This window comes from Plectropomus leopardus, chromosome 14, assembly GCF_026936395.1.
Source record: "Plectropomus leopardus strain MGB_pleo_1.0 chromosome 14, ASM2693639v1, whole genome shotgun sequence".
Classification (NCBI taxonomy): Eukaryota; Metazoa; Chordata; class Actinopteri; order Perciformes; family Serranidae; genus Plectropomus; species Plectropomus leopardus.
The window spans coordinates 29756774-29991835 of record NC_142189.1 but is presented as its reverse complement, the minus strand read 5'-3'; the positions used below and the strand labels follow the sequence as shown (position 1 = coordinate 29991835).

Below are 235062 nucleotides of genomic sequence, written 5' to 3'. Positions count from 1 at the left end.
AATACTGGGATTGGATTTACCATGGTGGCAAATGTCATAAGAGCCTCATCTAGTGCAGCGGAGGCTTTTTCAAAGAAAAGCTTCCAGACCGCTACAGGTAATGGCATGTGGCTTTCCAGTGAGCATTTCATCAATGTGACCACGTTGCTGGCTGTCAGATGCGTGGCCTAGGCAAAAATGCAAGTAAGTAAAGCAAAGACTTTCAGAGCTTATGGACATTTGTATTAGGAGGGCAATGTGGAAAAAGCCAAATCTTTTTAGGGAAAATGCAGCTAGCATAAAACAGTCTTACCGTGGAGCAGGCATGTTCAGTGAGGGTCAAATTGCAAAGGGCTTCAGAGGAACTGGCGAGAGAAAGTGCGAAATCCATGCGGTCGCTGAGAAGAACAACAAAAAGTAATCCATTGTCACATTAGTTAGACTGGGAAAAAGCACTGTACCGACGTAAACTCAGCACCTGACAAATCCATAATTCCCCTACCTATCAACTCCCTCACAGATGAGGTCCTCTGTGAAAAGACAATATTCATGTATCAGATATGACATCATCAGAAAGCTATTTTTCATCTAAGTTGAAATGTCTGGTAACTTAAAGACCTACCATCAACCTGGGTCTCCTTGCACTGGAGAGAAGCAGAGCATAATTGTTAGTCGAGTGGCAAAAGGTACTTAAATTTAAAATACCTTAATGCAGCCACCCTAACAAAGTTAATGCATGGAGCCTGCGTCTTGTAAATGTTTTATTGATTATTGTATAATCCATGTGACGCATCCATGGACGTGAACTTACCATGAAGGAATCTGGAACTGAGCAACCTGTTGGAGAGAAAATTGAAATGAAGGCACGACGTCAATACAGCTGTCGTCACTGTAGTGGTAATCGGCTTTATTGTGAAATGGTTTGTCAGCTGAGCAATTTGCCACCTACGTGGGAATCTCCTCTCGAGGAACTTTTTGCTCGATCTCACACCAGATGAAAGGCGCACTGGCAGAGATTCCAAACTTTGCCGAAAACCAGTGATTCTGAGGGAAGAAAACAGACATCCACGTGACTTGTCTGAGGCCAGAGTTTGATATCATAATACAAACCCCAAATGTCTAGATGTGGACCTCAGAAATTTGGTCTCTTACATAGCTGCGTAGGATTCACAGCTGATGTTACTGGGGATCACTGTCAAGTTGCCAGGGCGGATGCTTGCCATCACAGGAGCCAAATTGATCTGAAACAACGTCTGAAAGTCTTCCGGCTCAAAATCTTCAAATTCAGGGGCAAGGGCTGTCAAGGTCATGTTTAAGATGGTATCTCGCACAGCTTTATCTCTGATGAGGGAGATGTTTCTCTGGAAATAAAAGGATTCGAGTTTCAGTTCAGGAGGGAATTCGACATTTCTGCAAACATACTAGAAATGCAAGCAAGTGTGGTGATGCATCTTTGTACGACGGTGCATCAGGGGAATGACTCAGGGGCATGACTGAAGAACAACTGGTGCAAGAAGCATTTGCGGACTGTGTAATTTTGAGGTAAATCCTGGCGTCTGATTAGATTCTGCAAGAATTCGTCATGCCCAGGGCAAGTTTTACGTTGCCCGTTTGCAAGTCAACTTAGTGGGAAAATATGGCGATCTCAAAGTAAAGCACTCACCTGCTTGGTGATGGTTGCAAAAGCCTCAAGAAACTCCCCCAGCTGCTCGTCGTCAGGGGACTCTGTCAAGCTTTTGAACACCTCCCTTACCAAGGTCTCATTCTCCAAAGCACCGATTTCTGGATCCAGGATCAGCTCGGCCCTCTGGTTTGGTGAGAGAGAGCCCTGGCGTCGCCTGATGACACAAACAAAGGGATTATGAATTCCTTTTTCTTTGACATGGCAAACACAGCGCTCTTTACAGATTCTCCAAGTTCAGAATGTGGTGTGGCTGCTTTCAAGAAAGACTGGTAGAAAACCTTTTGACTTACCACAGAAAGGTTGAAGAATTTGAGGTCAGAGAGTGGTATGCTTTCGGAAAATGGACCCAAGTTTGCTTCAAGAAATTCTGCGTCACTCTGAATTCCCTGCCTGCAAACTAAGGCACAAAGACAGATGTTAGCATAGGTACCACTTCCCAAGCATTCACCCTTTGTTGATGCACGTGGAACAAGAGCACCACATGGCAAAGCTTACTGCGTTAGCCCTACCTGGCTTGTTGATGACGCTGGCAGAATTTTGCAGGTAATCCAGCAGAACTTCTGTGATTTCTTGCTGTCTCTGTGGTGACATTTCAGGGAAAGCTCTGGCCATCCCTCTCAAACTGTAAAGGGCAAAAGGAGAATTCTTACCCAGTCCCTCATTAGTGTGTTGTACTTTGCTGCAATGCAATATCGCCTGTTTGTGAAATGCTACTCACACAACGTGATAGTTTGTGCAGTTAATGTCTGAGATTGCAACCTCGAGCATCATCGCATTGAAACTCGGGAGGAGAGGAACCAGTAACCGCTGAAACAAGTCAATCCAGTCGACTTCCTCAAACGTTGTGAAATGGGGACTGATGATGGTGAAGGTCCTGTTCATCACACGGTCTCTCACAAGGGGTTGGAAATCAGGGACCTGGAAAATGATGACATGGGAGGATGTCACGGCCACAATGCACCATACAAGTTGCAAGAAAGGATGTAATGAAACATTTGATATGAATGAGTCCCCTACAACTGACCTAGAGGACTAGATACATATCTAAGTAATGACTATGCTGGATTAAAAGCTCAGGATTGTCCTTCTTTGCCCAGACTCAAGACAAGAATACCTCTTCATTTGCGGTCAACTCTGTCAGGAATTCCTCCACATTTTCTAGAGGATTGCCCTCCTCGAGCCGGTCAAACACACGGTCCAATGGTTCTGTGTCATCCAAGGCCTCGAAAGTCCGTACAAACTGTCCCAACTGAGTAGGAGTGAGAACTGACAAGACTTGACCCACGAAAGGGAAACAATACGAAATCAAACAGCAGGAATTGCAAGGCAATAAGTGAGACATCTCAGATTGGGAAAGGAATACTACAAGCCCAGTCACCACTTACGCTTGAGAAGTTGGCATTAAGGGCTTGCAGATCCTGCAGGGTTGCAAAGCTGCGAATCCGCAAGGTTTTCCTCCAGCCACTCTTGACTATCTCTGGATAATGATACACAGCCAGGATCTGCAAAGAAGCCACAAACAGAGACATTGGCAGGGCAAAACCACAGCTTGCTATCAAGACTTTACGGAATTGAGCCTGATTGGCCTGCTTTACCTGAGGAGTCATTTCTTGAAAGGAATGGCTTGATGAAATGAGTGTAGACTGGCGCTGACTCTCTCTGTCCATGTATGCCATTTGGCTGCTGAATGTCTGGGTGCTAAAAAGTGAGAGAGGGCTTTTAAATCTAAAGAGACAGAAAACTGCAGGTTCCTCTGCAATCTCATTCAAAGTGGAGCAATATGTCACATATTTGCTTACACAGTCTGGTACGTGTGGCAGCTGAAGTTCCTGGAGCTAAGGCAGAAGAGGAAGTTCCGGGATGGAGAGGCCAAAAATGGACGAAGATTTGTCTGGAACAAGCTTCTGACAAACGATGCGTTCTGCAGTTGGGAGTGGCTCAACTTGGCAATTCTCACTTCTCCGAGAGCCTCAAGGGCGTGTGAAAAGGATGGGTTGGTGTTGTTGGGAGCCTGGAATTGGAAACATCATTTTGGTTTGACACAGAATTGCCACGGGCACACAACAGTTTTGTGAAATACTGGGATTGGATTTACCATGGTGGCAAATGTCATAAGAGCCTCATCTAGTGCAGCGGAGGCTTTTTCAAAGAAAAGCTTCCAGACCGCTACAGGTAATGGCATGTGGCTTTCCAGTGAGCATTTCATCAATGTGACCACGTTGCTGGCTGTCAGATGCGTGGCCTAGGCAAAATGCAAGTAAGTAAAGCAAAGACTTTCAGAGCTTATGGACATTTGTATTAGGAGGGCAATGTGGAAAAAGCCAAATCTTTTTAGGGAAAATGCAGCTAGCATAAAACAGTCTTACCGTGGAGCAGGCATGTTCAGTGAGGGTCAAATTGCAAAGGGCTTCAGAGGAACTGGCGAGAGAAAGTGCGAAATCCATGCGGTCGCTGAGAAGAACAACAAAAAGTAATCCATTGTCACATTAGTTAGACTGGGAAAAAGCACTGTACCGACGTAAACTCAGCACCTGACAAATCCATAATTCCCCTACCTATCAACTCCCTCACAGATGAGGTCCTCTGTGAAAAGACAATATTCATGTATCAGATATGACATCATCAGAAAGCTATTTTTCATCTAAGTTGAAATGTCTGGTAACTTAAAGACCTACCATCAACCTGGGTCTCCTTGCACTGGAGAGAAGCAGAGCATAATTGTTAGTCGAGTGGCAAAAGGTACTTAAATTTAAAATACCTTAATGCAGCCACCCTAACAAAGTTAATGCATGGAGCCTGCGTCTTGTAAATGTTTTATTGATTATTGTATAATCCATGTGGCGCATCCATGGACGTGAACTTACCATGAAGGAATCTGGAACTGAGCAACCTGTTGGAGAGAAAATTGAAATGAAGGCACGACGTCAATACAGCTGTCGTCACTGTAGTGGTAATCGGCTTTATTGTGAAATGGTTTGTCAGCTGAGCAATTTGCCACCTACGTGGGAATCTCCTCTCGAGGAACTTTTTGCTCGATCTCACACCAGATGAAAGGCGCACTGGCAGAGATTCCAAACTTTGCGAAAACCAGTGATTCTGAGGGAAGAAAACAGACATCCACGTGACTTGTCTGAGGCCAGAGTTTGTTATCATAATACAAACCCCAAATGTCTAGATGTGGACCTCAGAAATTTGGTCTCTTACATAGCTGCGTAGGATTCACAGCTGATGTTACTGGGGATCACTGTCAAGTTGCCAGGGCGGATGCTTGCCATCACAGGAGCCAAATTGATCTGAAACAACGTCTGAAAGTCTTCCGGCTCAAAATCTTCAAATTCAGGGGCAAGGGCTGTCAAGGTCATGTTTAAGATGGTATCTCGCACAGCTTTATCTCTGATGAGGGAGATGTTTCTCTGGAAATAAAAGGATTCGAGTTTCAGTCCAGGAGGGAATTCGACATTTCTGCAAACATACTAGAAATGCAAGCAAGTGTGGTGATGCATCTTTGTACGACGGTGCATCAGGGGAATGACTCAGGGGCATGACTGAAGAACAACTGGTGCAAGAAGCATTTGCGGACTGTGTAATTTTGAGGTAAATCCTGGCGTCTGATTAGATTCTGCAAGAATTCGTCATGCCCAGGGCAAGTTTTACGTTGCCCGTTTGCAAGTCAACTTAGTGGGAAAATATGGCGATCTCAAAGTAAAGCACTCACCTGCTTGGTGATGGTTGCAAAAGCCTCAAGAAACTCCCCCAGCTGCTCGTGCGTCAGGGGACTCTGTCAAGCTTTTGAACACCTCCCTTACCAAGGTCTCATTCTCCAAAGCACCGATTTCTGGATCCAGGATCAGCTCGGCCCTCTGGTTTGGTGAGAGAGAGCCCACAAGCGTCGCCTGATGACACAAACAAAGGGATTATGAATTCCTTTTTTCTTTGACATGGCAAACACAGCGCTCTTTACAGATTCTCCAAGTTCAGAATGTGGTGTGGCTGCTTTCAAGAAAGACTGGTAGAAAACCTTTTGACTTACCACAGAAAGGTTGAAGAATTTGAGGTCAGAGAGTGGTATGCTTTCGGAAAATGGACCCAAGTTTGCTTCAAGAAATTCTGCGTCACTCTGAATTCCTGCCTGCAAACTAAGGCACAAAGACAGATGTTAGCATAGGTACCACTTCCCAAGCATTCACCCTTTGTTGATGCACGTGGAACAAGAGCACCACATGGCAAAGCTTACTGCGTTAGCCCTACCTGGCTTGTTGATGACGCTGGCAGAATTTTGCAGGTAATCCAGCAGAACTTCTGTGATTTCTTGCTGTCTCTGTGGTGACATTTCAGGAAAGCTCTGGCCATCCCTCTCACACTGTAAAGGGCAAAAGGAGAATTCTTACCCAGTCCCTCATTAGTGTGTTGTACTTTGCTGCAATGCAATATCGCCTGTTTGTGAAATGCTACTCACACAACGTGATAGTTTGTGCAGTTAATGTCTGAGATTGCAACCTCGAGCATCATCGCATTGAAACTTCGGGAGGAGAGGAACCAGTAACCGCTGAAACAAGTCAATCCAGTCGACTTCCTCAAACGTTGTGAAATGGGGACTGATGATGGTGAAGGTCCTGTTCATCACACGGTCTCTCACAAGGGGTTGGAAATCAGGGACCTGGAAAATGATGACATGGGAGGATGTCACGGCCACAATGCACCGTACAAGTTGCAAGAAAGGATGTAATGAAACATTTGATATGAATGAGTCCCCTACAACTGACCTAGAGGACTAGATACATATCTAAGTAATGACTATGCTGGATTAAAAGCTCAGGATTGTCCTTCTTTGCCCAGACTCAAGACAAGAATACCTCTTCATTTGCGGTCAACTCTGTCAGGAATTCCTCCACATTTTCTCGAGGATTGCCCTCCTCGAGCCGGTCAAACACACGGTCCAATGGTTCTGTGTCATCCAAGGCCTCGAAAGTCCGTACAAACTGTCCCAACTGAGTAGGAGTGAGAACTGACAAGACTTGACCTCTGAAAGGGAAACAATACGAAATCAAACAGCAGGAATTGCAAGGCAATAAGTGAGACATCTCAGATTGGGAAAGGAATACTACAAGCCCAGTCACCACTTACGCTTGAGAAGTTGGCATTAAGGGCTTGCAGATCCTGCAGGGTTGCAAAAGCTGCGAATCCGGCAAGGTTTTCCTCCAGCCACTCTTGACTATCTCTGGATAATGATACACAGCCAGGATCTGCAAAGAAGCCACAAACAGAGACATTGGCAGGGCAAAACCACAGCTTGCTATCAAGACTTTACGGAATTGAGCCTGATTGGCCTGCTTTACCTGAGGAGTCATTTCTTGAAAGGAATGGCTTGATGAAATGAGTGTAGACTGCGCGCTGACTCTCTCTGTCCATGTATGCCATTTGGCTGCTGAATGTCTGGGTGCTAAAAAGTGAGAGAGGGCTTTTAAATCTAAAGAGACAGAAAACTGCAGGTTCCTCTGCAATCTCATTCAAAGTGGAGCAATATGTCACATATTTGCTTACACAGTCTGGTACGTGTGGCAGCTGAAGTTCCTGGAGCTAAGGCAGAAGAGGAAGTTCCGGGATGGAGAGGCCAAAAATGGACGAAGATTTGTCTGGAACAAGCTTCTGACAAAGGATGCGTTCTGCAGTTGGGAGTGGCTCAACCTGGCAATTCTCACTTCTCCGAGAGCCTCAAGGGCGTGTGAAAAGGATGGGTTGGTGTTGTTGGGAGCCTGGAATTGGAAACATCATTTTGGTTTGACACAGAATTGCCACGGGCACACAACAGTTTTGTGAAATACTGGGATTGGATTTACCATGGTGGCAAATGTCATAAGAGCCTCATCTAGTGCAGCGGAGGCTTTTTCAAAGAAAAGCTTCCAGACCGCTACAGGTAATGGCATGTGGCTTTCCAGTGAGCATTTCATCAATGTGACCACGTTGCTGGCTGTCAGATGCGTGGCCTAGGCAAAATGCAAGTAAGTAAAGCAAAGACTTTCAGAGCTTATGGACATTTGTATTAGGAGGGCAATGTGGAAAAAGCCAAATCTTTTTAGGGAAAATGCAGCTAGCATAAAACAGTCTTACCATGGAGCAGGCATGTTCAGTGAGGGTCAAATTGCAAAGGGCTTCAGAGGAACTGGCGAGAGAAAGTGCAAAATCCATGCGGTCGCTGAGAAGAGCAACAAAAGTAATCCATTGTCACATTAGTTAGACTGGGAAAAAGCACTGTACCGGCGTAAACTCAGCACCTGACAAATCCATAATTCCCCTACCTATCAACTCCCTCACAGATGAGGTCCTCTGTGAAAAGACAATATTCATGTATCAGATATGACATCATCAGAAAGCTATTTTTCATCTAAGTTGAAATGTCTGGTAACTTAAAGACCTACCATCAACCTGGGTCTCCTTGCACTGGAGAGAAGCAGAGCATAATTGTTAGTCGAGTGGCAAAAGGTACTTAAATTTAAAATACCTTAATGCAGCCACCCTAACAAAGTTAATGCATGGAGCCTGCGTCTTGTAAATGTTTTATTGATTATTGTATAATCCATGTGGCGCATCCATGGACGTGAACTTACCATGAAGGAATCTGGAACTGAGCAACCTGTTGGAGAGAAAATTGAAATGAAGGCACGACGTCAATACAGCTGTCGTCACTGTAGTGGTAATCGGCTTTATTGTGAAATGGTTTGTCAGCTGAGCAATTTGCCACCTACGTGGGAATCTCCTCTCGAGGAACTTTTTGCTCGATCTCACACCAGATGAAAGGCGCACTGGCAGAGATTCCAAACTTTGCGAAAACCAGTGATTCTGAGGGAAGAAAACAGACATCCACGTGACTTGTCTGAGGCCAGAGTTTGTTATCATAATACAAACCCCAAATGTCTAGATGTGGACCTCAGAAATTTGGTCTCTTACATAGCTGCGTAGGATTCACAGCTGATGTTACTGGGGATCACTGTCAAGTTGCCAGGGCGGATGCTTGCCATCACAGGAGCCAAATTGATCTGAAACAACGTCTGAAAGTCTTCCGCTCAAAATCTTCAAATTCAGGGCAAGGGCTGTCAAGGTCATGTTTAAGATGGTATCTCGCACAGCTTTATCTCTGATGAGGGAGATGTTTCTCTGGAAATAAAAGGATTCGAGTTTCAGTTCAGGAGGGAATTCGACATTTCTGCAAACATACTAGAAATGCAAGCAAGTGTGGTGATGCATCTTTGTACGACGGTGCATCAGGGGAATGACTCAGGGGCATGACTGAAGAACAACTGGTGCAAGAAGCATTTGCGGACTGTGTAATTTTGAGGTAAATCCTGGCGTCTGATTAGATTCTGCAAGAATTCGTCATGCCCAGGGCAAGTTTTACGTTGCCCGTTTGCAAGTCAACTTAGTGGGAAAATATGGCGATCTCAAAGTAAAAGCACTCACCTGCTTGGTGATGGTTGCAAAAGCCTCAAGAAACTCCCCCAGCTGCTCGTGCGTCAGGGGACTCTGTCAAGCTTTTGAACACCTCCCTTACCAAGGTCTCATTCTCCAAAGCACCGATTTCTGGATCCAGGATCAGCTCGGCCCTCTGGTTTGGTGAGAGAGAGCCCACAAGCGTCGCCTGATGACACAAACAAAGGGATTATGAATTCCTTTTTTCTTTGACATGGCAAACACAGCGCTCTTTACAGATTCTCCAAGTTCAGAATGTGGTGTGGCTGCTTTCAAGAAAGACTGGTAGAAAACCTTTTGACTTACCACAGAAAGGTTGAAGAATTTGAGGTCAGAGAGTGGTATGCTTTCGGAAAATGGACCCAAGTTTGCTTCAAGAAATTCTGCGTCACTCTGAATTCCCTGCCTGCAAACTAAGGCACAAAGACAGATGTTAGCATAGGTACCACTTCCCAAGCATTCACCCTTTGTTGATGCACGTGGAACAAGAGCACCACATGGCAAAGCTTACTGCGTTAGCCCTACCTGGCTTGTTGATGACGCTGGCAGAATTTTGCAGGTAATCCAGCAGAACTTCTGTGATTTCTTGCTGTCTCTGTGGTGACATTTCAGGGAAAGCTCTGGCCATCCCTCTCACACTGTAAAGGGCAAAAGGAGAATTCTTACCCAGTCCCTCATTAGTGTGTTGTACTTTGCTGCAATGCAATATCGCCTGTTTGTGAAATGCTACTCACACAACGTGATAGTTTGTGCAGTTAATGTCTGAGATTGCAACCTCGAGCATCATCGCATTGAAACTCGGGAGGAGAGGAACCAGTAACCGCTGAAACAAGTCAATCCAGTCGACTTCCTCAAACGTTGTGAAATGGGGACTGATGATGGTGAAGGTCCTGTTCATCACACGGTCTCTCACAAGGGGTTGGAAATCAGGGACCTGGAAAATGATGACATGGGAGGATGTCACGGCCACAATGCACCATACAAGTTGCAAGAAAGGATGTAATGAAACATTTGATATGAATGAGTCCCCTACAACTGACCTAGAGGACTAGATACATATCTAAGTAATGACTATGCTGGATTAAAAGCTCAGGATTGTCCTTCTTTGCCCAGACTCAAGACAAGAATACCTCTTCATTTGCGGTCAACTCTGTCAGGAATTCCTCCACATTTTCTCGAGGATTGCCCTCCTCGAGCCGGTCAAACACACGGTCCAATGGTTCTGTGTCATCCAAGGCCTCGAAAGTCCGTACAAACTGTCCCAACTGAGTAGGAGTGAGAACTGACAAGACTTCGCCTACGAAAGGGAAACAATACGAAATCAAACAGCAGGAATTGCAAGGCAATAAGTGAGACATCTCAGATTGGGAAAGGAATACTACAAGCCCAGTCACCACTTACGCTTGAGAAGTTGGCATTAAGGGCTTGCAGATCCTGCAGGGTTGCAAAAGCTGCGAATCCGGCAAGGTTTTCCTCCAGCCACTCTTGACTATCTCTGGATAATGATACACAGCCAGGATCTGCAAAGAAGCCACAAACAGAGACATTGGCAGGGCAAAACCACAGCTTGCTATCAAGACTTTACGGAATTGAGCCTGATTGGCCTGCTTTACCTGAGGAGTCATTTCTTGAAAGGAATGGCTTGATGAAATGAGTGTAGACTGCTTGGCGCTGACTCTCTCTGTCCATGTATGCCATTTGGCTGCTGAATGTCTGGGTGCTAAAAAGTGAGAGAGGGCTTTTAAATCTAAAGAGACAGAAAACTGCAGGTTCCTCTGCAATCTCATTCAAAGTGGAGCAATATGTCACATATTTGCTTACACAGTCTGGTACGTGTGGCAGCTGAAGTTCCTGGAGCTAAGGCAGAAGAGGAAGTTCCGGGATGGAGAGGCCAAAAATGGACGAAGATTTGTCTGGAACAAGCTTCTGACAAAGGATGCGTTCTGCAGTTGGGAGTGGCTCAACTTGGCAATTCTCACTTCTCCGAGAGCCTCAAGGGCGTGTGAAAAGGATGGGTTGGTGTTGTTGGGAGCCTGGAATTGGAAACATCATTTTGGTTTGACACAGAATTGCCACGGGCACACAACAGTTTTGTGAAATACTGGGATTGGATTTACCATGGTGGCAAATGTCATAAGAGCCTCATCTAGTGCAGCGGAGGCTTTTTCAAAGAAAAGCTTCCAGACCGCTACAGGTAATGGCATGTGGCTTTCCAGTGAGCATTTCATCAATGTGACCACGTTGCTGGCTGTCAGATGCGTGGCCTAGGCAAAAATGCAAGTAAGTAAAGCAAAGACTTTCAGAGCTTATGGACATTTGTATTAGGAGGGCAATGTGGAAAAAGCCAAATCTTTTAGGGAAAATGCAGCTAGCATAAAACAGTCTTACCATGGAGCAGGCATGTTCAGTGAGGTCAAATTGCAAAGGGCTTCAGAGGAACTGGCGAGAGAAAGTGCAAAATCCATGCGGTCGCTGAGAAGAACAACAAAAGTAATCCATTGTCACATTAGTTAGACTGGGAAAAAGCACTGTACCGACGTAAACTCAGCACCTGACAAATCCATAATTCCCCTACCTATCAACTCCCTCACAGATGAGGTCCTCTGTGAAAAGACAATATTCATGTATCAGATATGACATCATCAGAAAGCTATTTTTTCATCTAAGTTGAAATGTCTGGTAACTTAAAGACCTACCATCAACCTGGGTCTCCTTGCACTGGAGAGAAGCAGAGCATAATTGTTAGTCGAAAGTGGCAAAAGGTACTTAAATTTAAAATACCTTAATGCAGCCACCCTAACAAAGTTAATGCATGGAGCCTGCGTCTTGTAAATGTTTTATTGATTATTGTATAATCCATGTGACGCATCCATGGACGTGAACTTACCATGAAGGAATCTGGAACTGAGCAACCTGTTGGAGAGAAAATTGAAATGAAGGCACGACGTCAATACAGCTGTCGTCACTGTAGTGGTAATCGGCTTTATTGTGAAATGGTTTGTCAGCTGAGCAATTTGCCACCTACGTGGGAATCTCCTCTCGAGGAACTTTGCTCGATCTCACACCAGATGAAAGGCGCACTGGCAGAGATTCCAAACTTTGCGAAAACCAGTGATTCTGAGGGAAGAAAACAGCCATCCACTTGACTTGTCTGAGGCCAGAGTTTGATATCATAATACAAACCCCAAATGTCTAGATGTGGACCTCAGAAATTTGGTCTCTTACATAGCTGCGTAGGATTCACAGCTGATGTTACTGGGGATCACTGTCAAGTTGCCAGGGCGGATGCTTGCCATCACAGGAGCCAAATTGATCTGAAACCACGTCTGAAAGTCTTCCGCTCAAAATCTTCAAATTCAGGGGCAAGGGCTGTCAAGGTCATGTTTAAGATGGTATCTCGCACAGCTTTATCTCTGATGAGGGAGATGTTTCTCTGGAAATAAAAGGATTCGAGTTTCAGTTCAGGAGGGAATTCGACATTTCTGCAAACATACTAGAAATGCAAGCAAGTGTGGTGATGCATCTTTGTACGACGGTGCATCAGGGAATGACTCAGGGGCATGACTGAAGAACAACTGGTGCAAGAAGCATTTGCGGACTGTGTAATTTTGAGGTAAATCCTGGCGTCTGATTAGATTCTGCAAGAATTCGTCATGCCCAGGGCAAGTTTTACGTTGCCCGTTTGCAAGTCAACTTAGTGGGAAAATATGGCGATCTCAAAGTAAAGCACTCACCTGCTTGGTGATGGTTGCAAAAGCCTCAAGAAACTCCCCAGCTGCTCGTCGTCAGGGGACTCTGTCAAGCTTTTGAACACCTCCCTTACCAAGGTCTCATTCTCCAAAGCACCGATTTCTGGATCCAGGATCAGCTCGGCCCTCTGGTTTGGTGAGAGAGAGCCCTAGCGTCGCCTGATGACACAAACAAAGGGATTATGAATTCCTTTTTTCTTTGACATGGCAAACACAGCGCTCTTTACAGATTCTCCAAGTTCAGAATGTGGTGTGGCTGCTTTCAAGAAAGACTGGTAGAAAACCTTTTGACTTACCACAGAAAGGTTGAAGAATTTGAGGTCAGAGAGTGGTATGCTTTGGAAAATGGACCCAAGTTTGCTTCAAGAAATTCTGCGTCACTCTGAATTCCCTGCCTGCAAACTAAGGCACAAAGACAGATGTTAGCATAGGTACCACTTCCCAAGCATTCACCCTTTGTTGATGCACGTGGAACAAGAGCACCACATGGCAAAGCTTACTGCGTTAGCCCTACCTGGCTTGTTGATGACGCTGGCAGAATTTTGCAGGTAATCCAGCAGAACTTCTGTGATTTCTTGCTGTCTCTGTGGTGACATTTCAGGAAAGCTCTGGCCATCCCTCTCACACTGTAAAGGGCAAAAGGAGAATTCTTACCCAGTCCCTCATTAGTGTGTTGTACTTTGCTGCAATGCAATATCGCCTGTTTGTGAAATGCTACTCACACAACGTGATAGTTTGTGCAGTTAATGTCTGAGATTGCAACCTCGAGCTTCATCGCATTGAAACTTCGGGAGGAGAGGAACCAGTAACCGCTGAAACAAGTCAATCCAGTCGACTTCCTCAAACGTTGTGAAATGGGGACTGATGATGGTGAAGGTCCTGTTCATCACACGGTCTCTCACAAGGGGTTGGAAATCAGGGACCTGGAAAATGATGACATGGGAGGATGTCACGGCCACAATGCACCGTACAAGTTGCAAGAAAGGATGTAATGAAACATTTGATATGAATGAGTCCCCTACAACTGACCTAGAGGACTAGATACATATCTAAGTAATGACTATGCTGGATTAAAAGCTCAGGATTGTCCTTCTTTGCCCAGACTCAAGACAAGAATACCTCTTCATTTGCGGTCAACTCTGTCAGGAATTCCTCCACATTTTCTCGAGGATTGCCCTCCTCGAGCCGGTCAAACACACGGTCCAATGGTTCTGTGTCATCCAAGGCCTCGAAAGTCCGTACAAACTGTCCCAACTGAGTAGGAGTGAGAACTGACAAGACTTGACCTCTGAAAGGGAAACAATCTGAAATCAAACAGCAGGAATTGCAAGGCAATAAGTGAGACATCTCAGATTGGGAAAGGAATACTACAAGCCCAGTCACCACTTACGCTTGAGAAGTTGGCATTAAGGGCTTGCAGATCCTGCAGGGTTGCAAAGCTGCGAATCCGGCAAGGTTTTCCTCCAGCCACTCTTGACTATCTCTGGATAATGATACACAGCCAGGATCTGCAAAGAAGCCACAAACAGAGACATTGGCAGGGCAAAACCACAGCTTGCTATCAAGACTTTACAGAATTGAGCCTGATTGGCCTGCTTTACCTGAGGAGTCATTTCTTGAAAGGAATGGCTTGATGAAATGAGTGTAGACTGCGCGCTGACTCTCTCTGTCCATGTATGCCATTTGGCTGCTGAATGTCTGGGTGCTAAAAAGTGAGAGAGGGCTTTTAAATCTAAAGAGACAGAAAACTGCAGGTTCCTCTGCAATCTCATTCAAAGTGGAGCAATATGTCACATATTTGCTTACACAGTCTGGTAATGCGTGTGGCAGCTGAAGTTCCTGGAGCTAAGGCAGAAGAGGAAGTTCCGGGATGGAGAGGCCAAAAATGGACGAAGATTTGTCTGGAACAAGCTTCTGACAAAGGATGCGTTCTGCAGTTGGGAGTGGCTCAACTTGGCAATTCTCACTTCTCCGAGAGCCTCAAGGGCGTGTGAAAAGGATGGGTTGGTGTTGTTGGGAGCCTGGAATTGGAAACATCATTTTGGTTTGACACAGAATTGCCACGGGCACACAACAGTTTTGTGAAATACTGGGATTGGATTTACCATGGTGGCAAATGTCATAAGAGCCTCATCTAGTGCAGCGGAGGCTTTTTCAAAGAAAAGCTTCCAGACCGCTACAGGTAATGGCATGTGGCTTTCCAGTGAGCATTTCATCAATGTGACCACGTTGCTGGCTGTCAGATGCGTGGCCTAGGCAAAAATGCAAGTAAGTAAAGCAAAGACTTTCAGAGCTTATGGACATTTGTATTAGGAGGGCAATGTGGAAAAAGCCAAATCTTTTTAGGGAAAATGCAGCTAGCATAAAACAGTCTTACCGTGGAGCAGGCATGTTCAGTGAGGGTCAAATTGCAAAGGGCTTCAGAGGAACTGGCGAGAGAAAGTGCGAAATCCATGCGGTCGCTGAGAAGACCAACAAAAAGTAATCCATTGTCCAATTCGTTAGCCTGGGAAAAAGCACTGTACCGGCGTAAACTCAGCACCTGACAAATCCATAATTCCCCTACCTATCAACTCCCTCACAGATGAGGTCCTCTGTGAAAAGACAATATTCATGTATCAGATATGACATCATCAGAAAGCTATTTTTTCATCTAAGTTGAAATGTCTGGTAACTTAAAGACCTACCATCAACCTGGGTCTCCTTGCACTGGAGAGAAGCAGAGCATAATTGTTAGTCGAGTGGCAAAAGGTACTTAAATTTAAAATACCTTAATGCAGCCACCCTAACAAAGTTAATGCATGGAGCCTGCGTCTTGTAAATGTTTTATTGATTATTGTATAATCCATGTGGCGCATCCATGGACGTGAACTTACCATGAAGGAATCTGGAACTGAGCAACCTGTTGGAGAGAAAATTGAAATGAAGGCACAGCGTCAATACAGCTGTCGTCACTGTAGTGGTAATCGGCTTTATTGTGAAATGGTTTGTCAGCTGAGCAATTTGCCACCTACGTGGGAATCTCCTCTCGAGGAACTTTTTGCTCGATCTCACACCAGATGAAAGGCGCACTGGCAGAGATTCCAAACTTTGCGAAAACCAGTGATTCTGAGGGAAGAAAACAGACATCCACGTGACTTGTCTGAGGCCAGAGTTTGATATCATAATACAAACCCCAAATGTCTAGATGTGGACCTCAGAAATTTGGTCTCTTACATAGCTGCGTAGGATTCACAGCTGATGTTACTGGGGATCACTGTCAAGTTGCCAGGGCGGATGCTTGCCATCACAGGAGCCAAATTGATCTGAAACAACGTCTGAAAGTCTTCCGGCTCAAAATCTTCAAATTCAGGGGCAAGGGCTGTCAAGGTCATGTTTAAGATGGTATCTCGCACAGCTTTATCTCTGATGAGGGAGATGTTTCTCTGGAAATAAAAGGATTCGAGTTTCAGTTCAGGAGGAATTCGACATTTCTGCAAACATACTAGAAATGCAAGCAAGTGTGGTGATGCATCTTTGTACTACGGTGCATCAGGGGAATGACTCAGGGGCATGACTGAAGAACAACTGGTGCAAGAAGCATTTGCGGACTGTGTAATTTTGAGGTAAATCCTGGCGTCTGATTAGATTCTGCAAGAATTACGTCATGCCCAGGGCAAGTTTTACGTTGCCCGTTTGCAAGTCAACTTAGTGGGAAAATATGGCGATCTCAAAGTAAGGCACTCACCTGCTTGGTGATGGTTGCAAAAGCCTCAAGAAACTCCCCAGCTGCTCGTCGTCAGGGGACTCTGTCAAGCTTTTGAACACCTCCCTTACCAAGGTCTCATTCTCCAAAGCACCGATTTCTGGATCCAGGATCAGCTCGGCCCTCTGGTTTGGTGAGAGAGAGCCCAGCGTCGCCTGATGACACAAACAAAGGGATTATGAATTCCTTTTTTCTTTGACATGGCAAACACAGCGCTCTTTACAGGTTCTCCAAGTTCAGAATGTGGTGTGGCTGCTTTCAAGAAAGACTGGTAGAAAACCTTTTGACTTACCACAGAAAGGTTGAAGAATTTGAGGTCAGAGAGTGGTATGCTTCGGAAAATGGACCCAAGTTTGCTTCAAGAAATTCTGCGTCACTCTGAATTCCCTGCCTGCAAACTAAGGCACAAAGACAGATGTTAGCATAGGTACCACTTCCCAAGCATTCACCCTTTGTTGATGCACGTGGAACAAGAGCACCACATGGCAAAGCTTACTGCGTTAGCCCTACCTGGCTTGTTGATGACGCTGGCAGAATTTTGCAGGTAATCCAGCAGAACTTCTGTGATTTCTTGCTGTCTCTGTGGTGACATTTCAGGGAAAGCTCTGGCCATCCCTCTCACACTGTAAAGGGCAAAAAGGAGAATTCTTACCCAGTCCCTCATTAGTGTGTTGTACTTTGCTGCAATGCAATATCGCCTGTTTGTGAAATGCTACTCACACAACGTGATAGTTTGTGCAGTTAATGTCTGAGATTGCAACCTCGAGCATCATCGCATTGAAACTCGGGAGGAGAGGAACCAGTAACCGCTGAAACAAGTCAATCCAGTCGACTTCCTCAAGCGTTGTGAAATGGGGACTGATGATGGTGAAGGTCCTGTTCATCACACGGTCTCTCACAAGGGGTTGGAAATCAGGGACCTGGAAAATGATGACATGGGAGGATGTCACGGCCACAATGCACCGTACAAGTTGCAAGAAAGGATGTAATGAAACATTTGATATGAATGAGTCCCCTACAACTGACCTAGAGGACTAGATACATATCTAAGTAATGACTATGCTGGATTAAAAGCTCAGGATTGTCCTTCTTTGCCCAGACTCAAGACAAGAATACCTCTTCATTTGCGGTCAACTCTGTCAGGAATTCCTCCACATTTTCTCGAGGATTGCCCTCCTCGAGCCGGTCAAACACACGGTCCAATGGTTCTGTGTCATCCAAGGCCTCGAAAGTCCGTACAAACTGTCCCAACTGAGTAGGAGTGAGAACTGACAAGACTTCGGCCTACGAAAGGGAAACAATACGAAATCAAACAGCAGGAATTGCAAGGCAATAAGTGAGACATCTCAGATTGGGAAAGGAATACTACAAGCCCAGTCACCACTTACGCTTGAGAAGTTGGCATTAAGGGCTTGCAGATCCTGCAGGGTTGCAAAAGCTGCGAATCCGGCAAGGTTTTCCTCCAGCCACTCTTGACTATCTCTGGATAATGATACACAGCCAGGATCTGCAAAGAAGCCACAAACAGAGACATTGGCAGGGCAAAACCACAGCTTGCTATCAAGACTTTACGGAATTGAGCCTGATTGGCCTGCTTTACCTGAGGAGTCATTTCTTGAAAGGAATGGCTTGATGAAATGAGTGTAGACTGCGCGCTGACTCTCTCTGTCCATGTATGCCATTTGGCTGCTGAATGTCTGGGTGCTAAAAAGTGAGAGAGGGCTTTTAAATCTAAAGAGACAGAAAACTGCAGGTTCCTCTGCAATCTCATTCAAAGTGGAGCAATATGTCACATATTTGCTTACACAGTCTGGTACGTGTGGCAGCTGAAGTTCCTGGAGCTAAGGCAGAAGAGGAAGTTCCGGGATGGAGAGGCCAAAATGGACGAAGATTTGTCTGGAACAAGCTTCTGACAAAGGATGCGTTCTGCAGTTGGGAGTGGCTCAACTTGGCAATTCTCACTTCTCCGAGAGCCTCAAGGGCGTGTGAAAAGGATGGGTTGGTGTTGTTGGGAGCCTGGAATTGGAAACATCATTTTGGTTTGACACAGAATTGCCACGGGCACACAACAGTTTTGTGAAATACTGGGATTGGATTTACCATGGTGGCAAATGTCATAAGAGCCTCATCTAGTGCAGCGGAGGCTTTTTCAAAGAAAAGCTTCCAGACCGCTACAGGTAATGGCATGTGGCTTTCCAGTGAGCATTTCATCAATGTGACCACGTTGCTGGCTGTCAGATGCGTGGCCTAGGCAAAAATGCAAGTAAGTAAAGCAAAGACTTTCAGAGCTTATGGACATTTGTATTAGGAGGGCAATGTGGAAAAAGCCAAATCTTTTTAGGGAAAATGCAGCTAGCATAAAACAGTCTTACCGTGGAGCAGGCATGTTCAGTGAGGGTCAAATTGCAAAGGGCTTCAGAGGAACTGGCGAGAGAAAGTGCGAAATCCATGCGGTCGCTGAGAAGAACAACAAAAAGTAATCCATTGTCACATTAGTTAGACTGGGAAAAAGCACTGTACCGACGTAAACTCAGCACCTGACAAATCCATAATTCCCCTACCTATCAACTCCCTCACAGATGAGGTCCTCTGTGAAAAGACAATATTCATGTATCAGATATGACATCATCAGAAAGCTATTTTTCATCTAAGTTGAAATGTCTGGTAACTTAAAGACCTACCATCAACCTGGGTCTCCTTGCACTGGAGAGAAGCAGAGCATAATTGTTAGTCGAGTGGCAAAAGGTACTTAAATTTAAAATACCTTAATGCAGCCACCCTAACAAAGTTAATGCATGGAGCCTGCGTCTTGTAAATGTTTTATTGATTATTGTATAATCCATGTGACGCATCCATGGACGTGAACTTACCATGAAGGAATCTGGAACTGAGCAACCTGTTGGAGAGAAAATTGAAATGAAGGCACGACGTCAATACAGCTGTCGTCACTGTAGTGGTAATCGGCTTTATTGTGAAATGGTTTGTCAGCTGAGCAATTTGCCACCTACGTGGGAATCTCCTCTCGAGGAACTTTGCTCGATCTCACACCAGATGAAAGGCGCACTGGCAGAGATTCCAAACTTTGCGAAAACCAGTGATTCTGAGGGAAGAAAACAGACATCCACGTGACTTGTCTGAGGCCAGAGTTTGATATCATAATACAAACCCCAAATGTCTAGATGTGGACCTCAGAAATTTGGTCTCTTACATAGCTGCGTAGGATTCACAGCTGATGTTACTGGGGATCACTGTCAAGTTGCCAGGGCGGATGCTTGCCATCACAGGAGCCAAATTGATCTGAAACAACGTCTGAAAGTCTTCCGGCTCAAAATCTTCAAATTCAGGGGCAAGGGCTGTCAAGGTCATGTTTAAGATGGTATCTCGCACAGCTTTATCTCTGATGAGGGAGATGTTTCTCTGGAAATAAAAGGATTCGAGTTTCAGTCCAGGAGGGAATTCGACATTTCTGCAAACATACTAGAAATGCAAGCAAGTGTGGTGATGCATCTTTGTACTACGGTGCATCAGGGGAATGACTCAGGGGCATGACTGAAGAACAACTGGTGCAAGAAGCATTTGCGGACTGTGTAATTTTGAGGTAAATCCTGGCGTCTGATTAGATTCTGCAAGAATTCGTCATGCCCAGGGCAAGTTTTACGTTGCCCGTTTGCAAGTCAACTTAGTGGGAAAATATGGCGATCTCAAAGTAAGGCACTCACCTGCTTGGTGATGGTTGCAAAAGCCTCAAGAAACTCCCCAGCTGCTCGTCGTCAGGGGACTCTGTCAAGCTTTTGAACACCTCCCTTACCAAGGTCTCATTCTCCAAAGCACCGATTTCTGGATCCAGGATCAGCTCGGCCCTCTGGTTTGGTGAGAGAGAGCCCTGGCGTCGCCTGATGACACAAACAAAGGGATTATGAATTCCTTTTTCTTTGACATGGCAAACACAGCGCTCTTTACAGGTTCTCCAAGTTCAGAATGTGGTGTGGCTGCTTTCAAGAAAGACTGGTAGAAAACCTTTTGACTTACCACAGAAAGGTTGAAGAATTTGAGGTCAGAGAGTGGTATGCTTTCGGAAAATGGACCCAAGTTTGCTTCAAGAAATTCTGCGTCACTCTGAATTCCCTGCCTGCAAACTAAGGCACAAAGACAGATGTTAGCATAGGTACCACTTCCCAAGCATTCACCCTTTGTTGATGCACGTGGAACAAGAGCACCACATGGCAAAGCTTACTGCGTTAGCCCTACCTGGCTTGTTGATGACGCTGGCAGAATTTTGCAGGTAATCCAGCAGAACTTCTGTGATTTCTTGCTGTCTCTGTGGTGACATTTCAGGGAAAGCTCTGGCCATCCCTCTCACACTGTAAAGGGCAAAAAGGAGAATTCTTACCCAGTCCCTCATTAGTGTGTTGTACTTTGCTGCAATGCAATATCGCCTGTTTGTGAAATGCTACTCACACAACGTGATAGTTTGTGCAGTTAATGTCTGAGATTGCAACCTCGAGCATCATCGCATTGAAACTCGGGAGGAGAGGAACCAGTAACCGCTGAAACAAGTCAATCCAGTCGACTTCCTCAAGCGTTGTGAAATGGGGACTGATGATGGTGAAGGTCCTGTTCATCACACGGTCTCTCACAAGGGGTTGGAAATCAGGGACCTGGAAAATGATGACATGGGAGGATGTCACGGCCACAATGCACCGTACAAGTTGCAAGAAAGGATGTAATGAAACATTTGATATGAATGAGTCCCCTACAACTGACCTAGAGGACTAGATACATATCTAAGTAATGACTATGCTGGATTAAAAGCTCAGGATTGTCCTTCTTTGCCCAGACTCAAGACAAGAATACCTCTTCATTTGCGGTCAACTCTGTCAGGAATTCCTCCACATTTTCTAGAGGATTGCCCTCCTCGAGCCGGTCAAACACACGGTCCAATGGTTCTGTGTCATCCAAGGCCTCGAAAGTCCGTACAAACTGTCCCAACTGAGTAGGAGTGAGAACTGACAAGACTTCGCCCTCTGAAAGGGAAACAATACGAAATCAAACAGCAGGAATTGCAAGGCAATAAGTGAGACATCTCAGATTGGGAAAGGAATACTACAAGCCCAGTCACCACTTACGCTTGAGAAGTTGGCATTAAGGGCTTGCAGATCCTGCAGGGTTGCAAAAGCTGCGAATCCGGCAAGGTTTTCCTCCAGCCACTCTTGACTATCTCTGGATAATGATACACAGCCAGGATCTGCAAAGAAGCCACAAACAGAGACATTGGCAGGGCAAAACCACAGCTTGCTATCAAGACTTTACGGAATTGAGCCTGATTGGCCTGCTTTACCTGAGGAGTCATTTCTTGAAAGGAATGGCTTGATGAAATGAGTGTAGACTGCGCGCTGACTCTCTCTGTCCATGTATGCCATTTGGCTGCTGAATGTCTGGGTGCTAAAAAGTGAGAGAGGGCTTTTAAATCTAAAGAGACAGAAAACTGCAGGTTCCTCTGCAATCTCATTCAAAGTGGAGCAATATGTCACATATTTGCTTACACAGTCTGGTATGCGATGTGGCAGCTGAAGTTCCTGGAGCTAAGGCAGAAGAGGAAGTTCCGGGATGGAGAGGCCAAAAATGGACGAAGATTTGTCTGGAACAAGCTTCTGACAAAGGATGCGTTCTGCAGTTGGGAGTGGCTCAACTTGGCAATTCTCACTTCTCCGAGAGCCTCAAGGGCGTGTGAAAAGGATGGGTTGGTGTTGTTGGGAGCCTGGAATTGGAAACATCATTTGGTTTGACACAGAATTGCCACGGGCACACAACAGTTTTGTGAAATACTGGGATTGGATTTACCATGGTGGCAAATGTCATAAGAGCCTCATCTAGTGCAGCGGAGGCTTTTTCAAAGAAAAGCTTCCAGACCGCTACAGGTAATGGCATGTGGCTTTCCAGTGAGCATTTCATCAATGTGACCACGTTGCTGGCTGTCAGATGCGTGGCCTAGGCAAAAATGCAAGTAAGTAAAGCAAAGACTTTCAGAGCTTATGGACATTTGTATTAGGAGGGCAATGTGGAAAAAGCCAAATCTTTTAGGGAAAATGCAGCTAGCATAAAACAGTCTTACCGTGGAGCAGGCATGTTCAGTGAGGGTCAAATTGCAAAGGGCTTCAGAGGAACTGGCGAGAGAAAGTGCGAAATCCATGCGGTCGCTGAGAAGAACAACAAAAGTAATCCATTGTCACATTAGTTAGACTGGGAAAAAGCACTGTACCGACGTAAACTCAGCACCTGACAAATCCATAATTCCCCTACCTATCAACTCCCTCACAGATGAGGTCCTCTGTGAAAAGACAATATTCATGTATCAGATATGACATCATCAGAAAGCTATTTTTCATCTAAGTTGAAATGTCTGGTAACTTAAAGACCTACCATCAACCTGGGTCTCCTTGCACTGGAGAGAAGCAGAGCATAATTGTTAGTCGAGTGGCAAAAGGTACTTAAATTTAAAATACCTTAATGCAGCCACCCTAACAAAGTTAATGCATGGAGCCTGCGTCTTGTAAATGTTTTATTGATTATTGTATAATCCATGTGGCGCATCCATGGACGTGAACTTACCATGAAGGAATCTGGAACTGAGCAACCTGTTGGAGAGAAAATTGAAATGAAGGCACGACGTCAATACAGCTGTCGTCACTGTAGTGGTAATCGGCTTTATTGTGAAATGGTTTGTCAGCTGAGCAATTTGCCACCTACGTGGGAATCTCCTCTCGAGGAACTTTTTGCTCGATCTCACACCAGATGAAAGGCGCACTGGCAGAGATTCCAAACTTTGCGAAAACCAGTGATTCTGAGGGAAGAAAACAGACATCCACGTGACTTGTCTGAGGCCAGAGTTTGATATCATAATACAAACCCCAAATGTCTAGATGTGGACCTCAGAAATTTGGTCTCTTACATAGCTGCGTAGGATTCACAGCTGATGTTACTGGGGATCACTGTCAAGTTGCCAGGGCGGATGCTTGCCATCACAGGAGCCAAATTGATCTGAAACAACGTCTGAAAGTCTTCCGGCTCAAAATCTTCAAATTCAGGGGCAAGGGCTGTCAAGGTCATGTTTAAGATGGTATCTCGCACAGCTTTATCTCTGATGAGGGAGATGTTTCTCTGGAAATAAAAGGATTCGAGTTTCAGTCCAGGAGGGAATTCGACATTTCTGCAAACATACTAGAAATGCAAGCAAGTGTGGTGATGCATCTTTGTACTACGGTGCATCAGGGAATGACTCAGGGGCATGACTGAAGAACAACTGGTGCAAGAAGCATTTGCGGACTGTGTAATTTTGAGGTAAATCCTGGCGTCTGATTAGATTCTGCAAGAATTCGTCATGCCCAGGGCAAGTTTTACGTTGCCCGTTTGTAAGTCAACTTAGTGGGAAAATATGGCGATCTCAAAGTAAAGCACTCACCTGCTTGGTGATGGTTGCAAAAGCCTCAAGAAACTCCCCCAGCTGCTCGTCGTCAGGGGACTCTGTCAAGCTTTGAACACCTCCCTTACCAAGGTCTCATTCTCCAAAGCACCGATTTCTGGATCCAGGATCAGCTCGGCCCTCTGGTTTGGTGAGAGAGAGCCCAAGCGTCGCCTGATGACACAAACAAAGGGATTATGAATTCCTTTTTTCTTTGACATGGCAAACACAGCGCTCTTTACAGATTCTCCAAGTTCAGAATGTGGTGTGGCTGCTTTCAAGAAAGACTGGTAGAAAACCTTTTGACTTACCACAGAAAGGTTGAAGAATTTGAGGTCAGAGAGTGGTATGCTTTGGAAAATGGACCCAAGTTTGCTTCAAGAAATTCTGCGTCACTCTGAATTCCCTGCCTGCAAACTAAGGCACAAAGACAGATGTTAGCATAGGTACCACTTCCCAAGCATTCACCCTTTGTTGATGCACGTGGAACAAGAGCACCACATGGCAAAGCTTACTGCGTTAGCCCTACCTGGCTTGTTGATGACGCTGGCAGAATTTTGCAGGTAATCCAGCAGAACTTCTGTGATTTCTTGCTGTCTCTGTGGTGACATTTCAGGGAAAGCTCTGGCCATCCCTCTCACACTGTAAAGGGCAAAAGGAGAATTCTTACCCAGTCCCTCATTAGTGTGTTGTACTTTGCTGCAATGCAATATCGCCTGTTTGTGAAATGCTACTCACACAACGTGATAGTTTGTGCAGTTAATGTCTGAGATTGCAACCTCGAGCATCATCGCATTGAAACTCGGGAGGAGAGGAACCAGTAACCGCTGAAACAAGTCAATCCAGTCGACTTCCTCAAACGTTGTGAAATGGGGACTGATGATGGTGAAGGTCCTGTTCATCACACGGTCTCTCACAAGGGGTTGGAAATCAGGGACCTGGAAAATGATGACATGGGAGGATGTCACGGCCACAATGCACCATACAAGTTGCAAGAAAGGATGTAATGAAACATTTGATATGAATGAGTCCCCTACAACTGACCTAGAGGACTAGATACATATCTAAGTAATGACTATGCTGGATTAAAAGCTCAGGATTGTCCTTCTTTGCCCAGACTCAAGACAAGAATACCTCTTCATTTGCGGTCAACTCTGTCAGGAATTCCTCCACATTTTCTCGAGGATTGCCCTCCTCGAGCAGTCAAACACACGGTCCAATGGTTCTGTGTCATCCAAGGCCTCGAAAGTCCGTACAAACTGTCCCAACTGAGTAGGAGTGAGAACTGACAAGACTTCGGCCTCTGAAAGGGAAACAATACGAAATCAAACAGCAGGAATTGCAAGGCAATAAGTGAGACATCTCAGATTGGGAAAGGAATACTACAAGCCCAGTCACCACTTACGCTTGAGAAGTTGGCATTAAGGGCTTGCAGATCCTGCAGGGTTGCAAAAGCTGCGAATCCGGCAAGGTTTTCCTCCAGCCACTCTTGACTATCTCTGGATAATGATACACAGCCAGGATCTGCAAAGAAGCCACAAACAGAGACATTGGCAGGGCAAAACCACAGCTTGCTATCAAGACTTTACGGAATTGAGCCTGATTGGCCTGCTTTACCTGAGGAGTCATTTCTTGAAAGGAATGGCTTGATGAAATGAGTGTAGACTATGCGCTGACTCTCTCTGTCCATGTATGCCATTTGGCTGCTGAATGTCTGGGTGCTAAAAAGTGAGAGAGGGCTTTTAAATCTAAAGAGACAGAAAACTGCAGGTTCCTCTGCAATCTCATTCAAAGTGGAGCAATATGTCACATATTTGCTTACACAGTCTGGTACGATGTGGCAGCTGAAGTTCCTGGAGCTAAGGCAGAAGAGGAAGTTCCGGGATGGAGAGGCCAAAATGGACGAAGATTTGTCTGGAACAAGCTTCTGACAAAGGATGCGTTCTGCAGTTGGGAGTGGCTCAACTTGGCAATTCTCACTTCTCCGAGAGCCTCAAGGGCGTGTGAAAAGGATGGGTTGGTGTTGTTGGGAGCCTGGAATTGGAAACATCATTTTGGTTTGACACAGAATTGCCACGGGCACACAACAGTTTTGTGAAATACTGGGATTGGATTTACCATGGTGGCAAATGTCATAAGAGCCTCATCTAGTGCAGCGGAGGCTTTTTCAAAGAAAAGCTTCCAGACCGCTACAGGTAATGGCATGTGGCTTTCCAGTGAGCATTTCATCAATGTGACCACGTTGCTGGCTGTCAGATGCGTGGCCTAGGCAAAAATGCAAGTAAGTAAAGCAAAGACTTTCAGAGCTTATGGACATTTGTATTAGGAGGGCAATGTGGAAAAAGCCAAATCTTTTAGGGAAAATGCAGCTAGCATAAAACAGTCTTACCGTGGAGCAGGCATGTTCAGTGAGGGTCAAATTGCAAAGGGCTTCAGAGGAACTGGCGAGAGAAAGTGCGAAATCCATGCGGTCGCTGAGAAGAACAACAAAAAGTAATCCATTGTCACATTAGTTAGACTGGGAAAAAGCACTGTACCGACGTAAACTCAGCACCTGACAAATCCATAATTCCCCTACCTATCAACTCCCTCACAGATGAGGTCCTCTGTGAAAAGACAATATTCATGTATCAGATATGACATCATCAGAAAGCTATTTTTCATCTAAGTTGAAATGTCTGGTAACTTAAAGACCTACCATCAACCTGGGTCTCCTTGCACTGGAGAGAAGCAGAGCATAATTGTTAGTCGAGTGGCAAAAGGTACTTAAATTTAAAATACCTTAATGCAGCCACCCTAACAAAGTTAATGCATGGAGCCTGCGTCTTGTAAATGTTTTATTGATTATTGTATAATCCATGTGACGCATCCATGGACGTGAACTTACCATGAAGGAATCTGGAACTGAGCAACCTGTTGGAGAGAAAATTGAAATGAAGGCACGACGTCAATACAGCTGTCGTCACTGTAGTGGTAATCGGCTTTATTGTGAAATGGTTTGTCAGCTGAGCAATTTGCCACCTACGTGGGAATCTCCTCTCGAGGAACTTTTGCTCGATCTCACACCAGATGAAAGGCGCACTGGCAGAGATTCCAAACTTTGCGAAAACCAGTGATTCTGAGGGAAGAAAACAGACATCCACGTGACTTGTCTGAGGCCAGAGTTTGATATCATAATACAAACCCCAAATGTCTAGATGTGGACCTCAGAAATTTGGTCTCTTACATAGCTGCGTAGGATTCACAGCTGATGTTACTGGGGATCACTGTCAAGTTGCCAGGGCGGATGCTTGCCATCACAGGAGCCAAATTGATCTGAAACAACGTCTGAAAGTCTTCCGGCTCAAAATCTTCAAATTCAGGGGCAAGGGCTGTCAAGGTCATGTTTAAGATGGTATCTCGCACAGCTTTATCTCTGATGAGGGAGATGTTTCTCTGGAAATAAAAGGATTCGAGTTTCAGTCCAGGAGGGAATTCGACATTTCTGCAAACATACTAGAAATGCAAGCAAGTGTGGTGATGCATCTTTGTACTACGGTGCATCAGGGGAATGACTCAGGGGCATGACTGAAGAACAACTGGTGCAAGAAGCATTTGCGGACTGTGTAATTTTGAGGTAAATCCTGGCATCTGATTAGATTCTGCAAGAATTCGTCATGCCCAGGGCAAGTTTTACGTTGCCCGTTTGTAAGTCAACTTAGTGGGAAAATATGGCGATCTCAAAGTAAGGCACTCACCTGCTTGGTGATGGTTGCAAAGCCTCAAGAAACTCCCCCAGCTGCTCGTCGTCAGGGGACTCTGTCAAGCTTTGAACACCTCCCTTACCAAGGTCTCATTCTCCAAAGCACCGATTTCTGGATCCAGGATCAGCTCGGCCCTCTGGTTTGGGGAGAGAGAGCCCTGGCGTCGCCTGATGACACAAACAAAGGGATTATGAATTCCTTTTTTCTTTGACATGGCAAACACAGCGCTCTTTACAGATTCTCCAAGTTCAGAATGTGGTGTGGCTGCTTTCAAGAAAGACTGGTAGAAAACCTTTTGACTTACCACAGAAAGGTTGAAGAATTTGAGGTCAGAGAGTGGTATGCTTTCGGAAAATGGACCCAAGTTTGCTTCAAGAAATTCTGCGTCACTCTGAATTCCCTGCCTGCAAACTAAGGCACAAAGACAGATGTTAGCATAGGTACCACTTCCCAAGCATTCACCCTTTGTTGATGCACGTGGAACAAGAGCACCACATGGCAAAGCTTACTGCGTTAGCCCTACCTGGCTTGTTGATGACGCTGGCAGAATTTTGCAGGTAATCCAGCAGAACTTCTGTGATTTCTTGCTGTCTCTGTGGTGACATTTCAGGGAAAGCTCTGGCCATCCCTCTCACACTGTAAAGGGCAAAAGGAGAATTCTTACCCAGTCCCTCATTAGTGTGTTGTACTTTGCTGCAATGCAATATCGCCTGTTTGTGAAATGCTACTCACACAACGTGATAGTTTGTGCAGTTAATGTCTGAGATTGCAACCTCGAGCATCATCGCATTGAAACTCGGGAGGAGAGGAACCAGTAACCGCTGAAACAAGTCAATCCAGTCGACTTCCTCAAACGTTGTGAAATGGGGACTGATGATGGTGAAGGTCCTGTTCATCACACGGTCTCTCACAAGGGGTTGGAAATCAGGGACCTGGAAAATGATGACATGGGAGGATGTCACGGCCACAATGCACCGTACAAGTTGCAAGAAAGGATGTAATGAAACATTTGATATGAATGAGTCCCCTACAACTGACCTAGAGGACTAGATACATATCTAAGTAATGACTATGCTGGATTAAAAGCTCAGGATTGTCCTTCTTTGCCCAGACTCAAGACAAGAATACCTCTTCATTTGCGGTCAACTCTGTCAGGAATTCCTCCACATTTTCTCGAGGATTGCCCTCCTCGAGCCGGTCAAACACACGGTCCAATGGTTCTGTGTCATCCAAGGCCTCGAAAGTCCGTACAAACTGTCCCAACTGAGTAGGAGTGAGAACTGACAAGACTTGACCTCTGAAAGGGAAACAATACGAAATCAAACAGCAGGAATTGCAAGGCAATAAGTGAGACATCTCAGATTGGGAAAGGAATACTACAAGCCCAGTCACCACTTACGCTTGAGAAGTTGGCATTAAGGGCTTGCAGATCCTGCAGGGTTGCAAAAGCTGCGAATCCGGCAAGGTTTTCCTCCAGCCACTCTTGACTATCTCTGGATAATGATACACAGCCAGGATCTGCAAAGAAGCCACAAACAGAGACATTGGCAGGGCAAAACCACAGCTTGCTATCAAGACTTTACGGAATTGAGCCTGATTGGCCTGCTTTACCTGAGGAGTCATTTCTTGAAAGGAATGGCTTGATGAAATGAGTGTAGACTGCGCCGCTGACTCTCTCTGTCCATGTATGCCATTTGGCTGCTGAATGTCTGGGTGCTAAAAAGTGAGAGAGGGCTTTTAAATCTAAAGAGACAGAAAACTGCAGGTTCCTCTGCAATCTCATTCAAAGTGGAGCAATATGTCACATATTTGCTTACACAGTCTGGTACGTGTGGCAGCTGAAGTTCCTGGAGCTAAGGCAGAAGAGGAAGTTCCGGGATGGAGAGGCCAAAAATGGACGAAGATTTGTCTGGAACAAGCTTCTGACAAAGGATGCGTTCTGCAGTTGGGAGTGGCTCAACTTGGCAATTCTCACTTCTCCGAGAGCCTCAAGGGCGTGTGAAAAGGATGGGTTGGTGTTGTTGGGAGCCTGGAATTGGAAACATCATTTTGGTTTGACACAGAATTGCCACGGGCACACAACAGTTTTGTGAAATACTGGGATTGGATTTACCATGGTGGCAAATGTCATAAGAGCCTCATCTAGTGCAGCGGAGGCTTTTTCAAAGAAAAGCTTCCAGACCGCTACAGGTAATGGCATGTGGCTTTCCAGTGAGCATTTCATCAATGTGACCACGTTGCTGGCTGTCAGATGCGTGGCCTAGGCAAAATGCAAGTAAGTAAAGCAAAGACTTTCAGAGCTTATGGACATTTGTATTAGGAGGGCAATGTGGAAAAAGCCAAATCTTTTTAGGGAAAATGCAGCTAGCATAAAACAGTCTTACCATGGAGCAGGCATGTTCAGTGAGGGTCAAATTGCAAAGGGCTTCAGAGGAACTGGCGAGAGAAAGTGCAAAATCCATGCGGTCGCTGAGAAGAACAACAAAAAGTAATCCATTGTCACATTAGTTAGACTGGGAAAAAGCACTGTACCGACGTAAACTCAGCACCTGACAAATCCATAATTCCCCTACCTATCAACTCCCTCACAGATGAGGTCCTCTGTGAAAAGACAATATTCATGTATCAGATATGACATCATCAGAAAGCTATTTTTTCATCTAAGTTGAAATGTCTGGTAACTTAAAGACCTACCATCAACCTGGGTCTCCTTGCACTGGAGAGAAGCAGAGCATAATTGTTAGTCGAGTGGCAAAAGGTACTTAAATTTAAAATACCTTAATGCAGCCACCCTAACAAAGTTAATGCATGGAGCCTGCGTCTTGTAAATGTTTTATTGATTATTGTATAATCCATGTGACGCATCCATGGACGTGAACTTACCATGAAGGAATCTGGAACTGAGCAACCTGTTGGAGAGAAAATTGAAATGAAGGCACGACGTCAATACAGCTGTCGTCACTGTAGTGGTAATCGGCTTTATTGTGAAATGGTTTGTCAGCTGAGCAATTTGCCACCTACGTGGGAATCTCCTCTCGAGGAACTTTTTGCTCGATCTCACACCAGATGAAAGGCGCACTGGCAGAGATTCCAAACTTTGCCGAAAACCAGTGATTCTGAGGGAAGAAAACAGACATCCACGTGACTTGTCTGAGGCCAGAGTTTGTTATCATAATACAAACCCCAAATGTCTAGATGTGGACCTCAGAAATTTGGTCTCTTACATAGCTGCGTAGGATTCACAGCTGATGTTACTGGGGATCACTGTCAAGTTGCCAGGGCGGATGCTTGCCATCACAGGAGCCAAATTGATCTGAAACAACGTCTGAAAGTCTTCCGGCTCAAAATCTTCAAATTCAGGGCAAGGGCTGTCAAGGTCATGTTTAAGATGGTATCTCGCACAGCTTTATCTCTGATGAGGGAGATGTTTCTCTGGAAATAAAAGGATTCGAGTTTCAGTTCAGGAGGGAATTCGACATTTCTGCAAACATACTAGAAATGCAAGCAAGTGTGGTGATGCATCTTTGTACTACGGTGCATCAGGGGAATGACTCAGGGGCATGACTGAAGAACAACTGGTGCAAGAAGCATTTGCGGACTGTGTAATTTTGAGGTAAATCCTGGCATCTGATTAGATTCTGCAAGAATTCGTCATGCCCAGGGCAAGTTTTACGTTGCCCGTTTGCAAGTCAACTTAGTGGGAAAATATGGCGATCTCAAAGTAAGGCACTCACCTGCTTGGTGATGGTTGCAAAAGCCTCAAGAAACTCCCCAGCTGCTCGTCGTCAGGGGACTCTGTCAAGCTTTTGAACACCTCCCTTACCAAGGTCTCATTCTCCAAAGCACCGATTTCTGGATCCAGGATCAGCTCGGCCCTCTGGTTTGGTGAGAGAGAGCCCTGGCGCCGCCTGATGACACAAACAAAGGGATTATGAATTCCTTTTTCTTTGACATGGCAAACACAGCGCTCTTTACAGATTCTCCAAGTTCAGAATGTGGTGTGGCTGCTTTCAAGAAAGACTGGTAGAAAACCTTGACTTACCACAGAAAGGTTGAAGAATTTGAGGTCAGAGAGAGGTATGCAATCGGAAAATGGACCCAAGGCTGCTTCAAGAAATTCTGCGTCACTCTGAATTCCTGCCTGCAAACTAAGGCACAAAGACAGATGTTAGCATAGGTACCACTTCCCAAGCATTCACCCTTTGTTGATGCACGTGGAACAAGAGCACCACATGGCAAAGCTTACTGCGTTAGCCCTACCTGGCTTGTTGATGACGCTGGCAGAATTTTGCAGGTAATCCAGCAGAACTTCTGTGATTTCTTGCTGTCTCTGTGGTGACATTTCAGGGAAAGCTCTGGCCATCCCTCTCACACTGTAAAGGGCAAAAAGGAGAATTCTTACCCAGTCCCTCATTAGTGTGTTGTACTTTGCTGCAATGCAATATCGCCTGTTTGTGAAATGCTACTCACACAACGTGATAGTTTGTGCAGTTAATGTCTGAGATTGCAACCTCGAGCATCATCGCATTGAAACTCGGGAGGAGAGGAACCAGTAACCGCTGAAACAAGTCAATCCAGTCGACTTCCTCAAACGTTGTGAAATGGGGACTGATGATGGTGAAGGTCCTGTTCATCACACGGTCTCTCACAAGGGTTGGAAATCAGGGACCTGGAAAATGATGACATGGGAGGATGTCACGGCCACAATGCACCATACAAGTTGCAAGAAAGGATGTAATGAAACATTTGATATGAATGAGTCCCCTACAACTGACCTAGAGGACTAGATACATATCTAAGTAATGACTATGCTGGATTAAAAGCTCAGGATTGTCCTTCTTTGCCCAGACTCAAGACAAGAATACCTCTTCATTTGCGGTCAACTCTGTCAGGAATTCCTCCACATTTTCTCGAGGATTGCCCTCCTCGAGCCGGTCAAACACACGGTCCAATGGTTCTGTGTCATCCAAGGCCTCGAAAGTCCGTACAAACTGTCCCAACTGAGTAGGAGTGAGAACTGACAAGACTTCGGCCTACGAAAGGGAAACAATACGAAATCAAACAGCAGGAATTGCAAGGCAATAAGTGAGACATCTCAGATTGGGAAAGGAATACTACAAGCCCAGTCACCACTTACGCTTGAGAAGTTGGCATTAAGGGCTTGCAGATCCTGCAGGGTTGCAAAAGCTGCGAATCCGCAAGGTTTTCCTCCAGCCACTCTTGACTATCTCTGGATAATGATACACAGCCAGGATCTGCAAAGAAGCCACAAACAGAGACATTGGCAGGGCAAAACCACAGCTTGCTATCAAGACTTTACGGAATTGAGCCTGATTGGCCTGCTTTACCTGAGGAGTCATTTCTTGAAAGGAATGGCTTGATGAAATGAGTGTAGACTGCACGCTGACTCTCTCTGTCCATGTATGCCATTTGGCTGCTGAATGTCTGGGTGCTAAAAAGTGAGAGAGGGCTTTTAAATCTAAAGAGACAGAAAACTGCAGGTTCCTCTGCAATCTCATTCAAAGTGGAGCAATATGTCACATATTTGCTTACACAGTCTGGTACGTGTGGCAGCTGAAGTTCCTGGAGCTAAGGCAGAAGAGGAAGTTCCGGGATGGAGAGGCCAAAAATGGACGAAGATTTGTCTGGAACAAGCTTCTGACAAAGGATGCGTTCTGCAGTTGGGAGTGGCTCAACTTGGCAATTCTCACTTCTCCGAGAGCCTCAAGGGCGTGTGAAAAGGATGGGTTGGTGTTGTTGGGAGCCTGGAATTGGAAACATCATTTTGGTTTGACACAGAATTGCCACGGGCACACAACAGTTTTGTGAAATACTGGGATTGGATTTACCATGGTGGCAAATGTCATAAGAGCCTCATCTAGTGCAGCGGAGGCTTTTTCAAAGAAAAGCTTCCAGACCGCTACAGGTAATGGCATGTGGCTTTCCAGTGAGCATTTCATCAATGTGACCACGTTGCTGGCTGTCAGATGCGTGGCCTAGGCAAAAATGCAAGTAAGTAAAGCAAAGACTTTCAGAGCTTATGGACATTTGTATTAGGAGGGCAATGTGGAAAAAGCCAAATCTTTTAGGGAAAATGCAGCTAGCATAAAACAGTCTTACCATGGAGCAGGCATGTTCAGTGAGGGTCAAATTGCAAAGGGCTTCAGAGGAACTGGCGAGAGAAAGTGCGAAATCCATGCGGTCGCTGAGAAGAACAACAAAAAGTAATCCATTGTCACATTAGTTAGACTGGGAAAAAGCACTGTACCGACGTAAACTCAGCACCTGACAAATCCATAATTCCCCTACCTATCAACTCCCTCACAGATGAGGTCCTCTGTGAAAAGACAATATTCATGTATCAGATATGACATCATCAGAAAGCTATTTTTTCATCTAAGTTGAAATGTCTGGTAACTTAAAGACCTACCATCAACCTGGGTCTCCTTGCACTGGAGAGAAGCAGAGCATAATTGTTAGTCGAGTGGCAAAAGGTACTTAAATTTAAAATACCTTAATGCAGCCACCCTAACAAAGTTAATGCATGGAGCCTGCGTCTTGTAAATGTTTTATTGATTATTGTATAATCCATGTGACGCATCCATGGACGTGAACTTACCATGAAGGAATCTGGAACTGAGCAACCTGTTGGAGAGAAAATTGAAATGAAGGCACGACGTCAATACAGCTGTCGTCACTGTAGTGGTAATCGGCTTTATTGTGAAATGGTTTGTCAGCTGAGCAATTTGCCACCTACGTGGGAATCTCCTCTCGAGGAACTTTTTGCTCGATCTCACACCAGATGAAAGGCGCACTGGCAGAGATTCCAAACTTTGCGAAAACCAGTGATTCTGAGGGAAGAAAACAGACATCCACGTGACTTGTCTGAGGCCAGAGTTTGATATCATAATACAAACCCCAAATGTCTAGATGTGGACCTCAGAAATTTGGTCTCTTACATAGCTGCGTAGGATTCACAGCTGATGTTACTGGGGATCACTGTCAAGTTGCCAGGGCGGATGCTTGCCATCACAGGAGCCAAATTGATCTGAAACAACGTCTGAAAGTCTTCCGGCTCAAAATCTTCAAATTCAGGGGCAAGGGCTGTCAAGGTCATGTTTAAGATGGTATCTCGCACAGCTTTATCTCTGATGAGGGAGATGTTTCTCTGGAAATAAAAGGATTCGAGTTTCAGTCCAGGAGGGAATTCGACATTTCTGCAAACATACTAGAAATGCAAGCAAGTGTGGTGATGCATCTTTGTACTACGGTGCATCAGGGAATGACTCAGGGGCATGACTGAAGAACAACTGGTGCAAGAAGCATTTGCGGACTGTGTAATTTTGAGGTAAATCCTGGCATCTGATTAGATTCTGCAAGAATTCGTCATGCCCAGGGCAAGTTTTACGTTGCCCGTTTGCAAGTCAACTTAGTGGGAAAATATGGCGATCTCAAAGTAAGGCACTCACCTGCTTGGTGATGGTTGCAAAAGCCTCAAGAAACTCCCCAGCTGCTCGTCGTCAGGGGACTCTGTCAAGCTTTTGAACACCTCCCTTACCAAGGTCTCATTCTCCAAAGCACCGATTTCTGGATCCAGGATCAGCTCGGCCCTCTGGTTTGGTGAGAGAGAGCCCACAAGCGTCGCCTGATGACACAAACAAAGGGATTATGAATTCCTTTTTTCTTTGACATGGCAAACACAGCGCTCTTTACAGATTCTCCAAGTTCAGAATGTGGTGTGGCTGCTTTCAAGAAAGACTGGTAGAAAACCTTTTGACTTACCACAGAAAGGTTGAAGAATTTGAGGTCAGAGAGTGGTATGCTTTCGGAAAATGGACCCAAGTTTGCTTCAAGAAATTCTGCGTCACTCTGAATTCCCTGCCTGCAAACTAAGGCACAAAGACAGATGTTAGCATAGGTACCACTTCCCAAGCATTCACCCTTTGTTGATGCACGTGGAACAAGAGCACCACATGGCAAAGCTTACTGCGTTAGCCCTACCTGGCTTGTTGATGACGCTGGCAGAATTTTGCAGGTAATCCAGCAGAACTTCTGTGATTTCTTGCTGTCTCTGTGGTGACATTTCAGGGAAAGCTCTGGCCATCCCTCTCACACTGTAAAGGGTAAAAAGGAGAATTCTTACCCAGTCCCTCATTAGTGTGTTGTACTTTGCTGCAATGCAATATCGCCTGTTTGTGAAATGCTACTCACACAACGTGATAGTTTGTGCAGTTAATGTCTGAGATTGCAACCTCGAGCATCATCGCATTGAAACTCGGGAGGAGAGGAACCAGTAACCGCTGAAACAAGTCAATCCAGTCGACTTCCTCAAACGTTGTGAAATGGGGACTGATGATGGTGAAGGTCCTGTTCATCACACGGTCTCTCACAAGGGGTTGGAAATCAGGGACCTGGAAAATGATGACATGGGAGGATGTCACGGCCACAATGCACCATACAAGTTGCAAGAAAGGATGTAATGAAACATTTGATATGAATGAGTCCCCTACAACTGACCTAGAGGACTAGATACATATCTAAGTAATGACTATGCTGGATTAAAAGCTCAGGATTGTCCTTCTTTGCCCAGACTCAAGACAAGAATACCTCTTCATTTGCGGTCAACTCTGTCAGGAATTCCTCCACATTTTCTAGAGGATTGCCCTCCTCGAGCCGGTCAAACACACGGTCCAATGGTTCTGTGTCATCCAAGGCCTCGAAAGTCCGTACAAACTGTCCCAACTGAGTAGGAGTGAGAACTGACAAGACTTCGGCCTCTGAAAGGGAAACAATACGAAATCAAACAGCAGGAATTGCAAGGCAATAAGTGAGACATCTCAGATTGGGAAAGGAATACTACAAGCCCAGTCACCACTTACGCTTGAGAAGTTGGCATTAAGGGCTTGCAGATCCTGCAGGGTTGCAAAGCTGCGAATCCGGCAAGGTTTTCCTCCAGCCACTCTTGACTATCTCTGGATAATGATACACAGCCAGGATCTGCAAAGAAGCCACAAACAGAGACATTGGCAGGGCAAAACCACAGCTTGCTATCAAGACTTTACGGAATTGAGCCTGATTGGCCTGCTTTACCTGAGGAGTCATTTCTTGAAAGGAATGGCTTGATGAAATGAGTGTAGACTGCGCGCTGACTCTCTCTGTCCATGTATGCCATTTGGCTGCTGAATGTCTGGGTGCTAAAAAGTGAGAGAGGGCTTTTAAATCTAAAGAGACAGAAAACTGCAGGTTCCTCTGCAATCTCATTCAAAGTGGAGCAATATGTCACATATTTGCTTACACAGTCTGGTACGATGTGGCAGCTGAAGTTCCTGGAGCTAAGGCAGAAGAGGAAGTTCCGGGATGGAGAGGCCAAAATGGACGAAGATTTGTCTGGAACAAGCTTCTGACAAAGGATGCGTTCTGCAGTTGGGAGTGGCTCAACTTGGCAATTCTCACTTCTCCGAGAGCCTCAAGGGCGTGTGAAAAGGATGGGTTGGTGTTGTTGGGAGCCTGGAATTGGAAACATCATTTTGGTTTGACACAGAATTGCCACGGGCACACAACAGTTTTGTGAAATACTGGGATTGGATTTACCATGGTGGCAAATGTCATAAGAGCCTCATCTAGTGCAGCGGAGGCTTTTTCAAAGAAAAGCTTCCAGACCGCTACAGGTAATGGCATGTGGCTTTCCAGTGAGCATTTCATCAATGTGACCACGTTGCTGGCTGTCAGATGCGTGGCCTAGGCAAAATGCAAGTAAGTAAAGCAAAGACTTTCAGAGCTTATGGACATTTGTATTAGGAGGGCAATGTGGAAAAAGCCAAATCTTTTAGGGAAAATGCAGCTAGCATAAAACAGTCTTACCGTGGAGCAGGCATGTTCAGTGAGGGTCAAATTGCAAAGGGCTTCAGAGGAACTGGCGAGAGAAAGTGCGAAATCCATGCGGTCGCTGAGAAGAACAACAAAAAGTAATCCATTGTCACATTAGTTAGACTGGGAAAAAGCACTGTACCGACGTAAACTCAGCACCTGACAAATCCATAATTCCCCTACCTATCAACTCCCTCACAGATGAGGTCCTCTGTGAAAAGACAATATTCATGTATCAGATATGACATCATCAGAAAGCTATTTTTTCATCTAAGTTGAAATGTCTGGTAACTTAAAGACCTACCATCAACCTGGGTCTCCTTGCACTGGAGAGAAGCAGAGCATAATTGTTAGTCGAGTGGCAAAAGGTACTTAAATTTAAAATACCTTAATGCAGCCACCCTAACAAAGTTAATGCATGGAGCCTGCGTCTTGTAAATGTTTTATTGATTATTGTATAATCCATGTGACGCATCCATGGACGTGAACTTACCATGAAGGAATCTGGAACTGAGCAACCTGTTGGAGAGAAAATTGAAATGAAGGCACGACGTCAATACAGCTGTCGCCACTGTAGTGGTAATCGGCTTTATTGTGAAATGGTTTGTCAGCTGAGCAATTTGCCACCTACGTGGGAATCTCCTCTCGAGGAACTTTTGCTCGATCTCACACCAGATGAAAGGCGACTGGCAGAGATTCCAAACTTTGCGAAAACCAGTGATTCTGAGGGAAGAAAACAGACATCCACGTGACTTGTCTGAGGCCAGAGTTTGATATCATAATACAAACCCCAAATGTCTAGATGTGGACCTCAGAAATTTGGTCTCTTACATAGCTGCGTAGGATTCACAGCTGATGTTACTGGGGATCACTGTCAAGTTGCCAGGGCGGATGCTTGCCATCACAGGAGCCAAATTGATCTGAAACAACGCCTGAAAGTCTTCCGCTCAAAATCTTCAAATACAGGTGCAAGGGCTGTCAAGGTCATGTTTAAGATGGTATCTCGCACAGCTTTATCTCTGATGAGGGAGATGTTTCTCTGGAAATAAAAGGATTCGAGTTTCAGTCCAGGAGGGAATTCGACATTTCTGCAAACATACTAGAAATGCAAGCAAGTGTGGTGATGCATCTTTGTACCACGGTGCATCAGGGAATGACTCAGGGGCATGACTGAAGAACAACTGGTGCAAGAAGCATTTGCGGACTGTGTAATTTTGAGGTAAATCCTGGCATCTGATTAGATTCTGCAAGAATTACGTCATGCCCAGGGCAAGTTTTACGCTGCCTGCTTGCAAGTCAACTTAGTGGGAAAATATGGCGATCTCAAAGTAAAGCACTCACCTGCTTGGTGATGGTTGCAAAGCCTCAAGAAACTCCCCCAGCTGCTCGTCGTCAGGGGACTCTGTCAAGCTTTTGAACACCTCCCTTACTAAGGTCTCATTCTCCAAAGCACCGATTTCTGGATCCAGGATCAGCTCGGCCCTCTGGTTTGGTGAGAGAGAGCCCACAAGCGTCGCCTGATGACACAAACAAAGGGATTATGAATTCCTTTTTCTTTGACATGGCAAACACAGCGCTCTTTACAGATTCTCCAAGTTCAGAATGTGGTGTGGCTGCTTTCAAGAAAGACTGGTAGAAAACCTTTGACTTACCACAGAAAGGTTGAAGAATTTGAGGTCAGAGAGTGGTATGCTTGGAAAATGGACCCAAGTTTGCTTCAAGAAATTCTGCGTCACTCTGAATTCCCTGCCTGCAAACTAAGGCACAAAGACAGATGTTAGCATAGGTACCACTTCCCAAGCATTCACCCTTTGTTGATGCACGTGGAACAAGAGCACCACATGGCAAAGCTTACTGCGTTAGCCCTACCTGGCTTGTTGATGACGCTGGCAGAATTTTGCAGGTAATCCAGCAGAACTTCTGTGATTTCTTGCTGTCTCTGTGGTGACATTTCAGGGAAAGCTCTGGCCATCCCTCTCACACTGTAAAGGGCAAAAGGAGAATTCTTACCCTGTCCCTCATTAGTGTGTTGTACTTTGCTGCAATGCAATATCGCCTGTTTGTGAAATGCTACTCACACAACGTGATAGTTTGTGCAGTTAATGTCTGAGATTGCAACCTCGAGCATCATCGCATTGAAACTCGGGAGGAGAGGAACCAGTAACCGCTGAAACAAGTCAATCCAGTCGACTTCCTCAAACGTTGTGAAATGGGGACTGATGATGGTGAAGGTCCTGTTCATCACACGGTCTCTCACAAGGGGTTGGAAATCAGGGACCTGGAAAATGATGACATGGGAGGATGTCACGGCCACAATGCACCATACAAGTTGCAAGAAAGGATGTAATGAAACATTTGATATGAATGAGTCCCCTACAACTGACCTAGAGGACTAGATACATATCTAAGTAATGACTATGCTGGATTAAAAGCTCAGGATTGTCCTTCTTTGCCCAGACTCAAGACAAGAATACCTCTTCATTTGCGGTCAACTCTGTCAGGAATTCCTCCACATTTTCTAGAGGATTGCCCTCCTCGAGCCGGTCAAACACACGGTCCAATGGTTCTGTGTCATCCAAGGCCTCGAAAGTCCGTACAAACTGTCCCAACTGAGTAGGAGTGAGAACTGACAAGACTTCGCCTACGAAAGGGAAACAATACGAAATCAAACAGCAGGAATTGCAAGGCAATAAGTGAGACATCTCAGATTGGGAAAGGAATACTACAAGCCCAGTCACCACTTACGCTTGAGAAGTTGGCATTAAGGGCTTGCAGATCCTGCAGGGTTGCAAAAGCTGCGAATCCGGCAAGGTTTTCCTCCAGCCACTCTTGACTATCTCTGGATAATGATACACAGCCAGGATCTGCAAAGAAGCCACAAACAGAGACATTGGCAGGGCAAAACCACAGCTTGCTATCAAGACTTTACGGAATTGAGCCTGATTGGCCTGCTTTACCTGAGGAGTCATTTCTTGAAAGGAATGGCTTGATGAAATGAGTGTAGACTGCGCGCTGACTCTCTCTGTCCATGTATGCCATTTGGCTGCTGAATGTCTGGGTGCTAAAAAGTGAGAGAGGGCTTTTAAATCTAAAGAGACAGAAAACTGCAGGTTCCTCTGCAATCTCATTCAAAGTGGAGCAATATGTCACATATTTGCTTACACAGTCTGGTACGTGTGGCAGCTGAAGTTCCTGGAGCTAAGGCAGAAGAGGAAGTTCCGGGATGGAGAGGCCAAAATGGACGAAGATTTGTCTGGAACAAGCTTCTGACAAAGGATGCGTTCTGCAGTTGGGAGTGGCTCAACTTGGCAATTCTCACTTCTCCGAGAGCCTCAAGGGCGTGTGAAAAGGATGGGTTGGTGTTGTTGGGAGCCTGGAATTGGAAACATCATTTTGGTTTGACACAGAATTGCCACGGGCACACAACAGTTTTGTGAAATACTGGGATTGGATTTACCATGGTGGCAAATGTCATAAGAGCCTCATCTAGTGCAGCGGAGGCTTTTTCAAAGAAAAGCTTCCAGACCGCTACAGGTAATGGCATGTGGCTTTCCAGTGAGCATTTCATCAATGTGACCACGTTGCTGGCTGTCAGATGCGTGGCCTAGGCAAAATGCAAGTAAGTAAAGCAAAGACTTTCAGAGCTTATGGACATTTGTATTAGGAGGGCAATGTGGAAAAAGCCAAATCTTTTTAGGGAAAATGCAGCTAGCATAAAACAGTCTTACCGTGGAGCAGGCATGTTCAGTGAGGGTCAAATTGCAAAGGGCTTCAGAGGAACTGGCGAGAGAAAGTGCGAAATCCATGCGGTCGCTGAGAAGAACAACAAAAAGTAATCCATTGTCACATTAGTTAGACTGGGAAAAAGCACTGTACCGACGTAAACTCAGCACCTGACAAATCCATAATTCCCCTACCTATCAACTCCCTCACAGATGAGGTCCTCTGTGAAAAGACAATATTCATGTATCAGATATGACATCATCAGAAAGCTATTTTTTCATCTAAGTTGAAATGTCTGGTAACTTAAAGACCTACCATCAACCTGGGTCTCCTTGCACTGGAGAGAAGCAGAGCATAATTGTTAGTCGAGTGGCAAAAGGTACTTAAATTTAAAATACCTTAATGCAGCCACCCTAACAAAGTTAATGCATGGAGCCTGCGTCTTGTAAATGTTTTATTGATTATTGTATAATCCATGTGACGCATCCATGGACGTGAACTTACCATGAAGGAATCTGGAACTGAGCAACCTGTTGGAGAGAAAATTGAAATGAAGGCACGACGTCAATACAGCTGTCGCCACTGTAGTGGTAATCGGCTTTATTGTGAAATGGTTTGTCAGCTGAGCAATTTGCCACCTACGTGGGAATCTCCTCTCGAGGAACTTTTTGCTCGATCTCACACCAGATGAAAGGCGCACTGGCAGAGATTCCAAACTTTGCCGAAAACCAGTGATTCTGAGGGAAGAAAACAGACATCCACGTGACTTGTCTGAGGCCAGAGTTTGATATCATAATACAAACCCCAAATGTCTAGATGTGGACCTCAGAAATTTGGTCTCTTACATAGCTGCGTAGGATTCACAGCTGATGTTACTGGGGATCACTGTCAAGTTGCCAGGGCGGATGCTTGCCATCACAGGAGCCAAATTGATCTGAAACAACGCCTGAAAGTCTTCCGCTCAAAATCTTCAAATTCAGGGGCAAGGGCTGTCAAGGTCATGTTTAAGATGGTATCTCGCACAGCTTTATCTCTGATGAGGGAGATGTTTCTCTGGAAATAAAAGGATTCGAGTTTCAGTTCAGGAGGGAATTCGACATTTCTGCAAACATACTAGAAATGCAAGCAAGTGTGGTGATGCATCTTTGTACTACGGTGCATCAGGGAATGACTCAGGGGCATGACTGAAGAACAACTGGTGCAAGAAGCATTTATGGACTGTGTAATTTTGAGGTAAATCCTGGCGTCTGATTAGATTCTGCAAGAATTCGTCATGCCCAGGGCAAGTTTTACGCTGCCTGCTTGCAAGTCAACTTAGTGGGAAAATATGGCGATCTCAAAGTAAGGCACTCACCTGCTTGGTGATGGTTGCAAAAGCCTCAAGAAACTCCCCCAGCTGCTCGTCGTCAGGGGACTCTGTCAAGCTTTTGAACACCTCCCTTACCAAGGTCTCATTCTCCAAAGCACCGATTTCTGGATCCAGGATCAGCTCGGCCCTCTGGTTTGGTGAGAGAGAGCCCTGGCGTCGCCTGATGACACAAACAAAGGGATTATGAATTCCTTTTTTCTTTGACATGGCAAACACAGCGCTCTTTACAGATTCTCCAAGTTCAGAATGTGGTGTGGCTGCTTTCAAGAAAGACTGGTAGAAAACCTTTTGACTTACCACAGAAAGGTTGAAGAATTTGAGGTCAGAGAGTGGTATGCTTTCGGAAAATGGACCCAAGTTTGCTTCAAGAAATTCTGCGTCACTCTGAATTCCCTGCCTGCAAACTAAGGCACAAAGACAGATGTTAGCATAGGTACCACTTCCCAAGCATTCACCCTTTGTTGATGCACGTGGAACAAGAGCACCACATGGCAAAGCTTACTGCGTTAGCCCTACCTGGCTTGTTGATGACGCTGGCAGAATTTTGCAGGTAATCCAGCAGAACTTCTGTGATTTCTTGCTGTCTCTGTGGTGACATTTCAGGGAAAGCTCTGGCCATCCCTCTCACACTGTAAAGGGCAAAAAGGAGAATTCTTACCCAGTCCCTCATTAGTGTGTTGTACTTTGCTGCAATGCAATATCGCCTGTTTGTGAAATGCTACTCACACAACGTGATAGTTTGTGCAGTTAATGTCTGAGATTGCAACCTCGAGCATCATCGCATTGAAACTCGGGAGGAGAGGAACCAGTAACCGCTGAAACAAGTCAATCCAGTCGACTTCCTCAAACGTTGTGAAATGGGGACTGATGATGGTGAAGGTCCTGTTCATCACACGGTCTCTCACAAGGGGTTGGAAATCAGGGACCTGGAAAATGATGACATGGGAGGATGTCACGGCCACAATGCACCGTACAAGTTGCAAGAAAGGATGTAATGAAACATTTGATATGAATGAGTCCCCTACAACTGACCTAGAGGACTAGATACATATCTAAGTAATGACTATGCTGGATTAAAAGCTCAGGATTGTCCTTCTTTGCCCAGACTCAAGACAAGAATACCTCTTCATTTGCGGTCAACTCTGTCAGGAATTCCTCCACATTTTCTAGAGGATTGCCCTCCTCGAGCCGGTCAAACACACGGTCCAATGGTTCTGTGTCATCCAAGGCCTCGAAAGTCCGTACAAACTGTCCCAACTGAGTAGGAGTGAGAACTGACAAGACTTCGGCCTACGAAAGGGAAACAATACGAAATCAAACAGCAGGAATTGCAAGGCAATAAGTGAGACATCTCAGATTGGGAAAGGAATACTACAAGCCCAGTCACCACTTACGCTTGAGAAGTTGGCATTAAGGGCTTGCAGATCCTGCAGGGTTGCAAAAGCTGCGAATCCGCAAGGTTTTCCTCCAGCCACTCTTGACTATCTCTGGATAATGATACACAGCCAGGATCTGCAAAGAAGCCACAAACAGAGACATTGGCAGGGCAAAACCACAGCTTGCTATCAAGACTTTACGGAATTGAGCCTGATTGGCCTGCTTTACCTGAGGAGTCATTTCTTGAAAGGAATGGCTTGATGAAATGAGTGTAGACTGCGCGCTGACTCTCTCTGTCCATGTATGCCATTTGGCTGCTGAATGTCTGGGTGCTAAAAAGTGAGAGAGGGCTTTTAAATCTAAAGAGACAGAAAACTGCAGGTTCCTCTGCAATCTCATTCAAAGTGGAGCAATATGTCACATATTTGCTTACACAGTCTGGTACGTGTGGCAGCTGAAGTTCCTGGAGCTAAGGCAGAAGAGGAAGTTCCGGGATGGAGAGGCCAAAATGGACGAAGATTTGTCTGGAACAAGCTTCTGACAAAGGATGCGTTCTGCAGTTGGGAGTGGCTCAACTTGGCAATTCTCACTTCTCCGAGAGCCTCAAGGGCGTGTGAAAAGGATGGGTTGGTGTTGTTGGGAGCCTGGAATTGGAAACATCATTTTGGTTTGACACAGAATTGCCACGGGCACACAACAGTTTTGTGAAATACTGGGATTGGATTTACCATGGTGGCAAATGTCATAAGAGCCTCATCTAGTGCAGCGGAGGCTTTTTCAAAGAAAAGCTTCCAGACCGCTACAGGTAATGGCATGTGGCTTTCCAGTGAGCATTTCATCAATGTGACCACGTTGCTGGCTGTCAGATGCGTGGCCTAGGCAAAAATGCAAGTAAGTAAAGCAAAGACTTTCAGAGCTTATGGACATTTGTATTAGGAGGGCAATGTGGAAAAAGCCAAATCTTTTTAGTGAAAATGCAGCTAGCATAAAACAGTCTTACCATGGAGCAGGCATGTTCAGTGAGGGTCAAATTGCAAAGGGCTTCAGAGGAACTGGCGAGAGAAAGTGCAAAATCCATGCGGTCACTGAGAAGAACAACAAAAGTAATCCATTGTCACATTAGTTAGACTGGGAAAAAGCACTGTACCGACGTAAACTCAGCACCTGACAAATCCATAATTCCCCTACCTATCAACTCCCTCACAGATGAGGTCCTCTGTGAAAAGACAATATTCATGTATCAGATATGACATCATCAGAAAGCTATTTTTCATCTAAGTTGAAATGTCTGGTAACTTAAAGACCTACCATCAACCTGGGTCTCCTTGCACTGAGAGAAGCAGAGCATAATTGTTAGTCGAGTGGCAAAAGGTACTTAAATTTAAAATACCTTAATGCAGCCACCCTAACAAAGTTAATGCATGGAGCCTGCGTCTTGTAAATGTTTTATTGATTATTGTATAATCCATGTGACGCATCCATGGACGTGAACTTACCATGAAGGAATCTGGAACTGAGCAACCTGTTGGAGAGAAAATTGAAATGAAGGCACGACGTCAATACAGCTGTCGTCACTGTAGTGGTAATCGGCTTTATTGTGAAATGGTTTGTCAGCTGAGCAATTTGCCACCTACGTGGGAATCTCCTCTCGAGGAACTTTTTGCTCGATCTCACACCAGATGAAAGGCGCACTGGCAGAGATTCCAAACTTTGCCGAAAACCAGTGATTCTGAGGGAAGAAAACAGACATCCACGTGACTTGTCTGAGGCCAGAGTTTGTTATCATAATACAAACCCCAAATGTCTAGATGTGGACCTCAGAAATTTGGTCTCTTACATAGCTGCGTAGGATTCACAGCTGATGTTACTGGGGATCACTGTCAAGTTGCCAGGGCGGATGCTTGCCATCACAGGAGCCAAATTGATCTGAAACAACGTCTGAAAGTCTTCCGCTCAAAATCTTCAAATTCAGGGCAAGGGCTGTCAAGGTCATGTTTAAGATGGTATCTCGCACAGCTTTATCTCTGATGAGGGAGATGTTTCTCTGGAAATAAAAGGATTCGAGTTTCAGTCCAGGAGGGAATTCGACATTTCTGCAAACATACTAGAAATGCAAGCAAGTGTGGTGATGCATCTTTGTACTACGGTGCATCAGGGGAATGACTCAGGGGCATGACTGAAGAACAACTGGTGCAAGAAGCATTTGCGGACTGTGTAATTTTGAGGTAAATCCTGGCGTCTGATTAGATTCTGCAAGAATTCGTCATGCCCAGGGCAAGTTTTACGTTGCCCGTTTGCAAGTCAACTTAGTGGGAAAATATGGCGATCTCAAAGTAAGGCACTCACCTGCTTGGTGATGGTTGCAAAAGCCTCAAGAAACTCCCCCAGCTGCTCGTCGTCAGGGGACTCTGTCAAGCTTTTGAACACCTCCCTTACCAAGGTCTCATTCTCCAAAGCACCGATTTCTGGATCCAGGATCAGCTCGGCCCTCTGGTTTGGTGAGAGAGAGCCCTGGCGTCGCCTGATGACACAAACAAAGGGATTATGAATTCCTTTTTCTTTGACATGGCAAACACAGCGCTCTTTACAGATTCTCCAAGTTCAGAATGTGGTGTGGCTGCTTTCAAGAAAGACTGGTAGAAAACCTTTTGACTTACCACAGAAAGGTTGAAGAATTTGAGGTCAGAGAGTGGTATGCTTTGAAAATGGACCCAAGTTTGCATCAAGAAATTCTGCGTCACTCTGAATTCCCTGCCTGCAAACTAAGGCACAAAGACAGATGTTAGCATAGGTACCACTTCCCAAGCATTCACCCTTTGTTGATGCACGTGGAACAAGAGCACCACATGGCAAAGCTTACTGCGTTAGCCCTACCTGGCTTGTTGATGACGCTGGCAGAATTTTGCAGGTAATCCAGCAGAACTTCTGTGATTTCTTGCTGTCTCTGTGGTGACATTTCAGGGAAAGCTCTGGCCATCCCTCTCACACTGTAAAGGGTAAAAAGGAGAATTCTTACCCAGTCCCTCATTAGTGTGTTGTACTTTGCTGCAATGCAATATCGCCTGTTTGTGAAATGCTACTCACACAACGTGATAGTTTGTGCAGTTAATGTCTGAGATTGCAACCTCGAGCATCATCGCATTGAAACTCGGGAGGAGAGGAACCAGTAACCGCTGAAACAAGTCAATCCAGTCGACTTCCTCAAACGTTGTGAAATGGGGACTGATGATGGTGAAGGTCCTGTTCATCACACGGTCTCTCACAAGGGGTTGGAAATCAGGGACCTGGAAAATGATGACATGGGAGGATGTCACGGCCACAATGCACCATACAAGTTGCAAGAAAGGATGTAATGAAACATTTGATATGAATGAGTCCCCTACAACTGACCTAGAGGACTAGATACATATCTAAGTAATGACTATGCTGGATTAAAAGCTCAGGATTGTCCTTCTTTGCCCAGACTCAAGACAAGAATACCTCTTCATTTGCGGTCAACTCTGTCAGGAATTCCTCCACATTTTCTCGAGGATTGCCCTCCTCGAGCCGGTCAAACACACGGTCCAATGGTTCTGTGTCATCCAAGGCCTCGAAAGTCCGTACAAACTGTCCCAACTGAGTAGGAGTGAGAACTGACAAGACTTGACCTCTGAAAGGGAAACAATACGAAATCAAACAGCAGGAATTGCAAGGCAATAAGTGAGACATCTCAGATTGGGAAAGGAATACTACAAGCCCAGTCACCACTTACGCTTGAGAAGTTGGCATTAAGGGCTTGCAGATCCTGCAGGGTTGCAAAAGCTGCGAATCCGGCAAGGTTTTCCTCCAGCCACTCTTGACTATCTCTGGATAATGATACACAGCCAGGATCTGCAAAGAAGCCACAAACAGAGACATTGGCAGGGCAAAACCACAGCTTGCTATCAAGACTTTACGGAATTGAGCCTGATTGGCCTGCTTTACCTGAGGAGTCATTTCTTGAAAGGAATGGCTTGATGAAATGAGTGTAGACTGCGCGCTGACTCTCTCTGTCCATGTATGCCATTTGGCTGCTGAATGTCTGGGTGCTAAAAAGTGAGAGAGGGCTTTTAAATCTAAAGAGACAGAAAACTGCAGGTTCCTCTGCAATCTCATTCAAAGTGGAGCAATATGTCACATATTTGCTTACACAGTCTGGTACGTGTGGCAGCTGAAGTTCCTGGAGCTAAGGCAGAAGAGGAAGTTCCGGGATGGAGAGGCCAAAATGGACGAAGATTTGTCTGGAACAAGCTTCTGACAAAGGATGCGTTCTGCAGTTGGGAGTGGCTCAACTTGGCAATTCTCACTTCTCCGAGAGCCTCAAGGGCGTGTGAAAAGGATGGGTTGGTGTTGTTGGGAGCCTGGAATTGGAAACATCATTTTGGTTTGACACAGAATTGCCACGGGCACACAACAGTTTTGTGAAATACTGGGATTGGATTTACCATGGTGGCAAATGTCATAAGAGCCTCATCTAGTGCAGCGGAGGCTTTTTCAAAGAAAAGCTTCCAGACCGCTACAGGTAATGGCATGTGGCTTTCCAGTGAGCATTTCATCAATGTGACCACGTTGCTGGCTGTCAGATGCGTGGCCTAGGCAAAAATGCAAGTAAGTAAAGCAAAGACTTTCAGAGCTTATGGACATTTGTATTAGGAGGGCAATGTGGAAAAAGCCAAATCTTTTTAGGGAAAATGCAGCTAGCATAAAACAGTCTTACCATGGAGCAGGCATGTTCAGTGAGGGTCAAATTGCAAAGGGCTTCAGAGGAACTGGCGAGAGAAAGTGCAAAATCCATGCGGTCGCTGAGAAGAACAACAAAAAGTAATCCATTGTCACATTAGTTAGACTGGGAAAAAGCACTGTACCGACGTAAACTCAGCACCTGACAAATCCATAATTCCCCTACCTATCAACTCCCTCACAGATGAGGTCCTCTGTGAAAAGACAATATTCATGTATCAGATATGACATCATCAGAAAGCTATTTTTTCATCTAAGTTGAAATGTCTGGTAACTTAAAGACCTACCATCAACCTGGGTCTCCTTGCACTGGAGAGAAGCAGAGCATAATTGTTAGTCGAGTGGCAAAAGGTACTTAAATTTAAAATACCTTAATGCAGCCACCCTAACAAAGTTAATGCATGGAGCCTGCGTCTTGTAAATGTTTTATTGATTATTGTATAATCCATGTGACGCATCCATGGACGTGAACTTACCATGAAGGAATCTGGAACTGAGCAACCTGTTGGAGAGAAAATTGAAATGAAGGCACGACGTCAATACAGCTGTCGTCACTGTAGTGGTAATCGGCTTTATTGTGAAATGGTTTGTCAGCTGAGCAATTTGCCACCTACGTGGGAATCTCCTCTCGAGGAACTTTTTGCTCGATCTCACACCAGATGAAAGGCGCACTGGCAGAGATTCCAAACTTTGCCGAAAACCAGTGATTCTGAGGGAAGAAAACAGACATCCACGTGACTTGTCTGAGGCCAGAGTTTGATATCATAATACAAACCCCAAATGTCTAGATGAGATCAGAAATTTGGTCTCTTACATAGCTGCGTAGGATTCACAGCTGATGTTACTGGGGATCACTGTCAAGTTGCCAGGGCGGATGCTTGCCATCACAGGAGCCAAATTGATCTGAAACCACGTCTGAAAGTCTTCCGGCTCAAAATCTTCAAATTCAGGGGCAAGGGCTGTCAAGGTCATGTTTAAGATGGTATCTCGCACAGCTTTATCTCTGATGAGGGAGATGTTTCTCTGGAAATAAAAGGATTTGAGTTTCAGTCCAGGAGGGAATTCGACATTTCTGCAAACATACTAGAAATGCAAGCAAGTTTGGTGATGCATCTTTGTATCAAAGAATTTTCTCAGATTGATTGGGGATGTGACTAAAGGTATCTTCTTTGGTATTTAATTGAAGATATTTTGCATTAATAAGTTATTTTGTATAAAGGTTCATATTTAATTCTGCAAATGTTAACTTTTATTTTTCAGATTTTACTCCTTGTGCAAATATGTCAACTTTCGAGTTTCACAGTTACCTGCTTGTTGATTTTCATAAAAGCCTCGAAAAACTCATGAAGCTGCTCATTTTCAGGGGACTCTGTCAAGCTCATGAACACCTTTTTCACAAGGGCTTCACCCTCCAAAGCGTCGTCTGCTGAATCCAGGATCAGCTCAGCCTTCTGTTTCGGTGAGAGCTGCTCCACAACCTCTTTCTGTGGCAACATAAAATTATTTTGTTGGCACTCATGTCTGTGTGTACATTCACACGCACACACACACACACACACACACACACACTCACACATATATACAGTATATATAAACAATGTGAATACTTCAATAATATCTTACTTACTGCAGAAAAATTGTTGTTAAGGTTTTGAAGATCCTCAAGACTTGCAAAGATTGAAAAGATTCCAAAATTTCTTTTTAGCCATTGTCTACTTCCATTCACATTTCGTGTGCATCCAGGCTCTTTGAATTGTGTGACCAGATAAAGAAACAGATGTAAGATTAAATAGTTGAAAATATACACACATGCATGTGCACAAAGACACACAAATGCACAGAAAGACAAACAGATAGATAGATCAATAGATAGAAATACATACAATCATTCATACATACATACACACATATTTTCAAAGGTTTAAGTTGAAGATTTTGTATGCATTCAATTTACATATTTCAGCAATTTAAAATACGTGTTAGTGAGCACCCCTCCTTTTCTAATATAATCCATCCACTTGACAGGTGTAGCATCTGAAGATGCTCATCAAAAAGCATCATTACTACATTATGTATCTTGGGTTCATGATTAAAGGCCACTGTTCACTGTTCCGTCGCTCGACAAAATGTCACAGATGTCCCAAGGTTTGAGGGAGCGTGTAATTGGCAGGCTGACTGCAGAAATGTCCACCAGAGTTGTTGACCATGACCATAAATGTTAATTTTACTGCCATAAGATGTCTCCAGTGTCATTTTTTGTCTGAATTTGGTAGCACATCCAATTGGGTTCACAACAGCATGTCTTTTACAATGAAAAACTGTGTCAGGTCAAGACCCTGGTGAAGACAATAAGCCTGCAGATGAGCTTCTCTGTGACAGTTTGTCCAGAAATTCTTTGGTTGTGCGAATCAGTTGTTACATGAGTTGTCCTGCTGGATGTGGAGACTGGTTGGATGTACTGCCAAATTATCGGTCATGAAATTGGAGACAGCTAATGGTAGTGAAATGAAAATTCAGTTGACGAGGAACAGCTCTGGTGGACATTTCTGCAGTCAGTATACCAATGGCACGCTTCCTCAAAACATGCCACATCTGTGGTGTCGTGTTGTGTGATCAAACTGCATTTTCTGTGACTGTGAAGGCACACCTGTGCAGTAATAACACTATCAAATCAGCATCTTGATCTGCAACATCTATCAGGTGGATGGATTATTATGAGAAGTGCTCACTAACACGGATTATGGCAAATTTGTGGCTCAAATTTGATAGAAGTTTATTTAATGAGGTCTTGAAAAGTGTAAGATCTTTAACTTCAACCTGTGTAAAAACAGGAGTGTTGGATAGATAGATATATAGATATATAGATAGATAGATAGATAGATAGATAGATAGATTTGGTGCATTTAGCACATATTCTTATCAATTTAATTTACCTGCTAAATCCTGTCTTGATAGGTACGCTTGAATGAAGTGTCTGTAGATTAGTTCTCCCTCCATTCTTTGAGATCTCTCCTGTTCATCACTCAGAGCCTCCGTCCTTAAAAATACATTTTCATTATTGCTTTTCTGACACAAACCAAACTGTAGCTAATAAATCATCAGATGGGAAAGGAAACTTTTTCTCACACAATAGACTTTCTTGGTAGAAACATGAATCTAGCACTTTGTGGCAACTTTTCTTTTCATTTTTGTATTTGTTTTGCCATATTTGTTGACATCATTTGTGATAGCAGGCGGAGCTAATCTGCTAACATGCACACGTTTTTGATGAAAATTCAAGTTAACTTTGTTCATCCCTACGTGTTACTGAATTCTGTCAGAACCTGGTTCTATCAACCCTCATTTAAAAATTTACCAGCCACTTAACAACTGTATGTCATTCTTTAATTTATACATTTCTGAAGAATGTTATTTTCCAACTGAACTTAAAATGGAATAAATATAACAATAGCATTAAATAAGCAGAATAATTGAGAGATGAAATTGGGCTTTTGACACACTCTATCCTAAACATGATAATTAACTACTATGATACATCATAGTTTGCTGAAATTATTATAATATCCAGCAGAAAGCTTAAAACCCAGTGTATAGTTTGCATAAATGAGTCTCGATTCTTCCTTAACAGAGTAGTTTGTCTATAAGCAGTTGACACGAAATTGTCAAAAGAGATTGGTAAAAAGGTTTAAAAATAAAATCATATTTTTTCTTCAAGTATTAGGAAATGGATGTCTGATATGCCAGTAAATAAATTCACCAGCCTGGTTTCAAAACTTAGTCTGCCAGTATACACACTGCAGTTTCTGCTTATTGCCAAAGAGAATGAAACCGAGATCTCTGTTATTGTAACTATTTGGGGGGATATTTTGGGTACAAAATACTTTTAATTTTATACATTTTAATTTTTAAAATTTACATTACTTAGTCTTAAGAGGTAGCCTAATGTCTACTTTATCTACTTTATCACTACTGAAAATATTATACATTATATATAGTGTGTGTGTGTGTATGTGTGTAATATATGTAATATATGTAATATACATACATATGTATGTATGTATGTGTGTGTGTGTGTATGTATATACACACACACACACATATATACACACACACACATATATATATCTATATGTGTGTGTGTGTGTGTGTGTGTGTGTATGACCAATTACAAAGTTATATCACCTTTTGTCCCTGAAATCCACACTGAATCCAGCCCTCTGATGGGATCAGGATAATCCTGATTTTTAGCTACAAAAGTCTCCTTATCTCCATTTAAGAACTTTGAACAACATTTGATCAGGATTCTGGGAAGGATTGGATTATCAAATTCATATCCCAGTTTAGGAAGATCAGAGTCATATATTCTGGTTTGAAAAACTCAGTTTTGAGATTTAATGCTATCGGAATCAATCTGATCCACATTAAATGTTTTGAAATACTTGGCCCAGTTCATCACACGTTGCCTTATTCCACGCAGTTTCTAGAATTCTTTCTCTCACAACATCAGAATGTAGATCAAACAGCAACAATCAAAACCATGAAACAGGAAAGGACAGCATCCTTACATTAACAACAATTTAATATACTAATCATTTATAATCATCTGATTTTAGCATCCATCTGCATGCAGCAGAAAAATGAAATTGAATTCACTTACAGTGCTTGGAAAGACCTGCAGCTGAAGTTCTGATTGCTCAGCTCGGTCAGGAAGTTTTCATCGATGTAGGGCAAAAGAGGAGCCAGTTTAAATTTGAACCACCGTCTGATGAATCCCAAATCACTGAGGTCACCCAGTCTTAGACTGCTCACCACTCCAAATACATCCAGAACATTGAATCCAGACTCATTGGCGCCCTGTTATCAAACAAAGCTGCAATCAACCATTGATAGCAAACCTGTATGCACAACTTAATAGGCAATAGTGTAGCCCTAACTCAAAACGTCAAAATGTCAGAGTAGAAACTGCTGTCACACTTCCAAAATGAGTAACAAAGGGTCATAACATTAAATCAAGACAATTACTAATATTTTATAATGATGTTAAGGACATAAATTTTGATATAAAGCAGTCTCAATTATAAACATGTTGCTTTATATTTATTACATTGTATTATTATGAAATATAGCAGCAAGCAGCAATTGTGTCTTCAAGTTCTTTTTCAGTCAGCAAAGGGAAGCAGGTCAGTTGCCCAAAACTTAAGATGCAAGCAGTAGCAAGTGGGTTTCAGATTTAAAATTTGACATTTAGATTTAACATATAGCATTTAAATAAAACATTTAACATTTAGATTTAATTTTTAACATTCATTTTAACAGTGACATTATCTTTAACAACTGTGAGCGTGAAAGGCTGTCTGTATGTATGTGTTGGCCCTGCGATAGTCTGGCAACCTGTCCAGGGTGTACCCCACCTTCAGCCTGATGACAACTGGGATAGGCTGCAGCCCCCCCGCGACCCTTGCGAGTACAAACAGTTATGGAAAATTAATGAATGAATGAATTATCTTTAACATATTGTTCACGAAATAATGAATCTGACAAAGTTGGCAAACATTGCTCTAAACGGGATTTAAAAGTGACTTTGAAAAATTGCCGGCTCCTTTACATGATGTTTTAGAGCTAAATGTGGAGAAATGTTGCTGTTACTTTCTGTTACTTGGCTTTGTCACCTGATCTGCCTCTATATTCTTTGTGTCTGTGGTTGCGACGCGAATGGTGGGCGATACAAAACATGCAAAAGTACAGCCTATAGTCTGATCATTAGCCCGAGAGCCAGCAAAATTTGAAGAAAAACACACAACATAAAAACGTGACATAAAATGCATAATCTGGTAGGGTTGATGTAAAATACGACTTCCAAATGATGTCAAACATATGACGTAAAATGTGTCATCAGGTAGAGTTTCGCCAGAGTGGGGAGCGAGATATCTATGGACTGATTAGATGGAAAGAAGTTCACTGCAGTTCATCTTCACATACCACCTACATTGTTTTGATAGAAAGCTGGTTGAAAATTTGTGAAGCATCCATTTAAAACAACCATTTCTGTTTAAAATCAATAAATATCAACTTCTGGTGTCACATAGGACATGAATCCACCTCTCTTGGGTAAAAGAGCTATGTTTGCTTGACCCACCCACCGAAATGATGTGGATGGCTTCATTGTTTACATCATGAGACCTGACTCCCTCCCTTGCTCCTGTCATAATTATTTTGACCACAAGAGGTCACAGCCTAACAGTTTAAGTAAACAGCCATTTAATGGGCACATAACTGCACTCTGAACCTTGTAGTCGGTGTGGCAGGCCCCTCTAACCCATATCTGTGACACTTATGACTAATGATAACTGCTAACTAATAGTCTGATGATGACTTAACTGGCTGATATTTACTATTTTGTCAAATTTCAGCATCTTGCTTGCATACAGTGCAGACACTTGGTTGATTTTTGGCGTATCCTGTCAAAGTAATGATAGTCCAGGTGATATATATACTGTCATATGTGATATATTTATATAAAAAAGCACACTTTTTCAAAAAAGCATGAAAATGGTATGCTTAAACAGTTTGGGGCCCTGAACATTTTCAAAAATGGAGCCATTGCAAAAATGTGGTGGCAGTAGTTGCAATTTCACTTGTATTTTTTCACCATATCTCCTGAACTAAACATGACAACACTGAATAAGTGATGTCTTTTCCTATGTTTTAATGGTCAAGGATTACAATGACACACTGTTAAAGTTAATAGTTAATGGTGAAATCAGTGATATGTGTCAAATTTTAACAAATTCACTCAGGGTGTGCTTGAGATATCGCTTTCACAAGAATGAGACAACTGCAAGTCAGCGTGATCCTGAACTTTGACTTGACCTTTGACCACCAAAATCTTATCAGTTCTTCCTTGAACCAACTCAAACATTTGTGCCACATCTGAAGAAATTCACTCAAGGTGTTCTTGAGATATTGTATTGAAGAGAATGAGATGGACAGAGTCCTTTGACCTATGACCTCCAAAATGTATTCAGCACATCATTGAGTCCAAGTTAATGGGGTTTGTTTTAAACAAAATTGAACAAATTCCCTTGAGGCATTCTTGAGATATTGCGTTCACATGAATGGGCCAGACAGACGGATGGACAGATGGATGGATGGACAACTCAAAACATAATGTTTCCAGCCTTGCCTATTGCCTGCTCGGAGGCATAAAAAGCACTGCTCTGTGTCAGTGTGAAGGAGACTGTGCAGTTTAATAAGAACAAAACAATCAATAATGTTTCTGAAATACATTTCTTTACCTAAATCTTTGTTTGACACATTCTCTCAAGTTACTAAGGTCATATTCAATATTGTCCTATTCTTTACAGTCATTGTATTGTCAGGTTTAATAAACAAAAAGAATAAAGCTATTTAAACTCACCTAGGTTTTCAGATACTGGTATTTACTTATTCATAAATAATTCTGTTGGTAAGGATTGTGATCCTTGACCATTAAAACATAGGTGTGAACATCACTTGTGTGTTATCATAATCTGGTTCAGGAGGTATGATGCAAAATACATTATTCAGTTATGGCGGAAAGTAAAATGGCACACATGGCCACCACAATGCATTTCTCTGATGGCTCCAGTTTTGAAAATGTTCAGGGCTTCAAACTGTACAAGTGTACAAAGTTTCATGCTTTTATGAAAAACATGAGCATAAAATTTGATACATATCATCTGAACTATGAGGGGTATGTTTTTGAATGTGCCTGTTGGGCAGTTAGACTTGTATCTGTCAGTGATTACATCCAAAACAAAAAAAAATGACATGTTATACAAGTTTACAGCATAATTAAATTAAATACCAGTTGAAGGAGGACTTTTAAAGTGGAGTTCACAATCTGTTTCAGGCTTTGTTCCAGCTCTTTGGATTTGTCCTCTGGTAAGCTTCCATTTTTACCACTTTCACAGAACAGCTTCTCTGCCAGTGTGTCCACTGCAGCACATATCTAGAGGGAACACACAGAGATGTGTTTGTTACGCACAGCAACATAAAAGGTGACAGGAGTGAGTTAGTGCTGATATGTGAACAAGTGGGTGTCATTTACCACCACTGCTTGGCATTAAATTTCAAAAATGACACAAGTTATTATTTTTATGGAACATTTTGAATTCAAAACAAATATGAAATATGAAACACTCACTTTGAGACCGGCGTCTTTGAAATGTGCTGCACGGCAATTTGCCTGGAAACTTCAAGAGCAAAGTATAAAAAAAATTAACATCACATCGAATATTAATAGAAATTTGAATTAAAATGATATTTTCCTGGTGAACATTGGTGTATGAATGTGTTGAGTTTAACAGTCATCAGTTTAAATAGAAATCTGCATACTGACCTGTCAGATGACCCGTGACCTGGCCCTACAAAATGTCAATATATGAATGATTACACAAAATCAACAGTTTGATGACATTCTAAACTTAATTTCACAGGTTGAGTCAAAAAAGATGTCTCCTTACCTGATGTGCCATTCGCCTGAAATAGAAAATAAAGGAAACACAAATTCAGTATTTTGTTTAGATGAAACATACAAAACTTCTACACACAGTATTAAATTTAGTGCTGAAAGAAAAGCAAGTACACTTACGTTTGCGGAAACCAGTGTTGATATACACGCTGTAGGATGAAAGAAATAAAACACATATTTTGTCCTTTGTATTTTTATCTTGTGTATCGGCAGAAAAAAGTTAGTAATTGCCATTCCAATCGTGGTAAATCAGAGGGAGGGAACTTACCAACAGCGACAACTGAGAGTAGCAGAACTTGCGCAGAAGTTCCAGGGCTACCCATCGTAAGAACGGTGCCCTGCTCACCTTTTCATTTGTAAACCTTAAGTGAAGTGTCTTAAAAAATGTATCTGACATTATTGATGAGAAAGAAAACAAGAGAAAAAATAACAGTCAGGAGCACATACATCATGTAATCCAATACAAACAATTTACCTGAAATCAATAAGATCAAAACACTAATGTTTAAAAATGTCTTGTGCAATTTCAAACCTCAGCATTATTTTTTTACATATTTTATATCTAAACAAATATATCTAAAAAAATATGATATTAAAATTGTAAGATTTTCAGCATGTGGGAAAATGCCATATGATTCTTGCTTCTATTTTTTTATATATATATTTTTTACAAACAAATCTGACTGCCCAACTTACGCCTTTTTAAGTCAAAGACACCCAATGATGAAATTTGCATGGTTAAAACAGTTTTTCATTTGATTTTCCTTGATAAACAGTTTTATCTGTGCTTGAAATAATTAAAAGTAAGATGTACAACCGGTTGAGCTCACCTCTCTTTCTCCTTCGCTCTGTCAGAGGAAAGTGAGGACTACAATTAGAGGTGAAGCAGGTTTACTTTGGGTGGAGCAAACGAATCATGGCTGAACTTTAGATATGAAGCATACACACAATGCTCAGAATGTTCTGGAGGGGAGGAGGAAAATTCTTTTTTGATGTGACCAGCCCAGTGTGAAAGCTCGTCACTCAGTTTATAGTTGAATAAACACATATGATATTGTCCAATGCAATACACAGAAATGATGGGCTGTTTTTTGTTGTTGTTTAGGGAAATGTTGTTATCCTTGGATGAGACTTAACTTTTGTTTCCTCATATTTAGATGTTGAACATCACATGTTGCCTTAAATACCCAATATGAGGAGTCACATGAGCAGCTACTGATCTGCAACATCTATGGTTAAGGTGTAGTAAAGGTCAGGGTTAGCGTTTAGTGTTGGGGTGAGGGTTTAGGCCAGGCATCATAATAATGTTGCGGTGCACAGGCCTACTGGTCAGGTGTTTGCAAAGGTAGCTCAGGGGCAGGGCATCCCTCAACCCAGGAGCCCTGGGTGGACAACCACTTCTTGGTTAGGGTTAGGTTTGGATTTAGGCGCAGTACTCTAAAGAGTGTGATGAGGGGCACGGGTGCAAGGAGATCATAGGTTAAAAAAAAGTTCAGTCAAATTGTAATCAAATATAAAAATAAAATGCATTTAAAAAGTAAAATTTATAAATAAAAATAAAATTTAAAACTTACTTATATAAACTTATATATTTATAAACACACTGCTAAATTCTTCATTTTGAATCAATACAGCTGTTTATATTGACTTGCACTTCACTTACAGTTTACATAAGCAAATGTGACTTCTTTCTGACACTTCTCATCATTGAAAATTGGGCTTTATTATAATTAAATGCTTTTGTCTGCACAGTGGAAAGACAGGACTGTCTCTGCCGCTCTGTTGCTGACTTGCAGCTTAAGGTGCGTTCACACCTTAGTTCACACTGTTCCCGTAAACCAAGACACTGAAGCACACCTATCTTTTGGAAATTTGATATCTTCAAAGAGAAGACGCACTGGATTCTGCTGCTTACTGCTGAAAGAACCCTGTTCAAGGCCATAGTGTATTTTTTTTACACAACTGAAAGGCAAAAAACAAAATTATATAAAATAATATAAAAGTATATAGTACCAATGCATCCATAAGTCTCACAATACATCAAGGTCAGTGACATATGATTTATATGTAAAAAGGAAATAAATATCAGCATTAATGCAACCACAAAATAATTAATTAGCTAAATATAACCTGTTAAGTGAAAGTAAGAATGAATGAATGAATGATTTGAACTGACTGTCCTTTTACTCTGCCCTGTTTTTCAACTTCTTTAGTGATTCTTTCATTGAAGGGTATCTCAGGTAATTGCATATACCACATTGCCTCCAGAGTGGCTCAGAAAAATCATACTGACTATAAAGAGAAATCTGGGCCAAGGGCATGATACATATGTTGCAGAGAGCACACTGGTACAACCAGGGTGATGAGTTTCAGTATCTTGCACACTTATGGTAAAGAAATGTTGCTTGGCCTGGACTACCTTTCAGTGCTGTTAGCAGTTAGCAGCTGTTAGGGTCATGCTGGTAACTCTGAACTAGGCTAGAAGTGTATGGTGGCATGAACTATGGGAGTAGACAAAAAGAAAAAATGTTAATATCTCACATTTATACAAACAAAAGGCATAATCATCACAATTATACATTGATTGAGAGAAGAAAAAGATTCCCATTTATTTAAGCAATTATGACAAAATTGACAAATGTTTGTGTCAAACTTAGCAACATTTTTTTTACCAGCATTTGTTATTTTAAGAGAGTTTTAAAATAGCAAAGGTACAACCATGACACCAGCTCATGACTAATCAAAGGCGTCAGATTCAGGATGTCAGCAGAGTGACTGAAAAGAACACAGCCTGCCAGTCAACAATGAAAACACCTATTGGCATTCAAGCATGGCACCACCTTCTTGATGCCTCAAGCTATTGTTTATCTGACACACCCCAAGACTAAAGCTGCAGTTGTCCCCGTCATTAATCAGAAACAAATCAAACAGACTATTGTTGGTTCAGGTTAGAACTCATATGACGTGTGCCATCATATGAGGCATCGCTGTCACTGACATCTCTCTGTACATTAATGCATGTGCATAAAATAAAAAAATCTATATTTTACCTAGAGGGCTTCCCTCTTCTTACTGTGTCTATTACTCTAGAGGTACATCAAGCAATATTTCAATAATGATTGTAGGAGGCCTAAAAATGGGAAAAGTGAATTAGCAGCATGGATTATGTGTGATTTAAAAATATTCTGTGGATGCTTTTGCTCTACCACTTTAATTAATCACCATTAGGGACCATTACAATTGAAGTTAACATAATTGACCAGAGGTGTTAGCCTTTGTAAAGAAGACGAGCAAGTTTTTCAGAAACCTTTTCAGACTAATGAGAGAGACTGTTTGATTATCAAAGAGACATTTTTAAAGGGCCCTAGTAGTGATGAAACCTAGTATGATGTGGTTTTTCCAATATGCATGTATCCTAGATACATAATGATCAAGCCAACATTTGTATGCAGGGCTAATGTGGTTCGTAAAAGTGCTGAAAAATGAGGGTGTGGGTTAGCATGATCCATGTGGGGCCAACTTGGGTAAACTCACCCATGTGGACAACTGGCATGGAGCCAGTATAAAGCCAGTATTGAACCTGTGGGCAATCCCATATACGGTCCATTTTTCAGCCCATTTGCTACCCACATAGGCCCCATATGCAAATACTTGCTGGGCAGTGCACAATCATCAGTACCAGTGGTTAAGTACTTACTCTAGTAGATGAACTTTACCAGGGAATTTTCTTTTAGTGATAATTTACAAGACAATAATGTACTTTTTATTTCCCAAAACACATCAGGTATCACCTTATGACAATTTAGCTTCATATTAGCCTCTTTTATATTATCTGTATTCATATGCAGATATCTGCTTGTACAGATTAGCCAAAATGACCAGCATGCTTAAGAAGAAGTTTTGGATCAAATATCCGCTTGTTACATTGGATCTCCAAAACATTGGTCATTAGATTGAATTGATTGGGTCCAAGATTGCTAAGGATTTTAACAAACCAGATTTGTCTACAGGTACATGTGTTTTGATAGTAGTTTGACTCTACATGGGTCAGTTTTTGAGTTGGTAAATAAACAATGTAAAGTGGGTATAAATCATTCAATGCAGAGGAAGCAGGACCGTGTCAAGATTGCTTGTTACGAAGCTGAGAGGGAAAGTTGAAGATATGGATATGTTTGGTTAGAGTAAAGAACATTCTTTAAAATGTGTTAGGTCAGCTGAAAGCATTTGGACATAGCACTGGGGCGTTATCACTTTATATTACCTTTATATATTGATATATTTATTCACTACCTCAAAATGTCAATCAAAATGTCAGGGTATTCTTGCTGTTCTCATATATATATATACATATGTTTGCCTGATACTGTATTTTTAGAAGTCTGGCTATTTGTCTCAAATGTCTGTGTCAGACCTGCAGTAGACCAGTAACCTGTGCAGACTGGTTGCTTGTTTTTAACTAGTGCATACTTAGGAGTGACTACCCCTCCAAAAGCTGAATTTTAAAAAGCAAGTACAGGTGAAATGGATAGAGCACTATTACTGTCTGGGATTCTACACTGAAACTGTGCCACTGTGGGCCATGCCGACATATCTAGTAAAATGCTGCAGCCTTAGTTCTGCATGAATGGCAAAAATAGATGTATAGCAGGTGAGCCAGAATATGAACAATAAACAACACGTGTGCACACAAAGGGTTATCACATGTATAAAGTGGGAGGTGCCCAGATGTTCCCACCATGTAGCATTTCTGAGATGTCACCAATTGTAGCCATAAGCCAATAAAGACAGCCGTCCAATAAAACATTAATAAGGGTAACCTTTAATGCAGTGGGTTACAAAATAGTTCGACCACCTCCCCGCAACCTTCAACAAAACCAGAGTGTCACCTGATTTTTTAAGAGGGTGTCATCGAAGCAGCTCAAGGAGCTGGGTACCTTGAGAGCAGTAACATGTTCTCATCCTAACTCGTCACATGATGCCGCTCTGTCAGTGACCCTCCGCCCATCCAGCTGCGTTTCGGTTGGATGCGGAAGGTTGCTTTTTGCATCACACTCATACAATGAAAGCACTGACAAAGCAGCGCTATTTGACAACTGTGAAGTCAGAACAGGCTTAAATGATAGATGAGGTAAATAATGTGAACAATTTGAATTCAGGAGTCAGAATTTCCAGTTAGCAGTCGGATATTTCATCTGGAACACCAGCTGACTCAAAAAGTAGTAAGATCATTATGAAACTTGACCTTAACGTCCAAGATGGCTGCTTCATGCATCAAGTTGTAGAAATTTACTGTCAATTAGCATTTTCAGTGTTATTATATGAGTCGTACACACAGTACTATCCAACTTCTATCTGTGGACATGTTGCTACAGAGTTTGTTTGAGCACATACAGTGTAATGTGTTGCTATTAACCGGTTTGGCTATTTATGGCTAACCTGTCTAGAACTGGTTGTCTTGTTTAACTGTACTAATCAGCTCAGGTGTGTCATTCTTTGTATGCAATATAAAATCTCATAGTGGAAAGTCAGGTTCTATATCCAGTTCTATTCCCACAATGGTTGAGCAATTCAGCAGGATTCTAGGCCTTCATTCATGGCTTCAATCTACCTGCAAAACTCATGATCTAGGTTTTATTAAGAATTTGAATTTGTTTTGGAATAGCTTCTCCCTCTTCAGGACTGACAGAATCCAACCAAACTGGCAAGGCAGATAAATTCTAGCAGCTAACTTGTAGCATGTAACCTCCCACTGAGCATCAGATGACTGTTCACGCTTTTAAATCTTGTCTCATAACTTTCTTTTATGTCAAGGCCAATAGACAAATCTATGCAACTCTTTTGTTCTTGTGTGTGTGTGTGTTTGTGTATGTGTGTGTGTGCATGTTATTTGCATATTATTTGCATATATTTGTATAACTATGTATGTGTACATGCATGTATGTGTATTTGTATGTGAACAGAAATGTATATTTTTCACTTAAATTGCTTTTGTTTTGTAATTACCTATCCCTAATTTGTGCTTTGTCCTGGAAAGTAAATAAAGTAAAGTAAGTAAAGTAAGAATTATACTAAAAAGTCTTAAAGTGTCACATATTAAAGTGTTATACATTGCATATCCCTTGTTATAAAAAAAATATAAAATCCAGTCATAGTTTCTATCGCCTGACTCAGAAACAGGAATTTGGCCTGCAGGAAACATCCAACACAACATAATTGAATTCAAGGCCACCTTTGCAGCTGCATTGTGTTTTCTTATCAGTAGTTATTTTCTTTCCATGGTAGTGTTAGTGTCTTTTACCCTCTTTCATTTTCTTTTCCTGAGAAAGCACACTATGCCTTCTGTTTGAACAGTGCATATAGTTTATTTAGAATAGTTCTGTGTTTTTACTGCTGACACTGTTGATAAAGTCTTTAAATATTTTAACACTGAAACGTTGGTACCCTTCTCTGCATTCACACAATTCATTCCTTCAGACTTGCTCTTCTCGCTTGTCTTGGAATTAAAAAAAAAAAAGATCAACAGTGCCATACATTAAGTTTTCCTGTCACCCTGGAAATTAGAGCAGGATAACCTCGACATGTGCAGGTGCAATGCTGTGGTACATAGTTCAGTGACATTAAAATCAAAAGCCACGTGAAGATGCAGACACTGGTACAGGTACATGTGGCTGTAAAACTGAGGCATGAAATAGCAATGCAGCATGGCAAGTTTGACAACGTGAGAGAGCATAAGAAAAGGTGAGCCGGTGCAACTGGACTGATTTGGATAAAATAGGAAGCAGGTGGGAGGGAAGCATGATGCTACTGCAGGGCATGGAGAAGGGAGTTAGAGGCTGAATCTTAAAGTCTCAGCAGCAGTGGACTAGTCCTTTTTGGACTTTTTGACTCAGTGAAATGACCCAGAAGTAGGCCTATCTAAGTGCCAGATTTGATAAGAGCTGTTCTAATTCTCTTAACTCAAAAACAAGACTTAACTGCACTTTAACCATTTGATACCTGAGCAACTCAATTTCCTTCAAAATCATGGGAAAAAGGCAATTAGCAATGAAAGAAGAAATGTCTTGAAAATTGGCAAGATATTAGTAAAACAGACAAGAAAATTCCCTGAAGATTTGTTTAAACAAAACAAGGAAATGACTTGGAAAAAGGGCAGAAAAACAATTATTATTTTGACACACAATTTAAATTATGTAATCATTAGAATTATAACTATTGTCTTTCCCTAGCATTTATCTTTTTGTCCCTAGACATTTTTCCTTAGCTTTTTTAAATTAATAATTTTCCAAATGTATTAATTTCTTACAACTTGTTTCCATTGGCCTTTTTCCCATGTTTTTGAGAGAAATTGCATCAATGTGCCCAGGGTTCAGAGGTTGAAATACTTGTAAAAGGCAACTGTAAGCTGCACAAAAAAATGACATTGCTCAAGATTTAATAAAGCTGCCTTTTTAAAAAAGTATTTTAATTTTTGTTAGTGAATTATACTGGAGTTCTCAATGTTCTAGTCTTATTAGAAAAAAAACATTCATCAAATGTGTGAGCTAACAACATGCAAACTGTTGCCAGAGGTTAATTGGCTCTGAGGTTACATGACAAGTCAAGAAGTCAGTTTCATTTCTCAGTAACATTCGTCTTTGTGTATTCAGTTGCAGGCAGCTCGTATGGATTATTTGGCCAGATTTCAAACAGAAAGGTATTTTGTGATTTTTAACCTATAGGTCATTTATTATATGCAATACCTTTTCTGAAGTAAACAAAAGATATTGCACAATATGTAGAATTGGTTGGTTGATATTTTGCAAAGTTTAAATGAAAACATATAAATTGTACAACGCAAAGAGAGCAAAAAAACGTGCTTTGATTTAGAGTTTAGCGTTTATACTTTTATTGAACCAAATTCGACTTACAGCAGTTATCGAGAGAAAGTAAAGTTCTACTCACTAATAAACAGTTTACAGTTATGTCAGCAGTTATTATTAAATATCTTTAAATTAAAGTTTAATTAAATTTTTTAAGTTTAAAAATTATCATTTTCTCTGTTTCAAAAGGAATGAAAACTGAATGGAAACAGCTTTTAGGGGCACAATGATTGACCCATGACTTTTGTGCTGTTCAGTCAACATTAATTTGGTCCCGTTGGCAGACAGAACTGCATAGTGAAAGCTTGCAGCAGAGACACAATCACCCTTGAAAACATGCCATCCCTCTCCAAAACTCAGGTCCAGACCCAGACAGCATCCAATCTGAACCCAGACCTACAACCTAAAGGTGAGACCAAGTCATTGTTTTGCAAGTCAAAAGTAAGTCTCAAGTACTTGCATTTAAGTCTCAAGTCAAGACAGGCAGGTCCAGAGTCAAGTCCCAAGTCAAGACTGATAAGTCTCAATCAAGTCTAAGGTCTTAAACTTTGAGGTTCGACTCGAGTCTAAAACAAGTCATAAGGTGCTTTTCACCAAATATAATGCCATTCTAACAACAGAGTAATAAAGTTGGCTAAGCATAGATTGCTAACTATGGCTACGGTTACATACACACCAATATTACCATATCATTCTGAATATGACAATATTATGAATTTGATGCAGGTCATGTAAACAGCATATTACATTTTAAGATTTTCAAATTTTTTCTAAAGTTTTCTGACTTAACCATTGCCCGATTAAAATGGTATTATCTGTGTTATAGGAGCATTATTACGGCATGTATACAGCCAATTTGGAATATGCGTCTCAACTGGGGTTTTTACTGTTTGTGACAACGGCCTCTTTGTCCGTTTACAGTTGGCTCTGTGCGTAGTCATGGATACATTGTAAACAAACCAATTCGCATTAGTTTGCAGACTCTGGTAGAAATTCATGAAGAAAAGCCCAAAATTCTGTTCAGAAGGAGAAACATACCTACTTTTGAAAATGATAACTGACTTGGATATCAATAAGATTTTGGATGTGACCATACATCAGAATGCCGACCTTTTCAAGAAGGTGTAGGAATGAAAGTGGGAGGCTGAGCTCGCTCAAACCAACAAGTCTGCCGCTAATAGTAAAGAGTGAAAAATATTTTGTTGCAGAGAAGCAAAATGACAAGCCAGCTATTCTACTTTTCCATATTTTGACATTATAAACAACATGTCAGGGCACATTAATTAGAATATGCACAGCTGCATGTAAACAGGAATATATTAGAATATTTATTTCATTTAGACATATAAACAGTTTCATAGGAATATTGGGGTTTTTTTCACAATAAGAGGAAAAAATTACTACTATGTGCATGTAAATATAATTTATACAAATATTAGCCTAAACTAACTAGTTTTTGTGCAACTTAAAATGTTGAACAAAGTTGGAAGTTGTTGCATCTTGGTCTGTAATGTTTGACCTGCATGTTTTTCATACTGCACATACATTTTTTTTTGTAACGACTTGTACGCATTCAGTAACGTCACTTTAAATCTTAAAGGTTCTCTCTTGCATCTTATGTGGACGCTGTCAGATTGTTATGTTATGGAGTCATGATTTTACAGCACTTACGCTGTCTAATTAACTTTTACCTCATATTAATAAGTTAACCCTTTGAAATGGGAGCAAATGCGCACAAGTTCTTTAAAACAAAAACTGGGAAGGAGGAAATGAGAAACAATAGAAACGACCCCCAAAATTAGCAAGAAATTAAGAAAAAGTACAAGAAAATTATCTGAAAATTAGTAAATGAAACAAAAAGATTATAAAAACAACCACAGAAATGACCTTGAAAAGATGCTTAACATTAAAATAATTTGGTATCATGATTTTCAATACGCAGTTATGTTAAGCATAAATAAAGCTTTTACTTTGTTTTTTTCTTTTTACTCTAAACATTTTTCATTGATTTTTAAAATAATTTTAAAAAGCAATTTGTAAAATTTGTAAAAATTTGTCACTTGACATGTCATGAAAACGAGAGTCAGGATGGCAGTGTTTCCCTGAGCTTGGTCTTAAAGGTATGAAGCATTTCTTGATCAACAACTCAGTGATGACTCCCTGTAAAACAACAACAACATGATTATTCGTTTGAGCCATTGACATCATAATGATGCCAGTCAATCATAAAAATACCATCAACATTCCTCTCACCTTAGCTTGGACACAATAGAACTTTTAGTAATGTTAACACCCATTTACTTTTTAGTATGCTGAAATATACACACATGTCATCCACAGTCTCTAAAGTCTATTTATTATGTTGATATTATGTTGATGTTGATATTTATGTATATATCACAGAAGCCACCTTTAACCTTTAACTAGCTCTAACTAGCTGCTTGCATTTATGCACTACTGCTTTAAAATATTGTATTTCCCTTAATTTTATGCATTCTATTTGTAGCCTTATTTTTATATATTTTTTCCTTAAATTTGTATCAATGGCTTTGCTGACCCACCACACATTTTCAAATGAATATGCAAAAGAAATGGAAAATAAAGGGGAAAAGAACTATCAAGAAAATGACCAGACCCTAAAGAAGCACAAAAACAGACATTTTTTAATATAATGCATATGGTGTCCAGTCATTTTTTCATTTTTTTTTTTTTTTTTCAATTTAAATGTTCTATTTATTTTCTTTCTCTTTCTTACTTCTTTTTCAGGTCATATTTCTTGTCACTTTTCACTTTTCATTCTTGCAATTTGCAGGACATTTCTTGTCAAGTTGCTCAGTGCCTTTTTGCCATGTTTTTAACATTAATCAAACTAACTAGGGTCGGGTTTCAAAGGTTTAAATGCTTGTGAAAGGTGTCTGAGTGCAATACAAGAAAAGTGATGACATTCCAGGTATCAAAGTGTTAACCTGCCTTACCACTCAATGATCAAACTACAAAATTAAGACATTTTGTCAACTGTGACAGATTACTAAACTCAGTTACAACTGAGTTCTCTGCAAGGATTTTTTCACTAATGGCTGCTTAAATGGTAGTTAAATTCACTCATTAACTACATGTCAGCATTCAAATGCTGCAGTTGGGACTAATAAAATGCAGTTTTATAACTGCACTGACTCACTTGCAAATGGTTAAAATCATAAAACAGCACCATTTTACTTTTCTGGAAGGTTTTTTATTTTAGGTGATGTGAGGGTCTAAGGGCAGAGGGATGTCGTATGCTGTAAATCCCTCTGAGGCAAGCTGTGTTTTGTGATAATGGGCTTTATAAATAAAATTGACTTGACTTGACTTGACTTGACTATTTCCAATATATTTCCAATTGGAGCTTTTTCCATCACTACCAGCAGAGAGCAGTAAAGCTCCAGTCAGACAAAAGCACCACAGTGCAGCATGTTTACGGATGGATGTGAGCTGGGTTATGTCTTTAGTTTAAAATGGAATCTTTCCAAAATGGCACCATATATGTCTCAGTATGCAGCAATTCATCAAATCATGATATACTATTAACCCTTTGAAACCTGGATTGTCATCACTTTTCTTGGACACCTTTCTCAGGCACTTAAACCTTTGAAACCCAAGCAGATTGGTTTGATTTATTTTGAAAACACGGCACAAAGGCACTGAGCAACTTGGCAAGAAATGTCCCGCAAACTGCAAGTATGAAAGTTGAAAATTGACAAGAAAAAGTACCTGAAAAAGAAGTAAGAAAGATAAAGACAATAAATAGAAAGAAAAGAAAAAAACAGAGAAAAGATGACTGAAAACAGTATTTATAATTATTGTAATTATGTAAATAGTAAAAGGTGGCAAAAATTACCTGTGAAAGAAGTGAGATAAACTTACTAAATACTTGAAAAAACATAATAAAAAAAGACTGGTATTTATAATAATTAAAATAATGTACTTAAAAATACTGTTACTGATTTAAAAAAAAACATTTTACTGCTTCTTTAGGAGTAAGATAATTTCTTTTTTTTTAAATTTTATTTTGCAAATTTTCAAGCAATTTTTTTTTTTTTCCTGGCAATATTTTGGGTCATTTCTAGTAAAATTACTCATTACCTATGCTTATGTTCTGCTTATGTTCTGTTGTGGAATCAAGTCAATTTCAGGTTCCAAAGCGTTAACTAGCTCACAGTGAGATCCGTCTTTACTCAGCATCACACAGTCACAACAAACAAATGTTATGAAACAAAGCCGTGGCAAAAATAGTTCATGTACCTGTGCATTGTGGGGGCTGATCACTCCATCGATTTCCCTCACAAACTATAGCAGCTGCACCCTTTAACTTGAAACCATGGTAACAGGAGTACAGAGCCACCAGTTTGCCGTATGTAGAGGACAAAATAAAATCTCCGTTCTTTGTCTTTCTTGGAGTGCCGCACTGTTCTAAGTCTGGAATTGAGAGATAAACGTGTTTCATGTTAATGAGAAGAACGATAAAATTCAAACGAATGTTTGGGATTTTTTGACATTTCAGGATTAGGAGTAGCATCTCGGGCACACCTCGGCTTTTCTCCTGTCTCCAAGCTTCCAAAGTAATCGATGACAAACGATCACAAGAGATATAACCGTTGGGGTACGTCCTGAACCTGAAAGAATCAGGGGGGACTTCCCTTATGTCACTGTTGTCACAGATGATCCGAGACAGAGAACCTTTTAAAAGTTCGGCCTTTTGTTGCTGGCTGAACATACCTTCAGCCTCCCACCAAAACCTGAAAAAGAAAAAAACAGTTGATCGCCTCTTCAAAATCTTCAAAGTTAGACAAAGAAATTTTTATCTCTGAGATCTTATGCCAATACTATATTATAGATTTTTTAAAATCAAGAAATACCTATCACCATCACGAAGTGCTTTCATCTGCTTTCCAATCAGGCAGGCAAAGAGAGGACCAGTTCTTGAACCCGGCAGCATGTATTCAACAAGCCCTCCGAGCCAGACATCGATATTGTCCGGGTGTTTGTATATTTGTGCAATCTTCTCAGCAACCCTGTTGTCTCTCACGATCTCTTTGAAATCATCCAGCGTCTTAATGCGCCTCAGACCACAGAAGGATCGCCAATCGTTGTATCCTGAAAAGGTATTTCAGCACAATGTGATCTAATAGTAGATGTGCTGATTTGAATGTTTCTGTCTTTGTTGAAAATCAGAAGATTAATATCACTCTCATGTCTGCAATAAATATAAAGCTAGAGCCAAGCAGGGCTGTTAACTTTTCCATTTAGTTCAGAGTGAGATAGGGGTCATAGTCAGGGTCATTCTGAACAAGACTACATTGAAAGTTTGACCAAATTCTGAAGAGAAACATATTTATTTAATTCATGAGTTTAAAAATTAAGATATTTTAATGTGTTGAACAACATTGCTTAAGCTGACCTTCCCTCTGCAGTCATTTACACTGAGATCACAGTATGACACTGGTCATAAGTCAAGGACATTTTGAGCAGAAATTCGTTGCACATATCTGAAAACGTATAATAGAAACTTTTATCAGATAAGGTCTTTGCTGATGTTTTCTTTTCTTTAGTGTATAAAATGAGATTGCTTGTTATTGCAAAAATGTGATTCTTTCTTCATCCTTTTTGGACTAAAAAAAACACATAAAGCGCTGGCCGGCTGGACTCAGTCTTTGAGAGTGATGGTTTACTTGGCGTGAAATTATCTAAAAAAGTGTCAGAAGCATGAGTCTCATGGTCAGTGCCATAGAATTGGCAGTTTAGGAGCAAAGAGAGAGTTCACTTAGCTTAGCTGGAATCAAAGGAAAATACATAACACTACTAAGTATTTGTGTGGACTTTCTGCTTCCAATGTGACAGAAGTCATATGAAGATCCCAGGCTGTTTTATATGGAGGACTGAAACTGCTGTTTGCCTGGTGAGCCACTGTTAACCAGCCACAGGCCTCCCCCTCTCATTTGTGTAATGAGGTGGAAATGCATGTGGAAACGTAGATGGAAAAGGGAAAAGAGAGGGAAGTATGTTTAAGTAGGGAAAATACAGAATAAATAATGATCAATTAAATGGAAAATTAAATGGGAAATCAAATAAATAATGTCATTATTGGCATTTTCATTTATTTATTGGCACATTTATTTATTGATTTTTGATTTTGTCAGTTTCAATCCTCTATAGTTTGAACCCAGTTTAGTTTGGTGCGCTTATGACCTTAGGCCACAAATCTTTGCACCGTAGTGGGTATGACTTTATGCAGTTGTTCAGTTGCCACAGTCAATAGTGCAAAGAACCAGGAAGCAGGAAGCAGCAAACTTCAGAAACAAGCTGCTTAGAGGACTGAACACTGTCTCACCCAGTTAGAGAATATTTCCTCTAGACAACGCCTTGTTTGTGAACGCTTACACACTTGGATAGTTTTTCATTGGAAACTTATGGGTGTGTTGACAAAGGGAACTGATTTTTAAACTTTAGAACTGAAACAGGGCTGATTGTGGATTGTGTGACTGTAGCACTTACCTGGGAGAGCGTGATCTCGTCCTCTCTGCAGGTTCAGTGAAGCCAGGTCCATGTGCTCTGTCACATTGAAGATGACCAGCCTCTCTGTTATCTCGTCTGTCAGCAGCCTGTCTGCGCTAACAGCTGCTGCTGCAGTTCCAAATGTACCTCTCAGGATTGGCTCAATCCCACCTACACACAAAACAATCCTTTTATTTTCATACTGTTTTTTTCTGTGGGATGCAGGAACACTCTGAGTTCACATAAGATTATAAATTCCACATTAACATGTTATTTGTCAATAATCTGGACTTTAAAACTAAGAGAATGGGTGGCCTGATGTCACAAAACTGTTTACAGCATGCTCATTTTTACCATTCAAGGCTGCCTGTATTCCCTGATCCCACAAATACAGCACAAAAGAACCTATGTGGTTGGTGAGTAATTTTTTTTCCAATGGTATGCTTTCTTTCTACTGTTCTGAAAACAGGTTTTTATATTACTCCTAAGCTTGATTTTTTCTGCCTTCCCTGAGCTCACTGGTGTCCAAACAATTTCATTTGAGTAAACAGGATGAAGTGACTGTTGGGAATGGATGCAGTGTTTATCATAACAACACATAGACTCATAAAAGAAATTGACTTGTGCTCAGTGGGAAGATTACTAAACACATCCCCTCTGACATGCATGGTAAAAACTTCAACCTCCGGAGAACAGCAAAAAAAAACAACTAAAAAACACGGCAGTAAACCAGGAAGTAAGTTTCTGTGTTTAGTTTGGGTCCAGATATAAAGGATTGAAGATTGTATGCAATTGACCTTAAATAGGTAGAATGAAAATCTGAATATAGTAAATGACAGTACGAAAATATACTGCAGAATGACAATTTGAATACATGGAATGACAGTCTGAACATATGGAATTGAACTTGAATACGTAGAATGAAGGAGTGAATATACAGAATGACAGTTATGTATAATGAATATATAGAACATTCAGAATATATACTGTTGAATGAAAGTTTGAATATATGGAAGACAAAAGTCTGAATATTTGGAATAGACCGGAGTGAAACTGAAATCCATACAATGAAAGTTTGAAAATAGGGAGTGGCAGTCTGGATATACAGAATTAAAGTTTTACTCTATGGGCTGATAGAATAAAAAGAGAGAGTTTGAATATTATGTAATGACAGTAAGAATATATAGAGTAGTAGCCTGAATGTATGGACTAGCAGTCTGGATATACAGAACGAAAGTCTGAATATTGAATACAGCTTAAATAGATGGAATGAATGTCTCAATATATGGAATGATGTTTAGGATATCTATACACAGTAAATGATTTGCTGCTATATTAATGCTCTGAACATCACAAACAGAAGCTTTACAGCAGATGAATTCTGCAAACAGCCATCTCGAGTCAAATTCTGCACATACAGTTAACACCCCAGTGAGACTAACTATAAGTAAAACATACGCTGGAGGAGGACTTTAAGTTGATTTGGGAAGCTTTTGGAGGTTTGCTTGCCACAATATACATAGGTTTGCTGGATCTCTACAGCAGAGAGCACAAGCGCAAACTCAGCATGACCCCTGAACAGAATGGTCAAAATAATGAGAAATTAGGTTGAAAAATACCAGAATTTCCTTTTAATTCATTGGCAAAAAGTACATCTTTATCTGCATCTCCTGTATGTAGCAGATAAAGCACTATATTGTGCACAAGTATGTACTGACAAATGGATTATTGCAACTAACAACTAAGTACATAAACTAATTTCTCCAGGGACTAAGAGCAAGAACTGCAGTATTACTGCAGTCTATTCGGCGGTCTGTCCTATATGAGTTTTTGAATTGCATGCAAGTTATTATTACATAAAGAGAGACATTGGTGCTGAACAAAGTCGTGCTGAAGCTGACCTGAATACAGTACTGTTTAGTGTGCTTGCAGGATACATTATTAGTTCCAATAGGCAGCTTCATAAGAGTGTACTGACCTTCTTTGACTACTCTCCAAGGACTGAAGAAAGTGTTGAGCATTCTCAAGTGGGGGAAGTGCTCATGCTTCTGGAAGCTCTCGTTCAGTCTCCTGAGGACTGGGGAGATGGTGGCATGGCCGAACCTGAATGCAGCGGTGGCAAAGACGTTGGAGGCTGAGGGGTCTGTAGTTGGATCATATCCCTCATAGGGTCCGATGTAATAGTCAAAAGCCTCCTGGCCAATAATTTTTGGAACATAATCTCTCATGGTTATGATCTGGGAGTCAGAAAGCAGAGAAGGAGGATCACAAAGAAGCGAAAAGAATATCTTAGATAGTCACAAAAGAAAATCTGAAATCTCAGGATTATGTGCGTCAGAGACTGAATAAGAACGTAACTTAATATGTGTCACAAATTGAAAAAGAACATCATTTAACAAATTACCTAATATATGCTACTTTCTTGATAATTATGACTGATATCTTTAAAGTATGAAGGCATACAGCTAGAGGGATTCCCATGAGGATTCCCAGTGAGATGAGTATTTCTGTAATATCTAGAGCTTGGACGTATGATTGCACATTTGTTCCCTCACAGTTCACCACAGAGAATTCCATCTGTCCTCATCACTATTTATAAAGGCCTCACTTCACCACCTGAATCTTAACACATATCACACAAATGCGAACGCACGCATGCACTCACATAGATGCAAACACACACACACGCACACACATTTTGTGTCTTGTAGTTTTCAGTGAAGCATGAGAACCTGACACAAGGAACTTTTTTGATGATTTGATGATATTAATTATATGCCAATATTGTAAAGACAGGCTGTTTACTTTGTTTTAACTTTGAAGGCCAATATGGTGGAGAGGACTTCATTTCATTGGTTGAACTGGGTCACTGATACCCCTTTTCCACCAACATGAAACTGGTTCTGTTCTGGTTCCTGCGCCTAATTTATTTATCTATTTTTTAAACTTTTTATTTTCCATTTTCACAAAACGGAACATTCCCTGAGATGGGACTTTGTATGAAATGATAATAACAATAAAACAATGGATAATAATAATAAAATAAAATTATAATTTTAAGGTAAAAAGGGGAAAAATAACAAAATATTAATGATAAAAAATAAGATAAAATAATAATAATAATAATAATAATAATAATAATAATAATAATAATAATAATAATAATAATAATAATAATATAATTACAAGAAGACAGACATTTTCTGCACCTAATTTAAAACATTTAGAGCATTTAAACCAAAAATAATTTGGTTCAGAAACCAAAAAGCTGTTTCTCAGGTGGATGTGTGATGCGAATTGTGACAAAAATCATTGGGCATCTGATATTCTACAGGCCGGAAAGTGACAATGGCGACGTCAAGTGAGAAATCGTCAGATAAAATGAAGATGAAGTGGTCTCAGTAATTGTTGGTTGATGCTTGTCTTTAGGATAAACAAATATCTGGCCGCAATTCAACATGCTGAATCTGCCAAAAAAAAAAAAAAAAAACTGACGAGGGTCGATGAGAGCAAAGGGTGTGGGACAAACAAACGCAGCAATGAGGGCCACAGGCGCGTACCATTGGTCCACCGTGAGCCAATGGCAGACTGTCGGCTCGGTGTGTCAGAGCCCTTAGAGCCTAGCAACTACCACAGTTTCCATAGTTACTTTGGTTGTTCCACTGTCCGCCATTTTTGCTACTAGAAACAGTAACTGCAAAGATCTTACATTTATAGTCTTTCCTATGTTGGAATATAGCAACCAATAGCTAAAACTAAAACGCTACCCTCTTTCTGCATTGTTTACGCGCTGGTTACTTCCTTTTTGCCATAAATCAAGCCTTCATCTTACTGGCAGATCAAACCTGGTGGCAGACAGAATTGCGTGAATGTGTGGCTTACAGGGAACCATTGAAAATGCTGATGGTATTCTTGTTATTCTATAGTTACAAAATTGTGCAATCAAAATTTACTCTATGATGATAAGTTGAAGCAAAAAAAAGAAAATAAAAAATCACTTCAAACTGTTAAAGCTTTTAACAATATAGTCCTCCTTTTATGTCCTGACCACTTAGAAACTAAATAAAGCATTATGATATCATCTCCCCACACTGCATACTGGATAAGCAACAGCCTTAAATATTGTGCACTATGATCGAGATGCAAGTCAGAATAAAACCATATGCTGTTAGCCGATCATTTTTATTTCCTGTTCCCTGCAGATAATAGGTTTTCACTCTGCATTGAAATGGCTTCTGACCTTTCCATTTGTTTTCGGCAAGCCATGTAGTGCACCACAATCTCCTATTGTTTTCAAGTGGCTGCCTACAGACAGGTGCAAAGGAAGTGTGAATAGCTTTACCTGCTGGCCTCACTCTGCGACTGGGCTGGAGGATTAGGTCACTTTTTACCCATGGGAAATAGATAATGATTCAAATAATAACAGAAAGCCTCCTGCTGACACTGGAGTGTACCTACGATGCCATTCAGGTGGGAATTTATGCATGAGGTACAGAATAAGCATTATTGGACTAAAATGCTTCCTTGCAGTTACACATTTAAGTGTTGCCTCTATTAAACCTACAGTCTCTTTGTAATTCTGCCATATTTAATAAGAAAACAATTGTGCTAAAAGGTAGTTTATAAGAGTAATAAGAGTAATAATAAGAGTAATAGATTCAATGTAAATGGTTTATATGCTATCTTATAAAAATGCACATTAAACGGTTCAGATGATATTTAATGACATAGTGCACCACCAATGTCATTGTCACAGTATGTCCTTAGGGTAAAGCTATGTAGTTAGAGTAAAGTTACATACTTTGGGTAAAGTTGCTTAGGTTAGGTTTAGGAATTTAAAGTTCCGTTTGTTAGGTTTAGGAGAGTAAAGCTATGAAGGTTAGGTTTACGAAAAGAATCATGGTTGGGCGTTATTATGTTGCATATTTAGCTTAAAATTATGTGGGTTAGTTTTAGGAAAAAAAACATGGATGAGCATTATCACATTATGTACTAAACAAAAGTTAAAGTTAAAGTAAGTTAAAGTAAAGTTAAGTTGGTCAGGTTTTTGAAAAGAAACATGGTTGGGCAATATGTTGCATTCTAAATATTAAGTAACAATGGTCAGGTTTAGGTCCAGGAAAGTAATGTTCCACAGGTAAGGTTTAGGAAAAGAAACACGGTTGGGTGTCATCACATGACATATTTAACATAAAGTTACAAAGGTAAATTTTAGGAGACGAAATCTTTTGACATTATCACATTATGTACTAAACAGGAAGTTCATTAGATTTAAGGAAGGAAATTATGTAGGGTAGGTGTAGGAAAAGAAACATGGTTGGGCATTATCATGTGACAAATTTACATAGGATAGGTTTGGATAAATAATTTATTTTAATTTGGGTTAGGCACTGTTACGTTACAAACGAAACATAAAGTTACAAAAGTTAGGTTTAAGTTAATAAACATGGTTGGGCGTTATCACGCTACCTACTCAACCTATAGTTATTTACAACATAGTAATGATAATAATAATGACTTTATTATACCAAGAAAGTGGAAGAAGTTCATAGTGTATTATGTTACTAATGTGACCAAGTACCTTAAAATAACTTGATAGTCACTTGGCTTTACATGAGACACAAACACTGTTCTCCTACAGGAAAGTCCTGTGTTTGTTTGAACCATCCACTATTCCAGCTTGCTTCCTTAGATGGACTTTAGCTCTTTATAGTACTTCATCCTTTACATTGGCAAAGTGGTCACACAATTACGTGAGTTATACACTAATTACTGGCTCATGATAACGTGTGTTAAATGTTAATTCTGGTGCATTACTTTCTGTAGGCATATGTGAAACGGTGCATGAGAACAGCTTGATAAGTTGGTTTTTTTTTCCAATGTTAGTTGAATTTGTGACCATTCAACCAAGCAAAATAGTATCTGAAATTTATTGTACTATATAATGTGAGCAAATGAGATTAGATTTTAATCTTTTGCTTAAATGTGTCCTGCATTACAAGCAAGCAGAAGGGGAGTTTGACCAATATATTTTGGAAAAACAGTATTTTGCTGAATGACGTAGACATACAGTAAAAGGTTAAATTTGTGTCTGACATACACAGTAGCAAATTAGACAGGTAGTAAACCACTGGTGTGTGTGTGTGTGTGTGTGTGTGTGTGTGTGTGTGTGTGTGTGTGTGTGTGTGTGTGTGTGCACTGCAGCATATATAACAGGAACATACTCATCGTTGCAGTCACCAACAGGGGCAACCAAAACTAACAGGGGACATTTTTTAAGTCCCCACTTGGACATGCTCTAAATCATCATAAAATCATGTGTTATGGCCTCTGGTGAAATTTTTCAGATTTTGCCAAGAGGGGACCAAAGTGTGTGTGAGTGTTTATATCCATATTCAGAGCTCTCCCTCCTGGTTGGAGCTGGTATTTGAACGACCCATTCACACGTCGCTTTAACACTCCTCTCCCAGCAGCCTTGCAGACTGCAGATGGGCCGTTAAACAGGCTTTAGTAATGTTAATGTGGGTGACATGAAGGCCACAGAATGTAATGTATCAAATATGATACAAATAGCATGATAGGGTTAATAAAGACACCAGTCTCCTGAAAAGTGATTTGTTATTAGTCTTTGCATTAAAATTCAAGGCTTGGCTTTAGGTGATTTCATAAGTTTTAAGCTCTATACTGTATTAAAATAAAGGGCTACCCAGAAGGCAGGAGAGAAATCAGTATTTTAGAGCCTTAAAAAAAGCAAGAAAACTATAATCCAAGCAGAATAAACCTTTACATAAAATGATCAGCAGTAAGATTTTTTCTTTTTAGGTTTAATTATGTAAAATGATGTAACATCAGACCTTGACTAGACCTTTAAAGTTGTTCCAGTCCCTGCTGATGCAGCCTGACCAGTTTTCACGAGCACTGAATGTCAATCAGTTTTTCAATATACTTCAATATACACTCTCAGTCTATGCGCATAGAAATGTAATTTGTTTGTGGGTGCACATTATAGAAAACATGTCCAAACATAGGATAATGCAACATGAGTCCACTGTTGGCTGGTACATAATGACAATTAGTTCTCTCTTGGATAGCATGGAGTGACATTCACACTCCACCATGTAAAGAATAAATAAAATGAGATAGATAAGACTTACACAAAAAGAATCTCACCTAAATAATTCAAAAATTATTCCTCAACTATGATTACAATGACTGTGATTATTATAATTATAACTAATATTTTATAACAAACTATAAAGGCTCAGTTTTAGTGGATACAACCATCTAGCTTGACACTGTTTTACAATCTGGCTTCCCCAGAGGCAAGGAAATATTTTAAATCTAAAGAAAGGGAGAAATAACAATAACAACAATAATAATAATAATAATAATAAGGGTAGGAAGAAAATGTGGAGAGAAATACCAGCAAGATCTTTACTAATTTTAATGAATTGCTTAAATTAGTTTATTATCAGAATTTAACAACCTTGAGATTAGCTCAATCCTCCAAAACTCCCTTTGAGTTTTAGATGCACTAGAAGCACTAGATTTCTGTCAATCTTACAATGTACATATGTTTTTCTCTCTATAATCACAGGAATGCATTTTATTTGCTGATCTACTCTACAGGCAAAAGAGGTCCACACTTGTGTAGTATAAAGCAACAGGGGTCCACAGTTGGCTGGTACATAATGACACAAGTTACTTGTAAATATATCTAAACTAAATCATGTAAATTTTTTTTGCTTCTAAAAGGATCTGTAAGTATGTATTTTTGTAACTGAATATAAAGGCTCAGCCGTTGTGGATGTCTTTACCATTTTATAGCTTGACACTGTGTTTAAAAAGGGAGCTACCCCAGTCCATTCTCATTGTTAACTTTTCAAATACATTCCCTCTGTCAGTGCTTTTTGGCATACCTGCATCAATCTGGATCATGGCAGGATGATGTGAGATGAGAACATAGCCGGACAGAGCCAGCGGCATTGTGTTATCGTCAGTGAACAGCCAGACAACCTGAGGCACATCTGCATCTTGCGTGGCTAGCATCACTTGAGAATATGGATGGGCGTACTCAAAACTTCCATTTAACAGTTTTACAAGCAAAAAAATGCCATGCAAGTTTTAGGTTTTATTTTTGAGGATTTAAAGTTTTTTCTATTGGGAAAAGAATATTAAAACAAAAAATGTTTTTTTTTAAAAAAAAAGGAATAAAGTTTCATCATCATTGAATGATGCCTTTTCAGAGCCAATATTTGCATAAAATGAAGCAAATAATTTAAAAATAGCTTTGCTGGTCCAAAGTCTTCTTTGTAAAAACATCAGAGCCACTCAGAAATACTTAGAGGGCATCTGAGGAACTGAGTGGATTAGTTGTGGGCAGACATACAGTGAAAATCAGATTTTAACCGGTTTAAATAGTTAAGAATTCTGTATAGTTGCAGTGATTTGACAAAATTGCAGGTCTCCAAATTCACAGGAATCAGCTGAATTTGGCATTTATTGTTATGGTTGAAATCCAATGTATGTGTGCCCATCTATAGAATCCATTTTGTTGTCGCTCCACATTACAGAAAAGAGGTCCACACTTGAGTTGTATAAAGTGACATGAGTCCACTGTTGGCTGGTATATAATGACACAAGTTCCATCTTAGATATATAGTATAGGTGACATTCCCATTTCAACATGGATAAATGACAAAGAATAGGAAAAAAGAAGTTAGATGCATTATTGTTCAAGAAAATAATCTTACAAAAATGTAATAATAAAATTATTTATTTTTTTAGGAAATTGGAGATAGAAATATCATTTTAGTTTTTTCGTACATTGCTTTTTTGAATCGTGCACCTGAATAAGTTTTGAGTTGCTGTTTAAGAGTGTGCTCACTTTTACCTTGTGTTGAAAACACATTGACAACCCATGATGATATAAATGACTAGAGCAATCTTTAATGGTATTTATAATATGGGAGGTTTTGTGAGCAATCAGTTTGTCTCAGTTACAGGATAAGTCAGTTAGAGGAATGATTAACCTCTGAAACCCTCTGTTCAACTGCTGAGATGAACTATTTCAAATTCTATAGGTTTTGGCTGTACTTTTTGGCTGTACTTTTAACTTTAAATTCTAAAAAGGAAAGTCAGTCCACACTTTGTCCCCTCTTGGCCTGTACAAAAAATGACACTTCTTGTTTTGTTTTGTTTTGTTTTGTTTATATTTTCTCCAATGTTTTAAATTAATCTTAAATCTGCATTAGACAGACAAAATTGTATATACACATTACTAGATCTCAAGAAAACCAAAACAACTACAACTACTAAAACAACTAAAAGAAATATAAAACAGCCAACAATACAAAAACTGCAGAACTAGGATCAAAATAAGTTCACTTTCAAGTAAAATAAAAAAATAACGTGAGAGATTTGGATTGGATTGTCTGCTGTACGACCTTTAAAGTCTTCTGTTGTAGGAGAGGAACTGAGAGTTTTTAAATGGGTGTACTGGCATGCAAAATTACCAGCACATTTATGGATTGTGTGTCTTTAACAGAGGCTGACTACTCATTTTGTATTGGATTAAATGATTTGCCATCTCTCTGTGTGCATGCTGCAGTGACCAGAGGGACTTATTATTATTCAACACAGTTTTGGTTTATATGAAGAATTTCAAATTCCTTAAAGGGTTTTTAGTTTATGATGTAAGCATTAAACAATCCTCCACATTGACTGAGTGGAGTGTCCAGCACCCATGTGCCTTTAAGGTTGCCTCTGAGAAATGAGTGACTTGGAGAGGGTGAGGGGTCAGCGTGTGCAGCTCTGTGCCAGGCCTTGATTCTCTCTGCAGTGTGGGGGTTGGTTTCTTTGTTGTTGAGTGGTCAATAGAGCCATTCCACATTAAGCTTCAGAGATGCTAATTTATATTAGCTAGAATGTTACATCAACTCTGACTGCCTGAGACATGGGTCTGTCCCCTGTCCTGGGTTAAACAAGTGGCACACAGTGCTTATTTTAGCTAATTACAACATCTCTGGATTATTGGGAAGAACATCCTAAAAGTTTACAGATTGGGCATATAATTCTCCACTCAAATTCCCACTAGCTTGAATACTGATACAAAAGTAGTACTTTTTTTTACTGGATAGTTAAATATTTGAACATATTTAATCACCTAATAATTACATGAATTTCATGGCAAACCATTGTGATGTTACATAGTTTATTGTGCCAAGTTAACATTTAATTGTTCTAATCATAATAAAAGGTTTGGTTTCAACTATAGGAGTAAAACAAAACTAAAAAGAGTAAGAGTGATCGTCTGATCATCATGTTAAACATATTCAGAAACAGAAATAAAATGTCAGAATGCAACATTGAGCCAAAGAAAAAACATGGTGGATTATTGTAGTTTTGTAACATAGGTTTTGTTATTGATCTGTAATACTGAATTTATGTAGTCCATTTTCACCTCCTGAACCCTTTTCATTTGAGCTGCAGTGATATAAATTTAAAAGGTTTGGTCATAAATCAGTTTGAACTTATATATGAAAATAAATAGTTTTCTAACCTATAAAACATTTAATGGGGAGACAAGCGTGTATGCATGCTTAACACAGCCTTTGAGAAACAAAGCATTTTTTAAGTGACTGTAAGATTTAAAACAGCAAATACAACTTTAAAATGGCCTCCCCAAATAATATGTCAAGATCCACTACATGGTATTTTCAAACAGTTTAACAATATACCATCAGTAGTGTATCAGTGTATCAGCGTACCATCAGTAGTTGCAATTTATTTATTAGTTATCAAGTAGTATTGACAAAAGTATAATTAACAGTCAGTTAACAGCCAGCTTAGGAAGATGACACTGACATGTAAAATTACCAGCACATTTATGGGCGAAATGCATCCCTAAAGGAGGTTAAATATTCATTTGTTTGTTTGTGAAAAATTGTTGTTCATCTCTCTAAGATGTTAAACATTTGATTCAGTGGTGCTCTGCATTATTAAGTAAGCAATCACATGGTGTTATAGATATATTGTTAGATTTATGAGCCTTCAGTTGATGAAGCTGACAAAAAATATGTAATTTCCTCTACACTGAAGAGGTGGAGTGACCAGCACCCATATGATTCTCAGATCCTAACTTTGAATGTTGAACAGTGGAGACTGCTGCCACTGAGAAGTGAGTGACCTGCAGTGAGGGGGGTTTGACTCGGTGCAAGTGAGTCTGTGAAAATCTGTCAGGCCTTGATTCCCTGCAGTGCGGGGATGGTTTCTTCTAGCTGACGATGGTCGTTAGCATGACACGATGAGCTAAGGGGTTGCTAACTTCTCATATCCAAGATGCTGTATCTGATTTAGACTGACTGAAACGTGGCTTATTCCCCATCCTGGGTTTAACAAGTAGCACACACTGCTTATCTTGGTTAGTACAACATCCCTGGATTATTGGGAAGAACACCACAGAAATTGTACGGAGTAGAGCATACAATTCTCCACTTTAATTCCCATTTTAAATACTGTTTTTTTTTTTTCAAAACTTGTACTATTATGGATATTTAAGTAGTTGAACATATTCAGTTACCTAATGATTACATCTGTTATTTCATGACATACCATTTGATGTTGCACAGGTTATTGCCTCAAGTTTACATTTCATTATTCTAATTATAATAAAAGGTTCTGTTTTTAACTAAAGAGGTAAAACAATACTACAAATTAGATACTCTGTAAAGCATCTACAAACATTATTTAGATAGTTAAAAATGTTGTCAATGGTTATTGATTGTATGGAGTAAAACTAATTTGGCCCTTTTAAATGTTTTATAGGTGAGGCTACATAAAGAGTACATGTTTGTGTCCTGATTGTGTGATTATCATTTTAAACACATATATGAACAGAGAAGTCAATGTTGACATGCAACTTTGAGCCAAAGATAAATGTAGTGGGTTATTGTTGTTGCAACTTTTGTAACCTATTAAAATTTAATGAAGGGCAAACATGTATGTATACCTTACAAAGTGCTTAGAAAGACATTATTTATTAAGTGACTCAAAAGATTTAAATGTAAGCAACTTTATAATGGTCTTCCAAATAGTATTTCAAGATCTGCTACATGGTATTTGTTAACAGTTTAACAGTTTATTACCATTAGCAGTTGCAACTTTATAGAAACCATCCAAAACAATGTTTATAAACAGTTTTCAAACCAACTATTAATAGTTAACAAAGTGTTATATAAATATTTGGTCTATCTATCAAGAGATATTTATATTGTATAATTTACTTTTTTGTTTTACAAAAGGTTTACAAATTAGTTGGAAACCATTAATACTGGTTATGTATTTATACAAGACTGTATAAGTCTTGGTATTTGACTAATAAAATAACAATCTATAACATTACTTATAATGGGTAAAGTTAATTAGTTATCATTTCTTCATTGGTTATCAAGGAGTATTGACAAAGTATAATTAACAGTCAGTTAACAAATTATTAATGATGCCTATAATACAGTATTGCCAGCTTCAGAAAGATGATACCGACCGTAAAATTACCACATTTATGGAGTAAGATGCATCCCTAAAAGAGGCTGAGTATTCATATGTGTGAAAAAAAATGTTATTCATCTCTGTATGATCTATGTACATTTGATTCAATGGCTTTGTGCATTCTTTAGAAAGCAATCTGTCTTTATTACATTCACACACAGTTTTATAGATATATTTTATATTTACTTGGCCTTCAGTTGATGAAGTGGACAAAAATATGTAATTTCTTCTACACTGAAGAGGTGGAGTGACCAGCACCCATATGATTCTCAGATCCTAACTTTGAGTGTTGAACAGTGGAGACTGCTGCCACTGAAGTGAGTGACACCTGCAGTGGGTGAGGGGTTTGATTCTCTGCAAGTCAGCCTGTGAAAATCTGTCAGGCCTTGATTCCCTGCAGTGCAGGGGATGGTTTCTTCTAGCTGACGATGGTCGTTATGGTCGTGAGGACATTACACATTGGGCTTCAGGGTTGCTTACTTCTCATATCCTAGATGTTGTATCTGACTGAAACATGGCTTTTCCTCTTTCCTGTGTTAAACAAGTGGATGTTGGGTAAGATAATGTTAAACTGTAAAGAGTAGAAATACAAGCAGAATTCCACATTTGTAAGTCAATTGCAATTGACTACAAGCTATTCAAAAAAGGAGTTAAACATGTTTTCACATGAAGAAACATCTGCTGGGGAAGTGACATAATAACCACATGTATGTAATATCACTGAAATAATAATTGAAAGGTAATTATTTATTAAGTGGCCCTCTAAAGCAGTAGGGCATCTTGGCTCTCAGTGGCTCTGTTTGTCTGAATTTTTAACTTGTAATGGCCATCAGAAACACATTAACATTAGTTAAACTTTAAGTGCTAAGAGTTGTTTCAGTTGACAACACTGGAATGTAAAGACCTGTAAAGCTGAGTGTCAATGTAAGCTTATTTTAGCAATCTCACATGCCTTCATGCACACTCTCTGTGCATAGTGACAATGCTGTATACCAGCCCTGTATTTGCCAACTAATTTACAACTCTATGTATTTACCAACTATAGTTATCAAAAACAACCAAAAATAGATATAACAATAATAAAACTTAGTTCTAGGTTGCACAAACCTCTTTGAATGGGGTCAACAGAAGATAACTAGTGAAGGCCCATTCATAGATGTATCCTGCTGTGATGGTTTTTGAGATGAGGTGTTGGTGGCTCATCACCATTTCAATGCCCATCAAAAACACTAACATAGTTAAACTTTAAGTGCTAAAGAAAGGTTTTGAATTCACAATACTGGAATTTAAAGTCCTGTAAAGCTGAGTGTCATTGTGAACTTATCGTATTAATATATTATTATTTATTATGTGCCTTTCACTTCATGCACACTCTTTGTGCACTGTGACAATGCTGCATGCCAGTGTGTGTAGTATATGTTATAGACTGTAGTCATTAAAAAACAAACATCTTTGAATGGGGTCTAGATTAGATAATGCTAAAATACACTTACAAACACAGGTGTTTCATCCATCACTAAAAACTATTCATTTTGAACACAATGGAACACATTACAAAACAAGATATTTGGTGTTCAAATCCATTACCTATCATAATAGCATGAAAAGGCCTTGAGAAATACATAAAAAGAGACAAGGCTAAAAACCAAAAATGAATGGCCATGACCTTTGACCCATAAAGCTGCACTGCATTAAATACCAACATGACTGAAGGATATCACAAAATGAGCTGGGGACACTAAAACCACTGACAGTGGACACGATTTATCACTGTATCTATAAATGCAAATTAAGACTTAACTATGCAAAGTGAAAGCCAGATATCAGCAAAATCCAGAAACACTGCCAACTTCCCCGGACCTGAAGCTCATCTGTCACGTCACAGTGAATATTAAGACAAGTTATAATTGTGTTCACATTATAGCCTTTATTTTAAAAAGCTACAATGGCAACATTTCTGGTGCCAATTTACTAAACAATGAGAAGCTTTACTGAATAGATACATTTTTGTATTAGATATTTTTTCTCTTTACAAAATGCACCTTTCTATTTCTTTTTCATTAATCTATGGTGGAGTGTGAATATCACTCTGTCCTATCAAAAGGAACTTGTGTCATTATGTACCAGCCAACTTGGGACCACCGCTTTATTCTATATGTGTGGCCCTTTTTCTGTAATGTTGATCAACAAAGAAAATGCATTCTTATGCATATAAATTGAAAGCACGCTTTTATACATTGTAAAAGAGATCCTGTGCTTATAATAACTCTTAATAGAATTTCAGTAAAAGTCTGATAATAAATCTATTTTTATGATTAATCAGCAAATACTGTTGCTGACCTTTATATCGATTTTGGTCCTTTCTAGAAACCCTTCATTGTAAAGGTGAACATCTAAGTAGGAATTCCAGTATGTTTTTTCCATGGCCAAGGGATCAGCCAGTATGTGTGATATCTCTGATCTAGACACTAGAGAAAGAAAGTCTCAGACTTGTAATGTCATGAAGTATAAAGTCTGGAGCTGCTCCTTCTGCTCATCGAGCCTAATTTTGGGGACCAACAGAATGTTTGTTATCCCTTAAACCCAAATGAACTTTATTATATTGGTGTTGTCAGTTCTGTAACAGAAAATGTTCCCATATACTTATAACATTGTTCTGGCTGTTCTCAGTGTCATCTAGAAAATCTTTCACAATTTCATATCAATGGAGCAACTCTACACTTTATATCACATGACATCACAACTCCAGTTTTGGATATGGGAGCGAGTTGCCCATGTTTACTAATGTTTTTTAGACTGCCTTAGATCATAGAAATAATATGTATGTATTTTAGAAATGGGCATAATTTCCCATTAATACAGTATATCAAGCCATAAAAAGGTTAAGCCAGCCACTAAAGTTGAGCCTTTATATTTCTGTTACACAAACATACTAACAAATCATATTTGAAGAAGAAATGTAACATTATTCAGATGAGATTTTTTCACAAGTATTATTAAATATGTTTGTATGTGCTTTACATGGTTGAGTGTGAACGTCACTCCGTGCTATCTAAGAAGGAACTTGTGACATTATGTACCAGCCAACAGTGGACTCATGTCATTATATCCTACTCAAGGGTGGACCTTCTTCTGTAATGTGCACCCAACAAACAAGTTGCATTTCTTTAAGTACAGACTGAGAACACAAGTATATTGAAAACTTGATTGACATTCACTACTTGTGAAAACTGGTCAGGTAAGTATTTTGGAAATTGAACAATTTTAAAGGTCAAGTCAAAGTTTGATGTTACATAATTTTAATTTAAAACTCCTTTTTAGTTTTCTTACAAAAGGAAATGGAGTGTGGACATTTTTTTTTTCTTTTTAGAGTGCAAAGTTCAAAGAGTACAAACAGAAGTTGACTTATGAAGGCCCATTCATAGATGTGTATCCTGTTGTGATGGTTTTGAGATGGAGTTGTTGGTGGCTCATCACCATTTCAATGCCCATCAAAAACACTAACATACCAGTTAAACTTTAAGTGCTAAAGAAAAGTTTCAGGTTTACAATACTGGAATGTAAAGTCCTGTAAAGCTGAGTGTCATTGTGAACTTATCGTAACATTTATTATGTGCCTTTCACTTCACGCACACTCTCTGTGCACTGTGACAATGCTGCATGCCAGTGTGTGTAGTATGTGTTACAGACTGTAGTCATTAAAAAACAAACATCTTTGAATTGGGTCTAGATTAGATAATGCTAAAATACACTAACAAACACAGGTGTTTCATCCATCACTGAAAACTATTGTGAACACAAATGAATACATTACAAAACAAGATATTTGCTGTTCAAATCCATTGACTATCTGCCATAATAGCATGAAAAGATTTAGAGAACCTTGAGAAATCTCTGCATAAAAGGGACAAGGCTAAAAACCAAAAATGAATGGCCATGACCTTTGACCCATAAAGCTGCACTGCATTAAATACCAACATGATATCACAAAATGAGCTTGGGGACACACTGAAAACCACTGACAGTGAACACAGTTCATCACTGCATCTATAAATGCAATTTAAGACTCTACTATGCTAAGTGAAAGCCAGATTCAACAAAATCCAGAAACGCCACTGACTTCTCTGGACCTGAGCTCATCTGTCATGTCACAGTTTGATTTCTTTCTTTTGGAAGCAAACAGCTTTTAAAGGATTAGTCACAGACTTGTGTTAAATCATTTTATAGTGATTAACTAATTAAAATAAATATATTATTTATTAAAATAAGTAATTATATTGCTGATCATTTTATGTATAATGTTACTCGTTTATAGATTTATTTTTCTGAATTTTTGGTGATACATTGGTAGTTACAATTGGTCTGGTCTAAATATACATATATATATATATATATATATATATATAAAAAACAAAGACAACAATAAAGTTATTAACAGTAAATAGTAAGATAAAACTGAATTCACAGGATTATGGGAGCCTTCTTTAAAAGATATACTTTGCTTTGGCAAGTATTATTTCTGTAATATTTATTATCACAAAAAATGTTGATATATTGCAAGCAATAAAGTTTACATACCCATTTTTAAAGATACAAATGAAGTTTTAGTGAAAAAGAAGCACTCTATAGGTGAGAGAACCAGGATAAACCAGTTTGACTGCAGTATATGGATGTCCCCCCTTTGATAGGCAGACGTCGCTCAAGGCTTCAGGTCCCCTCTTGGCAATTTCTTTAAAAAATTGTAAAAATCACATTTGCAGTAATATTGTGAAAGAAGACCTCAAAAGTAAATTTTCAATTCTAGTTTTGTATTTTTAAAATGACTGCTAATAAAGGTTCCCTCTTGGATAGTACACTTAGATAGTCCCCTATTATTCATGTTCGCATGTATGTGTGTGTGTGTGTGTGTGTGTGTTCGGGGAGGGTGGCATTACAGCCATAACACATACTTTAATGCATGCATGCATGCTTTTACAGTGATTTGTCAAGAATAATGCTGTAAAAAAGTAGCATCCTACATTACATTTGCCCTGTGTGAGCTTGTTTGCCAGGAACAGCTGCCTGAGGATTTAAAAAGGGAGGCTTGGTGAGAGCTGTTGGGATTCAACCATATGGACAGACAAACCACAACAATGAGCTGAAAGCTGCTGAGGGCTCTAAAGTGCTGCAGGGTTGGATTGGATTTTTTTTTTCAAAGTGAGATTGGATATCTAGCAAACTTTTCTCATGACAGGCAGAATTTTAATATTATCATTAGAATGTTATACAGGAACACAACCATGCTACATTGGGCATTCATTTAAGTCTTACTGATCTAATGTTTTGTTTGTCTATGAATAACAATAGTAGGATGTTTGTTATTGCTCTGCATAATATGAAATGGCTCCCTGATCAGTATTCACCACCATGAATAGTAGTTCGATTATACTTGTCAAGTTATCATAAATGGTTATTTAGCTAACTCCAACCAGAGCTGCAGATGTGATGCTGTTTAACATATTAGTGTAGTCACCTAGTTTAGAATGAAATTTTTAAATATTTTGACACTATATTTAGCACATGGTTGCATGTAAATACATAAAATTAAAAAATCTAATCGGATTTTGTGTCCTTCTTATCCTTTTTAACAGCATGCTCATATCCACAAAGACAGGTAAGGGCAATAAGTGCATTGGATGCACAGATAATGCCTGGTATATACAGTAGTTTAACCATAATATACTAGGTCATCACATTACAACAGTTTTGTGGTGAAAAAAAAAAAAAACATAAATAAAATTAATAAAAAACACAACCCTGTCTCCTAGAAACGATGCCTGTATATTACTACGTTACATTCATAATTGTGTTGTGGTGACATGTAATCACTGCCTGAAACATGTTCAGGGCAAGGCAGTAATTATAATTTATTAGGGTGGGACACATCTCCCCCCAAATATTTAAATATGCTTAAAATAACATGCTAAAAGGTAGTGCTTTTGGTTAAATATTAATTTAAAAAAATGTTATAATGACAAGGTAATTCTCTAGTCACTTCAAGTGGATTATGCATATAACCCTGAACTAATGGAGTCTGAAGCTGTAAATCACAAATTAAGTCTATAGGCAAGGCTGTTTACTGTGATAGACTAATTTCACAACACCTTCTAATTCAAAGTGGTGACATATTACTGCTCTGTCAGTGGACTTCCTTGTCAGCATATGACACCCTGAGTGTCCTTCTGCATCTGCTGTCCATGTTTTGGAATGTAGCTACTGTGATGTCAACAAAAGTACATTACTCTAAAAAAACATGTGCTGAGGCAACAAAAGCACATGGCAACCAATGCTGGGACATCAGCAAAAGCACATGGTGGGAAAAGCTGTGGGTGTTTAAGTTTACGCAAAAAAGGGCATGTGGTTAAGTGTAGAGAAAACCCCCTTATAATAATAGAAATTTGCACTCCTTATATGACGTCATTACCAGCAGCATTTCAGGCTGATAACAGCAGCGTATCATACAGATGGACAGGTTCCGTTCGGCCATGTTCTCAACTAACATTGACTGTCCATGTATCATCCTGCCATGCCAGGTGCCATCCAGCCAACGGTTGGCGTATGATAACTCAACAATGCCACTAAAGGTGTGGTTTAGTGTTGTGATCTCACACTAATATCACTACAAAGCAGCAGAATTTGACAACTTCAGACTGACAAAAAGCTGTCAAACTCATCCGAAGCTGTAAATCAAATACTAAGGCAAAAGGCAAGACCAATTACTGTGGTAAGCTCAACAGTCCATATCAAAATTTTCTTAATAAGATTATTCTTTTGTAATATAAACACATTTAATTCAACACAAAGCATATTATGTAGACATCTAAACGTACAATAGTAAAACTGCATGCCAAACCAATACAATTGCATTCATTCATTCATTCATTCGTCATCCCTGCCATTCATCAACTGTTCCGGTCCCCGCTTATCCCAGCTGTTATTTGGCGAGAGGCGGGGTACACCCTGGGCAGGTAACCAGACTACTCCACAGCTGATGCCTAGAGACAGATAACTATTCACACTCACATTCATAATTTAGTCATCAATTAACCTGACCTGCATGTCCAATGAAATCTGTACAACCATGAGGGACCTTGTTGTGTATCTGACCCTGACATTTAGCCAGTGAGTGGAGGGGGAAGACATAATAGTGAAGCCAAATGGAAGCTGTGATGACTTCACTGATGCTGTACTGTCAGTCTTTGCCAAGGATCTCTGACATATGAAATGATGGTTGAGGTTCAGTGAATCCACTGTGTACCTTCCCTCTTTGTTCAGCACTTAAGATTCTAGCTGCCAAAGCTTTTCTGTTTTTTGTCACAGGATTCCACATTGAGCATGAGCTGACATGTTTAACTAAGACATTGTGGCATGAGGAGTCTGTTATTGAAGTGCATTTGTTGACTACGTACTATTATATACTAAGCTTAAAGTGGAACTTGCAACCTTGTTTGTACTAATCGTCAAGTACCAGTGCACCAAAATACTTTTTTGTTAAAATCTGCAGTATAGTCTACCATGAATTTATCTTTGAGAAACAAAAACACATGAGCTTAGTGCTTCTTTAATTCTCCATCTCAGCTTTGAGATGTTTTTTTCTATGAAAAAAATCGATAATGTTACAGTCTGCTAGTTCACAGCTGGTCAGACCAGATAGTGCCTCACATTTCACTACACTTCCAGTACAGGGATTTCTGAGTTGGTCACGGTCAGCGCTACAGTATGTAAATCCTCTACCTGCCTTTAATACTTTATCCTCAAACATTATTTAAAGAACCCATCCACCTTAGACCCCTCTCCTTTTAATACTGTAAATCTCTTTCCCTTTTTCTTTGTCCCTGAGTCACCTGAAAATAGCAGTTGTTAATCCACTGCTGTGGTCAAATGTCAGCTCCCAAAGTCTGACAGATTACAGACTTATTTTCCCTCTGCTCAGAAATGCTGCGGAAATTTGAACCCTTAGAACTCAGAAAAAAAGAAATGGTCCACCAATGCGTACATTGATGTTTTTGCTTTTTGTAATGTCATTTCTAGAACTATCTTCAAATGCACCATGTCCTTACAATCTGTACAACCTAAGTTTAAGGTTATGCAAGCCAAAAATGCACTAATAAGTAAGTATTGAAATTCTGTAATTAAAAACAATATTACAGAAATCTGACATTTTTTTCATCAGATTTGACAAAATTAAAAATAAAAAAAACACACAAATTGATCCAAAAGATTTTTAAATGTTGAAACTATGTTTCTTATTCTTTTTGAGCAGAATACAAAGGTGTGATGGATTCATTATTTGTTCCTCTGGCTCTACATCATGATTCTGGATCAAATGCAACGTAGCACAATAAAGTTACAAGCGCACTTTCTGCATAAAAAAGTTAATGTTAAAGTTATTATGGTTTTTAATTCTATCAATATACCCATCCACCACGCCACCCACCTGCTCTGTAGGTGCCCTTGCGCTGCTTATGTGTTAGGTTGTTTGCTGACAGCATACTGACCTGCCTGCACATGACAGGCTTCGTGCAGCCGGGTTTTTAGCTTATGATGCGGACGCAAAAGCTGGCAAAGCAATGATATCTAATGACTTCAGAATAAGAATGGGCAGGGTAAAGTAAAATGAGGTCATGACGCAGAAGAGCATAGCTTTCTGCTGCAAAAGGAATGAATGCTCTGGCTGTTATGGTTGTTATTTTAGATCTGTTTAAACAAAACCATGCAACCAATGACCCTCGTGGCTGTCCTTGGGAGGTCTGTTTATGAAGGGTTAAAGCCGAGCACCGAGATCTGCTTGTCCTCCTCACCAGAAGCAATGAATCATTTCCATAAAACAATTTTTTGTATCTATTATTCTTTTAGACTGTAAAGTATGTGCCCAACCTTTCCTTCACTTCTAATAATGCCCCAGCCTCCAGGTAATTGAAACAGCATCTGTCAACAGTCAGTCAATCAGTCATTCCTCACAACCTGCCTCCCTTGCATCTGTACTAAGAGTTTCACAATTACGACAAAGGTAACACAACCCCACTTCATACATTTCAAAATAAACACACAAAGACAACACCATGATGACTAAGAAATTCCTTGTGCTAACTGGCATGAAACCTGAGGGGTTTTTTTGCACGGCGAAGGTTTAGATAGCGAGGGATTATGACTTGTCAATCTTAAACATAGTTTTTCTGCTTGGTTCTGATGCCCCCCCTGCCATGAAAAACCTTGTATCATCCTGACAGTAAAGGGTCTGAGCTGAGCAAAGCAGAGCCACATCAGCTGCACTCTGGTTAAAATGGATATTAAAGTAACAAGAGGAGACTATTCAAAGACAAATTAGAATTCACTAAGCATGTTATTTCTGATTTTAAAAAGAAAGAAAAAACTGAAGAGAAATTGAAAGAGGGAGAAAGCCAAGGTTGAGAGCTAATATAATGTCCACACAGGAATCAAATCTTGCCCAGCACGTGGGAAGCAGTACGTAAGCATGGCAACACAGGATGTGCACAGGCACAATATTGAGCACAGGTCACAAGTGTGCTCAATACACTGCTGTGAACGCAACATTGACGTATTATCACCTTTTATGTTTATAGTACAAAGTTGTTGGTTTGTAGCTGTGTTTATTGTTAGGTCTCTACAAACTTTAGAGGAAAATAATCTGGCTTTTAAGGTGCTAAATGTACCACTTTGGTACAACTGTGTCTGTTGTTTGGTGCGGCACAGGTAACTTACAATGGGGTTTGGGGGGCTTTTATTCTGAAAACAGCTGCCTATTGAGGCCAAAAATGATGCTATGAGAATTAAGTTAAAGCGTAACTCCAGTATTTTTTTACTTATTTTCCTATTATGCCTAAGTGACCAATCAGCACAACAATAATTAAAACTGATCCAGAGTTGAGCGAGACCACTGCAGCCAAAAGCAGTTAAACAGGCTGCAGTGTAACCACTGTAGGAAATTACTTGTGTAATACTGGATACTTATGAAATATAAAAATGCAACCACAGTTCACAGAAAAGTACAAAATTCTGCAGAAGATTAGCGACCACCCGCTGATATCTTCTCATGGTAACACTATTAGCTCTTTTCTGTTGCCACCGTTAGCACCATTAGCTGCTAGCCACAGGCTCAGCCAACTCCATGTGGATGTGCATATCAATGCTACCTAGAAATCATAAATCAGCTCTGAATATTGCTGACCCTATTCAAAACAAAGTGAATAGCCAGCTTTATGAATCCAAAACATGTCAGCACGTTTACGTAGAGCTTCACCGTTCTTCACTGACATGCGGTTTGTAATTTCAGCAATAAATGCAAGAATTCTTTCTGCCAAAGCTCCAGTCAAGGTTTATTTTTCTCTGCAATTTGAACACTTTAAATGCCAAACGACATTCCTCGCTGAATCTTTCATACTGGTTTGCCCTTCTTTAATAACACGTAATTGCAACATGTTTGCAGACTGTAGGATACAACAAGTCCATAATCTTCATTACAGACATCTCTTTGAATCTCTCAGAGGTCTGCTGTTTTTGCCCTTAAAGGATCTCATTTCAACCATAGAAAAAGTTCCATATAAAATCTCCTTGTTTTATTACCCACACTGAATATCAAGCATTCACACTGCAAATTTGATCTTCCTTCCGCAAAAATAAATTTCTCATGGTGTATAATTTGCATTTGGAGTTACTCTGAATTGCAGAAAGGGGGTTGGGCATAGGGAGCAGATTTTTATCTATGCTGACCTCTTAGCAAAGCCATAGGCACTGGCACGCAGCCTTTTTATTGTTTAAACCCTTTTCCTCCCATTACACTATATATCAGTGTATGTTTGTAGACTGGACCTTGACTACCTAGCCATCCTCAACTTTCAGGTCTCTGGGATACAGTCCTTCAGCACAGAGTAAGCAGCTATAATACTTTTGGGATTGGTTTGGCACCCAACAAGTCAAAGTCCATGAAGTACCACAAAACAAGTACTGCAAACCAAACAAAGCCCCATTCAACACACCTATAATCAAACAAAAAAAAGTCAGTGTATATTAACCACTCCAAAACAATTTTATCTCCCATGATCTGTTTCTTATGGTTTGAACTGTTTATCACCAGTGCTTGATGTCTGCGGAATGAGTACAGGTTGGTTTTAGTGCATTGTTTAACTGTAATACAAGATTGTTTCTTGACAGCGGGCTGCCTTAGTGTCAAATGGACGAGTCTGCGTTGTGTCGGAGCATTAAATGGTCTGGTATGATGCAGTGCATTCTGGTAGTTGTAGGTTTTGGACCTCTTGAGGAAATGCCATAGTCTTTTTTCCTCTTTTGTCTCGGGTCATGTAGTACCAATTTTCAGTATTTGTGACTTACATAGACAGTTTAAGTGAAGACCCTTTTAATAAAAAAAATATTTGTTTTTTAAAAAAAATCCTGAAATGTCTATTTTTCATATTTTTAAACTTCAAACTTTTGTCAGCTTTTTCCAAAGTTTCATCAACAAAAATCTAGAAAATACTCAGAACTCGTATTGATACTGAAAATGTATAGCGGCCCTTTTTTTATATCAGCATGTCAGAATGGTGCAGTTTCAGTTTTATCAGCTTTAAGCAGTTTATATATTGCCACACATGAACTACTAGTTACTGGTCTCATACCTGATGCAGAGCTCCGATAATCTTGCGAGTTTCTTGGTAAACAGTCTCTGGGCTCCAGTGACTATTTATGTGTTTCAGCGCCTCCGCAATGCGATTGTGTTCCCTCAGCCACAGTGTATGCAAACTGACCAGGGGCAGACCCTCATTAACCCGAGTGTCTCCGGCACTGAAACACTCCACTCTTTCCCCTTGCGGACCTTGTTGGCAGGCTGAAGGCAGAGTGGCTATGAATGGAAGGTACGGCCTTCCTTTGGGATCACTGAACTGGTTGTTGACAGCGAGTTTCCCATTGAGGCCAGAGAGGTCGCGCAGGAAGCTCTGCATCTTTGGAGTGTGGCCATACACAACTGAAGCATCCATGAACGATGTGATGGCATTCATCTGCTGTCGCTGCAGAGCTTGTTGCATATCAGACCTGAAACTGATAAAGCAGGCTGGACTGGAGCGATGAAAAGGCATGCAGCCTTGTGCACCAGTGAGAGGGTCACCTGTCTATGGAGAACACAAAATAATTTTTTTTAAAGCTGCGTCAGTAGCAACTTTAATTACTTTTGCTCTATCTATCATGTATTGGTTTTAGAAATAAATTTTAAAAAAAATAGTTTCGGGGAATACACTTACTGGCATTCTTGCATAGTTAGATAAGAAGATTGTCTCCATTTTTTTTCTTTCCCTGAAATCAGCCCGTTCTCACTCAGAACTCATCAAATGGCCTCGCTCTGTCAGTGCCTGTGGCTTACGAGCGTGACACCAAAAGCTACCTTCTGCATCCAGAATGCGCTTGGACAGAACCAGTAGCATTGTTATTATACGCTGGCGGCTGGCCGGATGGCACCAGAAGTGTCCACATGCAACATGCACGGGTGGCGTTACTTTAAAATGTGGCCGGACGGAACTGCTCATGTGCGCATGACATGCTGAAGGACAGGTAAGGACAGCTGAAGGCTGCCGGTAACCACGTAATGTAAGGAGCACAAGTGTGCGTATTGGGCATGTGGGTAGGGAAGTGGATGGGTCCCACAAAGAACTGACTTTCTAATGGGAGTCTGAAGTTTGCTACATGTTGATGTATGTGTTGTTTTGTTTTATTACTTAAACCTTACCATGTGACTCTTTTGCCTAAACCTAACCATCTGTGACTTTGTTGCCAATTTCCAAACATTGTGACAGTCCACACCGTTGAGTTAACATAAGGATCACGCTGCTTCATCACACCATGTGCATTTGTTTACATCACAGTAACGACATCCTGGAGTGTAAACAGCAGACGCGGAAAGACACCTAAAACATCATGAGCAGACGCAGAAGGTCACTGACAGAGCGGCACCATGTGATGAGTTGGAATGAGAAATCCGGGAGTCTCAGCTGGTTGTGTGGAAAGTGAGGGAGTCAGCCTTTATGCCAACCTAAGCTAACTAGCCACCGACACATGTTTCATATTGAATGAAAAAATACAAGAGTGGCATCAGTCTTCTCATCCACTGTAAGCCTCAACAAGAAAGCCAATAAGCCAACTTCCCAAAATGTGAAACTATCGCTTTAAAATACAGGATTGTAACAAGAGAGCAAGCAGGATACAGTACAGGTTAGCAAAATGTCCAAAGAGTGCTGTGTTTTGAGTTTACCTCAATGGGAAAGCATGGATGCACATTTTGACACGTGCTCCAACAGTCCACGCCACCCCAAAACACAGCGCTGCTTTTGCTTTGAGGAGTAGAGGTGATGTCGTGGTCGATGTACTGGCCCCACTCCACCAGCAGACCAGAGTAGACATCATCCCTCTGTTTGGAAGAGCTCCTCATTATTTTCTTGCTGACTTCCCATGGCTGTAAACACAGTAGGATTTGTTATTTTAGAAACAGTGAGTAATACTTTTTACAGTGTGGAATGCATTTTTTCCCCCAGCCATCTCTACAGCGTCTTGACATTTATCAGTCAGTGTTTTTATTATCTCATCATCAACGGAAATGAATATATTTTCCGGGGAGGGCCTATCGTGTCCCAGTCCGGGGTTATGATGGATAATAGCTTTCTTGTTTGTGTGAACTAGTTCATTCTTTAATTTGCTAAGTTACGTTATAAATAGACTTTTTTTTAAAAAAAAAAAAGGGAGGGTGATATGTTCTGGCAAGCCTCTTTTCTTACATATCCTAATTTCTCCAACAAGAGGGACTTTGGCAGCTGATTGAAAATGAGTCATGCAATACATCAATAGGCTGCTCACTGGTTTTAACAGATGACATCACAGCCCAATCCTGGCTTCCCTCTATTGGCTCCCTGTTTGTTATAAAATTGATTTTAAGATTTTCACTTTTAAAGCTCATTTGGGTCTGGCCCAAACAGAAATGTTGGCCCCTTTTGAGCCAGTTCACAGCCTTAGATCCTCAGGTGTGGCCCTTCTGGCCGTTCCAAAGTCAAAGCTTAAATCTAAAGGTGACATCAGGGCCCTTCAGCTTTGGAATGACCTGCCTGAGGAGATAACACTCACAGAATCAGCGACTTCTTTTTTTTTCTCCTTTTTATAAAATTGCTGAAAACACAAACATTTTATTTTATTTTATCTTAATTTATTCTATATTTTATATCTCTTTTTTTAATGCAAGACAAAAGACAGAACACTGACAAAACTAATAAACACTGACATGTCAAGAACAACATGAAATGACAATAAAAACAGGTTGGTTCACAAAATGACCACAAGGGTCAAAGATGTTGATTTGATGTCAACACATACTTTTAAAATCAATTTTTATAGACTTGGTGTTATGTGATATTGTACTGTATATGTTAATTCATCTATTGTAGCTTGTATTTTTCATTTATCGTTTAATTTATTCTTTCATTCTGTCTTGTTTGTATTTAATTCTATTTTTTCTATTTTAAAATTATATTTACTCAAAGTATGGGTTATTGTCATCATTTTTGTTTATTATTATTATTATTATTATTATTATTATCATCATCATTATTATTATTATTGTTATCATCATCATCATCATCATCATCATCATCATCATCAAGTATCCAAGACACTGTTTAGTTAAATGTTGTTGTTTTTTGTATAAGAAATGGAATATTTGGGATTAAAGATTATTAATTATCTCAAAAGACTTATTAAGTAAATTATAGGTCTTTTATATGAGGGTACACTGTATGCTGGATAAATATTATGCATATTTGATGAGTTCTCCTTCCACTAAAGGACTCACTCCGTTAATGAGTGCATAAATTAAACCCAGAAATCAAATGCAAATATGAGCATAACAGTTTCATCTGCTATTTAAAGAAATAATGTTTATCCACACGATGACTGGACACCTTTCAAGCTTTGGAAATAGTGTCCTTTTAAAGCACAGGGCAAAATATTCACATGCAGCTGTAATCTGTGTCATCTCACATTTCTGCTGTTCCTAAATTGCTATGGACTTTATCTGCTGTAAAACAGGTTAGAAAAATAAATGGGAAGTTACATTAACTTGGATTTGTGGGGTGAGCTCACTTCATTTCTAATTTCGCCACCAAGACTTTTGTGTCCATCAGACCAGTATTTTGTAGATTACCAGGGGAAGCTGGAATCCATTATAGAGCCGTCCCCGGTTCCAGCCCTTGGGTTCTTTCCCTCCGTCTTCATATTCAGCAGGAAGCCACCTGACCAAGGGGATGTTGGCTGCTCCCCAAAGAGGATTTTGCCTGACAAAAACAAGAATCATGAGGCGTGTCCACAAATACTGCAATACAAAACAATATATGAATTGTTTTCCTCCATAAGGTCATCCAGAACACTACGACAACGATCTTTCCCTGACCTGTGGTTCCTAAGAGAGGGTATAATAGAAAAACATACATTAACATACATTGTCAGTGACCATTTTCTTAAGTTCAATATACACCTTTTAAAACTTGCCAAATACATTAATCAGTATTTCCTCATTGTGTGATTAAGAGCATAATCGAGAGAGCATAGTGTTTCCACTAAAACATATTCACATATGCATATCAGTAGTATATATACAGTACATACTTTCCAGCAGACAGGGTAATGTAAAAGCAGAGTACACAGTAGAGAACCTACGGTAGCCAATGACAGCCACTTTTAGTCATTAACTCTTTGAAACCTGAGGACATTGGTTTGATTTTTTTTTCTACCTAACAAGATGTGGCCCAATAATTAGCAAAAAAAGTTGAAAAATAAAATATATATATGAGAATAAGCAAAAGTGTAAAAAAAACAAAAAAGAAATATACATCTATGTATTATTTTCTATATTTATCATATTTTTATGTAACATTAAATATAAAATTATTATATTTATAAATATAGTTTATAGTTATAGTTTTACATTTTTTGTTAATTTTCATATAACTTTAACTCTTTTAAAACTAATTTTTAAGGCAATTTTCTTGTCACCTTTTACTTACTTGCAATTTTACAGACATTTTGTTGGTCACTGCCTTTTTTCTTGTAGCACTTTGAGATTTGTTTTAAATGTAAACTGCATTAGAAATAAAATATTATATTATTATTAAGAATGTATGCATCTAACTGTGGTGTAACTGAGTTACTTGGAAAAGAACTACAAAGTCGCACAGTGATGACGTCAGCGGGAGGTGACTGGCGGGAAGCAGACAGACTAGGGTGAGGTGTACACAGTTCAATAAAAGAGTTTTACGCTAAAAGCTACAGTGGACTCACGCAGTGTTTTTAATAACACGACATGGTGTCAGAAGTCCTGTGGTTAGCGTAGAGAGCTAAGCCCGACAATACAAAAGGATCGTTTGCACACCGCGGAAGAAGAGAGGGGAGTCTACGGACGGGATGAGTGAAGACGGAGACGCTAACAGAGGGATAGCAGCCGCTCCGGGTGCCGCTGTGGCAGCGGGTCCGTGCGCTACGTTTAACATCCAACCACCTGAGCCCTTCGATTTTTCTAAGCCGCAGGAGTGGGCCAAATGGATCCGGAGATTCGACAGATTTCGCCTGGCAAGTAATCTAAATGCAAGCTCTGAAGAGAATCAAGTTAATACTTTGATATACTGCATGGGGGACGAGGCGGATGATGTTTTACGTGGGCTGGCTCTGACAAACGCTCAACGCAGCTCATATACAGCGGTGCGTGACGGCTTTCAAGACTTCTTTGTGGTTAAAAAGAATGTAATTTACGAGCGTGCCAAATTCAACCTGCGAAAACAGCAAGAAAGTGAGACTGTAGATTCCTTTGTCACTGCACTATATGCGCTGGCTGAACATTGCAATTATGGTGTGCTACATGATGAGCTACTTCGAGACAGACTCGTCGTCGGTCTGTTAGACAAGAGGCTGTCCGAACGCATGCAGCTAGACGCAGATCTGACTTTGGAGAAAGCAGTCAGGATGGCACGGCAGAGTGAGGAGGTGAAAAAGCAGCAAGCTTCTCTGAGAGGGGACACCAGAACTCAGGCAAGTGAGGCAATGTCTGTTGATAGAGTGTTTAAGGGAAGTAGCAAGCCTGCTAAAAACAAACACCAACGTGCTTTCAAACCACACAGTACTCAAAATAGCAAGGAAAAGTGGACACAGTCAAAATGCCATAAATGTGGCAGCTCTCCATCACATTCGAAACGTGAGTGTCCTGCAAATGAAGTGAACTGTCATGCTTGTGGGAGAAAGGGTCATTATAAACGTGTGTGCAAGGCCTCAAAATCTGTACATGAGGTGGAAGAGGATGAGGATGCCATCTTCCTCGGCAGTGTTACAACAAACGGTGATCCTTGGATGGTCAACATAGACATTCATGACAGCAGCGTGACGTTCAAAATCGACACAGGTGCTGATGTCACAGTTTTGCCACATGCCGTGTTCCACAAAATACACAGAGAAAACCCACCTGTGCTCCACAAAGCACCTAAGCCACTCCTTGGACCGGGGAGGAGGCCACTTGATGTTGTAGGCGTTGCCAAGCTGTTGCTGAGGATCGGCGAGAAAGAAGAGATGGAAGAGGTGTACGTTGTTCGTTATGTACACACTGCCTTGCTAGGGAGGTCTGTGAGCTGCAGACTAGGGCTTGTCGCACGCCTTGACAGTGTCACTATAGAGACAATACAGGAGAACTATCCAAAATTATTCAGCAGACTAGGGGAGGTGCGCCAGGCATATGCCATCAAGCTCAAACCAGGTGCCACACCATTTTCCCTCAAGACACCAAGGAGGATCCCATTGCCACTGATGGACAAGGTCAAGCAAGAACTGTCCCGCATGGAAAGCCTTGGGGTGATATGCAGAATTGAGGAGCCTACTGACTGGTGTGCCGGCATCGTGGTGGTTCCCAGAAAGAACAAGATGGATCCTGTGCGGATATGTGTCGACCTCACTAACCTCAATGAGTCCGTGTGTAGAGAAAAGTTCATTCTACCGTCCGTAGAGGAAACACTTGGGAGGCTGGCTGGAGCCAAAATATTTAGTAAGCTGGATGCAAATATGGGGTTTTGGCAAATCCCACTGACAGAAGATTCAGCGAAATTGACAACATTCATCACGCCCTTTGGACGCTATTATTTCAAACGGCTACCGTTTGGCATTGCATCTGCCCCTGAACACTTTCAGAACAGAATGGTGACGGAGGTCACAGAAGGGATTGAAGGTGTGGTTTGCCACATCGACGACGTGCTGGTGTGGGGTCGTACGCAAGAGGAGCATGATGCTCGCCTGCATACCGTGCTAAGTAAGATACAGAAGGCAGGCATCACACTTAACATTGGCAAGTGTGACCTGTCAAAGTCAAAGGTGACTTTCTTAGGCCACGTGATCTCCGCCAGTGGCATCAGTCCAGACCCAAGCAAGACGGAGGCTGTGAGGGAAATGCCTGAGCCAAAAACAGTGAGTGAACTGAGGTCTTTCCTAGGAATGGTGAACCAGCTAGGCAAGTTTATCCCACAGCTAGCCGAGAGGGACAAAGCCCTCAGAGATCTCCTATCGAAGAAGAACTGCTGGGTTTGGGGAGCAGAGCAGGCTAAATCCTTCCAAGACTTAAAGGATGCCCTGACGTCACCGCCGGTGCTAGCCGTATATGATCCTAACAGAGACTGCAAAGTCATGGCAGACGTGTCATCTTATGGACTTGGAGGAGTCCTGCTAAAAAAATGGGGTGAGGAGTGGAGACCAGTAGCCTTCATGTCGAGGTCTCTCACACCCACCGAGCAGAGATACGCGCAAGTGGAAAAGGAGGCTTTGGGCCTGACCTGGGCTTGCGAGAGGCTCAGCAACTTCCTCATTGGAAAACATTTCCAGTTGGAGACGGATCACAAGCCTCTCCTGAGTCTCCTGGGGTCTCAAGCACTGGATGTCCTACCCCCTCGGATCCAACGCTTTCGAATGCATCTTATGCGCTATTCCTACTCCATGTCTCATGTGCCAGGGAAGTGCCTATGGACAGCGGATACATTGTCACGAGCGCCTGTCATGAGAAAAGAGACACCAGCTGACAAAGAGCTGTTCGAGGACACAAATATCTACGTGGATATGGTGATGGAGAACATACCTGCAAGCGCTGCCTATCTGGAGGAGCTGAGGAAGCAGCTGCAGAGGGACAGTGTGTGTGCTCGAGTGATACAGCTGTGTGCAGAAGGCTGGCCAGCTCACGGCACGAATGAACCTACACTCAAGCTATACTGGCCCGACAGGGCGTTCTTACTGTCCAGGATGGTCTATTGCTAAAAGGAGATAGACTTGTCATACCCTCAACCATGAGAAATGAGGTTCTCACTAAGCTGCATGAAGGACACCAGGGGGTGGTTAAGTGTAGGGAGCGGGCACGACAGTCAGTATGGTGGCCGGGACTGAGTCAGCAGTTAAATGAGTTGGTTCTCAGCTGCAGAGCATGCTGCCAGAAGAGACAGAACCACAGGGAGCCACTAATGCCAACACCGTACCCTGGCCGGCCATGGCAGAAGTTGGGAGCAGATTTGTTCATGTTAGGGAGCAAGACCTACCTGCTAGTAGTGGACTACATGTCAAGATATGTGGAGATTGCCCTGCTAACTCCCACAAGATCTAATGATGTGATCCACCACCTTAAATCAATCTTTGCACGTCATGGGATCTGCGAGACCCTGGTAACAGATAATGGGCCACAGTTCTCTGGAGCAGCCTTTGCAGCATTTGCAAAGTCGTATGGGTTCCAGCATGTAACCAGTAGCCCAAAATATCCCCAGGGCAATGCTGAAGCTGAACGTGCAGTGCAGACAGTGAAGGGGCTTTTGAAGAAGTCAGATGACCCCTACCTTGCTTTACTGGCTTACAGGGCTACCCCTCTCCAAAACGGGTATAGCCCAGCTCAACTGCTAATGGGGAGGAGGCTTCGCACAACTGTGCCTATTCTCCCTGCTTTGTTAAGTCCCGCTCTCCCTGATGGAGATGCTGTTAGGCTGAAGGAAGGGATGAGGAAAACGAAAGATGCACAACGCTACAACCTGAGTCACCGTGCAAAGCATCTCAATAGACTCACTCCAGGACAGGACGTGTGGGTCACAGATCAAGGAGCAGCAGGAGCTGTCATCGGAAAACACACAACACCGTGCTCCTATTTGGTGGAGGGACCCCACGGGACCATTAGGCGAAATCGCCGTCATCTCATCCCCTGGAATTCCTCATCGGAGCCGAACAACTGTGTTGCAGCTGAGCAGTTCCCGGAAGGTGTTCCAGAACAACCTTCAGTAGAACAACCTGCAGCAACATCATTACAGCAGAGTGTTCCTGAACCACCATCTACGCCTACTCCTAGAACGAGGTCTGGGAGAGCTGTTGTGAAACCAATCCGGTTGAACTTATAAACTATCTAGAATATTGAAAGTTTAAAAATACTAGTTAAAGGAAAAATGGTTGTAAGTGTGATTGCTAATTTTTCTGATTTTGCACTTTTTTGTTTTTTGTAAATGTTCAAGTTCAGAGTTTAGAGTGTGGACAGAACAGTACAGGGTTTAGGATGGAAGTATTGTATTTGATTTTGCACAAATTGCTCAGTGCTGAGAGAAAAACTGCAGTGTGTCTGTTGTGTGTGTGACTGGCATTAGCTAGGACCAGACCTTTCAGCCACAGAGGCAGAATAATCCTCTAAGGTCTGTTGAATCATTGGCAGTCTACCCATTGATTCTAGAAAGGAGAGATGTGGTGTAACTGAATTACTTGGAAAAGAACTACAAAGTCGCACAGTGATGACGTCAGCGGGAGGTGACTGGCGGGAAGCAGACAGACTAGGGTGAGGTGTACACAGTTCAATAAAAGAGTTTTACGCTAAAAGCTACAGTGGACTCACGCAGTGTTTTTAATAACACGACACTAACCAGCAGAATCTGTACATTTCCTGTCAAAACAAAAGTGCAAAAACACTAAATTTAATAGGCGTTAACTGACACACCGTACCAGAACGTCGACAACAGACGCAGGAGGATACCCAGCACGTAATCTGTAGACGTCTGTAGGTTTTCCCCCATCAGCTTCCCTCATCAATGGATGCTCATTTATATGTTTTTTTTTCTTTTTCAACAAAGAATCTGCTTGCATTATTAGTTTTTACACACAATATATTTGTCCTTATTTAATAATATAGTCCTCGCTCTTTGCCAAATCAACAAGGTAAGAAGTCCGTTTTTACCTGTTATTGCAGAGGCCAGATATGGAGCGGTACTGGTTGAGATGACTTTGCAGACAGATGGCTGGATGCGTTACCGGCGGACACCGAGACAGCTCTGCGATCAGCTCCACGTCCTCCCAGGAAAGCAACTCTGGCATTAAGGACATGATAAAGTTAGCAAGAGAAAAATGTAGTGCAATTTAATATTACCAGCCTTTAACCCTTTAAAATCTGGATAGACATCAGTTTTCTCCTGCTGCATGCTGTGTTCAAACACTTTTCACAAGCATTACAATCTTTTAAACCTGAATAAATTGGTTCTTTCAAAAATACGAAAAAGGGGCAAGATAACTGGGTAGGAATTCCCTGCAAATTGCAAAGAATTAACAAAGGGTGACAAGAAAATGACCTGAAACTTTCTTAAGACAGAGAGAGAGAGAGAGGGAGAGAGAGAATATCAATAAAGGGGAAAATGCCCAGAAAACTATAATTATAACTAATTATAACTATTATAACTTTATATATAAAATTGTTACCTTTTTCTTCTTTTTTATTTTTTTTTCATTTTTTTCCATGTCATTATACCTTTTTTGCCCATTTCTTTGCCAATTTTTGGGTCCTTTTTTTGTTAAGTTTCTCTTCACCTTCTTTCCATCTTTTGAAAGAAATCTGGCCAATTTGTTCGGGTTTCAAAAGGTTTAGGGGGTTGAAAATGCTCCTCTTTTCCTTTTCACTACTTTATGAGGACTTTGACCATCTTTTGTTGTAATATTGTGAATATTAAAATGGTAAGAATAGTGGCAGTGGCCTAACTGTTTGGATGTGTTTAAGTTGTTTTGATTCTATGGTGTCAAACTTCTCTAAAGTTTTCTTTCAAGGTGAGTTCTTTTGGATTGAATGAAATAAAGCAGTTCTACCCAGTGCTGTGACATCCCTTTTATATCTCTGTCTCGCTCTGTTCTTTAGGACTTGCAGAGTTGTTTGAAAAACCTCCGCAGCTTGAGAAATCTCCAGGGTCTCAGGCTCAGCTTGCCGAGAGAATGTAAACACAAGCGTGGAGGATGAGGGTGAGCTTCGTCTGGGCAGAGAAATCGACAGACAAAATGAAAGCTTTGGTTTGTCCCTCCTTGGACACGTGTTGTGTTAGTTCAAACAATTTGACAACTCATTTGATGGCTTGTTACCGTTGTCTAGAGTGGACTGAGGCACCGTGTATGATTTGAAGACTTTCTTGATATGCAGAGATAAGCAGTTCTCTGACTGATGTGGCTGAAAGATATACAGAATCAAAACAGAACAGCGTGAAAATCTGAGACGCGGCACAAATTGGTGGAAAGTAAATACAATTTCACAAGTACAGTACTTAAAATACAATCTTTTTGGTACCTGCACTTTGAGAATTTGATATATTTGATGCCACTGTCTGCCTCTACTCTACATTTTAGAGATATATTGGGCTTTTTTTTCAGATCATGAGTTTATAAAGTTTATAAAGTTTAAAACACAATAAATGGCTATATATTAAACCTTTTGGCTTGAGATCCCAATCTTATTTCCCGTAAGTCTGTCTCCCCATCTGTTCCTGAGTTATGACATTGATCAATGGCCAGAAAAGTATTTTTGCAGACCGTTAAAATGTCACAGTGAAACTGACCATTGACTTTTTGGATATTAAATGTAATCAACTCATAATTGTAACCTGTAAAATGTTGTCACAATTAGTGTATGAGTTCTTCAGTTATTGCCAAGTGTTTGTAAGGCCACGGTGACCTTGACCTTTGACTTTCTTACCACCAAATTCTAATCAGTTCATTGTTGAGTCCAAGGGGATGTTTCTGTCAAATGTAAATCATTCGCTAGAAGTGTTCTTGAAATATCACACTCAAGGGAATGAGACTGACACAAGGTCACAGTGACCTTGGCCTTTGACCACCAAATTCTAATCATTTCATTGTTGAGTCCAAGTGGACATTTGTGCCAAATTTGTAGAAGCATCCTCATGCTCTTCTTGAGATATTGCATTTACAATAGGGCAGAAACAAGGTCGAAGTGACCTTGACCTTTTGACCACCAAGTTCTAATCAGCTCATTGAGTCCAAGTGGATGTTTTTGTCAAATGTGAAAATACACCCCCAAAGTGTTCTTGAGAGATTGCATTCAAAAGAATGAGACTGACAAGGTCACAGTGACCTTGACCTTTGACAACCAAATTCTAACCAGTTCATTCTTGAGTCCATGTGGTCATTTGTGCTACATTTGAAGATTCTCCAAAGGTGTTCTTGAGATATTAGATTCACAAGAATGGGATGGAAGGACGGACAGACAACCCAAAAACATAATTTCTCCAGACATGGCTACTGCCGGCGTGGAGGCATATAAATCAGTTTGTGGTTCAAATAAGTAAAAGAAATATGAAATTTGTGTATCAGAACTCTATCATGACCCCTTCAATTCATTGTGAGGGATCTCAAACCCTAGGCTAACAAGAACTGGGCTTAGCTGCCGTGTTGTATACAAAGCTGTTAAAATTAGCACCACATCAATAACGGTACAGTAAAATGCTACTTATGTATGAATTCTCCCAGTAATAATGATCCTATCAAGCCATTTTTGTTGTGAGTATTTTGTAGGACATTTTGCTGAAAATATTTGTGTATATTATGGTTATAAATGAGGAACTCTTATGTTGTTGTAGCATTTTAAAAGTCAGAAGATAATTATTATTTTCATGTATTTGAGGTAAAATCGCCATCAATATGCAAACCCAGATTTGGTTGTAAATCTACTGACTTGTTTTTAATGCAAAACAGAGATCAGAATATAAACATGGAAAACAAGGAGAACATCCTGTCCCTGTCTTTACAGATAATGCTGTTTTTCTTGTGTTAAAAAAAGAAAGAAAAAGCTTTATGACTGACATTTCCATCTCCTTTCTGAAGAGAAGCAGGGTGAGTAAAAAACAAATATGATTTAAAATAAGTTCTAAACCATATTTCCTACCATCATTTTTATTACAATCCTTATATTTCTACTATTTTCATAGATGATCAAACATTTTCGATGAAAATTGATTTCAGCAAAAGCATTCATTTAATAAGAAAAAACTACTTACAGTTGAAACGTTTGGCTTCATCAGTTGAAAACATTGGAAGAATAATGCAGAGCAACATGAAAAGGAAATATAAATTGAAATAATAAGTCATTTTTATGAGCAGTTAACAATAGAACAGCCAAAGATTTCCACAGTGACTATGAAGACTTATCTCAGTGCTGTGTGCGCTGCCAAACCTGTCTTTATACATTCAGATAAAGCAGGGAGCCAATTGTGAAGGTTAAGCAAACTTGCTCACACTAGAGTAACTCAGAGAATCAGTGTTTCTCTTGTCCTTGGTTGACTGGCTTGAAAAAAGAACATTTTTTTCTGTTCATTATCTCAGCCATTTTTGACACTTGGAGCTCTGTGTAACAATCCCAGATACAATACAAACACAGTGTGATCTTTCTCTTACATTTTGTGACTGATAAAGACACTTTTTATAAGCAGCGGTCTTATGCTATGTAAGAAATTACAGTCTAATGGGGGAAGAGATTTCCAGCTAAAATTTTATTTTGGGTGTGCTGACAATGGTGGCCCAGATCTACTGACAAAAAATGCAATAACAGAATAAAATCAGTGTGACTGAATCATCCAGAGACTAATCAGATGATAATAAGGAGTCACTGTGACAGGGGAATTGTCATGAGATAACATGTCAAAGAACTTTGTTAGACAAAACAGAGAGGGAATGAAATCACTTTCTGACAAATAAAATAAGCTGGCGATGATGGATGATGGGATATACCTGACAAACTGGACATACCGTTTGTCCCTTGGCACCCTTTCACACCATCATTATAGTTTGGGTTTAAGGTATTCTATGCAAAATTTTCTTAGAAAACAATATATAGACTCATGCAAAAGTAATGCCTCTATAATCATTTATGACATGCTAGGTGTGTGTGGCAGTGTATTTACCTGTTAAGCCCTCAGTCTGTCGTTATTTTCTTATCTTGCTGTATTTGGGATGTTCTTTGGCACAGCACTTAGGTGAGGTCCGAATTTTGTAAAAGGTAGCAACCAGGTGCCAGACCACCACCTATCCAAAAGGAAGCTTTGAAAATCATAGCCACAGCAGCTAAAAAAAAGGCTTTATAGCAAGGCCAAATATCAACTTGGGGTTGGCTTTGACTTTCCTTTTCACTGGCAAGATGTCTACAAACAGTAAAAGACAATCCTTGCACAGTATACATTTAAGTTCATGTGGTTTCAAAATTTTGACTCTGACACCAATTGTGACTGACAATTAAGCTTGAAATACTTACTTAAATACACATGTCCAATTTTTTCACAAAGATATTTGACATTGTCAAACAAATAATGAAATCTGTTTTTTTTTTTTGTTTGTTTTTACTGGGGTATTTATGATGGTCCATTATTTACTTTAATATTGAAAGGCTATGACATAGATTTAATTTCCTCTCCCCATGTTTACATTGAGGTTTGTAGATTGATACAATAGTAGTTGTCAATGTAAGTAGCCTATTTTTACAAGAAGACATGGTGTGACATGACCAAGGTTGTGAAAAGGTCAAAGTTGAAGGAGCAGGGTGGAGGTTTCTAAACTTCACTCACTTCAAAACAGCATGGAGAAGGGTAGGGAGTCTGGAGAGGTCTAGACTCCAGCAACACTTGTCAAGTCAAAGTCAAAGTCGAGTCAAAGTTTGACAGTAGAGCACATTTAAAAACAACACAAGCAAATCCACCAAGGAAGGAAATTCTATGGGAATTAATTGCTTCTTCTGCAAAATTTTACAGTTGTAAATAAAAATAACCCCCCACATTAATTAAAAACATGCAATCAAAAACATTGTCTCTCTTGAATTGAGTGGTCTTTGCTTAGGCTTAGCCTGAAAACAACACTTTTGAGTGTAACCATTTATTGGACTGATATGACTAGTCACTGCCCTGTTGTGAAACTTTTAGCACATAACTTTTTAAACAAATAAATAAAAAAAAACATGGTATCAGCAGCAGTCATTGCTGTCTTTGGGTTTGTGGACCTGCTTCCTGTGCTGTGCCTCCATCCTCCCGAGCCTATTTTCAAAGTTTTACTAACAATGAGAAAGGCCATGGCAGTGGTCCCAAAGTTGCCCTGGAAACTTCTCATCACAAATACTTCAGTTAGCATTCAGGGTCCAATGCTGCCAGCGGAGTCAACTGTGAGAGTCACGGCCCATTGATAGTTGAGCAGTGTACTTGAAATTCATGCTTGACATGGTGCTGATGCAACTTGATGATGCTGTGTGTGTGGCAGCAGCCGGCAGTGACTTCAGCAGCAGGCACAGTCGCCGCTCTCTGTGCACTCTTGTCACAGTGCCTTAGCTTCTACGCTAAAGTGTTTCAGACAAAACTTTCATGAAATGAATCTCAGAGTTAGTCGAGAATGAAGCCAGTGACGTGCAAAGAAAAAATTGGGGCATATATCTGAATATTTTGTGCTCAGCATGGAAGCAGGCAGACCATTAAGAAGTTCTTAGTATATGGAGTTAGGGTTATAAAGTTAAAGGAAAATCTAAATAACAAATACAATATAGTGCAATTTAACACAAAGCAGGCACAATAAATGCTGCCTGTCTGAAGTTTAGAAATGTTGGTTTCCACGGTGTCAGGAGGTGTTGAATCCACTTTATGGTAATCTCAGCCTGTCTGTTGTTTTGTTATTCAAATATCCCATTAAGTGTCCTTAAGCCAGTTATGGTGACAGTCTATTTTTTGACCGCTGTAGCTTTTTTGCCAGTTCACTTTACAAGTTACATCATTTGGCAGAGTTTAGGAATAATGAACCGACTATGAGGAGCAACTCTCTGGCCTCCTTTTTCTAAAATACACCTCTAAGTTGCCTAATGATGCCTTTGAAAACTCCTACTAAATGATGACTGTCAAAGCTCAAATGTACTGCTAATTGGCATTCAGCTCACCACGGCTACAGGTTACAGACGGTCAGTGAAGTTACATTTCTCATGCAGTTCTGTTTAATAAGAGAACAACTCCTATGACACCATATCATAACAGAATTAAAATAGTGTATAACACATGTTACAGTGTATTCCTGAAAGGAATAAGTCAGAATTTTTGAAGGTAGGTTGTATGGGATACGTATCCATAGTTAGTGTATTAAATACAGTAGATGTCAGTCTGCATGCCCGCAGTTTGGAGAAGCAGGCTCGAGTCGGAAATGGAAGCAAAGCAATGTACTGCTGGGGATAACAAATGAGACATATTTTAGTGACCTAAATAAAGCCCCCCGAAAATATAATATCAGTTTAAAGTGCACAGTATATTGAGAGTATTTTTCTGCTTTACTTTTATTTTCCAACGGGAAGGCTGCTTCCGGCCCTCATTCCTCATCTTTGCTGTGTACACAGCTCTGTTCTACTGGTAATGGCAAAGGCATATTTAATGTGTTCACCCATGTACACAAAAATACCCCAACACACGTACAAATGCTAGTTTTCATTGAAAATGGGTAGGATTTTTTTTTATTTTGGACTTTTTTTAGGAGGTTAAAACTTGTTTTGTTGCTGACCCCATTCAGCAGTACATTGCTTAGCTTCCACGTTGTACTTTCATTTGCTTATCCAAACTGGGGGCACAATGAGTGACATCTACTATAGGTAATCCACTGTCTATGGATGAGTACCCCATACAACCCTACTTAAAGAATGGAATTATACTTTTGAGCACAAAGAAGTTCAATTTGTTATATAAGCCACTTTACAACTATGTTAAATGTCCGAGTATAAAGATGTTTTCTTATTTTTAAGGTGATAGACAGCTAAGCTGCATGATCATGTAATTTATCATAGAGAAAGAGCCCAGTGGGAAACTAATGTTTCACTGACCTCAAATAACATTTGCTTCAGACAGATAGTATTCTTTGGCTGGCAGTTCAACCCTTCAGGGTAAATTAAGGTATGCTAACATACAAGGGTATGAAAAAAACATGCAAGGCTGTAGTGACCATCGTGGACACCAAGATCAGGGTCATATGCTCAGCATTGTTAAGAGCCAGAGGAAGACTGTATATTCAACACTGACATGGAATCAGGACTCATGACCGGGTGGGGAGATAAATTTCCCAAAATAAAACAAAATTGTAGTGCACAAGATAAAAGTTCTTAAAAAGCTCTTAACTATGGCGGTTGGTTAGGTTGAATGTGTCTCCTGCTTCACTGAACATGAGGCATCTGAGTTTAACATTTTAAAATTAGAAACTTGGCTGGCCAGTTAAATGTCCAGCATGTTGACTTTTACATTTCATTCCCTAAAGCTACAGTTGGTAACTTTTATAATGATATAACTTTGTGGTATTTGCTTAAACTGTCACACAGGACTACATGAAACAGACAGTCTATGAAAAAAATTCATGTTCCTCCTCATAGTTTTTCAAAAGGTATTGCCAGAAAATCTCAATGGCTGAAAGAAAATAACCGATCAGAGCCCAGGTGTCTCTAATGCAGCTGTCAACCATGTCAATCACTGCTTATGAACTGCTAAAACATTCAGCTCACCTGTCCATCTTCGTCCCCACCCTCACCTTTGGTCATGAGCTCTGACCAGTGACCAAAAGAATGACATTGCTGATACAAGTGGCCAAAATGAGTTTCCTCCATAGGGTTGCTGGGCACAATGAGAGAGATTCAAGTGTCAGAAATTTGGGATGACCATCTCACTGTGTGACTGCTGTTATAACCTACGTCTAGTAATCAACGAATAGGAATGCAGCATGAAATGACACACTGATCACCACGACTCTACTAAATGCTAATAGACGCTCTCTCCAAGTTCTTGTTGATAAACTGGTGTGCCATATTGGCCTCTTTTCTCCAGCCACAAACCCCATCAACATCTTTTTCTCCTCTTCTTTAGACTTTTTCTTACACATAAATGGTGCTATAGCAAGGGCTTGATTTGTTTGTTTACATTTTGCTCTTACCACTACAGTGGCATAGATGGATGACGCACACCAAGGACATTTTGTTATTGCGTACTGACGTCGATGGACCTGTGGTGTAGCCTGCGATTCAGTAGGTGATGTCATCGCACAGTATGCATACATCAACCTTGGTGTCTTACACAAGTTTATTAAGATCAATGTCGCAGAGTGTAGCTTGCACTAAACTTATGATTGAAAAAATCTCACAGTCTGCAGGAGGCTTTAAAGACAGGATGAGAAGCTCAAACATTCAAAAGGAGCTTGGAGTAGAGCCGCTACTCCTTCACTTCGAAAGGGGCCAGCTGAGGTGGTTCGGGCATCTGATCAGGATGCCTCCTGCGCACTTCCCATGGAGGTGTTCTGGGCACGTCCAACTGGTAGGAGACCCAGAACATCCTGGAGGCATTTCATAGCTGGAGCTAGTAAGTATTGCTGGGATGCTCGGAGTAATTTGCTCAGCCTGCTGCCCCTGCGACCCAGCCCTGAATAAACGGATGAAAATGGAATGGAAAAAAAAGATTCCAAGCTTGTAGATTTTTTCAAAATAACCTAATTCCCTAGATGACTCATTGCATAAAAGTAAAATATGATAACATTTGGCCAAACAACTGATAAACACTCACGCAAAGTGAAAGTCCCCAAAGCTTGCCAAGCCAATAGGGCAGGTACCTATCAAATGAAAAGTGACAACCTGTCATTAATGTCATCAGTGTTGAAAATAATATGCCAAGTGTTGGAACCAAAACAACATCATCATGCGTTTGGCATGCCAACGACATAAAGATTGCACCACAACATTCCAAAATAGTGTGGGAAAACAGTGATGAAGCCATCACACAGGTTTGATCCGAACTGATCCAACGTCATGATTCATTTTTTAAGCGCTGGTGCCATTTATAGCCTTTATATGTGTGACACAAGGACATGAAAAACCACTGACAGTGGCACACAGCTGAATGTTTCTCAGCTCTTTGTGTTACAGATAATATGAAATAATGCAGAGATATATGATAGGTAACCCGTGAATAGAGTACAAAATCTAAGAGTATTTAATACTGTTTCTTGCTGACATTTCGCCAATGTTCTTGTTTTCTGATAAAGCATCTCGACATTGCTGGTGGCAGTGTCTGCCATTTGTGCCCAATATGGAAATGTAGAGAGAAAAAGACGCATGTAGGATAAAAATCACCACACAAAGCCGGAGTTCTGTCTCCTGCAGCAACGCCTCCAGCTTGGCTGAGTGCCTAATAAACACAACCTGTAATCATTCACCAGTGGGAAGCCGTTGAGGGATCATGTCATCCATGGTGCACTAGCAGCACATACTGTTGTGTCAGGCTGTGTCTGTGGAGTTGGGACCAGCATTTGTGATATGTTTTTGTGTATGATGTGTTTTTCAGTTGAGTCTTTCAGAGATCAGATGGTGACTTGTATCAAAGGAAAGTCATCTCCCATGCCAATAGTGGAAGATGGCGACAAAAAGGAAAGTAAGAAGGGGAATGTTTCAAGTAAGAGGAAAGGGCTGAAGAGAAAAATAAACCTTAGGGTTAATATACTCTGACCTTTTTCTTTTTTTGTTTTTAAATGACTACCATTGTGTATCTATCAAGCACTTAAAATTTAGCAATCCATATGAAATGAACAATGCCAAAGGAAAAGTTTGACATTTTGGGAAATTAACTTATTCAACTTGGTGAATAGTCTTGCATTTATATTGCATCTTGTTATCCCTCCAATGTTATGCTACGTGTCACATTAAATTCACACACATTCATACGTTGGTGGCCGAGGGCTACCACACAAAGTACCATTCACACACACTCAAGTATTTGGGGTTCAGTATTCTTCAACATATGGCCAAAAGATGCAGCCAGGGACTGAACCTTAATCTACCGATTAGTAAACTACCTGCTCTACCTCCTGCTGGCCAGGGATCGAACCGCCAAACATTTCAATTAGTGCATGACCAGTAACGAACCACCAATCTCCCACTTATAGAATGACCCGCTCTACTTCCTGAGTGCAAGGGGTTGAACCGCCGATCTTCCGATTAGTGGATGACTCGCTCAACCACCTGCTGGCCAGGGATCAAACAGCCAAACACTTCGATTAGTTAATGACTCGCTCTTCTTCCTGCAGGAAATGAACTGTTGATCATCCAATTAGTTAATGACCCACTCTACGTCCTGTTGGCTGGGGATTGACCTGCGGATCTCAAGATTAGAAAATGACCCGTTTTAACTTCTAAGCCACAGCCACCCACAGTTTCTTGCAGAGTTACATAAAAGATCAGCACTACACTTTTATCTGTCCATTATATATGAAGCCACAGCCAAGAGACACTTAGCTTAGTTTAGCAAAAAGACTGGAAATCAATCAATAAATAGTCCAGCACACAGCACTGGTAATTAGCCCCTGGACTTTCTTTTTGACTAGTCCGTCTTCTTTTCTTGGGTTGCTTTGCAGTTTAGGCAGTTGTTGCCGATGCTGGAATAGCAAAGTTCTTTGCAGGAATCTCTGCTAGTGAAGGGTTATGTATGTGCATCTCCTTTATAGAACAGCCAATAGGTACACCCTCTCTCTGAAATTACCTCTTATTGGCCAACTTCTCCCATCACAGACTAGATTTTCTCAAACTTAAAATATGCATGAGGAGGTTCAGAAGTCTAGTTTTCTCTCAGACCACATGAATCACAATACGTTCAAAGTTTATAATGGGATTTCTGTCCAATGACGCCAAAATAAAATGGCCTACCCCAGCTTTAATTCTAACAGTATTGTATTGCAGCTTAAATCAGGTATACCAAATAACACATGATGACTGGGACAGGCTCACCCAGTAAAATCTCAATCTCAAGCCAACATAAAGAATGGGCTATGAACCAAGCCTCCAGGAAGTGTGCCAGGCTTTGACACAAATTTTGCATTGTGGCTAAAAGTGGAATTACACCACCTGGGACCATCACATGACGCCCACCGGCCCAGAAAGACTTTCCCCCACAGATTTACATCAGGAAAGAGACATCTATAAATAAGTGAATAATATTTTGTGAGCGTCAAAACCCCTGCGAAACGGTTTGTTTCACTATCTAAATTTAAACCATCCAGTTCAATAAACATTTGGAAAGTCTAAAAGAGCCGCAAAATTAATTGTTTTAGACCGCCATTCAAGCTACCAAGGCGCTAAACCGGAAGTCAGTCACTCCGCTGGCAGAAGTCACCCACTTGGGAACACTCGGCTGCCATAAGTCTCTAGTGTGCAAGCCTCACGGGCCAGTAGATCTGGGTATTTTATACCCAGAAAAGAGCTTTTTTGCTTCATGCGCCAATGAGCAGCTCACATAGGAAAGAACGGGGCCCTGCCCCCATGGCTGTATCCAGACGTTCTAAATACAGCCATACTTTCAACCTATATGTTAAGCTCAGCAGCCATCAGGCTACTGAGAGCCAAGCAGAAGATGAGTAGTTGAGTTGCTGGGCACTACCACCCTCCGATTTCAAAGTAGATGTCTAAACCCACAGGGAGCTGGGATACGTCTCGGATGACAAGCACTGATGCTTTATGAGCAATTTATTAAAAACACAGCAAAAATGCATTTTCACATTAAAACCATCACATAAAGCAACTTACGACATACAGTATTTTTCACTGTATTAGAACGGGAGTTGATTAAAGCGGGTCTTCTAACAATACTTTGAAGCTGAAATGTCACATTTCAGTGAAATGTCGTCATTGGCCGGAGAGACTGGAAACTCAGGCATTTTGCCTTTATTAGATACAAAAGATGGTCACAATAGCACAAACATCATATAGTTTCATCTGAGCCAGTAAAGCTGCCCTGCAGTTAATGTTGCCTGTTTCATTTTAGTTGTGTCAGAGAGGTGCTGTTTCAATTCAATAGTCATTTGAAGGCTTATCAGACTGCATTATATTGTAAGATGTTATTCTTTTGTCATGTCTGTGAACACAAAGTAAACCAAAGAACTGGGACAGGGAGAGGTTTGCTTTTCATTACCGTTCAACTGTGAATTTGAAGGAAAGAAAATCCCTGTCAAAGGTCTGTGGCAAATGTGAATTCCCCTGTGACAGTAAGTCACATTTATTTTGTCTGTTCAAACAAACTTACTCACTAGATGTGGGCACGACATCATTATCCTTCAGAGATACAGTATCAACTGAGATTTTCTGCTAAAAACACTGGCAGTTGCTATGTTTGGCGGATCGTGTCCTGTTGTCAGATGTTCGACAGTTCCACACCATATGGAGGCTCGGGTGCTGCCTTTATGTGACAAGTTGACAAGAAACCTCCGATCATAATCAGTGTCCGTCGTGGAATGAGAGAAAAAAAGAGAAAGAAATGGAAGAACTGTGAAACCATTTGCATTGTAGTTTTTTTTCACACCAAAAATTAAATACTTTCCTTCCATCATTAATTCATACATGATCTCCCTTTACAGTCTTTTACAAATATATTTTTTTTCCATTGTTCATACAAAAATAGCAAGAACAAGATATACATATCAATTGGCTCTGTGCATAAAATACTGCCGATCTGCCACGGGTGCACATGACAATGAGGACGGGTCTTCTTAACTGTTCATATAATTTCCAGGGAAGCTTTGACTGCACATAAAGAGAGGGTCCATGGAGGCCACTTTGGCAGCGATAAAAGAGTGTATACAGTGAAGGACAGCTGTAAGATTAGCAAACTCCAGTTCCTGGAAAATAAGGAAAAAGAGACCAATGTATTAGAATGTAATTTCCATAGTTTTAACAACAAACTATTTGGATAATCGATTAATCTAATACTTTGATTTATAAAGCAGATATGAAGAAAAAAGCTCATTTTTAGTTTTCCTGAATTTTCTACAAAAACAATCTTGTTTCAAGTAACTTGCAAATAAAAAAAGAGATATTTGCTACGTCCAGAGTAAGTTCAGAAAAGGCCTTTACAATAACATCTGAAATTAAATAAGTGGGCATTGTGAATGCAGCCATGCACTGAGGATAAAAAGAAAATGTAACTGCTTTATATTTGATCAGACACTGCTCAGGCTGCTGTTGTAAAGAGATAAAGGATTCTATTCAGACTGTCTTTGGCTTATGGCGAAAATGATTCTAAAAACTCTATATTACGTTATACTCCACTGTCTCTCTAACAAAATTTCAACAAATCTGCATTAGCTAAATTTGCCATCTCTGGCAGATTTCTGTCAGCTACTACAGTGTAGTTCTGGTATGGCAGTCTTGGTGTTAAAAAGAGAAATGCCCTTGCTGAGATTGTTAAACAGGCAAGTAAGATTTGGTACAGTTCAGTAGTTTACATGACCTATTTAATAAGTAGATGCTCATGAAAGCATCACTTTGCCCGTCCCCTAAATTCTAAATACAAGGTTTTACCATCTGGCCTATGCCTACATGCACTTGTTGCCAAAAAAAAAACACAGGCATAACACATCCTTCATTTCTGTCTCTATACATGGTTTAAACACTAGAAGCAGGTAATGGTCGTCCATTACCGATGATGATGATGATGATGATGATGATGATGATGATGATGATGACAGGGCGCAATTAAAAATACATATTGTACTTGCAGTACCGATGATGATGATAGGGTGACAGTAAGAGTACATATTGTACCTATTGTACCTTCTATATTCTAATAAAATAAACCCAGCTAGACATAAACCCAACTAATGCATGACAAAGGTCATTCCTAACCATTTTTATAGTTATTTTGAATCAACTTCAAACTAACCTGAAGTTACTTTGAAACATTATTGCCTTACCTTCATCTCTATTTGGTTGCTGTCAGCATTCTTGAAAAGGAGTTTCACCCTGGTTTTACCGTCATCAGAGGAGCCTTTTAGTTGAGAGAACTTATATCGCCACAGTACGGTCTAAAAGGGAGAAAGAGTATAATAAACTGCAGCTGCACAGGGTTTTTTTTTTTTTAAATAATGACAATGACAATAAATACAATGTGTCACTACAGACAAACCAGCATGATCAAGACCTTACATTTTAATGTGCAATAGAACTTGAGGAAATGTATAATTTAAAACAAAAGAACATGAGTACTTTGGAAATCAGTGCTGTAACTTGCTGTAATTCAATAACAAGAAATATTGTGCACTCAAAATGTAGCAAAGCTGCCAAAATAATCCCAAAATGTACTTTTAATAACACTGACACACCATTCTCCAAGATGCAGTAATTCCCCACTGTATTTTGGAACATCCATTGTGCAAAATAAGTGACATTCTTTATATTTTTGTGCTTATTTCAGAGTTATTTAAAATGCAATAGAAGCCAAAGTGAGAAAATAAAAAGTGTATCAATACAGAAAATAAAGATGTCAAACTGCAGCGTCAGGAGCTATTGAGGGAAGAACAGCACAGAACCAGGATGTTTACAACAACTGAACTCAGTGATACTTTACCTTTGAATTTCCCTCTGAGCAGGTGAAGCCTGATCCGAAATCTATCGTGAAGCACAGCACATTCCCCTGGCTGCTGCACATGTAACTCTTGGACTGTTGACAGAGAATTGATATCCATTAAAGGCCACACACTAAACGCCACAATGCAGTACAACACTCTACTTTCCACGTTTAACAAGTATTTTCTAAAATGTGCTTCACTGAATTTGTCTCACCTAGACTTTAATTAAAATGTGTTCTGAGTTTGTAACATCCCGGAAAGATGTATCAACACCTGACCAAATTTGAATGACCAAAAAAATCGGCAAGTATGTAAAAGAAGGTCTAGAAATCATGAAAAAATGCACATTATTCTCTAATCTGAAATGCTGGGGGCGTGTCCGCTGGAGTATCGCAGGACTATGCTAATGATGCTTCTGGTTTTTATACTGCTACATTGTCAGGGGCAAAAAGCATAGCTCCAGTGTATCATCGAGCTATAGTTTTAGGCAACCCCAAAAAATCTTAAAACAGCAAAATGGTAAAAAAAACAAAAAAAAAACAGTCAACCGTCTAACTCCACATTTCAGTAGTTTATAGTAAAGGGTCTTTGTAACATGTTTTCAACAAGCAATTTCCAACATTTAGAGTGTGTTTTGAAACAAATCTCTGAATTCACTTTAAACAGACTTTAATCCTTAGGGCTGCCTTTAATATTGCAAACACTCATATTGCTCTATGAAATATTATACATAAAAAGTTTAATTGCATTTTTTTAACCAACATCAAATCTTATTATAAATATCACATATTTATGAATTTTCAGAATTTTTACTGTTTAAATGTAGGATTTTGTCATGATGCTACTGTTTTCGGATATTGAAAAAAAGAAGAAGAAAAAGAATAATTTCCAATATACTACATGCTAAATAGTTTTTTAATGCATGTATTTCCTCCATAAAACAAACTCCAAGGCAAAAGCCCAGAATGACACACAGAAATAATACAATGCTTGTTTTTATGCTTGGCATGATGGCCATGGGATCAAATATTGCAGTTTGAATGGGTTTTTATGGTGCATTTTTTGCACTTAACAGCATGACATGTAACAGATTAGTTTCCACAGTGTATTTCAGACTTACTTCAGACTTCAGAGAAATTCAGATGAAACAAAATACACAATCTTGCCAAAATGTATGCCAAATGCATGACCACAGCCAAAATGATCAAAAGAATGAAAAGCACTTAAATTATGCCAAACAGTCCCTAAAGGTTAATATTTCGATCTTCATATATCTGTAATGACATGTTGTGCAAGAAGCATGGTGCATTTCTCTGCACAAGCATCCAAGGCAACAGTCAACATTCAAATATTCAGTAGTTAAAGACCACAGAAGCACATAGTACTTGTAAGTATGGCTGCACTTTATGTAAACATATTATACCTTAATTTGGTTCTCCATTTATGGCAGTGGATGCAGACACTATTTGCAGGGCATGAATACATAATTCACTTAGTATTAATTACACATATCAGCCTTCATTTACTGTCTTCTTTAATATCAGAAACAGACTTTTGTCCCTGCAACACTTTTCTTGTTTCTCCTGTCTTTGCAGGAGAAACACAGGTGTAACTAATATTATCAACAATGGCTGCATTCTGTTTCGGTGTGTCAGAAAGTACAACCAGTGACTCAGCGTCATAATTGCAGGGCCCGTCAACTGTCACACACCTAAGCTGAATGCAGCCATTGTTATTAGTTAATGAGTCAAAATGTCCACTGAATGACAGGTCAATGAGGAACTCATTTCATTTAATAATCGGGCTGTGGTTGCTAAGGAGTGAGTTGTAAAATGAAAATAAATTATTTAACTGAGGTATAAAGTTCTGGTCACACCAGCATTTGAAACAACAAAAGGTCACTTTAAGGGAATGAACTTTGATAAACCTTGACAGAAAAATTAGCACCACTGACAGACAGAAAGCCAGAGAGAGCTAGAGCTAGAGTCCAAAATACAGGAAGCTAACGAATCTCATTAGCACTGATGATCTATCCAATTTTATTCCTCTGCCAAAGTTTAAATTCATACTCAGAAGACAAATGTTTAAAAACAAGTTTTGAGACAAGAGTCAGCGATACAAATAAGTCTCAAGAACTCTGTAGACTTTTTTTAATTGTTAATAACCGAGCTGGCAGTTAGCAAACCAAGCCTGTTAGGTGGCTGAAGGCTTGTTAGCGCAAAGAGGTTTTTCCTCTCTCTTCAATGACTCATCAAAGTTTAAAATTATGTGACATGACAAAATGTGAGGGGAAAGTTAACCACGTAATAGAGAGAAAATAGTTCAGGGATCCTCATGAGCTGTTTGGTGAGTTGGAGTGTCAGCGTGAAAAAAAAAAATATGCCCAAGACTTCCATTTGAGTTTTTGAGTTTGTGGTCTGATCACAGCTAATCAGAACAGCTTAGAGGAGAAGCTGCTGCACAGGTGAGTGAAGTGTAAAGCTGATGTAGTGTCTTTCTATAAATATCATGGTTTTCACATATTCTATTTTTTTCATCGATTTTTTGCTTTATTTCAGATATTGTTCTTGTTTTTGTTTCCTCAATCAAACTGTAAAGCACTTTGAATTGCGTGGTCCCTTTTTTGTACTATGATAATGAAGCGTTACCAACCAGACAGTTTGGCACTCATGAAGCAGCAATTTCAAGGCAAGTTTTTAGGATGTCTAGGTATTAATCGGTAAGATTTAGGGAGATTTAGTGGCATCTGTTGGTGAGTACTGCAGATTGCAATCGGCTGAAACATCTCCCAATTAGAATTCTTCATCATTCAATGTTCAGAAGTCTTACCGGGAGCCCAACTATTGACAGAGGTCATTTGAAACCAGTGAAAACACAGAATAAAGAAGTGTTTTCAGGCAATCTCATCATGGAGTAGCTTAGGTCAATGTGAAAAACACAAATGGTGCTATGTAGAGCCAGTGTTTGGTTAATCTGTTCTGGGCTACTGTGAACATGACCATGTAACATGGCGAACTCCATTAAAAAAGGAACTGCTACCTATGGACATATAAATGGCTCATTTTAAGGTAATACTTCTCATTTTATTATATGCTAAAAATAACATTGTATTATTTTCCATTTCTGCTAATATATCCAGCCCGCTTTCATTCCTAAGTTGTCAAGTACTACTACTTTGTCAATGATTTCAGTACAAGGCAAGGATGCCAAAAGCCAGTTTTCGCACCTGTACGATATGGCACCAGGTGGCGTCAGTTTGTAACGACGTTAGATAGAACCTTTTGTGGTGTTAGGATACGCTGCTGGTTGGCCAGACAGAACCTGTCAGGGCCATATAATATACCGCTGGACATTGTCAGGTTGCAACACTGCCGATAACGACATAGTATGAGGAGCTCAAGGGTGCTTACAGTGCAGACGGGAGGGGAGGTGGATAGGCGAGGTCCTACAAACCCTGGCCTTTCACCCAGGAGACTGGACATTTCCCTTATTAATGTAAATGTTTTTCTCCTAAACCTAATCACTCGTCTCTGTTGCCTAAACCTAACCACCTTTGCCTTTGTGGCCTAATCCTAACCATGTGCTTTTGTTGACATTCCAGCATTGGATGTGGCATCCCAAAATGACAGCAGCAGACTCAGAAGGATACCTAAAGTGTATGTGGAAGTGGAAGTCCACTAAAAAAGCAGAATTATGTGACAATTTTGGATGAGAACTTGTTATATTAGTGATATATCACCATAAATTCTTCACACTGGAACTGTAATGTTTCATTTTTTTGTAGTTTCCTCTGGATCTGAGAGGAGCTGAAAAGATACTTGTATGTAAACTAATAACCTGTTTTTTTTAGTCTGGCATTTATGTAGTGTCTTACTATCAAAATACCATCATTTTGACATATTCTATTTTTTTAGATCAATTTTTTAAGATCAATTTTTGCTTCTTTCAAAAGTTCCGCAATCAAACTGTTATTGAGAGTACGTAATTTGGAGGCCACAATAAGTTACAGACATATACATTGTGTTTTATTCTGATTATGCACAAATAGAGCAGTAATGTATGAAACCATGTTGCAGAAAGCAACCGGTTTAATCTAATAAGCATCCATAGCGTTCTCTGAATCTTGGGGCTGTAACTAGTTGCTGTGTGTATGAAACATTATTGTGTTATGAATCCTCATACAGACCGAGTGTGCTTACTGCTTTAATTGTATTTTCTGTTCAGAAAATTCTTGTTTTAAACTCACAATATTGCTTTGATCATATATACGTTTCACATGTGATCGCATATGTTAAAGCGCCACTCTCACAAGTTGGGCCTGAATGATCTGATAACACAAGCAAATCTGATTTAGTCGTCCTGCCCGGGCTGCTGGCAAAAGCATCATCCTGTGCAGCATCCTGATAATGTCACGACTCATGACAGAGAAAATCCATTTTGGATGCCATGAATCTTTAACATTCATTTTGCAGCTGCCACACAAACAAGCATGTGTCTCACATTTCTTTTTTCACAGGTCTTTTGGAAGCACTGATGTGTAAGCTCTCTGCTCTCTATGGAGCAATATCCCTCTAAAGGCTTTTCTTGCCACATGACTTCATTTTTGTGTCGTCCACTCAGCTGGAATACCAAGAAGTGTATTTTGATTTTCTGTTTGTGTTATATATGCCTTTTATCTCCACCTCCTTTCTCTTTCACTTGAGAACACAGCGGGGACATGGTGATTTCAATTATAGAGTGCAGTGTGCAGTGAATATGGCATGGGACTGTACAGTCCTTTCACTCAAAGTGTTTTCTGCTCACAGACCTCAGCCCCCCCTGTCTTTAGTGGAGTTGTGAATTCAGCTGTGACGGGGATAAGAAACAGCGGCAGGCCAGCCGCTAAGTTCTCTCTGTCACCCAGAGTAAGGCTGTGTTGTGACATGGTGAGCTATGACTACACTTCACTAATTGGAAGGGATTTTTCTGGGGGAATTAGCAACATGAAATGAAATATTTTTTAAGAACATCTCCTCAGTCTGACAGAAGTGAGGGCATGTTTAGGGAATTAAATAAAACAGGGACAGGTGTTAAAGAAAAAAAAAACTTTTTCTGGTGGAGTGTGTAGAGCTGCACTGCATCAACTTTTTAATAATTTGGTCACACAGAAAGAAGAGATAAAAGGTTAAGGAGACACTGAAGGCAGGGATGTCAGACCCACGGCTGCATCTTTTCAAATTGGTCACAAATCCACTGAAAGTAAGCTTTTAAATCCATACTGATAAAGACACCAACTGTGTGAATGCAGCACAGAATTTAAAGAGCAACTTAACACCAGGCTGTAAAGTTGTAATGTGCTTGGGTGTGGGAAGGATGGTGCTGAGGATGCTGCAGCACCTCATACTGACAAGTAGTGGAACTACCTAGTCTGTAATAGGCCAGTTTACCATAACCAGTCCCTGCAGAATTTTTAAGCTCGATTCACACAAGATACGAAATCATGCTGATTTGCCAACGTGTGCCGGTGGCTTGTTTTCGGCGCACATGGTGAGCCCTCAACACCGTTCACACTGCAGCAGGCTCACGATATGCAGCAACAGTTTCAGTGTCTGGTCTATTTTTTCCGCTAGCCACAAGCAACTACTCTGTTATAAACTATGTAAAAGATATATTAGATTTCAGAAAGGAGGGGGACGAGTGGACACACAGAGGCAAAATGGGAAAACAGAGACATACGCTTCTGGGTGAACGGCCAGGCAGCTTCTGAAAGGGTTGAGACACACCCAGTAACCTAATCCTTCCACCTCTCAATCCACAGCACCTCCCTACAAAGTAGTCAGTAGTAGAGAGGGCTGTGATGGGGCGGCAACAGGGGGCTGGGTGATGAAAGCAGGCTCCTGCTACAAGGATCAGCCAATAGCAAAATAAAATTGCAATAGCAGGTTTCAACCTTTAGAGGGCAGTCACACTTTAGATATTAATACACAGTATGTAGACTTTAATACTTTGCAATCAAATGTCAAAAGCTGGATTTAAATCAATCAACAACACCACCAAATACCCATTCATATTGCTTTTTAAACAGAAAAAAAGTGTTGAGGGGTACAGTTACTCTGTAAGATTGAGATAAGATAAGGACCACATGCAGATTTCATGTTATCATCTGCCCAGGGGGATGTCAGAGTGCCATTTGAAGCAACGGCTGATGGAACTATACCAAGTATAGTACATCTGAGCATTTATCGTAGTTGCTCTGTAAGCACGTTTGCATTTATAGTCAATTTTCCATTTAGTAATCTAGCCGTCACATGAAATCATAAAACATGATTTTAGTGACATGCAGTTGTCACACATTCATACAATGCAGCAACCCGCAGCAAAAAAGGTCCTGCAGGCACGTGAGGTGTGGTCGGTTTTCACCTTTGAGCACACCTTTCCCAAAAGTGATGTCATGGTTGAATGACCACACCCTGTTTACATCAGCGAAACAAGGCGTGGATGTCAGCCACTGGATTTCTTAGCCAGATACATTCTGCTGATGTTAAGTTGCCTGTAAAAGTTGAGATGGCCTATTATTAGATTGATGCTGCTTCTCTTGTTAAAAGAAATAAAACTTGTTGGGCTGGTATCAGCTCTATTAAGTGTCTTCTGTGTGAAAATGGAGACAGCTTAAAAATGCTTTGCCATGATGAACAACTCATTTAAAAATGTCTTGGCAGCAACAATACCACCTATGACCAAAAGATGGAGACATGCAGAGTTTTTTGTCACTAGGGGGCAGTGTGCACAAGCTGAAAACATGCATAATAGCATAATATTACTTTTAATTTGATATGGGAAAAGGTGAAAATGAGCAAAAAGTTGCCAATTATAGAGCCAGGTGATTTAAAAAAACCCACTAAACATACAGATGGTAATTTTTATTTAAAAAATTAAAAAAAAAAACAAAACTGAAACTGTCACCAATTTATCATCTGGAAAAATGTCTCCCCTTCTGTTTCTGAGATGTGATGTCTGGACTAGTGTTTTTGCAGACCATTATGTTGTCAGAGTAAAGTTTACCTTTGATCCTTTGGATGTAAAATGTCAGCACTTCAACATTACATCCTATTTGACATTGTGAAATTTTGTCACGATTAGCGCATCAGTTCTTATGTTATAGCCAAAGAAAAAACCCTTTAATTACCAAATTCTGATCAGTTCATTCTTGAGTCCCTGTGGACTTGAGGAAACTCCCTCTGGACCTTCTTTAGATATTGCATTCACTAGGATGACACAGATGCAAGGTCACAGAGACTTTGATCTTTGAACACCAAAATCTACTTAGTTCATCATTTAGTCTAAGTAGATGTTTGTGCTAAATTTCACAAGAATAAAATGGACGGACTGGGGCGGCTGTGGCTCAAAGGTAGAGAGGGTCGCTCCTCCGGGCAAAACACTGAACCCCAAATTGCTCCCCCGATGCCGCGTCATTGGAGTGCGAGTGCCTGTGAATGACTACTGAGTAGCAGGTGGCCCCTTGTACGGTAGCCTCGGCCACCAGTGTGTAAATGTGAGTATGAATCGGTGAATGTGACAATGTAATGTGAAAGTGCTTTGAGTGGTCAATAAGACTAGAAAAGTGCTATACAAGTACAGTCCATTTACCATTTGCCATTTACAGCCAAACATAATACCTCTGGCCTTGGCTATTGCCGGTGTGGAGGCATAACAACCATTTAGAGCCAAGGAGTCAGCTGTCAATCATGTCAGTCACTGCTGGTCAGAGGTGTGGGCTTAAGCCACATGAACAGAATTTTAGTCAGACTCGAGTCACAAATGTATTAACTTTAGACTTGACTTGCATAACATTAGGTGACGATTTGTGATCTGTTTAAAGCTCAAAACTCAACATTTGGGACTTTTTAGTCTTGGGACTTGACTTTTTACTTGTTGGTGCTGATCTAAGACTAATTTGTGACTTTAGAAACAATGACTTGGTCCCATCTCTGCTGCTCATGACTTTCGGTCCAACTGTCAAACTAGTTAGTACTGATCAATTTATTATCAACTTTCTGGTACTGCATTGCCCATTTTTGTCATGTCAGATGGTTTCAGAAATATTAAAACACTTGGATTGAGCCCCGTGTCCTTTCTCCTGCAGGTGTACACACGTAGTTATTTAAAAAAGCAAAGTAGAAAAAACTTAGCCAGAAGACCCCAAAAGAGAAATATGACAAAACCTGACTGCTTGCTGTGAGCTAAAGTATCCCATCAATGCCATATTGGATTTCATGAGCTCCAAAAGAAAGAACAAAAAGAGAAGAAATAGGGCAAATATGAGGGGAAAATGTGGGCTGGACAGTTTTGTCAGTTATACCCCCTACTTCTACATCAGCAGTGTTTACATAACGCTCACACCCAGTCAGTTTGAAGGTTATCCTGCGTTGGACTGAGCTGAGCGTTTCTCAGAAGCCACAGGAGGCGAGCCTAATTGGCTGGAGAACATAGAATCACAAGCAAATTGAAATGCTTCATCACTTTCATTGGTCTCCCAAAGGATGGTGTCTCACATTTGCATCATTAAAGACTGTAAAAATGCTACATTATCATATTTCAGACTTTTATACTGATACGGGGAAAACTGCCCATGCAGACCTGACTTAGTGAAAAGTGAAGTGACATACAGAGTACAGAGTCATTAAACATTGCTTTTATTACTGGTGTGGGACAATGATGAAAGTTGACTATATTCAGGATGCGCAAATCTTTCAAATACATTTAAACACATCAGGCAGTGCATCACTTGGTAAGATTAAGGTCATGTTTTGGTTTTACGAAACAGTAAGCTCAATTGGGAGCACAAATACCACTGGAAATACACAGCAAAATCTTGGTTTAAAAACAACCACTTTTCATGGCACTTAACCACCTGGAAACACAGCAACGTCTCGCTAAAAACAATAGGTATTCCACAAGAAAAAATAGCAACGTCTTGGTAAAAAACAGCTGCTTTTTGTGGCACAATCCCAGCAAGAAACTTAAAGATGTCTTGGAAAAAACAACCACTTGTTAGGAGACCATCCTTGCTGGAAATGCAGCAATGTCTCAGTAGTAACAAGCATTTTTTGGGGAAATATCCTTGCAGCAATGTGTTGCTACAAAACAACTGCTTTTATGGTACTATCCCAGTAGGAAATGCAATAACATCTTAGTAAAGACAACTGGTAACTGGCTGGACACACAGCAACGTCTCGGTAAAACAACCAGTATTCTCAGCTCTATTCAGACAGGAAATGCAGCAATGTCTTGGTAAAAAGTGACTGTTTTTTGTGGCACTATCCCAGCAGGAAATGCAGAAACATCTTGGACAACATCTTAAAAAAAACTCTATTTGTGTCACTATCTGGGCAGGAAATCTAGTAATATTTCAGAGAAAACAAAATGCCTCTCGTAGCACTGTCCCAGCAGGAAACGTACGTGTAAATGTGTAATATCAACTACTTCTTGGGCCAATATCCTTGCAGCGATGTCTTGGTACAAAAGAACTGCTTTTTCGTGGCACTATCTTGGCAGGAAATGCAGAAATGTCTTGGTAAAAAACAACCACTTTTTATGTCATTATCCCAGCAGGAAACATAGCAATATTGCAGTAAAAACAATCACTTTTTGTTGCACTATTATGGCAGGAAATGCAGCAATGTCTCGGTAATAACAGCTACCTTACATGGCAATATCCTTGCAGCAGATTTTCGTGGCAATATCCCAGCAGAAAACACAGAGATGTATCCTTAATAACAACGGCCTTTCATGGCAATATCCCTGCAGCAATGCCTTGGTACAAAACAACTGCTTTTCACTATCCTGGCAGGAAATGCAGTGATTTTTCAGTTAAAAACACCCATCTTTTAAGGCACTGTCCCCTTTGGAAAAACAGCAACAGGTTGCTAAGAAACATCCACTCTTGTGGCGTAAAAGATGTTGGAAAAACAGCGATGAGCTGCTGAAACATGACTGGTTTTGATGTTTGTTGGTCTCAAACAGTAATCTGCTGCTTGGCAGGAGTCTTGCCTACAAGTCACTCCACCCACCATCCCTCTCACCTCCAGATGACAGAGTCAGCTCATATTAGACATGTTGATATGATACACATGAAACATACAAATACAAATGTAACCTACAGAAACACATGCTAACATTTTCTTGTGGTGACAGGGCTACTGACTTCAAAAATCTAGATTTTAAATATACACAATTAAGATGTAAACCACCAGATTTGACAGTTGGTGTCAGATCAAATTGTTTGAAATCATGAGTGTCAATCAAGTTGTATTGACTGGATTTTAAACTGTCCTTAATGTCACTAACCACTCGACAGATGACACTGATGCCACATGCATAGTGGATCCAGCCCTGTTAGCTGGCTAAGAGCTATCTGTGTGACTGCAGCATCAAACACTCCTGCATATTATCATCCCTCTTTGAAGCTGATGCTGTGTGGTGCTGCAGAGTTCTGCATTGGGACCTGATATTGTTACAGCTGAAGACAAAGAGGATAACAGGTCCATTCGTCATCTATCCTGCAGCTTGTTTTTCACCATTTTGCTGGAAAAAACACACACCACCAGTTAATGCACATGTCCAGTGTGCAATCCAAAGAGATTAATATTACCTCCACACACATATCCAACTGGTTCACTTGTACTTTCTCACTGACTTTTTTTTTCTCTCCCTCAGGAGGTGATCATTCATCCAGGACTCTTATCTTGGCAAGTGTGTTTGCCCTCGTGCCTCTTTATCATCAAGCTCAAGGTGCACAGAGGAGACCAAACCTGGAAAGCCTAATTAATGTTCAGCTTCTTAAGGATCCACTGCCAAGTTCACAATCTAATCTTAACATAGCAATACCGGATATAATATCTTTCCTCAAAAAAATCCTCCATCATCAGCACTGTCATTAATGATAATAAATGACGCTGCATTATTTTATGGAGACTTGGCTGGTGTGTGACAGTACCACGCAACACCTTTGTGCAAGCAGATGAAAATTAAAGTATAGGATTTCTGCATTCAAAAAGACTTCAAATGGATTTCAAAACTGTTGCTACTCCTGAATCCTAGCAGTTTACAATGATAATGGTGGCAGATTTATTCATCATCAGATTTTGGAATTTGAAGACAAAAAAATAGAAACAAAAAGCTAATGTTATCCTAAGCTTAGGTGGCATCCACAAATGCGTTTTTTTTTTTTTGTTTTTTTTTTTTACAAATATTTAGTTAGCTATTATACGCTGCAATTATCAATTTTTCAAGAGGAGCTGCAACTGCTCATCAGAGCTTTGCTAAACTTGAACTTTTTCGAAGCCTTTTCTTTTTAATTCTCTGACGTTTTTTTTAACACTGGTTTTTGGTCAGCAAAGACATTTTTGTATTTCATTTCAAATATGCTGAAGATAATAATTTAAAGTGACTTCGTCAGGCCAATGGGACTACTTTTAATTATTTCTGCAAGTTCAATTGAAAAAGGACACTCCGCGATCCCCCATCAACTCTGTCACGGGTCTAGAGCCAACACCTGTCAGCAAACAAACTGTCAGCATCCGTCGCCAGTCCTTAAAGACTTTGTTCAAAGACTTTTACTGTTTCGCCGAGGCGAATACCGAGGCCAGTTAAAGACCGCCGCACACCCACTCCACCTGCCCTGCCGCCGCCGCCTTTCAGCGGGTCACCTCGTCTGGAAGACACGCAGCAGGTCTCCACTGGAGTGAAGCGACGACCTGGACCTCCACGGAGAAGTCTAATCAAGTCGGCAAAAGTAGGCAAAATAACATCTTCTATTCATCAGCGTTGATGTTGTATAGTGATGTTCTAACCAAATTTCTAAATTACAATTAACCATTCAGCACGTATCCCTGCTCTATACGGTCATATATATCACACACTATTATCCATAATCAATCATTTTCATCTCCTGAATATACATTACCTTGGTTGCCTTTCACTTGTTTAACTTCATTTATAGGCCATATCCCTTCCTCAATTTAATCATCATTTTATGAAATAAATAAAAAGGTTTCATTTATCACCAAGTCATTTTCTGTGGATATTATTTCATGAGAGAAACAAGATCAATGTATACAGGATAAACGGTACAGATTGTGAGATTTATTAAAGTGATAACATGTTTTGAAGCTTTTCTATAATTTAAATTTTATTTTTCTCTTAAATGGAGAATGGTGCAACTTTTACTTTAATGAGTGCAAATTCCAAATTCTAACGTGGTTATTAATAACCGCTACAATGTCATGATTGACAGCTGCATGTGCTAATGGGTGTGCTTGCGATCAACAGCGCTGCTCATGATTGGTCGGATGGGTGTATGGGTGGGAGATCACAACTGAGCAGATTCTGGCCCCAAATGACCTCACCAAAGCAAGATGGCAGCAGCTGAATCGGGCATACTTTGGCTTCATTGTCGTCCGGTGGGAAGAAGCAGAGATGCATCATCCATCTTTATATGCAGTCATTGCAGATTATTGCTCTTCATTAAGCCCATGCACATGGTTTGGTTGCAGGCTATGATTGGACAACTGTTGGTTAGGTCCAATGTTGCCGACTCATTTCAAATGAAAGTAGCTAGCACTAGCTCTAAAAAGTCACAAAAAGTCCCTAGATAATGTCATATGCTCATTTGCATATTGGTGGCATCATCGCACGTTAATTGAGGCATTCAAACTTTGCTGAAGAAGACTAAATATAGAAAAATCCACAAAAAATCATTTGAATGGCCTGAGAACTTGGGGCCAGTCGTATAACTTGGGGTTATACGACTGTGCAGCAATTTGAAATAAACTTTGCATTCAGAGAGCGAGCTTCACCTTAGGAAAGCAGAAAGTCACTGCCACTGAATTCCCTGCCTGTCCCAAACGTACTGCATGGCACAAGAGGAGTTAGGGGAAGCCTTGACAATGATGGCGAAACAGCTGTGGACTGTGATTTATCTGACCATGCATGGGAATGAATCATGATATACGCATATTTCCCTTTTTTCCCTAATGGTCTGAATAAGTCGCTAAATTTGTCGCTAGTACCTTCTAAGAAATAAAGTCCCCAAGAGCATCCGAAAAGAGGCCATTGACATGGCAAGAAATTGGTGAAGAACTTTACCTGAAAGTATACAAAAAATAAAGTAAAATACCCCAATAATATTTTTCTCATTATGTTTTTTTTCCAGTTTTTTGAAAGAAATCAAGCCAGTTTCAGGTTTCAGAGGTTTTAAATGCTTGTGAAAGCCATCTGAACACAGCACAAGCAAACTAATGTTGATCCAGGTTTTAAAGGGTTAAGTACTGATGTATTGACTCTAAGGCTGAAAGCACAATGGCACTCTTTAAACAGAGTCCATACTATTGAAAATGTAACACAATCAGCATCAGCAGAGCAGACTACATCATTTTATTATATTTCCTAACAAAGTACCTTTGAATTTGAAGAAATAATGTACAGAAAACTAAACATACTTGTACATGTATGCTGTGAACATAAAAGATATGTTGCAGACTGTGATTCTGTTATTGTGAAGTTTAACTGTGTGAGAAAATGTCTTCAAACATGAACTGTATATGACGTTATATGCACAGCACTGTGAAATGGCTCACTCATAAAATCTGAATTCACGGCCCTAAAAAAAGCCTGCCTGCGCTCCTTTCCTGGTTGATTTGTGAGCGGTTCATCTCTGCCATGCACAGTGCTTAGGGAAATTACAGTATGCAGTGCTTGGATAGAGCGGTGCCCGCAGAGCGTTGCATAAGGGAAATACAATGTGCACCGATTCTCCGACTGCAGCAGCTCAGTCAACACATGAATTAAATATTTTTGTTCGCCTCGTCACGATGACAGCGTATTACCAAAGCGTGTTGGTGGTCACAGGTGGAGTGTTTCAAGCCAACACCGTTCTCACTCATCCCCATCAGGCACATGCAGACGTCTAGAGAGCGCAGCCACACTTGTCAATTAAATACTCATCGTGTTGAGTTTTAGCAGTAATGGTTATGAACCAGGAAATAATTTGTTCCTCATACATGCTGAAGGCCAATGTGAGGCCAATACATTTACTCCTATTATCCCTGCTTTATGACTCATTACAGTACATTTAGGCTGTCCACTGTAATGACCATCACACTAGGTCCTTCTAAGCCCCGTTTGGGACTGTGTCATCTGATGTAATGGAAAGTTGGTCTGGACTATTCTCTTTGGAAAGACTCGGGAAGCTGCTCTATGTGCTGCTCACAGCTGGAATATTAACCCTCAGGGACTGTTTGGTGCAGGTTACATGCTTTTTATTCTTCATTTTTTGGATCATTTTGGCTGTGTTCATGCACATGGTGTAAATTTTGGAAAGATTGTATATTTTTGATCAATCTTGGAATTTCCAGCTCAGCTCCAACAATAGGTCTAATTTACACTGTGCAAACAAAATTTCTGCTTTCATACTGTAAAGTGTAAAAATAATGCCTTGTTGAAACACATTCAGATTGCAGTTTTTCATCAAAGTATAAAAGCATGCGTTGTATTATTTCTGGGTGTCATTCTGGGATTTTGCCATGGAATTTGTAGTTTTTACTATTTTTTCACCTGATGACATCTTTTTTTTTTAACTATATCTGGAAAATGGAGGAAATACATGCAATTATTTTGCTGCAAGTCATTGACATGTCCCAGGCTGTGATCATAAAAAGAAATCTACTTTGCCTGTAGTATATTTAAAATAATTCTTTTTTTTTTGTAGAGGATTTTTTTTTCAACTAAAAACATCGTGGCATGACAAAAAGGTGGCATTTAAAGGGTTACAATTTTGAAAGGAATTCAGGACTGATGATGGTTAAAAAAATAAACCCAACAAAAGTAGAAAATAATATGTATGTATTTTTAAAATATTTTTTTAAAGCCATATTTTAAAAAGTGAATTTTGCATCCAGAGCGATGAGTGACATGAGTCCATGAAAGGTTCTCTCCTGTAAAACTAAAATGAAACACACCAATTTAAAATACTTCAGATAACGCATAAATCTTACATTTATATAGATTGTCAAGGTAACATCAGCTACAGACCAAACCCACAAATGAACACAAAATCTTACAAAGCAGCAAACTAGGATGCCAAGGCCTACAAAACTATAATAGAAATATTCTAGACAGACTCAACTTAACTCATGTTCCAGGAGAGTCTGAGAGTACATGAATGCAACTTTGATCGAAGTGAAAAAAACATATGTGAAAGTAGTCTCCTTATTCACATGTTGGCAGAATATTGCACACACAAGGACGAACTTCATAGATGCTCGTCTTTGTTGTCTCAAACATTACAAGATTTGAAATATAAAGGCACATCACACACTACAGGATATTATCAAGATTATTGTCCCTGAGGGAACACGAATTCAGGGTACAGCCTGAAAAGCATCATGGGATGAAGGTGCTTCACTCAAACTTGTATGAGACAAGAAATCTATAACAGTATTTTCTTTGATGGAACAGAAATTGCAACAACAGAGCTATGCCAGGAAACTCATCGGCTGAGGTCAGTCCAACAATTGGAACACGTGGTGGAAAAAAAACATCAACAAAATGGAAAAAAAATGACAGCAGAAAGAAAATCGAATGTGAGAAGTTATCTACAACCATTTAGTTTTTGTGTTCACTCCTAAAAATGTCATATTGCTGCACACACACAGGTCCTCCCTACACTGGAGCAGTATTTTAAGCTTTAGGAATTAGCATGTTGAGAGTTAAGTGGAGAATGTAATTAAGTCCAGCAGAATTATGACTCTAAACTCTCTGTGACCACATGAGCCCTGCAAACATAAAGGGATTATACAAGGCTCCTAAGACTGGGAGATTGACGGCTTTTGCTAAAGAGCCAGCGTCCCGTGCCAGAGTGGGCCATGCTGCTCGCTGGTATAATGCTCACATCAACCATTCCAAAGGACAACTGGTGAAATAGGGAGCCATTTAATTAGATCTGGTTCCCATGTTGACCCGGAAAGGATTTCAGTCTGCATGTGACTGAAATATCTTGTGACAGGTGCTCTGCTTTGTAATATTTATAAATGTCCCTACTTAAGGGTCCCGAGCACCGCAGCCCTCAGGCTCCGGAGCAGTTTTTTTTAGCCTTTATCTTTGCTTGGCCGCACTTGAGGGGTGAAAGGGTGGGGATGGCACCGCTGGCCATTTCATGAAGAGTCTGACCTGACATGTGGCATACTTTCTTAATTTCTGAATACAATGTGCGATCATGGCAAAGTGGGAGCTCTAAAAGCTAATTCCCGAAAAATGACTCCAGCTGTGCTTTTAGCCAGGGACCTTACCAGTGTGCTTCTGAGCTGACTTACAAATAGGGCTGCACGATTCCGGCGAAAATACTCATTTTTAATCATTATTTTGATTGACATTGAGATCCCAATCAACTGACATTAGGGACAAAATATTTTTAATTGCACTTTTACACTGACATAAACAAAGAACTACTTCCATTTCCATGTTTTTCTACATTGCAGCTTATGTGCAAATCTTTGCATCAAAAAATAACTTAAAATAAGGTTTTTCTTCCCCTGAATCCACTCCATCTCCAAATAAAAATATAATATAAATAAAAATGTACCAAAAATATTAATCAACTTAAAATACATATGCCACCATAGTGAAGTTTTAACCCTTTAAAAATAAGCAAACTGGCTTTATATCTTTGGGAAGAGGAGGGTGAACCACCAAAATTAGCAAAACAAATTAGCTAAGAAAATGACCTGATAATGAATTAAAGAAAAGAAAAGAAAAGAAAAGAAAAGAAAAGAAAAGAAAAGAAAAGAAAAGAAAAGAAACAACAAAAATCACAAGGAAATGACCTCAAGAAAGTGCTAGAAAAATCTGTAACATAATTAAATGAATAAATTCCCCCTCAATTTTCAGATCTTTCCTTGACACTCTTTACTCTTTTTGCAGTTTACAGGACACAATAACATATATTAGGACTTATTATCGTACAGCTTTTTTTCAACTGCTACTATGTACAGCAGTTTCCAAATGTAAAAGTCTTCTAATTTATCTCTTTTCCCTTTTGTCTAAATTTGACTAAAACAATTGTTCTGTTAGTAATACTGCTCAGATAAATAAAGAAATAGTGAAAGCAGTGATGGACCTAGCACATTTGTTGCTCTTGGCTAGCCTCCTCAGCTTGTTCTCATTACCAAATCTTTAAACGCCGTCTGTGGTATGACCTGCCAGGCAGCATCAGTTTAAAACGCTTTCAGTAAAGATTTTATGGAAGGAGCTGAAAAGTCCTTATAGGGCAGGCGGGAGGGGAGGTGGATAGATCCAGCTCCGCTGTTTGCTTCCTGCATGAATGTTGAGCTGAACCATCTTGTTTCTTTTCTAAAACTAACCACGTGCCTTTGTTGCATAAAAAAATAAATAGGAGGTGTTTTACTGATGCAAGTTTATTTAAAAACAAACAAACAAACAAACATCTAATGAGCAGAAACTGTACATTTCCTGTGACGTCTGTAACACTCTTGCCTGCATGAGCAGCACCTGAGCGTCATGGAACATGTTTGTTTTTTTGGGCAGCCATGTTAACAGATTAGAGCAGCCACACTGCCTGCGTGAGCAGTGCTGGTCAGGATCGTCTCAGCTGCGGCACATCGAGAGAACAGTGGCTCCACGTTTTTTTACATGTGCTGTGCGATTGCCAGCATAAACAGTGAAAAATGTTTCATAATTATATTGACTCAGACTCACATACTAGGGCTGCAACAAATGATTATTTTAATAATTGAATAACCTGTCAATATTTTTTTCGGTTAATTGATGAATCGGATTTTGAAAAACAGAAATCGATGCTTAAAATAAGCATTTTTTTCTCCCATCACATTCTTCAAAAAACAGATTATCATCAACAGTGCAAAAAGTGCATAAACAGGTGGTTGCTTGAATATCCCTGAGCAGTCAAAATAATATTAAACTAGAAATAATAAATAACTACAAAACCAAATATGAAACAATTCAAAAACTAAATGTTGACAGCTTTTACAACATATCGTCCGTTTCCTTACTTTAAAACTGAACATACGTGTTTTCTTGTCGAGACTTTCCCTGCCGTTAAGCTCTCCTCCTCCTCACTTTTGCTTTTGTTTTAGATGCTACGTCACAACTGTCGTGCTCACGTGCCATGCCGTTTCACTTTTGCATATTTTGAAGCTAACACACTTCCACTTCCTTTCATATGAAACATTTTCTCTACCTCCGCCATGCCTCTTCAAAACACAACTTCACCTCTGTTCCTGTTGGTGTGTGACGTAAACAGTCTGGCTACACACTGAGTGACGTAATAATCGCGCAACACAATGAATTGATAATTATATTCATTTCCAACGCATCTAACTATCAATTATAATCGATTTTATCAATTCGTTGTTGCAGTCCCACTCTATACCACCTTTTGTTACATTTTCAGTGTCTCAGATGTATTTTATTCCGTCACAGTGATGAAAAAAGCAAATCTATACTGTATGTTTTACCCAAACATTCCTTTTTCTGTCCTCTGACATCTGTCTACAGAATCCCTTCAGTTGTTGACGCAAGACATTTTATTGTGAAACATTTGTAGGCCCGTGTTGTTGACAATGCAGAAGCAGCATGACTTCATAACTGAGTGGAATATGTGCTCATAAATGTTGAAATACAGCACTCACTGCAGCAGGCAGCCCTGCAGAAGCGTCACAGCAACAACGCTGCCAGTGTGAAAACTGTGAGCGGGCAACAGGCAAGTGTGTTCCAGGCGTGACAATGGAAGTCTTTTTTTTAAAAGACACAATGCATTCAACAGGTAACAGTTGACACATTGTCCCAGGGCATTAACAACAGACGTGGGAGGATACCCAGCACACAACATGTAGACGACTAACCGAGTGCTGATATTTAAAGTTAGAAGGAATAGGTGTTGGCACACCTGTATTGGGCTCTTGCCTTCTCATTTTCCTTCCACTCAAATCCTCTCCACATACATCCCACTCCACCATCACCCCCCGGTTCAGCCCCAGGCAGCTGCCTATGTTTCCTATAGGAGGACACACACACACACACACACACACACACACACACACACACACACACACACACACACACACACACACACACACACACACACACACACACACACACACACACACACACACACACACACACACCCTTCAGAGTTATCTGACAAGTCAGCCACAGTGGGTGTGCTCTTAAAATCACTCAGGTCTGCATTTAATGTGACACCAGCACACACACAAAAGGAGCTTGACATTACAGTAATGTGTTTTTTCTTTAAGACGTTTTCTTCAGCAGTCCCTGTGAAAATTCACTCACTGGCCTTGTTTTTTTGTTTGTTTGTTTTTCTTGTGAATGTTCACTGGACGTTTCTGGAACAATTTCCTTGTTAAGTTTGTTTCTTTTCTTTTTTTACATTTTCTGTAGCATTTTATGGCTATGAGACTAGAGCAAAATTGATAAAAGCTGTGGCAGGAAAGTCTGGATGCATTGTAGGGCGAATACTTCAATACATACACAGTAAATGTTTAAAATATATAATACTATTAGAGAATATTTTCTATTATATGCCCTTCCCTCAATCATTCATCTATTTATTGCATATATTTTCTATTTGTATACATTTCTTTTTATCTCATTACTCTTAAAATAATGTTCTGTTGCTTTTGACTTTGTTATAATATCTGTTTGTGTGTCTTATTGTGTTATTCATGCACTTGCAGATACTCTTCAGTCCTGTCTGGTGTGTTATCTGTCTAACATATTTATTGTTCAATAAAAAAGTTACAAGTAAGCCGTAAATTATTGATTATAACGATCTCAGGTGTGTATTCACAAATTCACAGCCTTTATCATATCTGTGGGAGCATTTTGTTAAGCAGAAAGCCCTGTGACTGCATAATTAACTGAGCTAAACATCTTCATTAGACTGGAAGGTCGTGTTGATGCCTGCGAGCTTTTCTGTATTCAGTGTAAATAACAGAGCTTCTACTTGTTGACTTGTCGTTGAGGACTGGATATTTACAAAAACATGAACATGAAGTGGCATAATTATGTTGGACAAAGGGAAGAAAATTCATGCATCTGTTTATGTGACTGTTGTGACAGTGAAAGAGCTTTTGAAGCCGTGTGTTGTACATAAATGTAACTGACTGTTTTTTTTAGAGTTGCACTTAATGACCTAAGACTAGACTAGAGATACAAGACAGCCTTTAGTTTTAGTCCAGTGCTCCATATACTACATGCTAGGTAGTACTTTGTTTGTTTTTTTGCAGGGGGGATTGATCACAGTATGGGATATGTACATATGTATATATATGTATATACAATGTCTTTATGCTTTGACAGCTGTGGGATCAAAAATTACAGTTTGAATGGGTTTCAATGGAGCATTTCTTACAGTTGACAGTATGAATGTAACAATTAAGTTTTCACAGTGCATTTATGGCTTATTGTTGGAGCTGGAAATTCAAAAATTATACAATACACATTCTTGCCAAAATGTATGCCATATGCGTGAACACACCTAAAATTATCAAAAAATAAAGATTGAAAAGCATGTAAAATGTGCCAAACAGTCACTAAGGGTTGATTAACTTTATTTACTTTTTGCAGTTGTCTAATATGACAAAAATGCTTCCATTCACACCTTGAGCTCCCAGTGATCTCCATACACTAATGAATTATTTTGAAAACATCAAAAACATCTGTTTATATTATGTCAAAATTAACCATAGACAAACACCAGCAGAGATTTCTCCATCAATTATTGATGGCATTGGTGTGATTTTATATGTAATACCTCGTGCTATTTATTTTGCTGGATTCCCTGCTGTGTGTCAACAAACCCTTTAAATGAATAATGCCTGGTGAATCATAACGGAGCTTTGAGACAAAATAAATAAATAAAAAAAATCACAAATATTCTACCTGTTACTATTGGTGGGAGGTATTTCCCAGCTGAATTCACAGAATGTACTCAAAATGAGCGATCTGACTCATGACAGTAAAAATAGCAGCTAATAGCACATCTCGCACACACACACACACACACACACACACACGCGCGCGCGCGCGCACGCACGCACGCACGCACGCACGCACACACACACACACACACACACACACACACACACACACACACACACAGCATAGTGTTATGTTTGGTCATGTGTGTGAGTGCAGGACAGTAACTGGAAATAAAGTGAAGAAAGCGATAAAAATCTAAACACAGTCGCACATGAAAACTGCAAACCTTAAAAAAAATCGAGGCTCTGACTCGTGTTCATGTTCGAGCCTCTGGATGGACACGAGACAGCAGCTGCTGAGAAGTGCTTAACAACGCACTCTCCGCCAGAGTTGATCGCCTTTACACATGAAACATATTTGCTTAAGAGGCAATTTAATGGCTCATTGATGTGAAGACTAATTCTGTAGGTTACTGCAGCCAAATACATTTAAAGGAACAATAACATTTATGGAAAACAGAGTGCTGGCCAGCTTTCAATTTTCAATTCAATTAATTTCCTAATAAGAAATATTTAAAACAGCACACAACCTGAAAAATGTCAACAGAAGACTTTCTGTCATGTTCAGTCACTTCTCACTGATGAAGCATTAAATTGGAGGGAAGGGACAGTAGGAATTTTTTTTTAAAATATGCTTTTACACTCACTGTGTGGAGCGTAGGCAACACTATTATGACAAGACATCTTAACCCTTTGATACCTGTGCAAATTGGCTTGATTTCATTCAAAAACATGGGAAGAGGTAGACAAGTAGAGAGAAATGGCTCAAAAACAAGCAAGACATTTCTAAGAAAAAAAAAAAAGAAAAAAAAAAGAAAAAAACAGAAAAGTACCTTAAAATGAGCAACAAAAAAAGTACAAAACAATCAAAAAACACTGGCTACATTTTTTTTTCTGTAACACAATTTTTAATATCTAATTAAGAGAATCACAAATATCGTTTTCCAGACCCTTTTCTCCCATTTTTTGATATCTAACAATTCCCTCCAGCTAATCCTCTTATCATTTCCTCATGACTTTTACTATTTTTTTGCAGTTTGCAGGCCATTTCTTGCCAAATTGTGCATTATGTGTTTTTTTTACATCTTTGAAAGAAATCAATCCAATTTTCTCAAGTTTCAGAGGTTTAAGCGAAGGGCATATGAACGCAGCACAAGAAAACCATGAGATCCATGAGTTAAATGTTTAACTGCAACACAACTAAGAACTTTTACAGGCTAATGTTTGATTAATAGCCATTTATTTATCTAAATTATTATCATTATTTTATTTTATTTTTTGGCCAACTGAATTCAGTGCTCTTACCATAACCTTATAACATCCTCTGGACCAGGTCAGCTGTGCAGCATGAGTTGCCATGGCAATTTAGCCAGGTTAAAAAAGACCCACCTTCTTGACACTAAAAACTCTGCCTTTAGGATCAACTTTACTCACTAACCAGCTACTCTTGCTTCTACCCCTCAGGTCTGCTGCTGTGATGGCAACTGGGTCAGAGGGACAGGCCTGGAGCCACTGGTGCGGAAATACTAGCACTAGTGACTGGAAAAAGTGCAGGTACTTCATTTGATGATCATATAATTATGAAGTGTGCTTTTGTGATGGAAAAAAACAAGAAAAAAAACAAGATGCATTCTCAGATTTGCTGATATTCAACCAGCTTTGTAATCATAAAGTGGGTTTTCCACACATTTGTATATCTTAAGTCGAAACCACTTAAGTAAGAAATAAAAAGAAAATTGATTTCCATTTGTAGTATGATATTTGGTGGTATGGCTCTGTTCTGGGACCTCTCTGCCTTTCCTCATGCCTACGTGGAAGCCTAAGGAGCTTTGTTCGGGCCCAAAAAATCAGGCCAAACCCTACATGAACCTGCACAGTTTGTGTCAAAGCTCGACCAAAGCCGACCCATGGCAGCAGTTTTGGGTCTGTGCCTGATTGAAATTAATTTGTACTATAAAATAGGCCTATTGTATACTGCATTTTAGATACTATAAAATAAAAAGGTTTAAATATTAAAACATGTATTACAAGCTAATAGCTGGTGTTTTTCCGGGCACCACTACTACTTCTCTCAGTCTTTCATCTCTTGCAGGACAGGTTTGGCACAGCAGGCTGCGTCTAGTACACACAGCGATGGAAATGTAACACACAGATGATAATTACCACTGCATAAAAAGTACAGGGGACATGTCCCCTGTGTCCCTCCCCTTAAATTACACCCCTGTATCTGATTGATTTGGTCAATTTGTTGCAACATAATAGGTTAACGATCCATGTAAGACTAAAGGGAAACACACGTGATCAACATTATGGAGCTTTGCGTTGATAGCCGGACAGAAGACAGAAGCAGAAGCAGTGAAGTCACAGTATGAAGGGAAGCTGGGAACAGTTTTCACAAGTAACTGTTATAGATAATATTTATTTCTGAGTACTGTGATGAGAGAAACGCACTTGCGGGTCTGATAAAACCTAGATCAAGAAAGCGACATACTGCATCTCTGATTACTATCAGGCAGATCTCCCTGTCACTCAGTGCCACACATGCACCATGAACGCTCTGCTAGACAGACCGTCAGTCTAAATACACCTTCTGTGCAGCATAAATTCTGCTGGATTCCACTGTTGCTGCGTGTCAGCTGATCCATGCTGTTTAAGTATTCGGCCCAGATCCATGATAGCAGGAGCCTACGGTGGATCGGGGTTTAGCATCAAGTGAATCCACTAAAATATGAAGTGCAGTTCGCACCAGCAGGCATCACACACTCACAGATAAACCCTCTGAACATCTGCCCTCTGATGAAACGCAGCTGACCACAATCTGAGTGATCAAACATCAGCAGCTGCTTCAAAAAGCAAAACTTCCCCCTGAAGAATTTCACTATTGAAATATCATCAAAAACACTGCGAAGCTGCAGTCTGACAGCCTTTAAACATCATCACTGCTAAAGCAGTCGAACAAAATCTCCAAAAACTTCATTCCACAAAGAACATGTTGTCCAGATTTCCATCAGATGTTTGAAAAATGGGCTTAATAATGCTCCCTATACAGCACAATAATAACACTTCACAACACAGCCAGCACCTCTCCAGGCTAACTGAGCTGCCCTGCTGTATAATAATAACCAAGATGTTTCAATTCAGAGACCGAATATGATGAAGTAGCTTTAAAAATAAAACAAAGAAAAAGTTGATAAACAACAAGTTTGGGAAATAGGACAGGTGAATGCTCACCAGCTCACAGTGACTCATGATTCTCCACCAGTGTGCAGACCTACCAACAGTCAGCCCACCTGTCAGAATTCTAGGTTGGCATTGTGCGTTTTTTCAAATAACAGGTATGATACATTTGTACATTTAATATCGATATTTATAAACTGCTGTAATTCTGAGATGTTTATGAGCTGAGTTTCTTATAAGGAGGAGGAGGTGGTGGTGGAGGGTGTGAGAAAAGACAGCAGCAGACCACTGTTTAAGCCCCTTTCCCTATTAAGTTTTGTAAAGGTTTCTAGTTTATTAACCCTTTGACACTCAAGCAAACTGGCCCGATTTCTCTCAGAAATATGACAAGAAGGCAATAAGCAGAGAAGAAATGAGCCAAAAATCAGCCAGATATTATTCAAAAGAATAATAAATTACCTGAAAATTAGTTTTTAAAAAAGAGAAATGTCCTCACAAAAGTGCTTAAGAAATTATCCTAATTTTGTGACAGAATTTTACATGTGTAATTATGATTTTTTTTGTTTTTTAATACTTTTTTTCTCAAAATATTTTTCCCTAGCTTCTTCGAAATAATTCTCTATTTTTTTCTGGCAGTGTGTGGAACATTTCTCAGCAAGTTGCTCATTGCCTTTTCCCCATATTTCCAAAACAAATTGCACCAATGTGCTTCATTTTCACAGTGTGAAAATCTTCTGAAAGGCATCTGAAAGCAGCACAAGAAAAGTGATGTGGCTACATGTTTCAAAGGGTTAACTTTATATTATTCCATTATTTATTCTGTTCCACTTTTCAGGAATGGCCAATTTTTAGCTGGATTTCTCGTGTTTAAAAAAAAAAAACCTACTTACGCATGAAAAATTTTTTAACAAGAATTTCGGACATTTTCAGCCCGGAATGTGGCACCAAAACATGGTATATTAAGCCAAAACATGATGTTTTCTTAACCATAACTGTTTTTTGTGCCTATACCTAACCACATCTTAACACAGCGTTTTAACAATATAAAATTGAAATGTAAAGAAATGCAAAGTTTTAAAATATCCATTATAAAACACAAACAAGCATATCTGTGGTTTGCATGAGAGTACATTATAGGGCTGCCCCATTCAAATAATCAGTCGGAGACCCATCAGTCGACTGAAATTTCTTCAAGTCGAGCAGTCAGTGTTTTTTTTTTTTTTTTTTTGCTAGTGTGCTCTGAAGTGTACTACTGGGGACTTTCTGCAGAGTGAGTGCTCTTGACTTTTAGGCTACTCTTTGGTACAGAGACCTACAGACACACAGGCAGCAGCACAGAGGAGGCGAGATCTTCTGCATAAAAGAAGTGAATTCACAGCTCACAGCAACTTAATACATCACAGTCTCTGGTTTTTGTTTGATATTTAGTATCCCCCAAAAAATGTTGTTGCACATTCCCGACCTCTTGTTAGCGCAGTAAGCTTGTTAATGATATGACGTGGATGCCGCTGTCACACTTCACATCCCGCTGAGCCTGTTTAAACTAAAAAAAAAAAAGGAATTGTCGAGTATTGGTATGAACCGCTGAATCTGATTCCACTGGCATAATTCCCAGTCGGGCACGGCCCTAGTACACTACCAACATTTATGCTAAAGACTGGGTTGCTACAGAACAATTGCATACCTCCCAAGACTCAACAAAAAACTTCTGATTTAAATTTTCTGGCTGTATGCTTTAGTCACTCACTGAATTTGTCGACAACAAATGGAAATTTATGGAAATTCTTCTTTGAATACAAAACCAACATACATATAGACATAGATCTGAAAGTCAAATGATGTTGCCATGGATGAGTCTTTGCTATTTGATGTTAAAAGTAATTACTATAAAAATAACTTGTTTTTGTCAGAAGTATCAGAATAACAATCACCCCGTACATTTTGTACATAAAAACACAACACTCAGTTTAGTGGCACGCATAACTTTTTCACTAGCTCTGCAGCAGGAGGACCGGATATATCGAGCAAAAGTAGAACACAAACAACAAACACATAGATCAGCTACTGTATGAGTGGAGTTCACTCCCTCAAGAGAAACAAGTGACTCTAGTCTTAAGATATTATTAAAAAGGAATTTTAGAAAAAGAGACTTTGGTGAATCTAAAAGTTTGTCTTTTCTCTTTTTCATTATTAGAATTTGGATTTTTGCAGCACTACTTACTTTCTCAGACATCGTTTGTGTCTGCTTGTGTTGTATCTAATGCTGATGTTATGTTAAAAGGAGACTTCTATAATTTTGACCTGGATCCTTTTTTTCATGTTTTTTCTGTCGAAGTGACTAATGGAGACCACCCTAAGTGCTTGCTTTTGCACTGACACGCTCAGATTGTTATTAGAAGTGTCTGACAACTTTATAGACAGACCCAGCAGAGACATGAAACCGACACATGGACGTTTCACACACATCTTCTACCTGGCAGCACAGAAGATCTCTACAATCAGCACAGTTTCAGGACACCAACGATAAGTGTCACCAATTCAGTATCTGACCAAATGTCTCCCTTTCTGTTGCTGAGATATGACTTGAGTAATGGTTAAAAAAAAGTGTTTTTAAAGGAACATTATCACATCACAGAGAAGTCAACCTTTGATCTTTTGGATATACATTGTCAACACTCCATAATTATATCCTATAAGACATCTGTGCATAATTTGGTCATAACAAAGTAGGAATTCTCGAGTTATGATGAAAAAACATGTTTTGTGAGCGCCCAGTGAAGTTGACCTTTGACCTTTGAAAACCAAATTCTAATCAGTTCAGTCTTGAGTCCAACTGGACGTTTGTGCCAAATTGAAGGAATTTCCCAAGCTATTGCATTAACAAAAATGAGACATACATATGGTTACAGTTACCTTAACCTTTGACTTATTGCCACTAAAATCTAATTGGTACATCCTTGAGTCCTAGCAGACGTATTTGCCAAATTTGTCAAACTTTCCTCAAGTTGTTTTTGCAATATTGCATTTACAAGAATAAGACACACGTAAGGTCACGGTGACCTTGACCTTTAACCACCGGCTACAAGAATTTACTCCCTTCATTGTTGAGTCCAAGTGCCAAATTTGTAAAAAATTCCTCAAGGCCTTCCACAGACATTGCATTCATGAGAATTCGACGGACACAAGGCCACAGTGAACTTGACCTTTGACCACCTAAATGTAATCAGATCACTCTTGAGGTCAAATTAAAGTCTGTGTCAAATTTGTAAAAATATCCGAAAGGTGTTCACGTTCACAAGAATGAGACTGACAAGGTCACAGTGACTTTGACCTTTGACCAATGACCAATAGGACTATACAGTTAAATGCAAATCAGTACAATACATTTAAAAGAAATACCTTATAGTGTTCTGTATATATTTAGTCATATTTTGTATGCTATTTATCTGCCTTGTGGCCCTTCAAACCAAACTCAAAGCACAAAAAAGTAGTGCTATGGTCTTAATTTCAACAAACATCAAATGCTTCACGTCGCTCTTTGAGGTTGGGAAAAGCTGTTGTGAGCCTCTTCTGCTTTGAGAACTCCTTTAATCCCAGTAGTACTCAGCCATTTTTTAAAAAACGACCACATCTAAAAGAGGTGGGCTGTACAGAGATAAAATTGCCTTGTTATACATGGAAGTACTCACTCGTATCCGCTGCACCTCCAAGAAGACAGCTCTTTGGAAGGACCTCTCCCAGATAGCCAGGTCGGTGGCCAGCTCTACCCTGAAGGTGTGGCTCTGGCCGTGGCCGACCAGAATACTGAAGCACAGAGACTCGTTGTCCTGCTGCTCGGGCGAATGCTCCAGCCCCAAGTAGAGCCGTGCCTGCAGCCAGCAGTCCTCTGCCATCCACAGCTGTGACACAAAATTTGAATTTTTACACGTTGGGGGAAAGATAGTGTCGTCTCTTCACTTTTTTAATGTTTGATTCGGGCGGTGGCATTAAGAGTGAATTCTTAAATTCTCATGTTAACCCTTTTAAACCTGGGCAATTTGGCTTTGATTCTTTAAAAAACATGGGAAAAAGGCAATGAGCAGACTTGAAAAAAAAATACCTAGAAAACTAACAAACAAAAAACAACAACAACACAACAAAGCTGGAAAATAATTCTGTAAAATAATTTGAAATGTATAGTTGATAATTATATAATATAATACAATAATCATGATATGATAATTATAAATATAGCTTTCTGGACATTTTCCCTATCTTTATTAGAATATTTTTGAAAGTTTTTTTTTTAAGAAATCAAATCAATTTGCGAAGGGTTCAAAGGTTTCAGAAGTTGTGAAAGGTGTTTGAATGAAGCAGAAAATGATGCTGACCCACGTATCAAGGGTTAAAGTGATAGTTCAGGGTTTTTTTAAATGAGGCTTTAAAGGGTACCTATCCATAGACAGAATATTAAAACAGTAGATGTCAGTTGGCACGTACCCAGTTTGAAGAAGCAGGCAGCAGTCTGACATCAAAGGTAAGTAATGTACTGCTGTGGATGAGGTCCAGCAGCAAAACATATTTAAGTAAAAAAGTCCAATCTAAATAAATCAGTATCAGTGTATATATACACTTTATTGATAGTATTTTCACTGCTTTACCTTTACATCAGACAGCGAAATTGAAGCAGTTTCTGGTTGCTTTGACAAGAACATTGATGGGGAAATGAAACCATTAATAGCCTCCCTGTTGTAACAGAATGTCTGACGGAAAGGAAAAATCGAAACATACTCTTGATATAGCATAAACAATGATATTGATCTTTATTAGGATAGTTGCTTTTTAGGAAGTGAAAATATGCTATATTAATGGCCCTAACCAAAAAAGTACATTGCTTAGCTTTAGTGACAGACTCCTGCCTGCTCCTCCAAATTGGGGCATTCTGACTGATTCTAACACAAAATTTGAACTATCCCTTTAAATGTCACACTTTGAATGAGTACATTTCTTGGTTTGTGGATCAGAAATATAAACCTTGTAGGCTCCCTATCTGTCAAAAAAAAATAAGAGAAAAGGCATCCATCTATAGCAGGATGAAAGCTGCAGTGATCAAATTTTGAACAGCCCTGATGCGCATCACAGCAGCCTGCTCTGCTCTTAACATACCTTGTGGACCTTGAAAAGAACCTCATAGAGGTTATATGTTGTTTCAGCTTGTCCCCAGTCAGCCGCACTGATCTGAGAAATAAACATCAAGGAAGAGAGATGAAGAGGCAGCACATCAAAACACTTGTTAGCAGCACCTCCTTATCCAAATGCTAAATGCAAATTAAAAGCCGGGCAGGTAGTTGTGTGAGCGCTTGGATGACTGCCAGAGCCGGCGAGTGAAATGGATTTATCCTGTTGCTCTTTGCTCAGGTAGAAAACATACATCAAGAAAGTAACGCTTGGCTTTTGCACAAAGACTTTGGTGTCCCAATGGTGTAGCATGTACAGAAATGTACAGACAGAGTGCTGCAGGAACACAACAACCAGCACAAGAGAAGATGCTTAAGGAGAGAGAGATGCTCATTTAAAGCTCTGATATTGCTTTTTTTGTTCTTTACCATAGAGAGCCACGTTAAACTGTTACTTCCAGGTTTCAGAAGTGAGAAAATACAAATCAGTCAGTCAAAATCACTTTGACATTTGCAATGATACAACAACAATAAGAATCCAGAAGACATTTGTCACAGCTGGAAGAGCACAGGTGTATATAATAATGAATTCCATTTAGCTGATTCAGTTTTAGGCTCATTGTTACAGCTTAGTGGGACACTTAGAACGAGCCATTGTTGATGTTGCAGTTTTAGTAACACATATGCTTTTCCTGCTGTGACAAATCAAAATGACTATGAGGGAAGTCAGTTGGCGAGTTGAATGTTGAATGTAAAACCAGCAGAAAAATGGGAGCTTAACTCATTTAAGCTAAAATATATCTAAAAAATTAGAATGGAAGAAAGCATATACAGATATTTTGGGTATGGAAGACACACTAAAAACATGGTTTGTGAGGTTTATTTCCTCCCTCTCATCAAAATATGGTCATCTCTGGCTCCTAAAAAGCAAGATGGTGAAGGCAAAAACACAAAACCTGAGGTTTAAAAATTGGAGTTCACAAGCCAATGGGTGACTGCATACGTTATTCTATACTGTCTATGACTCATGTAAGGCTGCAACAACAAATCGATAAAATTGATTATAATCAATTATTAAATGTGTTGTGTGTTGTGGGCAACGAATAAAATTATCGATTCGTTGTGTCCCGCAATTATTACGTCACTTGTTGTTACAGGGGACTGTTTACGTCACATGCAGACGTGAGAAGCTGGTGTTTTAAAGAGGCATGGCGGAGCCAGAGAGAACATTTCGTACCAAAGTTTCAAAAGTTTCGGAGCACTTCACCTTATGCAAAAAAAGGAAGTGTGCTAGCTTCATAACATGCAAAAGTTACACGGCATGGCACGCAAGCAGGACAGTTATGATGCAGCATCTAAAATAAAAGCATGTTGAAGTCATCTATGAGGAGGAGGAGGAGTCATCACAGGGTAAGTCTCGACAAAAAAAACATGTATGTTCAGTTTTAAAGTTAGGAAACGTAATGGTATGTTAAAAAAGCTGTCAACATTTAGTTTTTGAATTGTTTAATGTTCGATTTTGTAGTTATTATTTATAATTTAATATTATTTTGACAGCTCAGGGATGTCAAGCAACCACCTGTTAATGCACTGCACTTTTTGCATTGTTGTCAATGATAATCTATTTTTGGAAGTGAATGTGTGAATGAAAGTGATGGGAGAAAAAAACTGCTTTTTTATAATTATTTCTGTTTTTATTTTTTTTAATCCGATTCGTCAATTAATCTAAAAAATAATCGACCAATTAATCGATTATCAAAATAATCATTAGTTGCAGCCCTAGTCTCAGTTATCCAGTCAGAGGTGGGATTTCAGTGGGATACACAAGCAGAGTTTGAACACACACGCGTGCCAAGGTTCTACTCTTCTGATGAGTGAGTGGCAATGTGAAAGTGTTTTAAATGAGATTTTAGCCAAAGTTATGGGAAGTGCTGAGGATACGACTGGATAAATAAGTCATGATTTGTACTGCACAAGTTGCATGAGTTTGTAAACAGATGTTTTAATATAGTTTTGTTGTTGTCACACATGGTCCCCATTTACTATGTTTTGAACTCTTGGTTTCACTGTGGAGGTATGTGAGAAAGTTTCTTCGAAAATCCAATGTAATGCAGGGTGAGTAACTGAAACACAAATGATTATTTTGTAGAGGGAAGCATTCCTTTAAAAACTGCAAGAACATTACTTTACATTAATTATATATCAGTAAAAATGATTATTTAAAATTTCCTCTCAGTTTCCACATTCAAACCTTCATCCTGCCAGTCTCTTGAGAAATTATAGAATAAGAAAAACAATTCTTTTTTTAATCACTTTTGTTTTTTATCTTTGGAGTTTTTGCATGTAAAATTTAGTGATGCAGGTTTTACAGGATGAACATAGCTTCCACAGTCCCTAGGTTAACCTTTTAAAACCCAGGTCTCTAGCATGGATAACCACATCTAGCTGTGGTATGGGAGAATTATTAGAGTGGTGCTTCAAATACCCTTGGGTTTAAATGAATAACTATGCTAAAAAGTCTGAAGCATGCTACACTGAGCACATTTTCTACACAGCACACACGCTAACTGAGACAGACAAGAGGCTTCTCAGTAGATTTTGTTTTCCAGGGCGTGTTTCATTAAAGCACATGCACTAATGCTACCCTGCTACATATTCAGGTCCTCCTCTCTACCTCAGGGATATTGGCTACTGCCATATTTCAACAAAAGCCTGAGGACAGGTCTGGCATTTCACAAGCCACCAGCTGCATAATGCTTTCAGTTCATGGAAGCATCATTTCAATGACTCCACAATACATCCATTAGCTTTAATGCAGCCTGTTAGAATTATGGCTGATGACTTCTCTCAGCAACACCTCGTCGACATGATTTGTTGGTCCCGTTTGATTGGTTTGTGTCAAGTAAAACAATACATTTCATTTCTCTAACTGCTCTGCATACAGACCACTGCTGCTCTCATGTGCTTCCAGGCTTTAGCTATGTTCTTTTTGTTAAAGCCAAAGGCAAAAAAACCCACTTTTTTATAGTTTATTTTCAACTTCAGAGTTAAGTCTCGGCATGAGAACTAGAATAACAGCCCTGCGATTGTATGCATCCGCAAACCAGTCAAGTTTACATCCATGTCTGTAAAAACATGGATGCTGAACACACAAATTCCCCTCGGCAGCAGAGAAGATCTCAACAATCATCTTAGTTTAAAGGCGGACACCAATTCAGTGACCCTTACTGCTCCTGAGTTATGACGTAGAGTAATTTTGTTTTATACAGAATATTGTGATGTAACAGTGAAGTTGACCTTTTATATACAAAAAGGCCTTTACTTTATCTTTATATCTTATTAGACACTTGTGTGAAGTTATGTCATAATTAGTGTAAGAATTCTTGAGTTATGGCCGAAAACATGTTTCTAAGGTCATGCTGACCTTGACCTTTGACCATCAAAATCCAGTCAGTTTATTCTCCAAGTCCAAGTGGATGTTTGTGTCAAATTTGAATAAATTCCCTCAATGTGTTCTTGAGATATCACGTTCAGGACAATGAGATGGATGCAAGGTCACACTGACCTTGATCTTCGACCACCAAAATTTAAACAGTTCAACACTGGGTTCAAGCAAATGCTTTTGCCGAATTTGAAGAAATTCCCATAGCGTGGTCCTAAAATATCACATTTACATGGATGAGACGGATACAAGTTCACAGTGACCTTGACCTTTGAAGACCAAAATGTAATCATTTCATTCTTGAGTCCGAGAAGACATTTGTGTGAAATTCTGAGAAATTCCTTCAAGGGGTTTTTACGATATCGAATGAGATAAGAATGAGAAGGAAAAACATTCAGTGACACTGACCTTCACCTTTGACCACCAAAATTGAATAAGCTAAGATGATTAGAAGATAAGATGCTTGTGTCAAATTCAAAGAAATCCCATCTAGGTGCCTTTTACAAGAATGGGATGGATGGATGGACTGACAGACAGCCTAAAAGCATGCTGGCAATAGCCTTAGCCGAAGGCATACAAAAAAAAAAATTCTAAGCCTGTGGCATGTTCATCTTAAGAGAGACATGAGAGACATTTTTTCTGAAAATAAGAAAACATTTGAAACACATAATGGCCCATTACACCACTCTTTTATGTTAAAAGGTGTCTATGTAGAGATGTTTATGCTGGTTTTGAAAAAGAAATGTGCATCAAAGCAGATTATTTACAACTAAATGTGAACATTAAAGAACATTACTAAGATTTTGGAACAAATGGTCATTTAAATCCAACAAAAAGTTGGAAACTTTTCTCCAGAGCACTGATAACCAAGGATGCTGGAGAAAACACAGGCATCACCCACAATGCTGTTGAAAAATCACCAACATTGACAGTTTTTCTTTGCTGTGGTGATGCCCCGAGCAGAATAAAAGGCAGTTCGCCTCCACACAGACCTGTTTGATGGTATCAACAAGCTCAGTTTGAGAGTCTCTGCTCGAACAGGGCCAAACTCTTGTCCCTGCCATGGAAACAAACAGTTGGAGTTCCCATCTCGATTCTCAAAAGCGTAGAGAGGGAATTGCCAATATTTTCTGTACTGACAGCTGTTTTATTCTGCAGGGGGAGAAAGGATGTGATCTGTGAGCCAGTGTTAGAGAATATGTCGGTTCAAAGCAGACACAATCTAAGTCAAACTATGTCACTTAAGGATACAAGAGTTGCATCAAGCATCCACACTATCCCGACGAGTTACAGCACATTATTTCTCTCATATCGTTGATGTCAGTGACGTGTCAAAGGGCACGGTTGGCAAAATTCCTCAGAGGAAATGGTCTGCTGGCTGAGAAACAGCTGGCCGACCCTCTTAGCTCTGTGTCACAGAACCCAGACTATGATGTATCTCTAGCTCTTCCACTCCACTATGATGCCAGCGTCCTTGGCCAACATTACTGTTTTTAGAGGCTGCATCTGTAACACTATTGCCTCACAGCAAGGGGGTTCCGGATTCGAACCCACCAGCCAGTTTGGCCCTTCTTTACGAAGTGTGCATGTTCTCCCCAAGTCGGCTTGAGTTCTCCATGTCCTCCAGCCTCCTCATGCAGGTGAGATTAACTGGTCACTCTAAGTTGGCCGTTGGTGTGAAAGTGAGCATGGAATAGTTGTCTTTCTCTAAAGCCTCTTTCTCACAAAAAACCAACGAACATCCGCTAACATCTGGCTTTTTAAGGCAATGGGAAAATGTACAAGTGACATTCACACCCGGGTCAAATGACTCTGCAGTAGTCACCAGTATTTATCGCCTTCGGCTCTGATTGGCACTGATGGGAACACATCACCCAGGTGAATGCACTAATTTTAGCCCCTTAACCAGCAAGATGCAATGCCACGCTGAATACCCTCTATCTCTACCTAAGCAGGGCTCACACACCGATCCAAATGAGTCCGCACTGAGCTTGAAAGCGACTGAATAAGTGAAAGATATATAAAGAGAAGTAACCACTGTTAAGTTCTCACATGCTGCTTTTGATTGTTTACCTGACAGAGATGTGACATACCAAATAAAAATCACCTACACTCAAAAAGGCATACTTGTCTGCTGCAGAGCCGTGCAGCAGCTCTGCTCTACTGGCAACAGGAGGGCAGTCTATAGCATATTCTAGTGGGTTTACCCATGATAGTATGGTGACTTGTCCAAAATGTACCCTGTCTCTCACACAGTGTCAACTGAGATAGGCTCCAGCCCAAAAGTAAAAGGCCAAAATGCGCGTAGTACAGTCACACTTGTACATTTTGGTGACATCTCGACACGCTGAACAGCCAAATACACTGCACTTGACTTGACCACACTAAGGACCGTACGGGTTGTAGGTGCTGCAGAAATGGGCCAATGACACATTACATTAGATTGAAGAACTTTTATGGTGATCATCTGGATTCAAAAACACAGTCATTTTTTTCTATGGATGGACAGATGGATGGATGGATGGATGGATGGATGGATGGATGGATGGATCATTGGTGTACTAACTGACTGATTCACTTATTGACTTATAGACTGACTAACTGACTGGCTTGTTGATTGACTCGTTGACTAAATGATTGACTGATTGATTTTTATATCAAACATGTAAAACAAACAAAACAAAACAAAAAATATGAAAGCAAAGTGCAATAACAACAACTGAAATGGGTGATAACCTATACATAAAAAATTGAATAGAATTTCAAAATAATTTAAGATTAGAGTGAAATTTGAATTACAATTTTTAAATTTAAATCTTAATAATAAACAATAAAAATTAAATGTTTTGTGGAGGAGTAGGAGGAAGTACACACTTATCATTTCCTACCCCCTCTCAGCTACTCATCAATTTATTCATGAACTTTATCTCTTTATTTGGGTTGATACCTTAGAGGCATTGAGAAACAATATTGAGTCCTATTTATAGGACCTCACAAAGGGTGATAGGAGACAAGGCCTCAAACAGAAAGGCTTCAGTCTGCCCTTAATGTGCAGCTTAGAACATGATTGAAAACCTTTTAAAATGTAAAAAGAGTAAAAAACTGGCACACAGAAGTCGCAATGGGAACCTTCAAAACCGAAAGAGGTGAGCCTCAGCAGCTTGTCAAACAGTGTTAAAGTATGACAAAAGCTCTCCAAACAGGAGGACAGGCCAGCAGAGACTCAACAACTCAAACGGTGCACACCTCACCTTGGCACCGTTAATCGCAGCATCCAGAGAGTAAACATGATTAACCTGCAGAAACACTCGCCAAATGAACTAGGAAGATGAAAGAGGCCCATTTTGGACTACAGTGCTTTTTATACCGATGGGAGAACACAGCTTATGTCATATCGCCACAAACACAGCAGAAAAGGCCACAGTCCTTTGTTCAGCGGCCCTGGCAGTCGGGCGGAAACATTTTAAGCTGATACTGGACCTGCATTAAATATCATCTAATGGCCAGTGCCTCTTTGGATTCTCTCTGACTGCCCAGAGACAGGAAACATTTTAGAAATTATGCAGTAAAGTTTTAGTTTCATTGCACATCTGATCTGGTCATTCATTTTTAACAATGCAGAAAAGATTTAATTTAGGTAACATACTGTGTCTCAGAGGTCGTCTGACAAGTTAACCTTAAACGGATTTCATTAAAGTCACTGTCAGTGGAGATATTAAGTATCTTATAGTACGAAACCTGCAGGCTGAGAGGCTTTTTCACCCCTGGCAGGAGTACAAATTGAGAGGTCCTCACTGAACATGATTTTGGCCAAATGCCAATCAGATGTAAGGATATATTAAATATATAAGGATATATTGGATATGTAATACAGTCTTTCAGAGACCGCCGGCAAAAACATGACTATTGGTGAAAAGTGCAAAAACTCATTATGCTTTTTACAAAAACTCATTAAATGTATTATACATGTGCTGTAACCACAGTTAATTATTAAAGCTATGAAGTGCTTAAGGGCATTAATTACTGTGACTGTGGGTACTTTGATGACGAGCTGCTCTTGCACGTGCTGTAATGTGTCACCATTGTTGCAAGAAAGAACGCTGTTTGGAGTAAGTAAGGACAGAATGAATATGCAACACAATATAAAGACTGGCTGAAACTATCAGATTGTTTTACAATAAAAATAGGGCTGTTCAATTACGGAAAAAAAAAATAATTACAATTATTTAGTCAGTATTGTTATCGTGATCATTTAACACGATTACATATCGAGAGAAGTTAACTGAAATAAAAACCTGCAATGTTTGAAGGCATTTCATACTTACACCTCAGATGAGGCAAACATCAAATCCTGCTTAAATGGTGATTTAATGTATCCTCTGTGTCACATGTTGGACAGTTGCAATTAATATCTTATTGTAAAAATTAAGACAATAATAGTGTATAGTCTGTTACAGTATGCCTGTCGTATGATATTCAATAATAACTGATGCATACAGTGTTTTACAAATGCTGCCAACTTTTTTCAAAACCACAGACCATGACCATCACAGAACGGTGAGCAGTGGCATTAAATCATCACACTTACTACATGGAAAAATCATTTCAAAACGGCCCCATTATGCCGAGCTGAATCCATGGCAGGAATGAGTCATTTGCAGCTGTTTAGGTGTGAGTCATGCGGCCTATTGAGATAAGCTTCAGATTTTTGATTTTAAATGAGCTTAACACTAAGTTTGAAAGTTTAAAAAAAGTTTTACAGAGATCTGAAAGAGAAATTAAAACTAAATCAAATCAGAAAATAATTAAACACCACTTACCGGGGGACTTCTGAAGATATAAAAATATGGTCCTCTCAGTGCCAGGAACTTGAATGCTGAAGTTTTACCAGCAGTGCTACCCTCTGGGCTTTCACATGCCCAGGCCATATGAACAATCTGAGGAGATGAAGAGGATGACATTGAAACAAGGTTGATTTTTTTTTAAAAAGTGACACAAATTCACAATAGACATCTGTACTTGCTCAATCAACAGAAAAGAAAAGCGAAATGTGCAGAGTCAGAGGGGATGAGTTGAAGAACTACAGTGAGGTATCTCTGATGAGATACATCTAAAAGATACACCACTGTGCAGTGGAGCTGCGGTCACAGCTGCAATGCAACGATTTACCTTTTATCTTCCTCAGATGACTTGATGTGTTTCCCTGTGTTCCTCTGAGCAGCATATCTGTACTGTATGCTTCTCCTACTCTGTATCTACACTGAACCTTGTGATGAATAATGCACATACATTTCTACATGCTCTTTCTGAGCATCTCAACGATGAATAAGTGTTTTCAAAATATTTCCATGCTGTTTATTGGCCTATGTGTGATTCCAAAGCTGGCAAGACAGTTGCGGTCGTATGCAGATGATGAGATTCTGTACATCTGTGTAGCATTTCCTACAAAAGAGGCTGCAAAGCTGTAAGTGAAGAGCCTGAACAGGGATCTCCACCAAATCTCTACATCTGGAGAGACAAATGAAATGCCACTTTTGGACCATCACTGACTATTTTTACATGCACAAAATAATCCTTTTGCTATTATTCCCAAAAAGACAATATTCCTACTAAGATGTTTACATGGCATCTGCGCATATCCAAAAACCTGTTGATGTTTCTTCTTTCTCATGGGATGACTCTATGATGGTTTCCTACCTTATGCTTTGTTTTATGATACACATGGTATTTAGGTTCTGTACTGTACACTAGATGTCTTTTTATGCAACATGCACATGCTGTACATTATATTCAAGTTGTTTTGATTAACTTTTGATTTTGTTTAATGTCACAAACTGATGTTTTTTAATGTGATATTCAGGTTATTCTGACTTACTTTAAATGCCATTTAATCTGACAAATGTATGGTTTTTCCACATGAATCCAGGTTGTTGTGATTGACTTTAAATTTAAAAAGCTGAAAAAAGCAAAAAATTAAATCAAATAATAAATGTCTTCATTTTTTGTAACATATTTTTAAAGATATAATTTGCACTCAACTTTTTTCCCTTTTTTTTTGAGGATGTTCTTATTTTCCACATCTTTCTTTTTGCAGAACATTTCTTGTAAACTTGTTCACTTTCTCCCCCCACCCCAATGTTTTCTAAAAACAAATCCAGCCAGTTTGTTAAGGATTCCGAGGTTTAAGTGCTTGTGAAAGGCAAATAAATGCAGCACAAGAAAAGTGATGTCGATCCAGGTTTCAGAAGGTAAAAGTAGCCCCTTCACTTTGTGTTACCAGTGTGCTCTGTCAGCATGACAAATTGAGTGTATATACTTTATGATTGTTAATTGTCATTTAAACATTAAGTCCATTAGGGAGAAAAAATGTGTGATTATTATTTAGCATGTAAACATAGTGCACCTTTAAGTCTCTAATAGTTTTAAGGAAAGTTTTGATAGTGGCCTCTCACAGCTTTTCATATAAGATGATATTTATATTATATATTAAATTATTTTCATATGATAATATATAAAGATATACTTGGAACTATCAACAGTAATCTAATGAGACTTTTGTGCTGCAATTATGTGTCTAGGTTACAAAATTAAATGTAGTGTGCTATATGTACCGCTACATCAAATTAGAGCCTGTGTTTGGACATTGTCAGCATACCTGATCATCTGAAGAGCAGAATTTGTTGATGATCTTTATCTGTAAGAGATATAAAAATAACAGTCAGTTAAACAATTACAAAAAGCTGTTAAAAATATTATTACATCAATGTATCCTGATCCTTTGAACACCTGGGAATGAAATGTTGAGACATCATAACACACATCATACACCTCACCCTATTTATGTATTTTTTGCTGCACCTTGATTAAATCTGTAGGACAATAACAAGCTTAATGCATACAGATATAACAGTTTTTAATTGTTCTGTCAAACACTGATAGATATAAGTGCATATCATATGTCAAATAGCTCTGCTAACCTCTTAAGTTCTGGCTAGGCAACCAACATTATTTTCATCTAGATATGAAATGTGTCATAACGAAATTCACAATTTCTTATTAAATTCTTGTCGTCCATACCATTTGATAAAGCTCAAACACTTTTAATATAATAGCTTGTATTAATAAAGAAAAAGAATGTGAGCACAATGTGTAAATGTAAACCTTCACAGAAGGAAATTCACATTTTTCAGCATTCATCAATCTGTTAGTAGCTCTGATGTTTTCATAGGTACAAACAAAGTCTGCACCTACTTCTGACCTAGTTTAGTGCTTGTGTCAATAAGGAATAAATACTGGTTGTCATTATTAAAAATTACATTTTTAATCTGAATTGTTATATTCACTTTAGGGCCCAAGCTTGATTAAAAACCCAAATTTCAAGTCTTAAAGTAGACCTACTATACATTTTTCTATTAGGGCTGTCAGTGTTAATACATTGATACATGTTAATACAAAACTGATTTTAATTTTGTTAAATCCCAGCAAACATTCCCTTCTTTAGGAGGCAGTACCAGGCTGAGTTTGAAAGAGTGATGATTCTGATATCATATTACACCAGAAGACCTGATAGATCCAGTGGTATCACCCATGCCATGCTAGCATCTCAGGTAGGGGGCAGGATAATGCTCCAAAGTTAGGATCATTTTTGGCGATGGAAAAAACAGCATGGAAAATTTAACAAGGGTCCCTTGACCTCTGACCTCCATATATCTGAATGCAAATGAGTTTTTTGGGTACCCATGCGTGTCCTCTTTACAGACATGCCCACTTGATGCAGGTCCCATGCAGTTCTTTGCTGTCTTTTGATTCCAAAACAACACAGTCTGGTAAGAATTGCTTAACCTTGTCAAAATGGACTTCAAAACTCTTTTCAGTCCAAAATAAATAAAAATGAAAATGTGATTAAAAACTGAGATTTATCGCGATTAACTGTTGAAATTCTGCATAAACTACAATTTTAAAATATTTATTGTTTGACAGCCTTCATTTTTATACATTGTAATACATGTTTTAATATAAAAAAATATTTATTTTATAAGCTAAGGGATAGCGTGTTCCCTTGTACCACTTCCTCTCTTACTTCTGTCAGTCTGTCATCTTTTGCATGACAGATTTGGCAGAGCAGGCTCCGCCTCTCAGTGCGTCTAGTATGCACAGTGATCCACAACGATGCAACGCACAGGTGTTGATCACCACTCACGTGATTTACATCTCTCCCACTGCTGGGGAGGGGAAAAAGAGAGGCAAACACTGCCAACCAAGTCACCTTGCACCTCCTTTCTCTTTCTCTCATTTTCTGTCCCTCTCTCACATGCACTCTCTCTCCCTCCCCTGGTCCACATGCACTTCCCCTTCTCACACTCCTCTCTCTCTCTTTTCCTCTTGATGAAGTCCAATAAAACTCCTGCCAAAGTGCCATTTAAGCACCAGACAGTTCCCGACAGTTTCATAAAAGAAAAGAAAATATTTTTTCTGAACTCCATTTCACCCAAAATAACTTCAATCTCAGTGTCGGAAAAGTGTTTCTCTCTCTCTCGCTCTCTCTCTCTCTCTCTCTCTCTCTTTCAATTCAATTTGCTTTATTGGCATGAATGTTTGGAAAACAATATTGCCAAAGCCTCATAATACAATTAAATGATGATATAAATAAATACAAGAAAAAAAAATCAAATAATTATATTCAAATCAACAGCAATCCATTGGATAAAAAAATAGATGCACCAATAAAAAAGAGCAAGAACATTTTGTTTTGTGTGTGTGTGTGTGTGTGTGTGTGTGTGTGTGTGTGTGTGTGTGTGTGTGTGTGCGTGCACACGCGCATGTGCGTGTCTGTGTGTGTGTGGTATGTCTACTGTACATAGACGTAACAAAAAAAAAATTAATCAAAAAGTGAGATGTGCAGGATAAATTAAGTATAAAGTATAAGCGTCATGTCAGGTCGTTGACATGTAGACATGTTGGTCCTTTGTTTGGGGCTTACCCACAGGTGGACAAAATGCACCTATTAAGAGTAAATTCCACCTCTTTATATCATATTTACTGATCAGCAGGAGTGCACGCCCAGTTTACAACTGATTTTTATTCATGAATATACACATGTGCCTAAGATCAAATACCAGTTTCCCGTGGTGTTGTTGTTTTTAAGGGTGTAAATCTACTCAGTTATACTCACATTTCATAAATGAGGCTCACTAAATTGATGCATGATAATGGTCAAACACAGTGTATATATATACATTGTACATACATAATAGAGTGAGTCTATGAATGTTTATGAATATATGAGTTATGTTTTGAAGGTTCACAGTCAGCAGAAAAACATTAAACTTTAGGAGATATTTTGCAATGTCATGTTTGATTCAACAACAGGATGTCACACGTTAAATTGCAATGTGAAAACCAGCTTGAGGCTGCAGGAAAGTATTAAGTTAGAGTCTCGGAAACAACATTTACCTCTGGTGTATCTCAATGTGTTTCTTGTGGGTGATGATGATGAAAAATGTTGCAAAGCGTTGCGAAAACATTCTCAGACTGAATGGACCCCTGCTGTGTCAGCATATCACACTCAGCATGCTCTCCTGCGCTCCTGTCTCGCCTCGCTTCAGTTACAAACTGAAGGCGAGGCGTCACCTGAAATCCTTATGTAATTAGGCACTAACAAGCTGCCCAACTTTCTGTCAGTGTCTGTGAAGGAACATCAAACCAGCATGGAGCAGTCCTGCAGCCTGCCACATGACACTCATCCACGTTAAAAACACATGAGGGACCCCGAGGGTGTCTCACGGTCTATTTAAAGGTTGAAGGTCATTAAAACAAAAGTTCCACTCTCTCTCAAAGCGGGCACACAATTACATCCTGATTGGCCGTTTAGCAATCACGCTCCAACGTCCGTAATTAGCTGATGCAGGCATGAATTAATCACACTTTTTAAAAAAAAAAAAAGGCAGCTGTGCGATCGACGAGCGCAGGCATACAGTGAGGCTGCATCCTCGCCGAAAATGCATCACATCATCAGTGCGATAATCAAAGTGAAATAGGAGGAAATGAGAGAGAGAGAGAGAGAGAGAGAGAGAGTGCACATGCCGAATGACTACTTTGCAGTCATTAATTAGGTATGAGAGAGGCTCTTTTTTTGTCAGCAGAGGGGGAGAGAGGTGCCACTGCGACTCAATGAGTGCTTGTCAGGGAGGCTCTATTAAAGCATGCCGCACTGTAGTCGCTGTGGCTGGAAAATCAAAAGGAACTGTGGGCAAAACATTGTTCATTACATGTTTCTCTGTTTTCTTATTAACATGATGTTATCAACTTTAAAAGATCGCAAGTGGATAAAATTTAGTAATTTCATAAAGCAATATTCTGGCCATTATGATGACTTAAAATACCGGCATACATACAAGCAGATATCACATACCAGATGCTCTAGGGAGCTGTTAATTGTGAGGGGGGAGGCGCAAAACATGGGAAGCATGTTAAATAATTTTTTAACCCCTTGGTGTTTTTATTTTGGCTTAGGGGAGGGACAAGCAAGTTTCTATTGTTGTATTTTGTCTGTTATTTTTTAAATACCCTCTCAACCCCAAATCCCACTAGTGGGTTTGATAGGCATGTTTTGTTTAAAAATCTCCAAAATTGCACCATTTATCATCGCCAGTAGAGGCTTCGTTGGGCACAACTGCTTGTCCTCGTAAGGGGGGGGGCTGGAACCAATCCCAGCTGTCATCTGGCGGAAGGCGGGGTACACCCTGGACAGGTCGCCAGACTATCGCAGGGCCGACACATATAGACAGACAACCTTACACGCTCACAGTACCACCTAAGGGCAGTTTAGAGTCACCAATCAACCTGGCCTGCATGTCTTTGGACCGTGGGAGGAAGCCGGAGACCCCGGAGAGAACTCATGCAGACATGGGGAGCAGTGTTGCCTCTTGCTGTGAGGCAACAGTGCTAACCACGACGCCACGTTGTTGTTGTTGTTTTATCAGGATCTAAATATATAGGTTATATATACAGACAGCACCCTCCTCACATAAATAAAGAACAAGTAAAAAAAAAATGAAAATCTGACAAAAAAATTACAACATTATACAATGTTATGCCAGTTATTACACCTAAATGTTCCCCTTGTGGGATAATAATAAGGGAATATCCCATTATTCCCTGGATGTCATAAAAGTTCAATCACATTTTCACATTTTTAGGATGATCACAAATATGTGAAAATTGAAGTTTTTCTTTTCGCCTTCATTTTCAAGAAAGACCCATGGGAAGCTGTTTAGAGATGGACTTACATTCTCCTGTGTCAAGTCATTGATATTTGTAGATATTGCTTGGAGCCAGTCAGTGCTTTCTGCTGCAGTGCAAAATTGAAGAATATTGGTGCTGGCTCCATCCAAGGCGAAGACTTCAAAACAGTTGGACCTGGAGGAGGGTAGAGGTCAAAATAAGATGAGAGTGGTATGAAAGATTGAAAGACATATTGCAGTGAAGCAAAGTGAAGCTTGAGCTGCTTGTTACTTCTGTCAAGTTACTTTAAGCAGTGAGATGTATAATATAATACATGCAGCAGAACTTCTTTCATTAGCTTGATGGACCTTTGACACCAAATTATAGAGCCACTTCATGAGCTCATAAACATCCAGAGAACATACAACAAACACTAAAAACCACTGGCTGGTAAAGTGAATATCATTGATTTTCTTGTTACAATGTAATGTTATGCTGGTAAACCATGGTTCCAGGCATTCATGTGAATGCCACTTGACATGCACCACCCGCCTTAGCAAACCATTGTAACCACAACTCTTCACAGCAGCGGTAGTACCTGAGGGCAGTTCCCTGTCTAGGAATGGCCGGAAAAACTTGACAGACCTCAAAGTGAAATTCCAAATTCCCCACATCATATTCTGATCAAGTATCCATGCTTGTACCCTACCTTGAAACCCACATGACTCTGCCACCAACCAGATACCAGACACCACAGGACACCTCCTAAAAGTGTCTATGCCTCAACAGGTCAGAGGCCCCACCACAGATCTCCTTGTAACACAGTGTTCTGCTGGGAAAATTTGGGTCCTGGTATGCCATGTTGTTGCCACTTGAAATGCACCTCCCAACCAATTACTGAATAAAACCAAGTGCACTTGCTCATGGCAATGGCACTCCCCACTGGGAGTGGCCTTCCAACAGGACAATGCACCATGCCACACCTAAAAAACAGCTCAGGTATGCTCCATGAAATGTTACAAGAGCTCAAGGCATAAACTTGGCCTCCTAAGTCCCCAGATCCCATTCCTATCGAGCATCTATGGGACGTAGAGCATGGCCAGCTTACAATCCACATGACTCCACTGCCAATGCCCTGGTGCCAGACACCACAGGACACCCAGGTCAGAGACCCCAATGTGGATCAGACTTGGCTCTGACCTGTCAAGGCATGGACACAGGACTGCTAGGGTACCGTCACATCCCATGGATGCTCGATTGGACTGGGATGTGGGGAATTTGGGGGCAAGGTCAACACCTTGCACTCTTTATCATGTACTTTGGACAATCCCAGGGCAGTGATTTTGTGGTGTTCCATGGTGCATTGTCCTGCTGAAAGGGGCCACTGCAATTGGGACTGCCCTTGCCATGAGAGGGTATACTTGGCCTGCATCAGTGTTTAAGGGGTGGTGTGTGTCTATTTGATGCGATCCATGGTGGGGCATCTCTGGATCGGACTTGGCTCTGACCTGTCAAGGCATGGACACAGGACCTTGGTATGTCCTGTCATCGGTGGCGGATACTGTGAGTCACGTGGGTTGCAAGGTACGGTACCTGCATGTTCCACGGATGCTCAATCAGACTGGGATCTGGGGAATTTGGAGGCCAGGGTGTCGCTCTTTTTCACATTCCTTAGATCATTCAAGAGCGGTTTTTGTGGTGTCCCATGGTGCATTGTCCTGGTGTGGGGGCCATTGCCATTTCGTCTGCTGTTACCAAGATGGGTTGTACTTGGTCTATAACCTAACCCAAGTGTTGGAGTGGGTAGTGTGTGATACGTGGCATTCACATGAGTGCCAGGACCCAATGTTTCTAAGTAAACCATTGCATTGTTACAAGAGCAGGAAAAAAACAGACATGAAAAAGCCCCCTCAATGTATGACATTCAAACAGACATAGAGATGTAGCTGAAGTTCAGGAAATTAGTATTTTTTCATTTTTAACATGGAAGTTATCTTGTATTTGGTATCATTTGGGGACATTTTTTTGGATTCTGTCATCTCCTTGGAGTGCGCCTTGAGGTTAAGCGCAGTGCTTCCCTGACACAATTAAATTTCTTGGAAGATGCCGCGCTGATGAGGTCATCTGAAAGAAAATCACACTTATCAGCAAAATGTGATACTTTGTGACATTTCACTCCAGCACATTTTCACACTGTTGATACATTTAGCCTCAGAGATAGTTGTCATCAAACATGGGAGCACTTTTATGTGATGGTTATGCAATCCCATTTAATAAAGTGGAGAATTTGCAACATTAAGGGAAGTGTGTAAAGGTTTGTAGAAATGTTGAGCATTATATAGTGTGCATGAGAAGCGGGGAGATGTTTTAGAGGTATGTGAGGTGAAGGCTGATACACACAGAAACAATGGAACAAGGAAATTCACAGTATAGAGGGAAATCCTGTAAGACAGCTCCTAAACCAAACAGTTCTCCCTCACTTACACACACAGCAGCTCCTCAAGGTTAGATGTTACAAAGTCAGCATTCCTAACAAATCCTCTGGCGAGCATGACTTTTATACAGTATCTGCAATAGGCTTGTTAAAATCTTATGTTCCGCTGCCTGTGTACTGAACCAGTGGGTCTCTGGGGGTGATTTTTGCCGGACTTAATGTCGTTTTTTTGATTAAACAAGTCAGTGTGCCCGACCCAAATTAGTTTGAGTTGCACAACTATAAAGCATCACTAATAGAGGTTCAGAATTAAATGCTTTGTCTTGCAAAACATCTCTTTTTCTCTTTCACCAATTTCTGCAGAAGTGAGCGACTGATGAAATGACATCAGTAAGACAGTCTGCAGTATATCAGTTAGATCCCTTTAAATTAATGCACAAACCTTGAGAGCATGCAGTAATGGGGGAAATGGAAGAAGGGATCAAAGTGCAATGAATCAAGAGCTCCAAAGGCAGAAATTAATCAAAGTGACAGACAGCTGGCGGATCAATGTCAGGAGAACAGAACCCTGTCAGAAGAAGCTGCTAAAGCCTCTCCACCGTCACTGAGCAGAACTGAAATCCTCACTGAGAGATGGGATCTTGGGAGATTCTTTCATACATTTGCACAGCTTCCTGCAGTACAAACTATTGCGCCTTGCCCGCTGACTGAGCAGGAATAAATCCAGTGAGACAGGCCGGAGATGTATCACCTGGTCAACATGCAGGATGATATGAAGAATATATGGGCGGGAGAAGTGTTTTTGGGAGGATTCCATCTGTTAGTTACAGAGCAAATACCAATGAGAGGGAAAATGTGCCATGTCCGGTGATTAGTGAGATGGGGAAATGGGCCGGCTTTGGGGCAGTTTGTGTTCAGCATAATTAATGACAGAAACACTTTTGATTTACTGCCAAAAATGCAGAGATGTAAGTTCAACTTTTAATCCATGACTGATCAAACTGATCAGGCAGCAAAATGGCACTGAAGACAGCTTTCGCATCAAGAGCTCCTCCAAAACTTTGCTCCTTTTCTTGTTTTATGTTTTCACCTTTTCGCAATATGCACACTACCCTTGAAAGCCCTATCTAATATTCCTTTCCCACCAAAATTAGCATGTGCAAGCGGTTAGTTAAAGCACTATAGACTATATTGCTATAGACTGCTGCCCCATTGCCAGTAGAGCTCGGCGCTGCTGTGTGCACGGCACTGCAGCTTTCTCAGTTGGTAACACCCACACGTGATTTGATTGCACCCTTCTTTGATTATTGTTAATACTTCAATCATTTTTCTTTTTTTAAAGCCAGCAGCTCATAAAATAAGTTAATTAAAAATCTGTACTTTGGCTCTGATGCTGCCAGTCTCCGTCTGTAGACTCAATTGAGTAGCCTCGCTCAGTTCAATGGCAACCCTTTTATTTGCTCTTACAGGTCACATGGTTTACAACAAAGAGTGTCAGTAGGAACTGGCTCCCTCTGGCATGATACAGCAGGCGCTACAAGAGCTGTTATTGCATCGTATAACTCTTCAAAAGTTAAGCGGATCATCCAGGAGTTTTGATTCCACAATTCCTCTGTGAAATTGTGAACTATCACCTTCCAGAAATCCCTCATATGTGGCTGCTCCCACGTACAAGGGGAGCGCCTTTCTATTATCGCTCGTTTATCACGCCTACGCGGCCTTTGATTGGAAATAAAGACAGCTAGTGCGTTGGCTGCAATAGAAATAAACCTGCTAATGTGTTTGAACATCCATCGCCATGCTTCTTGGAATGTTATTGTGAGAGAAGAAGTCACAGAACATCACTCATTGGAAACACAGTCATCTCGCAATTGTGTTTGTGAAAATGCTGCTTAAGTTTATTCAGATCTCAAAAGAAAATCATCCCTCTAATCTTCCTAAAAGCAAGTCTTAAATAAATCAAAAAAACCCGGTAACTAGAAAAACAGTGCTCTCCAGCCCAGACTAAATTAACAAAACCAAACATTCTAACCCATGCCAGGGGAAAACAACTGGGGAGGAAAAAAAGATGAGAAAGTCCCTAAGCTGTGCTGTCTGCTGTCGTGCGTGTATTTCTCCCACTCCCGGCACCTTAGGTCCCTCATCTTCTTTCTTGATGCTTAATTGCTTTCAGGTGCTCTACTCCTCCAGAGGAGGATAGATAGAGGGGAGCCAGACAGAGAGAAAACAACTGAACACACCCATGAGCGGTGTGCAATACTCACATGCAGGCCACACAGAACATCCCCATCCCAAGGAGGAAAAGAGATTTCCTCTGCCCCTAATGTGCCACACTGAAGGTTCGCAGGACGGATGCCCAGTGTGCAAAGTACCATCCACAACTTTTCACAATGGAATCGCAAAAAAATGCATACCGAACTGAACCGAAACAACCTGCTGGTGTAAACGCCTCAAAACATCCTGGAGGAGACACATATCAAACCACCGATCTTCCGATTAGTGGAGGACCCGCTCCACCTCCTGAGCAGCATATTCATTCTTTATTACTTTCTACTTGGATTAACATTCACACTCAGTTTATTCATTTTCATTACTGTATACACACATTTATGATTACTGCCTTTGTGGTGGCAGCATCTCCTCTGCCACTGACACCTTTTTTTAACAAAACACAAGTTTTCAATTGGCTTTGGTAAGTCTTAGTGGTTTTAATATTGTATAATCTTTATTATTCATAAACAAATCTAATAAGTTGCATTTGTTTTAAATTTGTGCACATAACATGATAATGATTGTATTTTTCCATAGCTGTTTATTGCTGTCATTATGCCTTCTATTTGTGCCTTTTTTTTCTACTGATGTTTTACTTTTTATTTATTTGCTATTGTTGTGCCATTCACTTTCATTTGTGGAGCAGTTATTTTTGACTAAATAAACTTGACTTTATTTTAACTTCCATTATTTTATGTCTTACATTTAGATTATTACTTTGGTGATTTTTTTTATAGATATTTAATGAGCATTCTGAGGGAGCCTGAGGCATTAGATTTCCATTGCCAAATACAGCTTCCTGAATGTTGCACACATGATAAGAATAGAGAACTTACAACACAGCTGAAATAAAAAGTCTGATATCATATTATTTCATTTGATTTCCTTATAATGGATGGCGACGGCTGTATGCAAATGTCTGCACGCTGTTAGATAAGAAACTATTAATTTGCAAGTTTCCTTCCCTTTCAAATAATATATCCGTTTGACAGCTCAAAGAAAAGGCAGAGAGAGCTTGACTGTCAGACTGAGGAGCTGGTCTGACACCTTAGTGCTGCCAGGAGAGTCTGAGCAAAGGAGAGAAACAAGGTATTTTCTCTTCTTTTTCACTGTCAGCTATCCATGTGGCCCTGTTTTAAGACTCCCTTTTTTTTAACATGAACAAAAGAACAACTCCCCAGTTCCCTTCCTGGACTGGATTTAATTGGGTAATCGAGAAAAAAAACTTGGAGAAAAACTATATGTCATCCCAAGTGGGAGCACATGTGCTGGCAAGGATCACTAAAACATTGTACAGTGTTAGAGATACAATAACAACATGGTCTGCAGACTCCGCATCAACATTAGATGAGAGTCAGCAATGCCTTCCCATCAACACTAATGGTAGCTCCTCATGCTTTGCTCTGGAACTAGATGTTATAATAGTGATGATACTCTTAATAATTGATGATTTTCCTCCCCTTTAAGGTACTTTAGGGAAGCTTCCAGCCTTCTGTGTTGGAGCTGCCTGCAAATGTGCTTATTTACCAAAATTAGAAAAGCGCCACAAACATAACATGTACTGACAAAGACGCTGGCCTGACATAATCTATATATTTATTTAAAAAATACAATAAACAAATAAATAAATAAATAAATAAAACTTACATAGTGACTTACTAGTCACTTTGTAAGTTCCTTTGTAAGGCTCTCACTTACCCCCGCTATGCTTACGTGAGGTAAAAATATACCAAAGCTGTAATGACACAAGATTTCAAAACGAGAGTCTGCAAACTAGTGGGTGACATCACAGTAGCTACATCTATTATTTTTACAGTCTATGGCCTACATCCATGGTCAAGCCCCTCAAAGATCAGCACTATGAAGACAGCTTGCTATTGGTCAATGGTGAAAATTCACACTGCTTTATTTTGCCTTTCCCTGATTGACTCCTGGAATTCATTAATTTTGTTTTTGCACAGTTTGACTGTTTAAAGGCCTGGGTGTGACCAGGTCTTTATGAAGACATAACAAAAATAAAAACATCAGAGAACACCAGAGAACATCAAAAATGCCCAAAGCCTGCTCTGCCTTATTTGAGGCAATACATTACTTAAATGTTTTCATGCTTCACCCTAATCTAAGACTGTAGCCAATCTACCACTGTGAAAAAGTAGCTGGGCACATATTTCCATTTTAAGATGAGATGCAATCAATAAATTGAGTTTTAGGATAAAAAACATGAGTTTCTTACTTTTACTGTTTTAATTAAACCAAATATGAGAGAAAAATTAACCAAATTAATGCAAAGGGTTTAATGAATTTGATTTCACCTTAAATGATACATAACTTTAGCACTTATTAAATTTTCCTTGCCAGCATAAAGAAGCACTTCACCTCACCTTTGCAGATCTAATGTTTGGACAGCAAAGGTTAATTCCAAACTGTGCTGCTGATTTTGAAAATGCCCTGCATATTCCGCGATTTCATAAAAAAAAAAAAAAAAAATAGTGGCCTGGGAGTTGAGGTGCCAACCATGAATCCAGTTGGCGTTCGGCCCAAGTCCTTTGTTTCATGTGGCTACCCATCTCCCTCTCTCCTAATCTCACAACTGTCATCTCTCATCTGTCATGTAAACAATGGATCGTGTTCTGGCAAATGTAAAAGGCAGCAGAATGTTCAGTGTTTAAGGTATAAAAACAACAACAACCCTCCATTGTAGTTTGTGTTCTTGCACATTATTTTGCATTTTTCATTAAGAAAATGACATTTCCTATAGCTGCAGATCATAACTGTACTAGTTAAACAGAAAGGTTTATCATAAATTATCCAAACAGTCTCATCATGTTCTTTTGATATATAACTTTGAAACCCCTGTTAACATCTTTATTTGTTCATTCAGATACACCGCAGTCAGCCATGTTTTGTAGAGCTAACTCTGATATTGATGTGATCTCTGCCTCCAGGCCTCCTTTGACTGAACTCTCCTATTCCTGATTCAGGACTGGGTTGTTAAGGTTTAGTGTGACTAAGCTCCAAATCTCATCAATACATTTCTTCAATATTTCACTGCGCTCTAAGCAGTCATTAAACTGTTGATTGGACTTAACACTTGACAGAATTAGTATTACAGGATTGTTGCTTTAACTAAATAAAGCCTGAGGGCGAAGAGGAAGTCCTTAATGAGGCGTCTGAGCACTCCTCTGACAGGGATGTGGACCATGTTACGGATGAATAGCAACTGTTTGACTGTGTGATCAACCAACTGCAACCAACTGCAATTTTCTTCAATCTCTTGTTTGAAACCCCAGTCTAGTCCAAACCACTGCAGTCAAGCCAGCCACAGCTGCCTCACAACGTAGGAGTTGAGGTTGGAAATACTTTTCAGAACGGTGGAGGTAACAAAGTGGAGCATGTATCTTTTTATAGTATAAAAAGGTCCTCCACCAACCTTTCCCCTGCATCTGGTGAAAGTGAAACTGAGAGGATGCTGTTGTGTCTGTAGTAAATGTCTGTCTGGCAGCTTTGGCTGGCTTGACTAATGAGGTTTGGACTGGACTGGTGTTTGGGACTAGAGAATAGAGCATGCACAGTCAATGTGCTTGATCAGCCTACAGTCCACGTGGCTATAAAAAAATTTCTGCACGTGGACATCCGCATGGTGTCTTTGCGGACCCTCATGAACATTTGCAGATGTTGACATTGGCAGATAATGTTATTTACATCATGCAAACCAAAGCAGACCCTCGCAGACCTTTTTAGACATGTGGATGCTGAAAGTTGGATATTCTGCAGACATTCAGACTAGACCCCAAAGCGTCCTCTGAGTTTGACTTCCACCTGATGGCGTAGATCGGTAGACAGTTGTAGGACGGGCAGACTCAAACCCTGAAATGTACTATGAACAGTACTCCCTGTTTGTCCATGTGATCTTAACATTCAATGTGAGAAGTATGTCTGAGCCGTAGGAGTCTGGGTGTCATCATGGACAGTACATTGTCTTCTATGGTACTCATCACAATCAGCAATGCTACTCAGACTACATACTTTCACCTACTTTCACTTTCACCACCTCTGCTTTTCAGGACTGGGTTGCCCAGCTGCAGGCTGAGCAAAGTACTCCACATGTCCCTGTCCCCAGCAATGCTTTCAAGCTCCTCTTGGGAGATCCCAAAGCAATTTTCAGACCAAAAAGGGTATATAGCCCCTCTAGCGTGTTCTGAGTCTGCCGAGGGGCCTCCTTTCAGTTTGACACGCCTAAAACACCTCCAGCGAGGGAGCCACTCAGGAGGCATCCTGATCCGATGGCCGAATCAGCTCAGCTGGCCCCTTTCAACACAAAACAGTAGCAGCTCAACTCCTGATGTCTTAGCTCCTCACCCCATCTCTAAGACTGAGCCCCCGCCATCCTACACAAAAAAAAAAATTAACTTCACTGCTCGTATATGATATCTCATTCTTTCGGTCACCACCCGAAACTCATGACCATGGCACATCAAAAGCTTTCAATTCGACATCCCATACTGCCTATTGCTATTCTTCGAGACTCTTTGATCTTCCTCTCACGTCTTCAAAACTTCAATTGGTCCAAAATTCAGCTGCATGTATCATTACTAGAACTTCCTCCATTTATCATATCACTCCTGTTCTTCAGCAATTTCACTGGCATCCTGTTAAATATCACACTGATTTCAAATGTTCTGCTTCTCTCCTTTAAGGTCCCTCATTATCTATCCCATTTGTATTTTTCTGAACTCCTTAATATCACACACCCTCCAGTACTCTTAGATCCTCTACTGCAGTCCAACTCTCTTCACCATCTGTCCGCCTGACTACCATAGGGTCTAGAGCCTCAAGCTGTTTTGCCCCCCATCTGTGGAACTCTCTCCCATCAGACATACGCCATGCTGATTCTCTCAGACACGCACCTTTTTAAGCTGGCATATTTGGTCTGATCTTGACTCTAATGGTGATAGACACAGAAACTTGCACTAATAATGACTTCACTGTGATTTTTTTATACCTTGCTTTTTCTAATTATGATATTTGCCTGGTTATGTTTTGATACATTGCTGCTTTTTTTCACTTTGTATTGTAAGGTGTCCTTGACTGCTTTAAAAGTAGCTATAAATGAAATGCATTATGTTATTAAATTCATTATTTTACAATCTGTAAGAATTAGGAGTTGACAGATTATCAGCCTGGCTGATACCTTCATAGTGTATTATAAATGTGGTCTCCACAGAAAGCAAATCAAGCTTTACTTACTGCCTTTTTTGTTTTAATAGTTTTGTTTTAGCCCTTATGTTTTCTACAGTGATACATTGTACTGCTGCACTGACTTAAAAGTACATCAACTAATCACACCAAGATACATTTTTCAGTGTACCTATTTCAATGAACCCATTTGATGTTTTTATGTCATACAATATCTACGTCGATCTATTTATCCATGATGCTAATTATGATGAATGTTATTATAATTATAGTCATAATTACAGTCATTACCAACGATCCATCATCTGATTGGAGCCCTCTGCTCTATTCTCTTGTACTCTATCGACTGTAAGTGTCGGTTTAAGTTTCAGCAGCTTTGAGGGGACACATAAAAACAGTGCTGAACCGGAGCTGCAGTGCTGAAGCTTTCACATTCTCCTGCAGTATAGAGGATGGCATTCTTCCTTATCACGGGCAGCTGCCTATGGCTTAAAATTGGATAAGTCCCAATGAGGTGCCCAATAAACAAGTTTAATAAACATTTGTAATTAACTCAGCAGTGTGGAGTTCCATTATTTATTTTATCGTTATGTTCCTGTAATTCTTGAACTGTGCAGCTGAACACACCCTCAAGAGTGAGAGACTTCTGCTTAGCAAGAGAGCAAGAAATGATAAGGAAAACTGACTAAGATAAATCACTTCCAATTTAAACAAACTATTAGAAAAGATTTAATTAAGCCATCCGTAGACACTGCAAACATAAACACACTGTTCCACACTTAAACTTTAATTATCAGTATATTTTTAAAACCCAAATGTAAAAATAAGGTTAATTAAAAAACAGAAGACTTATGAAAGTATTACATATGATAAACCTGGCCAATCATATAAAGGTGTTAACCCTTTGAAGCCTAAATCAATGTCACTTTTCTTGTATTTAAACCTTGAGCCAACTGGTTTGGCTTTTTTTTTTTAATTAGAAACATGGCAAAATTGTCCCGAAAATTGCAAAATTTTGTAGATTTAAAACGCCCTGTAAACATATATTAATAATTATCATTATTACATATTTCAATTTATTTTTCAAAATTATAATTATTATTAAGCAAATTTACTTTTCCTTTTTTTAGTCATTTTCAGTTGGGTTTTTTTTTTTTTTAATTTCTTGCAAATTCTTGGGTCTTTTCTTCTTTCTTCCTCTGCTCATTTGTTTTTTTTTTCAATTTTTTAAAAAGAAATCAAGCCACTTTGCCCAAGTTTTAAAGGGCTAATCTCTTTTTGTCAGACTTTGATTATAACAACTATAATTAGTGTCTGTCATGAGTATAGACTGTATGACAGAAGTGTACGTAGCCACTGTGAGGTCACCCATTGGTCATTTGACTACTGTTTTGAGGCAAGTTTGGCATTTTGGCTGTCGCCATGTTGTTTTTTTGGAGCCAGAGGAGACCATATTTGGACGTGAGGTGATATCGTTGGTGAAGAGATGAGAGATTGGTGCATCTGACTGAGCAGCCCAGTCACAAGAAAACAACTGTATGCATTGTATGTTCTGCAAACCACAAATATAACGAAATTTTATTTGCATCATATCAAAGTTTTTAAAGGGATGTAATATATGAGCTGACTTTGTTATCGTGATATACAGTGGATAGCTGGTCACACAGGCGAAATGCTTGACATGGTGCAAACTGTTGTTCAAGACTAACAAACAAAAAACCTGATTGTTTTTTACAAATAAACCAACACGCACAACCTAAAAAAGTGAAAGCCGATATGCATTGGTGTATTTTTAATGTTTCAAGCTCCATGAATTAAAGGCCTTTTATGCTTTTCTAATCATGCTGAGTGTCTGGACCTGGATCTTTTACACCACAGTTTTTTTTTGTTTTCAAGTTCATCCCGTTTTTTTTTTTAAGTATTCCATTCCGTAAGCACTGGTGGTTTGAGGGACACCAGAAGCGCTCCTGCTGCCTCTCTTTTCATAAAAAGGAGTAAGCTGAAATAACTGTGTATGATTCAGCCTGGGTTATTAGCAAGCTAAATGAGATCTGTAAGTTATGATCACCAAATGTTAGTTGCACCATCTGTAATTCTGTAAAACAGTACACCTCTTCGGTTAATTTTTTTCTGCCCAGCAGTTTAGAAATAAAAAAAGCTGATTGAAAAAGCTTCCAAAGAAAAACAACAGTGAAACTACTGTACCCATGAAAATCGATACAAAAAGGACAGGCATAATAATCAAATGCATTTACAAGTTGGACCAGTGTTCTCACAGTCACACCTCCTGAGCGCGGTCCTCACTGCTGCGCTGACCTTTTAAGCCGTTTATGCCCGTGCATAGATATTGGCATTAACGTGCTCTCGCTTAAATGGAAAGTGCTTGCTAAGCCAACAACTGTGCTCAGTGAACTGTGTGCCTTGGAGGTGAATTATATCATGCTGGATTACCCTTACCTTAATTTATCTGTGCCAGCTTTGTATCTGGAGACTCTGGCCATCAACAAGGGCAGGGAGACGGCATCCAGCCAACGCTTCTCATACTTTGGTTCATTAGCTGAGGGCGAAGGGGGCGATGGAGCCTACGTGGAATACACGAGATATGCAATGAGCTTCCAGCTGCTTTTGATCATTGAGGATGTGGTCTGGATGCAACACTTGCTGAATATACATGAACAACAAAATTCCTTTCGTAGCCCACGTTCATCAGCTGTACAGTATGCACTTTGACACTGGAAGTTCCTTTAAAGTTAGCACATGCACACTCTGTTTTTTTTTTCCCAGTCTTGTCTCTCCTGAGGTCATAGAATTATTTTCCAAAATACATTACAAACAGTGGCATTTTGTGTACATAATTATCAAATGTACTGCAATAAATTATTTTAACTTTTTGTTTTATGAGCACTGAGACCAGTCCTATTCCTTTCTCTCAGCAGGGGTGCATCATTCATTAATGGAGCAGACTGCAGGAGACTCATTTTCAAAACTCTACAGAGAATCGGCACTAAAGGATTATGTTTACATGCACAAAATATTACAGTGTGTTTGCCCTTTTCCAAAAAAGACAATATTCCAAATCACCTCTTTACACCTTCAATGAAAAATACATATTGCAGCCATGTATAGTCTAATAAAGGATTCATATCCCCTAGTACAACCTACCAGTTGTATTTATGTCATTAAAAAGGACCAGAGACCACTATGCCTTAATGAAGCTAAAATATCCCATCTTGAGTTGATGATGTCATTGTGAGCCTACACATTGGCAATATCTATGGTGGGGGAGTTTCCGCCGAAACACTCACCAACTGCTAGCAGCTGCCACAGCTGTTGATCATCCCCTTTTTGTAAAATTTAATAACAATTTAAAGCTGGGCTTATCATAAAAATGATTACTTGAAATAACACAGTGATGAGAGCTACCTTCAGTGGCAGAAACCATCTTTGGGAAAAAATTATTTGGTGTGTACTTTGAGTTTTTAGTTTGGCCTATGTCCTATTCACATGGAGGGGTGGGCTTCATGACCTATACTGCAGACAGACACCAGAGGGCAATCCAGATAGATAAGTTACACTTTGGGGAACAGTCATGTTGTCCATTTTTATATACAGTATATATAAAGGATGCACGTAAGTATGTGGGCAGTAACGTTTACAACATATCAAATGGATATATCCATTTTTGTACATTTTTGGAAAGGGAGCATAAATAAGCCCAAATGTGCCCTAAAGTGTCGTTTATAATATATAATACATATGTTTCACCTTTCAACCAGAACTGTGGGTTTCTCTTTTGGTCATGCATCTTTTAGTTGGTTTGTGTACAATGACATCCATGACAACACACAGAGCATAGCATAAACAGGCAAGAGGCCGTGCACCGCAAACTGCAGTAAAAATACTTACTGAGATGCATATCCTGAATGTGCTGTATACATTACCAAATAGTGCTATTAAGACCAGAATAATACTGATATATTTCACATTTTAAAATACTGAAAATGCAAATGAGAAAATGTCTCATTTGCATATTTTAGGATACATTTTCAGAAAACTTCAGAAAATATATATTTAAAAAAATTAACCAATCTGCAGTACTGACAATAGATGAGATTGTAAGCATAAATTTAAAGTCTTCACTGCGTACAGACATGCACAAGTAAAAAAAAAAGTGAGCTACATTCCCTCACTTCACACACACAAGTGGGTCCACAGGAAAAGGACCATAAGTGGATAAAAACAGATGGACAGCCAGTGCCTCTTGACATGTTGTGGTGTAATGAAGGCGTGTTAGTTAAAAATACACTTGCTGTTTGAATTGATGGATTACATTCATCTTGGTAGCGGTTTGTCTCTGTGAGCTCTTTAGAATAGATTTGTGAAAACAGTGAGCCTGCATTGTGAGCTTCTGACTGTGGCAAACACACAGGTGCATTTAGGCTCTTCATTGGCAATCATGAGCATTTGAAGAAACTGAAATTGCAGCTTAAAGGTGCCTGCTTTATGGCAATAATACACGCCTTAATGTGGCATGGAAACAGCTTTGCCTTTGAAAGCTGTGCGCTGGGTTATGGGTGCTTCCTGATAGTGGCAATATGCAGTGGTAAAAAGGACTTCAAATTACTTTAGAATGCACTTTACACTAATACACTATCACTGTAATGGCCAACACTTCCCTCCCCTTATTAGCAGTCTACTGATGGCCACTCTGCCGCTTGTAAACAGAGTCTCTCATTCAAACTCTTTTGTGCTAAAGGTTTTTATTTGACAATTGCCTGAAGGTTTTGTATAACTGAAATGACATAATGGGTGATTGCTGTACAAGAGGGATGTCATCCTTTTCAAAGAACTAATGCAAAGGCAAGATTAGGCAAATATATACCGATCAGCAGTGGTGTGGTGGAGGGTATACGCAGGTATACAAGGTACACCCAATTCTTTTCTGGTCATTAAGAGCACGTTTCAATCAAAAGCCGTCGGTATAGCACCTTTGGAACCAAAATGATCACCAATGAAGAGGTACCTCGACCGTAGATCTGAGTAGTGTTTCGACTGCAGACAGTACTCTTATATGTGGGTGGGGTGGTTGTTACTCACTGCTCTGTCCAGCAGCACTTGCTGTACTTCCTTGATCACCAGTGATACAGAGTGAAGTCTGCACCCTGTTTATCGTCCACAGATGAGACCACAGTCTCTCTAAATGGGATATTTATAAAAAGCAAGGTTTGTACATCAACTCCTTGACAGGCAAGAGCAGGGGTTTATTCTGCCCGAGCGCACCTAACAAATCTCCGACAGTCTGACAGGAGAATTAGAATATACGCTGTCCAGTCGCAATAATATACATTTTTGTGTCCTGATGGAGGGCCACTTCTATCAGAGACAGCCATTGCCATGAAGGGGTGTACTTGGTCTGAAACTGTGTTTGGGTGGGTGGTGCATGTCAAGTCAAATCCAGATGAATCCCAGGACCCAAGGTCTCCTAGCAGAAAATGTGGTTTTTAATATTGAACACACCAGACACTCACTGAAGACCCAACATTGACCTACATCCGGCCATTACAAAAAATCTAACTTAAGACCTAATCTTTGTCTGTACTTTCAGCAATGCTGGACTGAATTTGAGTCTCACCTCCGTCACTAAACTGTTAGATGAGGTAGCTGCTTGCCTGCTTACAGCCCTTCTAACTAGTAACAACTTTTCTGATAAGTTTTGGTCTGGGTTCAGAGTAAAACTGCACTGACAAGGTTAGCAAACAACCTCTCAACTAACTGCAAAGAAAGAGCTCAAGTCAAGAGAAAGTGAGGTCAAAACAAACTTGTAATATGAGGTAAGACTGTATTTCTTTAGCCATTGAGCTTTTTAGCAAAAACCTTTCCTTGTGGTTTGTGTTGTTCACTTGCACACAGTAAATATATGCATTTGCATATATGCAAATATGCATTGTTCTTTCAACATTTCATTGTTAATGTGCTAACTGGCTAAGCAGCAGCATGACAATCTTCTGGTTTCCCTTTTTGAATGGCACTACAAACTACAGCCGTCTGCTGGTATGCCATCAGTAATAGTCTTTGCATTGCATTTATGTGCAACTTTTGGCCAAGACACAGATCTCGTAAGACAAACTAACACCCATTTTAAGTCGCCACTAGATCTTTGATGTTGGTGTGGTTTGTCTGGGCCTTTTCGGCGTACCCGCTGCCATTTTAAAAGCAGTGGGTACAAAGCCAGAACTGAGAGATTTATTGATGATGCTGAAAAGACAGCGTTCTAACAGACTGAATAGTTGTTTTGTGAGGTTGCCTCGAATGAGGTCTGGGACACACATGGTTGGTTTAAAACTTTTAACAATTTTAGAAAAAGTGCAGCAGAGCATATTTATCCTTAAGCAATGATTAGCTCCATTGTTAATAACACTGGTATCAAAGTCTGAACTGTCGCTTCACAACACCAGATTGTAGCATGTTTCAGGTGCCTGAAAAATGATTCAGAATTTAAAGGTTTAATGAGGCCCCCTCTGAGACTGATGGTTGTGCATCAAAAAGCATTCACTCCGAAGGTCCTGAAGCACAATGTGTTTACAAAAGCTTCGATAGCTGGAAGGGTGCCACATTTAAATGCAAATCACACCACACTTAATGAAGAACAGATGCATTACACATTATCTAATGAGTTACAAGCTTAGGGATCAAATGAGTGAAGCTTTAGCAACATCAAACAGTGAATCATTCCCGCAGCTAAAGATTATCTGTCAGCACAAAATCCCCAAACTCCTCCAAACAACTGCAAACAATCTGATGGAGCCCCTGTAGCTTAATACGCACAGCACAGGAAGGTGTGTTCATCACAAAAGAACCAAATCACCTGCCCTGCTTGAGTTCAAAATGGCTGAACATATTACCTGAGCACTGAAATCGCCTCTGGGTGGAATGTAGTCAAGAGTGAACAGCAGAGAAAAACTGCCTACCTTTGCAAAGTGAGTCGCACATCATCGCTGAACTACAACATGTCGCATACAGACCCCTGTCAGCTCCTTGCCAGTAATTACTACATTTCTGAAGAAATTATCATCCTTTGCTCCATTTACGTCAGCCCCGGAACAAAATGTTTTAGTCAAGTCTCAAGCGCACCTCTGCAGAGAGTCGGTGAGGTGGCAGGAAATAGAAAACTATCAGGCTGTCAGAGTGGATTACACTGACAAAGCACCGGCGTCTAACTGAGGAGCTGGAAAACAGGAACTCAAGCCACAGTGTTGTTCTTCACGTCAGTCAAACACTCCTTCATGAATATTGATACTTAAGAGGTGAACCAAGCTTAATTATTTGAAAGCATGTAAATGAATCAAGAGGTAAATGGTCCAGGGTGCAATGAAAAGGAAACCGTTATCAGTCATTTCAATGTCAAGAGAGCCCACCGAGGAGCAAGCATAGTATATTCTAATCACCTACAGCAGAGGAAACACTTGAGCTGTCAGAATGCTTGGAGAGGAAAAATTTGAACATGACTGGACATTGGTATTACCCATTACATTACTTCACCTTGTAACCAAGATACTTTGTAGTCAGTGAGATACAGTCCAGTCTTGGACATTATCACGGTATTTCAGTATACCAGGGTATTTAGAAATCCCGAAGGTATGTTTTTCAATCATAAATACAGGTGCTCCTTTTTCTTTTAAATTCACTGCATGTAGTGCACAGCGCGCACCACCAGTGCTCAGCCTCCAGTCTCTACTGGTGGAACAGGCAGCTGAGCAGACAATTAACAGGACTGTAAACAGCTGGTGGCCAGCAACGGCAGAGATAGATCGTGGTTGTTGGAATGATGAACTTACTAACTAGATCACTAATAACCAAGACGGTTTGGGTGGGTTTCATTTTATTCATGTTGAGTTTAAATAAAGTGTGTTTAATGATGAGTTAATGAGGCAATTAAGTCTCATCAGTCTTCTATGACTGAGAGAAAGTTGAATTCAAAAGGTGTACAGTTATATTTCTCTGTTTAAAAAGGAAGATGGATGTGAGAATATTACTTTTCTAAGCATTTTGTGTATTTCTATTCTGTATTTATTAGTCTGAAAAGCTGAAAGTAAGTGCTGCACTTGCCCTGGTGAGTTTTTCTTGCAAATCATGGCTTTATAATCTTGAGTATATTCAAGATGTTTTTGTATCTTTCTTTCTTTTTTTTTTTAACTTTTCACTTAAAAAAAAATCAGAATATACACCCTTTCCCACCTCATGTGCTTTGGTTTGTTTCACCCAGCGTGAACTGCTGTGATGGATGTGTTTTTTAGAAGCAGATTTAGTGATTTGTGGACCCAGGCAACCCCCCTCGTGTTAACTTTCACCCCTTCTCTAACCGGGAATGTTGGTGGGCTATCTGCAGTAAAACTGTCACTAATATTAGTATAAATGTGTTAATATATTTTTGGTAGTTAAACTATTAATACCACAAAGTAAAAGCACTGAAATCAAATTTTTCTTTAAAGTGAAGAGTGGAAGACAGGCATCATCAGAGCATTATACTTAGATTTATTTAGTCTGACAGAAGGCGGAAAATAATGTAGGAGAGAAAGTTTTACAGTGCTGAGTACAAATACACAGAAGACCGACAGAAGGCAGGAGAAAATGTAGGAGAGAAGAAACATGTAGTGAAACTGTATTTCGAACCGAAGCTACATTATTTAGCTTTCTGATTGCAGCTAAGTTCTGGGTGTTTATCTAATGCAGATAATTACTAGGGGATACAAAATGGCACTTCATTATTAGGCTACATATTGAAAAGCTTTCTATATTACATCCATTATTACATGGGCTAAATGTGGTAGAGATGTCCATTGCTGCCATGCTGCAATGGAGGAGTCCTTTTGTGATGAGGTCTGGCAATTTATTTTTCCGTTGCATCAACTGTCCCCGAACTTGCCTTCTCTATTTTGACTTCTTTACCAACATTTCCAGAATGAGTTTGGACACCCCCCAATGAAATCGGTTGGCCTTGCAGCATCCAGCAGTTAAATGTACGGAAAGAGAGAGAGCGATATGAACCTAAAAAAAATCCAATGTCTTTTCTGACAAGAAAATGGGAGCATCATGCACCTCACCCCACCATGCCCCTTGTGGCTGTGCTGCGTTCGGGTTTATTGGGTCTGCTGTCAGTGGAGAAATTGCTGTCTCTTACTCCCTCCACTTTTTCTCCCGGTGTGATTGTTGAGCTTTAATGAAAAACGGTGAGTCTAAAAGTCTAGTTGTCCTTCCTCACTTCCAAGGACCCAAATCGAAAGCATTTACTTGTAATGTTTTTGACACTTTCAAAAAGTATCCTTGTACTGAAAATATCTATTTGTATTAACATTTGGCCTTTTGAAACAACAAAATTGACCCAAAGAAGCAAGGAGCATTGCTCACACCTTTTCATTAAGGGTTTTATTGGTGTTGGTGGTGTAATTGTTGCTGTTGAAAATGGTCAAAGTTACATTGGTTGAAAAATAAAAAGGAAAAACATCCCCAACCATATCCTTGGCAGGTGGCCTGCAACATTATTTGGGAGTATAAAATGAAAAGTATTGGTTCAGAGGAGGTCTAATATTCAGCTCCAATGCTCCAGCTCCCTGTTCTGTTATGGTTAGGGAAAGATTATGGTTTGACTTCGACCACAATCAAGTCTGGAAATGCAGCCAATGTCAAAACAACAGTTTTTGCTGTTTATTTGTCCAAAGTGGTCTGCAGCTTGGCCACCATTTAGTGACTTTACAGACGTTGTTTTGATGCATATAAAATGCAGCGTCATACAATAAGAACAAAGAGAATAAAGAGCAAACAATATTAATAGAATATAAAAGGAATACGCTTAAAAAACTAAAACTAAGAGACTGTACATATATACATATATACAAGTGTAAAGTGCAGAGTGACTGCAGTTGCAGAGGTACAGTAAGCAAAATTTGACCGGAATATAAGATATCTGTGGTTTGGGGAAATGTACACTGTCCATATTTTTATTTGGCGACTGGGGTGCAGAACCATATGTGTCTTTTAATAATGTTAGTGTTTTGTGTTTGCAAAATGAGAAATGTTTTGGCCACTTGACAATGTCACTCCAACATTCACTCTATATTGGACTGTTTTTAGTTTCTGCCAACTACTAAGAAAAGTATGTGGTGCTTTAGCAGCCAAATGCTCTGTTATGTTTGCTAGCAAGTTACTAACCATCTTGCTAAATGTGGTGAGGCAAGTGGGGGAAAGGGAAAATAACCGATACAGCATAGTAGTCCAGTATTTTTGTGTGATAATAATGTATTGATAATCTTACAATACATTACAATACATGGGTTTTTTAAAATTATATAAATTACCAATATTACAAATGAATTTTAAACTTTTGGTAGCCTACTAGAATAATATAATCAACTGTTCATTCAATTTACTAGATACATTATGCTGCAATAAAAAAATCATAGATAATAAAGACAAAACAGTTACAACATAGACATCACAGGTCAATCTGAATCTACTGGGGTGGGAAGGGGAGAGTTAGACTTTCCATAACTAACTTTCCTTCTGGAGTATCAATAGCCAAAAAAAAAAAAGAAAAACATATGAGCTCATATGGATGAGATGCATGATTAATTCTTACACTCTGTACAAAACTCGATAAAAATTTGATCACAAAAAAAGAAAAAACAAAAGCACATGCTGGCATGGATGGTTAGAATAAGCCAAAAAGGCAGGTGGTAAGGGGTTGAAAAAAAAACCATCACAGCGAACACCTGACTCCTGCATGAAAGTCCCGGGTTTGTTGGACCCATCTATCACCCCTCTTGCTTCCCCTACAGGCACCCTTGCGTTCCTTATGTTATGTTGTTATCAACAACATTTCAACCTGACGCCATCCTGCCACATTTCATGCAGATGCAACAAGTTCCATCCGGCCATGTGCCATACAACTGTCCGCCAGAGTATAATAACGCCACAACCAGTTCTGTCAGACCACATTCTCAGCTGACGCCATTTATCACTGTTTCATGCAGATGTGACAGGTGCCATTGGCCGTTACAATATTAGGTGAAAAGCACAGTCAAAGTGGCAGTATTTTATGAGTTCGGAATGAGAGCAGGCTAAACTGAGACAATGAGCTGAATGGGACTATAAAATCCTGTAGATCTTAGAAAAACTGAGTTTGGTGATAACTCTCAGTGGATTACGTAATAAACAAACAAAGTCTTTTGTGTCATTCTTTGTAAATATATATATATATATATGATTTAAAGCAGCACTTATGTCTCCAATAAATTTTGAATTTTAACCTTTTAATACCTGGGCAATTTGGCTTGATTTCTTTCAAAAATATGGGAGGGCGACAAGCAACTTAACAAGAATTGGCTTGAAAAATAGGAAGAGATTTGTAAAAGTTACAATAAAATTATCCGTAAAAGCAAAAAAAAAAAAACAAAAACCCTCAAGAAAGTTAAAAAAAAGAGAATACTTTTTTCTCGTTTCTGTAAGCTTAAATATATAATTAAGACTTATGAATATAGTTTTCTGGAGGTTTTGATTATATCTGTGCGGCTCTCCAAATAATTCAGATCATTTCATTGTCATCTTTTACCCTTTTTTTTTTTTTTTTTTGCAGTTTGCGGGACATCTCTTGCCAAGTTGCACATTATTTTTCTCTCCATGTTTTTGAAAGAAATCAAACTAATTTTCTCAGAGTTTAGTATGTTAGTGGAGAAAATGTCGATCCAGGTTTTAAGTTTATGACTTAGTAATGAAAAAGGACTTACCCTGTCCTAAGCAAAACTCAGATGAGAAAAATGCAAACCTTTGTTCAAAGTGTGAGCCAAGAGCAAAAAAATAGCCAGTTCTGACTACACTGAATGTGCAGGAGTTGTGCACTAAGTTTGAGGTCATTTACTATTCCAACCCCTTGCTCCACCACATGCTTAATGACCCTCTTCCATTACAGACTATTTCACACGATGCACAGTTGCTTAATGACATGCAATGCCTTTTTTTTTTTTTTGCATTTGGTGAAAGAAAAAAAAACAGTCATGAGTTGGCCTACTTTCCTGCAAATCTCTATCTGGAGGCTTCCTATCATTATAGTCTGAACATTAAAGTGAATTCACAACTTATACAGCACTGGGGAGAAAAAAACAGCACAAGCAATTACTCTAAGAACAAAAACAACCACTCACTTAATAGTCCTTTTTTTGTGAGGCGAGAGGAATCTCACTCGACACGAAGAAAATCTAACTGGAGGCTTGCTTAAATGTTATTTCTAAGGTGTAGAAAGCGCGGGGCTAACTGTATTTGTCAGCTACCTCGTCTTCAACTTCGACCGGAGAAATCATCGTAAAAATCCCTGCTGGAGCCTGCTGACCTGTTATGTCACGCTGAGTCATAGCGTATTTGTTTTTGCATAAGTTTGCATGTGTCAAGGTCTGTATTTTTACTCAGATAAAACAGGAGCACATAGTGGGAACAGGAAGAGATGTAGACAATGCGAAGGCCAAGTGCACTGGGATGTTTTGCCTCCTCCAGCCACTGCAGGGGATTTACATGGCAACACTTCAAATCTAGATCATCTGTGAAAGGTAAAAGCGGCCTCCTGTTGTCCTTCATGCTTCCTCTGAATAATTCATGTGAAGTGATGAGCGAGAGATGCGGCCTTGTTGACCTCAACCCATTTTCATTATAGACTAGTGTCAATACGTATTAACCCTTTGAAACCTGGAGTGACAGCACTTTTCTTGTGCTGCTTTCTGACTCATTTTTCAGAAAATTATTGTTAAAAAGCTGGGTAAAAATGTCAAGGGACAAAAAGAAAATAGCTAGGGAAAAACTTCATGTATAAATATAATTACAAATCCTTTTTCGTGTTTTAGTTTCCAATTTTCAGATAATTTTTCTTGTACTTTTTAGAAATTTCTTCCTAGTTTGAGGGTGATTTCTTCTTTCCTTGCTCATTGCCTTTGAGCTGAAATTATGTTATGAATAAATATAATCTTAAGCATTTTTTCCAAGTCTTGTTTGCTGGTTTGTTTCTTTTTACCTTCTCTTTTCCTTTTCTTTTTGTTGTTGTTTTTTTGCTAATTTTGCTCATATTTTTACACTAATTCCTTGCTAATATTTTGGTCATTTTTGCTTTTTGGTGCTCCTTGTTTTTTTTTGCTCCTTGTAATTTTTTTTTTTTTAACCAACTTTTTAACTTTGTTTTTGGTCATGTTTTTCATTTTGTAGCTCATTGCTTTCTTCACATGTTGAAAGAAATCAAAGCCAATTTGCTCATGTTTCAAAAGGTTAAAAAGAATGAAATATTGGCTTTGGCGAAGAACATGAAACATTTACATTTTTCACTACTCCACACTCACAGAACGTGATGTTTAGCTAGGGAAGCGACGTCAAGCTCAATTTGCTTGATATTTCTGCAGCTTGAGCAACACTAATGTACTAATGGAGAAAATGTGATTGATACTAGAGCCATTCCTCAAGGATGGGCACAGCAATATGGGCTATGTTTTCAGACGCTGGTGCTGAATTTGTCCTGTTGATTGGGGCAATGGGCGGACAGCATCACATTGTGCTTCGCTAAGATTGAAATATCCCTCTGTGGAATCATACTACAGTGAAGCTACTCCCAGGCCTCATCCCAAGCAGTGCATGCTGTAATCACAGTCGTCACCGCTCCGAGATCAAGCGAGCTCGAGGAGCTAATAACAGCTTTGCAGGATAACACGCAAGAAAATGAATGATATGACAGTTTGTTCTTCCTTTTGATCCTCAGAAAACCCGACCGCTGATTGGACTGCTGGGTGGTTTTACACTGAAGGCAGTTATGTTGCTGTATTGCTGCTGTGTTACATATTGATCATGTGGCTGCAGACGTGAAAATTAATAACAATGTGGAATTCCACTCATTCAACATTTATTATACCATGGTGTGGGTGAAAACTATTAGTATTATCAGCAATTAATGGACACCCTGCAGCCAACTGCTACATAGTTCCAGTAAAACTATCTGCAGTCTAACTTAATGCACTTGCTGCATCAGCCTGTATGTGAAAATGAGTAACCATAGCAACAGCAACACACTCAAAGCCTACGTTTACATTTTATTGAAACAAGCTAACATCCAATTAAAACTAAAATTGACTACAACAGGTTTTAAAGGTCCCATATTTTGCTCATTTTTAGGTTCATATTGTATTCTATAATAATAATAATAATATCAAATAAAAATAAAAAACACAAAATATAAATAATATATAAAATATATAAATACAAAAAATAATAATTGCATTGTATGAACATTTTTTCATGCTTTGCTGTTTCATGTTCAAAAAACACTTTATTTTTCTCATACTGTTTGCCGGAATATACCTCTATTCACCCTCCATCTGAAATGCTCTGTTTTTGCGCCTCTATTTAAGCCCACCTCCCGAAAAAAGGCCTTGTGTGCTCCACATCGGGGCTCTCATAATAGCCACGAAATTACTATAACAGCGCTGTGCTGGCTCTTTAAACCTTTGTAAACCCTTTAACTGGAATTGCGTTGCTAGTAAAGGCTTGGATCCCCGTTTACTTCCTGTCAGTTGATGTCATTTAAACACAGTAAAACATTAAAAAAAAAAAAAAAAAATAAGAATTTTTATGCTTTGTTTCAAGTTTTAAAAGTATAGTTGTGATATCACAAATTTATGGAACTCCTGACGGCCCGTTCAAAGCAACAGCTTCTGAACACAGACTGTGCACTGTAAAAAGAAACAATTTGTTTTCAAATTTAAAGTTGACTGAATCTGAGAAGACAAATTGAGGAATTTTCAAAATAATAAAACTTGTTTTCTCAAATACAACTTCAAATTTTAAAGCAGCCCCGGCACCAACTTTTTTTTAAGTTAAAACAAACGGTGTCTTTTTACAGTGTCTGTATTTCTCTGTGGATTGAGTGTTTCGATACGTTCACAGTATTTATATAGCACCTGTACTTGCTTTATATCATATTAAGACCTGGATATGTGACTTTTAACAATATGGGATCTTTAAGGCAGACACTAGAAGCACCCAGGCGTCGTAACCATATTTCTCTGGGCATTCTAGCAACGTCTAAATATCATGTTTACAGGAAAAGGTCTATTCAGCTATTCTTTATGTACACATAGTGCATTCAGCTGCTTAACACAGACTAAAAACTGAAAATAATAAGTCAACAGTCTCATAAAATAAGCCAACGATGACTCACACAGGACCGAAACCCAGTCTCCTGAGTTTCACCCATTTATTCACAACATCTTACCCTCTGCATACTACATCACCTTACTTCCTGGAAGTACAGCTGTGAGCTCTTTTCTCATACATTTTCCACTTTAATCTCAGAGAATATCCAATATTGGTAAATACAGGACCTAACCATGACCTCTGCACTAATCCTGTCATGATGGCAATCATAGCACACAGTGGGGGCCATAATAGTGTACTGATGTGAGTAAGTGGCAATAACTGCAGTGTGACTTTTGTTACCTGGGTGCTATTCAACACTCTGCCCCTTTCTAACCTATTTGGAAATAACAACTTTGATGACTCCTATTCATCACTCAACTTGTTACTTCCAGCTGCAGCTAACATGGCCGATCCTTTATTGGTGGAAATCTTGATACTGACTTGGGGACAATGACATGGCTGGATTGACAGTTGTTAAAATTACTGCTAGATTATATTTTCTCAACCATACACAATGTAATCGACTTGAATCTTGCAAGCAAAATGTTACCTTTCAGGCTCATAGCTAAACCATAGACTGTAAATAATGGACGTAGCCACATGACATCACCCATTGGTATGTGAATATAGGTTTTGAAGCCTCTAGTTTGGCATTTTGGAATCTTGTTTTTTGGTGCCATAACTTACTTTTTTGGGCCAGAGGGTGGAGCTGTGGAGAAGTGAGGAGTGAATCTGAAAAATTTGCCCTTGGTACAGTTGTCATCAGTGTTGAAATTAGCAATTGAAACCAAAACCGTTTTTTGCACCAGGCTGTAAACATGTTTATTTCCACTGGTAAATTGGGCATTTTAACCTAGGGGTTTATAGGGATTTAATCTGTTTTGGAGCCAGCCTCTAAAGGCCATTAAAGAAACTGCAGTTTAGAAGAATTTACCCTTGTTGATGTATATAAGGTTCATCCTACTCACTGAGGTAATAAGACTGGGAAACCCTCGGGTGTTTTTAGGGAAAACTAGTTATAGCTTGTGAAAAACTTTAGAGTTTGATTGCAAAACACAAAACATAAATCACTTTAATTATTTTCCTTGCAGAGCCATGGTATAATCAAGAAAATACCTTTTTAGTTGTCCATAATCAGTCATTTATGAACTCAGCGGAGGCAAGTGGCCTCCCCCTCATTCAATAATTCCTGATAATGAACAACTTGTTGGGAATTATCTTTTACATAATCAATGTCACTAACTCACTTGGTAACGTTAATTAGTTATGTGGAAAGCCATGAAAAAGGTCAGTTTGGAGAAAATATTATTCACTGATGAACTGAGCGAGCCATTTTATGCACGTACAGTAATGATGATTTTGTTAAACAGTGAAAAAGTTCAAATGGCACGATGTCAAAATATCAGTAAGAACATTAATCTAATATCAATATCTGGCAGATTCAAAGTTGTATTGAAAATAATCAAATCAAAGCAGGGAACCATGTTTCACTGCATTGCATCAGAAGTGTCTTCTCGGGTCCTTTAACTTTCAATCATTTTATTTTGTTACTTTCTAATTGAAATTTGTTTGAAATGATACAACTTCACGGCACGGCAACTTGGAAAATGCTAATATTGAATTCTAATCCAGCCATTTATAAAATACCTTATATGAAAGGGGAGTATTACTAAATTAAGAATCATCTTGTTGATTTGTACACTTGTTTCCATGCATCAGAAAATGTTGTTTTTTGTTGATTTTTTCAGCATCAACACAACTTGCGACTATTATCTGTAAAGCCTTAGTTTATTTATCTCACCCACTGACCTGTGTGGACATCAGTGAAGGGTGGAACAACAACAGAGAGAGTTGAGATAAGTTTAATTCTCCTCTCCTTGCCAGGAGACCAGCTCCACAGCAGTCAGCTATCAGGCTTGGCACCCACATTTTGGACAGCCCAACACCGCCCTAGCATATATGCGTAGAGGACGTTATGGATTACTTCACATTTAATAACATGTCAAAGTCGAAGCGGATTTGTATGAGCCACGGTCCACAAAGAGAGGCAGATGCTCAGGCTGCAGCTGATAGTGCTGCTCCTGCTCCGCAAATGGTTAGCCCTGCTGAGCTAGCTCTAATGATAAAAACTGAGTCCCTACAGCCAATGACCAGAGTTCATTAGTTGCATGTCTGACCCTGTTGCCCTTCAGTGCCGAGTGAAATTGAGTCACTAGTGCAGTGAAGTTCTCTCGAACTGATGCTTCTTATCTGACTCTGCTGCTGAAATCAGGAAAAACTCAGGGTGGATGGGTGTGATAAAGAGAACTTGAAACTTTTTTCACTGACAAAAAAATAAATTATTACATTAAAATTTAATTAAGGGATCATGTTTTCTGTCCTTAGAGGCCCATCACATCTTTCGGCCATCGTGGCAAGTTACTATCTAAATGTAATCAGTGGGGGTAAATCCCAGCATCACTCTGTCCTACTTTACCTTTTCATCATATGTTTCCTCATGCACTGACTGCAATGAGAAGAAGACTCTGGCACATTTATCTCCTGATTGTCTTTCATTGTGTGATGCAGAACAAGGTCCAGATGCCAATGAAACATTTCTGTTAGGAGTTCGACGAATCTGCAGCCTTGGCTGATGTACGTGTACAGCTGCTAACTGTTCTTAGTTAGAGGAGCCAGATGGCAATGCTGGCTGCTTCACCTGACCCTTAGAAACCACTCATACACAGGTTCTGTGTTGTATTGTAATGCATTATGGTCAGTGTGAAGGTGTAATGAGAAGCTTCATCAGCAGTGCAGTGAAGATGCATAGTCCAAAATATGGCTGTGCAATATGAGAAAATATTTCATCATGATAAAAAAACATCTATCATTTCATATTATTCTATATCATTCATTTAGTTTACGTCATCTGATAACACTTTGCATCCATCTGTGTGGCTGAGGGGGCGTCTACACAATGCAACCAAAACAAACAATCATGGAGGAGCTGGAAACTGGCGTTTTGTTTTCCCCTCTCCCTTCTCTGCATCTCACAGACACAAAAAACAGGGCTTTTGCAGAACTCCAGTCGCAGCTATTAAGTCACATTTTATATTAATAGTTTGACTATCACAGCACCAGTGTAACTTGCAAATCTTCAAATCAATGTTTGGACTTATAATGCGCTTACAGTTTAACATTATGCTAATCCTAACATCCAACTGTTGACTGGAAGCTTCAAGTCCACAGCAAAAACCTCAACACTTCCTGCCCATGATGAGTCAAGTCCTTCAAAACAAAAGCATCATGGGCTCCGCTTTGATTTATTTAATTATAAAAATACTTAATTTAACTTTACTGTAACGGCACTCTATTCAACTGTAAACTTTACTTTAACATTATAACAGCATTTTCTTAAACTTTATTATATTGGTAGTTTATGTAACTTCATTTTTTGGCAGTAGCTACATAGCTACTTTATCTGTAACTGTGATTCATTTAAAACTTTTGTTTTAGTAGTTTACAGTTGTTTAGATATTTCAAAATACAGAGATATATATCGTGTGTCGCGATATAGCCTAAAAATATCGGAATATTATTTTAAAGCTGTAGTGCCCAGCCCATATATCAATATTATATCTAAAACCTGATATAAGACAAGATATTATCTAAGATTTTGGATATAGTAATTGTTGTCTTTTCCTGGTTTTAAAGACTGAGTTACAGTAGTTTTCTGAACTTACCTGACTGTTCTAGCTGTTCTATTATTTGCCTTTAACCACTAAGTCATACCCACATTAATAATAATTAATTATAAAGAAATTGGGGAAATTATATTTTAAAGCACCAATAGTCACTCCTTCAATGTGGTTACAATATCAATAGAGGTATTTGGTCAAAAATATCCTGATATTTGATTCTCTCCGCATCACCCGGCTCTAAGAGATCTCTAGTTAAAGCCTCATACACAAAGCATCTGGGTACATGTAGGCAGAGCAGGACAGGCTCAGTGAGCAGGAGGATAATTTGTCAATATGAACGGCACAGACAGCCTTAATGGACTCCCTAATGGACTTAATGTTTAAATGACAATTAACAATCATAAAGTATACACACTCAATTTGTCATGCTGACAGAGCACACTGGTAACACAAAGTGAAGGGGCTACTTTTACCCTCTGAAACCTGGATCGACATCACTTTTCTTGTGCTGCTTTCAGATGCCTTCTACAAATATTCAAACCTTTGAAGCATGAACAAATTGGTGCGATTTCTTTCAAAACCATGAGGGGAAAAACAGCAATGAGCAACTCAGCAAGAAATGTTCCATAAATAGCAAGATTATTGTAGATTTAGAAAATTATTTTTTAAAAGCTAGGTAAAGAAGGGGGAAAAAGAAAATGGCTAGGGAAAAACTTCTGTCAGGTAATTTTCTTTTTTGACTTTCTTTTTCATGTCTTGTTTGCCAATTTTCTGATAATTTTCTTGTACTTTTTACTAATTTTCTTTTGTTGCTATTTGCCTTTTTTCCCCATTTTTTCACACATTGTTCAGTTGTTAATGATTGTTATGAATGAGCCTCCTGGATAAAGCTCTTTGCACTGTAAATACTACATGTTATCTATATTGCTTTAAGCTGTTACCAACTTTAACATACAGGAGACATATCAAAACACAATCCAATTAACAGAATACAAGCAATATGAAAAAGATCTCTCTTACTGTGTTGTTTCCATTTCCATTTAGATGTAACCCACTGTCAAACATTGGAGAGGATACTCGGCTTTGATCGGTGGAGGGCCCAGGAGAACCTGAGAAGGAAAAAGAAACGCATTCTTAACAAAAAGTCTTATGAAGAATAACCGTTAAAGGTTTTGTCTAATTTCATGGTCAGTCTATTAATATTTTATTTCAACAGAAACAAGAAAACAAGAAGGGTACTCGGACAACACAGATCTCTGCCAAGGCCAAATGCCCTGACTCACATTTAAGCAGCAAACTAACATTTGCAATGGAAAGATATAGCAGAGTCAAGGCACCCTGAGTAGAAAATTCACAATCCCTCTATGTGCTGTCGGCTGAGCTTCTCTGTTTTTTGTTTTGGTAGATGGGCCAGCCACAGTGTATATTGGCACATGTGCCCCAAACTTGTGTAAATTACATTTGTATACTTCATATGTATCATGGTATCATGTTGTATCAGTGTTTTTAAAGTGACGTAATATATGAGCTGATTTTTGTAATTGGAAGGGGGAGGGGATGGTGGATGGCACGTCACCTAAGCTCCTTTAACATATGAACTGCAAACCTCAAATTGTTAAGAGATTACCCAGAGAAGCTGTATGTGACAAATGTCCAAATCTGTTGGATCAGTGATTAAACCGACTTTATTCTGCCAGCTCCCTGGTGGAGAGTGTGTGTAATATCTTACTGAGCCAGTGTAAATGAAGGAATCATCCAGAGAATTCAGAGTGAGCGAATGCACTTGTTGGTGACGTTTCTATCATGTGGCTTATGCAAAACTGGAAGAAAACAAACATCCACGGGTGCAGAAGGCTCATTTACATGAAGACGACAAATTAAGATGTCTAATTAAAGGGATGACGAGTTTCAAGAACTTCTGACGATGAGGCCTGAAGCAAAAATCTTCACATTAATTACAGGAATGGCAAGAGACTCTTTATTTTATGACCTAATTACAAAACCAGCTACGTAAACTCAGCATAATCTGCGTCATGCCCTGCCTCCTGCATACTCTACTAAAGTGCCAACCCTCCCCTGATTCTCCATACACTGTCGGGAGTTCATATGAGAAGTCGGCTGTAGGCAAGACGCCTATCCTGCTGCAGACCACTACAGACCACTTTTAGAAACAAACGACAACTGTGATTTAGAGTCACTGATGTGTTTTCAGCTGCTTTTTAATCCCAAAACATGGGTGTTTTTGAGCAACTCACTGCCGGTTTTCTACCGAGGATAGGGCCACGAAAAGCTGTAATTTACCAAGATTATCTTTTGCTGACCATAATCAAGTGGTTTTTGTGCCAAATTTGACCCATCCATTAACCACAGCGTTGTTGAAACATTAAGTTTCAACATACATAATAACCAGTTTCATACATCTGTAGTTTGGAGAAATGTACATTACAAACATTTTTTCTGGTAGTTGGTTTAGCTCACCCCTAATAACAATCACTATGCTGAGATGCTGAGAACACACCTACAAAATGTAGTTGGGGGTCCATTTACTCTTTCATGTGTATGCTTCAACAGGACCTGAATTGGCCTAGCTGTTCTGCGCATGCTCCACAGTCCCCGTGCCAGGTTTTGACCCAGCAGTCGAAAAGCAAAATTTCTTAGAGGAAAGTCGAGAAAAACACAATAGGAAGAAGGGAAGAAAAAACATGACGAACGTCCCAAGTAAAGTGTAGAGTACCTACGAAAAATGTACAGTGCCAACAAGCAACTTGCTTAACATGCAACCCATTTGCCACTTGCTAACTTGTTTGCAATGTCACAAAACAAATCAACTAGAAGAAGGTCCAATAGCAACTAGACAAAGGAGATATATCTCTATCTGAGTCAGACATACTTCCAACATCAAATAAAGGTTTACATACTTGTGGAAGATATCTGAGAGCAGCACGGGAAGTGATTTGGCTTCAAGTTTCAAAAGGTTAATGAAAGTGAAAAACAGTTCACATATTTATTTTGTGATTAGGAACTGCTCCGAAATTTAATGGGCTCTTCCTTAGCCCCTGCTTCAACCTTCCACTGAATTTCATGAAAATCAGGTCTGTAGTTTTTTCATCATCCTTCTGACAAATAGACAAAAACACTGAAAATGTAACCTCCTTGGTGGCGGTTGCAGGTCAAGAGTTAAATCTAGACCTAAATTCCCATATCCCAGCTCATAGTCTTGAATATTATCATTGACTTTATTCCGCTGCCCTGCCTTTAAGCCGTGCAGTGCATTTCATGGACAGCTTCCAAACCAGACAAATGCTGCTCTTTGATACGATATTAGTTTGCCTTCAGAGGACCTTCCTTCTGATTCGGTCACACTTGGTAAAGTGTGACAAACGGCTCCTGGCCTCCCCTGCCTGTCACTGGTGCCTTGGTGAAACAAAGGGCGGCTTTGAGACAATTCGACTTGAACCTTTTCGTTTTCAGGCAACAAAGCACGACTCACGGGCCAAACCCCCTACAGCTAAACCTGAGTGCTCTGCACTGATGCCTTCCTATGAATGTTAACTTCCCCAAAAGTTAGGAAGGCTGGATTCCTCACAGCTCTCAGACTAAATTTGTGAGAATGTGGTGGTTTGTGAAGTGATCTATAAATATTCATGCATGTCTTTTAGTATTAATTAGTTTTCTACATCTGTGAGCTCTTCATAATGAGGTAAATTGTGCAAAATGATCATTTTGTTTGCTCGCTGAGACCGAAAGGATTTGTTTTACACGTTCAGTCACTTTATTGCTTACAGATAATTTAGATGACAACAATTACTGGTGGTTTAGCAGTCTGTGTTTGTATCTAACACACGGCTGTGAACAGATGAAGCCCAAGATGCAAAGCTCCCATCAGTCACCATCACATTTGTCTTGGCTATGCTACTAAAACTTGAATGGAATAATTCTTCATTTTGTGATAAACACGAATTTGCTTTCTTGCAAAGAGTAAAATAATAAGATTGACACCATCCTCCTACCTGTCTGATATGAAATTGGAGCCAGGGGGCAGTAAGCCAACATACAAACGAACATATAAGAACAGAGCTAATTAACATCTTAATAATCACTTTTATTTTTCCCCAAACCAAAATGTGTAAACAAGAAGTTGCAGCAGACTAGGCAGGTTTGATACCTCTGACAGTCAAGCTAGTTTTCCCACCACTTTCAGTCTCGAAAGTACCTAAGCTAAGCTAACTGTCTCCTGGCATTAGCTTCATATTTAGAACAGGGACAATTATCAGAAAGAAAGCGAATGGAAAAAATTCTAAACTATGCACGTAACATCTTGTATATCTCTTGGAGGGTTTTCATTTCAGATTTATGCAAAACTTTTGCATTATTTTTGAAATGTCGCTAAAACACAATTGTGAAATGACAGCGTTTCCACTGAGTAATGTTATGTGACTTCTCCTCTGACAATAACATTCCAAGAAGCATGGTGATGGATGTTCAAATCATTAGCAGGTTTATTTCTATTGCAGCCACCACACTAACTGTTATTATCTCCAATCCAAAGGCGACGTAGGTGTGTTATGCAAACAATAATGGAAAGGCAAGCCCCTTATACATGGGAGCAGCCACGTATGAGAGATTTCTGGGAGGTGATAGTCCACGATTTCATGGAGGAATTACAGATTCAAAACTTCCAGATGAGCCTCTCAACTTTTAAAGAGTTATGCAATGCAATAACACCTCTAGAGGGAGCCAGTTCCTACTGACAATCTGTTGTAAATCATGTAACCTATAAAAGTGAGGAATGGGTTTCCATTGCACTGAGCGAGGCTACAAAGTTGTGACTACAGACAGAGACTGGAAACATCAGAGCCAAAGTAAAGCTTTATTTTTCTTCTAGGTTTCAAAGGGTTAAAACATCTATCACATTCAAGCGAATGGAGTTGTACCAAAGGACCAACCGTCATTGGACCATCCGTCGTACGGACTATAATCATAATTCCTGTGTGACTGTAGTATTTTTTTAGTAAGTATGCTAGGTTTGCTACTGTTGGAATATACGAAGAAACTAAAATATAACTTTCGCCACATAAATTACAAGTTAGAATAAGAAACTGGCCATCTTGATCTTTGTGTAAAGCTACCACTGAAAAGGGAATATTGTTATTAATGAAAAATCCCACCCCCCTACTATTGCTACAGTAGGTGGCAGCATAAGCCTCTCCTACCCAGTCTCTCCTCAAATATACAATTTCCCCATCTTTAAAGTGCAATTCTTGTAGGAAAACATCAGACGAAAGAACTTTTAAATGTGCCACAACCTTGTGCTTTTTCTACCATTATGTAATGGCCATGGACATTCCATGTGATACACTGGATTTTGTTATTTAGTACACTTGAAAATCTAAATTGATCATTCCTAAATTTACTCCCATACCGTTTGAGTATTAAAAAGAAAAAGAAAAGAAAAATATAGCAAAAAAGGGGCAGCGTATCAAAAGAAGATATCCAGTGTAAGATTGTATTGAGGACTCGAATTTGACAGACATCAACATTTTTGTTGTCTTTTCAAACAGAAATAAAGGTTTTGAGTAAACATCTAACAACAAACATACATACAACATAGAATTAAGTACAACCACTGTAAGGCACATTTCTAGGGTCGCTGAACCCCCACCCACGTACACACTGTGCCTAATCCTGCCAATCTTGATATTGCTATTTCTCCCTATTTAGGGCTCCTACCACATCCATAACCAAATTGAAAAGAAGAATAAATAAATTCAAATAAAAAAATATATATATATAACTTAGATAAATAAATAAAAATAAATAAATAAAAAATAATAATAATGCTAAATTAAGAATAAAAAGACAGAAAATTAATAGGGAGAAAAGAGGGGAATCCACCTTTTCCAGAATCAACTTCACCAAATCAAACTGTCTCCCTTTCCCCTTGTCTCTCTCTATATGCATCCCTTTGTTTAAACCGTCCTCATCACTCGTCCTCATACCTTCCTAATCTACTATATCCTCCCTTATTCATTCATCAACCATAACCACCCCCCCACACGCATGCACACACACACACACACACACACGCACGTGCACATGCACATGCACACACACACACATCACAGTGAAGTATAATGTCAATGAAATAATTGTGGTAAATAATCATTTATCCCTCTAATACTAGCAGGATATCCATCCATAAAAGAATGCCTGGTTTGGAATGAAAAAAAAGGGAAAAACAAATAAATAAAAAATAATAATTAATAAAATTAATGTTTTTAAAAAGTAGGAATCCACAAGGATATCAAAATAATCATTAATCCAGAAGGAATAGTGTTTTGAAATCTATAAGTTATGTGCCCAGACCGCTTACCAGCTCGACTCAGTTCAAATCTCTGCTTGCTGGCTTTATTTAAAGCACATCTTAGTCTACTTTCACACTGCAGACCTTAGTGCTTAACTTGGATTGATTGCTCAGATCAGATTTTTTTGGTTGGCTGCTCCCATTACTTTTTATATTTGGCCAATATCAGATTCCATAGACAAGTGTAAACTTGTCACAGCTCTAAACTGATCCCCAAAGACAAAACAACAATAATGAAGACGTCAGACGCAGCATGCTGCCGTACAAAAGTAAACATGGAGGCCACAGAAGTCAGTGTTTACGGTTTCATTAATAAGTCAATGTGCAGTGGAAGCCAGAGAAATTGTTAGCAGATGATAACAAGGACAAGGACAGGGACAAGGACAAGAAAGACAGGAATATTTTAAATTATGGATTTTGTGTAGTAATGGCTGCTACTTCGGAGGTGTGTGTGGATGCAGAGTCAAAGCCACGAGTGGTGAGAGAGTGACGTGAATAGCTTCACTGAAACATGTTTCATCCAAAATTTCACTCTAATAACTTAATGAGGTCTAACACTTCACTGACCCTCCACTGACTATTTCTGTCACGGCTGACATCCATGTTTTTATTCACTAAGTGACTCCCGCAGGCACATAATTGTGACAAATGCTGATGTAGAGTGACATAAAAGCTCTGTTATCACTGTTCAAACTGCTCCTCTCATTATCCATCTGATCTGGTCAGATCGACAGATCGGCTATCCAACGCTCAAGTCACAAACTGCTGCTAAGGAAAAAGCAGAACTCATGACAAGATGAATTCGTGGACCCGCAAAAACCTCCGACTTTAGAGAGGGGAAACAGAATGATGAAAAGGGGCACACACACACACATTAAAAAAAAAAAAAGTTTGTCATTGTCCCCCACACTGGTATTTTATCCCTCCTCTACCTAAATATATAAAAGTGTAGTCCCACTTACTTCCTAACTGTGCTCCATAAAAGTGTCAAAGTTTCCCAAATTTTAAATGTACTTTTAGTCTTTAGAGCTGTATCAAGATCTCATTGTCTCGCTTGCTTTGTTTTCTCACGTCTCTCACCTGTGTGCCTGATTTGTCACCTTTAACTGGCTCCACATGGATGATTTTAGTGTCTGTGTTTTCATCTCTTCAAGCTGCTGAAGGTAAATACAGGAGCAGGGGATTGCAGCTCTGGGTGGTTCTGACATTACTGCTCGCCTCAGGCCACTGAGCATGACAATTTTATACCCTGAAATAAACGCTCATCTACTGAACTGCTTTAAAGCGTCAAGGTGCGCTAAAGAAAATCTCCCATTAAGGTGGTCTATTCCTTTTTATTGCTGAAAATGCTCAATGAAATAAAGTTTATTGTGAGTTTGCATGGCGTCAAAACTGCAGGAGTCTTACCTAGAGGCAGTTTTAGAAATGATGGAACTTCTCGCAGGTAGCGAACGGTGATGGTGACCTCATCTCCTGCAGTGCGCAAGAGGTGAACCTGACAGGAGCCGGAGAGGGATAGAGAGATGGAGATTGAGATAGATAGCAAGAGAGAGAGAAAGAGAGAATGATTGTGAGTGAAGCCGCAAGATAAAATTTAATCTCATAGAAATGAAAACAAGCCACATTCATGCCAAGCTGTACACAGCCTGAGCAGACAAAATAAAAACGGGATGAGGGAGGAATATGTAAGTTAAAGCCCCAACAGATGTGGCTTCGCTTAAATCATCTGACGTGGAACTTGAAGGCCGGCGTTTCTCTCATGACAGGCGGCAGAATAAAGCGTCAGCTCACACTACAAAGTAATTACACTCTGGGAACGTCAGATCATCTGATGTCTAAGTGATATAAAATGCGTAGAGTAGAAAAGATGTCAAATTTTCAAGGCGTTAAAGTAAGGTTAGATTTAAAGGATGAAATATTGAATCTGTCTATCTTCTGTACATCCAAGAATAGAGAGAAAACTAGAAAAACTGCCGTATGGTTGTATCCCTCTGCACAATAGTCAAGTTGTGTCTGTCATAACTAGCCTATGAATTCTTGAGTTATGGAGTTAAGAACATGTTTTATGCTGTCACAGTGACCTTGATCTTTGACCCTTGTCCACAAAATTCTAATGAGTTTAATTTTAAGTCCAAGTGAATGTTTGTGCTTAATTTAAGGACATTCCCTCAAGGTGTTCCAGAGATATCGTGTTAACAAGAGAGAGATGAAATGGATGCAAGGTCACAGTGACCTTTGACCATCATAATCTAATCAGTCCAAGCGAATGTTTGTGCCAAATTTGAAAGTTCTCTCATGGTGTTCTTGAGATATCAAATTAACAAGAATGAGACAGACAAGGTCACAGTGACCTTGACCTTCAACCACGAAACTCTAATCAGTTCATTCTTAAGTCTAAGTGGATGTTTGTGGCATTTTTGAGGAAATTCCCTGTTTCTGAAATATTGCTTCCACAAGAATGAGACACATGCAAAGTCACAGTGATCTTGACCTGTGACCTTCAACCACCAAAATCAAATCAGTTAATTCTTGAGTCTATGTAGACATTTGTGCCAAATTAAAAAAATAATAATTTGAGGTGTTCTTGCATTCACAAGAATGAAACAGACAAGATCACACTGACCTCGACCTTTGACCACAAAAATCAAATCAGTTCATCATTGAGTCCAAATGGACGTGTATGCCAATTTTGAAGAAATTGCCTGAAGGCAGTATCAGATACTGCGTTTACAAAAATGAGAAAGACTGGGTCACAGTGACCTTGACCTTTGACCTATTACCACCAAATCTAATCAGTTCATTATTGAGTCCAAGTGGACCTTTGTGCCAAATATGCACTAATTCTTTTCAAGAATTCATGGAATATTGCAGGTTTTTTGGACGGACAATCTGAAAACATAAGAGCAGTTTAGGGCTATTGCTGCCTCTGAGGAATAATAAAAGAGCAAATGAGTCACCTGACTGTCACATCTAACATGCAACGTCACTTCCACACACCCTAAATGCACATCTGCTATTAGATCCCTCTCTGTCCTCGACAGTAGTCCTTGGTACTTTAGCCTGAGCATCTGCCAGTGCTGCGAGTGAGACAGCCTGCCATTAAAGCTCTGGATTTTGTTCTGAAGAGAAGCTGCTCATTATGTGTTTTGACGCTCTGGAGGTGAATATAGTGAACAGCTGTTAGGGGCTGCATGAGAAGACACAGATGACAGACATGGGAAAAGAGTGTGTGTGTGTGTGTGTGTGTGTGTGTGTGTGTGTGTGTGTGTGTGTGTGGGAGATGATGGCAGAGAAAGAAGGAAATATTTAACAAGAAGACAAGCTACATTTATATGAGAAATAGAGCAAAAAAAGAAGTCCATGTGTAAAAATGATGCTGGTCACAGAGTAAACCAAAACAGCCTCCTGCCAAGATGGCAACTCAGATTGTTGAGGCATACCTGCGTGCTGATAGCCATTTGGGATTTGGTGTTAAACCTGGGAGAAGGATGGAAACAGCAATGGATGGATGAAGCAGGGTTATGGGTTTTTACAACTGTTAAATCAAGAAAAATACTCACAACTTCCTCATGAGTGCACGGCTCTACATTAATGCCATTGACCTAAAAAAAAAAAAAAGAGTGGAAAAGCAATTAGTAATTATAGAGTGGAGAAACTATATAATTTAGCAACTCAACTGCATGCTCTTTGGCTGCAGGGACAGGGCCACAGGGGTGGCCAGAGGTGGAATATGATTGGCACCCCCTGATCCCCCCAACCAGAGTCACAAGGTGATAGGTAGTTGGCCTGTTAATACCGTGGAAGGATTAGGTGCAGGTACAGGGCCCCAGGAACCAGCCTCTGTATGAAGTAACTTAACTTTTCTTGTTGAAAAGACAATAAAACAACAAGGCAGAGATGCAAAACAACCACAAAAAGAAACAAAACGATCCCAAAAAAGAAACACAATCTGACATAAACCATAAAGTGACGTAAAAACAGTCTCAGAGACAAACGCACAACAATCACATCACAAAGACACACAAATCAACCACAAAGAAATGCAAGACCAGCGAGACCACAAAGACACATAGAACAATCACAAAGAGACAGGAAACTATTTTACAGAAAGAATCACAACAAAAAACAAAGGAGATGTAAAACCACCGAACTAAAAAGACACAAAAGAACGACCAGAAAGAGGGGCAAAACAACCACACCACAAAGACACACAAGCAACAAGAAAGCAACATAAAACACACACCATAAAGGCTAAGATGCATAAAAAAACAGAGACAAAAAAAACACAAGGAGATGCAAAACAACCACATCAGAAAGACACACAAAATGACCACAGACACACAAAAGAGCCACAAAGAGACACAAAAAACGACACAAAACAAATATAAAGAGAAACATTTTTTTCAAAGAGATACAAAAAAGACCACATATCAAAGACACACATAACTATCACAGAGATTCACAAAACAACGAGACAAAAATATTACTCTAAAGAGACACAAACTCAACTACACTAAAAAGACACAAAAAACACCACAAAAATACACAAAATGACCACAAAGACATTCGAAACAACCACAGAAAGAAAAGGAATAATTTCAAAGAGACATCAAAATAATCACACCACAAAGATACAAAAAAAAAAAAACCACAAGACACACTTGTCCATGTCTCCGTTTAGTGGCCCATTGTCTTGCAATCTGTCCATAGCTGTGGACTCTAGCAGCTAAACACTGATATTACTATTTTTGTTATAATCAAAAGTTTCCACACCCACCCCGCCTGATCTGCTGCCTCTCCTGCTACGGCAGAAAGTACGCAGAAATATGCAATATTCTGCAGCGTGACAATTTAAAGTCATTGCAAATTAATATGAAACAGTGGTGATCCAAAGGTGGAAGCAACAGAAATTCAATTCATAATATCATTCTTATTAACTCCCAATATGAGTGCTAATATTGCTCGGCTGTCCAATGAATCTACTTGATATTTCAGATAAACAGCGCAGCCAATAAACCTGCCAGATGCATTCAAATTATCCGTTTCAATGATTAAATGGATATCATCACTAAATACTAGACACTGTGGGGTTGCAAATGATTATTCTGATGAACAAAAACTGTTACTTGTTGGCGATCTTATGATAAATAAACCATAGAATCTGACAATGAGGTATTTGTTTAGTTTAATTGAATATGTGGCTTCAAATAGAAGATATTTGGCCGCAATATCAACTTCTGAGAGGAGCATAGAGGTTATTAAAAGAGTCATTTGATTGAAGTTTAACCCTCAAAAAATTTCGCCTCTCATTTTCAAAGTGAAATAACACTCGTAATTAAAATGCCACAAGTTGCCATTCTCGCCGGTGACCCAAATCAACCCTGAAGCAAATAAGTCACAAACTGATGTACCAACCTGCAGCACGGCGTCCCCGACAAACAGCTTCCCCGTCTGATCGGCTGCAGGGCGTCGGTTGTCAAGTGTCAGAGGTTAATGAAAACATTAGAAAATAATTGCTCATTTCATACATGGTAATGTGGTGGAAATGGCAATCAGTGTCTCCGTCTGACTAATCTGCGGCTGCGTCCTGCCGCTCACAGAAAAGAATACGGGAAAAGCATGAAATTTGAAACTAATCAGGATATAAACTCATTTGCGGCGGCACGGGAGGGAAACAATGAGAGCTCTGTTGTGAAAAGATTTGTAAAAAGCTCTGTGAAAGGGGGCTCTTAACGTCTCTGGGGGATATGAAGACATGATTCTGTCGTATCCAAAAAGGTATTAAGAGGGATGTGGGCAAAAAAGACAAATTACAGGGAAATGATTCACTCACATGAGGCTCTGATACTACAGCGTCACAGGATGCTCAGAGGTCAGTGGTTCTTACAATTTCACTGACAAATATAATTTAAGTATTTTCTCCTCCATCTAGCGAACAGCATGGGAGCATCACTCTTCCAATTTGGCGGCTGTTTTCCTCCTCTCAGTGTTTCTTTTCACATTTTATTTTTTGCAACTTTTCTTTTCTTTTTCGCTTCAAGCAATTTATGTTACCTTTTTGCAAATTGAAAGCACAATCCGTAATCAATTCATTGGTCAAATGAATAACCGATTAATCGTTATACGATAAATAAAAACAATGCGTTTGCACTTTATCCTCAGTCAAAGCTCAAAGCAACATATTGCACATATTTTGACAGCATTACATAGCCTACTAATTTAATGCTTAAATTTCACATTTTGATTAAATTCTTAACGACCGATTTATAAAAGGCACAAGGTAGATTTATTAGTAATTTTTAAAGTACGTTTAAAAAATGAAATTAGAAATCTAAATAAAAATTTGTCCTTAAATCCTGCTATATCTTTAGGAGTCAGAGGAGTTCATTAATTGTTCTCATCCCTAAGTTCAACCAATAAAAAAGATTTTAAAGAATTATGTATGTACATTTTTGGAAAAATAAGTCTAGTTGCTTTCACTCTCAGAGTTAGAGCACAGGATTGGTACTAATCTCATGTCATTGAGCTGGAGTCAGGACATGTCTAGCCGAGCCAGAGTTTCCCACACATCCATTTATTTGTGGCAGCCTGCAATGATTACAAAACATTTGCCCCCACAAATAGATTTTCTATTTTTGGAGCTGGGCCGTTCATAAGGAGGGCTGCTGAATTATATATACACCAGTTATTCATCGCACCACATTCTCGGAGCATAGAGCGTACTCTGGGCACATATGGAGCAGAAAAATGTCAGGCGCATCGAAACAAACTTAACCGTGCTCTGTATCTAAAAGTTTACATTTACTATTATCCACCCAGGGCTCCTGCAGCTTAAGGTAAGGTTGATTTATGACTTTTCAAGACTTTTTTAATGCCACTAAAAATTACATTTAAGATCAATTTTCAGATAACCAAAAACTGAAGGACAATTTTATTTTTAAAAAATGTTTCTTGTAGCACAAAGCATGACTCCTGTGAAAAAGTTAAGATTAGGAGGAGCTAAATACCTCCTGACTGCAGCTCCATGTTAAATTAGCATAAAGTGGCACAAATTAAACACAAAGTCTATTTTTCTTGTCAAGACAAAAAAGCTGCATTACAAAGTGGGGTTTGAAAGAAATGAACATTTACCAGGCAAGAAAATGCTTTTGAATTGCATTTTGTGAGAAGCAGACTCAGCTGCTTTAATTTTTGACTTTTCTACTCTCTCACAAATATTATCAATTTTGAAGAAATGCAATAATAAATTGTTTGAGTACCTCTTTAAAACCCAGACACGAGACTAATGGCAAAATCCTTTTCTCACCTTCATGGAAAGAACACAAAAGTGCTTACTATAATTTCAAACTATTCCTCTTTTTCCCAAATTAAACCAATTTCTTCACTCCTGTAACAGTTCTTCTCTTTTTTCTTTGATTATGTCCTAACACAGTGCTTACCTTTACAGAAAACTACTAATGCTCTCAAAATGCTTAAAATTTCATAGTGGACTTAAATGTCACCTGTGAAATATCCAGTGCCTCTTTCTAATTTCATTAACATTTTCATTATCAACCTGATTAATGACATTTAACTCTGCATTGAAAACCATTTCCAAGGCCACACTGCCACAGTGAAATAAAAACACTTTCTTACCTACTTGATCTTTAAAAATCTTTGAAATCACCACAGGCACGTTGTGCTCTGCACCTCCCTGAAAGCAGGAGAGATAGAGAGGATGAATGTTGTGGAGGTTCAGTGGTGATATTTGCTGCCAAAAGTGCTTTCGAAGACAAACAGTCATCTGTGCAACCCAAAGCCTTTGTCATTTCCACTTTAGCCTCCCCATAATCAGAACTTATCTGCTTACTTTGATGCTTAAGCCCAGTCCGCCAGTCGCCTGTCTTCGCAGTACAACAGTTCTGTGCTTTAGAAAATGGGAGTTTCTTATTGGCAATAGGATATTGTGAACATTGAAACAGTATTCTGGAGTTATGCTGCACGAATGACAATGCAAGTCTGGAGCCCTCGGGCGCACTTACATTTGGTTGGGATTCGCTTCCACTTACGCAGACCACGTCCAGCTTCTGGATGGTTAAAACCTCTTTGGTCAGTTTCAGGCAGACGTCGTAGGTATTGTTGGTCTCCTCATTGTACAGCAAAGCAATTCCAGATTTCGTCTGTTGGAATTGAGAAGAGCATTGACATTTTGCTAGGCGGAGCAATTATGTACACAATGAACATTTTAATCGTCTTTCCTCGATTTGTCATTTGTGTACCTCATTCTGCTCGCCTAGTTTTGGGTTAATTGGTTTTGCTTGACATTGTGAAAGCGTGAACCTTTGTGTAATAGAAAAAAACATCTCATGCTTTGATTTTTGTAACATTACCTTATACAGAGTTCATACATATTTTTACTAATACATTTCCATGACTTTTACATGACTTTGAAGACCACACATTCTTTCGATACCTCTTATCCGTTCTATTTCATTGCTATATAATAGCTTTTTTAATTAAATATTTATTATTTGAAAAAGTAATGAATTCAAAACAGGATTAGAACTGGATATTTGAATATAACTTGGGGACTGTCTTATAATTTAAGATGGGGGGTGCAAAAAGGGAGAGGCATGTTAAACCCTATAGGGACCTTCATGCTCCTTCGTGCTTTCAATCCGATGCCTTCCAGCGGCATATCATACCGATGTGACTGGTTCTGTCCAGCGGTGCAACTGACACCGACTGTCCACGTATCTTGCTACAATGGCAGGTGCTGTCTGGTTGCATTTAAAGTCACTGCAAATGGTTCTCTTGGGCCGTGTTCTCAGCATGTCCAGCGGCACATTATGCATACGCAAAAGTTGGCTTTTGGCATCAGGATCTTACGCCCATGGCACTGCAAAATTGGCGGTATTCGACACACGTATATAGCAAATGTTAGCATGCTAACACGCCACACTTAGATAAGAACATTGTAAACATCTTACTTGCTAATCACCAGCATATTAGCATTGTCATTTTTGTCACTGTCATTGTTATTTGTCATTGTCATTCCACAGTCTTTCAATGTTCCCCCATGTTCAGAAAAGGTTAACAGTACTGGGTAGAAGGGCCACTAGTGTTTTAAGCTAATGTATGAAAACCAAAGTTACCAGTACACAAGCTGGGCTCCATACACAATGAAGTTCTAACGTCTAACAGTAGTTGCTCTGATCTACATCATTTTGAAAATGGCAAAGGAGTGAGGTGCACAATGCCCTCAGGTTTTGACAATGCTGTACTGAATTGGTGATGTACATTTTTTTCCTCAAAATTCATCAAATTTCAGGCACAAGAGTGGATACGATTGATGGATGATCTGACATCTAAACAGGTGGAAGGACTACAGCTCATGTTTGATGGAAAAACAATCTCCAGGTAAACTGAGGTGACTTGACTATGGATTACAGAAATGACTTCATATGCAAAGAGTGGACAAAACAAAAGGCACACAAATGTAATTTAGTCCAATAAACCACCACAAGCAATGGCTTTACAAGTTACTATAGACTTGAATCAGTAAAGTCTCACCAGAAATGAGCATTAGAAGCTTCATATGGTGTATTTCATTTATTGTGTCCACGCCCCCTTTCATTTGGTATTATTAGATGCCTCCCACAACATTTTGAAAAACAAGTTAAACAGTTATGTACCATTCTATGACACCTTTTTCTATGCTTTACATCTGCTCATCATGTGTAGAAGTGAACGGTGAAGGTTGTTTCATTCCATTTACATTTTTTGGCATTTAGGTGGAACCTTTCCAGATGTCTTTTTTTAAGATCTTGTGTAGATCCTCAAAGACAGTGTTGAACCTTTGAGATTCTTTTTTTGCATGACTGATTATTTGAAAGAAACCCAGGGACAGGGAACATCATTTTTTTACTACAAAAGGGGAATTATTGCAATTTAAAAAGCCATTTTCATGTACTTCAAATAATTGTTCGACTCTCCTCGACTGTCTCGATTTAATGGTGCAGGACTGAAATGCATACAAGAAAGCCCTGAAATCAGAGCAAAGCAATTAGACAGTAAAAGGACAAAAATACAAAAGCTAGTCATTTGGTGTCCCACCGTTCTTCTGCAGGTGACTTGTTTAAAACAGCAGAAGATGACCTTTTCATACTCTTAAGGGTTCAGAGTTGGTGAAAAATATGACAATAAGTGCATGAATGATGTCAACCAAATCTCTTAAGAAACTTTGGAACGAAGGTCATGTTCTGTTCTTGCCAAAGAAGACTGAGTAAGGCTTCTGGTCAGGAGCTTTGCAGAAATATTACATACATTCAGGGGACACAAAACAAGTCTCAAATTCTGATGCAGCATGAGTAAGACCCACTGACCTCTATTCTACTTTGTACAGCTAAGCAACTCTCTCTGTAGCCATTGTTTCTTGTCTTCAGTCTCATCAATAACAAATCACATGACAGTTTTTTATGTATGTAAGTGGTTGTCAGTTAAGTGGTTACATACGTCAGTCTACAGATTCATTTTGCTGTTCTTCAGATCACTGCACTGTGCACCAACTGGGTCTAGTAGGAGCTAGCTAGTGGCAGTCATCATTCGGGTATTAAAAATAGTAAGCGGGTTTACATTAACCATCAAACTGCATAAATTAAAATTACCAATGCAAAATATGCCTAATGGAAACACATCAATTTTGAAAAACGTATCGCATCAAGTTTTCACGCTCACATAAAGTGGTATTTCAGGGGATCCCAAAAAGCCATACTTTGCAAAACTGCAATGGAAACACTGGCTCCCTTGGCATGATGCAGCAGGCACTACAAGAGGTGTTATTGCATCTTTCATTTTACATAATTTTGCATTTTGCTTGGTTCGTTTTTTTTCCCTTAAAATGACCATATAACTTAAGGGGTTAATGGGTGTCAGGCTATCTAAAGCAGAATTATTTGAAACTGCCATAACTAGCTAGAATTTGTTCAAACTTGACTCTTTGAAAAAGTGACAGTATTAGTCAACTTTCGTAGACTATACTGTATGACATGCTCCGGTCAGTAGTGAAACGGTGCGTCTCCTAGCAACGCCGGCTGTCAGATGTGAGAAACAGCTGCAGAGGAAAATGCCCACCCACAGGCCTGAAACTTAGACATTGCTTCCATTTTTTAATGAGAAAAAAAAGCACAAGGGTGTTTTGTATTATATCTCATACTTCCCCTTTCTTCAGCAATAATGCTCAAGGGCATATAGCACATTTGCTGTACAACTAATAAAACTAGTGTGTTGTTGCTGGCTTTGGTCCCTAAAACCTGAGCAAATTGGCTTTTTTTTCCTTCAAAAACATGTCAAGAAGACAATGAGCATAAAAGGAAGACAGCCCCCAAGAGATTAGAAAAAATTAAAGAAAATTACCTCAAGAAATACTGTACAAAAGGGGAAAGGTTAAAAAATTACAAGTAAATAACCCAGAAAAGTGCTTAAAAAATTATAATCATTTTGTTTCAGAATTTTAAATCTTCCATTATTATTAGTATGAATATAGTTAGTTTCCATAGCTTTTTTTCTTTTTTTCCCACTAGACAGATATTTTTCTAAATCTACCAATTTCTGGCAATTTGTGGAACATTTCAAGTTGTTTATCGCCTTTTCAACATTTTTTAAATAAATTGCACTAATTTGCTCAGGGGGATGTTGCTCCAAGTTATAAAGGGTTAAAAAATGGTGTGAAATTTGAAGGAAAGCCTTGTTTAGCTTCATAAATGAGACACATGACGGGAAGAGATTTAATGGGCCTAAAACATCTTATTATCTGTGGATTAAATTTTTGTTTAATTCTAATATAATGTGAGGCACTGTGGATTACTGTGGTGATCGTGGAGTACTTAAGGATGTAAGTATTTAAGGATGGGGCCCCTCAAGACAGAAACCCATAGTGAGGAAAAAGTGTATGGGCAGAGGGAATTGGTGCAGCTCCTGGGTCTATCATGTACCAGCCCTGTGCTTGTTCATGTGCGACTGTGTGCAGACATCCGGGACCATAAAGAATAATCTAAAGACAACGGTACTGTCTTGCAACCTCGTCTCATTTGTGTAGATCGAAAACAAAAGAAGTAATGAAAGCCGCCTTGTGGGACACCTGTACATAAAACAATCTTCTTAATCTGCTACACGCTGGTCGCATATTCTCCTCCGTCCGTCTGTCAGAAATTTTGTAATCTAGTGGAAAAAAAAAAAAGCACCTTTAAAATTCAAATCACACAACTGCTGCAGAAGCACATGTTTTGGCAATATATTCAAAGCTGAATTGAGTTAAAATCTTGTGACAGCATATCATATTCATCGTGCTGACTGTGGTCAAATTGTGTCCTCTTTTTCCTTAAAATCTCACAGCACAACTGTGGGGGGGGTGAAGCAGACAACCCCATGCAATACAGTGTAACAGCTCGGCAATATATCTTGTATTTGCAAAGCTTAAAATACAAAGTGCTGTGATGCAGTGACCTTTCACTAATGAATATTCCTAACGACAGCCCAGCTGTTAAAAGGTGCAACAGGCAATAACTGAAACTGGGGCTGGGCGATATGGCCTAAAAATAAAATCGATTTTTTCACACCAAACCCAAGTTTTGCCTTTGATTTTAGCAGTAAAAATATAAGGCAAACTGAATTTCCCTTCTGTTAATATAGTAAACTGTATTTCCCTTTTGGGGTTAAAGTGCAAGCTGCAAACTTGTCTTTAACACTGAAGGCTGCAGTAATTTCACAAAACATATTTACATGAATTCATTCAGGCAGTTGGGCTGGGGCACCAGGCCCAATTTTTGTCAGTCTTTGAAAACAGTAAAATGAATCGCTCAGTTACTTCAGTTCGGACAGGAATGTGTGACACGAGCTGTACACACACCTGGCGCACAGTCTGTAATCAAGTACATTTCATAAAAATCCTCAAAATCAGGAGAAATACGAGATAGATGGGATGCCGGGAGAACACCGGGAGAGGGCAGGGAAAACAGGGGTGTCCTGGGAAAATCGGGAGGGTTGGCAAGTTTGCTTCTATCTCCTAAGCGGAAAGATACAGTGTACTTTGCCGTCCTACGCAAACTTCGCTAACGTTTAGGCCTGGTGGGGGTTCTCTAGTGTCGTTAACGTTAACACTCCAGATTTGCAGTGGGTCACTGTCCTGTCATACAGGACACAGCGGGAAAACGCTTCCACTAATGTCGGCTGCTTTTTACTGGCTGTTTGTGGGCTGACACCTCGTGCATCTCAGAGTGAGACACATTTTCCCACTCGGCTGCTGCCTCTGTTTGACATGTTGAAACAAAGTGGTCGTGCAACTGCCTTTAGCTGCAAAAGCCTTTGAATAAACTTTAAAGCGGACTGTTGTTTTTCGAGATCTGACGCCTCAAAACTAAAACCAGTTCCAATGACCAGACTGTGTCTTTTTGGGAACGAATGGCGGAGGCAGAAATCGAGATTTTCATTTTTAAAAATCGCCCTGAAACACAAATTTGAATTAATCGATAAAATCAATTTATCGCCCAGCCCAAACTGAAACGCAACTTTTTTATCTCCTCAGTTAAAAATTTGTGTCAAAGGGGTTTTAAATTTAAAATCTTTGCAGGTCCCTAGTGTCTGAGACCTAACCAAGGACGCAGTCTGTCTGAATTAGTCAAATCCAGTCTAGTGGATTTGGGTAGTGTCCCATTCTATCAGGGACTTGGGTCTGTTCATGAATAAGTCTGAGTGGTACCCAGTGGACTTGGCTGAACGCATGATGTTAGACCCAATGATGCTGCTCTCTCTTTATTTGGGTTTGTTTGGGTTGGCTGTATTTTAGTTCGGGCCTAGTTATGTTTAAGCCTAGACCGATTCTTTTCACAATATTGGTCCCTTCGGGTTGGGCTTGGGTGTTATCTTTTTACATAAACAAAATAACACTTATCCAGCAGTCTCGGTTTGTCGTTTTGGTTATTTAGTTCATTAATCGGCTATTTCACTAACTCAGGTTTTGGTCAAATAAATCCTTGCTTCACAGGGTTAGATGTGAAGATAAACTGTTTTCTGTGCCATCCTTCTGCTCTCTTTCTGCTGTTATGTGCACGACCTGGACCAGCAGTTTACAGTCCTGTAACGTTATCCCCAATACTCACAGTCCACTCAGCTGCCTTATTAACCACACTGACTTCTGGCAGCATGTGATGTGCACTACATGCAAAACATCGTCATTACAGCCTCTCCAGTATGAGGTCACAGAAAGATAAGCTTCTGTATTTTCTAACCATAATGAAAATCATACCATTGGAATTTATAAATACTCTGGGATACCGTAATACCATGATATAGCCTGAGCCTGATTTCAGTTGATGTGTGTAAATGTACTGAACCTTTCAAGTTTTGTTACATTTTGCAAAGTATTTTTTATTTTTTTAATGACACTCCATACATGTTGTCCCTACATATATGTTTGACAGTGGTGCCTTCTCCAGAAAACCTCTCTTCAAAGCATAACAGGGTTTCCCCACAGGTTCACTTATTTGTGGCAGCCCGCCACGATGAAGTTATCTGCCATCACAAAGTAATTTTCTATTTTGTAGCTTGACCATTCATTAGTAGCACTGCGGGAATACACAGTATATACCACTCTGTTGCACATGTTACCACACTCTTGGAGTACAGAGCATACCCTTGGCACAGACGGAGCAGCAGAATATCAGGCACAGTGAAAGTAAAACTCAACCATTCATTGACCTGGGTCTAAATTTTTACTAACAGAGGTTAAAAGAGATTCATTTGTTCATTTTTGCCCATCATTGTTCAAGTCTATTGAGACTGTGTCTGAGTGGCTTTGTTTCCTTGACGGATTAGCAGCAATGACTGTATATAACGATAGAAAGCACATCTCCACTTACTCCAGCTGTACAAAAACAATGCCAAAATATCCTGGATAAAGTGTCTGCCATCTTGTGCTATGGACACCATTTAAAGCCAGAGTCTACGCAGTGGCGATCTATGCGGTATCGAATTCTGCCATGCGACCAATCCCAACCAGAGCCATTGACTGTGAGCACACCCAGCTGTCAATTGTGCCATCTTACTCATCAACAAATAACTAAATTAAACCAAACGTATCAGTAAAAATAACACTTTGCCGATTATAGCCTTTATAATAAAGATTGACAGCAAAGTGGAACAAAGTTAGGTAAGTCTTATGTGTTGGCGAAGGCCAGAGTCAAGACCATAGTCAAGACCAACAAAGTCTAAAGTGCAAGTCAAAAACTCTGTGTTTTCAGATCTCAAAATGCACCCTTTACCATATTTAATGCCATTTGTAATTTTCTAAACAAAGAATAACATGTCTACAAAGGAGGCTGTCTAAGAGCTGAGCAGTGGCAGTAGCTGCCAACACTCTGTGCTCTGACTGCGTCTAAACAAGATGCTTACGAGTACAGTACTGAGTATAGGTCACCCGTGCTTTGCAAGCGTTCCGAGAAAGAGCAACAAATGATCTCTGCAGCTTTTTTAAACAAGGAAAGTGCCTTAAAATGTGGGAAAAAAATGCAGTGGGTCAGGCTTACGTCTGAGCTGTTACGTGGCCTGTGGAGACAGCTAGACTGATTAAAACAGGATTGCTTCTGCTCCTTTAGACACAAGTGAGACAAACAATTGAAAAACACTGCTGAGACGCCTCCTGTGCAGACACGCTGTGACTGTAAGTATAGTAAATTTACAGAAATAAAAAAAGCTCTTTTTAAATTTGTATCTGTGTCTTTGAAATACATTTTATTACTCCTTGATAGTGCCTGGTTTGGGGTTTGATATTGATTCAAAACTAGTCTAGTTTTAAAACCCTTATTGAATCTAGTTGTCTTCGACTCTGAAAACTGTTCACAGAAGTTTAAAATAAAATCAAGAGCCCATTTACATCTGTACTCTCTGTTGGGAGGCTAGAAGCAACTCAGTTTTGATTGGCAGACAAATTCTTTTTCACCATAACTCAGATAAAACCTGAAAATGAGATGAGCAGAGAAGACATGGTACGCTGATTAAATATGTACCTGAAATAAAAACTGTAGCCTACTGACATAACATACTTAATTTTTCACAAGGTACTTCCCCTAATACTAGAGTTCCTCATTCAAAACTATTGAAATGATCAACTTAAAATAGTTATAAGACATGATTTTTTTAATGGGACATTCTGACAACTGAAGAGCTGCCATTCATACATCTTTTTCACCAACATGGAACTGGTTCCGTTCTAAATGCCGCAACTAATTTTCAACTTTTCAGAGCATTTTGACCAAGAAGAAATTTATTAAGAACCAAGAAAATTGAAAAAATAGCAGGTATATCTTGACCTTAAGTCCGTGATGACATCTGTGGATGTGTTTTATTGTACAGGTTGGAAAGAGAGCCATGGAGGGACTATTGAATACCAATAAATCGGTTGTTAAGAATTTCATCAAATGTGAAATATAATCAGTCGATAGGCTATGCAATACTGTCAAAGCATATGCAATACATTGCTGTAAGCTTTGATTATGGGAAAAAAACACATTTGGTATTGTTTTAAATAAAATCTTTAAAGTTTTTATGTTTATTTCAAGTAAAGATTAATCGATTAATCAATTTTGGCAAATAATCAATCAAGGAAAGTCCTCACAATTGGCTACCCTAGAGTCAAGTGAGTAATCACTAGACAAAAAAAGAGCATGCAGTGGACTTATTAATAGTTGGTCCATGCTTGTTTTTTTGGGCAAAGACATCTTTAAAAAAAACGGAAATAAAGTTCATAGGTAATTGATGTAATCTACAATTTTGCTACTATTTATATTTATTTCCATTGTGCATTGTTTGTCGTCTTCTGTTGATGACACATCCTTGACTTCAATGGTTCTACTCAAAAATGGTGGAAAAGCAGCCTGATTCTCTGAATATCACCAAGGTTTCAAGAAATCTGAAATGAACAGGTGTTATATTTGGCCTTTTTGAACTATAAAACATATATACAATATCAGAGTGGTTTTACAGAGTGATGCTTCTTTTACCTCATAAATTATCTGTGGCCTAGAACGGACACCAGCTTGCATAAAGTGCATCAAAGAGACAACATCCAAAAGTTTCATTCATCCTTCCATTCCATTTACACTGGCCAACAGTCAGTATGTTTGCCTGAATGCTCCGGTGTGCACTTCCAAACACATCTTTCCCTCTTACATGTGCAAACGGGGCTGCTAATTTCATTCAAGGTATCTGTTGTCAGAAATATGAATATGGAGAGTTGCCAATTTTTTCCTAACATGCTGTTTAATCTTTGGGTTCATGAAGAATATCAAGTCATTCTAAGTCCTAAAGGGCTTAACTTCAAGAGAAATCGTGAGTCACTGGTTTTGAAGTCAAGTTCTATTTTTTTTTTACTTTTTTCATTTTCTTATTTTGTCAAGTTGAGAATACAGTGATTAAATGCACAACTGAAATCTGACTTCAGTCTAAGCTATGTGACTCGAGGGGTTCTGATCTGTAGACAAACTCATCCGCAGTATGGTGCCCACACCCATTGCACCAGACAATAAAAGCTGGAAATTCATGTCTGTCCAATGTAAATTTCATGAATTTAAGGTTGAAAATCTAAAGTTTTCTAAAGCTCAAAGCAGTTATCCTCAACACCATTTGCAGCCAAATTCATTTAAGAGCACATGGTGTACTACTATTAGGTTTGGAAGGTTATCAAAATCTAAGTATTATAGAAGAGAATATATGTACAACACTGAAGGAAAATCAAAGCTACACTTAAACAAAGTTGTCTGTATGCATTATAGATGGTGAAAGTACGAATTGTGCCAGAGGGTGAACATGTATACTTAATTCACTTAGTTGGAGGGTATCTCGACTCACAGTGGGTGAGTGAACTCAGATCACAGCATCAGTTAGACGCATTGCACAAGGTCTCACTTCTTATCTGCAATTCACTCCAACAACTATATCAATTATGAACAACTGCTGGTAGACAAAAATTCAAAGATGAAATAAAGATTCGGCATTTAAAGACTTGGGTGTTCTTACCGCCAAATAAGAGACTTTCATCTCATTAAACTGCAGAGGGGTTTTGTTTGTAGTTTTGTTTTTCTGAAGACTAAATCTCAGCAGGGGTTGCTGAACGAGTTAAAGAACAGACAGAACTAGTGGCACACCTGCTGTGGAGAGTTCTGGATTCACAAAGACATGAGAAGGTCGAGGCTAAGTTTGTGTTGCCGTTTGAAGGCTCTCCTAAACATACTCCGTTCACACGCTCAGCCCTCTGTGAATTGGAGTGCAATTTGACCTGACAGTTGGTGATTAGCCAGATTTGTCACACTGGCTGGAGGAGTGCTTCTAACCATGTTGGCAGTGAGGATCACATCAGTGGTGTGTCTAGGCACCATTCATGTGTTTATGTCGATTTAATGATTTTATTTGCATGACTTAATTATAGAAAACAGGCAGATGGCAGATAGCTGATGATGGATTATATAAACTATAAAGATGAACACCTTAACCTTGGCCCAATCCCATTTCTTCTTTTTATCTTTACCCCTTGTTTTCAAGTGCCTCTTTACAGATTCACAAGGGGCAGTGGCTTCCCCCCAAAAATGGACAACCCTTCAAGACCATATGACAACAGTGGTCATAGAACAGTGGCTGCACAGATACGAACATGTGAATGCAAATATATATATATATATATATATATATAAATCTGAAAATAATATAAAGCTAAATTGTCATTAGATGATAGCTGATAGGTTCAGAGATGGTGTTTTGGTCACTGTGTTCTTCTGTCCTCCACACAAACAGCAACCATACCTGCTGTTTAAACCGATTGGCCAGCACTACTCAGATTACAAACAGACAACGAATACAAAAGAAACCAGAATGCTTACAATACTATCCAACTGCAAACAGTCTGCGCATACATCCAAATATCTGCTGTATGGCCACTGTTGAAAAGAATATTAACAAAATCTTGACGTTCTTCCACAAGATCCTTTTCATGCAACGAGATATTTTCATGTTACTATGACAGTTTTTTCTTGTTTAACTACATATCAAATTCTCAGAAACTTTTCTTGTTTGACATTTCACTTTATCTTGTGGTTTCACAAAACTCGCTCATTATCACACAAAACCTTGTTAAAACTTGTGAAGAATTGCACACAACAAGCACTTACTGCAGCCTGAGCATACATCAAAACACCAACACAAGCTAGTTAACACCACAGGACACCTTTCACCGGGTTTTTATTTTTTCTCTTGTATGAAATAACACTTGCACTGTGCTCCGAGCAACTGATCACAGCTGCTAGTGGTCAGCCAAGGCTCAGCCATCACAACCAAGTGGAAATATTCAGCTATTTAGAGGCAATAAAAATAAACTACTCTGACCCTGTAGCAAAAGCATTCTGGACTCTGTCGCTCAGTTTCAATGTTGTAACTTTTTAATAAAAACCGAGGACAGTGTCCCAGAGCACAGAAAGACATGTAGAGCAATGTGAGAGTATACTGGGACTGTGGCTGATAGACTGGTAGCTTGTTTGGAATAATTAATACAGACTGCCGGCTTCCACGCTGTAATTTACATTTTGTGTGGCTGACCCAAGTTTCATGGGATATCTAAAGTGTATTTGCTTCGGGCACAAAAACAGAGAAAGGACTGCTGTTCCGCCTGAGCAAACAGCACAAGCATCAACAGTCTTTTAACAACAGGAAGCAACAACAAGGTTCAAGAGATATGTCATGATATTTCGAAACATAGCACCTCTAAATTGTGTGAGACAGCGACTGCAAACTGCCTCAACCATCATCTGGGCTGTTTATAGTGTTTGTACCAAGGTATCGCAGCTGTGGTTCCAGTGGGAGGGGGTAAAGTACACTTTTCAGGGTTGAAACAAGTGAATCAGAGTGAGATCTTACTTGGGCTTGGCACAGCTGAAGTGAAGGAAAATCATTGTGTATGCTCAGTGGATCATAAGTGCCACGGTGAATTTTTTATTTTGCTAAAAAATATGGCTGTTAAGAGACGTTCTTATCGACTACTTCAGTAAGTTTCACCTTCCAGGTTTGGCGGAAATGAAGCTCTTCTGTCAAGAGTGCAGCATCATCGACCACAGTACGCTTTCCCTTCAGAGCTAAAACATTACCGCTGTCGAAAACAAACAAGACACTTTCAGCATCATTATCTATTCTTGCAGTTTGTCTTGATGAAGTGGGGTTATAGTTTGATAGTGTTTAATCAAATCCAAATCGTTATTTAAATCCCTTCTCAAATGTAATTAGAATTTTTCGTCACTTGCAGGTAATTTAAGTTATAAATAAATAAACCTGGAAGATTCAATTTAGATCTGTAATCAGCTTTTGTTGCTGTTGGAGAAGGCAGAAACTGTTTTTAGTGGCAGCCTAATTAATGTTCACAACCTGTAGCTACAATCTGTAAGCCAGAAGAGAGCTTAAAGAATTAATGTTGACTAAATGTGCCTCAAACACTATCAAAGTACTTTCTCAAAATACCAAGATCCGATTGGATAAAAATTAAGTTGGTAGGCTAAAAACATTGATATATTAAGGAGACTAGGGTTAGGCTGATGGATGATGCAATCCTCATCAACCACTAAGTCCCAAAAAAAGATAAAAAAAGCCCCCCGCTGGTGTCCACATGAACACCAGGGCATTAGATTTACGGTGGTGCTAATAGTATTCTTTAACGGCTCCAGAATATCTTTTTACATTGGTTACGCCAGAGCAGCCCACTTTTTTATTTAGGTGCACAAAATTTAAGTACACCCAAAAAAAATTCACAGCACCTCATGGCATCACAATAATACATTTTAAGCATTTCCTTTTTGTCAGTTATCATAGTCATGAGTTCCTCTCACATGTTGCCGCTTTGCAGTGGACTTCAACGTCTGCATATTACGCTCTAGATATCCTTCTGCGTCTGCTATTTACATTCTGAGATGCCACTACCGTGATGTCAACACAAGAAAATGGTTGGGTTACATGTCACATGATTATGTTTAGGCAACAACAGCACATGGTAACCAATGCCTGGAAGTCTACCAAAGCACATGCTGCCACAGATGGTTAGGATAAGACAACAAGATGATTAGATTTGGGCAAAAAAAGGCACATGGTAAGCTGTAGAAAAACAAAACAAAATCACATTCAGATGGGAAGAGAACACTGGACTACTGCATGAAAGTCCAGGGTTTGTTTGGCCCATCCACCACCCCTCCTAATAGGGACCTTCGCACTTCTTATATTAAACCATTACCAGTAGCATTTCCACCTGACGGTGTCCAGCAGCATATCCTGCAGACATGACAGATTCTGTGTTGCTGCCTTCTGTGTATCAGGCTCCCGTGCAAGGTGCCAGCATATTGTGCATCAATGTAATAAATGTCACGTTCACTGGTACAACCAATGAAAATGTTAAGTCGCATTTAGCAGCTTTCTGAGTCGTTGTCTCCCAAACACAAACACCTCAATGTCCTCACACCTACTACTGTAATGCATAGTGGTGGTTGGGTTTGCAGTCAGTCTCACATAACAGGCTAGATTACCTTTTCAATAAACATTTCCTAGTGCTAATGGAGGCAAGTTTACCTTCAAGGACCTCCTGCATCTGACATGACATGATCAGCTACCACCTTCACCTCAGATTTTCTCATGCCTTTGTACGAAATGTAAATAATGTCCTGTAAGCGCATGAAGGCTGAGCACCTTTGAGTGGATGCCGCGTGAATATTAACCACTCATTCACTACCACTCTGTTGCTGTTGTTGCACTACAAAACTAGACACTGGAGTAATGCTGCAGATTATTTATTTTCACTCTAAAGAGACTGTTCAGCAATACCCCAATGGTTTTACTATAGTTACTAAAGAGTTACAGTTTATCAGCTAAATCTGATTTAATTTGAGATTTTATAGTTTATAATTTAAAGAATGCTACAAAGAGATACTGGTGGTGCAGCGTGTCAACAGGAGCCTACAGCTCTTTGTTTCCTCGGGTCCATTTATCTGACCATGTATTCAACCAATCAAGTTGACAGGAAATAAAGTGTCACAAGAAGGCCTCCCTAATGAATGTTTTAACTTATATAAGTAGGATGTTACTGGACTTCAAAGTCTGAATTCATATTTGAAAAAGTACCGAAATACAGTGATTTCACAAACCATCATTTCCCTGCTTTTGTTAGAGCCTCCTCCATTTCTGCTTCCTCCACCTCTCTACCCTGATGTGAAGATATTTGACATCTGACTTTGCTTTGGCTGCGGTGGGAGAAAACGTTCCACACACTGATAACCTTGAAAATCGCCACAACTGTCAACTGACACGCACACACAGAGGCACAGCACTGATACGCCAACATAGCCGATGGCCAGAGCACACTCACACACACTTGTCCACACGCACACATTTTTTTTGTCCAGATCAATCACGTAATGTCTGTCATCAAACTTGGACCGTGCCTTACGGCCTCTCCAGAGAATCACACTTTAGTTCCATTAGTTCAGTTTCACATTAACAAACTCATCATGGATTTTATACTGTTTCAGCCATGATTCATATGTTTTGATGAGTTGAAGTGCCTCTGGACCATAGCCTGACGTCAATCCCAATTTTCTGTCTCCGTCTACAGACCTGACGACAATAAAAACACAATCATTAAAATTTAGAGGTTGTTTTTGAGTATGAAATATTGACTGGACTGAAAGACACAAAATTCATGTATAATGACCTCAGAACACCCTGAACAGTCTAAATTAGTCATCAACTATGTGCGCTGTCAAGGAGCTTTTAACAACAGTGCAAATTAGTCACTCATACGCCTTTTAGATATGAATGGTTTCATTGTGGTCAGTTAATGGGCTGAAAGGGAGACATCTGGATACAAACAGCCTCAGCAGCCCTTTTATTATGTTTTCATTATCATGTTTTTAGGTTTTCCATCCATAGGTCGGCCTGTCTGTCCATCCGTTCATCCGTCTTTCCCATTTTTATGAATGCAGTATCTCAAGAACACCATTTCTTCAAATTTGGCACAAACATCCACTTCAACTCGATGATGATCTGTTTAGATTTTGTGGTCATAGGTCAAAGGTCAAGGTCACTCTGACCTCTAATTTCTCAATCTACAATTCTACAATTTCATTTAGCAGACGCTTTTATCTAAAGCGACGTACAACACAAGCAAGAAATCTTTTGAAAGTGATATCTCAAGAACACCATGGGGGATTTTTTTCCCTCCTTTTTCAAATTAGGCACAAACGTCCACTGTGGACTCAAAGATGAACTGATGAGCTTTTTAGTGGTCAAAGGGTCTAAGTCACTGTGAACTTGTGCCTGTCTCATTTCAGTGACCGCAATATCTTAAAAAGAACTTGAGGGATTTGGCACTAACATCCAGTTGGACTAAATGATGAACTGATTAGATTTTGGTGGTCATAGGTCAAATGTAAAGGCGATACTTGGTTAGGTGACTCTACTCTTGCGTTCCAATCCTGAAACTGTGATGATTGTATCTTCTGTGCTGCTGGGGGGAAGATGTGTGTGAAGACACCGACATTAACTGCAACTTGGCTGGTGCACTGAGGCATAAAACTACAAGGTGGAAATTCTAGTTTAGCTATGAAATGGATGAGTTGTATGTATGACAAGTACTAAATGATGTTGACAGGTGTCACAATTACTACTTTTGTCAAGCTGAGCACTTTCATCTGGATCCTTTTTCACATTCAAAAAGCAAAGAAGAGGGTAAAAAGCAAAACCCAGCAGTTCACGTCAATTACAGCAACCCAGGGTTGAGTCAGCAGTGAAACAGCTATGCATATGCAGTTTTAAGGTTACAAAAGGATGTTGATTTATCATCTAAATGTGCCTGGGATTTATTTGAGAAAAGTTTGGGTTTTCTTTTTAATATTAATCATCTTGGAAATCCAAGCAGAGAGCTACAACTTGGAGCAAAAAGATACAAACTGTTTGCTGTATTTATAACAGAAATAGACTACATCAGAAATAGATGGATAAGGGGCATATTCTCATTTATTTACAATAGTTAATATGCAGACACGTCTGGCTTCCACAGCAAAAGTGCAAGCCCATGTATTTTGCAAACTGTGAGCTTGCATTTTTGGCAGCGGGCACATTTCAGAAGTTGCAAACATGCACGTTTTAGAAACCATGCCAAACTGTGGCAAAGTTGCCTCTTCTTTGCAAATACCAACATGCAATATTGTCTGGCAGCTTTAAAGTTAAAAGGTTAAAAATATTAATGGATTAAAAAAAAATCCATTAAAAACAGCCCAGAGATACAGCTGCACTGATGAGCATAATCCATCATTTTAAATGAGACAACTTTGGTAATTTGGCCAAACATGGCTTTACCACGCTGCTAATTACCACATTCACGGGAGCTATTTTCACTTCTTTCCATCAGGACACACTCTTACAGCAGAGTGGTAGCAGCACAGAGGCAAATGTGAAAAACTGTCACATTCACTTACTGCAGAACAGACCTGCTTCAAATACCACTGTGCACGTTATTGTACAGTTTTATTTTTTTAAAGTTGCATGCAGACAAGTCTTCAGTCATCTAATTTACAGAGACGGATTATATTCATCAAGGCAGAAACATGTCTGCACGAGCTCCTTTTAATGTATTTTTGAAAACAGCAGGAGCTTATGACTCAGACATGCTGGGTAAACCTGCAGCAGAGTGGTGGTACATTACTCAGTTTTATTCTTAAGACTTGAACTGGTTACACTGGGCTTACAGTTTAAGTAATACGAGGAGTTCCACAAAAATATTTATTATATCTATGAGAATTTGGCTCAACATCAGGATAATTATTATCATTAAATTCTAAACGGATATTATCTTACATATTATATTGTCTTAATCATCAACCATTAACCTTCTGTTATAAAAGAGATCAGAGATCTACTGAGATCTGCCACTGTTTTCTCAAATCCAACTTCTTTTACATTTATAGAAGAGCAAAAATACTATTACTACATTTACTTTTGTACTGAGGGTTATATGGTATTTTTTTAACATGGACCCTATTTTCCCCATCTTTTGGTGCCTTGGTGACTAAATGGAACAAAAAAAAAATGGTCCAGTTTTGTGGGAAATTGCTGAAGCAAGCTACAGTGAGACCACTTGGGACATTTGTACACTACAAATTTACATCAACTAAAACTGTTTGGTTTGCCACTGACAGGCTCAGATTGTTGTTTTCAGTGTCTGATCACATTATGGAAAGGATCCCTGCAAAGAAATATTCTTTTTTAATTTGATCAGAAACAGTCCTGAAATTACCATCATTAAAGCCACTTGACTTCATTTAATAAGGGGATTTAATAAAAGGATGTTACTCTTTGACAAAAACATTCATCTCTGTAGGGATCCTTTTCAGACAGTTTTCAGAGGCAATCTGAGCCCATCAGTGGAAAAAACAAACACGTTAAATGAATGTTAAATGACTATTACTCTAAGTGTCTGACCACATAATGGGAATTATCCCTACAGAGATAGATTTTTTTGGTAAAGAATTAGATCATTTTTTGTTTTACCAGAAACAGCCCCAAAATTAAGTGTTACTTTGTCTTTCTATTGTTCCAACAATCCTCATCTGGTCGAGCTGCAGTGCCCTCGCCTAAGTTTGGGCCAGTTTCAAAAACTGTTGATGCCATTGGTCACATATACATAAAAACATGGAACATTTGTGTTCAGATTATTAAACTCTGCAGTTACTTGTGAGAAGCAGCATGCTACAGTAATGCCTGTATGTTAAATAATACATGAGGACATAGCCTGCCATTTAGTCTCTAGATGACAAAATTTATCTACGAGCACCTCTAAAGCTCACAACTTGACATGTTATTTCTTGTTTTAATTTGAACCAACACTTAACATGAGTTTTGTACAGATTAACCAAGATAAGCTAACATGCTAAGCTAAGCTAACTGACAGCTAGCTCCATATTTAGTATTAACTATCAGTAACATGTGCTATCACTTAGAGTGGTATCAATCTCCTCCTGATTCTTAGAAACAGAGCACATTAGTGCATTTCCCAAAATGTCAAACCGTTCCTTCAAAGTAATTCATTCATAAAAAATGTGATTATAAATATTTCAGACTTTCTCATGTAGTAACACCAGCCACTAATCAGAAATGCTGTTTTACTTGTTCAAAAACAATTGGGTAGCACATATTCATCTGGACAGAGAGATCAGAGAGAGGGCTGGACCCAAATATCGGCTCCTGGGATAGCCTATATGTGTTTTTTGGGCAGGAACTCAGTTTTTAAGTTTGGTTTTGGGATATTTGTCTTGGTTTTGTTTGTTTTCTTCCAAACAATATCAATGTAGAAATTGTAAGTTCATATAAATCAAAGTGTTCATCACACATTGATATGTTTATGGTGAGCGGTTTTAATGTCAGTATTAACTACCAAAATAAATCTCTTTTTTTTTTGTTTTTTTTTACTATTTGTAATGGGTAAAATCTTGTTTCGTTGCAGATGTGGGTACGTCACTCCCTGCCCCGCTGTCCCTCACTCTTCCCTCTGTTTGTCATAAGAGCTCCGCTGCACAGCCGGGACATTCAGTGAATACACTTACACACACAGTGTCAGGGCTAACTGTTAGCATAACACGGCTTATGTCACATTTCAGTTTTTAACAGGGCTGATGACAGAGTTAAACCCTTTCCAGTTTCAGTTTGAGTTTATTAGGAGCTTTTATTAGCTCTGTGTCAAATGTTAGCTGAAAAAAATGAAAAGCAAAATGACCATTTTCCATTAAATCTTCTTCTATTCCAAAAGTTATAATAAAAATGACAGTAGTAGAAGTAGTATTAATCATTATTACTATATTATACTGTTTTTATTTGTATAGCACCTTTCATACAAGAAATGCAGCCCAACGTGCTTTACAAACTTTTTTGGCATATCATGCAGCCCTAACTGGTAGGCTATTTGGGAGAGCCCTAATTAGGAACATGAAGAGGGGTTTTCCAGGGCAGCAGTTAGGTGTGTAATAAAGTGAGAGTTCAGCCCAGTTCATTTTTCTCTGTTTCTTTTTCAGCAAATCCCGGTCAAACTGCCCTGTAGGTAAATGACCTTACAGGCACTAAGAAGACAGTTTTCCTATGCATCAGTCAGTCTGGTGCATGCAGTAGCACGCTGTGTGTCAATATCCTGGAAGGTCGATAAACTGAAGCCCGGATGGAGCCATCCTCACACGCACACAGCTCACAGAAATGTGGTATTACATCTTTCACAATCATCCCCGTTCAATCTTCCACTCAGAGTGGCTCCGTGGGGAATCAAAGCCACTTGATGTATTTCCTCTCTATTGTATATTCATTGTTTGAATAGGGCTCGGCTCGCAGAGCTGCACTACTCAAATAGCAGCACAGGCCGGCTGTGTGATAGCCACAGTTTCCCCAAATCCGTCTGACGTGTGTGGGATTATTGCATGTGGTTTTGTGAGAGATGGATGTCGAGATGAAGGAAATCGGTCCAACTAGAACATTTCCTATACATTACTTTTCCTTTTTTTGATATTAGGGTTGATGCAGGTAGGAGTTCTGTACGAGTAAGGACTGGGTGTTCTCATGTCGGTGCTATCGGAGGAGTAATTTGGGCTGAATGTGGATTTTGAGGAACTTATCTGTGACTGTGAATATTTCCAACACTCTTTTATTCCTATTTCAAGGACTAAGAAAAAAAAAAACAACTAATGCTTTTAGTGTATTTTTTTTTAAGCGCAGTTTTCTGAAGTGGGAAGAGAAGCCACTATCAGCTGCTGAAGGGACGCGCTAGATTTCTTTATATCTCACTTGGAAATGAATGGGGACATTAAAATGCATAAGTTTCCTGCCTCGAATCTAAATAAGAATGCTAATGAAACGCTGTGGGTATTAATAATGCAGAGGACGAGCTTCCTTTTATTTGCTAAGGAAACATTTCGAGAAAAAGGTTCCCAAACAGTGACAACGCAACTTGTTTTGATGTATCAGGATTTATGACACAACGTATCCTCTTGACATTTGAAAAATTAAAAACACCATCTAATTAAGACCTTAATTACAGCCTGGTTTTGTAGTCGGGTGAATTATGGAGTATGACCGTGCATAATACTGTATTATATATGTGTCTTTGCACTTCCTACGGAGACTAATTATGAGCTTTAAAAAAGACTAATTTATGATATAACACTAGAGTCTGCCCTTTGGCCCATTTCACAACTCTCATGGGTTCCTGGAGTTCCTGTCATTAGTTCATATGCATTAAAGTGAAGCTGTGACGCCATCTGACAGGAAATGATAGTATATCTATAGCTATATAATGTTTTTATGAGGTATAGCTAAAGATTTAATACAGCAGGAAGGAGGAAATGCTTGAAGGAGTCAAATAACGTGTTTGTATTCTCACTCTTGAGTCATTAAATTACACCTTTCATTCTGAGGCTTAGAGGAAAATTGAACATTGTTCAGGCAATGAAAGAAACTAAATATCACCCTTTTTTTAAGAAACTCAATTTCAGTTTGACAATATAAAAAAGTCTAATTGTTTTGTGTCCTTTCCAATTACCTGAGCAGCCTGGGGAAAATGAAAAGTTAAACAGAATACATGCTCGTGCTCCGACAGGACTGATTTGGTTAAAATATGATTGACTTCCTGAATACAAAAGCGTCGACTTTCACACTCCGCTGGGGTATAATTATGCTTCTGCCGCTCCTGCCAAGAGACACCCTCGTGCGTGTGACCGCGGGGGGTTGGAAATGTTATATGACATGCATGTCAGTTATTTTTTGTGCCTTTAGAAAGGGACAAGAGTTTGGCTGTCAGATAATCATACTGCCTCACACTATATTTAACCCCTTTTATAGTGATGTGAGGTTTGGGTGTCCTCGCTGCTTGTTCCCTCTGTGTGTTGACCAGGGAGTCGATATTACCAACGGTCAGTCCTGTAAGGCTGTGTGTGTATAAATATCCATCTTTGTAAACATTACAGAGTCAGTATCGTTTAGCATATTTGTTCAGAGGTTTTTGTCATCCTTACATATGACGACAACAAGCAATGAGCACCTGTACATTCAAAACTATGCAACAAATGGTTCATGCAAGTTTGAGGTACATCCTAAAATCAAATAACTTGTAATAAGCCGGTTGCACAGCTCTTTATAGGTTTAGTTTGGTCTTAACCTGGGCTAAGATGTTAATTGAATTAAAATTGATAATAGGGTATAATAAAAAACATTTTTTACAATTGCAAAAGCTGTAATTTAAAAAAAGGCTCCACAATGTAAGAAGCAACTGGCCCTTAGGTTTCCTGTGCTCACATGCTGCCCGAAACAACATGTGCAGGGTTCCCATACACTAATTTATTTTGTAGCAGCCTGTCATGATGCTTTTGTGTGATGTTGTGTATTTGCATTTTCATTTTTCTGTTTTAATTTATCTATTTTAGTCTGTAGTTTATCATATCTTTCAATTAATTCTTTTATACTGCCCAGATTGTGTTTATTTCTGTTACCAGTACTATTACTTTGTGTTTAACAGCATTTACTCCTCTTGGTATGGGTTGTTGTTGTTGTTATTTGTTTTGTAATTGTTTCTCTCGTTGTACGCCTCCACAAACCACTCAAGTTGCACTTTACATCCAGTGAAAACATGGATGCTTCGCACACATCTTCCCCTCTGCAACACAGAAGATCTCTACAATCAGCAGTTTCCAGATATTCTCATCAGTTCATTCTGAAGTCCAAGTGGACATTTGTGTCAAATTTGAGGAAATTCCATCAGAGCTTTCTTAAAGCGTTGCAATCACAAAAATAAGACGGATACAAGGTCTTGCAGGACTTTGACTTTTGACCGCCAAAATCTGATCAGTTCATTGTTGAGTAAAAGTGGACATTTGTGCCAAATTTGAAAAAACTCGCTAAAGGTGTTAGAGATATTGCATTTACATGAATGAGACAGACAAAGTCATGCTAACCTTGACCTTTGTCCTATGACCACCAAAATCTCATCAGTTGATGACTGAGTCCAAGTGGACGTTTGTGCTAAAGCCAATCTTGAGATATTGTATTCATAATGGGACAGAAAAGCAACCCTGAACATGATGCAGGGCAAAGAGGAAATACGAGGAAATAATCTGCATCTACAATCATTTTACCAAGTTGGATCTTGCAAAACAGCTGGTGCTACCAGCTCCAGATGTTTCCTATCAATTTATTTACACACTAATAACTACATAAACTGGGTAATTCTACACAGTGTTGCCAGTGGTACGATAATTATCGTATTTGTTTGATAATTATCGTATTTGTACGATAATTATTGTCTTTGTACGATAATCTTGCCCTCTGTAAAATGTACAATAAATACTTCCACAATTGCTGCAATGTAAGATAATTTAACCATTGCAACACCTATAACAAGCACTCAGTTTAGTTTACACGGCTCATTTTAACTCATTTCCTGGCTCCTACATCTGTGGTCACGCTTCACGTCTCACATGATCTCCTTACAGCCAATCGCAGTTGGTGAAAGCCCATGATGCTATGAACATGATGGGTCGCGTTCATCATGCATGCACCGCTGCCATTTGTTTTGGTAAACACACGGCTGCCAGTCGTTTAAAATATTGTTTACTAAAGTTATAAACTTAACCTATTCGTTCTCGTAATTGTGACTGGCGTATGATCATTTTTCTAAAAATACAAAAATTTTGAGCCTCTGGTACAACAGTTTAACATTTCCAATATGGCAACATTGTTTCTACAACATTTCTGAAGTTTGGATGGAGCAACCCAATTAAGTAAATCACTACTTTGAAACCAGCTTGTTTTTAAGATCTTAAGGACATCACACACACACACACACTTTGTAATGGATTTGCAACCCAGGAGAGACTTCTGTCAACAGAAATTGACATGGTGCTTTTTTTTAATCCTCATATGACAAATATATTGCCTGAACTAAGATGAGGATGGAGTCTCGGCTAACGTGGGGAGGCAGGTGAACACCCTGCAAACACCGCCTGTCCGTCACAGCACTAATATACCCTGACACACAACTCAAACACACAGCCAGACTCCTGCTCGTACTGTACACACAGTCCTGCTTGTGTTTGGACCCGTAGAGGCTACTGCATCTTGGCGAAACACCTTTAACACACAACTTTGATTACTTAGTTCTGCTGCGACCTGGATTACCCAGAATTCTCATGCTAATCACTATTCAGACACTTGTTCATTAGAGACGTCTAATATTGGTTGACATGCACCCAGTGTAGCGTGGTGAAAGAGGAAGAAGTATGCCTCTCCAGCCCTTTCATCTAATTTATCACTGATTGCCAATTACTGAACTATTCTTAGTGTATCTGCAAATGGAAGAGTTTTAAAGAGCTGTTTTATGCTTGCTGGATTTGATTGAAGGCCACTTCCAAGCCTCTCTGATTACGACTGTTTTAGGACCTGCGAAATCTTGACTTCACTTCGGGCAATCAAGTCCACGCTTAACACCCTCAAACTGTACGCCAGGTGATCGAAAAAATGCACACGAGGGATTGAAAGCCTTGCAGACATCCACTGTGTTTGCGCGAGAGCCCATTTCACCACGAAAACTCGGCTCACTGTATAATTTTAGCCATCAGTCAGTGGTAAGTGGAGAGTGGGAAATGTGTGAAAACTAAGCGCACTCGAAGCAGAATTAAGCTGCAGACTTGTGTCCCTGGAGGCTCAGGTATCCAGTTTTAAAAGCAAATGCTTGGTGAACGGAAAGTGCCCACAAAGCAGGACTCCGGGGACTGATGAAATTAAAGGTGCTATGTGTCCAGTGGAGGAAATAGGCCTAACAGGCAGAGAGCTGAACACAGTGCAGCAAACACTGGCTTATACGGAGCCAAAGAGGATGGAAGCAAGGAAACACCTGACATACAAAAACTTCAAAAAGACAGATTGGCACACAAATGCAATTCAAAGTGTGGAGATGTAGACTGGCAGGTTAGTCTACTCATCATCAACGTAATGTAAACTGAAACGTCCTTTTCCCTCTTTGTGATTATTTTAATTTTTGACTAAAAATGATACATGAAAAGGTAAAGTCATGTAAATTGGACACTTTTTTAAACAAGAAAACCACCTAAAAATACTTGTTTATTCTGTGTTGCAACAATATGAGATGTTCATGGTACAATAACAGTCTCAGAAAATACTGTAGTTTCACCGTATTAACAGTAAGATAAGATTTTTGTTTGGTTAAACATTTCTTGTTACCTTAATAGGTAAATCCCTTTTTAATTTTAATGAATGTATGTGTTAGCATTTTATATTAATGATCACAGATAAAAATTGATCAATGAAAAAGTGTGCGTATTACACTCAACTGACACCAGGGTCCTGGGGACTTAGGACCCCAATAGGACAGGGGGAAAGCCTACAATGACGTTTGGTTTTGTCAGCTTTTTTCTAGTTTATTAGGGCCATGACTAATTAAAAAAGGCTGAATTAAATTCATCATTAAAGAGACTAAACTTGGTATTAAAAAAAGTGGGGGCTGTCTGTACTAGAAGGCCCAGAATCTGATGCTACACCCCTGTTTATGGCACCCGGTAGCTTAAAACCACGCTTATTTTACCTCAAAAATGTCCCATTTTAGTTTCATTTTTGTCCCATTTTACCTGAATGCATTAACTACACCTACTTGTACAATGTAAATACAAAAATATTTTGGTAAGTTAAATGGTTATTTAAATGCAACATTGTACAACCATTTTTGTTGTTATATCCATATGGTTTTAGCAGCAGCACTCTTATTGCCAAAAAGAGAAAACTAACATGCCACATGGCTCACCTTGCATGATCTGAGACCAGTTATTTGTTTAAAATATTTACTCTGCACATCCAAGTTATCTCAACACCAGTCATTTGTGGTAACAGTGCATGTTTGGTGATTGGCTGCTATTATTCAAAAGAGCCCCAGATGTTAAAGCTTATGTGCCCCATATTACCTGATGTCCCACATTACCTGAGTGTTTTTAAGCAGTGCAAACAGAATATGAAAGGCTGTTAAAAAGGTCAAAGTCATTTGTTTTCTTATTCAAGTGGCCTCATCACAATACTCAATTAAACATGACGCTCCAAAGAAGGCAGAGCCTAAAAACATCTGTATGCCTCTCAAAAGAAAATAATGGTAATAATATTCCTAATATAACTGATGCAGCAGTGCTCTGCAACTACAGGCTACAACCAGCCGGATATCATTAATCTGGCACTTATTGAAAATGAAACAGATTTTCATTACAGGCACTCAGAGAATCATATACTGATAATAAAACATATCTACCAAAAAAGAAATAAAGAAAGAAACGTCGACTAAATGCAAATAGTTGCTCAAGTGTTTGTGTCTGTGTGGCACACCTGCTGTGACCCAGAACACCACAACTGATGTAAAAATCAACCAAAACGCGCCGTTTCATCAGAGGTTAGGAACGTCACACCAGCCTGCACTCACATTTCTCGTAGTTTAATGCGTACTTGTTCATAGGTCAAATTACATGACCCCTGCAGCAGAGTAAAGGGACTTTCGAAAATAAGCATGTTATTCTGGTATATTCGGCATGCACATAATGTTAAATAATAATCGAAACATTGTCATATTTCTATGAAATTTGCTTTAAACTAGAAGCAACCAGACGCTCTCGCCCTGGATGACCACGGTTTGTGCATTGGGGAGTAGTGTTTAGTTTTATTGATAAAAGTAAAAAGTTTGTTTAAGTTTGAGCACTATTGTTTGCTAAACATAAGCCGAAATGTACATATAATGATACTTACTTTGAAAATGGCTTACATTACCGACCTCTAACTATGAGCACGTATTTAAAAGCAACGAAACACTAAATTATCGTTTTTTAAACGTAGTCTGGAGTGTCCTCTGTACATGGAAGATAACACGGCGTGGGTGGTGTTTGTAATTGCCCCTACACACCGCATCTCACAGGAAAAGAGCAAACTACACAGTGATTTAAGTTAATTCAATTTAATGAAAATAAAAAGGTTTACTCACCGAAGTTGGAACCAAAAGGCTGGCGGGTCGCTCTATCAGCTCAGCTTGCTGTTTCCCGGTCACATTCATTTCCCATAAAAACCGCTTTCTCTGTCCGCTGACTTCGACGAGAGTTCCTCAAGTCATTTACCCGGCAATTGACTGCGCGTGCTTTTCACCGGCGTCCCGTTCAACGTCGCAGGCAGACGGAGAAACCATGCCTGTTACCTCTGACAGGCTGTTTTTCTCTCCGGTTCTGTCTGTATCCAGCGTGTGTGCGGGCTGCGGGAGCAAATTAGTGACGGAAAACGGTGGTTGTTTGTCGGCGGCTCAGCCCGAACTGTCAGCTCTCAGCGGCTCCTCTGCTGCTGCTCATCAGTCTGCATGTCTCTCCACCTGCTGCCTGTCCTATTAACCATTCCTGCGTCAGCCACAGGACATTAACCCATTCACCGGGACCTCGGTCCAGCAGACATAATGGCCTCTACATCAGCACAAATCATTAAATGGCTCTTCCTACAACTATGATGTATTTTGGTCTGGAAACTTTAAGGAAATTCAACTATTTAATCCTTTGAAGGCCAGGTTTTTCTCATGATGCCACTATGTTTTGAGATGAAAAACATAAAAAGAATTATTTTCAATATACTATATGCTCAGAAGATTTTTATATATAATTACAGTCTATGTCAATGATTGGCAGCAACATTTTTTTTTTTTTTTTTGCATCATTATTTTTGTGCAGTGTCAGATCCTCTACACTAATATTTTAACTCAGTCCTAATTATAAATACAAAATATTAATTATTAAATATGATTTTCTACTTTCATTTAGTTTTTTTCTTAACTGACATCAGTTCTACTCACAAATATAAAATATTAATTCGTTTTCAGAATTTTAACCCTTTAAAAGCCAGATTTCAGAATTTTAACTCTTTAAGACATAAAATACTAATACATCTCCCAAGACGTGACACATTTCATTAAAATGTGTATTATTGAAGTTAATATTCAATTAATATGAAATTCTAAGACTGAACAGAGCTAAATGTCCAAAATCTGTCTCAGGGACAAAATAAATATTGCAAAAACCTAACATAAAAGGCCCTTTTTTTTAAATAAAAATACTTACTGATTTATCATTTAATTTTTTTCAGTTTTTCTTTTGGTGCAAAGTAAATGTGACAGAAGAAAAAAAATGTATTTTTGAGCTTTGATGTGGTTTTGTGTTGAAAAATTCAATGAACCCTTAGTCACAAAAAAAGAAAAAATGTGTTTTTGAATTACTACTTTTTCTGACAGGGCCACAAAATCACAAAAGTGAAAGAATCACCGAAATATAATGATGTGTGCATCTTTAATGAGTGCACTTGTGGGCTGTATCACAATTCAGGCTACAATTTGTGTTGGATTTAGTGCTGCTGCTGGTAAAACACATCACCAAGGTACCAAACAACAACATATAAATCAAAAAAGAACTCAGTCCTTCAACTCAGCACCGGCCTGAGTGATTAAAATCTTCATAGAGACTGGCACAAATTAATTTCTGTGGACAGGAGAGTGTGCTCATTTTCCATGGGTCATAAGGAGGGTCTCCATTAAAGATTTACACAA

The 235062-nt window shown here is 39.7% G+C and overlaps 4 protein-coding genes and 7 long non-coding RNA genes across 11 annotated transcripts; all 11 read right to left on the bottom strand.

Annotated features, from left to right (window-relative positions):
* Positions 1-24435: 24435 nt before the first annotated feature.
* On the bottom strand, positions 24436-25014 carry LOC148187521 (uncharacterized). Its single transcript, XR_015778723.1, has 3 exons — positions 24819-25014; positions 24610-24722; positions 24436-24497 (listed from the first exon to the last, which is right to left on the bottom strand). It is a non-coding gene; the product is annotated as an uncharacterized LOC148187521 (long non-coding RNA).
* A 3126-nt stretch (positions 25015-28140) lies between these two features.
* LOC148187520 (uncharacterized) lies at positions 28141-28751 on the bottom strand. The gene is made up of 3 exons (XR_015778722.1): positions 28556-28751; positions 28347-28459; positions 28141-28234 (listed from the first exon to the last, which is right to left on the bottom strand). It is a non-coding gene; the product is annotated as an uncharacterized LOC148187520 (long non-coding RNA).
* An 895-nt stretch (positions 28752-29646) lies between these two features.
* On the bottom strand, positions 29647-30294 carry LOC148187519 (uncharacterized). The gene is made up of 3 exons (XR_015778720.1): positions 30208-30294; positions 29937-30083; positions 29647-29852 (listed from the first exon to the last, which is right to left on the bottom strand). It is a non-coding gene; the product is annotated as an uncharacterized LOC148187519 (long non-coding RNA).
* Positions 30295-33382: 3088 nt separating this feature from the next.
* LOC148187518 (uncharacterized) lies at positions 33383-34012 on the bottom strand. The gene is made up of 3 exons (XR_015778721.1): positions 33944-34012; positions 33673-33819; positions 33383-33588 (listed from the first exon to the last, which is right to left on the bottom strand). It is a non-coding gene; the product is annotated as an uncharacterized LOC148187518 (long non-coding RNA).
* A 243-nt stretch (positions 34013-34255) lies between these two features.
* On the bottom strand, positions 34256-36986 carry LOC148187517 (uncharacterized). The gene is made up of 10 exons (XM_088087564.1): positions 36914-36986; positions 36431-36600; positions 36035-36234; positions 35825-35937; positions 35606-35712; positions 35293-35468; positions 34814-34971; positions 34581-34674; positions 34443-34468; positions 34256-34275 (listed from the first exon to the last, which is right to left on the bottom strand). Exons 1-10 carry the CDS (start codon positions 36984-36986, stop codon positions 34256-34258), a joined length of 1137 nt encoding a protein of 378 aa, XP_087943690.1.
* Positions 36987-39385: 2399 nt separating this feature from the next.
* Positions 39386-39964, bottom strand: LOC148187516 (uncharacterized). Its single transcript, XR_015778724.1, has 3 exons — positions 39769-39964; positions 39560-39672; positions 39386-39447 (listed from the first exon to the last, which is right to left on the bottom strand). It is a non-coding gene; the product is annotated as an uncharacterized LOC148187516 (long non-coding RNA).
* A 3128-nt stretch (positions 39965-43092) lies between these two features.
* On the bottom strand, positions 43093-43704 carry LOC148187515 (uncharacterized). Its single transcript, XR_015778598.1, has 3 exons — positions 43509-43704; positions 43299-43411; positions 43093-43186 (listed from the first exon to the last, which is right to left on the bottom strand). It is a non-coding gene; the product is annotated as an uncharacterized LOC148187515 (long non-coding RNA).
* A 4714-nt stretch (positions 43705-48418) lies between these two features.
* On the bottom strand, positions 48419-48981 carry LOC148187514 (uncharacterized). The gene is made up of 3 exons (XR_015778654.1): positions 48895-48981; positions 48623-48769; positions 48419-48538 (listed from the first exon to the last, which is right to left on the bottom strand). It is a non-coding gene; the product is annotated as an uncharacterized LOC148187514 (long non-coding RNA).
* A 7158-nt stretch (positions 48982-56139) lies between these two features.
* Positions 56140-58325, bottom strand: LOC148187513 (uncharacterized). Its single transcript, XM_088087518.1, has 7 exons — positions 58260-58325; positions 57698-57819; positions 57550-57578; positions 57422-57437; positions 57298-57322; positions 57103-57151; positions 56140-56907 (listed from the first exon to the last, which is right to left on the bottom strand). Exons 2-7 carry the CDS (start codon positions 57750-57752, stop codon positions 56740-56742), a joined length of 342 nt encoding a protein of 113 aa, XP_087943644.1. The 5' UTR covers positions 57753-57819; positions 58260-58325; the 3' UTR covers positions 56140-56739.
* Positions 58326-64181: 5856 nt separating this feature from the next.
* On the bottom strand, positions 64182-108863 carry tpo (thyroid peroxidase). The gene is made up of 13 exons (XM_088087672.1): positions 108758-108863; positions 106830-106914; positions 106563-106723; positions 105667-105796; positions 99601-99730; positions 97666-97866; positions 96041-96532; positions 73798-74056; positions 71820-71990; positions 70184-70421; positions 69855-70063; positions 69570-69743; positions 64182-67448 (listed from the first exon to the last, which is right to left on the bottom strand). Exons 1-13 carry the CDS (start codon positions 108846-108848, stop codon positions 67435-67437), a joined length of 2355 nt encoding a protein of 784 aa, XP_087943798.1. The 5' UTR covers positions 108849-108863; the 3' UTR covers positions 64182-67434.
* Positions 108864-117237: 8374 nt separating this feature from the next.
* Positions 117238-233879, bottom strand: sntg2 (syntrophin, gamma 2). The gene is made up of 17 exons (XM_088087681.1): positions 233470-233879; positions 207383-207520; positions 207211-207267; positions 206997-207054; positions 204777-204820; positions 202922-202963; positions 200769-200856; positions 194018-194106; positions 176559-176683; positions 164266-164395; positions 159633-159671; positions 157798-157914; positions 149525-149596; positions 148069-148278; positions 120128-120220; positions 119475-119585; positions 117238-118400 (listed from the first exon to the last, which is right to left on the bottom strand). The coding sequence occupies exons 1-17, from the start codon at positions 233536-233538 to the stop codon at positions 118272-118274; spliced, it is 1611 nt and encodes a 536-aa protein (XP_087943807.1). The 5' UTR covers positions 233539-233879; the 3' UTR covers positions 117238-118271.
* Positions 233880-235062: the final 1183 nt, after the last annotated feature.

Excerpts from the sequence above, each read along its gene's own strand:
- LOC148187517 (XM_088087564.1), bottom strand. The coding sequence starts at position 36,986 with ATGGACAGAGAGAGTCAGCGCGCAGTCTACACTCATTTCATCAAGCCA. Across the intron at positions 36,601-36,913 it reads TTCAAGAAATGACTCCTCAG|AGGCCGAAGTCTTGTCAGTT; the intron begins GTAAAGCAGGCC and ends TTTCCCTTTCAG. Across the intron at positions 34,972-35,292 it reads TTGCAACCATCACCAAGCAG|AGATAAAGCTGTGCGAGATA; the intron begins GTGAGTGCCTTA and ends CTCCCTCATCAG.
- LOC148187513 (XM_088087518.1), bottom strand. The coding sequence starts at position 57,752 with ATGGGTAGCCCTGGAACTTCTGCGCAAGTTCTGCTACTCTCAGTTGTC. Across the intron at positions 57,579-57,697 it reads ACTCTCAGTTGTCGCTGTTG|CGTGTATATCAACACTGGTT; the intron begins GTAAGTTCCCTC and ends TTCATCCTACAG. Across the intron at positions 56,908-57,102 it reads TCAAAGACGCCGGTCTCAAA|ATATGTGCTGCAGTGGACAC; the intron begins GTGAGTGTTTCA and ends TGTTCCCTCTAG.
- tpo (XM_088087672.1), bottom strand. The coding sequence starts at position 108,848 with ATGACTTATTATTTCAATTTATATTTCCTTTTCATGTTGCTCTGCATT. Across the intron at positions 96,533-97,665 it reads ATCCATGCTTTCCCATTGAG|ACAGGTGACCCTCTCACTGG; the intron begins GTAAACTCAAAA and ends TGTTCTCCATAG. Across the intron at positions 71,991-73,797 it reads TTGGAGAGTAGTCAAAGAAG|GTGGGATTGAGCCAATCCTG; the intron begins GTCAGTACACTC and ends TTTTGTGTGTAG.
- sntg2 (XM_088087681.1), bottom strand. The coding sequence starts at position 233,538 with ATGAATGTGACCGGGAAACAGCAAGCTGAGCTGATAGAGCGACCCGCC. Across the intron at positions 120,221-148,068 it reads TGGAGGTGCAGCGGATACGA|TCCAAGAGTTACATGTGCAG; the intron begins GTGAGTACTTCC and ends CTCTGTCAACAG. Across the intron at positions 118,401-119,474 it reads GCAACCAAATAGAGATGAAG|GAACTGGAGTTTGCTAATCT; the intron begins GTAAGGCAATAA and ends CTTATTTTCCAG.